The 230,940-nt window shown below is 41.0% G+C and overlaps 5 protein-coding genes and 1 non-coding gene across 18 annotated transcripts; 4 read left to right on the top strand and 2 right to left on the bottom strand.

Moving 5' to 3' along the window:
• The first annotated feature begins 20,296 nt into the window (after positions 1–20,296).
• TRNAT-UGU (transfer RNA threonine (anticodon UGU)) lies at positions 20,297–20,369 on the top strand. The gene has a single exon. It is a non-coding gene; the product is annotated as a tRNA-Thr (tRNA).
• Positions 20,370–26,032: 5,663 nt separating this feature from the next.
• On the bottom strand, positions 26,033–36,950 carry TAF1A (TATA-box binding protein associated factor, RNA polymerase I subunit A). The gene is made up of 10 exons (XM_021552765.4): positions 36,711–36,950; positions 35,076–35,245; positions 34,138–34,251; positions 33,002–33,200; positions 32,162–32,292; positions 31,163–31,321; positions 30,055–30,121; positions 28,823–28,943; positions 27,523–27,683; positions 26,033–26,375 (listed from the first exon to the last, which is right to left on the bottom strand). The coding sequence occupies exons 1-10, from the start codon at positions 36,943–36,945 to the stop codon at positions 26,233–26,235; spliced, it is 1,500 nt and encodes a 499-aa protein (XP_021408440.3). The 5' UTR covers positions 36,946–36,950; the 3' UTR covers positions 26,033–26,232.
• Positions 36,951–40,343: 3,393 nt separating this feature from the next.
• Positions 40,344–67,853, top strand: MIA3 (MIA SH3 domain ER export factor 3). Of its 5 annotated transcripts, none has more exons than XM_085577158.1 (30): positions 40,349–40,520; positions 41,210–41,343; positions 46,574–46,660; positions 47,841–47,906; positions 48,261–51,195; positions 52,082–52,360; positions 53,953–54,014; positions 55,045–55,176; positions 56,409–56,430; positions 58,394–58,482; positions 58,638–58,715; positions 58,811–58,921; positions 59,737–59,808; positions 60,014–60,118; positions 60,912–61,034; positions 61,138–61,255; positions 61,899–61,954; positions 62,035–62,125; positions 62,234–62,372; positions 63,983–64,084; positions 64,186–64,246; positions 64,367–64,402; positions 64,494–64,561; positions 64,832–64,929; positions 65,046–65,177; positions 65,383–65,451; positions 65,577–65,653; positions 65,798–65,869; positions 66,496–66,661; positions 67,018–67,853. In XM_085577158.1, the coding sequence occupies exons 1-30, from the start codon at positions 40,364–40,366 to the stop codon at positions 67,260–67,262; spliced, it is 5,982 nt and encodes a 1,993-aa protein (XP_085433284.1). In that variant the 5' UTR covers positions 40,349–40,363; the 3' UTR covers positions 67,263–67,853. The 5 variants fall into 5 exon arrangements, with proteins under 5 accessions (XP_021408103.2, XP_021408108.2, XP_085433284.1 ...); XM_085577160.1 differs by lacking the exon at positions 40,349–40,520 and adding an exon at positions 40,530–40,841; XM_021552428.3 differs by lacking the exon at positions 47,841–47,906 and having other exon boundaries at positions 40,344–40,520.
• A 670-nt stretch (positions 67,854–68,523) lies between these two features.
• On the bottom strand, positions 68,524–97,231 carry AIDA (axin interactor, dorsalization associated). Of its 2 annotated transcripts, XM_021552473.4 has the most exons (11): positions 97,026–97,231; positions 93,441–93,510; positions 86,857–86,910; positions 84,841–84,895; positions 79,354–79,417; positions 78,809–78,915; positions 77,612–77,623; positions 74,815–74,937; positions 72,534–72,656; positions 71,970–72,087; positions 68,524–71,094 (listed from the first exon to the last, which is right to left on the bottom strand). In XM_021552473.4, exons 1-11 carry the CDS (start codon positions 97,133–97,135, stop codon positions 70,998–71,000), a joined length of 933 nt encoding a protein of 310 aa, XP_021408148.1. In that variant the 5' UTR covers positions 97,136–97,231; the 3' UTR covers positions 68,524–70,997. The 2 variants fall into 2 exon arrangements, with proteins under 2 accessions (XP_021408148.1, XP_021408157.1); XM_021552482.3 differs by lacking the exon at positions 77,612–77,623.
• A 73-nt stretch (positions 97,232–97,304) lies between these two features.
• Positions 97,305–114,865, top strand: BROX (BRO1 domain and CAAX motif containing). Of its 2 annotated transcripts, none has more exons than XM_021552457.3 (13): positions 97,305–97,451; positions 99,514–99,644; positions 100,286–100,392; positions 101,870–101,966; positions 103,273–103,368; positions 104,013–104,085; positions 104,412–104,517; positions 105,074–105,163; positions 105,886–105,971; positions 107,282–107,363; positions 108,353–108,503; positions 109,815–109,974; positions 110,432–114,865. In XM_021552457.3, exons 2-13 carry the CDS (start codon positions 99,544–99,546, stop codon positions 110,516–110,518), a joined length of 1,236 nt encoding a protein of 411 aa, XP_021408132.1. In that variant the 5' UTR covers positions 97,305–97,451; positions 99,514–99,543; the 3' UTR covers positions 110,519–114,865. The 2 variants fall into 2 exon arrangements, with proteins under 2 accessions (XP_021408132.1, XP_085433317.1); XM_085577191.1 differs by lacking the exon at positions 97,305–97,451 and adding an exon at positions 98,014–98,155.
• An 11,548-nt stretch (positions 114,866–126,413) lies between these two features.
• Positions 126,414–211,402, top strand: DISP1 (dispatched RND transporter family member 1). 7 transcript variants are annotated; one of them, XM_085577164.1, is made up of 9 exons: positions 126,428–126,573; positions 155,377–155,545; positions 180,005–180,541; positions 195,926–195,955; positions 199,519–199,642; positions 200,589–200,716; positions 201,150–201,247; positions 203,302–203,399; positions 207,739–211,402. In XM_085577164.1, the coding sequence occupies exons 3-9, from the start codon at positions 180,036–180,038 to the stop codon at positions 211,381–211,383; spliced, it is 4,629 nt and encodes a 1,542-aa protein (XP_085433290.1). In that variant the 5' UTR covers positions 126,428–126,573; positions 155,377–155,545; positions 180,005–180,035; the 3' UTR covers positions 211,384–211,402. The 7 variants fall into 7 exon arrangements, with proteins under 7 accessions (XP_021408091.1, XP_085433290.1, XP_085433288.1 ...); XM_021552416.2 differs by lacking the exon at positions 155,377–155,545 and having other exon boundaries at positions 126,414–126,573; XM_085577162.1 differs by lacking the exon at positions 126,428–126,573 and having other exon boundaries at positions 126,719–155,545.
• The last annotated feature ends 19,538 nt before the right edge of the window (positions 211,403–230,940 follow it).

Consider the following 230,940-nt stretch of genomic DNA (forward strand, 5'->3'; position numbering starts at 1 on the left):
ACCAAGCCTCTACAGCTGCAGCTATAGTGAACTTTCACCATCACAGACTAATAAAAGTGCCCCCAACTGAAATTCTGATTTGGAGGTTTAAAAACAATCTTGTATCTGCAACAAAAAATGGACATGCACAAATACATAAAATTTATAGAATACATGTATAGCAATGCTTTTTGTTTTACTTTCACATAAGCTTCTTATTATCACAGGAAACAGGAAACATAAGTTGAAGCCCCCTGAAAATATCAGTGACAAGGATAAACAACAACTCAGTTGCTGGTGATGAAAAAGACATGCAAAAAATGAGAAAGAACAAAACCAAATGTTTTCATTGGAGCAATGTAATAATTTTTTTTGACATCTTATCAGAAATTAGTCCAAATAGCAACTCAAATTGTGCTTTTATATGAGTTCTTTTTAATAATAAGTAGTAAATGGTAAAAAAAAAAGTAATGTAAAAGACGTTCCTATTCATTCATGTTGGATCACAGCCAAACTCAGCTGCAAATTTGGACTCCAAATATGCCAAAGTTTAGACATAGAAAAAACAACATTATTCATTCTAATTTTAATAAAATTATTTCTAATTCACTTTTCTCACTTCTGCTGGGAACTGAACGAAGAAATCCCAAAGTAGACATCGGCTGTACCATCTATTTATACACTTGCACAGGAAAGGAAAATACTGAACTTTGCAATGTGCAACAGGACTGTAAGTCAGAACTGCAACTGGAATCCCAATTCCATGACCTTTAGCTATTTTAAATATGCAGTCTTTACACTAAGCTGGCACGAGATTTTGCATTTGTACTTAAACATAACAATACTTTCAGGAGCTGGGAAAGGAAGCAAAAGCTCTTCTGGAGCCTTGCTACTATTGCTTGCCTGTATTTCTATTTTGTTGTGGGTAGCTGAGGAAGTGATGTCTGGCCTTGTACATCCCAGCCTTGTGCTGCTCCTCCCCTGCCTCTGCTGCTCCCTGGCACTGCTCATGGGCTCCCAGGGCTTTCCACCTGAGCTCTGATCCCAGCCCATCCCACAGAGCATGCAGGGCCTAACAGGGTCTTGCCATAACAGCAAAGTGACTCAGGAGTCTCTTTCCATCCATTACTATTTTCCCAGGGATTTGCTTTCTCTCCATATAATGAGGAAGCAGGAAGAATGCAGCTGTTGAAAACAAAGCTGTCAAATCCTGTAGTCATTTAAATGACCACAGCACTGAGCTCTAGGACTGAAAGCCCTTCCACTGCTGCCCAGAACACAACATCTTAGATCTTAGCATCTCCTTTTCTGCTGTTGCTTAACAGCTTCCATGAAAGATTAAGTACCTCAGAGAACAAACCAACTGCAGCAAGGATGATGGAAACACATCCAGCAAGAACATTTCATACCACTTCCCTCTCCCTCTTGGCATTGAGGCAACCTTATGCTCTGCGTTTTAAGAGGAAAAACATCAAACCCAAATCAAAACCCCAAGCACATTATTTTTATGTCTCATTTGCATAACAGATGAATAGTTTCTAAACCAAATCTCATCAGTAAACCCTTTACCATCCACAGTACGACATTGGGAGGACTCTGCAACATAAAAGAGGAAAAACTCTTGCTTCTCAAAGATATGTCCCTCCCTTGACCTTTCCTAGACTAGAGTAAGGGTTAAAGGGGCCTGAACAGTGAGTTGGGAGGCCAAAGCAACTACACATCTCATGGCATGGAGCAGACACCCATCTCTGTTCATTGAGATCCTTTATATCCACCAGAATGGTGTCTAGCTGACAAGGACTGTCTAGAGGCAGGAAAGATGTGACAACTAGAATTGGTGCAGAACACAGGACTTCATAGCCAGCGCCTGCCTTCTGAGATACCTGGTGGATACTAAAACATGATGTGTTTGTAAGGAGCTGGCACTGCTTATGGTGTTGCATAAGCTTCAGGAGGATATAAACTGATACAAGTCAGCATAAAAGCTCTGCTGATTTATACTGCCTGAAAACTGGCCCCAAAGATTTTGTTACCTAGACAACCAGAAGAAAACTAATTCTTGCGGTACCACAGGAATTGGCAAGATCGAGCTGTTTACAAAGCCTGCACTTGAACAACATTTTCCTTTTTTCTTGTTGTTTATAAATTATTTGGGCCCTTCCATAGTAAGCTGATTTATATCTGTCATGGCTAGCAGAGATATAATTCATTTCATTAAGGAGGGGTACAAACTTATTTTCTGATGAATTCTCCAGGCTTGCTAGGCAAAATAAGTCATTTGGTGTTCAAAGCAAACCATGAGGTTGTTACAAACAACCCCATGGTTAAAGCACTATTAGCATTGGTCTGTATCTGATTCCTCAGTCTTTTTTCAGACAGACAGAGCTCAGAAGGTGCCTGTTCAAACCCACTGTGCATCTGGAACATGGAGAGATGGGGCCCTAGAGCTCTGAAGTGCTGTGACATCATGGTCACAATCCAGGCTGCCCCCCAGGACAGGGGTTTCTGCCTGTTGCTTCTGCTGCAAGAAAGAGAGAGATGGTTTCCTCTAACTGGCTTTATTTACATTATTTATTTATTTTATTCATTTTGGCTTTCTAGAGGACACCATGATATTCCTGAAGTGCACAGCACACCTTGTCCTGAAAGGCTTGATCACGGATTCTTCCACAAAGTAAATAATGTGACTGACTTCAGTTGTGCTTCAGGAACTGGAATGGCCTTCCCTGAAGTGCCCTGAGTTCACAGAGAACTCACATCTGCAGAAATGAAAGGAAACACTGTGCTGGTTCACCCCTCATCACTGCCTGACCTCACCTTGTGCCCTTGTATCACCACTGGCTTCAACAGGGCCTGAACTGCAAAGAATTCAGCAGCTGCTCCAAAACTCACAGCAGCCTTTGGATGGGCAGAGGCCAGCTTAGAGTCCTGTGGGATCTCAGTGAGAGTTTTGGAAGGAAATTCCTCATTTCAGCTACAAGGGACATAGTCCTGCTAACTCAGGGGCAAAAGATGGGGAAAAATATTTCTTAAATGAGTTCCTTCTTTGTCCCTTGCATGCTCATTTCTGGGGGAGAAAACAATTAGATCCTTGATATTTAGATCAGTAATCCATTTTCTCTCTCTTTCAGTTGAGAAAATGCATTATAAATATTTTTTAAAACCTCCTCATGAGGTTAAGGAAAAACTAGAAAATTCAATATGCAGGGAAAAAAAATAGAATAATACAAGAAATAAGTTTGTTTGTGGGTCTAAGTAGAAAATGAGAAGTTTTCAGCCTTATAGTCCAGCAATAGATCTATCTGCTTTCTGTATTTATACAACAAAATTATTAAAAAATAAATTTAAATGGAGAGGCAATCAGAGTAGCTCAGTCCCTGCTGGAAAAACTGTTTCAAGCAGCACACAGCCTTTGCTAGAGTGATTACACCTTGGAAAAGCAGCTTCACTGTGGAGAAGGAACACCAAAGACTTCTGTAGCACCAAAGCTCATAGATTCCAACCTTTGCAACACCCTAAAGAAATAATATAAAGGCCTCAGAGAACAGAGACACATTTTGGCCTTAAGACACTGTTCCTGCAATACAGCAGTTGCTATGGAACATCACAAAGCCTGTATTTGTACAGTGCCACCATCTCTGTCCTTGGCACAGGGGCAAAGTCAGGGATAGGGGTGTGACTGAGGCATTCTGTGCTCCAGAAACAGGAGCAGCTGGCCACAGCATCTGCAGGAGCACCCACGGGGGCTGCTCTAATTGAAACTGGCCCCTGAGCAGCTCAGAAGCAAAGGAACAGAAGCAGAGATGCCTCAAGCCACTGATGTACTCTCTTCCTGAAGCTGCACCATTGGAAGCATGGCAGAAAATAACAGCAGATTGTAAGAGAGCCAGGAATAAAGCTGGGCAGAGCAGTCTCCTCACCCAAAAGAGTCTTTTATCCAGACACCAACAATCCTAAAATTGCATCCTGCTGCAGGTCAGCATTGCTTGCTGTGTCACCTAAAAGTAAGAGGGAAATAGCTTCTGTTCATGTTTATCCCAGCTCTACTACTGACTCATTTCACTTCCACAGCATTGCTTTGGAATTACCCTCTGGAAACCAGGAGCAATCAGCCACTCTTAGCACACAGAACTGATCAAATTTTGATCTTGGGATCATTCCCAGATGGAGCAATCAGGCTTGAGGCTTTTCCTAATCAGAAGAAGAGGGTTAAACAGGTAACAAGCAAAGAACTCTGCTATGTCATATAAATAATGAATCTTACTCAAGAACAGTGCTCTGATAGCAGACTATATCTGATGGATTACATTGGCTGTCAAAGAAACTGCTCTTCCCTAATAATACATGCTCTTAGTGGGGAGAGCCAGGAATGGGGGAAGAAAGACACAGAGGGGAGCAAAAGGGAATTTAAAAAGCAATTCAGCATTATCCTACTGCATGGTGAACACACAGAAGCTGAAGCAGGAAGCTGGGAAGTCTCTCATGATCCACAAAAGCTATAAGACAATCTCCTGGATGTTCAGCCCTGCAGGTGAAAGATTTTGGCAAACCCAGAGAATAGAAAAGCATTCTTATCTGCTGCTGCTGACTGCTTGTATCTGATGGCAGGGCACGAGTTCTAACCAAGCAGACTTAATTTCTCATCTGGACTCACTCACTTCATATATGGATCTGGAAGGAATGGGATGGCCTCCAGATATGTCTCCAGATACAGCTCAGGTTCAAGTCCATGGAATGTTCAGGATTTTATTTCAAACCAAATCAGCTTCTCCTGTAAATTCAAAAGTGATTCTCTGGAGGTACAGGTTTGCAGAGCCTTCTGTGATCCATAGCATTTCTGGGAAATATGATGTATTCTTGGGCCTAATTACTGACAGATTAAAGCACACAAATAGATCCCTGGTCTTCAAATAATTTTAAACAGAAAATCTTTGTTTATTGGCCAAAATTATCTCAAAAACTGAGTCTGCAGTGGCTACAGCACCCATATGAAAGCATTTCTCTAACCATCTCTTCTCTTGCCCTTCAGTAGTGGCCATCCTGTCTCTCCAGGAGCTTTCCTGAGCCCACCACATATTATCTCTGTACACTTGGCCTGGGACACCCATCTCAGGAATCTCTTAGCAAGTTATCTACAGGGTTTTCTCTGCCTCAGGGAAAGAGTGAGCACAGAGGAGCTAACAGGTGTGAAATCAGCACTAAGGGGTTTTTCATGCAAATGGTGTAGTCCTCAGTGAAAAGCAGCTTCTCCTACATGACCATATTTCTGTGGGTCCTCCCATTCTGCTGTGAGGGCAGCCACACACCCTGCCTCATGTGGATGCTACAAGTGCATCAAAGTCTTCTAAGTGCTGTGTAATCAGATAAACCAGTAAAATACAACAAGAGTTTGTTTTGAAAGTGGGCTCATTTGTGTATTTATAACAACAAATGAAAAGAAACTAAAATCATGCCAATTTTTATGGTTTGGGTTGGAGGGTAACTAGTAATTTTGCAAAGACAAGAAGGGCAAGAAAGCTGTATTTTAGCCTAATTAATCAGAACTAATGAACCCCTAAAACCTTGTTTTTCTCAATCAGCACACTCTCAGCAGTGACACTACAGTAGCCTGTTCTCCATCAAAGAGCAGCCCAGGGGCCATCTAATGACACTCCAATGTGAGTGACTCCGAGTTTTCCATGAAGTATAGCTTGCCTAAATTTGCAGACCAGATGGTGGAACTGTGAGACAAACTGTCGGATGGCTCTGAAGTGTTTAATACAATTAAGGATATGCAATCTGGAAATGCCCTAGGCTCAGACAATTTGTCCACAGACTTCTGTAACGCTTTCAGAAACAAATCCATGCAGTCTCCTGATTTTTTAGCCAACAGCAAGGGAATCAGGGATCACAGGAAGCAAACAGAACCTCTTGCTGATGCCTTCTCACCCCCGTAATGGGCAGGGCAGCAAAGGAGCAGAACATCTCAGGAAGAGTTTTATTGAAAGAGTTTTTAAGCATTTGAATGCATTGCCCAGGGTGGTGATGGAGTTTCCATCCCTGGAGGTGTTCAAGAAACAGCTGGATGTGGCACTTTGTGCTGTGATCTAATTGACAAGGTGGTGATTGGTTGATGATCTTTAGAGGCCTTTTCCAACCGAAATTATTCTGTGATCAACATCTGACAAACATCATGAAATAGAATCAGTTTCTCAATAGCAAATATTTTGTGCTCATAGTTTTGTCAAAGCAAAGGAAGCATTAATTCTCTCTATGCTCCTCAAAGACTTGAAATTACACCACTTGGACAGACAGGGAAACTGAGGCACAGCACAGCTCATCTCCATCCAGCAGACCAGTGGGAGAGCAGCATTTACTGGGCCTACCTTCTCTTTACTCATCCTGTCCTCCCTTTCTTTGCTTTCCATCTGCACCAGCATCAGCCTAAGGAAGCAGCTCCCAAACCCTTAACATTTCCACAAGCTCAGAAAGACAGCTTGCCTTTGACACCAAGCAAGACAGAGGGAACCTACAGAATGGGAAAAGCCCACACCTCCCACTTCAGAGCAGCAGAGCTGGGTGGAGAGTGACTGTGAACAGAATCACACAAATGCATGGCCCCAGCCACCCTCTGTCAATTGTTTCACCAACACACAGATCCCACCACCAGGAACAGGAGCACCCAGTAGCAAACATCCCACATGTGACATTTCTCACTGAAACATTTTGTCTACCCTAGGAGTAAAGGGAGAGAGCTACTGCCTAAAACACACACTCACAGGTGGAGGAAGAAAGGAAAAGGTTAGAGGAGAGGCTGAGCTGCTGTAGCACAAAAAGCAAAAAATTAATGCCCATAGCATAGTTCAAAATCTGCCACTTCCATGTGTGCTTTGTGATCTGTTAAAGGGCAACAGGAAGATGATCACAACACCATAGCTGGTGATGTAAATCACAGAACTGTTAGTGTTGGAAGACCTCTGGAGATCACCCAGTCCAACCCCCCTGCAAAAGCAGGGTTACCTCAGGTCAAATCCACTCTAGGCAGGAATTTGTCCTCTTTACTCTCCAAACAAAAATACACAAAGGGCTTGAGAGAGCTTGAGAGAGCTTTAAATAACTTGAGGTACACTTTACATAAGGCATATTACCTGTGTTTCCAAAACAAGCAGAGAAAACCCAAGATATTCAGTTTAAAGAAAATTGTGCTAGATCTGGAAAAAAAAATACCTACATATAATTGCATGGCTAGAACTAAAACCTGTGAGTGCCCAGAGCCATGAGCTCTTGTTCCATGACTACTTTAAGCTAAAATAACCACCAGCTGCTGCCAAAAAACAACTTTCCCACTTCACACTCCTATTGCTTCTTCCCATTCACACCAGCAACTGGGATCTGCATCAAGCTGTATTGGTTTATGAATGCCAGCAAGACTGAAGAAGCAGAGGTGGGAGTAAAACTCTGGAATTTAAAAAAACCTCTGTAATTGTGGCATTGTCATCCCAAATTAAATTCATCTGCCTTTAAAAGATACATGTGACCTCTTCTTCTACCCCCTCACACTAAACTTTTAGCCCATGTCTGACTTTTCCTACCAAAATGGTGTGTGCCCGATCTCTGGGCTGAGCTTCACAGCCCATAACATTCCCTTTGGACCCTGCAGCTCATGGAAGAGGTGCTGTGCAGCCACACAAGCCCCATATTTCCTACTGCTCAACAGCCAGATGGGAAAACATGTCACTGCACAGCTGAGAATTGCACTGAGAACTCTGTTGTACATGCTCAGATGAGCAAATAAAGGCTTTACAGGCAATCTTCAGCTCCTGCTCCACCAACTCCTGGGTGTTTGTTTTCACACATCCCTTTTCTGGTTCAGGTATTTGATTGTGATATATTTATTGCTACATGGAACATCCTTTTCCACTGTGCAAGATTCCTTATGTAGCTATTCCTGGTTAAATGGCCACACACTACACTTGACAGCACACCTAAAACAGCCAGTGTAAACCTGCCGCTGCATATTTGAGTACGTATAATAAATAGAAATTGTGTCTGCAAAAGCAGAGCAGGAAATCTGATGCTAGAGTACAACCAAAGAGCAAACAGGATGCAAAAAGGTATTTCAGGCTGGAAGACCCCATCTATGTAACATGCCAGAAGATGAGAACTCAGACAGTAAGTGTCTCTTTAATAAAAGGAGGAACAAACCCAAAGCCTGCAAATGCTAGTCAGAGGCACCTTACAATCTTTAAAACCAAGTGGTTGTGGCATACCAAAACTAAAAAGATCACATGCATTCCTGCCTTAAATATCTTCATTTATATCTCTCTCAGAAAGCTGGGAGGGTAACAACACAATTCTGAGTTTTTGGGATGTTAGGCTTGCTACTGGGTGCAAGACAAGTGCATAGAGATGTAACAGGAGCAATTAATTACCCTCCCTGCTGCACATGAGCCCAATCAATCAGGAACTAGTTGGGAACCCCTTCTGCTCAAAACAAGTTACAAGCTGTCTCATCCAAAGAGTGGGGAGAGCATGAGCTCCTATGGCAAGCACATTTCTCTCTCTCTTAGGATTTTCACAGAGGTGTACAGAGAGAAATGAAAGAGAAAACCATTTCTATTTCTGCTCCTTGTTTTTCCTATGTGGAATGTGTTTAGAGAATTGTTTACCTGGAGTGAGTGCTTGACTGGATTCCGGTGAGGATTGTTTGAGCCTGATGGCCAATCCAATCCACCTGCAGCTGGACTCTCAAGAGAGGGTTATGAGTTGTGTTAGAGTCAGAGAAAGTAGTATGTAGTTTTAGTAGCCTCCTTTTATGTAGTATATTAATATATTTTAGCATAGTTATAATAAAGAAATAATTCAGCCTTCTGAATTGAGTCAGACATTGTCATTTCTTCCCATTAAATTTGCCTACATTTACAATAAGCTCCCTGCCATTCCTACAGCTCAGATTCACCACATCACTTGAGCTGGCAGATGCAGCACCAGACACAAGAACTGCAGGAGCCATACCAATTCGAAGCATTGCTGTTCCCAGAAGACTTTTCCATGCTTCTCCTTGCATCATTGATGCACTCAGCTGGTAGGCTTAAGGGGCTGAGAAGTGACCTGCTATGACCTTACACATGAGCATGTGATTCCACTTCTTAGAGCTGTCATGCATTGTAAACTCTCAGCTTTCATGCAGGTTGGTTGCAAATGAGTTCAATAGATAGATGCTGGAGCTTTCTTTAGTGTTACACAGGCAGTTGCAAAAAGCTTGTCAGTGCTTGAGACACATTCTCTAATTTCTCTAATATATATTTTTCATCTTCTCATGTGACCTGTCTCACACATTGTTCATGAGCTCCCTGTGCTCCACCTGTCAATATTTCACACTGTATGTGATGTCTGTCAAAAAACCCTCTGCAGAGCTCCAGGCTCACTCTCAACCTGATGTACTTCCTCTCTCTCCAAGCTCATGAAAAACACCTTCCCCAGGCAGTTTCTTCAAAGAAATTCTTGTCTACAGATGCTTTGATAGACAGCCTGTATTACCAGAAGGATGTTATCTGTTAGGTAGTGTAACTGGTAATTCTGAGATCAAGTCTTCTGGTTTTCCTACTGCTATTATCCAGCAGAACTACTGATGAAAGTAAAATAACAAAGATAAATAGTAAAAGGCAAATAAAGTCTCCATGCATTGTGCCACATTCTTTCTTCCAGAGACAGATGGCAGCCTGCATGATGTTGGGCTTCAATCTCTATGTGACCCAGAGGTCAGTGATGCTGTACATCATCAGCTGCCTGGCCCTGGCACAGAAAGGCAGGTGGGATTGCACACAGGAAAGACTGACTTGGCCTCTGGATGGATGGGGTAGTGTGGGGCTTGGCAAAACCACTTCATCCTGCTCTAAATCTGCAAGGTGGGACATTCTGGCTGACAAAGACATCTCCCTTTGTTTGTTTTTGAACCAATTATCAAATGTGCAGTTTTATATATGCCAAATATGACAGTTTCAGATGATGACCTTTTCCTGCACGAGGATAATTTCAACCTCAGTGTGTAATTTAAATCTCATCATTTCATTGGGCAATTGCAGATTAGAGATCTAAAAACGTCTCACTTTCTTCTCTCTGCTTGTGAGGTGCAAATGAAAACCAGAGGGGAACACTTGATGAAGATTTTGTTGATAGGATCACCTACAGCTTTCTTTATTGGCACTTATCACAGCATATAAATTCAGACATAAAGAATTATTTTCATTAAATAGTGTCCCACAAACCAAATTATTTTTCCATCCAGCAGCAGCTATGACAGACAAAAAGGATGTTAAGCAAAAGCAGTTTGAAAATCTAAGCACCTCAAAAGAATGTCCAGTTCTGAATTACACTGCTCAAATTGTCATTTAAAAATAATTGGTTTAGATTGTTATAAGCTCAGGCTGTCATCTAGCAGAGATCAGCATGGTGTAAGGCAGGATCTGGGCTTTACAGCATGTACCATGGGTACACAGCTTGCTCCTAGAAGTAAGAAACTCCTTGTCCTTCACTTCTCCTCTGATCTGCTATGCAACTCAGGCAACAAAGTACATCAGGTGGATGTCCCACAGCTCTGTCTCCAACCACAGGAACCAGCTCGACTCACAATCAGCCAGAAGAGCTTTGTGAAGTGCCAAGAGGACAAAGTACCTTCACCTGTGCCTGTCATGGGCACCTAGAATGTAGGGTACACCCACAGGGACCTGCAAGGCAGCCATTGTCACACCAAGTGATCATCCAAAGTCTGACAGCTACATCCAAGCATAAAGAGCATTTAAGGAAGAAGCTTCCTGAAGGACAATGTGTTTCTGCTGGTGAGGAGTGATACCAGACACCCAGGAGTCCTTGCACCTGGCAGTGCCCATCAGCAAAATAAAACTGAAGAGGTGGATGTGGAACATACAGTCCTGAAAACACTGCTCCCACCTATGAGGCTGTATTTGGGTACCATGCACCAGAAACAACATCTACACATCATTCCAGCCTAGCTGGGCCACAACACACTGATCCTCAGGATGAGTCTTGATCTCACTTCTGCTCCTTTAGCAACCAACACTTCAAGAGAAGACAGGCTTTGAGCTTCCTTCAGTTGCATCACTAGAGGCATGCTAAAATGGCAACTGGGAAAATGAGCTTGGAGAAGGCATTTAAAGGAATAACCCTAGGTCAGAAGTATGAGACAAAGGTTTCCAGGCTCTGCCAATTCAGCAAAACAATGCTGTGGTCAGGACCCAAGGGCTTTGACATTTTCATCTACATATTCTTCAATTTTATTAGGCTTTCAGTTGTTTTTGTCTCTTGGCAAAGGTGTGTTTGTAAAAGAAACAGCATTACAACCAAGCTGGAAAAAGCAGTCTCTCCCTGTTTCACCCAAACAGGCACGAAGGACATTAAACACACACGGCAGCAGCAAATAGCTGCTGGTGTTATCAATATTTTCTAATCTACCTCCCAGCAGGTCAGAGGGAAAGAAGGAGTCTCTCTGGGGTTTCTTCAGCTGAAGTTTGATTGATCAGCTCTAGCTGAACCAAACTGTTCCTGTAAGTGCTTCTGTAAATAAACTAATTACAATCCCCTATTTGACTGTATTTAGTTTATGGATTTAGCAATGACATCTGCACTAGCTAAATCAGGTTGGAACAAGCAAACCTACCTCTGACGCAGCATCTAGTGGAGAAAGCATATTAGCCTTCTTATTGTTCACAGATTTTTCTCTCTTCTCCCCAGCCCAGTGACCCTTTGTGACAAAGATTTATAGAACTAGCAGTCTAAAGGGTTTCATTGTAGGGCAGGCAAGCATAAAATGAAAATGGAAGAGGCAACTGGAGATTAGCTTAAAGTGAGATTCATGCTGTACAATTATCACAGTAAATTCAGGAGTTCAGAGGAGAGAGCACTGTGCTTTACTTTTCACTATGCTTGTCAGAGTGATTTAGAAGTGACCATTTGTCCTGCTACAAACAACAACTTAGTCTTGAAAGTGCCCTGACTTGCTGCTTGCTGCCTTAAACATGAGCTGCAGTGATGCACCTTCCACTCTGCACCTCCCAGTTCTCATGAGGAAACACAGCAGGGTCTGACTATTTCAGCAAGATATTTGTAAAAACATCCCTTTGCTGGGACTGCTGAGGAACATTCACTGGGGAAAGAAAAAGGGGAAGTGAACACCAAAGAACAGAAAGTCTCTTTGCATTGATTTATCCTCCAGTTCACATTCTTAGACACTGAATTATCCATCTTCCACATAAAATGATGTATTTATTACTATCTATTTTCCAGACATCCCACAATATACACCAAGAATTGTTTTTTACAGAGAACTCTCAGCCCAAGGTTATGTCTAAGGGGCTGGGTACAAGAAAACCTACATTTCTTTGCCTTTCCTTCTCAACTTTGAGCATTAAATGTTATGTGGGTCTCTCAATTCTTGTTTCATAGACATGTCCAAGGACTCCAAATGTTAAACGTGTATGTGTGCCATAAGAATGGTTTAAGACGGACCACATACACTCCACACTAGTGCAGAAGTAGTGGGTGGACTGGACATTAAACCAGTGCTTCTGCATCACTGCTGTTTCTTTTTCTATTCTCCTGAGGACTCTAAAAGTGTGTGTATTTATTCTGAGAAGAATACAAATAAGTTTCATTCACTTGTTCTATAAAACTACAATAGCTGAGTCAGTCTTCAAAGCATGTCTTTTTTTAGTGTTTATCCTTCATATGTACTTAATCATTTACCATAAATAGGAATGGATCACTTTTTGTTTACTTGAAGATATGAACATTTCTATTTTCCAGAACTGTCTGAAAGAGAAATTTCTCAGGCCTAATCTCCTGGAGCATATTAATGGGCACTAGTGGCTTCAACCTTGAAGCAACTCTGCTTTAACTGTAAAACTAAATGCAAAATTAATTAGTTGGGTTTTGGGTTGGTTTGTTTTTTGGTTTTGGTTGTTTTTTTTTTTTTTTTTTTTTTTTTTACAGAAAAGCAGCAATCCACCACTGGCCTGATTTATCCTACTGCTGGAATTGTTTCCACCAAAAGAAAAGCCACAATAAAGCAAAAGGTAAGTGCAGTATTCAGTAAGTCTTTGCTTAGGGTTGCACCAGTAAAAGGTCACCAGAGCTGGGTCCTCTGTATCTAGGACAATCATCTAATGGCAGAGTAGATCAGGACAAGCCTAACTCTAGGAGCATTAACAGACCAGTTGCCTAAGTGAATTAAGATGTTTAGTTCCCTGCTTTACCTTATGGCAGGTTGAGGCATCCTGCAATTAAAGTTTAGCTAGAAGAAGGATTATTAGGCATGTATAAGCTTTGAAACAGACCTGTCATGTATGAAGAGCAGCTGCTGATATTGATGCCCTACGGAGAGGCTCCCTTGGAGTTTGATTACAGCAGTCCACCATTCCAGTTTATGAATTACACTCAAGAACAGTTTATCCCCCACTTGCAGATGTGATCTAATCACATCAGTCCCCTCTAAAATTCCCAGTGGTGCTTTTAATGTTTTGGACACATTAGACCATGGAGTCGGCTTGACAATTCTGCTTGAGGGGATTTGTCAAAGCCATTAGAGTGCAGAATGGATTCCTGCACTGAAGGATGTGGGATCACCTGCCTGAGCCTGCCCTGGACTAGCTGGGACCTCAGTGATAGGGAAAGTGCCCTACTATATAGTGAGTTAATTTAGCACAGACAAACCTCAAACCAACTGCTTTACACAAAGCTTAATCCAAATCCTCAAGATTCAAAACTTTTTTTTTCATTTCCTTCTCATTCATTTTCACCACTGCATCCTGTGTTAAATCTGGGAAAGCCAAAGAAAACAGACACTGCCTTCAGGAAGGCTGTACCCTCAGGATTTCCAAACCCATCAAAACCAGGGAAAATGGCAAAAGAGACACAAACCCAATCACAAAGCTGAACTGTGGGTCCAAGGTTACTCAGAAGAAAGGATGTTAAAGGGTCTGCAGGTAATTTGGTCCTTCAGAAGCAAAGAAGGGACTTGGAAACACTCCACTACCACTTTGAGAACCTGATAATACTTTGTCAGTCAAAGCATACTTTGAAACAGTAATACTGCCTAAAACTCAAGGAGGTGAGATTTTCCATGCTCAGTGGGAGGCTACTCAAAATAGTATCAAAGAGGAGCTGATGACTCAAAAACTGGCCTCCACAACTTTTCTAAACTGTGCTCAGAAATGCTTCACAACAACAACCTTGGAAGGAGAGGCTTCTACCAATTACTAGAATAAGGCTGGGAGCAGAATCACATTTTTCTATTCAGTTTGTTCTGTGGCACATGTTGGTCCAGCTCAGTGAGCAGGATAATGAATGTGTTCTCCTGGGAGAGAAGAGCAGATCTGCTGGGCAACAAATCTCGTGCACAGACCCTCTGACAGGCCTGTATGGAGACAGGGCCTGCAAGTCCATCCAGCTTAACCCTAAAAACAGAGAAGGGAAGCTATAAATTAACATTCCCATTTGGTGTCCAACCCTACCAGGGGGATTAAACAGCTGGTCTCCAGTCATTTCTCCAGCTGCCCATCACAAGGTGGTGAGGGCAGCTCGCTGAATGCCTGGAGCTCAGGGCATGGCTCTTCCCAGGCACTTGGAAATGGGGCAGGATATTCTGAACTAACTGCACAGGAGAATAACACACAGACACTTGTGTGACTCTAACCCACAAACTGCTGTCTGTAGCAGCAAATATATGGCAAAACTGGGAACAAAGCTCTGAACAAAACCACATTTTCAGCTCATTTGCTTTTTCCAGGAGTCACAAATCACCCAGCTCCAGTTATCATGTCCAGCACTTAAGCAACAGTTGGCTTTTCACAATTTATGTAATATTTATTATACAAGCATATTTCCTCCATCTACCTTGAGAGAGCTTCAGAAAAAAAAAACAATTTCTTCCTTGATTAGCATAGGGACGGTCTGCCTTTGGGACTCAGATGTTTCACAGGAAAGGGAATGTGAGCACTTGAGGAAGGTGCCTAATAGTTGTGACAGGTCTTTTCTTTTGCCTTTCCCAGTACTTGAAGCCCAGAGCATACCCTCACATTTGTGTCTTGCCTGGGTGGCTGCATCCTCAGTGGAGTCAAATATCCAAACCCTTGCAAACAAGCCATGGCTGAGACAACAGCTTCCCATCCACAGCAGTGCTGGGACACATTCCCAGCTCCCCACCGCCCACTGAGCTGCAAAAGGAACTCAGTACCTATAGCTTTACAGCTCCTTGGGAGAAACCCTCCCAAAAAGTTTTATTTTGAGACATCCTGTTGCTACATTTTTATTCCATTACAGCCCACTTGAAATGTCCCAAGTCTGTTTTTACACTGATGATAATAAGACTCTGCATTTGTGCTACCAACAAACATCCTACCATCCCTTTGGGACGCTGTGAGGGAGGGCACAGATTTAAGTAGCAGAATCCATACTGAAGTAAGGATGGGGTTGCTGGTTCTCCTGGTTCCTCTGCCTCACACATTACTGAATCATCTGTTTTCAAAAAAAAAAAAAAAAAAAAAAAAATCTTCCTTGGGAAATGTGATCAGTACATTTTTAACCTGGTTTTCTCTGGAAAGGGGGTTCATGTAACCACCCTGGTTGCCACCCTCTCTCCCAAGTAACCTTCAAATCTGCCAGGTGACTTTAGACAAATCTGAGAGGATTTACAGCCTCAGGGATGGTCCTTACATTCCTGCATTTTTGAAAACCAACAACTGAGCAGAGACCTTCATGCTATGATCTCCAGAGAGAGAGAACACTGTTTACATTCTGTCTAACAGCACAAACATGTTTACATGTGTATATACATGTAATATTTGGGTATAAACACATGTATAGTGATAGACTGACCAGCACATCACGGCTCTGGGTCAGCTATTTCCTGCTTTTTTTCTTCCCCTTTAAATCTAAAAACTATGCATCTTTCTTTTTCAAATACAAGAATTTTCTTTTCTAAAACTAGAATAAAATGTACTTTACTCTTTCACTACTTTGCTGAGTTATTTATATTTTTATTTTATCTTATTTTATGAAAAGCTGCTTCCTATCAAACTTTCCAGACCCTTTTGCCTGTAATAGATGGCTTTGTCACCTCCACCACTGGGTGCAATGTGGCATCTAAGTGCTATTGGATATGGTGTGTGAAGTTGTTATAATACATAGCTTCAAATCTGGTCTGGATCAGAGAAATAACCCTGAAGCAAAGAAAATTCAATTACTCCTTTCTAGTTTCAGGAAGATTAAATCATAAAGCATTTGAAGACAACATCTCTTCTGCTTGGATCCCTTGCATTAAGAAAAAACACAACTGGAGAGGACAATGAGGCATAGACAGAACAGTTGCCCTGGAATAAGACTTGGGAACAATTATGCTTCTCCACAGAAAAGTGCTGATACTCAAATACAAGCAATGGACACCACAACATGAACCCCATGAACAGACACCCATTACATGAACAGAGATACCAGCAAATACAGATGAGGGGATTCTGATTGTCTTTACATTTCCATTGTGTGTTCTCTCACCTTTTTGAGGAACAAAGCAAACTGAATTTCCACAGAAACACCAATCACTTTCTCTCTTTAAAGCCACACAAAAATGCTGTTAAAAAGGCAAGATTTTTTTTTTTTTGCATGTGATAATGGATGTTTGTCCAAAGCAAGAGTATTGAGCCTGCCAAACTACTTTTGAAACTACACTGTATCTGTTGCATGTTTGAATTTCTTTTCCATGGACAGCAGAGTTTCAGGGAAGAAGAAGGATGCACACCAGGATCTCTCATGATACTTTGGAGCAGGGGTGGAAGCAATCCACAATCTAAAACCTGGAAAGAGCCTTCACAGCAACTTGCCCAGCCTCTGTTATACATGGTAATTAGTTAGTGGAAATACCACAGCAATTATTTCTTCTGATTTTTTTATCTCATTCTAACTCATGTTTTGTATCCAATGTTTCAAACACAAGTGGATCATTCCTGTATAATGTGAGAAACAATGATTTTTCTAAGGCTTGATTGGATCAAAACTGCAAAACCACATGACATTTCCTGAGGCACATCTCAGTCAAACAGGACTTGAAAAGGTTCACATTCAGAAAACAAGGCAGGCTTCAACCAAGTGTTGAGATCACTACATGTCTAAAATACCCCATGGACTGCCTCCAAAAGCCACCCAAAATCAGCAGGAAGTGTTTCCCTGATTTTTTGTGCTCTGAAAATATTTTACTCAAAAAAAACCCTTGTATTTGCAGAAGACAAAGTAATCCACCAGCACTTGCCAACTAAAATGAATTGCATTAAACTCAGGCACATTTAGGTTACTATAGTTTCTTTAAGAAAGAAAACCAACAATGCTGAACCTGACAAACAATTAAAACCCACAGAATGTCCCATTTTAAAGACTGAAGCTGTGTTGCAAATCCTTTCTCCCAGAGGTTAACAAGGAAAGTCAAGTGTGCCAGTTTTGTTGATCTGTACCTCTGCTGAGATAATCCCAGGTGCACCAACCTTCCCTCAGGACACAGGGTCAGATGTGTGGAGGACAAAGGTAGGCAAGCCTGACAACCTGTTAGGAGACACACCAGGTCTGCAGAGGAAATGTTGGCTATTTATTTCATCCTACTGCATCCCAAAGCTGCTTTGTGCAACAGAGAATCAAACTCTGTGAAACACCAGTGAAACTGAACCCAGCAGAGAACTGGGTGGCAATCTAGGCAAAGGAGTTTGGAAAAGGGAATACAGTAGTGTAAGAGAATTTTCAGGGATTTCCATGAATTTTCTTGGACCAGCAGTCTGAAGAGACATTCCTTTAGTTTTCCCTGAATGAAAGATATGGCAGTAAAATCATGGAATGTGCTTGGGATTAGCTCACTGTGCTTAACAAAATGGGCAAAACGTCACAGCAGCACAGGTGACATCTGTGGGCTGGCACCAGTTTTACACAGGGTTAAACACTAACTTCTCCAGTGGGGCTGTGAGGGACAGTCAGGGAGCTAATCAGGAATAAATAAACCAGTTTTTAATAACAGCCTTAGTCCAGACTGAGCAAGACCACACCTATTCTTACACTAACCACCCTATTTTCTAGCTTGGTGCTTGGTCTGGGCCTAGAGAAGACATGTAGAGAGTATTTATAAATGTGCATCTTTAGATGTCTGGCACACCTTTAAAGGTCAGTCATCCTACAGATCTTCCTTAAAAACCTGTGCAGTAAAAATTCACTCTTTTCAGCATTTGAAGTCTGTTAAAATTATTTTCCTAATCTTTTGATGCAGTCCTTAGGTTCCACCTAGTGGCTTTCTACAGTCATGAACAGCAAACTAGACAGGCATTTTATTGCCTAAATTCTTAATTCTCACGTGTGTGGGTCTAGCTGCAGAAAGAATCATAGATTCTTCTTTAGATGTAATTCTGCAATTTTGACCCAATCAATCCTTAGAAAAATAATTGTTCTTCATATTCCACAGGAATGATCCACTTTGAAACATTGGATACAAAACATGAGCTAGAACAAGATTTTTAAAAATGTAAGAAATAACCAGTTGTGGTATTGCCACTAAATTACCATTTATAACAGAGGCTGGGGAAGTTCCTGTGAAGGCTGCATCGACTCCCTTCACAGCTAGCTGAGGAACAGGCACCTCTAGACCAGGACTCGGATGACTTTTTGCACAGGTTTGCCTTCAGGTGAGATGAATTACATCTCAGAAGTGTCTCATTTCCTCATTTTCATTACAAAGAGAAGCCAAGGGGCTTACTGATAGCCTAGTACCAGCACCACACCTCCTGAATCCCACCCAGGCTGTCTGACTAAGAAACACTCTCTGACACAGCCCTTGAAGTGCAGCCCACCTTGCAGGGAGCTCTCAGCAGGCAGCAAAAGGCATCTGGAAGCAGGGCAATCACAACAGTTACAGATTTGCACCTAAGTTTAAAAGCCCAATAGTGGCAGGTAGCCATGTTATCACAGAAAACTTATTTCAACACTGTTCTGCTCTCAGAATACAACTTACCCTGCTGCTCAGCTGTGTTAGGCTGATGAAGGTAGGCTTGTCTTATAGCATGAAAAGTGTAAGACAGTTCTGCTCCTGCCTACTTGAAGGTTATAAAATAATCTATGCTTATACTTCAGTTCCCTGAGGCATTAGCAGAACACTCACTACAGACATTTTAGCCCTCTTTGGAAAAGCTGTAGTCTCTCTAAAGAGTCACTATCTTCAAAGGAAAGGGGGGAAAAAAACATCCAAAGAAACGTGAAACTTCATGAATTTATCAGCTGCCACATTAGAGGTCAAAAGCAGATATTTCAAAGTAATTTTAGTGCCTTACATAAACAACAAGACAGAGTTCACCAGAACTGATCTAGTTTGTCCACAGAGATCATATCCATTTAAAGAGAAGGTGAAATAAGACTCAAGAAAAAAAAAAAAAAAAAAAAAAAAAAATAGAGGAAATTGACCTAGTTCATGATTTGTGGAGTGTGGGATGGATGAAAGTTCTTTAGCTCCTTAATGCAGCTTTTTCTGTCTACTCTCATTTCAAGGAGCTTTACTTTTGGTCACACGCAGCTTGAGGTTTGCACCCAGCAAATCATGTGTGCTTTTCTAGAACGTGACGGGTGTACAGCAGAGCTGCTGGGATTTATAACTCCACTGCGGTGTCTCTCTGCTTCCTCTGCACAGCTCACCTTCTCACCTTCACCTAAGCTTTCAGGGAGCGTGTGACACGCTGGTCCTTTTATACAAAGAGAAGGAGAAAATCCTCAAATGCCTTCAACATTCCACAGTAAAAATAAAAAAAAAAAAAAAAAGAAGGCTCCACACTTCCTGTCTTGCTGTCGGGTTCATACCCCAGTCAAAGGAGACGTGTGGTTTATCTGCGAGAGTTAAACCAGCTTTTGTGTAACAGCGATTTCACAAAAGCTGAGGAGAATTATAACGCTGAGTCGTCACCTGCTTGAAGTGATGTCTCCGCACAAAACCAGGCGCCGTGCAGCATCACCCCCCAGCCCTGACTCGGGCAGCGGCTGCTCCCTCGCTCCCAGCCTGGGATGCCCGGCAGAAGCGGGGTCGCTCCTGGGAGCAATCCCCGCTGTGCCGCCCAAACTCCGCTCTCCGAGGCTCTCACCCTGCCCCGCCACCCTCGGAGCGGGATTCCCGGAGGACGCAGGGGCCCGGCGCAGCCCGGCCGCCCACAGACGCGCCGGGGCCGCGCCGGGCCCAGCCCGGGCCGAGGGCCGCGAGCCCGCGGCACCGCCCGCACAGGCACAGCAGCCGGCGGCAGGGCTGGAACTGATAGGTGGCTCCATAGCTCAGTGGTTAGAGCACTGGTCTTGTAAACCAGGGGTCGCGAGTTCGATCCTCGCTGGGGCCTCCTGAGCTTTTCCTCGTTTTTTGTTGTTATCCTTGTTTCTCCCCGACCGAGCTGGGGCGTGCCGCGAAGAGCGGGCGGCGGGGGTCGCTGCCTTTTGCATCCCGGCACGGCGCCTGCAGAGGGCGGCGGTGGGAGACGGGCGAAGCGTCGGAGCTGCAAAACTGAGGCCGTGGGCTCGGCAAGGACGGCCCCGGCTCCGCTTCCCAAATCCAGCACTTCCCTGCATCTGAACATCGCTACGGGCGCCGCTTCCACCGCGCGGGATCCGGAGCCGCGGGATGCTTCCAGCCCACAGGATGGCTCGGCTCTAACGCCGGGTTTTGGGGGGGTTGCTTGGATTCTGGTGCTTTGATTGTGTTGGTGTTTCAGAACATTTCCAGCCCTTTCTGGAGCCTAGGAAAGCTGGAGGTGATCCGTACCTTGAAAAAAATATTCATAGAATAACATGGGCTGGAAGGGACCTTAGAGATCATCACATTCCAAGCCCGTGCCATCGGCAGGGACACCTTCCACTGGAGCAGATTGCTCTGAGCCCCATCCAACCTGGCATTGAACACTTCCAAGGATGGTACATCCACAACCTCTCTGAGCAGCCTTTGCCAACGCCTCACTGCCCTCACAGTGAAGAATTTCTTCCTAATATTTAATCAAAACCTCCCCTCTGTCAGTTTGAAGCCATTCCCCCTTGTCCTGTTACTACCTGCCCTTGTAAAAAGTCCTTCTCCAGCTTTCTTGTGGGCCTCCTTCAGGGAACAGAAGGCTGCTATAAGATTTCCCTGGAGCTTTCTCTTTTCCAGGCTGAACAACCCCAGTTCTCCCATAGGAGACATGCTTCAGCCCTCTGAGCATCTTAGTGGTCCTCCTTCAAAAAATAAAATCTAATTTCATTGTCTGAAAGACAACTACTCTTGACACACTTTTCCCTGAATTTCAAGGAAAAAAAAAAAAAAGTTGAGGTAATTGACATGTCAATTCCATATTCTTCAAAAGAAGATTAAAGCCCTGAAGTTTAGAGTCATTTGCATTTATTAGACAGTCATACACAGCCAAATCTTACCAGAGAATGTCCATCATAGGCTCTCATAACCAGTTATGTCAAAAAAGGACATCACAGCAGGATTTGGAAGATGGTGCTGTTAAAGTTTAATATGTTTAATAGAACATATACAGAGATTGCTAACACTGCCATTAATAGGGGCACACCTGAGAGCACTTGATAACAAGTCAGCCAAAATCTCTTTTATTTGGTTGCTATTCAACACTTTTGTTTCATCATTTCATAGGCTTGCTTTTTCTGAGACATCACTGAACTTCAAAAGCTCTTCCTCCTCTTCTCCACTTTTCCCTTAGCTAGAGCTGCTTTCTTTGGAAGAACCTCTTGTTCTGGCTAGGTGGGATCTCTTATTTTTTGGCAAAGGTGGTGCTGGTGCAGTTCTGGAGTTGTGTCCACTCTTCTTTCCTTTGTGAGGTTTAGCCTCAGCTTTGACTCTCTTTCTCTCTTTACCAGATGGATCTGTTTTTACTGTTGATGATTTTATTTTGGTGGATGGGGTCTTTTTTGCTTTCTCAGAAGAAACTTTTGGGGTGGCTTCAGTGAGGTAGAAGATTTTTTTTGAGGTGTGGTTGTTGAAGGTTTGTTTAGCAGCTCAAGGATAGTCACTGAGGAAAGTAATTAACATGGTTCAGCATTCCTGCTTTGAGGAAAAAGGCTAATTCAGAGATATGACTGATAAAAACACTTATTAGAGCTACAGCCAAGAAAAACAGCTGAAATTATGAAAGAAGAAATGCACACTATAAACCTTTCTTCCATTAAAAGACCCTTGTTTTTCTTGGAAATAAAATTATTTATTTTAGAAATTATGGATGTGTCTTTAAGAAAAATTACTTCCAGACAGAATGTAATGAAACCTTGCACACTTCTCTAGCAGACTTAACAATATGAATTGTTCATAATACACTAATATCTGGAAATCCCAGACAAGATAATATCAACTTGCTAAACACTGGTTTCTACTCAAGATGTTAACTCCTACCCCAGCTGCATGGGACTTTTAGACAGAACACAGCTTAGAAAAATGAAGATTGAAAACTTAGGAAAAAAAAATCAGGGACTGGGACTAAGCAAAGGCACAGCATCAAGTAGACAGCAGAAGCTGTGTTTGATATCATGCTAAATGTGATAATCAAACTTCAGGATTGCTCCTGCTCAGTGTTGTTAAGATTCCTGAAGTTTTCAATCACATGCCTGTAAGTTTATGTATATGTTTTGCTTCTCATTAAAATCAAAGCCTGACAACTTTCTTGCATGTGGAAGAAATGGTATCCACTTGCTCTTTGTTTTCACTGGAACAGGCTTGTATTTACACTTCCCTCGTGGAGCTCTCCTTGGAAAACAGAAAGGCAGATGCAGGCATCTGAGAGATTGTTAGGGAAGTTTATTTATTCCATAGGCACACACCAATTCCCTGTTCTCATTTGCCTCTGGTGGAAGAGGCATGAAAGCATTTTAGGCACCTGGAGTGCAGCACAGGTAGAATTCAAGAGGCTGACACAGGGCTGGCAAGCCATAAAATCCCTGTCCCAACAGCAGCTGGTGAATGTGACCCTCATTGGGATTTTCTTTGGATACAACAGTGCTGCAGCAAGAGGGGTGAGAAAGGAGAGGAACAGGCACAGAGGGAGGGAAATGTGTCTGTGCTCCTCTCGTCAGTCTCCTGACAACTTCCCACAGTACAAAAGCACCAAAACAAAAACCAACCGAACACATTTTCCCTGAGGTAAAGATGTTGCACGTTAAGTGACAGGAAGAGAGGTACAAAGAACCACAACACACCTGTGTTCTCTGTTAGCCACCAAGGGAACTGCTGTAGGACAAATAAGAGCAGGTTCTTCCAATTTGGCGTGCTCGACAGCACCAAGCAAAGCAAAGTATGACCTAAGGCATCATATTTTCTTGTGATTACCATTCTCCTTCAGACAGTGGCAAGAGCGCTTCCTCTACACCATTTCAGTTTTTTGAAAAGGTTACTAAAGCAGGGTTGCAGGCATTGATTGTGGGGATTTCTGGTGGGTTGTAAGGGTTTTGTTTTTTTTTCCCCTTCATCTCTCTCCTCTCTGATTTTAACATTACATTCTAACTCATTTCCTCTCTGCTCAGGACAGAAGGAATTTGGTGCCACCCCGCTGTCTCAAAGAGTACTGCTGCAGAGGCAAGCCGAAGTGGAGACAAACAGCACTGCTGCCATCAGCTTTCCTGGCAGGTTCCTCGGGAAGTCGGAGTTGCCATCAGGCACATGACAGTGGCCCTGGCAATGTTTTGGAAGCAGCAGTTTGTGTGGCTTGCTGTCCGTGCCAGCACACTTCCTGCCATGCGGGTAGGAGGCAGGGAATGCTGGATTCACCGTGCTCAGCAGAGAAGCCAGCTAGCCCCAGGAAAAATCCTATAAACAGCAGTAAAAGCAAAAGAGATTTTACTGCTCATGAGGAGACCACAGTGACTCCAGGAGCTGGAGCTGTCAGGATGGTGCTCAGTCTCCGAGGAGCTCTGCACAGCCTGGGCACACCTGCCAAGTGCAAACAGACCAGGCAGAGTTGACACAGCCCCATCTGGACTAAAGCAAACAAGGGGTGCCAGAAAATGAAGGAAAACATTCCTAAGAGCCAAGGGAGTAAGTGCCTGGTCCTGCTCTAGAAGTGATGGACACAAAGCTTCAGAAGCACAGGGTCTTATGGCACATTAAGGATATTCTGTGGTAATCCAGTACTTAAGACAATTGATTTTTGTGTTTTTGGGTTTGATCCCACTTGACATTAAACTGATTTAAAATGCATGAAACCTTTGCACAGTTTCTCCTCTGGTGAATAATGGTTGAGCAAGCCCTTCCCATCAGCTAGGGATGCAGGTTTTTGTACACATTGTCCTCAGCCTGTGTTGGAGGATGACACTTACCTAAATTTGCTCTTCCATAAACAGGACAAGATAACTTTGATCACAGCCACATTGAAAGGGACATACTTCTTTCATGCATGATAAAAAAAAAAAGCCTCAGAGAAGCTTTGCCCACAGGATGGGGAGGAAAATTGATAGGAAAACCAAATCAAAGCCAAAGACAACCATTCCAATCCACTAAGAGTTATCCCATTCAAAATACAACACACAGGTTTGAAAACACAGCACACACAGAGATTTCACTCCGAATTTGTGATCTGCTGGTTTGTCTCAGGTGCAAGTACTGTGGTGTCAGGAAACAGCAAGTTTCTTGCAAGACATGGAAGAGCAATGCTTGGCACAGTTACACAAAAGCTGTGACTGTACTCTTGTACTTGCTGACTGCAGCATTATGGTTCTAGCACCTGGAGAGGGCATCATCCCCCACAGCAATCCTGCCTCCAGAGGTCACAGGAGAAAGCTGGGAGTACCACAACAGATCAGCAGATTTTTCAGACATCAAGCTCTTTATCCTCTCACTCTCCTTATCTCCACCCCAACCTCTGATGCTTTGTTTCACATTTCTTCCTCGGTAGAGTCTCAGCTGCTGCAAGGCACATACATCTCCCACAGGAAGGTCAGGGGACAAAAGGAAATTACATGGGAGCTCCCATCAAGCACCAGGGCTTCCAGCATTCAGCTTTTATGCTGCTTGTGTTGGGTTAATGCTAAAATCTCCTATGCATACCTACAAAGGAACACAGACAGATAATGGAAGGGGGAAGCCCAAGCAACACCCTGCTGGGATGCTCTCAGGGATATCACAGGAGAGTCACCAGCTCATCAAAGTCCATCTTGGCAAGTCTGGGGGAGCAGAGGGGCACAAGAGCGAGCAGGAAGCCAAATTAAAGACTCTAGGGAAGGGACACCATGTCTCTGGAAGGGAAGGGACACCTGGTTGCCTGCCAGAGCTGTCCCAGGACAGCTTTAGGCCCACGTTCAGGCATGAGCCCCACTGAGATGGACACTGGGAGCAAGTCTGGATCACCTCTCGCCTAAGGAGGGGTTGCTTTGCAGGGCTGGGGGACACCTTATGGGATGCTGGGGAAGAACATTTTGAAACTTCACAATCTAAACTAAAATAGTCCAAACCCAGTTGAAGATCTCCAACACAACTCTCTGGCTCTTACACAGTGAGGCAGCAGCAATCTTAGGAAGTCAGAAGTGAACGAGCACTAGAGTTGGGAATGACAAGTAATTGCCTTTAACAAAACATAGGTACAGCAAGTATTTCACTTAATGTTTAAGACAAATTGTCATTAAGGCACTTCTCACAAGACCCAGAACAAAATCCCAGATAAACACTGAGTTTTTAAAATCACAGCTGTATTTATCCTGCTGCTAAAGACATCTGTATTTCAATCCCAGAAGGACACTCAAGCACTTCACCCTCCAGAATTCTGCAGATCTGGCATTAAAACAGAAGTAGTATTTGGAAACCATTTTGTTGTTGTTTTCAAGCAAACTGGATTTCTGGTTTGTGATAACACATCAACGATTGCTTTCTGAACACAGCAACACCGCATATTTCAACTCATGGGCATGACTGCAAAAAAAAGTCTTCCAGCAGGTAGAGAATTTCTCAGAATTTCTGTGCCTCTGCTCTTTCAAGATATATTTGAAATCAATACTGTTTGCATTTCACACAAATATGAGAACAACGTTACAGAAATTCTTTGACATTAACAGTTGATTTATATTCATTTTATTATAAAATAAATACAAACCAAAGCGTTTTTACATAAATATATTTTTTTAAAAAGCCTAGTAATGAGTCTATAGGGTCTGCCTGGAGGTTCTGGAGTAACACCAACACAAAGGTCAGCTTTACAGAGAGGAAAAAGTACCAAGAACCTTAGGGACACCTTCTCATCAAGGCGGAAGAGAAGAAACTGGAGGACCAGATATTCTCAAGTAGACAGCATTGTGCCTGGTCACAAACTTCTTCAGCATCCGAAACCTTTTCAGCTGAGCTTTGCTGCCTTGGTGTGATACATATTTAAAATATTTGCAATCTAAGGAAAGAAAAATAAACACTAAGTTACACCATCATACAAGCAAACACAAAATGCTTTTGTTGTTTAAATAATATGCAAACAGCTATGAAACTTTGCGGTAATTAAAGGTATTAAAATCTAAGACATGCTCATTAGAGACGTAACTGCAGCATTAAATAATCTATCCTTACTTAGCCCAGCAAACTTTTGACATGTATCTAAATGCCTGTTATCTTGCAAACTATGTTTTTCTCTTTAATTTTTGCTCTGCAAATTAGATCAGAAAGTAAAATTTCAAGTGTAAAGCAGCATTGATATCATACATTGATTTATTATGATGGAAAGGAAAAAAGAGGCTTACATTGACACCAGTAAGTACTGAAACTTCATTCAAGAAAATTCAAGGAATGCTTTTATTTGCCATGTGGAAATAAAAGAGAAATATCTGATACTACTGAAAGCACAACAAAAAACATCCAAAGAGCTTCCAACATAAGAAATTGTTCTACAAAGTGCAGATGAAAAACTTATAGAAAAGCTGACAATGAACCTGTTGCCCATCAACCAGAAGTCCAAACCAGTGTACAAGCCATTGTCTCCACACCATATTCAAATTAGCAGCTGATTCTTGGCCTGATCCTCCCTTGGTTTTGGCAGCATTTCAAATAAATCCTACTAAAGAGATAATGATCTTCACCTTCTTACCAAACTGATCATGTTTTTCATTCAGAGCCTCCCTCCTCTGTCTGCATTACAACATCCCCACGGTCCTTAATGACCAGCTGACACCCACTATTGCTGAGACACTGCCTAGGCTGGCATCCAGCAAGCAAACTCCTCACAATATTCCCTCAGGAGAGGGGTGTCATGCATTTTTGGAGTTATAGTTTGAAGGTCAAACAAGACAAATAGTATTGTGGCTGCTCAATGAGGCCAGTTAAAACTGAATTCTAAACCACAATAAGACCAGTTGTCTCACTGGTACACATCAAACCAATTTAAATACTTTTCGTGTTCAGCTCCAAAGACAATCTTTTTTAGAAGAAAGAAACTGCATTTCTTCCAGGCAGCAGATCAGCTGCATCCCATGTCATTAGGACTAGAACTAGTCATTATTTCTGTTCTATGTAGTGAAAAAAAAACAAAAAAAATTATATATATATACCCCTTCCCAGCAGGATTCCAGCCACCAGAGCTTTTTCATATGAAAGGTTTTTATTTTCCTGCCAATTCCTTTTTGCCAGGTAACGGCTAAAATGGAAGGCTGGCCACCAGTCCTTCCTGGAGTTCCACTCCTGCTTGATCCAGTCAAGATGCTTCTCAGAGCTGGAAAAAGGTTAAACAAGTTACAGGAGAGGCTAAAATATAATGCAAAGATTATTAGGAGATAGCAAATATTATAGTCATCTTGCTACAAATCTCCTAAACTGCCAACATAGACACACTGACTTTATACCAAAACACTAATACAAGCATTTTTGTATAAAACTACTGATTTTTTTAATCCCTGGAAACACTTGTGAGGCTGGAAGTGAACTCGAGCAGTCTTACTAAGCCTTGGAAATAGCACAGATTATGGTGTGAAATGAAGCAAGCCTTTCACTCATGTGCCAGTTTGTCAATAGTAATATGGAAGTTTCTCCAGGTTTGTCAATAAATATCTAGTATGAAGGGGTTGCTTTGTCCTTAGGAAAGGTTTGTGTTACTCCAGGCATACTCAAAGACTAACTCATCCCAAACAGTTACTACTGTTAGGCAGTAAGGCCCTTAAACCAAGAATTTCAGCAACACAAACTTCTTCCAGCCCCTCAATGGAGCCTGCAAGAACATGAAGAGGGAATTTTTGAAAGGGCAGGGAGAAACAGAACAAGGAGGTTTAGATAATATATTAGGAAGAAATTCTTCACTCTGATGGTAAGGCCCTGGGTCAGGAACAGTTTTAAGCTGACAAACAACAGGTTTACATTAGATATTAGGAAGAAATTTTTCACTCTGATGGTGAGGCCCTGGGCCTGTTTTGCCCAATCTAGTATTTGTATTTGGTGAGTGGTCTCTCCCTGTCCTTTTCCCAACCCATGAACACTCTGTTGTATTTTCTCTCCCCATCCAGTTGCAGAGGGGATGGATAGAGCAGCTTTGGTGGATGCCTGGCATCTAGCCTTGGGCAGCTCACTACACTGCTCTAGTGGGAGGTGGCCCTGCCCATGGCAGGGGGGCTGGAACAAGGTGATCTTTAAGGTCCCTTCCTACCCAAACTGTTTTAGCATTCTATAAAACTATCTGCAACAGGGAAGTGACATTCCCATACAATGACCAAAATGCCCAGTATATTTCAAGATACTCAGAAGTCCTGTTTGAAAGGCAAAACTGAAGGCAAAGTTAGAGCACAGAGGATCACCATGTGGACTACCCAAAGGTGGAGACTTGACACATTTATTTCAACACCTTGCATCACAGCTACTTACATTACAATTTGTTTCACCTGTCTTGCCAAACAGCTCCATGCTTTTTCATTTTCTTTCCAGCCAGCATAATCCAAGCCTGCAAAAATAACTTCTAGGCCCAGTCGACGTTTTCTTCTTTTCTCTGGAAAAAGATGAGGCTGATTAATGAATTACACAGATCAGGATGAACTCATTAGTAAGGCACAAGTGAAATACAGTTCTCCACTCTGACCCTGCAAATGCTGCTACTTTAAACATAAGTTATGTTTATTGGCATAAATGTCTTTTAAAATTCCAACTTTAAAAAGGTTGTTCTCAACAGTTATGAAAAGTTGGCAAATGTGTCACATATGAACTGAAAAAGGGAGGTTTCAGACAAAAGTTCTCTTTTTTTCCCCCTCCCAAAGAAGAATCACAGAATGGTTTGGGTTGGAGAAGACCTTAAAAATCATCAAGTTCCAACCACCTGCATGGGCAGGGACACCTTCCACTAGAGCAGGTTGCTCAGAGCCCCATCCATCCTGGCCTTGAACACTTCCAGGGATGGGGCATCCACAGCTTCTCGGGACAACCTCTGCTAGTGCCTCACCACCCTGACAATCAAGAATTTCCTCCCAAAATCTATTCTAAATCTTCCCTTGTCAATTTGAAGCCATTAAGCCATATCATATCAGAAGAGAGAACAATCTTATTAATGTACAGTTCACCAATCTGTTGACCTGCAGGGACACACCAAGCCACAAGAAGACAGAGAGCTTGGAATACAATTGATCAGCATGGAAAAAAATAGTCTTCAGACTGGAAGACTTTTCTACCATCTTGAAGATAATGCTTCCTTAAAGAGAAGGAAAATTTTGTTGTTTGATTATTAACAATAAACTAAGGAATAGATATATTCAAAGAAAAAAAAAGAATAAATAAAACAGAGATACCAAAAATGGAATGAAAACCTTGGAATTAGAAGTAGGGTGTCTAAAAAAATTGGTTTTGAGATCCTGCCTGTGTTTTACAACAATTTGCTTTGTTCAGCCTTTAAAATAAAAAAAGGCATTTGTTTACACAAGTTTGTAAATGATTGCTCATACATCCAACTAAGAGATTATGGTAATTGGGAAGTTGGGATTTGATGTATTTTTTTAGGATTATTTCTTAAGAAACAAAACTACTTTAAAAAGCAAAGAGAAGTCTGTAGGATAATTCAGAATAGTTTTTTGAAATTAGCATAAATGAAATGAAGAAAAGTAAAGACTTACTTGATTTTTGAAGCATGGTATTAAAATTTATCATTAGCTCATGAGAAGGAACAATATCATGCAAGATCTGAAAAATAAAAGACAAAACCCAGATAGCTTATTTTAATGTGAAAACTTTTGAAGACTTCTGACCAAGAAAAGAACAGGCTTCAGTGGTTTGGATGCTTTTAGCTCAGAAAATTAAGCAATCTGGTACTTTGGTGCCTTGATATAAAGAATGCATCTCTAGGTCCACTCTGCACATCTGTGACACTATAGATGAAATACCTTGATGGCTGTTGACAAACACTGCATGTGGCAAATACAAAATTATGAAGGAGAAACCCAAATTCATATCCAGTGTTCCCTTTTTTGAAGGTAATGTAATTTTCTCCCTAGGACAGTTCTCTGCTGCATTGGGTCAGTTTCTGGAATTACCAAACTATTTCTATGATTTATCTCTGTCTTCTGAGAGACTCATGTCAAAACCACTGTTAAAATGCAGAGGAGAATTTCAAACAAACCTGCTACAGTTTCAAAGTCTAAATGAAACAAAACAGCCTTACAAACCAGTTTTTAAACAACACTTGAACTAACAAAGCACATTAGTGCCACCAAGTGGCAAAACATGGTTTGCAAGGCGTACCAAGGACAAGGAAAGCAGGAATTTAAAAGCTTAACCCTACAAGGTCTTGTCTGCCAGCAACCAGCAGACATTAACTTTTAGCTTTAATGCACAGCTCGCTGAAAACAAGCCAAGAAACTAATTGCTAGACAGGATCAATATGTGAAAGAGAGGCATTTAATGATTTGTACAATACTGTAAAGATCAAACTGTAAGAGAAATCAATGCATGCTATACACAAGCTGCTGATACAGACTTCTGGAACCATGTGAACATGTTCTCTGAACTTGCTTACTGCCATTAAGTGAAAAGATGTACCAGTTAAAGGCAAAACAAGAAGTGGAATTCAAAGACAGTAAAGGATTCTGCTCCCTCTCACTAACTTCCCTCTAACTCTCTACTTCCCACAAAGAATACAATAGGATAAATAATGTTAGAGAGCTCAAGCAAGCTGTCAGACCACTTAATGACTGACACAGACTGTGTCTCCTAAGGGATACCTACCTTCAGTGCAGATATGAGGGATTTCTTTGATTCACCCTGTCTCTTGAGGAACTGGTAGAGGTAGACATGAGCATTGGGGTTAGCAGGGAACTTGGAGTTGTAGGCATATTCATTTAACACTTGACGAGCCTCGTTGTGATCTCCATAGAACTCCAGCAGCTGGAAGTGAAGTCTGTCATTAGTTTTGTCAGATACAGGTAACCAAACTCTTAGAACTAATTTTGGACTGCCACAGAGACATCCAGTAGCACAGCCTGTACCTGAGAGTGCAGTGTATTAGATAATTAAATACCTGCCTGTCTTAATTCAACGGGCTACTCTCAGCACAGAGAGACAAGAATTCACAAACAGAAGCTACTCTGAGAGAAAATGCCTTAACACCTACTTAATTGTCAAAAGATTATCATCCCTTGCTTACTGGAAAGAGATGCTGAAGGCACCTGCCATATCTCCAGAGACAGAACTTGGCAGATGCTAGCACCAAGAAAAATTCTTAAGATGTGCTTAGAGAAGTCAGATCTTATCAGTGTTCACAAAAAGTAAAAGATCTCTTTAAAATTACTAATTCTTAATTACAAATCCTAAGCAGGTATTTAGAAAACCCAAACCAAAACACAGAGGGGCTGCATATTTGACATCTCTAACATTTTGTGTATCCAGAGAAAACACTGCCCTTACAAAAATCAAAGTGTTTTCAGGAACTTAAACTAAATCAGCTATGCTCCAATTTCTGCAGCACCACAAAAACAAAACATGTAAGCTATTTGTCTATTTATTTTTCTTGACAATGCACAGATTTTGTATTGTGCTCAGGCTCTGCAGCTCTACCAGGAGTACACTGTGCCCTATATCAAAAGCCAGTGACATGCACATACAAATGTGTTGCTTTTGAAATACTTGGTTTTCACTCATACACAGAAAATAATCTACACATGGGCATCTTAATGAAAATTAGACAGGGAAATAAAAAAAGAAGCCATCTGTAAAACATGCCCTTACATCCACATAACATTTCACAAAGACATCCCAGACTCCAGGTATTTTAATAATCTCCTTCAAGTTCACTGCTGCCTTCCGGAAGTAACTGTGCATTTCCTGCTCAACAGCCAAGTCTGAAAATTCATCCTCACCTACCAAAACACAAAGGAAGGTCACAAAGTTATTAACTCCACCAAGCACAGGGATCTTGAAGTGCTGCACCTAAGGGATGATTACATTTTGCTAAGCAAGGACCCTAGTCAGAGAGTTTTTAAGAGAAGACTCCACAGTACTAAAACAAGAAGTTTTCACTGTTCCTCATTCAAATTTATAATTAATTTCAATTCATGGAGCACAATGAGTAGGACTCCAAGAGAAGATGCTACCAGCACAAGGCCCATTATACAAATTCAACCAACCTCTGGTTTTCAGAGAAAGAGATCTAGTGCAAGTGATAAAACACTGCCAGCAGGTATATATAGAACCATACGTGACACATGTAGCAACTTCCACTTCTTTAAGGAAACTGAAATTCAAACACAAATGTTGAGGGCTTTGCTATCACTCAACATTCTAGCAGCAATCAAGCACTTGCACACCTATTAAACCACTGCTTTAAGGGAATAAATTCCTTTGATCATTATTTTAGGTGATGCTGACTGGACATGGGGAGAAGTTTCAGAACAGCATTTCAGGGCACTTCAGAAAGTGCTATCTTGGCACCACCATCACTGGTGATACAGAATTCTGTACCAGCCACACCATCACACACTGAAGTCTAGTAAAGGAAAAGGTGTCATTGCAAAGCATGTCATCTGCATGAGCAAGCTGAAGCTACAGCTCAATCCAAAAAACACTTACCATGCTCTAACAGGATGCTCTTCTGCTTAGACCAGCTACAGTAGTCCAAGAGTCCCCTGTAAGCCTGAATCAGCTTCATTTCCTTATCCTGGATGGCTGTTTGCTCTCCAAACCTCCAGCTTTCTGCCAAGGACAGGTTCTGGTAGGCTTCATCTATTTGCCCATTACAGAGGAGATGAAAGACATGCTCCAAGCAAACCTGCAACCCAAACAGTCCAAACCACAGCGTTCTACACTCAAATGCAGAGATTCTCAGGAATACGAAGTTCTATACACATGTGCAGACAAAGAGGAGACTCATTGACATACAAAAAAAATATTTCCAACACAGGTAATTAAGAAATTAAATTATTTGTATTGTTTCAAAAGCCTCTCGTTCTTTAAAAGTTCTGTACCTATTTCAGAAGATCTAAAAAATGACCTGAGGAAACACAGCTGTGCTGCATTTGCTGATTTTTCAGAGCACCTGAAAGAGGGATGTCCTTCCATCCTACCATGTTGATTTGGCATCATAAGATAAAAACCTACACCTTCAGTTAGCTCCAGAAAACCCTTGTATGGGACTTTTTTTGAAGACCTTTAAGAACAGGATAAAAGACAGAGAAGCACCATCCCAAGTGTGAAACAACCAAGGAAACCAAAACAACATAGGTTTGAATGAGCCACCACAGGGAAAAAACCCATTTAAAAAACCCCACAGCTGTGTGACACAGGTGTGTACAACATACAGTTTTATAATCAGATTAGCTACTCAAAAAGTGAGAGGGTAATGAGGCAAAATTTAAGAACAAATGTTTAATCACCAGCAAAGCTGTCAAATTATAGACTGGAAACAAAACCTGGCAGATAATTTTCATGCATGAAAATGAATTTGACTGGTTCAAATTCAAATATGAAAGTGTTTTTAAGCACTTCTAAGGACTGAGAACATACATCTGTGATCAAACATACAGACAAATGAGATAAGGTTAGGTATAAAATGACCTTTGAATATCATGGAATTGGTAATTCAAATGTTGGGTTTGAGTTTTTTTGACACTGATGTCAGTAGTACATTTCAAAAGAGATTTGGAAATTAATATTCAAGTGTTCAAGTAAAAGTGAAAAATCATCAGGGCTGCTTTAAGTACACTCACCTTCAAGTACCTTTTTACTCCTAAAGTTTTCATCTGTTCCATGAAACAGCTGAACTCTTTCACACTGCTCTGGGAATGATGCCACAAAATTTCAGTTCCTATTCTCCAAATCATCTATTAATGGGGAGAAAGAATATCAAAACCAGCCTTAGTACAAAAATGGCAACAGATATCACATATACAGTCTTACTAAACTTACAGTTACTGTAGGACATGCAAAATGTACATTTGAACTGCAAATAAAATATACTACAAAGCATTATCTACTGCTGTAGTAACCTACCTACTCATCCAGTAGGACTTTTAGAGTCATTCAGTGGGTGGTTCAGAATTGCTCATTCTAAATGCAGCACTGTAGGAGAGCTTAAGAAAACTGCATGCCTGAGGGTTCCTCCTTCCCTCACTGAAAAATTATGTTCTTCTGTGATATGACCCCACTAAAACACCAAGTATACACAACTCTTTGAACTTAAGAGCAAAGATTATTTCCAGTGTAGCTCCCCAATTACACGCTTTTGTTTCCAAGGTCTGCAAGCTAGCCATACTCAAGTATTCCATTTATTTAAAAGCTCTGATGCTTTTCCTTCCACCTGATTCTATCTCAACACCTGCAAGGAGTTTTGCAGCTACTGGAAGAGCTGGTAACAACCTAAATAAGCCACCAACTTGCAAACAGATTCCGACTGATGACATGCCAGAACCAAACACATTTACTGCTTTCCTATTTTAGAGAGCTACTTTGACTTTTCATAGCCACACTGCTGATGGAGTGAACTTATAACAAGCCAAATCTTTTTCTGTTGTGTCAAGGATCTATAAAAAAAAAACAAGCCTATGATTAGCTAATTAAGACAGCTGTTGGTCCTGAAGTATATGGATGCTGCTTTGCAAGTATTTTTTCAACTGCAAAAGAACTCAGATCAGGAACATGGGCTCACCTCTGATGCACCAATGCGCTCTCTGGAATAGTCCTTCTCTAGTGACTCAACATAGCAGGTCAGAAACTCTGCAGCCCTCTTCCACTGTTTTTGGAGCAAGGCATCCTGAATGTAACTTAAACACGCTTCCTTGCTCTTCTTGAAGTTCAACTTGTGTTCATTGGAAGACACTAAATAAACAAGAAAAAAAAAAAACCAACCAAAAAAAAAAAAAAATCAACAGAGCCCACAGCAATCACAGCCCTTATTCAGACAGCCACATGCTCTCCATTTCAGCATCTTTCTTGCATGGATACTACATAGAGAGTCATCTTAAGTTATACTGTTTTGAAGATAAACACATCTGTTAATCCACAGGGGAGCAGGACTATGGGACAAGCTGGAAACATGATATGGAATGGCATTTTCCATAAGCAGTACATAGCTGTGCTTGAAATTCCCATTCATTTGAAACAGTGAATAGCCACTTATGTCACACTACTGCCCTACCAGAATCAGGGAGCCATGGTGCTTTGGTAACTTCACAGTACATTTTGTCATATTTTGGGGACTACTTTCTTCACTTATTAATCACCACCTAAATTGGTGATGCCATGGTGCTGCAGATTTGCATGCACACAAACAAACAGACCATTCCAGTACCAAAGGCTAAACATTTCCCACAAAGTTATATGCAGAGAATTATTCTCATTTTAGTACAAGGCTGCAAAGAGGCCCCTTGGCCTTTTTACATCACTAGTAGTCCAATTTATACTGAAACCAGCATGAAACTGAAACTTCATTCCCATGAAGTGTGTTTAAAGCTCACGGCTGTATGACCCTACAACAATGCTCATCCTCATCCATGAAAAGCCACCTGCAAGGCACATGGAGAGCTCATAAAGACACTCCTACCAGGATGCTGTAGGCAGGTGAATAACTCAAACAATGGCTAAGTCAGGTAATCACAGAACCATCAGGGTTAGAAGGGATTTCTGGAGATTATCCAGTCTAACCACCTGCCAAGGCAGAGTCATCTGGAGCAGGTGACACAGGAAGGTGTCCAGGTGTGATCTGAAAAAGTCTCCAGAGAAGGAGACTCCACAAACTCCCTGGGCAGTTATTACAGTGCTCTGCCACCATCAATGTAAAGATCTCCCTTATGATGAGGTGAAAATTCTTGTGCTTTAGTTTATGGCCACAGCACCGTGTCCTGCTGCTGGGCACCACTGAAAAGTGTGGCATTATCCCCTTAGCACCTGCCTTTAAGATATTTATATGCACTAATGAATTCCCCTCTCAGTCTTCTCCAGACTAAAGAGGCCCAGCTCCCTCAGTCTCTCCTCATAAGAGATGCTCCAGACCCCAAATCATCCTTGGTGTCCTCCAATGGACTCTGTCGAGGAGCTCCACGTTTCTCCTGCACTGAGGAGCGGGCACAGCACTCCAGATGTGCCTCAGCGGGGCTGAGCAGAGGGGCAGGATCCCCTCCCTCCACCATGGGCCCTCCTGCCCTCACAAAATAACCACTGCGAAGAGGTTATTTCGAACCTCCTTCCCGGCCCTAGCAGACGACTTGGCGGAGAGAAGCTAAAACCACTCCCAGGGCGGCAGGAAGGCGCTCACGAAGGGAACGCACAAACGCTCCGCCCTTACCCGGCGGTGGCGGCAGGAAGGGCAGGTGCAGGGACGCGTGCAGGGCCGCCTGAGCGGCGGGAGTCCTCCTCCTCTTCCTCCTTCTCTTCCCGTCCACCACCACCGCCTCCGCATCCTCCTCCAGGAAGCTGTCCATGGCGGCGCGGGCAGCCGGGCTCGCACCGCCCCGTGCGGGGCTCGGCCGGGGCCGGGAGATCGCGCCCGGCAGCGCGGCGCGGGAGCGGCCCCTGCGCATGCGCCAGCCCGTGAGGGGCGGGACGGGCGGCGCATGCGCGGCGTTTCCCGCTTCCCCCGGCCCGTGGCGCCGTGAGGGCTGCGGGACCGGGGTGGAGCGCGGGGTGGCAGAGGGGTGTTTATTTCTATATCTGCCGCAATCAGCGTGAAAAGCCGTGGCTAATGCGCTGGTTGCTCCAAAAATTAAATTAGCGAGCTCCTCCTGTTACTCTTTCCTACTTTCCCGTTCCTTTGTAAGTCATAACGTTCTACGGAAGGAAAATATTCCGAATCAATATCCTGTGCACTGTAAAGCAATGATACTGCCTGTGCTCCTGCTGGATTTTGGGAGTCCGGCTGCCTTAGCCGCAGCATCTGGTTTATACAAATCTGTGCTGGAACTTGTTTCTTTTAGCCACTTTGGAACTGAGTTTGCCTTGGACTGTTTTGATGTGTATAAAGTCCAGTTTACTGCATAAGAGTACTCACAGAGTTGTTGTTTTTTTTTTTGTTTTTCTTTTTCCTAAACTGCCCTGGCATGGGAGAGTGAGTAAATAATAAACTGGCTCAGATTAAAGGTTCATGTGATGCAGTGTTTTGGTTCAGCTGTGATCAATAACCAGTGTTGGGAACAGCGCAAGGCAGAACAGTTGTGTTGTGTGCAGCATTTAAACACTTAAACCTCAATATCATACCTTAATATGGTATTTAATAAATAAACTTTGGGAAAACAGAAATTTCTCTTTGCTTTTTCTTTATTTTTAATCCTGTGTTCTTCCAATAAAGGCCAGCATTTCAGTTCATAAGTATTGTTAATGGATAATTAACTTACCTGATTGACAATAATAAAATGTTACTTAACACCACATGTTTATCAGTGCCATTTTTTTTTTTACTGTTCTTTATAATTTGTACCTTGTGTCAGTGCCTCACTGATCACTGGTGTTGCCCAAGTTTGATGCCATTTCCTACAACACCCCTGATCTTCTGTTAGCTCAGTATTCTAATTTCAGAATCCAACTTATCCCCATTTTTTGGTAAAAGTTCTCATGTTTGCATGCAAGAACATTTACTTTTGGCTTGTTATTTTTATTTGCCTGTGTTATACATATGTGTTTCCTGATCCTTAGGTAAACTTAGCCAACTGATCTTGTTAATGGGTATCAGCTACTTTAGTAGATATTTTAGTGCAGAAGAGGTAGGAGAACTGCTTTTTAAGAGTAGGTGAATGTTAGATACCTCATGTACAGTGGCGGAATACATGTTTCCAAGATTGGTCCAAGGATCCTAGATCCAAGATTGATGTTGAAGACTGGAAGGAAATTTTGCTTGAAATATCTTAATTGAACTAAGTGAAATATTTTTCTTTTCTTTCACACATTGAGGAAAGCTACGTATGTTAATAAGTGGTTACCTTATTACCCTGAAATACTTGATATTGTAGGAAATACTTGACAGTTGCAATGGTAAACTTGTATATATGTATCAACTGCAAGCTGCTCATTATTGTATAATAAAGGCAGTGACTTATACAAGAAGTATGTGATTTTGTTTTTCTTCACATCTCCCTCTTGCCCTTGTCTTTGCAACCACAGACACAATTACCTTTTTTTATCTTTAATAAAGATAAGTTTGATAAATTGTATTGATGGGAAATAACAGCTCTTTCTTCACAAGAAATTGGACCTAATACTCTGGGCATTATACAACATGAAATATTAATGTTGAGGAAAGAATGCTTATCTTTCACTCATACAATTATCGTATAATGTGACTTGAATGAATTTACTTCCATATTGTAAATTGTGACAAACGTCTAGATTTTCTAAGTTAGGCTTTCTTAGAGCTTTTAATCAGCCAATATCAGTGATGTCAAATAGGGATCACCTCATTTTTTAAGATGTGAAGCACAGAAACGTCAACAAAATTGCAGGAGAGCTATAACCACTATACTGCACTAGGCCTGGAGAGCAGACATGAGCACTGGGTGAATGAACCATTGCATTTGTGTAGCCTGTGGGTCCTGGGGATACACAGGACTGTAAGAAATGCCAGGGTGTCCATGGGATGCTGGGCAAAGAGGTATCAACACTTGACACTTTTTCGTTTTGTGATTAAAATATTAAGCTATTCTAGATGGGGACTGAAAATGAAACACATATTTTTCAGAGATTACACAGTAGTAACTAAACTTGGATCTAAGGCCTTGTACAATGAGACTGTGGAAATGAGAGTCTGGAGTGAAAATCAATAGGCATGAGGATGCAAGAGGAGCACATGCAATCAGCAACCGCGATTGCTAAGTCTTTAGATGTAGCATTTAAAAGAGCTCCTAAAAAGCTCTTGGAAAAAACCCTCAGCTGTTCTGAAAATCACAAAAAAAACAAAAAAAAAACCAAACAAAAAAAACCAAACAAACAAAAAACAAAACAAAACAAAACAAAACAAAACAAAACAAAAAAAAAAAAAAAAAAAAACCACAAAAAAATAACACTAAACTTTGACTATCAGTTCTGATTACCAATTCATTCATTTTGGGAGCAGCTTCAGAATTTGCTCTGGAAAGTAGAAAAAAATAGAAAAAATGTGGTCATTTGATTGACCAGCAAGAGTATTCTCTTATGTCACCTGTTCTTTCTTACCTGCATCTTTTTTTCTCTTTGTCTACTCAGGCTCTTGTGCTGAACAAATAACACAGGTGTTGAAAAGAGAAGTTTGGTTCATCTGCATTGTGACTTCTGCTGTCATTTTGCCATTTTAGATCTCTAAGGCAATATTAAGGTGCTGGATGTGAAGAAAAGGCGACGGTAAGTAGTGTGAGTAGCACATCTTTCGGCTTGCAAACACTCAACACTTAAAATGTACCAGCAAGTGGAAGCTGCAGCTACAGAAGGGCAAGGATAGGAATGCTGCGCTTTCGGCTGCCCGCTGTGAAACCCGGCACTTTCCCCAGTGGGATCGCGGCTGAATGAACTCCTCCGCCCGCTGCACCGCAGGTGTAACCTCAAACTCTCGGAGGTCACCGGCAAAGTGGCGGCTGCTCCTCTCCAGCAGAGATAAGAACTGCTCGGCGGGGCAGGAGGGAGAGCAGCCAAGTGCTTGCTCGGATCTGTCGCGTCCTTACAGGGCGGCAGCTACACCCTTTCTGTTCTTGTTACTCCAGCGATCCTCAGTTGGAGAAACCCGCACAAATAAGGGGCGGGACCTTCCTTCTTTTCTGGCCTGCGAGGAGGGAAAAGTGGCCGGAGTTAGGGGTCCTGCCTCCTCAGGACCGGGATGGGGATCAGGGAGGGAGGGTCCGTGCGCTGCCCTCCTCCCGCGGCAGCGGCGGCGGGGCCGGGCTGGTCCCTCCCCCGCCACATCGCCCTCCCGCCGGCGCTGCTGACGTGTCTGCTCCCTCCTTCCCGGCCCGGCTCCCTCCCTCCGCGGCGCTCGCCGCCATGGCCGCAGCCGCGCCGCCGGAGCCCCGGCTGCTGCTCGCCCTGCCGCTGCTGCTGCTGCTGCTGCCGCCGCCGGGCCCGCGCTGCGCCGCCGCCGCGCCCGACCTGGGCCGCCGCTTCGCCGAGCGCAAGCGCTGCGCCGACCTCGAGTGCAGCAGTGAGTGGGGGCGGCGGGCGCGGCCCCGGCGAGGGAGCTGTGCGCGAAGATGCCTCCCGGAGGCTCTTCCCTGAGCCCCCTCCTTGCGCCGGCTCTGTCGCGGAAATTGGGGACAATCGAGGAAACGGGAACGCGACGCCCACGCGCGCCGTCCCTCTCTGCTCGGCCAAGTTTTCAGATCCCCGCGGCTCCGTGTTTGGTTTCCCCCACCCCCCTCCACGCAGAGCTCTCCGTTGATAAAACCGCTCTCTGGGTGTTCTCTGGGATAATTTCAGGACCAGTTCGCTGGGACACAGATGTCACCTTTCTGATTTAACATTAGTAATTAGCTTCATAGCTCACCCCTGAAGTGTAGCTCTCCAGTGCTTTGTCAAACCCTTGTCTTGCCTAGAATGCTTGCTTTACTTTTTCTGCTAAAACTTGCCTTTTTTTTTAGCTATAACTTGGCTTGTTTGTTTTTGTTAATTATAGCTAAAAAATTATTAGTTATACTTCCAATTTATCTATATTTTTATTAATTTATTAATTTCTTAGTTATACTTTCAATTTACTTTGTTATCTCTTGACCCAATCTGGAAAATAGCAAAACGATGCATGCGAGGAGGTCTTGTTTACTGCCAGTTAGCAAAGACACTTTTCATGTAAATTATTTTTAAAGTCATACTCTTCTCCGTGTTTTCTTTGGACAGTGTTAATGTGCCGAGGGAAGGCCATGCGGGATTTTAAAGGTCCGGATTGTCGCTTTGTAAATTTTAAGAAGGGAGAAGCGGTGTATGTATATTATAAACTAATAGGAGAATCCACTGAGCTTTGGGCTGGAAGTGTAAGTACTGTAAAGCATTTCTTCTGTTTGCTTTTCTTGGTAATGTGTTTTCATTCCTTTTGCCTTGTAAGAGAATGCTTGGAGTTTTGAACATGGGTAAATAACACAGTGAATGCTGCTTTGTCATGAGGCTGCTGGGAAGTGGGATGAGGTTTGATCAAACCTTAGTGCTGTGAAAAGTGGGCAACACTAACATGTCTAAAAACTGCTAGAAGACTGCATTTGTCTTAAAAACCTTTTACTGCAGCACTGTCAGTGATGGTGGCCACAGGACCACCTGGAAGCTAAGCTTCCCTTCCCATTTAGAGAGGCTTTAAGCCTGTGCTTGTGTTTTCCCATGACGTGGTCTCATCCTGCACTCTGTAATCCTGCTAAAGATCACTGCATGTGCATGTTTTAATTGTGCTTTTCATCCTAATATTAATCTGCCTTATTCCCCTTTTTATCTAAATTGCATGCAGAGTTGGAGGAAAAATAAGCAATAAAACTAGAAAGGAGTAAGGTAAATTTGATTTCTAAAAGGTCTGTCTCTCTCAGCTGTGCTGTACCAGCTTGCAGAGTAGTGGCCTTGTCTGAGTCAGCGTCCTTGAACAATCTGAGAGGCTTCTGCTAATGGGGAATAAACATCCCCATACTTGCAATTACTTTGTAGAAAGCTCCTCTGGACTTTCCTAAGCACCTTATTTGCCTGACAGAGGCAGAACTGAGATACCAGGGAGGAAGAGAAGTTTTTGTGGGCTTCCCTTGAAAATGTTGGCAATCCAAAGGTTGCTTAGACCTAGTCCCTGTTGCTTCCTCCTCATGTTTCCCCTACATCCTTTTTAGTGTCCAAATTGTTTACTTCAGTCTCCTTTCTTACTCTGGTTTTCTACAAAGGATAAACAGTGTTGACAGTGGTCTAGGGTGCTTGAAATCGCACCTGGGTGTCGACTGTGGGACCAGTGGTTTAGTGAAAATCAGGATGTATCACTTTCTGTAACCACTTCAGGCTGGGCGTGGACAGACAAGCTCTCAGTGGGAGCTGAATCCAATTAGAACGATACAGAAGTGAATAGAAAAACTGCAGCACGTGGTTAAAGAAGAGTTAATAATTCTATCATGCTGGTAATTCCCTTCTGACATGTACTGTACCATAAATAATCTGGGTAATTAGTTGGTACAGGTTTCCAGGGCTGCCAGTTCTCGAGATGCAGAGTAGCAGCGTGGGGCCAATTTTACATCTTCTAACAAGGTATAATGTAGGCTGCAAGATCAGACAGCAGGTTAAGGTAATTGCTGAGTTAATATTCAGTTTAATTATTCACTGATAGGCGGCTCATGCAACAGTTAGGTGTGTCTCCAAGTTTAAAGGATGTTTGCTTTGAGTTTAAAGTAAAAGCTGCAGTTGGCAGGTTGGAAAGAATTGCCAAGCTCCATTTTATTTGTTTTCATTTTTCAACTGTGTTTCAACGATTTTCAGTGCTCCTTTTAGGGCAGTGCTGCTTGACTGATTCCTCTTGATTGGTGGCTATAACCTTTATTTCTTCTATCCCTCTTGGATTGACTGCTGCTGCATTAATCATAACATTGCAAGAACCAGCATGGAAGCACTGCAGTGGGGTCAGAGTTGCCTGCCTTTGCATTTTGAGTAGGGTACAGGCACGGCTGCCCCTGGCCCTGACTCACAGGTAGCACTGGGGTCTCTCCTGTTTAGTGACTTCCTGTGTCAGGTTTGGCTGGGCAGCCTGATTTCCCATGCCAGGTTTGGCTGGGCAGCTTGATTTATGCAGGCCAGTCGTGCCTGCTGTGTGAAGTCTTGAGCCAGGGGAAAGCTGCTGCTTGCTAATTAAAACCAGGCTACCCAGTGAGGTCTGCCATCAAAAGAATTCCAATGGAAGGCATGCTACCTTCTGCCATGGCCCTTTTGGAATCTTATTGCGTGACTTTATGTGGGCTTTGTGTGCATTATTTGATCTCATCCATGTACCCTACTATCTCTTTCCATTCCCCAAAGTTTTTTTTGGGAGAGGATTTATTAGGGCAGAATAGAAGCTATGAAAGGGCTAACTGGAGTTCTGATTATCAGGTGTGAGCAGAGGTCAGGGGAATGTGTGTATGAGAAGCTTCAATGAATGCAACCTGGGGCTTATTTCAAACAAGTTATAAATACAGATTCTAATTCCAAAATCAATTTGAAGGAGCCATGAGAAACACAATAGTATTTCTGACCTGAAGGAAGATGATCTGATAAGAAAAGGAGCTTTTCACCAAGGCTGAAAAATCTATAGCAGTTGAGACTAGGCTTTATTTGCCTTTGCTTTTCTATTTCGCTCCACCCTTTTCAAGCCATTGTTGATTTTTTTTCCCTGTGCCAGCACACGTTGTATTTTGACAAAATAACTCCTTTATTTTGTGATGCCAGTCTTGAATACGAAATTGCTTACAGAGCACACACTATGTTCACTAGCTATTTTGCATGTGAAAAAATTCTGGAAGCCAGCTGTAATATATATTCTGTACATTATATGGCCTGTAGTTTTTAGGCAGAGCTCTCTAAACCTCAGTAGTAAAGCAAAGCCAAATGCTTGGAAAATACTCTATGACCCTTATTTAATAGTCATTTTATGTTATGAATTTCATTAATACATCAGTTGAAGGAAAATGCTTGATTTTTTTCCCCCAAAGCCAAAAGGTAGAGCATATCAGGTGCTCTCGTTGTCCTCTGCACAGTGTCCTGCTGTAAATCAGTCTCCTCTTCAGCATCAATCTTGTTTTGCTTACACCATCAAGTCATTGTATAGACTCCTGTGCATTTTTTCTGCACTCTGCCCTCATTTTAGCAGGGTCCAAAACTCCAGAAGTACTTCAGATCATTCCAAGTAAAACCTGCCGCTTTTTCACAAAACATTTTGTGAAAGACACTTTTAAGATTGTTATTTTATCTTATGGCAAAGGGATGAACTTAATACCTTTAATTCGAGGTTTAGAAAACCATTTCTGGCCTCATATTACAAGAAATACACTTGACTGAAGATTGTGGCTTCTTCGTGTTGGTTTTGGTTTTTTTTTTTCATTTTTTGTTTGTTTGTTTTCAAACCTTGTACATAGGTTAGTAGAGTGGATAAAATTAAGTAAAACAAGAAGACAGTATTTCTGGAGGACCTAGAGGGTCAGGGCAATATTATCTTTTCTTAACACTGCCAATGCTCAGGAAGTGCAAACCAGCTCTTCTTTGCCCTGTGTTCTGAAGTTTTAGTTACCTGTGATGCCTGTGCTTTAAGGAGTGGGCTTTAAGATGAAAAAGATTTGAACATTATCCCCAGCTGTCTGTTTTCTGATAGATGATGTGAAGGTGTGGTTTCTTGGTCAATGAATCTGCAGTACCTGCCTGTGATACGTGGGCACCAGGGGGGCCAGATGCTGTACTCACAGCCATGTGTTTTGTCCATGCACAACTTTTTTAGCTGGGAAGATAGTGGATATTTCTCCATTATACACTTGGCATTGATAGTGTCTTTCCTCTGTAATGTCTGTAGAGAATGAATGTTTCCTTTATTTGCACAATGAGGCATTTTTTTCCCCTTACAAGAGAGGACTTGTAAGGAGAGAAGCAGATGAAATTTTGGGCAGGCAGATCCCATATGGCTTATAAACCACAGAAGTGGCAAACGGGGTCACTGCAGAGGACTTGTATGGTCAGCAGCTTGCATTGCAATAAAGGAGTGATGCCTGATTATAGTGACTGTCACAGAGATTAGTCTGTAAGGAGGCTTTGAAGCTCTAACTTTTGTTTTCAGAAAGATCATTAAAAACTGGAGTTGAAGTTTAGAGAGAGAAATAAGCCAATTTACAATTAAACTCTATGCAAAGACAAGCTTTTGATATGACTTGTCTAAATGAATTTCCCATTCCTGTTGGTAGTTCCCAATAATAAACATGCATACATGATCTGTTTTCAGTATGAGAGCAATATGTGTTTACAAAAGGTGGGGAGGGAACAGTTTGGGGTTTCTTAATACATGTGTAACTAACTTCAGAGGTATCAACTATGGAAGGTAAGATCTGAATGAGAAATAGTTTAAAAAGAAGTCCTGTAATGTATCAGTGCTTACTTTGCTTGCATATCAAAAAAACACCTCCAAAAATTATTAGTACATATTATTTACTAGATGGTAATTTATTCTTTGTTTTTTTTTAATACTAAAAACTTCAAGCAAAATTCACCTGTTTCAGTGCTATCAGTGTAACAATATATCTGTGTATAACTAATATCCCATACCTAGTTTCTTTTTTAGTTTGAACTTTAGCTGAGTGTTCTCCCCACACAAACTCTTCATGAAAATTGGCAATTGTCATCTTTCTCCTGCAACAACTGATTGAGGAAATTGCCAACTTTATTTTTTTCCCCAGATATTTTTTTTGTCTAGGAACTTTGTACCTTTCTAGGTGTTTCCACCAGACTCTTAATTACCTCAATTATCTAATCAGTGTAGTGACTGCATGCTACTAATATTGGCTTCTTGACAGCTGTTGTCAGAACTCTCAAGTGTGAGCATTACTCTGTATAGATCATATCTGGTGAGTGATAAGAGAGATTCTTGTCTTCCACTGTTTGTCTTGCCTTAGAACATTGAAAATCACCATTCTGTGATTGATTTTTGCTTGTGTCAGGCACTGAAGAGAAGCCATGCATTCACAGAGGAAGGGGGGTATATTTTCCACACAGGTTTTTTAATTATTCTTTCTCCATTTTAAAATGATGCAATTTTGCTTTTTTCTACAATCTGCTTTAAATATTTTTTCCATACGTTACAAGGTGAGCATATTTTGGGCTATAATACTGTGTGTGGATGTAAATCCTATTAGTCAAGGATCCTCTTTTGCTTGCTGCTTGGGAAAATCCTGGAGGTGTGTGTGGTGCCTCTGGTGCCTTCACAATAGCAGTTAAAGCAATTGAGCCAGAAGGCCTGGGCTTTATTCCCAACTCTCCTAATAATTTGTTACAAGTCAGGCATTAAAACGTGAACAGTAAAACTTAAACCAGCTTCACAAGGCTGTTGTGAAACGTAAAACCTCAGTGAAAACTCTGGTGTAAACAAATCATCATTGGTCTTCTTTTATTCACTATGTTAAACTTCATTTAGAATACTTGAGAGTCAGTTCAACATATTTGCTACTGGTGTCTGCAATTTTTGACATGGTCATGTCATTTCTAAACCTTCTTTACTGTTTTTTGTTTGTGTTTTCGCAGGTTGGAAGTGATTTTGGATATTTTCCAAAGGATTTACTTGAAATAAATCATAACTATTCCAATGAGGAGCTAGAATTACCAACAGATGTAAGTCTTGCTTGTTCTGTTTTTTCTTCAGTTGGGGTTTTACTATTTCTTACCTCGGCATTTAGTAAAATTCCCAAGGAAGAAACTGGGAATACTAGTGATTTTTAATAACTTTTTGTTAATATGCAGCTACAGTATACTTGCAGAGGTGCACATGTATGTACAGGGGTGGAATGTTTGTGCAGCTCTGTATGTGGATGGGCATGAAAGCATCAGCCCAAAATGTGGGCATTGACCTTCCTTTTCTCAAATGATATGGTTTTCTTCTAAAGAAATCTGTTTGGATTGAACTCTATATATCCTGCTAGCTGGCTTGTGCATAGGCCTTCTGGTATGTAATCAAAATGGCTTCTTTTCCCAAACTTTCCGAGTTTAAGGTACTGTCAGAAACAAACAAAACTGGGTACACTGAGCCCTTTGATTCTAGAATTGGTCCTGCAGCCCTTTCACACATGGCTGGCCTTCATGCACTAATAGCAGCAACTCCAGAGTTGTGTCAGTAAAGCCTTTTTGAGGCTGTAGCTTTAGGCATGCTTGCAGCACAGAAAGCCGAGTGAATCCTGGGCTGCATCCAAGGCACCGTTGCCAGCAGGGCAAGGGAGGGGATTCTGTCCCTCTGCTCTGCCCTGGTGAGACCCCACCTGCACTGCTGCATCCAGCTCTGGGGGCTCAGCACAGGAAGGACATGGACCTGTTGGAATGAGTCCAGAGGAGGACTCCAAGGTGATTCAAAGGATGGAGCACCTTTCCTACGAGGAAAGGCTGAGAGATGCGGGATTGTTTAGTCTGGAAAACTGAAGGCTCCAGAGAGACCTAATTGCAGCCTTCCAGTACCTGAAGGGAGCTTACAAGAAAGATGGAGAGGGACTCTATGTATGAGCATGTAGTGACAGGACAAGGGGGAATGTCTTCAAACTGAAAAAGAGCATGCTTAGATTAGATATCAGGAAGAAATTCTTTGGAAGTACTGAAATAAGTTGTCCAGAGAAGCTGTGGATGCCCCATCCCTGGAAGTGTTCAAGGGCAGGATAGATGGAGCTCTGAGCAGCCTGGTCTAGTGGAAGGTGTCCCTGCCCATGGCAGGGGGTTGGACCTTGATGACCTTTAAACCCCTTTCAACCCAAGGCCATTCTGTGGTTCTATGAAATTGTGTCTTGCACTGCTTCTATTTATTTTTCAGAAACTGCGTGACAGGGGGCTCCTGCTTGGAGGACTTGGTCCTTTAAGGGGACACCAGTTAACAGAGGTTGTGACACACAAGCTCAGCAACATTTGTTTTCTTTTCTTCACTGGCATTCGGCAATCGACTTGTTCTTCATTCAGTACATATGGTGATGAGTGCAGTGTAATACTGTCAACTCCATTGCTGTCTTACACTTTGTTCCTGCAAAGCCTCTTTATTTAGGTTTTTTATGAGTCCTTGAGAAAAACCTCCACTGATTTCAAAGAGAGTTTTGGTTAAGGACTCAGAGGTTAATTCTATGTGATTAATATAATTTACTTTGCTGCTGCATCTCTCTTTAAATAGGCAAATGTTTTTTGTTTCATCACTGCTATAAAGAAAATAATATTTTTGACTGCATGTTGTTTTTCATTTCAGGAAACAGACTTTGTTTGCTTTGATGGAGGAAAGGATGACTTTGATAACTATAATGTGGATGAACTTCTGAAGTCGTTGCAAGAGACAATAGCAAATGAAGGGGAAACTGTATCGAGTGTTCCAGGGACAAAACCAGCTGAAGGAATTGAGAAGGACAACAGGCAGATAGAGGAACAGACTGATAGAGGAAAGTCCCTTGGTGCTTTGGAGACAGACAATCTTGAGCAAAGCGCTGAAAAAGAAAAGGAAAACCTTGTCTTGACAGTCAAAGTTGACAATTCTCTTACAGAAGGAACTGAAAATACTGGGGGAGACTCCAGTGTCAATAGTCACAAAGAAAACTCTCAGGGAGATCAAATTGCACATGAGCACTTGAAAGGAATGCTACATGGAAAATTAAAAGGGCTAGAAAGTGAAAATACCAAAAACACTAGTATTCCTCAGGGCGAATCCAGCCAACTTGACCAAGAGAATGAAGTCAATGCCTATACACTTTTAAACAGAGAGCTCTCTGTGAACTTAAAAACAAAATTTGGCTCAACTGCCGATGCTGTTGTATCAGATGATGAAGTGACTCGCCTTGTTACGTCACTGGAAGATGATTTAAATGAAGATTTGAGCATTAATCCTCACAATGAGGAGGAGGAGACAGAGTTTCCAGATCAGTCTGCAGAAATCCCTTTGCTGTCTTTTACGGCAGAGGATGAAATTGCATCCCCTCTGGATTTAGAAGATGATGGAAACTATGACGTGGAGCCACAAAATCAGGAACCTGATGAAGACGCAAAAGGTGCTACAAAGCTAAATAACCAAAGAGACAATGGGGAAGAACACGATTCAGATGCATTAATTCTTAAGGATGCCTTCAGTAAGAGCAGGAAGTTGGGTGACAGTGTAGGTGCAGACAGGTCTGAATCTAAACAAACAGAGGAGAAACAGGAGGAGGTGGTGCTAATTAGTAAAAGAGAAGCACCAGCAACAGCTCAGCCTGAGGATCTCTCCAAAGAACCCCTTGGAAAGGAACCTGTGGGTACAGATGATCTGGGTTCAAAAGAAAAAGCCAACAAATCTGAACAGCTGGAAGAGCAGCTCCCTGATGGAACAGAGTTGCATTCTGCAGCACTGAAAGGTACAGCTGTGCCTGATCCTCATGCTTTGCCTAGTCTAGACAGTGCTCTGGAGTCCAAATCATTTATTAAAAACAAGGAAGATGCTTCAGAACCATCTGATGATGATATCAACAAAAGTCCTGAAAGAGTTCCACTTGCTCCAACAGAGAAAAGTGAGAAACAGTTTGAGGATGATACCTTGGAGGAGTCCTTGGAAAGTGATTTAAAGCACAAAAGACCATGGGAAAAAACAATGGAGAAGAGAGAAGCTGAGAACAAGCCTCCAGCTGATGATCCAGCTAAAGCAGTAGAAAAAGTAAAAAATGCATCTCAAGATGACCTAGGAGATCTTGACCTCTTGAGACAGAAAATGGAGCATGGAATGCCTGCTGTGGAGAAAGACCTTCTCAAACATGGAGAAGATTTAAAACAAGCAGGGAAAATTGATCACGAAACTAAAAATCCTGCCTCTTCTAACGAAGAACTGGAAATAAAAAAGAGAAACCTGGAAGAAACTCCTCCAGGGGAAGGAGACCCAAGCTATAGTGGAGCTGTTGAGCAACCTAGGCCATGGGAAAATGAGACTGAGTATTCAGAGGCAGATGTGAATGAAAAACTTTCAAGAAATCCTGGCAAGATGCCAGTGTTTAAAGAAAGCACTAAGAAAAGTTCCCCTGAAGAAAAATCAAAAAGCACCATGCAGAACACTAATACAGATAATCTTACTTGGCAAGGAACTGCTCATTCTGAGGATGCAGGATCAGATGGAAATCTTGGCAAAGATTTGGCTGAAGAAACAACACAAAGAGCAGAATTGCAATCTGAAGAGCCAGATGCTGAAGATGACCCTGACCTCAAACAAGCCGATGATGAGCTACTGGAAGATGAGAATGCAGCAAGTGCAAAACTGTCACAAGCAAGGGCTGCAAATGCCCAGGGTGATACACTAGGTGAAAATACAAATCCTGAATTAGATGGACTAAGTGAAGCTGTTTCAGAAACCCCAAATCCTACTTACAAAGCAGGAGAGGATACAAACTTATTCTCTAAGGAGGATAAAACAATCAGCACGCAAAATGCAAGCGAGAACAAAGAAGTTGACATATCATTGAGAAAAGATGCTAAATTGGATGAGATGCAGCATATCACGGTAGCTGATGAGGAGTCTTCTGAACCTGAAGACCCATCAGCTGTGGAAGAACATAATTTCCTTCCTCACACTGAAGACAGCAATGACTTTGACCAAAGGAAAGATCATCTCCCAGAGGGCATTTCACAGGAAGACTCAAAAGAGGTGCAAAATTTAGAGCAAACAAAAAATGACCACCAGCAATCTGCACATGTCCCCAGCCCTGCAGACAGCTCAGAAGCCACCAGTGACATGGTAACAGACTTCAGTGAGTCTGTGAAGCGTCTCTCAATAATGAGAGAGTTCCTGGATGAAAAGCGCGTGGCGCGCCTACAGAAGTACCTTGGGCTCCAACATGTGGTTAGGGTTGAAGCCATGTTCTACGACATGAAGGTGGAGATGGAGCTTGCTCAGAAGGCGAGCCAAAATAATGAAGATATGGAGAAAGCTCTGGATGAGATACTGGAGTTTTCAGAATCGAGCATTATGGATGTTGTAGGAAAAGTTCTGGATTCCAGGGTGGCAGAAAATAAGGAGGAGGTGGTGAAGGAGATGGATTTGTATGATGAGGAGAGTGCACTGATGGATGATATTCAAGAGTTAATATATTCATTAAGAAGTAAATATTCATCTGTTGGGGAGACTGTCCCACTTGCTTCTCCTTCAGAACAGGAAGATGACCAGCTGCACATTCAAGGTAGGATGTTAAACCAGTTAATAAATAGATGAATTGGATGTAAAACCCTGTCCCAAGCAACACTTAACACCGAGACGCTTTAAGAAGAGGGTGAGTGAGTAGCATTTAAAGAAGTTTTTAAGGATTTTCCTTATTTTTAATGCATGTTTTTAGCATTGTGATGAGAATGGCTCAGGGACAAATCCTAAGGGAAGATACTGAATTCAGCACAGCTGTTGTTATGGAGCAAATTCTGTGTAAGATAAGTGAGATCTATGCATGGATATGGTCGTAAGGACCCACTCAGGACAAGTCTGTACCTCCTTAAGAAACAGGGATTCACATATGCTAATCTGCAGAATTTTGTGGAGGGTTTTTTTTTTTCCCCTGAACTAATTATCACCTGATTGTGATAGATCTGGTGATTAATACAAAGTTCAGGTACTAAATCCAGGCATCTAAAGTTTCAGATGTCCTTATAATCATACTTTTGCCCACATTCATAAAAGAGTGTGTAAGTAGCTATACTGAACAAACACATCTTTTGATTGGGCGAGAGCCAGAGGTAGAGTCTTTTGCAAACTTGCTAGGTTTTCTATTAGTGTGCAAGTGGTTAAGATACACTTTTAGCCAAGCTCCTCTTACAGTAGTACATGTTAAGTATGTGATTTCTGATAAGGTCACAAACGATGTAGTGTTTCACTGCAAGGTCAGGGGTTGATATCTTGCATGAATTTCATACAGACATTTAATTAGATGTTACTGAAAGTTGATTGAGAATATACCGGAAGCAATACGCAAGCTGAAGTATTTAAAAAGTGTCAAGAAAGCTTGGTTACATGCAGCATTTCACTGAAGAAATACCCATTAGTTCAGTGCTTAATTCATATCTCCTTGTCTGTCACAGATGGTGCAAAAGAGGTTGAATATGACAGTGTTTCCACCAGAAACATGAACACCATTGACAAGGGCAATCAGGAATTTCAGCAGCTCATTGAAGATAAGAGGCCAGAGCAGCCTATGGAAGAGGAGGACGAGAGGGCTGTCAGTGTTCCACCTGAGGCCAGCTTCTCAGATAATGGAGAAGCTGAAGAAGGGTATGATAGTGAAAGAGGATCACTCCTGGAAGATACTTCCTTTGGGTCAGTTGATTCAGGAGAGAGCACAAGCGAACACATTGCTGAAGGTAACCATTTGGAATTGACTTATTTTGTTCTTTTGCTCTTGAAGACGTGCATGGTTTAATGTATTTTTAGGCAAATAGCAGGAGTTTTCACTGATACTTTCATTTTATGTTGCTGTAATCCTCAAGGCTTCCCCTGATTGGTGACAATCCCTCTAGTGGCAGTACTGAATTGCTAATTTAGCACAGCAGTTTTTCTACTATGGTTTTGCAATGTGGGAAAAAGGAAAGTGCTTGTGAGTGTCAGAGCTCTGTGGACTGTGTCTCAGGATGACTGGCTTGTGGATCGTGTCTGAGGATGGTAGTGGAGAAAGAGCAGAAATCCCTGGAAGCACACCATCAGCTGAGGTTTCTGCCTCTTTGCAGGGATTAACAGCGTAAAGGTCACTTTCTATAGACAGGACTGCGCATAGAATCGTGTGCCCTCTCTTCTTGCTCTTTTTTAGCCCATGTCTCTGGGCCATATTACTTTCCAGGAAAGGTGGTGTGTAGCTTCACCCTCAGGCAGCTCAGTTATTTCTCTCTGTGTTGGAGTAGGAGAAATGTTTGGCTCCCTCTGGCTGAGGCCTTATCCCCCTGGAGCTAGTAGTGCTGTCTCATCATTATGCCAAGGAGGGATCCTGTTACTGTTATCTTTCCTGGCTCTGTTTTGGCATGAAACAATATTTGACTGTGTTCTCAGTGTTACTCTCAGCTTTGCTGTTCTGCCTTCACTTCTGATTATGCTTAATGATTCTCTCTCCACTGAGCATTTAGGAAAAATCCAGGCACATCTTCGTTGGCTTTTGTACATTGCTGAGATGCTGTGCCATCTCCAAGGCCAACTGCTTTTGAGCAGGTTCTAAGGTCTGAAAGAAACTCTAGGTTGAATGCCAAGAAAACGAAGGAATTTTAAATGGCTAGTGCGTAACTTGCTGGTTAAACAGTCAGATATTCAGCTGTATTTTAGACCATCTTCCATTTTTTCCTTAAATGTGGTTAAATGATGCTTGGCAGGAATTCTTAGGAGGGCTGGTAGAAGTGTTGGGCAGTAACAAGGTGGATGATGGTAGAACAGCTGCTGTTCTAAGGGTGACTACAGGCTGGGCTGTGGAATCTGCTGGCCTGGACGTGTAGCAGCAGCAGGAGAAAGAGGAGAGGGGCAGTGTTGAGGCCAGGGCCGAGCTGGAGATGATTTAAAGCTTTTGCTGTACTTGCGGAGTGCTGACAGAGTTCAGGAGTGTTTGACATGCTGTCATTCTTGGGGGCGTCCTGTGCAGGGCCAGGAGTTTGACCTGGCTTAGAACATTCTGTGGTTCTGTGCTCGCTGCTGGCAGCTGATCGGAAGGATTCGCGGTCAGGAACTGAGGAGTGTGTGCCGCCCTGCTTCACGGCTGGAGGAGCTGGGTGCGCTGTGTGCGAGGCAGGCTCGGCACCGCTCCTAACGCCGCCTGCGGGGTATCGGCGCCCTTCCGAGGCTTCGCTGCCCTGCTGCCGGTTTCCCCGGCGCAGCGGGGCCGTCCTGCGGCTCCGGGGCGCGGCCTGAGGCGGCGCCGCGAGGGTGACGCCGCGAGGGTGACGCCGCGAGGGTGACGCCGCTCCGTCTCGCCCCGCAGGTGCCGGCGCTGGCGCCGCCTGGCGGGGGGCCCTGGGCGCGGCGCGGGAGCTGCTGCGGCGGGTGAGTGGCGGCGTGACGCGCGGGGGGCGGGCCCCGAGGGAGGCGGGCCGGGAGGAGGGAGCGGGGCTGACGTGTGCCTGTCGCTGCCGGGCCGCCATGGATCCCGCGGGCGGCAGCGGGTGGCCGGTGGAGGAGCCCCCGGGGCGGCGGAGGCTGCTGCAGGTGAGGGCAGGCAAGCAGCGGCGGGGGGGTTTTCCGGCGGTGACACGCCTCCCCCGAGCGGGGCTGCCCCCTGAGGGGCTCACCCCGCCGTGAGGGCGGCCGGCGTTCCGCTCGCCCGGCCCGGAGCGATCCCGCAGGAGCGGAGGCGGCCGCTGGCGTCAGGAATCGCTGCCGGCCTCCCCGGATGGCGGGGAGATATCGCCCCCCGGCCGGGCCCGGCAGGGACAGGGTGCCTTCCTCTCTGGCCCCCCGGCTGCCGCCCGTGGAGAAGGTAGGGAGAGAGAGAAAGCAGGAGGAAATGAAGGGGGAAGGCAGCCGCTCCCGTGTGGGCTCGCACAGTTTGCTCCCTGAGCAATGCCATGTCACTGTCAGCCCCTTAACCCGTACCAAGGATTCGCACCTTTCCCAGGTGCTCTCTGACCTCCAGGTAGAGGAGGAGACTCATGGCATGTGACCCTCTGACAGCAGGGAGAAGATCTGTGCTACTTGCACTGGATTGGTACAGACATCCAGATGTAAAACTGTTTTGTTTTGTTTTGTTTTTTCCTATAGTTTTCCATCCTTATAGGTCAAATAACTACCAGTGCAATGTAATGCAAATTGTGCACATCAGTGTGTACTCATTTTGGTAGCAGACTGCCACTGTCGGGTGTCCTCCTGGCACTCCGGGGTTTTGCACTGAAATACGAGCACCAGGCTGCTCTGTGGTTTTCTTCGTTTTCGGTTTTCAGTTTGCAAAAAAATTGCGAGAAGCCTCCAGATGGTTCTGTGGTTTTATGGGGGGAATAAAGGCACCTGTCAGACTGTTTGTTTTACCCCAGTATTTAATGGACACACACTCATAGCTGTCACTGCTGTTGGTTTGCAGTTGGTCACCACGCTGCCTGAGGAAATGCGTCCTGGGCCTGATTTCCATGGACTTCCATGGGAGCCTGTTATTATAACTGCCTTAGTGGGAATTGTCACACTTGCTGTATTTTTCTGGAGAACCTGCCTTTCAGTGAGTATACTTCATGCTCGCAAGCCTGCTGATGTTTCACTTACTGAATGGTCCTTTGTATGGTTAAACTGTTTCAGCATTACTGGAGTCAAAGCAATATGTAGTCTTTTGTGTTGTTACTTTTCCTGTTTAGAGCATTAATGGGAGCTAAAGGCTGGGCTGAATAGCTAAAGTAAGTTGCAGTGCCAAGAAGCATTTTCTATAAGCTGCTAATTGAAGATTGCTTAGTAAGGGGTAATTTCAAAAGTAACATAGAGGAGCATGATGTAAATAAAGAAGGCTGAGGAAAGGGTCAGCATATCTTTGAAATGAGAAGCCTTCCATGTGCTTGAACCTGTTGCTGGCTATATCCAAAACAAACAGTTAGTCTTCCCCACTTCATGTTGTCCAGCTACTTGCAGGTACTGCATTTAGAAACCTAAAAATATTATATTAATTCTCCTTGGAAAGCCTCTTCCATTTGTCCTCATTCCTACATGAATAATTTTCTGTGCAACAAAAGGTCTAGCACCAGTTCTCAACTATAGCAGTGCTTTTCCTTGGGAACTGAGAGATGAGACTCAAATAGGCAATTTTTTTTTAGAGCTGTCCAGTTTTGTTATGAAATGCTCTAGTAGTTTGTGGAATACTTGATATTTGCCTGACAAAAGTAAACTACAGCTACATCTTTTCTGTAAGAATATTGATAGTTTTTTTTCCCTTGCTTAGTTTTGGTGTTGAGTACACTGGGTCAATTTCAATTGCAAAAAACAGAGTTAATGGAACCGCATAAAAAAGCTTCTGAAAGTGGACTTTTATGGTATTAATTTCGAAACAAGCACCTGTCACGTTAATACATTGCTTTAGAGGGCACACAACTGGGATGCAAGGGGTTGTTGTTTTTTTTGGTTTTTTTTTTGTGTTTGCAAGTTTGTAGCTGTGGTTTGATACAAAATGGCTTCATTTTCTGTGCAAATTGGCTGTGGGTAGTTACCGGTGTCCCTTTAGTGAGTGAGTAAACAGAAGTTTACTAAGGCTCTCCGGCAGGGCTTTAGCCTGGGAGCTTTTATTAGAAAACAGCTTAAGCTCATTTGTAGTGTTACTCAACACTCGTTGGCAGTGATAGATGTGTTTTCCATATGCCTCTGTAACCTGCATGGAAGTGGTCACTTTTTTCATAGGGAATGTTAAGAACGTTTTTCACTTGCCACTTTTTATGGCTAATATTTTTGTTTGTTTGTTCTCTTCTGTAGGTAAAGAGTAGAATGTATCAAGGTAAGTTTCTCTCTACTTTTTGGTGTAGTTGATGCTTAGGCATTAGTTCTGAATATTTGTACTGTTTTGAAGGACCAAGTATCCATCTTCACTCCCTTTCAAGGAGGGTGCTCAGTCCAAGGTTAACAGTGTAAGCTTGGCCAGTAGATGATACTTAGTTGAATCTGAGGGTTTAAATTTTGCGTTTGATAATGCTTTGATCAGGAGAAGCAATGCAGGTTGCACTTGTAAAATAAAAGGCAGGGAAAAGCTCCACTTTGCTTAACATAAATGTGAACCACTGGTTCATGGGGCAGAGTTTGTTTTGGTTTTCTGACCAGCAGTGGGTCTGCCTTTGCTTGCTGTTTCTCTCGGAAAGCAAGAGCTGGTTCCTTTTGTTTTTTGGATTGAGGGGAGCCTGAAACTGGCTGCTGTGCAGTTGCAGAGACACTCTTAAATGTAGATCTAAATATGCAAGCATTTTACATGAGTTTTTCTCTGGCTTCAGGTTTATAAAATTAAAGTGCACTGAATGGAAAAAAAATTCAGAGTAGGGTGATTGCTGGAATTTATAATTGAATAAAAAATGCAAATATGGCAGAATTGTCTTCATAGGAGCTTTCTTTTCCTCTCTCACATTTTACTTACCAGTCATTCATCTCTAGTTTCACTGTGGTTGTACTGCAGTTTCATTCTACACAGTTAACACAGAATGAATGAGCTGGAAAAAGCCCATGTTAGAGCTCTGAGGTGACTTCTGTAGTGCAGGAAGAGTATTGGTATTGGTGGTGCAGAAATTACTTAGCAGCCTTCCCTAAAAAATCAAGGAACGTGGATTTAATTCCACCACCCAAATACTCTTGTCTTTGATGCTGGGTAGGAACTACTGAAGATCAGAACAAATAGATATTCTTCAAGCATGATACAGGCCACATTGTTATTAAAATCTTTATCCAAAATAGAGGAATATTAATAGTGACAAAAATGCTTTAAAATATAGATTGCATTTGGAGTCCCAAGGATAAAAGTCTGTTACCCTCTCTTAATGACAGTAGTGAAATTGAGAGGCCAAGCTAATGCATGGATTACTGCTTCCCTTAAACTGCTGAGAGCTATCTTGAACCTTGGCAGCCACTTGCTGTCTCTCTTTTCCCAGAGTGGGAAAGGCCTGGAATTCACTGTCCCAGGAGCCCTCATGTGGGAGGGAAAGGAGGAGTAGCAGTTGCCATTGGACTCTGTGGGATGCAGTTGGAACAGCCAGTGCTCCTTGTGCTGCAGAGTTTGCTGTGAGGCAAATGGTGCTTGGGGCAGTCAGATCCAAACCAAGGTGGCTTAGGACTTGAGAAATAACAACAATTGGGTGGTTTTTAAATTACTTGCAATAAAATAATTGAAGTATTTTAATGATTTTCATTTAATCCTAAGGGATGGTTGGTGGCTTATTTAGAGTGAGAAGCAAATGTATGCCTGAAGGCTGCTGCTTGGTCACAGCCCTTTTGAGGTGTAAGCAGAGCAGCTTAGGTGCTGTCTTCCAGCTGAGTGTCTCTGTTCCCAGTAGATTTTTCAGAGCTTTCATCCTATTTCCTTTGCTGATGAAACATTCAGCTTGAATAGAGCAGAAAGGTGGTTGTTAGGGAAGGTGTGGCATCTCCATGAGTGTCTGAGGCTGCTCTGAGGTCCTCACTGTCAACTCTTTCTCTAACACACCTCAGGTGTGTGTAGCCAGCACTCTGCTCTGGGTTCTGGGAGCAGCTTCTGGGAAGTGAATGCAGGAGCTTTGTGTCAGATTTACTGTCTTGTTTTCAATCCTTAGCTCAGGTGAAAGCTGGAGATGCAGAAAGGGCTGACTGCCAAGGAATTAACACTCTCCTGATTTATGCTTTAGTTATTACCTGAAAACATTCCTTGAAGTGGTAGTAATGATAGTTGATTTTTTTCTCAGTTTATGATGTACAGTTACTGTAAGTTTTCTTTTTCTTCCTAGTGACTGAAAAACAACTTGCTGAAAAGATTAAAAACCTTCTGCAAGAAAAAACAGAAATCTTAGAAAAGTTGTCAGAATATGATCAAAAGGTATTGCTCTAAATTGTCCTTTGTTTCTTAATTTTCTGTTATTGCTTTAATTACACAGTCAATGCAACATCTAATATATTTTTATTTTCTATTTGTACTGCATATTATGTTGTTATATAATTTCCTCAGTTCTGTGTGGTTGTTTCTGTGTTTAGATAAAGGAAGCAAAGGAATCTGTGAAAGTGACCCAAGAACAAAAAGACATTCTCTCAGATGAAACTGCAGGGCTTAAGGTAAAAGAAAGTTAACTGTCTCTGTACTGAAAGCAGAAATACAAATAAAAATATTTTCCTTTAGGTTGGTCTTTTACACCTTTTTTTTTTTGAAGGACACTGTCAAAGAACTGGAAGAAGCAAATCAGCAGCTAGATAATAAAGTGAAAAATCTGCACACCATGCTTGAAACAGAGAAAAAAAAGAATGAGAAGAAACAGAAAAAGGTTAGAACAATTACATTTGTGTCTTACATGGTCATTAGCTTGATATGCCTTAAAAGCTGGTCATGACCTGATGGGGTAGATAGAGGTAGAACAAACAAAGTGAGCCACCTCAAAAAGAGAGATTAAATGAAATTTTAGGTTTAGGAAATTTATCCCAAGATCAAAGGATTAGTCTGTTGATGTATTTTGTTTGTTTTTTTGGGGGGGGTTTTATAGTGTTTGGGGTATTTTTTTTAAGATCTTGATGGACCTGTGTGGTTATGTGCTTTCACACACAAAACAGCTGCATTCAAATCATGGGCCAGTCTAATAACTTCCTAGCTGGAGCCAGGAAGTTCCTTGGCAATATAAACTGAAGGCTTCAGGTTGGGAAGAGACATTTTCTTGTACTCAGAGCAGCATTTAGTTCTACAGTATGTGTGAACTGCCCCTCTTTCTTGTTGTCCAGAGATGCTTGTTTTCTCTTTCTAAAGGCTGATTTTCTATCAACAAGCTCTTCGGCCTTGTTTTGGTCAAAGGTTGCTGTTAATGATAGCAGTTCCTCTCTTGTGGACTGCACAGGTGTACAGGGAACTTCCTGGCCACAGACAGGTGGAGTCAGGGGTAGAAGATTATTCAAATGTTGCTGAGTGTTTCTATTCCTTACCTTATTGATAAGGTAGTGCTGTGTTGCTGCCAGCAAATGGATGCTTGAAATGGAAGTTTGTTCGTGTTTTGACTTTGCTTTTATGCTTCCAGAGGACACAGGTTAAATAATTACTTGGGCTGAGGTTTGTGCCAGGATAACACTAAGTCACTGCTCATCTTTTTCTTAGCTGTCTGAAACCCAGAAGTCCTTGGAGAAGCTTCAGGAAACTATCACTATGCATTCTGCAGAGCTTTCAGAGGTAAAGAATTATTTGCACCCCCTCAACAGTCACAAGTTTTATACCAGAAAAATTCTTATCTATGCGATAGAAAATGCTGGCTTGGCAGGTTGCAGGTTGTTTGTGCATATGTATTTTTTAATTTTCCATTTAACCAGGTTTTTTGTAGCTGTTGCTGTACTATAGTTTGACTTTGTCTTCTTGTTCTTTTTTGTTTCCTGTGTAGGTGCAGATAGCCCTTAATGAAGCTAAACTGAGTGAAGAAAAGGTGAAATCTGAGCTTCATCATGTGCAGGAAGAGAATGCTAGACTGAAAAAGAGCAAGGAGCAGGTAAGTTATGCCCAGGCCAGGCAACCTTGTCTTTCAAACAAAATATCTGGCCTTTATTCCTAGTTGTTTTTTTTTTTAAGTGTAGCTTCAGCATGTCTCTGTTTTCTTAACGTGGCAGAATTCCACATTTTCTATTACCATGATGAAATTCAAATGCTTTGTGCCTGCTTGCACAGGCTGTTTGTGCAGCTGATACACATCTCTGGTGTAAAGGCTTTGCCTGTTCCCCTGATGCTGCTTTTGTCAGCAAAATCACAGGAAGTCTGTGCTAAGGTGGTAGTAAAGGCAGGATGGAGAGGTTGCCACTTGGGATCTGGGCTCAAGGAGGTAATGGTGAAGAATTGCCAGAAACTATTTCAGAAAGCAAAGATAATGGAGAGGAGTTTTAGCCCTGGAATGTCAGGACAGTTATTTTCCAAATAATCGTAAATATCCGTTTTATTTCTTCATATGTGAAGTATGTGACTTTTTAAGGAATGTGTTTTGAGTACTTCTGGACTACAGTTAATTTCCTCATATTTTGAGGTGTGTGAGCAGTTTGATGTTGGGATGTTAGCTGAGTAAATGTCATATTTGTAAACCACCTAATAATAAACTGCAGAAAAATTCCCAGCATCCAGTTCTGCCAGTGGAACAGCAATGGGCCTGATAAGTGAGGTTTAAAACCCATGGTTTTCAGTTATCACCAGAGTGATCAGTTATCACCAGAACTGGTGGTAAAATAGATTTTAATTACATACACCATGCACTAAAAGTACAGCAAGTAATTGTCTTGCCTTGGTGCTTCATACAGCTGCTAAAAGAAGCTGAAGGTTGGAGTGAGAGGCATTCTGAGCTCCGTGAGCAGATTCAACTGTATCAGAAATCTCAGAAGGACATAGAAGAGACACTTGCCTACAAAGAAAATGAAATTGAAGTAGGTTCTCTATAACCAGCTTGTTTTCAATATTATGCATCATAAAATACTCTGTCATACTTCACAAAATGCAGGGCAGTTGAGCCTTTTATTTCTTTACTAGGTTTTAACCAATTGCATTATGCAGCTGAAGCAGCTAGACATGGATTCAGAGGCCAAGAAGGGTGACAGAGGGCATGAGTGGAGCCCAGAAGATGATCTGGCCAATGGAGAGTTGCCAGGTATGGTTATCCCACCTGAGAGTCATGTGGTGCTGTGCTCATGGCATGTTAGAGAGGGATCAAGAGGAATCCATGCATATAGAGCTGCCAGCTTGAATCCTCAAACACAAAATATCCCTAACTGAAGGGAGGAACTGGCTACAAGGTCAATAATTGCTTTTAGATTACCTTTTAGGTAATCCATGAGTGTAGTGACACAGTTGTAAAGACTGTGTATAAAGGTTAGTAATTAAGAGCATTCCTAAAGCTGAGAGTCTTGGCTTTGTTGTTCTGGTACATATGTTTTTAATATTAATTTTAATGAGCTTTCTGCTTGCCTCTAGATAAATAACTAATTTAGGTAATCACATTTTTTAAATCTGAAAGACCAAAATAGATGTTTTCAAAGCTATTCAGGCAGTTTGTCATTTGTGATGTTGCACGTGTATTTGCTGCATCTCTGGTTTTGAAATTTTTTTTTTTTTCATTTTTTCTACTTAAAGTATATGTGGGCTGGAAATTCCCACTTATTGATTTTTTTGGGTTTTTTTTTGACCATGTAAGGATGTAGGGATTAAAGTGTAGGGAGTGTTACTTTTAATAGTTGTCCACAACTTGTTCATGCTTAAAAAGCAGGGAAAACAAAGATATTTTCCTCTTTTAGATATTGAGAATGAGAAGATGAGGACTCAGATTAAGCAGATGATGGATGTCTCCAGGGTATGTTGCACAAGAATCTAATTAATGCAGTCACATTACTGCTGTGCTTATGATCATTAACTCTCTGCTCCTTTTTTCAGGTCAAAACTATGTTATCCATAGTTGAAGAAGACAGAAATCTTCTGCAATCCAAACTGAATGATGAAGTAACAGCAAGACATGAGCTGGAAGGTAGGTTTAGCAAAATAACTGCTTGGGTGAAGTGCTGTTGATGGCTTAAAAAGAAACAGAGCGTGTAAGTGGCCATCATGGTTCTTACTGCAACTGCTTCTCCAACAGAGAAGATAAAAGTGTTGGAACACGATTCCTCTTCGCTGCAGTCAGCCAAAACTCAACTGGAAAATGAATGCAAAACTCTTCAGCAGAAAGTGGAGATACTTGGTGAACTGTACCAGCAGAAGGAGATGGCACTCCAGAAGTAAGCCTTTCCTTACTCTGTGTCATGTATCATGGGCACTGTCCAAATGCTTTTCGCTCAGAAGGATCAAAGAACTTGGAAGTTGTGGTTGGAATGAGTGCTGGCTACTCTTTCAATACAGCTGTAGCTGGTATCCTTTCTTTACTTTTGCTACCATTCCAGAGATTCTAAAAAAGATTGTCGCTGTGCACACACCATATTGCCTTCCACTTTTGAACTTCTGGAGAGGGTGGGTGGGTGGCTTGGTCTGCAAATTCTGTGGTTGCTCTGTTACATCATCCAGGAGTGTCAAGGAGAACATAGGGGCCATTAAGATTTCATTTTGTTACTCTGACTTCTGAGTAACAAAAGTTACTCAGAAGTCAGAGTCTAATTCTCATAATGTAGAAACTTTAGTATTTCAGCCTGTGAGCTTCTTGCATTCTCAAAGGGCTAAATGAATGCTGAACTGGTGATGGCAGCTGCTAGGAATGAATTGCCAGTGGTGAGGATCTGCTCTGTATGTCTTCATTTTTCATTAATTTATTTACTTACTGAAATGTCTGTAATACCATCTCAGTTTTGTGGGGAAAATTTGAGAATAGGATTTGAGGACATTCTCAGCTAAATTCTGTAGAAAAGCTGAAATTATGATGGAGAAGCAGTTGAAATTCGTATGGTTTGTGTGTTGGCTTGGGGGAAGCACGGGGTTGGAAATGAGGCTGTAGTGAAATTGTATGACCTTGTGACTTCCGTGAATCCATGTGCAATAAACTTAGAATGGAGAGGTGGAAGATGAACCATCCTTCAGAGAAAACTTCATCTTAACCTCTGTGAAGAATTTCTCCTCCTTCCAAAACATACAGGAGATTATACTGCCTGCTCGTACTTCTTGATTAGAATGAAGAATTTAGTGCAATTTTTTTTTTCTGGAAAACTGCTTTGACTTTTAGCCAAGGAAATGGATTACGTTGAACTGGCTATTAGCAATAGTTGCTATTAGTTAAATGGTTCCAGTTTTGTGGGATAGCTCCTGTAACTTAGGAACACACTATAGGCCTCTTAAATACTTCCAGAAAAATATCAAAAATCAAAAGAAAAGTGAACCATGAGGTTATACTGTGGAAATTGTTTGTGCAGTGAATTGATATGGAGGCTACTTGGAAAAAGCTTCCCACTTGGTTAATAACTATTGAATGTGTTTGTCACCTGGGCCCTAAATTTGCCCCTTCTCACCACACATCCATTTCTTCATTTCCTGTGGTTGGTGGATTTCCTTGTTTGTACCTTTGTAAATCTGGATTGCAATCTGTGGCATTGCTAGGAAAACTACAGGATCTGAAGGGATGAACTGTCTGCAGTTGATAGATTCTGGCAGATCTTCAGAAGCTGACAAAACTTTCTAGTCAACTCTGTAATTTTAAGGTTTTATACACGAAGGTATAAAGGTCTGCTGATTTCAAGAGACAGGATTTCTGTCTCTCTAAAAAATCTCTTTTTTTTGTCTCTGTGATCCTACATATTATTGTAGATTTTGATATTGCTGTCGTTGGCAGGGGAATACCGTGATTTTGAGTTGTAATAGCTGTAGAATGCTGGACTATATGGTGCATTTTTTTTTCCCTATGCAGAAAACTAACCCAGGAGGAGTATGAGCGTCAGGAGAAGGAGCAGAAATTGTGTGCTGCAGATGAAAAAGCCGTGCTGGCCATCGAGGAAGTGAAAGTTTACAAGTAATAGGAATTTCTGAAGATTATGATTTTCCTTGTATTTCAACTACTGAGGAAGATTTATTCAAACATCTCTCCTTCCCCTCTTTTTTCCTTTTGTACAGGCAAAGGATCCAAGATATGGAAGAAGAATTACAAAAAACAGAGCGATCTTACAAAAACCAGGTAAACTTCTTGCTTGCTGCTTATTGTGTCATCTTTTTCTGCATCATTCCAGTGCTCTGTGGTGAGTTATTTGAAATACTGGTAGTTGGATAAAAACTAACTGGCTTCTTTCCTTCTCAGATTGCAGCTCATGAGAAAAAGGCACATGACAACTGGGTAAGAATGTTCATCCTTTTCTGATGCCAGCAATTTATATTTGATGTCACATTGGTGCCATTAATGCGGTTGATGAAATTTTCCCTACCAGCTCATTGCCCGCTCAGCAGAGAGAGCTCTGGCTGAAGAGAAAAGAGAAGCAGCCAACCTGAGACAGAAGTAAGTACAGAGCAGACCCTCTCTATTGCTCTTTGAACATGCTGGGGGTTGCCTGGAGGAGAAGATGCTCGGGATGTGCAGTGCATTTTTAAGTTACTAATTTTAACTACTGTTAAACTGTTTTGATGGTTAAAATAACATTTCTTAGTGAAAGCTGTAACATTTTACAATGCAGTTTGCCTTGTTACATTATAATAGATACATCTCGAATAATAAGAGATCTTTGTGTTGTTTGAATAATAATAAGAATTCTTTATTTTCCAAAATCAGATTAATAGAGGTAAACCAAAAAATCATCATGCTTCAAAGACCAGTCATTGTAAAACCAACTCCAGGCAGACCTGACCGCCAGATCCCACCACGACGAGGTAAATGCTGCTGGTTCTCCCAAAACCTTTGGTCTTGGAGTCAGTGCATCATAAAAACATAGGGCTGTGCTAAATTGTAGAAAAGTAAATTAAGTGGTTTTATTTCTTTGGCACAGGGCCCTTAAGTAGAGATGGCTCTTCGGGCCCATCACCTGTGAGTGGAGGAAATCCATCCCCCACACAGATGATTGATGTCCCTGCCCGGCCCCTCTCTGCTCCTCGAAGGGAAGGTGCGAGGGGTGACTTTGGTAAGCAGTGAAACTCCCCTTCTTTGACAACTCCCTCTTAGGCTACCAACCCAGGAATACTAAGGTCAGATATTGGTTCTGGGAATGTTGATATTGGTGCCTGCTTTATTAATACACTAATGAGTGGTTGGTAGTTGGTTTTTATTAATAGAAATAGCTCAGGTTTGTGTTATTTAGGGTCTCTGGGGTTCTTGTTTCCCTTAAGGTACAATGGTGGATGGCCCCCCTGCCCCACGAAGGCCTCCAGAGCTACCTGGAAGGATGTCAGTTCCTGGTAAGTTGTGTGGTCTCCTACCAACTACAACTTGCTTGTTACTCTTTCCCTTCAAAAAGACAATTTCAAACCCACCTTCCCTACCCTAGGCATGGTAGGACACTTATTCATGATTCTCTTTTTAGATATCGGGCCTGCTGTGGCATCCCTGATCAGCAGTGAGCCAAGAACCTCCTCCCCTTCCACAGCAATTGACGGAGTGGTGAGTTGAGAACACCCCAGCCTTCAGGAAGCCTTTTTAATACATGGTTCACTGTACTTCCTCCTGCTTCTTTAACTGTATCATGTTCTGTCTTGTCTGTATACTGTCACTATCCCTATTTGCTGTTCAAAAAAAACCCAAAAGCAACCCTCTCCCAAAGAGGCTGAAGCCCCCAGTGTAACTACAGATTCACCTTCCTCCATGGAACCAGCTGCAGTGAGTATTCCAAGGCTGGACATGGTGATGCTGCTTTGATGGAGAGGAGTAACAGGCTTGGTGTTCTGAACTGCTGAATAACAACTGCTCTGTGAAACTAACCAAGGGCTGTTCCTCTGTCTCAAAGGGCTTCTCTAATGATGAGCAGTTGCTCTCTGGTTTTTGTGGGATTGAGGCAATAAGGTGTTTCTTGTTAAGGACTGTGGGCAAACACTTTGGAGTGACTGCAACAATAATCCTAAGTAGCTGATTTACTTGTGGTGTTTAAGCATAATTCCATGTATAACTCAAAGTTCCAGGTCCTTTACCAAAGGGGTGTCCACCAAGGACACCTCAACAGGGCTTGAACTTTTTTTTACTACAGCTTCATCTAAACAAACTTGTCTCTCTAAACCACTCACTCCTGGGTAGTGCCAGCAGTGTTCTGGGAGAAGGGATGATGATGGTGCAGTAGCTGTCTCTGTTTTCTGCCTGGTTAATGTGGTTTGGAGTGTGTTGGGACAATTTTTCTTTCTTTCCCCTCCCCCTTGTACCTGTTTGCCTCTGGGTGAGCAGTTGGGTTGTTCAGCGGTGTCAGTGCTTGTCTGCTGCAGTAACTCACTGCAGTGTAACCTCATCCTGCCCAGGGTAATGCTGGTGCCAAAGGCCCCTCTCCTTTCCCTGGGACACCTCTGATGAGCTCCCCAGTGATGGGGCCTCCGCTGCCGCCACCCGTTCGCTACGGACCGCCAGGACCGCCACCTCCTCCTCTGCGGGGACACTTCGGGCCTCGGCCTCTGCCTGGGCCCCCAGGTACGGCTGCAGTGCCCTGTGCTGACACTTCACTTCCTGGAGCCTGACTGCAGGACCCAGACCTGCTTTTCCTAAGCACACGTGCTTCATGGGCTTTAGCTGGCTCAGTAAGCTTGGACTGAGGTGGGTTTTTTCAAGCCTTCTTAATATCAAGGTATTTTTCCTTATTTACTCTAAAATGGAAAGCAGCAGCCAAAAGTCCGTAGAATAATTTATGGGCTTTGAAGTCCTGCATGTGACAGTGATCCACTCCAGAGCTGCTCCAGAAAAATGACAAATTGAGGAACTAATCAGGAGCTTCTCTATTTAGGTTAAAGCAAGATTTCATTTAACTCCGTGATTTCCTTTCCTTCTAGGTTGTGGTCCTCCCTTGCCACCTCCAGCTGGAAGAGATTTCTTACCTAGTCCACGTTTGCCTCCTGGTCCACTCCCACCTCCCCCTGATCCCAGAGGCTACGCACGTGGGCATCCTCCCTTCCGCCCTCTCGGCCCTCCTGGCCCCAGGGATTATCCTCCAGGCCCTCGGCTACCCCCGCAGCCTTCCAGGGACTATGCTCCTCCTCCCAACAGAGACTTGCCTCCGCCAGCACCCAGGGACTGAGGGCAGCCGCCCCCAAGGACTACGCACATCCCCAGAGCAGGATCCGTGCCTGCAGCGCCCAGCCAGGCCCACAGACCCGGCTCCCGTGTGCACAACTCTAGGAAATGGCTCTTGGATTGAAGACATTGGTCTCATTTCAGTATATCTTGGCTTTTGCAGGATTTTTATCCAGTTGCTACAGACATCTTATGTGCATTTATGATCACAAACTCATCCATCCACTTGGGCTGCAAGAACCTTTCTGTGATGGACTTGAACCTACTCTAAAAGTGCAATAGGAAGGAAGTACCTGTGTGGAGAGTTTCAAGTCAATGTAACCTTTGTAACCAGTTGGCGAATGAACTAATTTCGTTAAAAATGTAAATCAAATCATTTCCTGTGGAAATAATTTTTAAAGTAAAATGCTATCCAACCTGCCTTCTCCATCACATCATTGAGCTGCAGTTACTGTAGGCCAGGGGTTTACATGAGGACTCTGAGGTTCTGGGGTTTTTAAAAAAAGATGTCTGGTCAGAGATCAGAAGCACAAGTGACCCTGTATTCAAAGGAAAGTTATAATAAAAAGCAAAATTCCTTTTGCTAAACCCCAAAGGCTTTGTTTCAGTGCCATGCTTTGTTCAGAAAGGATATTGGTTCAGTAATGTGACAGAGAATGCTGCAGTTCTGAGCAAGAATTGAATTAAGGCCAAATTAATGCTGCTGCAGGGTAATGACCATGTTACCCTCACGGTGATCTACTCTGACACAATATGAACTTGCTTTGTGTAATGAGGACCATGGGGGATACAGCTTCCAGAGCTGGAAACCTTGATGAGGTTTTGGAGTTGAGCTGTGTTTCCACAGTGCCTCTCCACTAGAGAAACTTAGAACTTCCATAATTGCTTTCTGCTTTCAAGAGCACCTCGCAGCATCAAGTGAAGTTTGAGAGCTGAATTTTCATCTTCCTCAGGGTTAAGAGTAATTCAACTTCTTTAAAAGGAAGGCTGGATTTGGAGAGCCTTTTTTGCTTCCATCAGAAAAGAAAGTAGCTTTCTGTAAAGCACTTTGTGGTATGTAAACCATGTAACCATCTACTGCAGCTACCACCACTGAGCAACTTTCAAAACATGCCCTACACTGGCAGTTCAAGTGTTAGTGCAAGCATTTGGAATAGCAGGCTTTTGCCTGTCTTGGTGAGTAAGATTTCTCACAAGTGCACTGTCCAAAAGGCAGCCTAAGGGAGGAAAAAAAGAAAACAATGAAGAATAATAAAAAACCCTACTGGGAGGCCATTACAGCTTTACTGCCAGAGTACAAGCAGCCATTAAAGTTGCCATCTAGGTGTTACATTCTTACAGTACAAGTGTAAAGCTTTAGATTTCAGGTGAAAGACAAGCTGGAACATCACTGAAGCATAAAACAATCCTGAAGCTTGTGGTGTGTGCAGCAGCAATCCTGACACGGAGACAGTTCATAGAAAAAAGGCAAGGGATAGAAGCAACTTCAAAAATGGTGTTTCACACTCAACAGATATTAATTCACAATCAGTTAAATACAAAGCTCTACTTGTGTATTTAACAAAAATACTTCAAAGTTGACATTTCATATAACTGGCATTAATACAGACATCTACAAGCTGGGGAAGGGTCCAGGTAAGCAGCAGAAACCATGGGTTTGTACTTCAAGGGACAGTATTTCAGTTTGCAGGGTGGCTGATGATACACATATTGATGAACATCCATGATTAAAGGTCAAGTTCTCAAAGTCCAGGATCTTTCCTTCTCCATACAAGCCTTTGTGATACTCAGTGTCTCCCCTCTTGCCCATCCCAGCTAACAAAAGTTGGATGGAATCTCTTTCTGGACGCACCAGCATTCACCTTGGACACACACTCCCAACTGCAGTGCTTACCCTGGATGGCAGAGCTGGACCAAACTCCAGAACCAGCCCTTCCACCTTTCATGGACACTCAGATCCCGCAATTCCCTGGTCAGAACAAGTCCTGAGCCAGCCAGGGACCACTGACAGGTAAATGGGCTAAGCTCAGAGAACTACTAATGCTTTGCTCCGTCCTGTTGCAGAGTTCAGAGGATGATTTGTATTTGGGTTTTAGCAGTGTGGGTATCCTCCTTCAGTCTGGTGTCCAGAATGCTGCGTTCAGAGGTGTTACCATAACTCACAGGGATATCTTGATCGTCACCCATCAGCTTTAAAACCAGTGGGATATTGCATAAGATCCATAAACAGGACAATTCAACTGCCATTTTTCCCTCTAACCAGCAGTGGAATTTGAGGAAGTGTTGCTGACTTTTGTTGTAACACCTAAATAATGTCATCCCTAGTTATACCAGAGCAAAGAAAGGCAAGAAGATTAGGACATTCAAAACCAGCTTTTTATCCTAATCAATATGGTAAAGCCAAAAATGCTGAACAGCTGAGTAGAGACAGACAAACAGCATGAGGAAAAGTAACATCCCTTCCCTTAACACATGATGTAACATCTTGGGGTGAGGTGACAGAAAAGGAATGGATGATACACCTGCATCCAGGCTGTTTAAAATAATTGACACTATTTTGGGAGCTGGGTCTTTAGTTAGCATAGCAGAGTATTCAGGCACTAGTTAGATATGCAAGAAGTTTATCAAACCATAAACTATCATATTAAATATCCACGCAAATATATGAAAGATTTGACTGGGTTCTACTTTCCCTTTCTCAGGTCAAAAGGTGAATGCAAGTGTGTCATAATAAGCCAATGTCCTGCAGCTTATTATGCACCAAATAAAAAATACAGAAAATAAATGATAATCCTATCTACTTACATAAAAAGGTAATTTTTTTGAGTAAGTTTCCAGACTTGCACAAAATATGCAGAAAACTGCATACAATCAATTTCCATAAGAACAGCAGTTTCATGTAAAAGGTGGGTCAGCCTGCAGCCAGACCTACTTTGTATAAAGCTTTGGAAAATTTACACTCCTGCTGTCACTGAAATGGCAAAACACCCACTGCCACCAGGACAAAGCCCTGGAGAAGGCCTCTTTATCCCCCACCCACCTTTGCAAACCACTCTGTGACAAGATACAGAAAAGAATAGCTCTATTAGGGAGTAACAGTGACTGAAAGGATTGTAACATGCATTCAAAACTCAGGCAAGGCTGTTCAATCATAGTTCAGTGTTCTCATCTGCAGTTCTCCTGACCTGACCACAGGGACTCGTGGCCACCCATCTGACCCGCATCCTCCACTCCCTCACTTTAAAGCACTTGCAGTAGCTCCAGCTCCTTCCCAGCCCACCTCATCTTTCTCCCAGTCTTCTGTCACCCTGACCCATCCAGAGGACTCTTGAAATGCAGATGAGAGGAACTACAATAGCACAGCAGTGTAAACAGTTAGTAGGCCTGCCACATCTTTATTGCTGCAGGTTTGACAAAGGGGCACTTTCCATCCTCAGGGAGAGCTTGAGGCAAAAAGAGAAGAACGGTTAAAGATAAAAAGTGATGAACAGCAAACTTAAGAAAAGCAGTCAGCCTATATCAGGGCTCTTGGAAAAACCTGTAGCTGGAAGTTACTGAAAAAAATCTTGCACTTGCATGGTGGGCTTGTCCCTGCCCCTGAAGTAGTGCTGTGCAGTGGGTGATGGTCTCGTGTGACCTACTGGCATGAACAGAGTCATCTTCCCGCCCCTCAGAGCCTAAGGCTACTACACAGCTACCAGGACTTGTGGTTCAGTTCACAGAGGTCTCACAACTGGGGTCATTCCTTGTGCAATGTTTGATGGAGGTGAAGGTAAAGTGGTTTCTTGGTCAACAGTTGCAATTTCTTCCTTTTAAAGTCAGTGGGTTTTTTGTACCTGTAACCACAAGAAAGTGCATTAATCCAAGTGCTAATGGCTGTGCAGGAAGATGAAAGCAAACTAGAAAGCTCATCCTGCACAGGTCTTACTACTCTCACCTTTTAAATACATCTGACAAGGCTTGCTGTAAGCAACAGTAATGAGGAGGCTTACAGGAAGAAACTATATTTTCTCTGGATGATTGTTTTTACAGAAGAAAAATTTCAGTATCTAATTGAACATAGCATTTTTGTAAGGAGATTTCCAACATAATACTCTGGATTGTAGGAGAGACCCAGTACCAGTAACTCAGTACTTCAGAAGTACTCCAGCTTGCACAGACTAAGCATTCTTCCAAGAATTGCAAGATTCACCTTCTTCTTGAATTAAAAATCCAAACCCCAATCTTCAAATCCCTTCCTCAGACCTTCAGCCACTCAGCAAGGAGAGGATGCACACCACAATCACTCAATACTGCTTTGAAATGTTCACAAAGTTAATTGCAAATTGGTATCTCATGCCTCAAATCAGATTTCCCTTTGCAGAAGTTCTGTACCAAAAGACAGTTGATTATTTTTTTAAATATAGCCAATCCGACAGTCAGGCTAAACTCCAAATTAAAATCTCCCCTACAGACTTCATTAAATTCATACAAAATTAAATTACAAACACCAGCATTTTATTTGGAAACTGCTCTAGTTTCTGAGAAGAGTCTCTAACCATCTTACTTGCTTAAAAGCATTTTATCTTGCCCTCTTTATTGAAAATAAAATACTCCTTATGGAAGTCAATCTAATGAGTACAAGAAACCTTCCGTAATACAAGCCACACATCGTAACTGAAGGCTGTTTCATTTCCTCTGTCATTGTCATCCATAATTGTGAGTCACTTACAGTTCTATTACAATTGCCCCAGGTTTAATTTCATCCATCTCCATGAAAGCAAAGCACTTGGTGCTAGTAAACTTTTTCTTAGGCTTGTAGTGTTTGAATTCAAAGAAAATAGCTGCACCTATAAGGGAAAATGAACAGAAAAGTTAGAAATTATGGCTAAGAGTTATCTGAAAACTTACCTGCCATTAAGTTGTTCCACTTAAATTGAAGGGAATTATCTCCACACTTCTATTATTTACTCAAAAGCTACACAGTGTTCTTACAATGCTCATCACACTCAACAATTCAAACTCTTCACTCCACTGCTCACACCCAGGTACCAATGACTAAGCAGTGATAAAGCAGCTCAATACCCGTGTAGCAGAGCAAACTGCTCTGTTTTTATCTCTTTTCATTTCTCCCTTGCCTGCGAGCTATCCCAATGACCAATTTGAAAGGGACAGGATGCAAAGGTCTATTTTTATCCTTGTCTGGATCTTGAGCCCTGCAGCAGCAGCTCAGGAGCAGCCCAGTGTCTGCTCCCAAAGCTCCTGGGCCCTGTTTCTGCTCCCTGGTACCACATACCTTTTGTTAGTCTTTCAATGTGTTTCTGAATCTCAATGTCCACATTAAAATGGACATATGTGTCCTCTTTCCTCAAAGCCACAGGAGTATCTTGCACAGGAGTCAGATCTATCCCATTCAAATCTGCAGGAAAGAAACAGCATGAGAATAGCAGAAGCTTCTCAGACTTCAAGGTTCAGCTTTAAGAGATTTATAAGTCTCTCCTAATCCTACCATAAAAAGTTAATCCACACCTGGATGGTTCCACAAAACTTTTAAAAAAGGGGCAATCATACCCCATTCACAAGCAGTTAATTTTCTTTTTGAGTACAACATGAAGGCAGCTAAAGTTCTAGCAATATTTCAGATAAAAAATTGGAATTATCTCTGTTTTTATTTTTAAAAATAATAATTTTATTTTCTGCTGTCAGCTAAAGATTAAATTCCCTGTGCTCACAGGACTCCAGCAGAGCTACAGCCCAAGTGGGATACACACCAAAGACTGCCCTCCACACAGGGTCTGCAGGGCACAGCTCACACATCCTGTGTGCCCTGCTTTGTCCCTAGACACAGCAAGCATTATTCCTCTTGGATTTTCCACAGCGGCATTGTAGGGCTGTGGGTTGGACTCCAGCTCTCAGCACCAGCCCCTGGTTTTGCTGCTCTGGCACAGCCAATATTGTTTCTCACTAAACCTCTGTTCTTTGCAGGGGTACATTTGTCCTCTGACTTTCATTCTCAATGCCTTTCCCTCTGGCAGAGAAAGTTCCTAAGATTACAGGTATGGAGAGCACATGTTGTGCTTGTAGCAAAGGTTGAGGCCCTGGAGTACCAGTGATTCCCATCATCCATGACATGGGTTGGGATTGCCAATACTGCATCAGGAACAAACCTCTCTCCAAACCTGCAGAAGAGCAGCTTGGTTTAAAACCAAGGAGATCAGCTACAAAGTGTCTTCAGACTCCTAAAAGTGATAAAATGAGTCCTCAGAGTTACTTTTCCTGGCCAAAAATCTTGGTAAATTAAAGTATAAAAAGACACCATCAGCCATACCCTGCCCACACACTCACTTTTTGATCCTATTTTCTACCTCATTACTTGGCAGCCAGCATTTATAGGTGAGTTTGGAAAGTAGGAGCATCATGTTGACAGAGAGTTGTTGGGAAAGCAAGCCAAGCAATACAGAGTGTCCCTGAGCTCCAGAAGGGAAATGAGAGCTACAGCAGCAGTTTTAGCAGTGAGGCAAACACTTCAGTGGCAAGGAACAGGGGATGTTTGCTTTACCAGCCCTGGTAGGTACAAAAAGGGATATTTGGTGCTATTAAACTTCCTCCTGCCAGAGGATGTCTGGTGGAAGAAGCACTGATCACACATGTTACAAGTGTTTCATCCCTACATTTAGTATCCAATAGCACATCTCAAGAGGACATATACAAGGTCATTATCACAACTGAAAATAACAAGAGGCTCAGCTACAGATTTTTACATGATAAACAACAAAAAAAAATCTGCCCACAAAGACTGTAAAGAGAAGCTGAAGTAAAGCAGAATACAAGGCAAGGGTAAGCAGCTTTGACTACAGGTCCTTCCTGCTAAGTGCAAAATGGGGGACAGAGATACTCCCATTAAAAAGCGTGTGAATATCAAAAATCTTAGCCTCAAAAGATGCCAATTATGTTACCACCTGAAACAGAGAAATCCTAATGTTGCCTATCCTGGACTGACAGATAGGTTCTTTCAGATTTATGGAGGCTTTCGGCCCACCAGGCTTTGGCTGAAGCATTTCACTAGCCAGACTAACACGTTTTTTATTTTGTTTCACTTGCAAGTTTTGTTTCCCAGCTTCATACTCATCCCTCTAAATCTCAAGCCCTGGTAAGATTATATTTGTATTATTACAAAATTAATTTAATTAGAGGGCAAGAATGGAGTCAGTGGGCTGTGGTTCTTTACCTCCAGAAAGCCCAGAGACCAGTATGTGTGGGGAGTGCACACAGTCCAAGCAGACCTGTACTTAGGAGTCAGCTGTAGAAGCTGTGATGGAGAAGTAGGGCAAAGTCACTCAGCTCTCAGCATGGACAAGACACCCCTGAGTGCACAGAGAGAAGTGTATCCTGCAGATGTTCATCTCCCAGCAGCTGTCAAATATAGAATTTTTCCACCCTTGATTAAAGCAGAAGCCCTACATCCACAATAGAAGTGCCAATGAATGTTTTTCCTGGCAGGCTGAAAAATCAATAGAGCTTTCAGAAAATGCACTCTCTCCAAAGCAGCACTGAGGAGGCAGAACAGAAATCATTACCCTTTACACTGACTGTGATGTAAGGATCAATGCACTGCCCAGCATCTTTCAGACCAATTTTCTCTATGTTGATGGTGAGTAGCGTCATCCCGGGTTCAGATGGCAATCTGGGCAATAAAGTACCTGGAAAGAGTAAAGCACATTATTAACCCTTGGTGTCATCTCACAGCAGAGATCTCGCTTGTCCCACCTTCTCTCATGGAAGATGCTGTTCTTAGGGTGCTCAAACTCCAAAGATTCCTATCCCAGTAGTTCACACCACTATGGGAATGTCTGTGCACAGACACACAACATCCTTTGACAAATTTCAAAGACCCCAGAAAAAACCCAGGACTGCCTCAAGTCAAATCAACTGACAAAAAACAAATGTTGTAAGAATAGAGAGGAACATTGTTTGAAGTGTTATTTCTTGCTTTTACTCAGAATAGCCATTCATGGAACTCACTTGATAGCATTTTTGAGGATTAAATTTGGGAGGTTGGATTCAATCTGCAGTTGCAAAAGGTTTAGACACTTGATCAGGAGTTCAACCCCACTGAACATGACTTGGCTTCATGTTGAACATTTAGACTGGGAGATTAAGGAGGAAAATGGCATCGCTGCAAATCACACAGAACATAAGGGAACCAGAAAATTGGTTCTTAACTAAGTGCTACTGGCCTCTACTTAAAGGGGCGGGGGGGGGGGGGGGAAGTAAGTGTTTGCATCCCCCAAGTTCCCTTCTGCCTAAAGGAAGGACTCCCCAGCTCTGCATTAAGAATATTTAGCATCAAAACTTGGTAGTCATTATAAATGAATCCTCACAGTGCTGAGGAAGACAGTGCAGGTGTCCAGACTGTTCAAACTCACTAAAAGTCATGATATTCTGTCATGAAACATGGAGTAGGTTACTTCATGGTGAATGTGGCAAAAAACTAGCACACTTCAAGCCCCTCTCCCCTTCTGGATAAACAAGCACCAGGATAGAAAATACTCAGGTTCATAAGCAAGTTTGAGTTACAGTTTTGGTTTTCTAATGAAAAAAAAAAAAAAGAAAAAGAAGTTATCCTAAGGCTTGAGATCTAAAGAATGTAATAATTTCCTTTGACAAGTCCAATACAGGTTTTTTCTTGACACAATTTTTTCTTCTCATCTGCTTGAGGAGCTGCAGAACCACAAAAATTTTGTCTTCTGAGAGACTGGCTTTGTAAGAGGGACCTTGCATTCTGCTCTAAGAACTACAGGCACAACTTCAGCAAGATTTCATGAGCATTCCTGCATCCAATCCCCCTCTCAGAATCATGTGCAAGACTTGAATTTCTGTCTCTGATGCTGTGTGTTTCTGTATTGCTTGTCCTGAGGAGACTCAGGGCCTCCAAAGCACCATGTCTGCACCTCCCAACACAGCACAGCAGAGCTCAGCCCAGTGTTCTGAGCAAAGGGACAAGCTTCTGACTGCAGTGGCAGAAATGTTAAACAGCAAACTTAGTAGAGAGCCTTCATTTCTGCAAAGCAGCTCATGCTCTAGGTAATCTTTGTTTCTTTCCTGAAGAGATGTTCAAATATAGAGTTCTTATTTTAATCTAAATGAAGGCAGAAGCAAGCCTGTCTTCTCTTTGGCACAAACCTTTGCTCCACCATATGTCAGTTGTCTCCTAAAAGCAGCATGGCCCCCAAGAGATGGGAACAACTGCAGCCTTCAGCTTTCTTATCCATCATTCCATCCACTTGACAGAAAAATCACCTGGAAGATGCCTCAGCCTGGTGTTTACTATAAAAATTCTGACTTAAGAGAAATTATTCTGTTCTTGAAGAACACTTTCCAGAATGTGTGAAATTGCAGAGTTGCAATGGACAGAAGGGTCAAACTCACTTCCAGGAGACAAGAGAACAGCAGAACAGAGAGTATCCAAGGAAGACTATTTCCTTCCTGCCCTAGCAGGAGGAGCAGCCAAGCCAGCAGTGGACTAGAGCAGCTGACTGTAACCTGTCTCACATGAGCCACAGCCCCAGGCAGGCCTGTGCTGGAGCCTCTGCAGCCAGAGTAGGTGGCAGTGCCCTCTCCACGGTACAGCTTTCCTGGGCTGGGCACCACCCCCCTGTCACCACCATGGCCTGGGCCCCTGAGCAGGCTCACACTGAGGCCTTTCAGGAGAAAAATGCAGCCATGCCAGACACAACCACAGGGAAGCTCTGCCAGAGGGCAACAGGAGCATCAGCAAATGAAGGACGTGTCGTCCTCTGAGTGGGTTTCAGGGGCAGACAGTGAGCCAGCCCAGCAGCCCACTGCCACCAAGACACAGCATTCAGGCTCTCCCCTCCCAAATCCCAGTTCAGAGAAAGGGGAAAAAAGTGCTAAGTCTTCTGCTGGGCTCACAAAGTGAAATGGCTCACAGAAGAGCACAGCACTGGAATAAAGTCATATATAACCAGGAGAAAGGCAGGAAACCTCTGCTGTTAGAGGCAGCAAGCCACTGGTCAGCTCAGCTCCACACAGCACAGAAGTCTAACTACACAAATACTCTTTGTGCAAGATTTGCCATAAAATGTGTATTCCAGTAAATAAAATCCAGCTACACCTACCCTTGGCTATGCCACAACCTCTTCATTAGTACAGCAGGACCTCCAGAGAGCTGTTTGAATCAACAAACATGACCTTCCCTTTTCTCCACTGCAGGCAAATGAAGACCAACAGATAGGTGCCCACTACTGTGACTGTTACCAAAATATGTGTTGTGAGCATTGGCACTAAGAGCTGGATGAAGAAGAGCATGAACATAAGCACAGAAATTACTGTACATACTAAAGGTTCTCATACCTTTGTTGGCTCCTGGTTAGATGAATGGGGCAATGTGATAACGATGAAGCCATGCATGGAGAAGACAAGACCATGGTCAGTTAGACAGTACAGTCACACATTATGGATTAAAGGCACATCAAAGCAAGGAGTGCAACACAACTAGTCAATGTCAGATAGGGAAAGTTCACTTTACTCATAAGGCTTACCTCAGGGCTACAAACTGCTTTTGTTTGAGACTTCCTGCTGTACTTGGGACAGACAGAAGGCATCTCAAATGGATTTATCATGGTGAATAACAAGGATTGAGACAGCAAATGTCAGCAATCAATATCACAACATATTACAGCCTTTTTGGGAGCTTGGCATGAACAGCTGTAGACTGTGCATGTCCACATCAGGTCAGCCTGCAAGGGCCATATTCAGCACTGTGCTTGGGATCACATCTGAATATCATCTGTTTTCTCCAGGCATAAGTAATGCAACACCCCAGCTCTTTTGACCATTATTGGTTTCCTTACTTGTTATCTCATTCCTGAAATACAAAGTTTGCCAGCCAGCTCTGAAACTAGAAACTTGTCTTTTCTGCAAAGAAATTACACCAGGAACCTAAATAACCTCTGTTACAACATTTAAATTGTCAAAACATGAAGCTACAGGAAGATCTTCTCTAGAATCTGTTGGTATATCCAGCTCTACAAATGCTTTCAAACGGACAAGGAGTTCAGCTATGAAAATCAAAACCCCTTCTTTCTCCTCTCACAGCCTGGCTTCACTATAAGCCAGTCTCACCAAACAATACAACACAAATATAAGCAGCAACAACTTCTCACATCTCTAGGAAGATGTGCTGCTCCTTGCAGGAGAAACATTGCCACGATTTACATTTGAACACATTTGACACATATGCTTCACATAGTTAAAGTGCACCAGGATGAAAATACTGAGCCTGAGTCAGGGTCAAAGGCTAATTATTTGAGGCAGATGGTACCAGCCTCACAGGTTCTCCATACAACTGTTTCACAGTGAGATATTGTTTGCTGGGAAAAGAAGTTCACTGGCCACTCTTGTGGTTCTCCAGTTCAACATTAGGATTTGTTTACATGAACATGTAGCTTCCCACCCAAACTTTGCAAATCACAGGTGGTAAAAGAAGCTTTGTCAAGCCAGAGCTCAGAAATGCTACAGAGGCTGGCATGGCAAGGCTAGTGCCCCTACCTGGAACTCTAGCAGGAAAAGAGTTTGGAGACCCTGCTCCAGCTCCTCCTTCCTCGTCATCCTCCTCAAACTCCAAGTGTTCCTCTTCTCCAGGTGCTAAAATCTTCCTGTAAAACAGAAGAAAGAAGAAATGAGACCAACACTTACTCATCACCTGGCTGTCAATTCACAAGCCAGCAGCTGAGCATGGACAACACTCTTTAATGTCATTTCATACTTCTTAACTTCTACCTACAAACTTTGACAGAGATTGCAGGAGCTCGGACCAATAGAAAGCACAAGCCTACAGCCAAGAGACAATACTGGAAATTTCAGAGAGATGTAGGTATGTACCAAGTACTGATTTTACCAAAAGTATGATCTTGAATTTTAGTGGTACCTAGACAAACAGAGTTCCAAAGTTCTTTTATTAACCAGTTTACACAAAGCAGTCTGGCAAGCAGATGGCTCTAGAAATGTGTTTCAGGTACACAGCAGGTCCAGGCAATACTCCCTTTCAGGTATGTATCTGTACATGAAGTGATGTGCAAGAAGTTCTCTCTTACCTGAGTGGGACAGGCTGAACATCAAAGGGGAACTCCTTATTGTAAGTGAGGATATTCTTTAAGACTGCAGAGAAGGGAAAAAATAAAAATCCATACTCATAAACCAGCATTAATTTTACTGCTTTGCACAGCTATGTCCATTCTGACAGCATCTTCACACACAAATAATAATAGTATTTTAAAAAAAATCAGATCATACAAAAAGCACCCCTCTTCTCTCAAATTTTAAGCACCATCACAGCTATGATCAAAGCTGTATCACTATAACATTCAGACAGGAGAACTGCAACTGCAGTACAAGATTACTACTACCACACACACACAGACAGAGAAGATAAATGTGGCAATAACCAAAATCTTCAAGAGAAAAAGCTACAGCCCCCAGGGTGAGGATAGCAATTTTTGGTAGTTACTGAGAGCAGGGTGGTGGTGTTACTGCCATAATCTCCAAACAGCTCCTTGTTATTGGCATCAGCTCCAAACAGATTGAGCAGACACATGTGGTGCACATTCAGGCAGCCACCATGGAACACCAAGTGTGCTGCTAGCACCAAGCTTTGGTGAGATTTTCTCTTTCTTCAGTTATGTGGTTTGGGGGTTTTGTTTGGTGGTGGTGGTGGCTTTGTTTGTTTGTGTTTTCTTTCTATCTGCCTTCATATGTCTGGGCAGATTGGTGAAATTCAGGAGAGATAAAGTACAATATCTAGGCACCAAGCCCCAGAGACATCATCTATATTTTCAATATTTCATGGAGAATGGCTTTGCCGTTTATATTGGAAATTTACTCACATTTTAGTAATCCCAACTTTAGCTGCCATGTCCAAACACAACTACCAGTGAAAGAGAAACTTCCAAAAACATGTGAAAGAAATAAGCATTTCATGATGGCTAAAGGGTCTAAAATTTTACAAGAGGACACCTGCAGGGAGAGGCACTCTTCTACCAGACAATGAATATCCCAGACTGGTAGGGGGAGCAGAAAGAAAAAACTGACTTGTTTCACAGAGCTTCACTTCACCATAAGCACTCTCAGAGCAGAGGAATTCTCCCCTTAGGACTATTGAATGAGAACAAAACTCTTTTCAAACAACGTTCAGACTGCACAAATACCAAGAGGTACTTAAATACCAGTTATGCTTAAGAAGCCATTGCCAGGCCCCTCTGAGCACACTACAACTCAGCCAGTGCAGGAGAGCTTCCCTGTCTGCCTTCACATCACCCAGCCTGGCCTCCTGCATTAGATTACCAGACACCATCTGAATGCTCTAAAAATAAATTATCCCTCTGGGAAACTATAAAGAAACCAAAAAGTCTTTCCAGTCTTTACTCATACTGATTTTTTTCTGATTTCTATGCTATGACATGAGAGGTTAATCAGTGCCTGATCCCAGCCAGTTACAATACATAAATACAGAGAAAGGTTTAAAGTGTCTTCAGTCAGAGCTTTGATGAGAGACAAAACTGATGCCACATCTCTCTCTCCAAAGACTTCTGCTCTGAGGGACCAGTTATGCAGATCTCAACATGAATCTGAAGCATCACAGCCACGTCCCACCAGAAAAGCAGCTGATCAACAGCAGTCACCCTCCAGTGCTGCTGAGGTTCAGGAAAAGAAGGGGATTTTTATTACTCTCAGAATTCCCCAGCTCTCAGAGAGATACATCACATCAGAAATAGAAAGTGAAACTACCCCAGGAGGAAAACCTCAGTTAAGGGAGATCTGTTACAAATCAAACAGAAGAGACAGGCGTCACAGTAGCTCTCCTCCCACTTTCCAAAGGTTGGTAAGTGCTAGACTCCTCTCTTCTAGTAACCAGGTCCCCTCACAAGCAAAAAAACTCTTCCTAATCCACTTCAGCCATCACTAGAGGGCCCAAAGAGCTCTACTGACATGAGCCCAGGCAAGAGGCAAACAGTTCTACAGCACCTAAAATCCTGCTGCTGCTGCTGCTGCTTGGGGCTGAGCACCCCTGTCCAGCCAGGAGCAAATGTGGTGCTGAATGTTCAGCTCAGAAGCAGAACCTCTTGCCTTTTGCTGCACAAAGATGTGGCTCAAGTTTTTAAAAAGCTTTCAATTCTTGTCTCACCACCGATGGCAGATAATTTTGCAAAGCTGTAACACAGCAGTTAAAGTGCTCCTTTAAAGATGAACAGTATAAGCAACAAGTCCACCACACTCAGCGTGGTGAAATACTTACTCAAAGCCACTGAGAAAAAGCTAAGCAATAAAACTTTGAGGAAAAGGAAAATCCTCTTTGCATCTTCCACAAATGTGAGCTTCAGTTGATTCAATAAAAATACCAGATCACAGGAAAAACAAATAGGTTAATACAAACAGAAATCTCTCTTGTAACGCTGTGTAAGACATCCAAGCCTTGAAAAGTTGGTTTGGGCTTTTTTAGATATCGGTTTCATTTTCAAAAATACAATTCACTTCTGGGAAAAAAAGCCCTTCCCCTCTGTAATATTGCTGCTTAAGAACATAATTCCCAGAAAATTCTCCACAAGTGCAACTAATGTGTAGATCCCAGCTGGCATCACAGCCTCCATCTGTGCTGCATTTCCAACAGAAATCTTTTTAAAATAGTGTTCTGCAGGCTCTTGTGCAGAACTTGCCTTTCCTTTAGTGACTTTGGACAGTGTCACTTTGACTTGCATAGCACCACAGAATCTCCTGAGTTGGAATGGACCCTCAAGGATCATCACAGTCCAGCTCCTGGCTCTGCACAGAACACCCCAAGGATCACACCATGAGCCTGAGAGCATTGTCCCAACACTTCTTAAGCTCTGTCTGGCTGGTGCTGTGACCACTTCCCTGGGGATCCTGTTCCAGTGCCCAACTTCCCTCTGGGTGTAGCACCTTTTCCTGATCTCCAACCTAAACCTCCCCTGACAGCTTCAGACCATTCCCTCAGGTCCTGTCTCTGCCATCACAGGGCAGAGCTCGGTGCCTGCCCCTCCTAGGAAGATGTAACTGCAGTTAGGTCTCCCCTTAGCCTCCTCCAGCCTGAACAGATGAAGTGACCTCAGCCACTCCTCACAAGGCTGCCCCTCGAGGCCCTTCACCATCCTCATAGTCTGATTTTATCAACAGTTGGCTCTTTCTTGAAAGATTTCAAAAGAACTTACCAACATAAGCCAGAAGATCAGTTCACATTAACTTGGTAAAGATTACTATCCATTTAGATTTTCTGTGACAGTGATTTTTTCTGACACCTATACTTTTTTTTAAAATAAACAACATAAAATAATTCAGACACCATGCTCCCCAGTACAACTCAGTATCCACTTGTCTTATAATTATCACCCAGGCACAAGGGATGGCCCCAGCCCATCCATTTGTACTGTGCATTCTAACACTGGTATAAGCTTCCACAATGAAATGGATTTGAAATCCAGTGTGTTAACAATAGCTTCACACAGCACAGCCTCAAAAGAACTATTTGTATGTATGGAACCTCCTGTAGCATTATTCCAGCACAAACTGTTCAGTGACAAATCCTATAAGCAAATAGAGGTAGCCAATTGCTTCACTTTCTAATATGCATGAAATGCAAGCTCAAGTAGGAAAAGTTAGAACTCAACAGCACAAGATTAAGAGAAAATAAAAAAGTAAATCTAAGGGCCCTGGTTGTTATAACAACACCAAAATCATTCTGACAGCTTCAGGCACAAAAGTAATTAAAACAAGCCAAATTGTGTGAATAGTTGTTTTGTATGAATAGCTGGTTTTGTTCCACCCTAATGGAATGGCTTGACCTAACAAAGGAATCACTTATTTGCATTGCCAGCCCAGATTTTTTTAGCTTTTTCTGGTGGGATGCAAAAGAAAATTGACAACATGCGAATTAAAACACTTCACAGTGCATTTTATGAAATGGCTGGTATTGGCCTGATTAAGATTTACTCTATTCAAGATACACTTAAAAACCACAAAACAAAGGCACAATTCAGAGAGAAAGAGGCCAGAACCATTCAAGTAAGACAGCACCATTAGGAACATCAGTGTTCAATTGTTATTGTAGAAGCACCCGTTCTCCTCCAAGGAAAATAACTCAGTGTATTTGAAAACTGATGGCCACACACTCTTCCTCAGTTTTAATATAGTTGCTTGTTGTATGAGGTGTGGGCTGAATATACTTCACACTCCTGAGCAGTTTTTTTGACAGCTAAAAATCAATTCTGTGATGGAGGGCAAGATAAGCACAGGACAGTTGCACCATAACTGAAATTTTGGACAAGATTCCCTTCTCTCTTCCATCATTCAGTCACTCACAGGGCACTTGCACAACAGAGTCTAAAATCCACAGTCATTCAATGATTACAACATTTTAAATACTTTTTTAAAATACTTTTTAAATAGAGAGTAGCAGAAAAATCCCAAGTCAGAGAATTCAGACGCCAGACATGCAACATGTGGAGTGAGGAAGACTGAATATTCCAACACACAGTTAAACCCTTTCCTGAGTTATGGTCTTCACACACAAGACCCAGCAGTTTTGTAACACACCTTCACTTTGCACTTTCAGGGAACAGTTTAAAACCATTTGGACTCTATGTTTTGGTAGAGATATTAGGAAGCTTAGCTCAATGCTCCACTTCTTAACAAGCTCCCCTGTTGGTCCCTGTGCAAAGAAGCTCAGCCTACCCATGAAAGGGAAACACTTGCCTACCCATCATATTTATCCCAACATGCTGCTTAATGTTACAATTGTGTCATAAGCAAAAATAAAACCAACTTCAGTCAGCATGAAAGAAGCTCTTCTACATTTCCTGTTCCCTGAGAATTGCAGAAACATGAGCATTCAGGATAATATTGCTTAGATGTGGAAGCTCTAATCATAAGGATTCTTTGAGAACAAAGCAGACAGTGTTACAGGAAGGAAAATGAAGCAGATAAATAGATACTTCCTATATGAAAAAGTTATTTCTGGATTGACATACCAAGACCTGACCCAGGATCAGTTGGGAAAAAATAACAACATCACACAAAACCCTTCAAAGACTGACTCACATCCTCACTTTGACTCTCAACTTTGCTGGTCTGGTAGCATTACAGTGGGAGGGGATAGGTGATTGGCTGCCATCAGCAGAAGTTAAATATTTTCAGAAGAAAAAATAAATGTCATGCTGCAAGTAGAAAGACCACAAAATGGTGAAATACAGTTCAAATATGAAATGTGCAGTAAATTATATCATGTACCACTGATAGCTTAAAATACTATTTTATGCAAAAATTATCAGCACCCAAATTGATTATTTGAAAATGAAGATGAACATATTATCTGAAACATTTGGGTTACTGTACTTGTAAATTACATTCCTTAATACACATTGAGTTTTGTCCGTGTGGTAAAAGACATTTGGAATAAGCATCTAAACCCAGCATCACTGCTGAACTGCAGTTTGGTTAGTCAGTATTCCTGCTGCTGCCATGTCTTCCCCTGTCATGATAAATGGCACTCAGAATATAAAGATAGCACTTACTTGGTTCCAACTTCTTCAGATCCTCAAGCTTAAACTCATCCTGTGACTGGGTGGACTAGGACAGTACAAAGAAAGAGTCAGATCTTCAGATGCACCTTCCTCATCTCAGAATAACCATGCAAGGTGCTTCCTTTGTTCAAGCACACCAAGTTACAACAAAGCTATAGCCCCCCAGAAAATCTCCCCAACAAAAGGCAGGTTCACAGGTGAGGCAGAGACTATGTTACTTTTCACTTATTAAGAACAAACTTATCCAATATTCCAAGCTCAACTGAAAGATAAATATTTTTAAATCAATTAGTTGCAAATTTTTTCTTACTGCACACAGGAACATTCACATTTCAAGATGTGTCCAACATTGTGACACTCTCAGAAATTACAGTACACAGGATGAGCTTGACAAAACTCAGCCAAGAACTCACTGAAAATAGAAGAGGAATTCCCATCTTTCTTTTCTCCAGCTGCTCTGACGATAGTTTCCTTCTCTGTCTGTGGCATACATGTACAGGTCTCTGTAAGCCTATCTGACTTACTAACTCAGCAGACAAGTTCTTAATTTTTTATTTTGAGGTAGCGCACCAACAGTTTGGTAAGGTTAGTTTATTCTGAGACAAGCGGTACAGCTGGCATAAAAAGAAGTGGAAAAAAGAGGATTGACACTGGACATTCTCTTCTGAGTGGATGGTCAGGTCTTACCTATTAGGTCATTACATCATTGGCATCCCTTTAGATTGCCCATTGTTTTCAACATTTAAGGTCCAATGAGATTTTTTCTTGATTTTGCCCAAGAGTGAATAGGGAGCTTCTCAAGACTGTGTAAGGAAACTAAAGCAGCTATACCCTTAGTGTTAGGAGAGTGGGAAAAGGTGAGCACGCTCACTAACTGCTTTAACCTCTGCTAAGAAACCATAACCTCTCCAAAGTGAAGTAGGCAAGAAGTTCTTGTACCCTCTCAAAAGGTTATAAAATCATTGACTTACTGCTGGGGAATAAACAGCAAGGAAGGCTGTTCTTGCATAACATCATCTCTCCAGTTTGACAGGTTGTGACATGGCTGCAGCTTCTGCTGCTGCTCCCAGATGTGACCTGACCCACAAAGCTGTTCCTTGGTGGAACATGCAGGCTCTCCTCAAAGTCACAGTGACTCCAAGCAAATGCAACACTCTTCAAACACCCCAGGTTAGATCAAAATAGAATGACAGGTAGAGGTAACAAAATAATTCTTTAAATTCTCCACAGCCTCGAGACTGGTCAGCCCCCAACTCATGAGTTCAGCATGCTGTATCCCAGCCTTTCAGACAATTGAAGGCAGCACTTTGTCCAGCAACATGAAGTACTTGGTAGTGCTGCTGGGAGTAACGTGATGCAAAATTTGCCTGTCATCACTCTTTCTTGGCAAAGAGGTAATCCACTAACCCAGCCTTTGATTTATCCTTCCCCATCCACAGTCTTTTGGAAATTTCTCTCACTTGCTTTTTGTTTTGGGGATAAGCATGTGCTGAGAAAAAACAATATCCACTCCCATGACATTTACTTTCAGTCCAGATAAAAAGCCCAATGAGTAGTTTACCAATTACTGTTTTCTCACATTTTCCTAGAGCACTGCCAGTTTTCATGACTGTAAAAAGTAATTTTTATTCTATACACACATTCTTCTTTGTGGTCTATTATAATTTGTGAAGCAGCTGAATAAGTCTAAGGGTCATTCTAGTGATCTTTTAAACCTTGCACACAGGTTAGGAAGAGAAACAAAACAGTTCTGAAGGATGAAAATGAGGCAAAGAACCAAAGACAAAAGGTGGAGCTGAATTCCTGAACAAGCACTAATAGATGCTCATATAAGCACTTGTGGTCTTTCTCAAGGCAGTCACCTGGGCCATAATGACAACAACCCGGAAATTCCAAGTGTTCACTCCATTTTCAGAAGTTTGGGTATTTATATTTATATTGTGGTTTTAAAAAGCTCTACAGTTACCTGCTGCTAAAATATGAAGTCAATAGGAAAAAGAGCTATACCTGTAAGGCTGCACTCCTCAGTTCCAAGCATGTTGCAATTTTAGCTATGGTTTTCTGAAAGGGAAAAATAATAATTTAGTACTGAAACGGTATTTGTCCAGATTGACACTTTTAAAGAATGTAAACACAAATAATTGCACTTTTTTTGCACAGATTTCAGGTCTATTGTTCAGTACCAGACCACTGAGCGTCAGAAGCTTTTTTTATAGACAAGCAGGATTTGCTGAAAGCACAATAGATGAAAGACATCTGCCACTTAACTCCCCTCCCACAGCCCAACAACACAGATGGGGGTCATTCACTCCACAGAGACTGTAATAATGCCTACCACATCATAAACTGTTTATAAACTCAACTGCTCTCAGGTGATAGGGGACTGAAAAAAAAAAAAAAATCCAAGGCAAGCAGTGTATTACCTCCTGAGAACCTGAGTGGTTTGTGCTGACTTGCCCTTTTAGGAGCCAGGCCAGTTCTCTACCAGGCTCCCAACTTCAGCAGACCAAATCCACCCACATCAGATATTACAGCAGCCCAGTATCTCAGCCCTAAAAAAAACACAGCCCACTCCTGTGGGTTATGGTGAGAGAGGAAGTCTAAAGGTGGAACATTTTTTCAACTCTCTAATTTTGTGATTTTTAAGAGAATTAAACTCTGAGTGAATAATGGAATATATGCCTAAATTCAAACTTGTAAGCAATCTAAAATATCTGTGAGCAGAACTGTGAAGTAATTAACCATAGAAGAGAGGGAAGGGCTTCAGAATAGCCCATTGCAAGCAGTCTTCCTTTGAAGACAATTTTAAGCTTTTATGTCCCACAAAGTAAGACACTCCAGCAAGTCACATTTGTTTCTGTTACTACCAGCTGAAAGGGGGAATTAAGACTTCCATTAGTGACATCAAGAGCACACAACTGCCCAGTGTATTTTCCTGACCATCACAAATTTGTTCATTGACTAAAACCTTTTTGTGAAGAAAAACTCAGACAATGTGCAGAAGTAAGTTCCAGATATAAACTCAAAATACTCTTTGGAACATTTATAAGGCAAGAAAACTAGCAACAATGAAGCTACAAAGAAAAGAGGTTTACTTTCAAATTTAATTTCCCCCCAGAAGGAAGAATAAAGTTGAAATACACACCTGTAACTCATTCTCTCTTTTTAAGTCCGGCAATATAAAAACAGCTTCTCCACAAGGTGGGTGCAAGGGGAGGAAAAGAATTCCAAGAGCATAACTCTAGCATCAAAGAACTTCAAGAGTATGGGCACTGGGTAAGCCATGCCATGTCAGTCAAATCCAAAAGGAGGGTTATATTTTTCGGACTCCAAATGGTTGGTAACAGTAGATAAAAACTATGTGTGCTTTCAAAGGTGCCTCCCCCATCACCTTTTCTGGATCTCCTGCAAAGTGGTGTCACAAATTCTTCTCAATCTGCTCCTAGGTCCCCAGTAATTTCAACAAATTAAGTGACTGCAGTTTCAGTTCACCTTAGGTCACACAGAAAGTTGAAAAGTTCAGGATCTGAATCATTAATAAGTCATACATCAATACTTCAAGTGTAGGCCCAACAGCTGGGTTGTGCAAAAGCCTCAGATATCTGATTTTCATCTGCCACCACAGGCTTATCAAAGTTTTTGAAGCCATTTCTCCACAGCTGGCATCTCTCCTTAAGATTGTTATAATATGGCACTAGGGTGGACTTTACATCTTTATAATTTTTACTACTGTCCACTGTATGGCAGCCTTTCAAAAACTTTAGTTCTTCTGAGCACCTTCCCAGAAAGCAGCGAGTGATGCCTATTAACACAGGACACATTGTTCAATCAACAAACTCCCTCCGCCCCAAAATAAATTCTGCTATACAACAGAGACCCACGTCTGGCTCTCCAGCACAGCTTGAAAAAACACAGGTATTTGGAAATAGAAAAGAGCACATAGAGTCCTGAATTCACTTTGAGACTTTCAGACCCACACTGCATACGTGGGTGTTGTGGATTTGTTTACAGGCTGGGTGGGAGGACACCAAGTAGTACTGCAGAAGCAGATTCTCAGTCCCTAGAATGAGAGCACACTACAGCTATCTAATCAGCTGCAGTATAACAAAAGGAGTTCCTTTTTCTATTTGTGAACATCTGGAAAAACATATTTTCAAAGGTAGATTCTGGAAGAGGAAGGTGTAAAATAATGGGTAAAAGAAAGGAGTCTGAAGGTTCCCTAGGGAAGGGAGGGGAATCTCTGAGGTTTGACTACAGCTCCAGCATTTGCAAAAGTCCAGCTGTTCCAATGGTTTGGGTGTTGACTGCTGAGCAAAGAGCACCAAAACCCCTCCACTTGCACAACAGAAAGAGGGATATGAGTTTGCAGGGTACCAGCACATAGCACACCGCCTCCATGCCCCACCACAGAACTAGAGCACGTAAACAGATTTTCACCTGGCTCTGCCCCTCCTGGTCTCTTGTTAAGCCCACACCATAAATGAGGTCTCAGAAGCACTGCTCAGCCCCTAGCTCCTTTGTCAATTCACTAGTAAATTCAACAACTCCACTATTCCCTATCCTGCAGATTCATAACTGTGTGTTCTGAAAACAGCCCGAACCAGGAACCCCCTCACAGAACAAAGAGCAATACAAATTGTGTGTCCTGGGGGCTGAAGGGCAATAATGGCTCTAGAAACAGATTAATTTAAGAGAGTTTGGGAGTCTTAAAATAGTAAAGAATAGGTTTTATATGGAATCTATTGAAATATGGCAAGCTCCCAGCAGGCATTATTCATAACTATTTTTTTAAGGGACCACACCCAACCCAAAAGTTAAAAATGCAGCTAAACACTGCTATCATTTTCAGCTGCAACTATCCCATGCAAAGGCTCCTTTTTGAAGCAGGGAAAACATTCTGCATCTCATTAGAAAGGCTGAAACTATAATTAACTTAGCTAGTTTAAAATAGTTTAGATTCAGTTTTATGTAAACTCATGATTAGAATGGGGAAAAGTCAGTTCATCTCGTAGTCAAGGTTTCTTCAGAAGAGTTGGTGAGTAATGACTGTGCTAACTGTAATGCAGGCAAAGATGTTTGCACAAACACAGAGCCAGAGCAGAGCTTGGCTTTACCCAGAGTTTAGGCTGTTAGAAGACCAGTAGTTTAAATGAATCATGCTAAGACTGTTCAACAGTGCTCGTATTTCAGCAAGTTATCATTGCTTCAAAAGCAGGATTTTCTAACGCTGACGAGAACTCAGCCTAGCACAAAAACAGTTACACAAGAAGCAACAACTGTGGTTGGAAGAGGGCTTTAAAGGTCACATTTATTGCACAGAGAATTGGGTGAGAGTAACTGTAGCTGGAGGCAAGCTGACAGACACAGCCAAACAAACCTAACTGGAACAATTCCTATCACAAAACACAGTGGCTGATCATGAATGAAGATGGGAGTTTTAGAGAATGGAAGTAAAACAATGAACAGCAGCAGTATTCAAAATGTTAAGACTGAGGTAAATTCACCAGTAGCTGTATCTCTTAGTATTCCACACATGCTGACTCCAGGTGATAAAACTGCTGCACAGCCTCTTTATAGCTGTTGAAGGGAAGACTAATCAAAATTATTTGCTGTTTACAGGATCTGCAGAGAAATTCTTCAATAAAATTCACAATCACTAATGAAGAGTCCAGCACTGTCAATTACCCAAGTCAAGACAGAGAACGAAAAATCCAGAACTATGTCCAGCAGTAGTTATAAGATGACAACCCATCACAATTTGTAAATACACGAGTGAACATAAAATCTGTAATCTGCTCTATCAAGGCAAGTAGCATACAGTGTTTCAAAACTGATTATTTAGGAGCAAAAATGGGAGATACAACTATTTAAAAGCCTGAATTCTTACCATAAACAATACATGTATTAGAAGATAAATGATAACTGCCTCACGGTATGACCAGGAAAGAAACTGGTGGTATCTGTCAAGTGTTCTTAGATTAATAGATTGTATGATACATTAACAAGTAAAACACCATCAATTTTCATGTGGCCATATCTGCACTGTAACACCACCTGTGATGCATGAAATAAACCCAAATGTGGCAAAAGTTCATACAGGCAGACAGGGATGAGGATTTGAACCTAGTCTTGTCCTTTTCCTGCAGCTGTAAAGAAAGAAGCATCTCCTTGCTACAGAGGAATCACTGCTGAAATCCACCCTCCCCACAGGGTAGGTCAAGTAAGAAACTGCAGCCTCACAACAATTCTCAGCAGTATGTATGGTCCTTTGGAAAACAGCTGACTGAAAATCTACAAAAAAACTGCAATGAGGGTAGATTAAGCAAGCAGAAGTGATAATTAGCTTCATGGCCTTTCAATCTATGAAATTCTGCACATAGCCTTGGCCAGTGACATCAGATAAGCAAACCCTGAAGGTTACAGACTCTTCCACAGTTTTGTGTTTTTTTGGTTTTTTTTTTTAAGTGACTCTTATGTAACATAGAGAGCCTCAGAAAGTCAAGACATTAGGAAAAGATTTTTGGGAAACAGGAATAAAGAGCATGCCAGTGGGTGCACTGTCAGGAGAACAGCTGAGCAAAAGTTACTGATTTGTAGCTGATTTTTAGAAGGGCAGTGGGAAAGAAGATACATTTTTATTTAATCAAACTGTTTGCAAACCCAGCATATACCAAGCCCTCCAGCCACATGCCATGTGAATGATATAGTGATGATGATAGTAATTAGTCATAATCACTAGATGATATACTGGCTGAGCTCCTGCAGAAATAGAGAAGACAAGCACAGCAAGGAGCTGTACATCAGAGATTTTGCTGTGCAGTTTTAAGTGCTTTTTTTTAAGCAACATCAAGACTCTACTCACATTTTTTTTTTTTTTTTGTGACTAGCATTCCTCATAGTAGAGAAGATAAAGTGTTCTTTCAACAAAATGTTGGGGAAATGCTTTGTGCATGTGGTTAATGAAACAGGCACTGCAATTTGATAAACAGTCTCAAAGATTCAGTGCATCAGCCATGTAATGATCTGCAAAAACCAGCAAGTGATAAAAATGCTATTTGCTTTTATAAATTATTTCAGCTTTAGAAATGGGTATCACTGTGCTAGGATGTAAAACCACCACCCACTACTTTTTTTCTTTTGAGAAGACTGTTGCCTTAAGACATGACAGCACTTGTGCATGAAACATCTGAGGTCAGTTATCTCCACTTCCTGAGCCCCCCAGGCCTTCCCTCATGGCTGACCTCATTCACTTCCACAATCTGGTCCAAGGTCCTTTTCATAAGACTCAGGGAACATCTGGAGGCAAAGCCCTGTGTGGTTCTGGTTCCCATACTCACAGGAGATGATGTCTCCAGAAGTGAGATTAACAGCTTCGCCTTCATGAAGTAACTACATTTTCAAAAGTCTCCACAGAGGGGAAACACGCAGTAAAGATGACTCTAGCTGAGAATGATGGAGAAAGCTACCAGCAAGGGAGGGAGAGCAGAAGCATTCAAGGAATAAACAGCTGTCCAACATTAACAAGGCTCTCATGGCTTACAAAGCAGGAAAAGTGGACCAAATTATTCTCCAAAATTATGGCTCCATTTAAGGCAATCATGAGCTTTATCATCTTTGCAGAAGGTAAGCAGAACATGGAAGACCAGGTCTTTGCTTTTCATATTGGTATACATAGAGGAAACAGCTACAAACCTCTCTCAGTCTATGTAAAGGTGCATTTCTTTGAGCTTCTTTACAAACATGAAGTTCATCTTGAATCTCTGTACCCAGCACCTGTTTTCAGGACTTACATTCCCAAGCAGAGCTCCCATTGCTCCTGCATCCTATTACTATTGGTGAGACTCTGACCTAGCAAATGTCAAATTTCAGGTAACACCTTTGCTCAAACAACTGATTTTATGACATGGCAATCCAGAAATACACATCTCTAGTTTTTTATTCCTAAGAAAAACATGTCTTTATAGAGACAAGGAAATTTAGTAGGCCCTTATATCTCAAAAGGTTTTATTTTGCAGTAAATGCTTGAGTTCATGAGTCCACTTAAATCCCATCACAGAGCTGCAGTAGTACATTGCTGAGACAAGAAACAGCCTTTTCAACTGAGGGGAGAGAGAGAGAAGTAAAGCAATTTCAATATTTTGAAAGATTATAAACAAATAACATTCTAAGAGGCTGCTAGGGAACATTCTGCCAGGACCCTTCCCTGTCAGTGTTACATGTTAAGCTTTCATCCCCCTCGCACACCCTCAATGTCTGCAGTTAAGATGTTTTGTATTCAGAACTCAAGACATAAATTGTGATAATGTTGAATAAGCAAGTTATCAAACACTGCTCCAAAAAAAAAAGAAAAAAAAGAAACACCCAGGTTATGAAAGACACTGGCCAGCATGCCTGACATTCAATAGCACAGCACAGCATCCCTAACATTTAACAACAGCAACCATTTTAGCCACGCTGGGCTCTGTTGCTGTTTGTGTATATTGAGGGAGGAAAAAAGGTCTCATAAGGCTCTGGCCTGCAAGATAAAAAAACATAACGCACATCAACATCTATGAGTCAAGCTCCTTCCCTGAGCAAACAGCAGAACTCACCTTTTGATCTTCTGTGAATTCTGAGTTGTTGTGCTGAGACTGTGCCTCTTTCTGGAGGTGCCTGGCTAATCTGGATGGGGGAAAAGAAAACTGTAAAGTGGGAACACAACACAAACACACACACCTCAGCTCCAGAAAATGTCTCAGCCAAAAGTTCACAGACTGCTGCTCCAAAGACGTTTGGGTTGGTTTTGCTGTTGTGTTTTTGCTTTGTTTTTTTCTTTCAAAACAAAGTTTTCTCTAGTCATGGTAGTTCACCCTTAAGAAAAAACCCGAGAAGGTGGACAAAGTGTGCAGCTACATCAGGCAGGAAAGACAAATGCACCATGAAGGGAGAACAGGTAAGAGGGTCCTTATTGCCAACAGCCCCTTTTACAAGCACTTTCTTCCTCTCACAATCCCCTTCTTTTGTAAGAACAAAGCACAGCCCCTGTGAAGACGCTCTGTGGTGCATTTCCCAGGGAGAGGCTGGGGGGCTCGGTGGGGCACCGGAGCCATGGCACACGCTCTGGAGGACTGGAAGCCAGGCACAGGGCGGCTCGGCCCAGGCTGCCGGGGTGGATCCGCTCACATTTGTGCCTGTCAGCATCACAGGCGGAGCACAAACCCCACCCCTTGTCATCACCAAGGCAGGAGTACCAGGGGGTTTGGAAAGTAACAGTAAGCAAACAGCTCGAGAAAGCGAAAGGAAGCTGGAGGGAAGCTATGGGAAGAGTTACAGTTTCCGTCCCGGGAGGAAGGAGAACATTAAACAAGCAAAACCTCTGGGCAATTGTTGCCATTCCCTGTAAATAATTTTTTTTTTTTTTTTTACAAGCAGAAGGAGAGGGAGGACAGGGGTTGAGGGAAACCCAGGGACATCACAATAGGCTTCCTCCTGGAACCTCACAAGTTTGCACTGTGAAAGGGACTCTGCTTCTTTCCACCACTGCTGTGGGCATTGGTCTAGCTTTAGGAGATATTTATGAAATATATACACCAAGATACATCCAGCAGAACAGATTGTTGTCAAAGCCTGTGGCAGGAACAAAAATCAGAATTCAATTTCTTTGCTTTTCCTCAAAATAAGCTCTCAAAAATGCCCATACTGATCAAGGCCTTTTAACTCTTACCAGGAAAAACACAACAGGATGAGGTAACTGCACAACTTGGTGGTATTGTCCCATTTCAAAAATGTTGAAAGATTGGGGCTGAGAAAAGACAAAAAGCGTAAATATAGTTGAACCCAAAAGTACACTACTTGCCTACTGCCCTGCCCTATGATACACAGGACACAGAGAAAGGGCATTTTAAAGTAATGATTTAAGAAAACAGATCACCATAGCAGCAATATGCCACCCACAACAGGCAGCATCACAGCATTAACATTTCTGCAAGCATCACTAACATAACCCTCTTTCAATTTGTCACTAATACAAAAAAAATCCACTCTAATCCAAATAAATGCATTGGGCATTCCCCTTGAAGCTTGTTCAAAGTCGGATGAGACCAAGTTCCACGATGGGATGGGTCATTTAACAGGGAAGCCACTGCTGACAGCTCGAAGGGTTCCTGCAAGAATAATCACCTGAATGACTGAGGGCCAGTCTTTGTACCAAGCTTCTTGTACTTCTACGGGCAGTATAAAGACCTGAGCAGATGGACACAGGAGGTACATAATTGTGCTTTACATCAGCAGCCATCAGGACTTAGATTTTTCCCAAATCCAACCTTTCTCAGCACCAGCAAGCTCAGTGTAAGCAGCTTCTCTCAGGATGCTTGTGTGGATCAGCAGACTGTGTTGGTAGTCCACAGCACCTGGATATGAGCAGCACCACACTTGTTCATCCAATCTCAGGTGGCTTTGAGAAGGCAACACCATAAACCCATCCTGCAAAGTCTCTCCACAACTACAGCTCTGTATCTTGCCCATCTATCTCACAACTACAGCTCTGTATCCTCCCCAGGAAATATCTCCCTGTAATCCCTTGATTTTCTCTCTCCTTTCTACTCACTCCTCAGACCACAGAGTTCATCTACTGACAAGTATTTAGTAGAAACTCACTCATAAGAGCAGCTTCCACCCAAGAGGAGCTTCCTTAGAAAGACACCACACTGCTCCCAGGTCAGAACAGAGCCAGGGTGTGGAGACCACCTCAGGTCTCATCCAACACAGCAACAGAGTGAGGAAGGCAACAGAAGTTGCACTTCAATTCTGAAACTGGCCTGTCTGCAAATGTTTAGTGACCTCACTTCTCAATGAAGAGAGCTCAGAAGGAGAGCCCAAAGACTTAATTCCAAAGAAACATCATTACATGAAACTCACTGCTCAGACTGCTTAAACAATTTAAAGCATTAGGATTCTACTGGACTCCTTGTAGACATCCTCATAAGGACAGTTAGTAAAAATATCTTATTTTACTTCTTGATGATTCTTTTTTTCTGCCAAGATAGAGATCTGGAAGAAAACTTCTTTTCATCTCTCTGCCAAGGTTTGTAGAGTAACAGCTTGCCCTTCTCTAAAGGCCATCAGCAAACTGCATATCACTGAACTTGCATCATCCTTCCTGGTGAGTGAATGAAATTATGAGATTACACCTTCTCCTGACCACCCAGTACATGGCCAGCAGACCAGTTACTCTGAATGACAACTGAACTGGTAATTGGTGTGGTTAGAACCCAACTGGACCAGTCCTGAACAGCTAAAAGATCCCTCACGGAGCATCTCTTCAGCTGACTTTCTCTTGGTGAACAAGTTCCAACCCTCTTATCAACTTCCAGAAAGTTCACCATGAGAAGCCTGGCCTGAAATACTCTAATCATGAAGAAATAACATCCATTGTCATGGCAAATGGCGTAGTAGGGAAGAACATCTGACTAAAGGTATCAGGTGTGTTTCCAAGGAGTCCATCAGCAGTGCCCTGTAGCCGATACTCCTCTGCTGTCAAAGGATTCAGGGATGGTGAGGTCTCACCCTGCGCCAGCAAACCTGACTGGGGCTGCCACTCTCCCACCCTGGTACCACCAGGAACACGACACACCAGCATGTGACGGACCCCTTTTCATTCTGATGGGTTGGCTGGGAGGTGTTTTGGTTAAGGCTGATATTTAGACAGCCCATTTGCCAGGTCACTCCGTTGCCACAAGCGTGGTGCCAGGGCAACAGAGTGATGGGATGGGGGCATCCCGATCCGGTGGTGCCTCGGGGGCTCCACCAACCAACCGGGAGCCCACGCTCTCAAAATCACAGCCTGGAAGAAAACTTCCAGGTTTGGGTGGAAGTAACATTAAAGATCACCTTGTTCCATCCACTGCCATGGACAGGGACACACCTTCCACCAAAGCAGCTTGCCCCGAGCTCCACGCCGGCCGCTGCTGCCCTCCCAGGCGAGCAGGAGGGCCGGCTCCCGCCTCGCCCCGCAGCCGGGCACCGCCCAGGGGACTCCCCGGCCCCCGGCCCCGCGCCCTGGGGCAGGGCCGGAGCCGCCGGCGGGGCCCAGGGGTGAGGGGGCCGCGGCCTGGGCCCGCCGGGGCCCCCCTGCCCTGCCCCGCCCCGCCCCGGCCGGGGCCGCTCCCTGCCCGGGGCCGTGCCGGGCCCGCACTCACATCTGGTACTCGTCGATCGCCTCCACCAGCTGCCCCCAGGAGTCGAAGTCGGTGCCCTTCCTGAAGCTGGCGCCCCAGCGCTGCAGGAGGCTGCGGGCCGCCTCCGACATAGCCCCAGCGCTAGGGCAGCATGCTCACCCCGCGCCGGGGCACCCTCCGCGCCGGACAGCCGCTCCCGCCGGCACCGCCCCGCCCGGCCCCGGGACACCCGAGCGCGGCGCCGCCCGCCCGCACCGCCCAGCCGGGGAGGCGGCGCCGGCCGCGCCCGCCGCGCCATCGCTACCGAGGCGAGAGCGCCCCTTCCGCCCCGGTACCCGCCATGGCGCCGGTCATGTGCGCCCGGCCGCGCCGCCCCGCTCCTCCCTCCGCCCCGCTCCGCTCCTCCCTCCGCTCCCGGCCGTGCCGCCGCCGCAGGCCGGCCCCCAGGTAAGCCCCGGCATCCCCCCCCGCAGCACCGCGGGCGGCTCTCGCCCCCCGGGAGCGCCGGTGCCGCCGCTGTTTGCCGGCGTCCCCGCTCCCGCCGGTGTCGGTGGATCCCGGGGTCCTTCCCTCGGGAGCGCCGTGGGCCCCGGTGGCGGCCGCTGTGCCGGGGGACGCCCGCCAGCCGCGGGGCTGTTGCTGGCGGCGGCCCGGGGGCTGCGGCGGGGAGCGGCGGGGTCGGTGCGATCGGCCGCGGTGGGGCGGTGCCGGCGGCCGGCGCTGCTGCGGCCGCGGGCCCGTGACGCAGCGCCGGGAGCGGCCGGGCCGGGCCGGGCCGGGCACCGCGGCCTCGGGAGCCGCTCGGGGACCGGGCCGGGCCGGGCCGGGGTCCCGCGGCCTCGGGAGCCGCTCAGGGACCGGGCCGGGCCGGGCACCGCGGCCTCGGGAGCCGCTCAGGGACCGGGCCGGGCCGGGGTCCCGCGGCCTCGGGAGCCGCTCGGGGACCGGGCCGGGCCGGGCACCGCGGCCTCGGGAGCCGCTCAGGGACCGGGCCGGGCCGGGCACCGCGGCCTCGGGAGCCGCTCGGGGACCGGGCCGGGCCGGGGTCCCGCGGCCTCGGGAGCCGCTCAGGGACCGGGCCGGGCCGGGCACGGCGCGTAGGGGGCGCGGCGCCGCAGCCGCCGGCCGGACCGGCAAGCCCGGAGGTGCCGGTAAGCACGGCGCGATAGCCGCCGGCGCGATGAACGAGCCCTCCCTGCTCGGTCAGAAGGGTCTGGGCCGTGCCGGGGAATCAGTGCTGGCTGAGCTTCCTGGGTCTGTTCTGGTTTTGTTTGTTTCAGCAAAGCTGCAGGGTGTTTGCAGGGATGAACTGAAGGGATTCCAAAAGTACCACGGGATGATGGAGGTGCTGGGGGGTCTCCGGTCCCGCGTCCTGCTCAGAGCAGGGACAGCTCCGAGGGCACTCCCAGGGCTCGGGGCTTTGTCCCCTGGGGTCGGGAAAGCCTTTGAGGATGCAGAGCACACAACTTGCTTCTCAGTTTCTCTGTCCTCATGGTGAGCTTTTATCCAGTAGGGCCCTCCCATGTTCAGGATGTGCCCATTATGTTCCATCACCCAGCACTGCTCTTGTAAAACTCACTGCAGCGTTTGTGTTATATTTGGCTGCTGAAATTGAAGCAAAAGAAAAGAGAATCGGGTTTATCTCTGCTCTCTTAACCTTCCAGGTCTTATACCTGATATGTGTGTAACTAGATCCATGTTTTCAGTCAGGGTTTGTTTATACCAAAGGCTCCCAAATACAAGCTACTCACAGATGGACCAGACACAGTATAATGATCTCAGTGAATTGAGATTTAGCCTGGAAAAGAGGAAGGAGGCTCAGGAGTGAGGTTGTGGCAAGTTGGGGATCAGCCTCTTCTTCCAGGTATCAAGTGACAGGACGAGAGGAAGTGGCCTGAGGCTGTGCCAAGGAAGGTTCAGGTTTTGCATTAGGAAGAATTTCTTCACAGAAGGGGTTGTTAAACATTGGAATGGGCTGCCCAGGGAGGTGGTGGAGTCACCCACCTCCACCCCTGGAGTTCAGGGAAAGTCTGGACACGTCACTCAGTGCCATGGTTAGTTGACATGGTAGTGTTCTCACAAAGGTTGGGCTAAGTAATCTCAAGGTCTTTTCCAACCCCATTGATTCTGTAATTCTGAGATATTTCTAATGTAATTTAGAGATATGTTCGGCCTTATGCACGAGGTAACAAATGTGGAGTTTTTTTTCCTAACAATGTGTGTGCTCACATAGAGCAAAGTAGGTGGTAGCTTTTTGCCTAACTTAAAATAGTTGCCTCAGAAAGCATTTGTATTTCAAGAGAGTGCAATTCTCACACAAAGCACATGGATGATGAGTACAAGGCATATGGAAGCTTGGCATTTCAAATGGGAAAAAAAATAATTTCAAATTAATTTCCTACTTGCTTGTTTACATTTGGAATATCTTTTTGTGAGCAGAGGAGCAGGACATGTGCAGCACCTCAGCTGTACCTGTTCCTGCAGCTGTTCTTTCCTTTCCACTCTGCAGGTTTGGCATAAACAACATTACAGGAAGAAAATGACCCACTGGTTCCATCGCAACCCTCTGAAGGCTACAGCTCCTGTTTCATTTAATTATTATGGGGTAGCCACCACTCCAGCTGCAACAAAGGTTTGCAAGTAAGTGTACTTGGGACTGGTTTCACTCTGCCTCTTACTGTTTGGGGGACATTCTTAAATGTAATGGTTGCTCTTCAATTTTTGAGCTGAAGATGACTAGAGATGTGTAGGCAGGGAGGCAGTAAGACACTGCTAGCACTGAACATTTGCTTACAGAGAATTAATTCTTCAGTTTTCTAGTCTCTGAGTGCACAGCAAGGCCAATTACAACAATGCAGAAGCAAAAGACTAAACACTTCATTGTCTTTCTGATGACTGTACATCCCTCTGCAAAAGATTGCTTAATTTCCATAAGCGTATAGGGCCTGACTGTTCTGTTGTGGATAGGAGTGTAATGAAAAGGGATCTCAGCCTATTTTGTAGATCTAGTCTTATCTCTTCATCTCATCATCCCATTCTAATGTTGAAGAATGTTCCTGATTGTTACTTCCCTTTCCTCTCTGTGCACCCTGTGTCTTGGTAGGTAAAGGCACAGTTATTTTAATTAGTGCTAGAACAATAGATTGAGTACTGTTTATCCACTGCTGTGTGTCCAGTCATATGTGTCCAGAGGAGAAAGGAAGATTTTTCTGCATTAGTACATTTTTTAAATAAGATTTCTTATGCTTTTCTTTACTTTTGTTTTTTCTCCTCTCATTTAGTGACTTGCGGTTATCCCGAACACGGCTGTTGGAGCTGTTTACAGACTCGAGTTGTAATCCAGAAATGATGAAGAATGCAGCTGACTTGTACTTCTCACTCCTGCAAGGTAGGGAGATTTATTAGCAGTAGTACATCAGGTATCAGTTAAATTTTAATGGCACTTCTCAGAATTGTTAATTGTGCTGATCTACTGTACAGAAGCTTTGCACTCCTCAGGAAGGAAAGTATCTTCATGGGTTCTGTGCTTGATACCAGTGCTAGCTGCTCACCAGGCCTCTTCTCCAAGTTTCAGTGTCCTTTGTGACCCTGCCAGTACCAAGTGCTGGCAGCCCTGCCCTCCTGCCTTTAACCTCATTCTGCTTCCTGTTGGAGGAGAAAACGTTTGTCTTTTAGGTGGTGGTGAGTTGCTCCCTAAGTACAAATTAAGTCTATTAATTAGTTGATATCGTTTTCTATTCAGTGTAAACTGCTGGTTTGTCTAATACTAGACCATAAACTTGTTGCAGATTGACCTTCTACTGCTGCTTGTCTTAGGTGTGTGTATATATGTAGGTGCTCATTAACATGGTATCTGCATTTTCAGTAGATGGTTCATCTGTGCTGACGCATTGCTTTGAAACCTTCCTTCTGCCAGTATTTGGGTGACTGTCTCTTAGCAGTCAGGTGCTCAGCCAGGTTTCTTAGGACAGAGTTTTCAGGAATCAGCTGATTCGTGGAAAGTGGGATCTTTCAGAGTGTGGGAAGTAAATGTTGGTTTAGTGAGCTCCTGGGAGAGTGTAAGCTAATGTCATATCTAAAGGTCAGATAAGAATCCCTGTTGCAACAGCCAAGATTTTGAGAGTTTCTTCAGGAAAATATCATGCTTGGGCACTAAAGTCAGTCTTCTGCATGTGAAAGGAACAAGTATTTTCTGATTTTATAAACATGTGACCCACTGACAGGTGCAGCCCCAGTAGCTGCTATGGCAAGCTCTTGACAGTCTTTAAGACCTTATCAGACCAAGGCCCTTCTTTAGCCTCCCAAAAAAATTTCTGGGCCTGCATATACTAGGATTTGAACATCCCGTAGCATGAGCTTCATCCCACTAACTGGTGTTTTCTGGGCTACTGGACATAAAGAACCAGTTTCCTATACTCCTGGAGATAGATGATGACTAGGTGAATCCCTTTTCCCTCTCCCTGTTGACCATGCAGCTTTTCCTGGAATTTCCTGGTTGCCACTGTGGTGGCAGAGACAGCCACTCCTTCACCTTGAACAACCTCAGCCATCTTGTTCCTGAGCCAGTCCCACTCCCAGCTTGTCACCATATGGGACATGCAGACATCTGCTAGATTTTCCTTGAGCAGTCAAGATTCTCAGAATTGAGTTGGTAATATGCTGGGCAAGCAGTTTCCTGCAGTAGCCAGTTGGTTTTTTCCACATTTTGTTCTCAAGATACTGACGAATAAAAACCTCAGGAGGTAACATGGGGTTTTGAGGGGTTCAGCAAGAAAGATTTCTGTATCTGTATTTATGTTGGTCCATCTCCTTCATTACTTATTTCTGTTTCCTACTTTGAGATTGCCCATTTTATTATTCCATAGGTTTTATCCTTTCACTGGATAACACTTCCCAAGAGTGCAAGTTGAGATACATTCAGAATTTCAAATGGACAGACACATTACAAGGACAAGTCCCAAGGTGCGTGTGCTTTTCTGGGTGTGGGGTATGCAGCTGCTCTCTGCTGCTCTGTACACACCTGCACCTGTGCCAGCACAGGCCTGAAGGGAAACAGAAATGCAGCAAAGTAGTTTCTAAAAAGGTGTTGCTGTGTTTTTGGTAACTGCTATACTGTTAGTTGTTCTGAAGTGTGCATGGCTTTTATGTAAAGCTGTGAGAATGCACAATAATGTTAGAAGGATCCATTGGGTCTCAGTTGATCTATAAACTAAATGAACCTGTAGTTGGCTAGAGCAGTACAAAGAAGAGCCTTGAGGGTATTAGTGAGTTGAGCATGGTAACAAAGCTCACTGCAGTTTAAAGCTTAATTTGGCACTATTGTCTGACCAGGAACTTCTGTGTGTTTGGAGGTCCCAGTGTTGCTGAAGATCTGATTTTGTTCTTGTCCTCTGAAGCTCCGAGTACATGTCCTCTAGGTTCAAACAAACAAATCTTCCGTTTCCAGGAGGAATACAGATCTGTAACCTTCTGAATTAATCACTTGTCTCTTGCTGTTGGAGGTAATTGTGTTGTATAATCATGCCTACAAATTTGTCAAGCTTTAGCTAGAAGTGCTTGACCTCCTCAAAGCTTTAATTCCCCATGGAAGAAAATCTGTTGATAAGGACTTTCTTCTAATTTTCTCACGGTCATGCACACTTGTACTTGTGCCAGCATTAGTCTTCCCACTCCCACATCTTTCTTTTTAAAAGGTTTGCTAGTTTCTAAGCTAAACTGAGCTTGTGACTACAAGTTCAGTCTTTTCAAAGACTCTGTTTTTAGCTTTTGAAATTGCCTGCTATTTGCACGTGCTGTTTGTCTGCAGTTACATAAATAATTGCAATAACATTCATTTGAGAGAGTTAAAACAGATTCTGACTTATTAATTTAGCAGTACAACTTTAAAGTGGACATTCCAGGGCAAGGCTTTCCACAAAATGTGCAATTAAAAAAAAAAAAAAAAAAGGAGATGGAAAAATGTCAGCCACACCCAAAGCTAAACAAATCTCAAGTTACAGTTTTAAAATAAAAGTTCCCAAAAGGGAAGGGTGGGCATCTGAATGGGAGATTCTGAGTTCTTAAAGGAAATAAGTAAGAAAATTGAAGTCTCTGTTCGGCAGTTCAGCAAGTAGGAGGTTCGGAAATGGAAATTGTTTTCATCTGAAATGAAAAATGCTTTATGAAGAGAAATGTTGACTTTTGCAATGTGAACGATAGGAAGAGAGAGATGTGGGAACAAAACTGAATGCATTAAATTTTTGGGGGGTTTTTGTCTGTCTTTCTTTAGTGCCCAGCAGGATGCAGTGTTTGAACTGATTTCCATGGGATTTAATGTAGCTCTATGGTACACAAAATATGCATCAAGACTCGCTGGAAAAGAAGAGTAAGTAGTTTTCTTTTCTTAACAATTCTGCTGCAGCAATATTCCACCAAAGATTTAGCAGCTTCTGGGGATTGCTTGCTACAGGAAATGTCCAGCTCAGACAGAGGAGTTCCAGGAGGGAGTTGGTCTTTACACACAAGCACTTCAGTCCCTTCTTGCCTCTGAACCGAGTGCAGTAGCACCATAGGGCTGATACAGAGAAAGTGTCAGTTGTCAATAAACCCTTCATCAGTCTCCATCTAAATATCCAGGTACAAAACTGAGTTTCTTAAAATCACAGCTCTGCTGATGTTTAGTCCTGTAGGCTTCTAAATCCTTGGCTTGTAACACTGAGGTTCCCTTTTACTTGAGACTCATCACAGGATCTTAAATTTCATTTTTTTCAAGTGAGTTCTATATGATTATTTCATTATTGGACACTGTAAGAAACTCCTTTACTCTGAGGGTTGCACATCTGTGGGACAGGTCACTTAGGGAATTAGTGGGCTCTTGATTCTTGAAGGATTTAAGATTCATCTAGACAAAGCCATAACTGACCTGATTTGCTGTTGCCAAATGTGGTGCCCAAAAGCAGGAGGTGGCACTAAATGACACTTAGAGTCCCTTTCTAACTATAATTTTACCAATTAATTCTATTTTCTCAGTATAACGGAAGATGAAGCAAAAGATGTTCACCGCAGCCTGAAGATAGCAGCTGGGATTTTTAAACACCTGAAGGTAGAAGGACTTTCTTTGCTGTCTGTTCTTCAAGGTGTCTCCAAATACTTGACTTTTTGTCTTAGAGAGGCCTTTGCTACACATACATACCTGAGAGCACCTGAATGATGCAGGAAACAGAAGGGTGTTAATATGTTGTGGTGGCACTCAATCCCTGCAACTCATTCCCAGTGGCACTGGAAGTGTGGTTTGTCTGTCTGTCCATATCATGTCTACAGTGCTGTCTTGGGACCCTCACTCAGTATGTCCCATCCATTTAGGAATGAGGCACTTGTTTTGCACTGGTATTAGGCCTACACTAACTCTGAGACTTGCTCTGTATTTAGGAAAGTCACATTCCAAAATTGATTACACCTGTGGAAAAGGGAAGAGATTTAGAAGCTCGACTCATAGACTCCTACATCATACAGTGTCAAGCTGAAGCTCAAGAAGGTATCTTCAAATAGACATTGGTTGGGTGTGGGAAATGACACCGTGGGTCACTGTTGTCTCATGAATTCTGTTTGGCAGCAAGGCCATGGGTTTTTTAATCTCCTGAAGTACTGTGACATAGTGGGACAAATTGCTTTTAAAGAAAATTACATGACAATTATAGATGGAAAATGCAAAAATCAGTCTGATATTAAAATTGTAATATGGAATATCTTTCACTTTGGAAGAACTTGTGTGTGGCATTACTCTTTTTTTCTTCCCTTTCATGCAACCGTTTAACCACCATGCTTGCCTAACAGATATTCCCAGTTCCTTTACTTTAAAATATGTGCAGCTTCCGTTTATTAGCTAATCTTAAGGCTAACGTTCCTTCAGTTTTTCCATTAAATTGGAATCATTCTATCCAAGAAACAATCTGTCTTGATTCTGCTGTTTGCTTGACTGCACATCTATTTTCTGTTCATGCAGGGGTTTTAAAACCCTAAATGCCTCTGCTGATTTGATGTGATGGGACATTTCAATTAAACTTAAACCATGGTGTGGAACTATTTTGCAGTGACAATTGCTCGGGCTATTGAGCTAAAACACAATCCAGGCCTAATAGCTGCTCTTGCTTATGAAACAGCCAACTTCTACCAAAAAGCTGGTGAGTGTCTTGTTTTGTGTCCTTAGTGACTTGGTTTATGCACTCTTGCTAAGCAGATATACTTCACCCATCCATAAATTGCAATATTAATGCTGTTGTTGGTGGATATGGAGTGTGTATTTAGCTTCTATTTAGCACATTTAAGCCTTCAGTTATCAGCATGTATTTTGATAAGGCTTTTTGGTTTTGTGGGTATCTCGTTCTGTAGCTGATGGTAGGAAATGTTAGTGAAGGAAGACAGACTAGCAGCAGACAAATTGCCTGATGTCAGTGGAGTCTGTTCCAGCTGCCTTTGGGCAGCAGATCATGATGCAGAGCATGGAGAGCAGAGTGGGTTCATTATGTCCCACCATCCAGAAGAGTAAAATGATCTCTGGGACTACTGAGGCAAGAGGGAGAAGTGCAGAAGTATGGGAGTCACTACTGGAACTTAAACTAGGAACAAGCTTTGAAATGCTGCCTAAACATACTTAAAGAAATAGCCATCCACAATTAGTGGATAGCAGTTTCAGGGATTCTAGGGACAACTGCATGATAGCTGCATATTTTGGGGGGGTTTCTCATGGTTTTTCTGTGCTTTTGCAGGAGGAATTTTTGTCCCTTGTTTCTGGATACTTTAGAGTGGGATCTATTGCTAAGTTTAACAATTCTGGTCTTGTAATGTGTTTGGGATTTTTCTTTTTGGGAATGTCTTAAGAATAACTTTACATATGTGTTTACAGATCAAACATTATCCAGTTTGGATCCAGCCTATGCAGGTAAATGGAGGAAGTACTTAAACTTGAAGAGCTGTTTCTATATGGCCTACGTAAGTACTTTGGGTGGCAGTAGTCACAGCTTCTTGTCTGTCTGCCAAGGGCTGCATAGGGAATGGGGGCTAAGTATTGCCTTGGCTTTCTTTGCATACTATGAAGAGGAACTGTGCACTGTCAGTGACATTTGAACTGCTTTTGTGGAGCCAGATGAAATTGCAGCAGTGTGGATTTGTTGTGATCACAGATCTTTAATTGAAGCCGTTCATGTTGAGCATAATGATGCTCTCTGTTACCTGCATCACAGTCTGATCTTAGGCACAGTTCAGAGCTGAGCATCTTTATGAAGGCCCTGAAAGAAACTGCATCAAGTACCAAAAGGTACTGTTCCAAGAGCTGTCCCTCTTTGCCTGATGGATCTCCTAGCAAGTACTGCAGTGCCCTTGAGATCCTCAGCTGCTAAATTTGTTGTGTCTCGTGGCCTGCCACAGCCTGTAATTTGTTGTTTTTATCCTGTACAAAAGGCCCAAGCTAAGGAGTTTACATAATTGTCTTTCTCTTAGGCTGAACCTGTAGCTAAAATCTGCTTGTCTTATGAGCAAGTTTGAGAGGTGAGGGAGGGTCAGAGTTGTGGTACTTCTCCTTTTTTTAAATTTGAGTGATCTGGGCAGTGGTAGATTTAGATAGATTTGTACTGTGAGAACAGACACTTAAGGAAGAGGGGCAGGGTGTGCATTAGTTGATGGGATTGTTCCTTCACCTGTTGTATTTACTAGTTAAACTGGTAATAGATCATAGGCAATTCAGTTCCCACTGGAATACAATACCACCTCCAAGCACAGGTGTGAAGGAATGCGACTTTTTGGGGGTGGAAAAGTTATTTGGACTATGACAAAATATCTCAGACAGCTGAACACCTCATCTCTTCCAGATTCAGTGCTGTTTGTCGCAGAGGGAGTTTTTGAGTAGTTCAGATAGTTTTAGTTTTTAGTCTTAGCTTTGTAAACTTGCCTGGGGTTCATTGTCTCTCTGTGCTGGGGGGATGATGCACACTGCTCCAGTGAGAGCTGGGCTGGCCTGTGTGCCAGTGCTTCAGGTCAAACAGCTTTGTGCAGCTCAGTTACTCTTGGCTAGAGCCGAGACAGCTCGGTTCAGACCAAGTGTTCGTGGTTCTGGTTCATGGTGTTCATGCTGAACTGCACAAATGGCTCAGTGAATGCTGCTTTGACTTGCATTCTCCAGCTGTCAACTACCTGCAGGGAATGGCAGCTTCAAAGAGCTGCAGCTGCTGTAGGGAGCAGGAGAAAGGGGATTGGTGCAGGAAGTGCCCAGTGGTGTTGGTAATGATTTTCTCCTCTCCCATCAGGCATACTGTTACCATGGCCAGACTTTGCTGGCAAGTGATAAATGTGGGGAAGCAATCAGATCTCTGCAGGAATCAGAAAAATGTAAGTGTGGTTGAGAGTGGAGTACAGGATCTGATGATGTCATGCCTGTTCTGTTTTGCTGTATTGTGTTAATTTACTTTCCCATAATCTGTCACCTGATGGAAATCCAGCACACCTTTGAAAAGAGATAGTGTATTTTTATTTTTGTCTTACCAAACACTGTCTTTCATAACATTTCTGCAGAAAATTTTCATCTTCACTTCTTAGACTGGTTTTGAGCTGCCTGCAATACACAATGTAAAAACCAATGATCTGGTCATCCTGTTTTCTGGTTTATATGTTTGAGTAGTGCAGCCATTTCTGCTTTGGAGGTTAAATTGTAAATCTAGATCATGCTTGTTTATTTTTAAACAGTTTCAGTAACTTACTTCTTTTCTATTCATTTGAAAGGTATATTCAGGCATGTTTGTAGTAGCTCAAGGTCTTCTGCCCAGTCTTCTCTCTTCAAAGCTACTTCTACCCCCGGCCTGCACTGCATAACTTTACTGATATGTATAAAAATGCTCAAAACTTCAAAGTGGAAACTTCTACATTAGTTTTAAAAATAAATAAAAAAATGTATTAAGAACAACCCAAGTTGGATTTCTTGGAGTAAAACAAATACTGCTCTGCTGTTCAGAGAACAGTGCTTCTTCTCCCACTCCATATCAGATATTGTTGTTTGGTTTGGGGCATCAGCTGTGTGTGGACACCTTCATACCCTCTGTTTTTCCCTACCATGTGGCACAGTTCTTGGGCTTATTGGTGCATTTTGCCCCACACATAAGAATGCTTTCCCACCCCAAATGCTATTTTTTTCTTTTCCTGTTCCTAGTTACTTGTTGGATGCAGTAAATCTTGGCTGTCTTTCAGCTGGTTTGGTTTTGTTTCTAAGAAGAAAGAGGCCTGACTGGATTCAGGTGTCTTCTAAGACTGAAGCATTGTAGAGCAGAACCATGATTTAAGAGGGTCATGTAAATAATTTTTGTTTTCCTTTCTTTCTTGCAAAGTTTTTGCCAAGGCTGAAGCATTGTGCAAAGAATATGGAGAAACCAAAGGGCCTGGGACTACTGCTAAACCTTCTGGACATCTTTTCTTTAGGAAATTAGGAAGTTTGATTAAGAACACCTTAGAAAAATGCCAGAGAGAGAATGGATTTATGTAAGTAATTCATAGTTGGTACAGCACTTTGCATGAAATTTGCAATTCTATAATTTTCTCTTGGCAGATTTGCAGTGGGTCTGTGCTGTCCCACTCTGTGTGTCCTGTGCCAGTTCAGCAGGGTGGGCTGGACTGACATCTAGAGAGGCTGAGTGGATTTCTTCCCTCATTCCTCAGCCACCTGGTTACTTTTTCTTCTGTACAGGACAAAATCTGCTGAAGTTGCTGTGTTGCTCTAATGCTCTCTTCCTGTCTCCTGGGATTTAGTAGGGAAAAGAGGACAGAGGGGGAAAAGGAGAAGACCAGTAGGTGATTCTGCATTGCAAGCAGGAAAGTCAAAACATGGTGCTGCCTTCAATGAAGATCATGCTTAGGGTGCTAAGAGCTTTACTAGTCCAAGTATAGTTAATATTGTGAATAGGGCTTTCTGTTCATTAATGTCCTTCCTAAAATGGTTTGGAAATACCAAGTTTTTATTTCAGTTGAAAATAATCAAGATTAGTTTGTCTTTAGAGTTGTTTTGCTCATTTATTTCTCCCCTTCCCTCCTATTACAATTTAGTGTTCCATAATAGGTTTGTTATTTCCATTTTTTATGTATAAATAGGGGAACTGACTAGATGGAAAGGATGGTCAAGTACATCAAAGTGAACTGCTTATAGGAAGAGAAATGCTCTGCTCTGATTTGATTCAAATACCCATTGTCAGAGGTTACAACAACAGCATACTGGAGTTTTCAACACATCTGTGTCCCTCTAGAACAAAACTTGGAAAGAGAGAGCAGTGGCTGTTTTGGGGGAGCTGTGTGCAGCACAGGAAGTGAGGCAGAGTGTGTCAGTGTGTGAGCTCCTGCTGGCCTGCCAAGGGCAGAGGGACACCCTGAGTCAGGCTTTGCCCTGTAGCCAGTCTTTGGGGGCTGCTGTGTTGCTGTCGTCCACTGTGGTACATTAGGACTGTTTAGGAAAAGAACTGTCCTCTTCATCTTTGGAAAGTACTTTAAATCCTCATTTATGTTTTGAAGGGTTTTTTTGGACAAAAGATGCTCTTCTCATTGAAGTACTGGAAATAATGGTTATTAAGTAGGAGAAAACCCACCACACAATTAGGGAACAAACAACACTACTGGGAAGGAGTTGCTTTTGTTCTTATGAACCTTACTGGCAGAATGCATGTTAGGCAATGCCTTAATGAAATGGAAGAGAGCAGCAGCACTTGCCCCTGTGAAAACCTAGATTGTTTTGTTTAGAATTGCAAACAAGACTTGCAGACGTGGTGCATTGTATTTTAAATACCTTTCTGTATTCTGTTCCAGCTATTTCCAGAAGGTGCCAGCAGAGGCTCCCCAGCTGGAATTGAAAGCAAACTATGGCTTAGTAGAGCCTGTTCCTTTTGAGTTTCCTGCTTTGAACGCACACTGGACTCCTGAAACAGTTGCAGCATTTGATCTCACCAAGAGGCCAAAGGAGGACACTGTAAGATAATCCCATGTGCTGTTCTTTCCCTCTGGCTTTATTCTGTGTATCATACAGAGTTAGTTTGACTCTTCCATAGCATTCCCCAGCTCAGTGTAAGAAGCAGACACAAGGCTACAACCTAAGCTCATCCTTCTATTGTGCCAGGAGCAAGTCAATTAACCTCTGCCAAACTGCCAGCATCTGGAAAATCAGCTCATTTTTTACCAAGTCCTGTAACATTACAGCATGCTAGAGAAAGATTATTTTTTAGAAAAGGATTCATTGAAAGATGCTGAAACAGTGAATAGTTGTCTTTTCCCTCTTGCCTGGGGCTTACTCAAGGTTTTCAGCCTTGAAAAGAGATGGGTCTATAAGATTATAACATGTAAAGTTAGCTGTGCATAAATACTGTGCAGACACAGTGGTTTGTACTTGTGGTATTTAGTTGGGGTTTTTTTTTCCTTCTTGTTTGCAGGCTAAACCAAAACCAGATGAAGAAGTAAAACCTCTGAAGGAACCAGATATAAAGCCTCAAAAAGACAGTGGATGCCAGATTTCTTAAATGCCATAAGTGCTTTGAATTCACTTTGAAACTGTATTCATAGGACTCTGGGGCTTTAGTTCTGATCTCCTTTTTTTGATTCTCCTCTTTTCATTTTGAAGACTAATTTAATTTACCTTTGTTAATATGTGTCTATCTTGCTTAAGAATGTGGTGGATTTCTAGGAGGTTATTTATATCTGACTTATTTTTTGTTTCAGTGGGATATCATAGAATGAGTGGGCTTACATGTTCCTATTGTGCCTCTAGGGAGTTTCTTTTTGTGGGTTTAGATTTACCCACAAATAGCAAAGGAAGTATCATGATTGTAATGCTTAAGGGTTTTTCCATTACCTTATATGCTATATCATGTCCAATTCTGCAAACAGAAGTTAGCATGAAAAGTTATATTTATTCAAGTTTTGTCATTCAGGCTTAGCACCCTGGTGTGTCTAAATTCACCTAATTGTAGTGAGGGAAGAAAATCTGGGTTAGGGTTGTAACAGTCCTATGGTATTTCACAGGACTTGCACAGAACTTGGGAAACCTCAAGTTCTGCATAACAGGAGCACAATTTATGTTGTGAAACTTAGTCTCTCTTCTTTCCTCTGTAGATTAGGGGTTTTATATCAGAATTTGTAGTAAGGTACCTTAGCTTTTTCTGTCCTTTAATCCAAGTCCTTTCATATCAAAGTGTATCTGAAAGTGATGCAGCAAGCAATATAGAAGTGCTTAAAAGCAAAGCATCCCTGTGTCATTCGTTCAGAGTTTTTGAATCTTCAAAGCTTTGTTAGATTTGAAGGCTGCAGACAGTTCTAATCTCCTGGCACTGGAATTCCTGAAGCTGTCATGCTATGGTAATGGATTTGAAAGTAAGTTGCCATGTTTCTATCTGGGTGGTACCTGTAAAGAGCTGTCAGGAGAGCAGGGAGGTAAGACAAGTTGAAGAGCTGATGGCACAGCTGGGAAGCCAAGCTCTAGGTTTCCTTTATGCCCTGTGTAAACAGTGCTGCTTCTCAGCTTTTGCAATATTGCACTGAAATCAGCTCTTTCTGAAGAAAACTTGCCAGAAGCCAAGCCCAGTCAAGGCTGAGAAAGAAAGGATTTTGTCGAACTTGCTGCTTCCATTTCTGCCTGCTGTGGAAAATGTGACAGCATTCTTTAGTGCTGAGCACTGCAAAACGCCCTTGACAACAAAAACATCTTTCTGATTTGCTGCAAATGCAAAGGCATATGATGCATGTGTTGAAGTGAGAGCCTTGCAATCCCTGGGTACCAGTTGCTGCACTTCTCTTGGCCTAAGAAAGAAACTGAGCAGCCTGACAATGTTCACCCTTCCAGCAAGCATGATGGCAAATGCATTTACTGTGATGTAAACTGTAAACACATTCCTCACTTTGTACTCTTTGTTCACCTTCCACCGTGCTGTAATTCAGTGCTTCTAAAATCCTTAACAGAGCTTGGAGTCACTGAGCTTAGAGAACAGGTGTGTAACTCCTTGAAGGCCTGTGGAACAAAAGCTGCCAAGGAGGTTAATAGGGAACTCGAGATCTTCCTGAGATACTGGACCAAATTACAAAATGTGTTGATGCAAAAGGCAAAGAGACATTTAATGCTGGCTGTTGTGGGTTGATCAAATGCAGATCTCCTTGCTTCACATGATGGATTTTTCTTTCTGTCAGTTCTGCACATAAAACTAAGTGTAAATTGAGCTGAATTTCTTTGGAAGAAGTTTATGTTCTGCAGGGGCCTAAAGGATAATGAGTATCAAGAAGAATACATGCCTGAAATGGCTCCATTTTTTCTGGTGCTGCACGGGGACCTGGAGCATGTTTCATGAAGAGTTACTCAAATCTTTTCCTAACTTGATCACCTGACTTATTAGACTTCTTGCATTGTTAAAAGACCAGCTTGGGATTTGCCAGAGTAGAGTGTGGAGTTAGTTTTCTTATATGAATTTTAATTCTAAAAATGTATTCCAGCTGTAGTCATCAACATTTGTTCAGCCTACCCCCTTTAAGGATCAAGATACAGTTAACTCAGTTTCATAATCACATTTTTTTTTAGCTACTCATTGTTTTTCAGAATTCTTTGTCAATATGTACACATCTCAACTGAATTAGTTTTCTTTCTGTGCAGACTAGATCCCGTTTTCCGTCCTCCCCTCAATTTCCCTTCCATCTGCTACAAACTGTGGCACAGACTTGCCCTCATTTGCTAATGCACATGTAGGTCCTGGGACTCATTTCCAAGGCAGCTTTTACCCATGGGTGGGATCCTGTAGAGAAATATCTTAAAATCAAATTACCAAATCATGACTAAGTCGTTCCCAAACATCTTGGTAGGAAAGATTATTTTATGGACTTGGAATTCTTTGGACGCTTTCTCAAACCAAGTGGTTTGTCTGAATCAAGTTCACTGTAAATAGTTTGGGGCATAACCAAGTGAATTGTGTCAGACGATGACATTACTTAAGCCTAGCTGTGTAACCTCTTATGCCATAGCTGTTTCAGTAAATATTATGTAGTAGTTTAAAAATAGAAGAATGGAACAAATTTATTCACTTAACATGTGTTGCTTTTCAAGACAAACTTTGTTTACTTGTAGCTGAAATCCTGTGGCAAACATTGGAGAGTTTTGCTAAAAAATAAGAAGCTGGAGACTGTTTAGTTTGCAAAGTAGAGAGAGCTGTGAGACAATGAGCAGCTTTCTCTTCTGGTTTTGTTGGGTAGGAGCAGGAATTACTGTAAATAGGATATAGATTAACTGTCCAATATGCTTAAGAATATGAGTGAATGAACTGGGAGTTTCAGTGACTCTGGAAACCCAGCAGCCATGTTTCTTCTCTTAAAGCTCCCTTTAGTAATTTTTAACAGTGAGGTATTTTGAATAGTGACTTTTTAATATTCTAATGCTGCAAGAGCCTGTTTTTGTGGCCTCTCTCTGTTTTTAGAGGCTCTCATGGCTAAGCCTGCAAATCTTGTTGGTGTAAATAGTCTAAAAATTCGTGCCCCATCTGAAGCAGGACAGAACTGCAGCTGAATAAAATACGGAGTGCTGGGCCCTCTGTTTTGTGCTTTAAGAAAAGCAGTCATTGTCTTTAATCTACTGTAAACCAAACCATTAAGCTCTTTGTAGGATTTCTATTTAAATACCTTCCTCCATGTATTTAAATACACTTTCTCCATGTATTTAAATTAACCTCCTCCATGTTTCGTGTTCCTGAGTTTTCAGTAGTTACTCTCCATCCAGCATGTGACACACCTACATCTGAGGGACCTAAACCTGCCCCCCTGGATGCAGATGTCTGCCTCCTACTGGATTTGGTAGAGGAGTTTTGCCTGTCAGCCTAGGGATGGTGTTTGGTCACTTGGATGTTCAGCATGGATCCATGGTGTGTCTGTAACAATGGTGGTCATTTGTACAAGAAGCAGGAAAATGGATCTCTGTGTCTGTGTAGAATAGAGACAACTTTGCACTTTAGAATTTTCTTGTCTTGCAAATTTGGTACAATACCATATGCTTGTAAATACTCTTTCCTGTCATTTTGTTGCACTGATTTCAGTACTGTGTTATGGATAAGGTTTTAATGGGAAACATTACTAAAATGTATTTTTAATTGTCTGTGTGTAAAACAAACTCATGAAGCATATCTCTGCCTTTAGTACTGGGGAACATGAGAGGAGGCAGTAGCTCATCTGTTTTCCATGGGAATTCCAAGAGGTGAAGACTTTCTATCTGTTGGCTGCAGGGTGAAACATTTTATCCATCCTTGTGTCTGTTATCTAAACTGAAGTTTCAGTATTAACATAAATCCTGTTCATGCCTATTAATTATCCCTAAAAAGTTTGTCTCTAAAGATCACTTTTTAATTACCATAGTAACATAAGCTGCATTTTTTTCCTTTTTCTGTGTTTTATCCCTGTCACTGGCCCAGCTGAGGGAGGAATAAAGCACAGTGAGTAAGACTGGCATGGAAAAGCCCCTGCAGTGTGTACCTGTCTCCAGGGTGTGAATGCAGTGTAAAGGCTTTTCCACAGTGACCCTTGGCTTGACTGAGACCTTTCCCTGCTGGTGATGTTCTCAAATTCAGCAAAGGTCCCATGGCAACCCAGGGGACCCTTGATTAGCTTTTTATGTAGGAACGCCTCCCTCTTTTGGTGTTGGTGCCTTCATGGATTACAAGCTTCCAGAAGCCATCTTGTACTCTGGGTAATCCCACTGCAATGGAATCAGCTCTGAGATCACTGACCGAGCAGCCTTACTTTGTGAAGACCGTCACCATGCAATCTTAAGCTTCATAGTTGAAAATTTGTATATAGCCACGAATTTCAGAATACCATTTAAAATAAACAATCTTCAAGTATAATGTGCTATTTCATTATTTACAATTTTACATACAGTAGCAAGAAAGAGACTCTGTCTTGAATGTTACTTTCTGCAATTTAATGCAACTTTATTATTATAGGGAATCCTTAATCCTTGTTTAAAGGAGGACTTAAATAACAAAGATCCATGAATTAGGTGCTTATGGAAGTAGTAGCTACAGTGAAGCATGTCAAGTCCTGGGGCACAAAGAGAGAAGATGGGCTTCCCAAATTCCTGTTTAGAAAAAAGAAAGTAATTAGGCAGAATTTTTACAGCTGTATAAAATCTCAGTACTTGCTGAGGTCTGTGACATTGTGGGATATTCTGTACATTGTGTGAAGGGGGTTATTTGGGAATAACTTCTGATATTCTGGATGATGCCTCACTAGCACAGCAGGCTCAGTCTTCCCTATCTGAACCAGACATGCATCTGCTGCTGTGTGTAGGAGTCCCATCTGTCTCTCCGAGCCATGTGGTGGTCTTTAATAATTTTGTTTCATGCCTCCAATCTTTCTGTCGGGGTTTCCCAAAAAAGGATTTGTTTGCAATGTCCATGTAGAGGGCCCTGGATATAATGCTGCCCTTGCTTTGTTGAATTGCTCTCAAATCTGAAGGTCAGGAACCTTGTCCTTGTGACACTTGGACCCTCTTGTCTGCTGGCTGTGCTTCCCCAGTTTCTGTCAGCGCAGTTTAGTCAATACCTTCTCCCCAAACATTGTCAAAAACTGCACAACAGCACCAGCAGAGCCCTCTCGAAAATTCCCACAGGACCCTGCTGGAGTGATGGCCACCAAGGGGCAGCAAAGCTCGTGTTTTCCTGCAGTTTTTCCACTCAGCTGCCCAGCACAGACAGTGCGCACCCAGGAACAGCACTGCAGCTTCAAAATGGGAAGAGGTGTCAAAAGTTACACCTTCTACATCATTTTATGTGGAACATCTCTGTAATTACTGACAGGGGCACATCCAGGAGCCTGTGCATGCTCTGTGACCAGGAAAGCAGCTATCCCTCCATCGACACTGCCAAAGCCATGGAGCAGGAGAACTGACAAACACAGACAATCTCTTGCCGTGTGTCCCAAGCAGCTGCTCTGTCCCAGGGACTGGCAGCCCCTCCAGGGCATCTGCCCTTTGGGAAGAAGATGCTGTGTACATCTCTGTGGGGTTTCTCTGGGGTTCTATGGCAAGGATTTGAATCGGGAAGGCTGCAGCTTCTGTGAGCAGCAGCTGCCGCCCTCAAGCTGGCCAGAGCCCGTTCCTGGCAGCCCCAAGACGGAGCCACTGCTGGCCAAAGCTGTGCCCATCAGCCGCCTGCTCATGGCTGTGGGGAAAAGGCTGTGAGGTGGGCAGTGAGGTCTTGGGCAGCTGGAAATGTGAACCAAGGGCTTCTCTCCTCTGCACACTGCCCTGCCTGCGTGCCTCAGTGGGCTGGGGGTGCACAGGAGGCTGTGGGGGCACTGACCCCCAGTGACCAGAGAGGTTTCCCACAGCATATGATGCCATGCTCAGCAATCAAACCACGGGGATGGAGGTTGGCAGGGGCTCCCGTGGCTCAGAAACTGGCTGGGCATCAGTTTGTTGTTTTTCTTGGGTTTGGACTTCTTTTTCTCCCTCTTCCTCGTGTTGTTTTGTTTTTTTTTATTTATTTGGTTTTGGTTTTTGTTTTGTCTTAATTTAGTTAAACTGCTTTTATCTCAACCCACCAGTGTTTTACCTTTCCAGTTCTCTCCCCCAGGGCTAGGAAGTGAGTGGCTGTGTGGTGCTGAGCTGCCAAGCAGGGATAAATCATGACAGTCCTCTGTAAACCATAACAGCAGTGCCCTGTGCACACAACATCTAAATGATGGGACACAAGCAGCATTTGCAGATCAGGACTGCAGCAGGAAACAGGAGCTTTAGCTGTGGATGTTTAGAAAAAATCACGAATATGACAAGAAATCTCCACTCAGGAAAACATCAGTATTAAAAATGGAGACGGTCACAAATACAGGAACTGTGGTATTTACAAAGCCCATCAAGTGAGTCTTCTAATAACCATATTTAATATGACACAAGTGAGGTTGATGTGAGCCTTTTGTCTGGAGAGCTCAGTCATGGAGTTGTGAATCTGTGGGATAGAACACGGAACTTTGCCATTTTTGTCTTGTTGGTTTGACAAACTGGCAAAAGGATACAGGTGATGTATCTCCAAGAGCTGGGTCTTTCCAAATTCAGATCTCTGTATGGCTGTTGCATACACTATTCTATCAAAACCTGCCACCCATGGTGGGATTAAAGAATAATATATTAGCTAAATCTGGTCAGTCTGAGATAATTAAAATAAGCTACAGGTTTTTTTCTTTGTGAAGTGGCAGATCATATTGCAAGCTGAATGGTACAGAACTGTGTTTGGTGCAACTTCACAGATTAACTCGGTTTTATGCTCAAAATTAAAGCTTTCTTCTTGTTTCCGTAGTTCATAGTTGAGTCTGTATCTCTGATTTGGGACAGCTTGAATTGCGACCACTTAATTCCTTAGGAAGTTAAAGTTATTTCTTTCCTTTTTTTTTAAATTTTAATACGATTTATTAACTTACTTTAAGGATGGATTAACTGGAATGCAATCACTACTCAAGCAACAAAGCTGGAACTTTGCTATTTTTTCTCCTTTTAATATTTAGTGGTGGTGTCTGACAGGATTATCACCAGGACTTAAAACCCTTGATGATTTGTAAAATTATCTTTTGTTCAAATGATATAAACTCTATCAATACAATTCAGACTACACTGCATAGTATCAGCCCACCAGCTTTTTCCAAAGGGTACATTTTACAATACCCACAAAGGATCTTTTGCATACCCAGATGCAGCTTTTGTGGATGAAAACAGCAGAAACCATGGCTATCACACAGGTAGACAGCAATCAGTATGTTAGGTATGGTATGAAGTTTGTGCAACCTTCACAGTTAGACGAGTGTGGCAGAAAGCACTTGCAGAAAAATCAGAACACGATGATTCTAATCAAGGGTGGACCAAGAAAGATCAAGTAATTCTTGACAGGTTTGTTAAATTAGAGCCATGTATCACTAGGTTTAGTCAGCCTGACTAAGGACTTTCTTGCTCCTGTATTTCAAACTGCAGAAACTTTTAAGTATTAATGAATTGACCAGAAAAAGAATCCACATAAAGCTTAAAATCAGATTACATGAATTCCTGTGAAAAGTACTGTAATACATGGTAGATCCTTGGGAATATAAGAGGAAATTAATGAACAGAGAAAGGGGAAAATGTTGAACTCAAAGCCACACATTAAAATTCAAACCATTTGCTTCTGGCAACACATCTTTAAAAACCTCCATGCTGTAACTATTAATGGAAAAGCCTTCCTACTGGCAAGGCAGATAAAAAATCTCCCTGCAGCTTCCACAATAGCTTCCCTCTCCTGCTGAAAGAAAAAATCTTGGTAAGAAAACACTTTCTGGAGAGAGTTTCAGGTAAATATGACAGAGCTACTGAGTGACATGTCTGAAATGAGCCACCAAGGACTGTCACTGGGTTTCACCTTTTCCCCTCCATCAGTTCAGAGAACATCCTGACCAAGTGCACATGGGCAGCACAGCCTGTGGAGGTAACCAAGGGCATCTACCCACTGCATGAATTCCGAGACAGAAATAATTGTGTGCCCCTATGCTTGTTCAGTTGTGGGGAGTTCTGATTTACAATTTATACAGACTTGGCTCTTTCTACCCAACAGATGCACTTTGCCTGTTTTTAATATCATCTGGGGATAACTACAACAGAAATAATAATTAAGTGGGTTTAGGTGCTTTAAGAAACAAATAGAAATTGCATTTGTGGCCATGGAGGTATTGATATTCCACAGCTACAGCAATAACCTTCAGACTGCTCCTCACTGCCACACAGAGTTGGGATATATGTGCAGGCATGTTTCAAGGAAAAATAGTGCATTAGATTGAAACCTGCACTAGGGCTGCAGTTTTAAATGGAGCTATAGGAGGAAACCTTCCCTAGGATTTCCTGTGTCCAGCTTTTGTTTTGGATAAGGTAAATAATGCATAGTTAGAGTGCAGGAACAACTGATTTTGCAAATTGTTAATAAATACTAATAAAATGTGATAAATTTAACAGATTCTCGAATGCCAATGAAAAGTTTTGAACCCAGTGCTGGGTATGCACTGAGAACTGCTGAGGGACCTGGCCTGAAAAAGCTCCCCCTGCATGCTGCAAAAACCAGCCTCAGACATGACTGATTTTAGTGCAAATGAGTTGGTATAAATAAAGCAGATCTTTTTCTTTTCTCTTCCCTCACAATTTTATTTTACTCATTTACAGTTATTCCAGAACTCACATCTAGAAGAGCATGAAAAATTTATCACTGAATGAAAAAAAAAAAAAAGTTTAAATGGAACATTTGATTCTTCCTGGCCTGATTACAGGAATACAAATAAGAAATTATTCCGTGGAAATCAATGTGGCTGTAGGAAAGTAATCTCAGTATAGCCATGAAAATCTATCACCCTGTGAGATACAAGATTGCCATAAATAAATGTTTGTCTATTCCCCTCATTTCCACTTTCCTTGAACAACATTGGAATGTTAAGTTAAACTCGCTGTGTTCTAACCTTGCACTGCAAATGAGGCCTTCCTGGGGCTCCTGGACACTCTGCTGTCACTGGCACCTGTCCAAGTCAGTGTTGGGAGAGCCACAGGGTTCCCCAGCAGGATGGTGCCCAGGAAGAGGCAGGGGTGCCATTCCTCAGCAACAGCCATGACAAAAAAACTGGACATGGTGTGGGAAGAAAGCTTAAGAGGACAACCACAATGGCTGTGCAGAGAAGGGTCCTTACATACTACAGAGCCATTCTCCCCAGGTGAAAAACAATCAACCCAGCAGCTCTGATGATCTTATGTCAGGCAACCTCTTCCACATGAAATAAAAAATAGTTGAGCCTTTATGCGCATCTTTGCAATAGGCAATATCCCAAATTCAGCCTGATCCAAAAGTTAGGTGAGGGTTTTTTGATGTACAGGATTAACTTTGTCTAACCACAAAGACCCTTTTGGAATGTAGATGACACAAAACTCTTCACAAAACCTTTTTCACCTCTAAACCTTTTTCCTGTCACCAGTTCTCTGAAAGTCCCTAAAATGTGTGGTTCTGTTGCAACACTCCTGGTTCTATTAGTGGTGTTTGCTGTCGGGATAATGTAAGGCAACTCCAATTATCCTTTACTTATTCCTGCCAGTAAGAAAACAACCTGCCCTGCTTTGTTATGCTGCTAGACTGGTTACTGATGACTGCAACAATGGTGCTGTACAGGGCATTCAGCTGATCCAAGGTAAGTCCCAGGACCTCTTGAGAAAACACCTTGTGAATGATCAGCTGGGTGAAATTTTGTAACTAAGGATGCATGGAATGTGTGGCGGAGTTTTTCTAGCAATAAAATTCTACAGAAAAGATAGGATTATCTTTTTTAAAATGTGAAGGTAACAGATTACAGACTTTGTAATTTTAAATTCAGTTTTCATTTCCTATCAGTGAAGGAGTCCCAAAGTTGTTGAAACTTGAAACTGTCTGCCTCTGTATTTGAAGTTTTAGTTAGCCACTTTAACTTTAGAGAAGAATCACACATGGGCTCTTGCAATTTCAGTGCAACACAACTTCCCTGAAAGCCTGAAGTGTAAGCTTGTGCCAGTTTGTGCTTTAAAGTGAAAGTCTGCTTTGGAAAAGCAGTATCTAAAGCTGGTAGTGGAGTTTTCCAAGTTCTAGGCATGATATAGCTGAATTTTAGAACAGGACCTCAGCTCTGGGAGCATATTCTGAGATCTTTCCCTTGAGCTTGATTCTTCTCTATCGAATTCTATTCTTATTTCTCTTTATCAAGACCTAAATTTGAACCTTTGAACATAAACCTATTTAACAGCAGGCTTGCTTAGTGGAGGGAGTAACTTGAGAGGAAAAGGGTAGCACAGGAGTTGGGACTCTTGAAATATGAGCCAGAGGCGACTGCAGCTCACCCTCCCTGCTCTAATACAACTTCTTGCAGCTCTTTGCTGCTAAAGCAAAACTAGTTCGTTTCTAAAACGTAACAGCAGATTTGCTGATGGTGTTTCCACGCTGTTGCTTTTCAAGATTTATTTTAATAGTGTTTTGTGGCTTCTGATACTGCAAACGTCTTGTCACTATTCACCATGTAAGCTACAGCCATAAAACAGCCTTATGTGATAGCATCTCAGTGCAAGGTAAGTGGAAGCACCAGGACAATTATAATTTTTTAAGTGCTCCTAACAGAAGTCAACTACGTTAGTTGCCTTTTATCTAGTAAATGTTTTACTGGTTTATCTTCAGGAACATGGAGATATTGGAGAAAGCTCTGAGAAAAATGACATGGACTTTTTTGAGTGACAAAGGACATCTTGGGGTACAGTGTTGAAAATCAATAAAGAATACAATGGGTTTCTCACAATGTGCTTTTGCAAATATTAATGAAGTTTCAGAATGTGACCCAAAAAGTGTCTCAACAACTAAACACTGATTGTTGCTGTTCCAATATATCTCTGATTAAAGTAACTTTATAGGCCAGGAGTGAATTCTTACCCACTTGCAGTAGAGAAAAAAACACGGTCATGGAAGAGAAAGGGAGTTTTGTGAGGAAGAACATGACCTGGGTGATTTAAGCTAAAGGGATCACTGGAGGTCATAATCTGATTGCCATTAACTGAAGCTCTTATTTTCTGATGCATGGGTCTTGGAGCTGTCATTAGCTGATGACTCCTGAACATGGAAAACTTCTTGCTTGGGCCATTACAAAGGAATTCAATATCCTCATGTCCCTAAACCAGCCTGCAGAATCTTCTTTCATTCTGGGCAAATGCAGATTTTTTTTTATCACTCATCAAAGTAACCAAGTGGAAACAAAAAGAACTTTGGCTAACTGGAAATGTGTAAAATTTACCTATATTCAGCAAAGCAAGTAGTTGAACATTAAAAACAGTGATTTTCTTAATTCTTGCACTCCAGGTTCCACTTTTTTGTTGCAGATAACATTGTTAGTAAGTATTCATAAAGAAGGTAGGTTTTCTTTATAGATCAACTAATCTAATAAAATAACAATACTTTTATCCTAGTTAATATGCTGCTGCAGTAATCTCCTATGAGATACTTAATATTGTCCTAAACTCTTGGTTAGACATTTTTGTTTGCTGGTATGCCTGAAGAAAGGGAGGGGAACCACTGGATTGTGTAAAGTACTATGCAAGACAAGTTTTCTGGACATGTTTTGAATGGATATTTAAATTATGCTTTTGCCTGACATTTTCATGGTAGTTGAGAAAAAGCATGCCCAAAATTTGGGTTTACATGACCCTGTGTGGTTTCTGGCTAGCTAAACAGAATAAACAAAATTTTCCAGCCGCTAGGCTGTCAGTTGAAAATAAAAATCACTGTTACAGTGTTAGCACTGTTGCCTCCTTACCTTTTTCCTCTTTTTTTTTTTTTTTTTTTTTTTTTTTTTTTATCCTTAAGTCAGTCTGACTGCAATGGTTTACAGCATGGGGATATTTAGAAGGGTAACATATCCTCCCCAAAGCTGTTTTCTCTCTCAGCTAGGGAAAACCAAGACAGAAATACAATCACTGAAAGCAGACATTTCATTCATCCACATGCAAATTGCCCCCATAAGCCATGCTTGAGTCTCACAGGAAAGATTGGAAATGACAAAACCTCCAAAGCAAAACTAGAAGCTCAGTCTTTTTCTGCATAATATGTACTGTGAGTGATTGAAAGTTGTGAATTTTTCATCTCTGTCTCTTGCCAAACAGCTGCTGAGTGTCTCATTTCCTTTGCATTCCTGCTTTTCCCTAATTTCAGAATTGGAGAGTTGAATTTGTCACTTTTCAGCTCCTGCTGTATAAACCAGTGGTCAGACTCAATAAGTGCCCCAGCTAAGATAGCACAATCCACAGGCCTGTCTGCACTGCTGGATGAAATACCAAAACTGAAATGATTTCCACACAGAGCTGTTGTTTTATTTTAATTCTGTTGCATATTAAGTCCCAGGATTTGAGAAACTTATTCTGTGGTCAAAGCAGTGTTTCCATTAGTAACTCTCTGTGTTTTCTTTGTTTTGTTTTTATTTTATTTTTTTAATTTGACTTCTCTTTAGAATCTTATACCCACTGGAGAGAGAACTTTTACAGGTATGCTGTTCCTTGTTCGTGTTCTGAATGACATCTTTCAGTGAGGGCTCTGATTTTTTTGTTTCAGCTAAGACTGCTAGCACTGTCTAGGGGAAACTACTGTTTCCCCTGACTGTACATGATAAACCTTGGGAAGGAACAGCTATTTCCCTCATTAGTTTTGATGTTTCACTGCAAGGCAGAAAATGCCCACACTGCCCCTTTGCTTGAAGAGCTGTGTTTGTCTTTCTCCTGATTTCATAAGGAAGCAAAGAATAACAGAAGAGGCCTGTGGTCAGCAATTTCTGTCTGGGTTATATTCACAGGAGGCTCCATTTCCACCCCATCCAAGCTTTTGGCAGAGTTGGGCAGTCTTCTGCAGCTTAAGGATTGACAGGTTGTCTCTGGCTACTGCTGAAAGACAGATATTTTCTAGTTGTTTACAAAAAAGAAAGAAAAAGCAAAGCTGGGTCCCAGGCTATGTCCTTGTTAACCATTTAAAATGCTTTTTCTGGAGAACACCCAGTGCTCTTTCATCAAACCTGCTACGAGAGGCTCTACTGTAGCATTCCAACAAGTCTGTACTAAATGCTTTGACAAAAAACACACACTCTCTGAAATGAAATCTTATTTACTGTGGTGTTATTAAAGTGCTAAACAAACAGACAAACTCAGAAAGGCTGCTAGGATGTGGGCGGGTGAATAAATAAGCTTTGATGCTAATGTCAGTCAATGCTAATTTCTATCCTTTGAAGAAAGTGTGATAAACACAGCTGTCAGAATTGTGATCTGAAATTGCTCTAATTAAATTAGATTTTTACTAGAATGAAAGCAGCTGAGCACCTTGTTTTGTTTCCTCTTTAGCTTGACCAATTCAGGGAACAGTGACTTTCCAGTTCTTTCATGGCTAGGTAGGAAAGGTAAGATTTGTTACATATAAACAAGGATCTGAATACACACAAGACTATTGTATAGAATTCCAAATTAATTTTCCTTTTGTTGTCTTTGCTACCCACAGTTGGCATCTTAATTTAGAATCTGAGATCTTCAAGGGGGAATTATCTGTACTGGCCATTAATGCTTTCTTTGCAGTAATAAGGGGAGGTGACATAACTCCCTCATGTGCATCCTAAGTTTATGTGTTACAGTAAAAGACAGCCAAGGGTGTTTCAAGGTTAAGAACTTTGTCACTGCTGATGAGAATAATAACTAGCCATCACTGTAAAGAAAGGTATGAAGGGATAAAGGATAACAACTTGGAGTCAGATGATCTCTGGATAACCCTTCATCTGGATAACATCTTAATCTTATCTCTTCCTCAAAAATCACCTTGCTCCTTTCTGTAGATGGATAGAAAAACCTGTTACTCCATGTTACTCCAAGCCTTGGAGATGTACTTTGTATATGAAATTGTGATTTGGCTCAGATCTGGGGGGGGGGGGGGGGGGGGGCGCTACACTTTTTTAGTAGAGCTAAAAATGAAGTGAGGTGATAAATTATTTCAGTATTTTTTTTTTATGAGACCCTATTTCCAAAAGCAATCTAATTAAATACAGAGAACAGCATAGCCCAAAGTAAATAACTGATATATATACATATGTTTGATTTGTGAGTGCTATTGATTTTAATTTAATTAATGTAAAAGAGATCTGTGTCAGAATTTGGTGCCATAAAATAAAAATATGAATTTATATATTGCTAGATTTATATAGAGAAATATTGTATTAATATACCTTCTACCGGTGTCATCTATCAATTTCCAAAATGCATTAATTGTAACAAATCGATCTGATGAGGAGAAATTTGATTAATTACACCATCTCTTCCATGAATGGGCACTAGATGGCACTGAAAGATAAGAGCTGAGGTGTGGAAATTTATTGATGTTGTACTTCAGTGGAGGACCACTACATAAATGATAGCCAGTAATCTATTCTGTGGGGGAAAAAAGGAAAGAAAGAAAGAAAGAAAAGAATCCCAGGAATTACAGAAGTTTTCTTGCATGGCTCAATTGTTTCTTCAGTCTATGGAAGAAATTGGTAAAATCAGAGGCAAAGTGGCAGAACATATTTATTGAGTGACTAGGGCTGGCAGCAAAGTCCCTTTGCAGATGGGAGAGATGGAGCTTTCCCTCTCTCACTTGGTCATGTTGCTTCATAGAAAAATCTCCTCCAGAATTCATATGCTCCAGAATTCGCAGCACTCCTTGAGTGCAGTTCTAGTCCCAAAGGTGACAGTGTTAGAAACACCAACTTTCACAACATTTCACGCTCTGGCTCTGCCCCATCTGACCAAAGGCAAACCCTTGGGCTGATGGAGGAGACACCGCAATGGCGCTCAGGAGAAGGCCTGGGTCAGAACTGGAGATTGCAATGAGCTCTCAATAAAAACCACTCCAAAGGAACTCCAAAGGGAGAATTAGCAGGGAAGGAGGGGATTGGAGTCAGACTCGGGCTGCGGCTCTCAAACCATCAGCAGCCTGACCCGGGTGTTTCACATGCCTCAGAAGGGTTTTTAGAGAGCCAATTAACCTCAGGAGGAGATGAAAGTGAAGCAGCTCATCATGTGCAGGGGATCACTGCAGATTATCCCGTGTGTTACTATGGTTTTAAACATTACAAAGGCGCATTTTTATTCCAACTGCAAAAGGAAGCACTCAAAGGTTAGGAAACTCCGCATCTGTGTTTTGGCCCATTCTGTGCGTGAAGTAAGAATGGCACCTTTTGGGACAGAAAAGTATGCAACCATGTAATTAAAAACTGAAGCCTATGCACAAATTGGCTTAACTATGTCTGGAGCAAGCTTTTCCTAGGAATTCAAAAATTCAGCACCAGGTTCATCTGTATAGATCATGTTGTTTCCTCTGTGCAATTTCACGTATTGACATGTTTTTAGCGATGAAGGGTGGCCTATCGCATGGACTCTGATCTGTGCCACTGCCTAGGATGAAACTGACTGGGGCCACCGTGACCTTCGCGGTGTGTAATCCCCTCAGACTAAAGGGGTATCATTTCAACTCCAGACACGATTTTCCCACAGGTTCGCTACACTTTGAAAGCGTGTCTATCACACTGCGGTTCTTTGGGGAGCTTTGGACACGCTCCGTCCATGGCAGCCGCTGCCGCAGGAGCCGGGCGGGCTGCGAGAGGCGGGGCGAGCCCTCACGCCGCGCTCGAGATGGCGGCCGGCGGGAGCCGGGCGGGCTGCGAGAAGCGGGGCGAGCCTTCACGCCGCGCTCAAGATGGCGGCCGGCGGGAGCCGGGCGGGCTGCGAGAAGCGGGGCGAGCCCTCACGCCGCGCTCAAGATGGCGGCCGGCGGGAGCCGGGCCGGGCGCCACGCTCAAGATGGCGGCGCTGGCCGTCCCGCCTTCCCCTCCCCGCCGGCGGTGACTTCCGGAGGGAGCGGGAGAGGGCGTCCGTCCCATGGTAACTGCGCCACGGTGGGGACGCCGCGGCCGCCTTTCGCTTCCTGCCGCCGCCCGGCCCGCGACGACGGGCAGCCGCCGCCTCCCGGGTCCCGCCGCCGGTCGCGAGGTGAGAGGAGCCCGCCGGGGCGGGCGGGCCCCGCGGGGCGGGCTCTCCGCGCCGCCGAGGTACCAGGTCGGGCCGGCGGCGCCGGGGAGGAGGAGGAGGCGGCGGCGGCGGCGGCGGCTCCGCGCTCGTGTAGCGGGGGAGGAACCCCCGGTGCCGGGGCAGCGCCCCGGGGAGCCGCGCCCGCGGGACAGCGGCGGCCCCGCCGCGGGGAGAGCCCTGCTGGGGGCGGCGGTGCCCTTGTGTCGGCTGAGCCGTGCCTTGAAATAGCTTGTAAAACGAATTAATTCTTCACCTTCACTTCTGAATCTTTCATGTTTATTTTACTGGGACCTGGGGCCTTTTCTTTTGCTCTTTATTTAAAGGTGTTCAAGCACCTAACTTTTTTCGTTGGTTACGGGCTGAGATGTGATCAGCCTTTCGTGTGTGCTCCTGCCCTTTGTTCAGACACACGGTGCTTGTTTTATTTGTTAGGAGCGAGGACTCCTTGAGAGCAGGTCTGCAGGCTGTGGTTTCGAAAGGGAGCTCATCTGGCACCCTTTGTCTTGGGAAATAAGGATACGGTGATTCCCGACTTCTGGCCGCACGACCGATGTTGTGATAAGGTTGCTCATTGCTTCCAGCGGCGGTGGGAAACGCTGGAGGTGTGCTGGAGAGACCATTAGGGCAGAGGTCTGTCCAGAGGGGTGTGGAAGCCTCTTCAGTTTATGGATTCAGTGCGAGCAAGCAGTTCCCATGTTCTCTGTGGAGTTGGCACCTGCAGCCAGTGCAGGAGCTCTCGCCGTACCCTGTTTTGGGAATTGGTTCCTGCATCAGGAACAGCTCACCTGCTGGTTCTGCACATCCTCATCCTAGTAGAGACTGAGAGCATACTAGAAGTTCAATGAAAAACTTTTCTGTGAGTAAGGCAATAGGATACTCCATCTCTTTCTCAGCCTCTGGAGAAGATGGAAAAAATAGTTTCTATCAGAATGGTTGATGGTTCACGTTGTATGGGTGTAAGTGAGAACCACCTCTTCAGAGATGAGAGCTGTAGTTACTCAAAGTGTGTCTGTAGCATGTGTGTGATTTAAATGAACAAAAACTCTCTGGTTAGACTTGCAAGTAGCTTATTATAGAATATCTGGCTTGGAAAAACCTGGGAAATAGTAACATACACTTAGATCAAGGCATCTGGGTTGTCAGTGGGTTTATAAAAGTGTTCAGCTTTAAGAGTTTTGACTGGTGGAACTACAGGCAAAACTAGGTGCCAGGAAGCAGATGGGATGAATTGAGACTGGAAGGAATAAAGGATTTCTTAACTGGGTAAAGGAATAAGAGCCTGAAACAAGCAGCCTGCAGGGATGGGTGTGGAAAAGCTCTAGTGTCAAACAGCCAAGGTGGGGCCAGAGACAAGTGTATTAGAAAAACATAAATACTTCAAACATTGGCATGGCACTAAGGCTGCCAAAGTTCAAGAAGTCTTTGGACGATGCTCTCAGGCACACAGTGTGATTCTTGGGGCTGTCCCAAGTAGGTGTTGGACTGAGTGATTCTTGTGGTTCTGTTCCAACACAGGAGATTCTGTGATTCGTAGTCTCTTGTGGCTTGTAATATTTAATATTTAAGATATTTAATCTTGTAATCAAACCTTCACACTACATTAGAATATATGTAACATTTACAGATTTTATTTATTTTAGATAGATTTATGTTTTTTTCTGAATATAAAATAAATTACTTGTGTTTCTTCAGTTTTTTAGTAGCTCCCAGAAACTCTAACTAGTACTGGGGGGCTGCTGTGCTGATTGCTGAATGCTTGTGTAAATTGAAACATGAATATAAGAGGCAGACATCCTGGTGGGGGCTTTTTTTGCTTAAGTAATTATCTTTAAATGTTAAAGTAAGGAAACAAAACAGCCTTCAACACTCATGTTCTGTTTCAGAATACAGCAGTTGAACTTTATAAATGCTGTTGTGTAGGATATTTTGGTAGTCATTAAATAAAAAGAAAAATCAGATTCCACAGGAAGTTTTGTTTTCTCCTTTAGAGTGAAGGGAGTGATATCCTGTAGTAATATCATAGCCTAGTTGGAGGACACAGTTATTTTGAGATTAGAAGCTTAATGTGTAGGTTGGTTACAAGCAGATGAATGTTGAAGTGAGGACTTGACTGTAGAGGGGTGCAAAGTATGGAAGAGTGCCTTAGGATGTGAAACTTTGTGCCATCACTCAGGAGGGGTTTTTTCTCCTTTCGAGAGACACAGTATATATGTAGAGAATAAAACTCAATGATTGGCTTTTTCCAATTTTTTGGCCTGCTTTTGAACTCACTATGGTAAAGTTAAGGTTGTTTGCAGGTTATATGAAGTGATAAATAAGGCCACAGTGATGTGTGTTTGTTTTCAAGGCACCTGGGAGAGGGCAGTGCCAGTGGCTGGGCTTTCCTGTCTGTAGAGCCATACCTTTGCTTCAATGGATTTGCCTTCTCCTGCTCAGGTAGTGCAGGGGAGACGTGGACTGAAGATGAAGCTTTCTTAGCAGAGTCTCAAGATTGCTGAAATTGTGGCTTTTTTCTCTTCAATTTTTTTTTCACTCCTTCTTTCCAAATGCGCTACCATCACACATTCCTGGCTCTGTTGGAGCATGCCATGTGAGGCTATTTTTGACTGCTCAAAGAATTACTGTAGCAGGAACAAAGGACAGTGATGGGGGAGAAGTGGTCCCAAGGGGCCTTGAGAAGAAAGAGATGGAATTCAGATTAGTAGCCTCCAAAAAAAAAATCTTGCTGTAGAAGAGGTGAAAAGTAAGACTTTGAAAGAACAAAGGTAAAAACAACATATGAAAACACTTAGTTCTCAAAATGTTACCCTTTCCCATGAGGAGGCTTTTTGAATGGCTTTCATAGTAATGTTTCTCATATGTTGACCATAGATTTATTTGGGCAGTAAGCTTGACTTTTTCTCTAAGCCTTTAATAGAGATGATTGATTTACTGGCTTTGATAGAGGGATAGAATTACTTTCAAACTTTGAAATACATAATAAGCACCTCAGGTAATTAGCAAGCTTACATCTATCTCTCTTTAAAGTGATCAATGACATTAATTTGGTTTGGTAACCATGGCTATTTTCTCGTTCAACAGCCATATGGTATTTCTGAGTTTAGTGTGATTTCCTGTAGGTGGTTTTTACAGAGTCAGCTGGGCTTTGGTGTGAAGTGCAGCAAAAATTAAATACTATGGGAAGGTGTGAAAATGTTCTTATATTAAAAGAGAAAAAAAGAAAAAGCAGGTTGCTTTAACTTTGGGGTAAGAGTAGATTGTAACCTCTAAATCACACGCTCAGGGAGACTTATGTGAAAGCAGTACAAATTTGTAACTGCTGCTTGTTTGACACTGAAGTTTTTTAATGCAAATCATGATCAACAGATCAGTGTTTTGTTGTAAACAAAATACTTTTTGCCTTTTCTTTAAAACTGAGACCCCTCTTTCTGTATCATACCCTTTTAAGGGGTTTTCTTCTTGAGGTGTGATACATTAATGCTGTTGTTAAATGTGTCATGACATTAATAGAACAGCCACAGGAAATTTCCATCTGAGTTCTGATTTTTTGAGGCCTGCAGTAATGAAAAAAGTGTGAATTTTATCTGTCACATGAGAGGTGGCTGAAGGAGCTGGGGTTGTTTAGTCTGGAGAAAAGGAGGCCCAGAGGGACCTTACTGCTTTTTACAACCAGGAGGTTGTAGACAGGTGGGAGTTGGTCCTTTCTCCCAGGTACCAAGTGATAGGACAAGAAGAAACAGCCTCAGATTGCTCCAGAGGAGGTTTATATTGGATATTAGGAAAAATAATTTCATTAAAAAGATGGTCCAGCATTGCAACAGGCTGCCTAGGGAAGTGATGGAGTCACCATCCCTAGGAGTGTTCAAAAAGCACACCGATGTGGTGCTTAGTAGTGGACTTGGCATAGTAGTGATGGGCATAGTAGTGGACATGGCAGTGTTTGGTTAAGGGTTGAACTCAGTGATCTTAGAGGTCTTTTCCAACCGTAATGATTCTATGATGGAAATGAAGAGCTTCTGAGAAACATTCTGGGCATCCAGGAGCATAGTCCAGCTGAGCTGGTGAAAGCTAGGATAACAGAGAGGAGTCTGGTTGGGAAGATTGAAGCTGTTTCTGAAGCAGTTTTATAAAGGTGAAAAATCCTGGGGTTTTTTTAAGCTGACCTTTATGCTTATAAATAGCAGCTTAAATTTCTCTGTGGGAGATTCTCCAGCATGCAATATTAACAGAAATAAATCTGTCTGGGAGAGTTGTGGGAAGGGGAACCAGTGTCAGGTGGTGATATTGGAAAGAGATCTGGAAGTGGAAGCTTTCAAGTAAAGGGAGTGAGACAAAGAAAGGCAACAAAAGTGTTGGGAAATGGATTGGGGCAAAGCCAGGGATCACAAAGACTGAAGGTTGCTGATGGTGTTGTAGAGTAGCGTAGACCTTGAAAGCATAAGGTTTTCTGGTTAGTAAAGGTGGCATTGAGGAGAGACAGAGAAAGAAACTGTGTGGTATATAGGCAGGAAAGTGGCATTTAAAATTAAGTAGAAATACATCTGAAAGGCACCAGAGAAATAATTAGTGACTGTAAGGTGCATGTTCTTGGGGTGTGTGGAAGGAAATGATAATAGGGGCATGTGGTGCCTATTCCTGAGAAAGGGGAGAACGTCAGTGCTGAGGTGGGGAAGCAGAGGTCTTGTTGGTATGGAGACACCTCAGTTCAACACTTGCAGCCCCGAATGAGAGAAGTTCAAGAGGGACATGTTAGTGTGCCATGCTGGGTGTTCTCCATGATGCACAGCCCAGAGTGCTGCTCACAGTGTGCACAGCTTATAGAAGCTGTGAAAGAAACATTCTTTCTGCCTTCCCTGTTCTTATTCCTCCCCCCATCTTTATCCGCTATGGGAGACATGAAAAACTTGCTTTCTGGTGGGTTGGTACAGTCAACATATGACTGGATAAAACATCAGCTTTCTGCATTCAAGTCTCTGAAGAAAGGTCTTGCTGTGTATCTTTATGTATAGCATTGTTGTTTTTGTAGAAACAGACAAACACAGCATGATAAAAACATTCTTGTGCTGTCTATAGTACAACATATCTCTTGTGCTATGTAACACAAATTAATAAAAATTACTGAATTAAGCCATAACTAATAGCAGATGGAAACTGTGGTTTAGTCTTGTGTAGTCTCTCCTTGTTAATGAACTTCACATGCAGATGAAATGGGTGGGAGATAGGCTTTAATAAGGGAAAATGTTTGCCTTGTCATCTGAAAACACTTATGCTCCTGGGTGAAGCCTGTGTGCTCAGCAGTACTCCTTTCTTGTGCAGAGCCAGAGTGTTTAGAAATTAAACTTGTTATTCCTGGGTTGACAAGAATATCTCCCCCTCCTAGAGCTTTAATTCTTATCTTTCCTCTTTATGTAACCAGGGTTGGTCAGGGGCTGTAAACAGCCTTGTTTTAGACTTCCTGGTTTTCCCTGTGCCATTGCCATCCTTGGATGTGATAAGACGTGCCTGCTGGAGCTGAACCAGGGAGTCAATCTCAAAGGCACTAAGGTTTATTGCCACAGCTAATACAGGGCTTGTGCCTTGCTTTTTAAAAATATCCTGTCTGCTGTTTACTGAGTGTTTGGAGAGAGTCTCGAGGAGAATTGTTTCAGCTTTCAAAATTTAAGTACAGCATCATCTTCCTGTGACTTGTACATGTCAGGTCAATGAATATGCTTGAAAAATATTTTGGACATAAAGTGACTGACTGACTTAAGAAATTGTTTCTTTGCTGCATCTCTCTTTAAGGCTTCTTTTCCAATACCTTATTTATTAGTAATGTACTTTTCCTTTGTTTTAACATAGAGAAGATTAATTTGCTGATGAGCTGCCGTTCGTGAAGTGTTAGCGATGAAGTATTTATAGACAGGATGGAGCATTGGTAGTGAGATTTGAGAAGACACATTTTGTAAACACAAAATCCATTCTACCTGGAATGTGAGTGGAATAGTACAGCTCAGGTTACATTTGTGCTTCGGGGTAGTGTTGGAATTAAAGCTGGGGGTTTTGGAGCTTGTTTGTTGTTTTTTCTTTGTAAAGCCTCATTTGTGGTCTTCCAAGTTTTGCACTTTCCTATTACTTGTTGTAAGACCTAGAGGGTGCTTGATACTTACAGGCTTAGATTGAAAATGCTTTTAGACTTGATGGGAACTTAAAAGACTTTCTTAGGAATTTTCTCCCTGTTGTGTTTACTGAAAGTAGTTGCTGTGCTCAGCAATATAACTGATAGGATCCATTTCTAATGGTAAAAGTATTTAATATTGAAACACCCCTCTTGGGCAGCAGTTCTTGAAGTTGCATCAAAACTGGGTGATGTGGAGATATCTTTGGGTGGGAGGAAGGAAGAGGGGATTTTGAGAACTAGGTAATTAATTAAAGATTGCTGTGGTTATGATGTTTTAGGCTTAGAAAATTAAAGAGTACTATGCCACATACTTTGAATATGCAAGTAAGTTAAAATATTTTCTTTAATACATATGCTGTTTTAAATAATTATATAAAGCTGAAGGGAATTTTTGCCTTTTGGAATAAACTTTACCCTAGTCTTAAACATATGTTCTCACTTATTGTTGATAGCTTCTTTAGTACTATAAAAAACTACAGCAGGTATTGCAAGAATTCAGTAACTTAATCTTAACCCTTTGAAGTTAAGTCCTGTGAAATGTATGTCATGCTGATAGCTTTATAAAAGCATAATGGAATTAAAACCAAAATCCATTATTAAAGCTGGAAGTAAGATCATTAATAAGTTTAGAACTCACTTCTGTGGCAGTGAAGTGTAAGATCCTGAATGGTCCTGGACACTTTCTGGGCCTGAATTTATCATTGGGTATTTTCTGTGACAGTGAAACTTTACAAACTTTGATTACAAACAAGATTTGCTTTAAGGGTTTTGAAAATATCACTGTGTAATAATATTTATACACCAAGACAGATGAAGAAAGTAGTTGTGGTTGACTGTGAGCTGTAACTGGGGTTTTTTGCATTACTGCTTAACTGTTGCATCAGTAAACTGCTTTTCTCTGCTTTTCTTTGCTGTCAAGCAAAGCCAGTTTGATCTGCTGCAAACTGAGTACTTTGGCAACTTGTTCTCTGTTAAAAAATTGTAGAGATGGCATTAGTGGGAAAACAATTACTTCCTTTGTAAGTGGTGCAGTTGAGTTATGACTAAGTATATTGATTTGCCTGGCCAACACAAACTCCAGACAATTTTTTTTTTTCATGGCCATTCCATAATAGGGTCACATGGTGGTTTGTTATTGCCCTGTACATGGTTGAATTTTATAAACCAAACTGCTTTCAGGAGAAATTGAAAAGGGTTCTAATAATTTTTTTGAAATCTATTCTGATCACTGACGTGTGGTGTTGAATGGATTGGGGAAGGCTTGTCCCTCTCAGCTTTTGTAACTTTGTGAAGCTCTTTAACTTCTCTTTTTTATGGCTTTACTAATTGCATACACAATAAAGAAGTTACTGATTTCCAAAAAGATAAGATTTTCTATTTTTTTTTTTTTTACTATCTAGGTTGGAGAAACTGCATATGTTTGCTTGTGCTAGACGTGATTTTGTTTTTTCTTAAATTGGCATCTTATCCTCTAACCCCCAAAGGCAATTTGAATATGCTGTTTAGAGTTCCTTGCTGATTTTAGAACTTAGAATGCTAAATCTGTAGAACCAACAAATTGAAGGCTGCTAAACCTGTAAAACCCACAAACTGAAACCATAATAATGGGATCATGAGACTCTGAGATGAATTCTTTATTTTTAGTGCGCTCTCTTCTCTACTGTACCTCTCATCATTGCCTTCTTTGGTTCAGGGAATGCATTGGTGGTCAGTGCTCTAGTGTAAAAGGTGTATTAGGTTAACATTATTCAGCTGATAATAATGGGTCTGAATGATAGCTCAAAACAGTTGTACTGCTTTATTCCTCAAGACATAACACCAGCCCTTCTGTCAGCCCTGTGAAGAGGATGTTCTGTGGTGTCTTGTTTGTCTTTTCTGGAAATTTGTGTTCATATTTGTGTTACGAATTTTCCCCATTGTATTACAGCTATGAGAAGAATGACTGGAGCAGAGTGAAAAGTTTGAATAAAGCAAATATTTTGGTGGTTCTTAATTAGCTGTGGTTATCTCTTCTGTGAGCTGATTCTGGGTTGCCTTCCATGGTGTGTGGCATGTTATAAACCATGGGCCAAAACAAGCACTCGTGGCTATTCCATGGAGAAGGGCAGGTGCATTGTTCCACTGCTTAAATTCTTCTTTTCTCACAGTTACCTCCTTCCAGTGAATTCAGACATGTACAGACAGATGCCTGAGAGGCTATCTATAATTAACAATATCAAGTAGTTTTAGGTGTGGCTGCTGTGTGCAGCAGCTGTGCTCTGGTGACATGGTCATCCTTTGTCCTTGTAAGGTCCTGGCCAGAGGCTGCACAGAATGAGCTCCAGGCATGGTGGGATGGTGCAGCTCAACCAGGACAGGAGGCAAGAGACCTTAATTAGCACCAAGGAGGTGTTTGGTAGTCAGTGAGATCATTTACATCTGCAACATAGGACTTTTGTTTTCCCCGTTTACCAAACTGGGCTGTTTTTAACTTGAACATGAAATTCTGCTGGGTGTTTATAAATCAGGATGCAGACAACTAATGAAAGACTTGAGTGGTGAAAATATTCTAACAAATCAATTGGTTGCAACATTTTGGAAAAGGTTTGAATGAACTTTCTTCCCAGGAAAATGTTAAAAAATTTTAGACTGTATGTTTAGTACAGATACATCTTTTATTACAGGATAAGCTGTAGTCATACCTGACACCAGAAACAGAAGCATTGGACTTTTTCTTATATAAGGAAGATGATGAAGAACACTTAAAAAAGGGTTAATTTGGAAAGCAGGGGAAACTTAAAGAATGATTTGGTATACCTGATTCCTGGTCACAGAATCATTATCAGTTTCCATGTAGACAGATAAGGCTCTTGAAGTAGGGAGAGAAGCCAGGCCCAGCACATCTATCTAAGTGGGTCATGTGGAAAAGAAGCATGAGAGTTCTTGAGTCCATTTGCAGAAATTCTGCAACAAATGTGAAGTATTGGCTAAGTTTTTCAAGTAATAAGTACAAAAAGTGTTAAATAAATCTAAGTGTGGATTTTCACAAACCGAAATTCACAACCAGTCAAATCGCCTTTTATGGCATGGTATCCAGTCTTTTTTTGGGAGGAACAAATATGTTCTTAGTTTAGTTAGTTATTCTACTGGCTTTTTCTGTATTATAAGCAAGGATGTTTCTCTAAATACCATAAAGTTGGTGAAAAGCCTTAAATAGTTTCATGGATCACTGTCAGACCAGAGGATGTGGAGACTGAATGCTCTCTGCAGGGTTCTGTCACTAATTTTGACTTAAGTGAAACATTAAGGCTGTGCAGTATTAGCAGCAGATGGTATCAAGCTTAGAATTGCTGTGAGTATGTTGGAAAATGTGGATAGGGTTCAGAGAGACTTGAGGACAAAGAAGAAGCAGTCTGGGAGGGAGAAAACCATGCCTTTTGGATGAGGACAAGATTCAAGATCCTCCATTTATCATCCTTGTACAAGAAGACTGTGGAGGAGTAGAATGAGTTTTGTGCAAAGAGTTCTGGGGATGATGCAATTGAGAAGTCAGATACAATTCTGTGAACACAGCTGCTGTAGACAGCTTGGATGTACTGTGTCATGTAAGCAGGATGAGTTTCTACATAGCACATAACAGTTCTTCATGCTAGGCTTAAGCATTTCACCCCAAGAAAAGCTCAATTACAAGACAGTGTAGAGGAAAGTAAAGAATGAAGTCTTCCAAATGTAATTATTTTATTCACAGAAAGACTGAGAAGTGCTTCCCTTACAGAATGGAAGACTGCAGAGGGAAAGAAGAGTTTTCTTCAGGTGAGGTATAAACACGGAGAGGATTTTTCAGTTTAGTCTCTGACAACAGAACCACTGGTAACATGCTTAAACTGCAACAGAGAGAGTAGAAATGGACTCCAAATTTCTTTTAATGGAAATTAAAAGTAGAAAAGAACTGTGACCCACTGAAACAGATTGCTTGTGAAGACTGTGAAATGGTGTTGCCATTTTTAGAGTGCCTCATAAGGCACAGATTAACTATGTCTAGACCATGTTTTTCTCCCTCAGTCCTGAGAGGCAGGATTAGCGGATTTATTGAGCTGCTTTCTAACCATTAGAGTATTAGAAAATCCTAGAAGGGTTTCTAGAAAGCAGGGACATTCAAATTAAAAAGGTATCAAAGTGGTTAATAGCACTGGGCCCATGTTAATCACCTTCTCATTTTCTGATAATGGGTCTTGCTGTAAAATTTGCACATCTGTACTCCCTCATTTCCACTCCCTGCTCTACAAAGAAAGTAACATTGCATTGGAGGAGAGGGGGGAAATACTTTTATAAATCTTCGGGCTCACTTCCATTTCACATCTGTGAGTATCTTCCAGTTGATACACCAAGTGTATACTGATGGCTACAAACTTCCAGAATTATCTTTCTTCCCTAGCTATATGTAAATTTGCTTTGGGGATGAGGGAGAAATTAGACTGTTAAAACCCCATGGTAAGTTTGATATCAGATTCTAAGATTTCTGACTGCTTAGCTCATTCCTCCGAGTCAGAATTAAGATATAAAATAAACCATTCCCTCATTAGCAGATAGCAGCCTTTATCTTGCATGCCTTTTTTTTTCTTAAATCTGGCAATTAAAATGTATGAATAAGAGGCAGTGTACTCTGGTAGCAGGAACTTGGGCCTGGGAGAAAGAACTGTCAGCATCTTAATCTTAGGCATGTTGTTGAATTATGATTTGCTGAAGGGTGTGTTTAATTCCTGGCCCTGTTTTCCACACACAGAATGTAATGCTGCAAGGATTAATTTTTTTCTGTAGCTACAGAATTAAAACTCTCAGACTTGTGTTCCCACATTAAAAATTAGTATGTAAGCCCAAGGTTTTCATTCATGAATTCCTAAGTTGTGTCTAAATTCTTCTGCCAGAGTCCTCAGGTTAAAGAATAATAATTTAAAATGATAATAAAGTTTAAAATATCTAACCTTATGGTACTTTCATTAGTTTTTAAAGTATGGAAAATGCAAATTCTTTTTTCTTCCTTTGCTTTTTTGGTTCCTTGCTGTTGTTGAAAACAGCTCCTTTCTCAAAGACTTCAGGTCTATGGTTTTTTTTTACTTCATTTATGATTTATAAGGATACAGAAAGATTGTAGAATTCAAATTTTACTGGAATTTTCTGTTATTTTCTAAGCAAGGAGGCTGCATTTGTATAACCTGGCTTGTCTTGGAGCATTGATACAGCAATACAGCCAAAGGATTTATTTTTTAATTTAAGTTACTTTAGAGGCTGAGGGCAATGCCGTATGATGTCATTCTGGCTCAACAGACCAGCAGTGTTGAAGAGTGAGAGGGTGTGTGGGGTCTTTAGGGCAATGAAATACCTTTTCCAAGGCTGGTAGCATCAGGCTGAAATCCCTGCGGGCTTCTTCCTGCAGGTGCTTGTTTTAAGTTAGGTCTGCACAGACATTTAAATTTATTATTAATGGTGTCACCCTACAGGGTTTATAGTTTTTTCAGTGAATTCTTTGTAAAAGAGCTGGCATCATTTTTTAAAAGGTTATGTTGAATTCGCGTTTCCTCAGCAAGTTGCCATGGATATGTCAGGTTCTTAATGTTTGTTTACAGAGGAATGAGGTAGAGAAGGTTTATGGTAGCTATTTTCAAATGCATGTTCTGCTTTCAAGTGATGCTGTTCTCACTGGAGCTAACTGGGCAGTGAACGTGAATTCTGCTGTCTGCTTTGAGAATTAAGTTCACTTTGAAAAGAGTTAACACAGAGATGGTCATGTGTATATCCTTACTTTGCATTAGCTTGTCAGTTGTTCAGGTTGCTTTATTTCCTCTTCAGTCAAAAGACCCTGCTGATTTTGTGTGCCCTGTGTTGTGTTGGAGTCCTGTCAGTCAGCACTGAAATAGGGAGGCAATGCACACACCTAGAACTAAGGAGCTGCTGCTGCAAAATGTGCTGCACCTCATGCACCTGCACAAATCAAAGAGGTCCTAGACTTACTCGGATTGGGAAAAGAGCATGAAAAATAATTTTTTTGGGTTAAGAACTGGCATAACAAGGAAATCAAGCCATAAAACCCCTGCATGCATAGATGAAGTGCCCATGAGAGAGCATTTGTATGTTGTATTGCATAATACAACACTTGAAGTATGTTTCTGGTCTGTTCTCTGCCTTCCAAGTCATCTGCTTTGCTCCTTTGTAGCTGCACACTTACTTTTCTCCCCTTCCAAAATAAAGCCCACAAAGATAAATGTGTTTATGTAACCTCTCAAATCTTGATTCAGAAATACAAAGTGCTGACTTTGGAGCCCATGCAAATGACCTGCACAGCACCAGACTCTGCTGTCAAGTAACCACTAGAAAAAGTATGCTATTAAATCAGAAGTCAAACATTAACTTGTTCCTTTCCCAGGTCACACTGGAAGAGGTGTGGGCAGGCGTGTTTGAAAGCTGAGGAAAGCAAACCCTGTGTTTGTCACAGTGAAGGTGTCACTGAGTGCTCCTCATGTTTCTGTAAGCTGTGCAGTACTTAAGGACAAGACAACTGCTGCAGGACACTTGGTTCAGTTTTGGGTCCAATAGCCAAAAGAGTAGCAACAAGTCAAGAGGCAACATAGTGGAAAAGAATTAAAAGGTGAATATCCTGTTGTGGAAAGTGAAGGATGAGAGAGAAACACCTGTTAAAAGCAGCTGCTAAAAATGGATGACCAACTCAGTGGAGTAAAAGAATTAGCAGCAGCTTTCTTGGTAAAATTGATCCCTGTGTACATTCTGGGATGAACTTTATTGTGAAACTCCACAGTCACAATGGCTCTGTTCCCTTCCACTTCATAATCAAAGGTGGTTTCTGGAGTGAGGAGCATGCCTGGGCATGGTCAGTCTGTGCCAGTCAGTTCCCATATAAGCTCTACTGTCAACCTTTTAAAGTTACCACACATGTAAAGTTTATTAAAAGTATTTTGAGAAAAGTGTGGTAGTTTTTATGCCTTGTGTGTTCCAAAACCTTGAAATGTCTCTACAAAGAAGTGTCTTGTGTGTTTTAAAAAGTGTAAATGAAATGCCCTCAGTGTGCTAATTTTAGTGGAGTAGGTCTGAGTTTCCAGGTGAAGGTGACAAGATGTTCTCTGGGTTTAGTATCCATAGCAATAGCCAGAGGTGCCTTTTGAAGTGACAGGTACAGAGATAGCTGTGTTTGAAACTGTTTGTGTCTCACAGAAGAGCTCTTTCATTGCTTTTATAGATGTAGTGCAAAGTATCTTGAGTGGTTCATGTAAGCTGAATACCAGCCCCATTAAACATCTGCGTTTTCCATTCAGAATGAGTAATGTGGAGTCTGTATTTCTGCACCTCTTTGGAGATAAAGTTTCATTGGGTCCTTCCCTGTGGCCAAACATCCAGTCAGGAGTGTGTGCTGGGGAGGGAGCCCTTGCAGAGCAGTGTGACAAACTGTAGTGTAGTTTTTTTCACAAAAGTTCAGCTTCTTTGGGAAGAAAGCAGGCATTGATCTGAAGACATGCCCAGGACTAAATGAAGTTGTGAGAATCTTTACTGGAATTGCCAAGAAGGGATTTCTAGCTTCATGTTGTGAGGCCTGATGTGGTAGTTGCTCCACATGCTGCTCTAATATAGCCCATATCCCACAAATGTACAAACTCAGCAGGATGCTAAAACATGACAGTGCTTGGGGATGGATGCCTTTTGCAGTCCATGCTTATTTCATTTCATTAGATGTTGTCTTAACAATACCAATTGTGTCTCTTCTGCTGATAATCACCAGTGACCAAATGCTCTTGGGTTAGAATGCTTTTATGGCAGTTCAAGCCTAATTTCCAAGTAGATTTCTAGGTTAAAACCACTATGTTTTTGTTTTGTGCCTTGGGTTATTTTTTCAATCATCCCATATGTTGATTTTGCATACCTGGAGATTGTGCTGTACACAGAGAAGCCACTTGGCCCTAGTGATAGGGAAGAAAACCCAAAGTGCTGTGTGCATCTGTTTGATTATCTCATTTTTCATCAATCCTCTTGGCCTGGCCAAACAGCCAGCGTCCAAAGCTGACACTACCAACTATCAAAATCCTAATATTCTCAGAGTAATCTCTGTTAAATGCTTTTGGGTTAACCCTTAATACACTGTGAGAAAATGCCCCAGATGCAGAATATTGGGATAAGAAAAAAGATACTTAGAATTTTGTTCTCTTATTCCAAAAGGGGTGACTGCTCCCATGAGTGTGTCAGTGTGAAGGAAACCGAGCAGACACCTTATTCTTAAGCTCTCCTTGCTTCCATATTGCTCTTCTGGAACAGGTCAGGTGATATGGATTATGTTTTGAACTGATTTAGGTGAGGATTTAAAGTGAGAATGCTTGATATGTGACAAGTGTCAAGTTCTGTTTTACTGAAAAATATTTAGTATTTATCTTTTTTCCTCAAGGTCTTTTTTCCTCAAGGAAAGATCCCCTGTCGCATGCAAGAACTGAAGCTTGTTCTATGAGCCATAAAAATCAGTCTTAATATTCTGAATTAACGAGACTTAATTCTTCAGTCTTGATGTTTCTCTGTAATCTGCTTTTGGCATAATTATTTTCCTTTGAGGGAGAAATTACCATGTATTATTGGTTAAAGAGTCTTATTTGAGAAGTTTGTCCCAAACCATAGGTTAGGTTTTGAAACTTAAAAGTTCCCTCTGTATGCAGATGGGATGTGGGAGTCTCATGAGAGTTTGTGATTTGCACTTCTATGCTGCTTTGTGCAAACAGTACTCCATAGCAGGAACTTGCCTCCAACTGTGCTCTTGCAGGAATTTGTTTTTCTTGATCTCAGGGGGTATTGCTTGTTTGATCCACATGCTCTTTATTAATCTTCTGTGCTGAATGCCTGAGAGAAATTGTGATAGGCAGGTATGGTCTGTTTAATAAATGAAGGCGTTGTTGTATCTGTTTGAAACATTGCAAGAGGACCTCTTTGCTGGCTGGGTCTGTGACTGTTCTGTAAGGCTGCCAGGGTCTGAGAAAATTCATACTGAGAAATGGTATTTTTGAAGGTTCTTGAAGGGTGTGGTTGAATTCATATTTCTGTTATGCACATAAGAAAAATAACTATCTAAACAGTATGCCATGATTCTTTCTCAAAGTAGTAAAGAGCAGGTATGTGGATTTACAAAATAAAGGAATAAGAAATTATTCTCAGCTGTTTTTGCATTCTCATTTAAATAGCTGGACTATTTAATCTTGTTTCCTGTTGCTGTTAGTGATAATTTAGCTGAAACTTTGAGAAAGGATTCTTTGCTTGTGGTGCTCTTGCTGTGATGTCCATCATCTATAAAGTTGTGACCAGGTCAGAGACCTGGAAGGCCTTGGAAGACTTTTATGTCGCATTGGGTTTTTCTTTTTGTAAAACATAAGTGTATTAATTTTAAGTATCCAATTATTTTCCTGTATTATTCCTTTCTCCTTCTTTTAGAATTACTAGAAAAGCAATTATCATCTACTTAGTACCAGAATTCTGTATTCTAATTTCTGGGAAAAAAATCTCCTAGAGAAATCAAGTGAATTACTGTAAGCATGTGAGTTTTCTGAAACTCTGAATAAGGCATATAAAAATTCACCCTTTTCAATATCTTGCTGTGTTAGAAAGAAAGATTTTTACACAGGGAGAGTTCTGCATATTTTTGAAAGCATGGCAAGAATGCCAGTGTTCATAAGTAAAATGTACTTTCAAATATAGTGGCAATGCACTTAAAGTAGATGTTACCAAGTTTTCTTACTTGCTCATCAGTTATCTATAACCTTTACTTTCTTGCTATACACTTTTTACACATTTTGCAGGATAAAAACCTGATGATTTGAGATTCATTCTTTTAAATTTTCAATTGACATTTGTGCACTTGGTGTCACTGCTTGAGCAGGCTTTTTTCTCTGTTTTCTGTTTCTGGCTAAATAGGATGGATGTGTATGTTAGGGATGTGTACTAGAAGGCTCTGCTAGGGATTCCTTAGGTCTTAGGTAATTTAGGGATTCCTTAGGTCTGTAAAACTCTGGAAGTGCAAGGGCAGCCTGCTCACCCTCCTGGCCTAGAAGCAGCTGTTGCACAGAGGCACTGGCATTCCTGCAGACAGAAACTCTAACTTTTGAGTTATAATGGTGGTGAAGGGAGTCTGTAAAGTGCAAATTCACATTACTGGAGTATTGTATGTGTTATAATGACTCATATTTAGCAAAAAACCGTGGCTTGCCTCAATCCTGCATAGCTGCTGTTAAACTTTTATTTGTTTTCCCTGATATTTTAGACTTTTTAGCAGCTGTCATTAATCGTGCTCTTAAACAGTGTGAGAGCTAGTTGGAAACAGGTGGTGCATGCTCCAAATATCTTGAGATACAAATGATGGTCAACAGTGTTGTTACTGAAATGTAGATATTTGTGCCAGCTTGTGTTGGTTTTGCTTCAGCAGACCTTCCATATTCTGTGCTTCGGAGAAGTACGTACAAAGCATTCAAAAATTAATTTAGGCATAAAATATTGCTGAAACATCAATTTATTTTGCATTGCTAAGGCTGTACAAAACCAGCAAAAAATTTGCTGCCTTTATTGTAGAAGGTATGGATTAAAGCAGCAGCAGAATATCACGACTCTCAGCAGAAAGACAGCTTTGTATGGAGCATTTCATTTAGGACACTGCAGTTCCCACCTCGAATATTCCCATATCCAGTGAATGTGGCATGTGTCTAGCTGGGAGATACACTTGCATAGCACAGTGATATCTTTCACAAGCAGGCACTTTAGGAAGGCTCAAACTTCAGGCAGGATCTGGTATTTTGTACCTTATTCCATTTGCAATGGCCTATCCTGTAGCACAACATTAGTTTTGGGTCTTAAATCTGTTTGCAAATTGAACCTTGTAAAGTTTCAGCTAAAAGTCCATAGTTTTGAGCATGCTGTAATTGAGGACTTTAGAGAAGAAGAAAATTGAGGGGATTAATTGGGCCTCCTTAATTGAATCTGTGGTTGAAAGACTCTTATTAAACCCTTTAAAAATATTATCCGTATCTCTGTACAATGTTGTTTTGCTAATCTGTTCAGTCAAGTAAATGAGGGTTGATTCAGAGCTTTCTTTTAAGCAAAATCCCTAGACTATTAAGCTGGCTAAAATAAATGTAGACATTTGGTTTTCATTACTGTTGTAACTGAAACAAAAACATTTTAATGACTGATCCCAGTGTGTTTTGAAGTTTGTGCAACTTTGCTAGGAAGGTATTTAAACTGTAGTATCAGTTGCAAGTTGGCCATAAGCCAGGGTTTCAAAGCTGTTTCAAAGTAAGATGTTGGGTTTCCAGAGTGTTACAAAACAGGAAAACTTTGAGGGGAGAAGGACTGGAAGGTAGTGAAAATACAATTTGCACTGGTGAAATGATATTATCTGCTAAAAGGAGACAGTGACAATGTTCATGTTGTACTGCAGTTTGTTGCTTTGTTAAAGAGGTGTTTCAATTATTTAGAAAGAAACATGATTTTGAGCTTTAATACTTACATTAACAAAGAATTAACTTTGCCCAAGAAATAGTGTGCATTTTTAGGGGGGCTTCTGGTACTTTAACTTGCACAAAATGAGATCCTGCTTCTGAGGGGAAGAACTTAAAATATTGCTTACAAGATCTAATTTAAAATGTACTTTTTGGAAAATATTTAGGTTGTTCTTGAAAGATGACAGCAGTGAAAGAGGACAAACATTAGCATGTAGTCTTGGTCTTGGACAAATAAAATAATCTATAGTTTTGTATTTGTGGGAGAAGCTGAAGATTGTTAAAGTGCTGTAAGATGAAGATTGCTTATTCTGTATCATGCTGTAGTCACAATAATGTCTCAGGGCAAACCTGCAGAAATTGTTGATATGTTCTGGGTGATCAGGGGGTCAGTCAGGGAGGCAAGGACTGGATATCAAGAGCTGCATCATGGCCAGACTGCATTCTTGTGGTTGCTGTTTGGCTTGGGTACCACAAGTACTGTTTACCAGAATAGTCTTAAGTTTTGGTGTTTCGTTTTAATTTTTTGTGTCCTTATGGTTGATTTGGGTCTAAGTGGCAATTAGAAAAAGACTTCGCTGACTTCACTTAGAATATTAGAAATGGGAGCTATGTGAGCTAGGGAAAACCAGCACTTCTAGCAAAAAACTCTGGAACTTTTCAGATGGAATTACAGAACAGTTCATCTAAACATGTTTGAATTTTGATGGGTTCTTTTGTATAGTTATAATCTTAGTGATTTGTCAGTAGTCGACAAAACCCCTTCTGTCTTAAGCAAGAAGCAGAAATCTGAGAGTTTCATCCCAGTTTTCCAGTTGGTATGTTTAACCTCTATATATTCACCTTCTAGGCATAGTGTTCTTGTGTAGAAATTTTGCATATCATGAAGGTTTTATTTGAATGCCTGAATTAAAGATTTTTACAAATGTCAAATAATGAAAAGTTGCTGCCCTTCTGGGATGGGTCGGAAAGGCAGTTTGCCTTTCCTCGTCTCCCATATTCTGTCTCCAGGATATTTCTTTTGTGGTTTCACTGTTGGGATGTTCTAGCTGAATTGTCCCATCTCCTAAAGCTTGTGGAGAACATTGGGTACTTGCACCTTCATGTTCTGCAAATGGAAATAAAGGAACAGATGCAGATGAATGTTTACTTTAGTTCCTTTAGCTATAGGTTAGAAATATATACACATTAAAGTTGGTTTTGCTAGGCCATGTCATCTGACCACAAGATCATAACAGAGATAAAAAATTTTGCTGAAGATACCTTGCCTCAGGTGAAGATTTTGGTAGTACTAGTTTTGTGTTGTTCTACACCTGAGAAGGAACAATTTGTCATAATTCTGTTTAAGAAAGATAACTTCTTTTTGTGATTATAAAACGCTAGAATCTCATCTATAATTACACTGTTCTTTGAAACCACTTCAGTCAGTTTTTCAGTTTTCCTTTTTTTTAATACCTTCCCCCATTCTAATAGTCATTAGAGGTTCTAAAAAAATACTACTTTCAAGTCTAATTTTAGAACTATTTTCTTGAGAATATTTAATTGAGATTTATTACTATTTGGTAGCACCATAGTCTTGGTGTACTGAAAGGAAATACTCACTTGATGCTAGTACTAACATGAAGAGGAACATCTGATCTAGCCTAAGGCATGAAAAACCTTATTAGAAAGGGAAGAGCTGTTCAGTACCATTTCACTGTACAATTTATTCACTACTTTTTTTTTTTTTATATTGTGGTATTTTGAGGAGAGATGAGCTGGAGATGGCAGAAGACTGAATAGCTGTGAGAAGGCAGAAAGAAGCCAAATCCTTATTTGTACAAGGCCTGCCAGAGTGCTACATATGTATAGGAGCAATGATGCTTTCTGCAAGTGTGGAGGAACAGAATAAGCAGGAGGACAATGCACCATTATTAAGCTGGAGAAAAGGCAAGTTGAGGAAGAATGTGGAATCTTACTGTCTCAGAGAGTGTGAAGTTACTTGAGCCAGAAAAGCTTAACATCTTAAACAGCAGATACTTACCTCTCTTCTAATAGTCCTTCTGTTGGCATCAATAGTATGAGCAGCTAAAAGTTCCTGACAACCATAAAAATTTAGTGCACTCAACTTTGCTATATTCCATGGTTAGCATCATGTGGCAGGGAATTTTCAAGGCTGATTGATTTCAAAGACATTAAAGTGCCAAATTTAGATTTTTATTGAATGTTCCCTTTTCAAGAGCAGACAACTTGCTTTGCTTCTGTTGTATTTCTCTCCACTGTTAGGCTGCAACTGGGAGCAATATTCTTTCTAATGAGACTCCTGAGCATGGAGCTGCAGTTAGAGCAGCAACATCTGCCTGTAATCAGGCTTTACTCTCTCTCCTGCTTTGTTATTTCCATATGCCAAATGTCTGGTGGCTTCATGCAGCTGTATCTTGCTCAAAGCATGTGAAGTATGGGGAGGAAAATGAAGGTGCTGTGTGCAAACTCAGGAGATGCAGCCAGCTGAGGGGGAAACAATGTAAGGTGGGAATAGAAATTGCAAGGTCAGGAATGTGTGATGCTCTTAAGTCTTTGAGACTATGAGGACAGAGTTTCCCAGTTCTGATGAACTTCTCTGAGTGGTTATTTTCCATATGACTTTTAGTAAGTTCAGCACACTCCTTTGCAAGGGAAGTAACTTCCCTAAGTTCAGTGTCTTTTGGTATGGATGGGCTTTTTTTTCCCCTCCACACCTGGGAAAGTCAGAATGTCAGGAGTGTTGTTTTACTAGGGAAAATTAGGATAGAGGGTAGATGGAAATTCTGTGATTGGAGACTGGTTTCTTGATGCTGATGGAGAAGAAAAGCTTGGGGGAAAAATGCAGCAGTACTGACAAGAACTTTATTTTGAGAGAAGGATCTGAGGAATCAATCAAGAACAAGGATGAAGAGGTCTTGGGGGGCAATTGCATTAAAGGTAAATTTTACAAATACAGTAATTAATACTGACTTTTAAATAAGAACTGGTCAAAGGAGCCATTATTATCTCTAAAGAATTGCAGACAGCAAAGTTGAATGTATGGGGTTTGAAAGGCAATTAAGTAACTAAGCATTCTTTGTACTGAATGTTTTTGTTATTTTCATTATTCTGCTTGTAATTATCGTTATATCTGATTGGACTGTTAAAAAGCAGGTAAAACAATTAAATTATTTAAAATATCGTACAGACATAAGTGCAGCCTGATGCAGAAGTGCAGACCTCATGGATGTACTTGGGTGGGATGGAAGCTGGGCACAGGCTGTGGAGGGTGAGGTCCTGCAGCAGGGGAGGGTGTGCCACTAAAATTACATCAGTGCTTCACTTAAATATCGATCCTGTCAGTGGAAGCAAAACAAAAACTGTGTGATTCATGGAATTGTTGACTTGTTGGGTTTTTTCCTTTGGTCTGCCTCATTGCTTGGGTAAGCAATGAAGGTGGCTGTAGGAATACTTACCTGAAATTTGGAATTAAGCCTTTTTCATTTCATGATGAAAGAAGTATTTTGTCTGGGTGAAGATACTGACATGGTTTCTCCATAAAAATGGAAAATGTATAAAGTTTTTAGGTGACAAGTGGGAGTGAAACTGCATATGTTTGCAAAAAAAAACCTCAAAAACTTGCATGTATGTGCTTTCCTGTTCCCATGTTCACATTACCGACTCAACATTTCTAAAGGGTTAGTGGCTGGAAACATTTACCTTCTACATGTCCAAGCGGAACGGCACCTATACAATAATACCTGCAGATTAGAAAGATACTGTGTGTTCATGTAAGCCTCGACAGTTTTAGTCATTTAATTGCGAAGTAGTTCTATCACAGGGAAAGCAGCATACAGCATGAACTACTTCTGCAAATTTATTTGCTTTGTAGAAATGCAAAAATTGCAGTTCTTTGCTTATAAAAGGCATAGTTTGTTTGTAGATCAGACAGTTTGATTCCATGGTGCAGAATTGATGATGCAGAGGTAGGACTTCTGCCATGTCTGAAACCTACCTTAAAAAGTCTTCAAAATAGACTTCCAAAGTGAAACATTATTCAAACAGTATTAAAAAAATCATAGTTATGGACTTAACAGCTCAAATAATTTTTAGAGAAAACATTTGCTATAGAGTTGTCCATTTTGTGTTAATCATACTTTTATCGGAAGAATCAGATATTTTGTTGGTTTTGGGGCTATGAAGTTCTTATTTTGTGGATTGATTCAGCACAATCATTCCTATATTTCAATGACAGAAATGTACATACCTCCAGTTGTATAGACTGCAGTGTGTAGTATTATAGCTGCTTTCTACGAGAGACACGATTTCATGAGCTGCAGAAAGCAGGAATGCCCGTTCTAATCCTTAAACACATATGCTTCAGTACCATTGCTACTGGTTTCTCCCAACCTGATAAATACTGGAGAGAACTGTGTTATTTCTGTATTGATTTACATGTGATTTCTCCTCCTAAAGGTGCATGCCTGTCTAAAAGCATGCAAATGAAACTACCCTGTCTTTAAAATTCTTGAGAAAAGAGACTTCTGGCTCATTTTTCTCCAGCAAGGAGATTCTTAGTTTTCTTTTTCTTGTTGAATGATTGCTTTCAGTGGCCCACTCCTGTCACTGATGATATTCAAGATTCCAGAAGCAAAATTTTAACATGGTTAACCTAATAGATTAAGCAGAGATTAAATTAGAATTTCTTAAACATTCTTGGTTCATGGAAAGTAGAGGAAATCAGCAGACTGTGAAATAGCAATCGGTCTGCCCTGAAGTTTTAAGCTGGGAGTGGGAGTGCTGGAATGACAGATTTCTGCCTCCTCCCTGACTTTTACTTTTTGAGACTGCCCTGCACTTTTTCAAAGAAAGGTCATGAGTAGGAGCATAGTCCCCTGCTATTCCTGAGTGCTCAGAGTCTTCTCTGAGAGGAGAGTGAGTGGGGTGATAAACTGCTTTCCCTCTTTCCATTACCTCATCCTTCCACCTCCTTGTTTTTCCAGTATAAGCCAGTGTTGCAGACACTACTTTTTTTCATCCTTCTACAGTGACCTGATAGGCAGATTGCATGTTTTAATGGTTTGGTACAAAAAACCTAATTCTTATTTGTGCTGTGCTGTAAAATAAAAGTGTGCACTTTGTGTTTCTGCTTAGCTTAGCGATTACAGGAGGAAGTGATGTTTGTCTTTTCATTTCTCAGAGCTGGATGAATATCTGTGCAGAGCTCATTTCAGGAGATGAAGGGGGAATGACAAACTACCTCGCTACGTGCATCTACTTTCTATCCCATCCAGCTCTGCTGCAGTCCATAAGAGCAGGTTCTGCCTAGGGAATGGAGCAGTTTCTCAGATGCATTTTAGCTCTGTGAGTTTAGTGGCAACAGCTGCTTCCATCTGTGTCCATGTGCAGGAAGAGATGTTCAGCTGAAGAGGCAGCTTGCCTTTTTATTGTGGTGTGTATAATGCTCACATATGGTCTCAGTTTGCAAAGCTGAAGAGTATGACAGATTTTTTATAAAGCTCATTGAACAAAAATATGACTGCAAGAGTGTGTATGTTTATATTTTAAAAACAAACAAACAGCTCCAAAAAACCACCCCAGATCTCATAGTGGTAATTTGAAGCTATGACCTGTTTGGACATCTGTCCAAATGAATTTCTGTTATAAAAGGCAGATACATTATTTTTCTTTCTGTATTCCACCCTAAAAGTGAAATACTGTTTTCTGTCAAGGTCTCCAGAGAGGGAGCCAGGGCTTTTGGCCCATAATCCCAGTTCTGACAGTGTACCTTGACTCTATTTGCAACTGGCTGATGTCATCACAGGCAAAGTTTCAGTTCACTGAGTCTTTGCTTTGCATCTCAGTCTGCAAAATACATTTTTGATGCAAATATATGTTTGGGCATTGGGATATATAGGAACTGTGGATTTAGTTATTAAAAAAAAATAAAAGAAACCAAACCAGTAAACTGAGAAGTAGAAGGTCTACTTTAGGATAAAACAAGTGAATTTTCACTTTTCCTTCTTAAAAAATCTGGATATTGTATAGGACATAGAAGTCTTTTTTTTGCTTAAACAGTGGATAGTTGCCCTGCTACTTGTGTTAGCTATTGCTTTGCAACATCAGCTAACATGAAGTACAGCAGCCAATTATTTTCTCAAATACTGTGATTAAACACTTGTTTTACTTGTGCTTGCAGACACAGGGGAAAGAATGGTGAAGTCCTACTTCTACACCAGACAGATTAATATACTGACAGTTTAGCTTTTGTGAAGAGGAGCTGTGACTTGGAAACCTTCACACTTGTGAGTTGTTACAGGACAAGCTGAGGTGTGATGCTGCCTTAGGTCAGCAAGAGGGAAGACAAACTGGACCTTCAGTCACCTGCAGTGTGCACAGAGGGGTGAGGAAGCTTGGCATAACTAAAGTTTAAAAGCACACTAATTATGTTAAGATATTTGTAGCCAACAGCTAAGTTCTCATGCTGCCAAAGGAGCTTTTGATACAGGCATAAATAATGTTAGGTGAAAAAAATGAAAAGCAGACCTACTTAGATATTCTCTGTCTGTTCTTATGTTTCCTGTAGAGTACAGATTTAAAAAAAAAATTAATGTTTTATTCAAATGTTGTTAGAAATACTGGCTCCCTTTCTGCAGTACTGTGTGTTTCAGTGATCAGTATAGACATGTCCCACTTTGAAGTTGTCTATATCTAATTATCTTGTTAAAATTCCAAGCAGAGCTGCACTTAAAAATTTACACTGAGATTCCATCGTGAGGCTGATCAGTTCAGACTGTTTACTTTCAATCCAGGTACAACTGCTTTTTCACTCTAAGAAAAATTTGATTTCTTAGAAAAACTATGTAGAAAGTGTGAAGTGGCAGGTATTCTGATAATGAGAAACTTTGTTCTGATCTTTCTCGTAATTGTCTTTTGCAGAGATGTGATGTTCCTAAATGAGCACAAGTAACTTTATACTAATTTGTTTTCCACATCAAATAAAGAATAGAAAAACATGAGATCATATTCCTGGTGCTAATCAGGTATTAAGAGTATTAGAAATCTACCATCAGTTGCACACAGATATTTACCTTTTGATTATTTCAATTACACAGATTTAATTGCATTTTGGGTTTTGAGGAAGGTACTTTATATTCATGTAGTAGGCAAGGTCAGCCAGATACTTAGCCAAGGAATTACCTTTCCTTGGAAAGCTGATTTATGTGACTTTCCACACCCAGCACAAACTGCATTATAGAGGCCTTGACTGGAACATCCTTGGGAGTCTTCTGCCTAAGTGATAATCTCTGAGGGATGCTGAAATAATATCAGGTCATTTTTAAAGGCAAGTCTGCTCCCTTCCTATCACTCCTGATGTTTCCTCGAGTAAAGCTTTTTACTCTCAGTTCTGAAATCAAGTCATTTGTTCAATTTGCATGAGCAGTCAAAAAGCTGTCTGATAATTTTTTTTTAATGGATGCTGCCTGAAGCTGAGTTTTAACTAGCATGCTAGAGCTCTTCCTCTCCCACTCCTAGTATCCAAGCTTTATAGTTATTTTCTGAACCATTTTGCCTGCATATATTTAGCACTTTGGTATCTTTGTGAGTTCTCAATCCTTGTTTTCAGGTTAAGGCATTTAAATTTTTCTTTTTTTTAATAGCTTTATAAATATTTAAATAGACACTTGTTGGTAATTGTTTTGTTGGTAATGTCTGAACTTAAATATGGAGTGTAGCTGATGTCTGCCTTCACTGTGTTGTTTCAGACTTGAAAATTTTTGCTTGAAGATAGTATAGATGAAATAATAAATCCAAACCAGTTACTTTGTGGAGAGAATGAGATTGTGATAATTCCAATTAATCTTGTGGTGTAAAACTTCTATCTTGGTCTAAAAATCCCAAGATAACACAGTTCTGATAAGAAGTCATCATCCAGAAAATGCAGAAATAGATTTTAATAGTATCAGACAAACCAGCAGAGGGAGTTACTGGTGAAACAGTGTGAAAGGGGAAAAAAAGTAATTGTTAGCCTTTTTGACGGAGGGGTCTGCAGGGTAAATTTTAGGGAGTTGAATGAATGTTGGGCTAATAGTCATTGGACTCCCTGTGTAATGGCAGGATGAAACTTCGCCTATTGGCAAAACTTGGTTGGCTCAAAAAAATCTACAACAAAGTGTCAGAAAGCTGATGGATGTCTCCAGCTACCAGTCGCTTCTAGACAGACACCTGTTTTTCACTGTGTAAAACTTTGTCTTTTTTCAAGATTGACATATGAGGAAATTGATGTGACTGTTATTTTCAGACAACGAACATTATCCTTACATCTTATCATTGTAAGTGACCTCTCCAAGACAGTGGTTTTCTTCCATAACCTCCATGATTTGCAACTATTTACTTGTCTGCTGCATCCCTACTGCCATGGATGTCACCAGCCAGTGCACATCTGTCCCATCTGTTGGGTGTTTCAGCTGACATTGTGCTGCTTGAACTTACAAAGCATCATCCAGGTAAAAGAATATTTGTACCTAGCAGTTTCCAAAGTTGAAGGTAGATGAAGGCCCAAGACAGGCAAGCTGCTGTTACCCACCTGTTCAAATGGCACATTTGCTTCATGTCACTGCTGATGGAGAGAACGGGGTACAGACAAAGGAGTGGGGCCAAGGGCTGCTTTTGGGTGTTGATAGAAATTAGTGAGTCCAAGGCAGAACATGCAGCTCTCCAAGCTCATGGTGTAGCAGTACAAGGGAAGGCAAGAGATCTCCTTGGTTCCTTTCTCTTGGGAGTAAAATGTGTAGGTAACTGGTAACTTGGCTTATCAAAATTTTATGTCCCCATCTGCATCTCTGGTCTGAGAGTTTATGAATAGGTTTATTTCTCTTGTCTCTTCTTCATCCCTGCTCCCTGACATGAGTTGTATGAGAAGTGAGAATCTGCCCTGAGCAAGGAATTTCTGTCATCTTAAGCTTCTTCTTTCAAGAGTGGGCAAAAGTTCCTGCCAGCAGAAACAAGATGCAGAACTCAGATGCAGAATGTTGCATGTGACAGCAATCTTTGCAGCACTTGGATGCTAACAGTGAATCAGCAGTGCCCAGATAGTAGACAACAGTAGTCTCATGGGATTTCTTAAAACTGCATATCATGCAACAGGATTTATGACTTTAAATATCTCAGTGCATTAGGGCTGTTTCTAATGCAAGGATTTGCATGTTCAGGTGGTCAATAAGTTATCCATGTTAACCTTTCTCAGGACAGTGAGTTGAGGCACAACCTCACTGCATATTCTGATTTAACTTTCTGTTCTGAACTAAGAGTAATGTATTTGGATAGATGTCTGTGCTCCCTCTGCCTCGTGATGTGTTGAATTTGTGCTGCTTATAACTTTTCAAGTAAAACAGATGTGACTGGCTAAAGACCCTTAATTTCTCTGCCTGCTTGGAATCCATTTTGGATTGCCTGTGATGTAGGAGGGGAAGTCAAATATTTCAAAACATTGCTTTAAGCTGTGACAGTCAATGCCCGATTATTTTAAGTCTCCAATGAGTGTACTGATTGAACCAGCAAAATCCTTCCACAAATACTGGTTTCCCTCAAATTGATAAAAAAGTTAACTCAGACTCTTAGCTGTAACAGGCTGCTTTGGGGATTTTGGCCTCTCTTTTGACTTTAAGGAGGAAAGTAAGTTTTGGGGATTTTATTATTCCCTTGGGTTCCAACCTGATGATGACATGCGTTCAGTCTCTGCTTTTCTCTAATGTTACTCTTGCTCCCAGATGGGTTCACTCCCTTCAAGTCTTTCCATTTTCTTCTCAGAAAGTTTGCCCTAAAGGCCAAAAGAAAAGATTTTCAGATGTGTAACACTTCCAGATGCATTTCCAGCAATGCCAGGTATTTGACCAAGCCTGTCACATTAAGGACAAGTTGAAATCCTACTTTGCCATAGGTGTTGTCATTTTTATTTGTCTGATCTCTACCTGTATCTGCTTATTCTTATGGCTATAAGCTGTCCTTTAGTGGCCATACCAGTTTGGGTTGTTCTCCTGCTGAGCTCCCATCACGATTCACAGTGAATGTCTGAACTTCTGGCTGGCAAGCTGTATTTTTGATATCCACCTTGGTATCTGTTTTGTGGGGAACTTCATTGAACCAGGTGCTCAAAATATGAGGTACTTGTGCACAAATAGTGGCTTGGGCCAAAATCCTCAAAGTACTTAAACATGGTGTAGTCAAGACATGCCTGTAGCTGAAATCCTACAATTCCTTCTGTGACAAGGATCTGTTTGAATCATATTCACCTTCAGTTCCATTGATATTTAGGATCTTCTGTGAGACAAACTTCAAACTCTCATTGTTTGTTTCTATATGCCTGAGACAGAATGCTGGATTTGTTGGGTTGGGAGGACCCAAACCCTGCCAAGGCAGGGTCACCTGGAGCAGATGACACAGGAATGTGTCCAGACAGGGAGGTTCCATGACCTCTCTGAGCAGCCTGTTCCAGTGATATTGCTTTAAAGAATATTTGAAGCAGGAATACTTTCTATGGCACTTTAAGGCAATATTCTCTTTGATTATGTCCTGAAAGGTTAAGAGAATTTGCTTACATTGTCAGTAAAATATTGATATATAAGTTTTGACATTTATTTTTGCAGTGGTAAATACACTTTAAAAAGCTGTTTCAGAGTAATTTAGTGGAAAACTGCTGAAGACTTATCTGTTTTTTGGGTTTTTTTTGGTTGACTTTGTTGGAAACACAAAACACATAGGTAGCCAAATTGCATTCCAGCACGACCTGCTAGCAGGCAAGAGGATTTCTGCTTCAGTGCTGCAGTTCATTAAAGAGCTGTAAGCAGAAATGCTGGAAAAGTTTGCTGTGGGCATGTGATGGGAGATTTCTGATAACCTCAAGGCTGCTTTCCAAATGATCTTATTAATTCTGTGAGTAATCCGGGGAAAACCAGTAGGGTTTCTTTGACTTTTGCCCTCCAAGGTTGCAATTTTTACAGCTCAGAGCAGCTATTAGTAACAATAACTCTTGAAGTGTAATTTAAAAAACCCCAGGAAGTGTGTTCCTGTTTTTCTTTCTGGTGCACTTACAACTGACAACTCCTCTTCCTTTAGCCCCTAATTCAGTGTGCTGCTGTTCCTGGAAACCTGTTTGGAATGTTCTAATGAAGTTTTTCACTTGCCTGAAGTACATCAAATGTAACACATGAGCCTGGTTTCCAGCAAAGAGAGATTTTGGTCTGCATACAGTCAGCTGCTTCTCAAGAGTCACACTCCTGACTGGGTAAGGAAGGATGGGGTTGCTTTGTGCAGGCTCTGGAAGTTCATGATTTTAATTCTGCTGTATTGGGAAGGTGCTGTTACAGTTGTCAGCTCACTTGTGTTCAAGATAACTAATCCAGAACCAGAAAGTGGCAGCTTTCTTGCTTTTAGTGAGGAGCATCAATGGAAATTTAGATTATAGGACATATGAACATGGAATGTAATGGTCTGCATTAATGATTGGAAGAAAGGACAATAATTTTTGCATCTCTTCTTGTGAACATGTTCTCTTTTTTATATAGCTTGAGGTTGGATTCTTTTCAAGATTCTCTTGTTTTCATTATCATTAAATCCCCTATTGAAGAATAATACAAAGAGCTGTTTCAAATTGCTTTCTCTCCTTATGCAGCAGTTTTCAGAGTGTTAGTTAGCATCCCACCTAAAACTGGGCTACTTCTTTCCAGGTGTCATTTCTTCTCCTGTTCCCTTTTGCCTTTGCTCTCCAGAGTTGACATACATTCTGCATTGCAGAGGGCAACATTCCTGAGAATAGCATACTGTTTGAAAAGCATTTTTTCTGTGCCCTGTTGACTGGATGTTATTTATTATGTATATAGGACTGTTAACTCTCTCTTGAAATATTTCCCATTTTAAGACTGTTCCTTTCTATGCAAATTCACCTTGATTGCTCTTTAAAACTGGTTTTCCAGCTGAAACTAGGACTCTTACCTTGCTAGTCAGTGTTAGTAATGTATTTATTTACTGCATATCTATGTGACTCTAATGCTATTATAGTTTCCAGTTCAGTTGGCTGTCTTACCTTTCTGCTTTTAATTCAGATTTGGGGGAAACATACTTTTTAAATCAGGTAAATGGGAAGGGTAGAAGGAAGAGTATTAAAAAGTTTGGTCCAATCCTTGGTAGTGTTCGACCTTTGGTTACTGCAGCTGGGAGACTATGAAAAGTTTGACTTTTTTTTTCAGCTTCTTAAAATTTTCTCATAATTACTGGTTTTGAAGCCAGCAGCTGTGTTACTTGATGCATCAAACTCTGTTTAGCTATGAGTTTTAAATGAGAGAGGTAAACAATTGTTTATTTTTTTCTTATGACTTCTAAAGCAACTGTTATAACTATTAAAAAAAAGGTTAAGAAAAATAAGTGCTTACAATTTGTCAATATACACTGTTATTTTCTAAAGTTCTATTATAAGGGTTTAAAGTTCCAGCACTGGTTTTTAATATTTTTTAAAGATAGGTGCTTCTGTCCTAAATAGCTATTGCTTGTTCAGTGGTCTTTTGAGAATTTAAAATAGTTGCCTGGCTTGATCTGAAATTGATGAAATGTAACTGTAATTGATGAAATTGTAACTTACCAGTTAAGTTAGAACCATTTAGAAAGGGTTTTGTTTTCTAAGTATTTTTTTTAAGTTAGTCTGTAAAAACAAAGTAATTTTAATGAAGACTGTGAATATTCCATTTCCCCCTAGTCTCATGAACAAAACTTCAGATTTTGTTTTGCAGCTCTTTACCTTAGGGGTTAAATAGCTTGGAAATAATCTCACCCTAAATTGGAGAACTCAAGGAATGCCTCATGAAGGATCATTATGGTGACTGGCACTTGAGTGTTTTGTGAGATGCAAGTGCAGTACAGGTCACTGCAATGATTAAAAAGTGAAACTGGTTAATGGGGTCTGTGGAACCTGTGTGCCCACAGCAGCTCCTTGGTTATTTGCTCAAACTGTCCTGCACATCTAAACTTCTTGTAATGATAAGTGGTGTTTATGCAGACAGGTATTCTACACAGGGAGATTGCCTGCAGGACAGAGGCAGATTTCCCCTTCCCTATCTAGACTGCTGCTTCTAGAAATTATTCATCGAAGTTTTTGATTCCTCTGATTTGTAAGGATTTGTAATTAGGGAAATTCAGGACAAGATGAGATAAAAACAGAAGCAGGAGATGAGAAAGAAGCAAAGGTCCATGCAAAGCGAGGAGGAATGGTGCAGTACCAGGAGTATAAGGAGAGATTGCATTTGATAGACTGGTAGAACTGTGTGAAATGAGTTAATGAGTTTGGCACTAACAGTCATTCCTTTGAAGTATTTTTGTCCTGTTTTTTTAAAAATTATGACTTGCTTATTTTGCTACCTTGGACTGAAAAGCAGATCGGGACAGCCTCTGTTTTCTTCCCTACTTTTTTGATTTGCCCATGTGTTTTGAGTCCAGTACTGAGAAACTGTAGCTCCCCACTGTGCAAAAGCCACTTTTATTTCAAGTTTCTTTATATTCCTCTGTTGATTACTGTGCACTTGTATGGATTCTCAAGGAATTCTGTAATATATGGAAATAATGATCTAATTTAGATTCTTATCCCCCAAGTTTTCGGCATCTGTAAGGGGGCAAAATCCAACTTTATCAGATGGAATAGACACACAAAGAAATGTTTACTCTGATAACAAAAGGGGCTCAGTGTTCACTAAAGTTTTCTGGAAGGATTTTCTTTAGTTAGAGTGCATAATTTGACAACTTCAAAATAAAGAGTACTAAAATAAATTGATACATTTATTCACAGTTTCAGCTAAAATGACACAATCAATGGCTTTAGAAAGTTTAAATAGTCTTCTGTCTATCCTTAGCAACAAATTTCTGTTAAGTAGGAGGATATAACTCAGTGTGTGCTTACAAAAATAGGAAAACTGCTGTTGTCTCACATGACTATGTAGTGTCTTACATGTTTACATGTCCATTAGATTTACTATAGCATGACTTTCTAGACTATTGGGTTGATTTAACAAATAAACAGTATATGGAGCATTTATCTTGTAAGTCACTTTGCTGAATGTGTGATGCCAGCAAAGACTAAACTGACTTCCCTCTTTGATACCAAGGACTCAGTTGTTCCTATGGAGACTCCAAAAGATTCAGTAGGCATAAAAATGCATTTTTGTTTTTCATGTTGTTTATGCTTGCATTTTGTTAGTATTGCCTCCACATTTTTGATTAAGCTTTTACTGAGTCCTTATCTATAATGACAGTTTAACTTTTCAGAAGATAAATTGAAGTGACATATGCAGAAAACTAATTTTTCAGTAGTGCTTTGCAGCTTTAGATGCATTTTAATCACTTCTACATTTTATGAAAAATGTACATCTGCAGTTCTCTAAGGAATGTTTCCTAGTACCTTTAATGTTTATTATTGTACATAGGGAAGATATACATACTCCCTCTGTGTTAGAAAGACCCTTCAATTTAAATTTATTAAAGATTACTTTCCCCTGTCAGGAGGAAAGTGTCCCCTAAATCCAGTTCCCTCCCATGAAAGCGTGAGAATTTCTCCATTGCTTGGGGTTTGTGCAAATCATCTGCACTACAAAAGAGCCCTAGCTTCTTCCATTTTAGGAATCTGGGAAGGGTAAATATTTAGAAGTGCTGGCATAACAATAGCACAAGTAGAAGGAAATTAAAGTTTGGGATCCAGTGCTGAGACACATTGGCTTAAACCTTGGGTAAAAAAAAACACAAGCTTTTTGGTAAATTGGTGAAACATTACGATTTTCAGCTTTGGAATACAGAATCAGCAGGAACTGTTCTATGTAGAATAAAACACCCAGTTTTGAAAATGTCCTTTTTGTTCTTGTTTAGGCTTTTTTAATTTTTTTTTTTTTTTTTTTTTGGTCAGACCAGAGTGTGGTGTTGTTCAGTTCCTTTCTGACAGGTTGTAGGAACTAAGATTTCACTGAGCAAATACTGGCACTGTTAAGGGAACAAGGCTCTTTATGGAAGACAACTGTTGGTATGAGAACTTCTTGAATATAAAGCTCAGGGGCTGTAGGTTGAATGAATATATGAAGTAAACTGAAATTAAGACGATGGCATAGAAATTGATTTCATTACAGGAACTCTAGTGTTTAGGTTGCAAAGTAACTTGCTCCATAAAAGGTTTTCTGTAGAATCTCTTAGTTTTCAGCATCTGTTGTTTTCAACAGCTGTTCGATATTGAGCAGAAAGATTCATCTGTTCTCTGCACAGCAAGAAAAATGTATTCTTTATCTTGATAAATTCAATTGAGTTTGAGTAATTCTTTGGATATTAAAACCAGTTTTCCTGGTGTGTTTCACTTATCTTTGGGAGATTTTTGGCACCATGTTCAAATATCTAAACGTGTCCAAAGACTGAAGTCTGTTTCTGCCAGAATTTGTCGTGTGACTTATGAGCCCATATAAAGACCATTATAGTAACTTAAGCTGATACTTGGCTTGTGTTTATAGAAGACAGCTCCAAATAATCCTTTAACTTAATTTTGAGCTATGTTGTGTTTTTCAGAAAGAGACTATATAGAGTTGACTGGATAAAGAAATTATTTTGGAAAGAAATATTTTGAAATTAGATTTATATTTTTCATTCAATTAGAAGTTAAAACAAAAAAAATTCTTCATTTCATTGTAGAAGGAAATAGAGTTTAACCTCCACAGATATCGGCTTCTTGGGTAGCTTCATCTGATGCCTCAGGGCTCTTAACTCTCACTCAGCTTGCTTCAGGTTGTATGGGTCTTCAAAAAAGGCAGGTTTCCAGTTAGTGCTAAAGCTTTACCATTCCCATTCTGTTTTAATAGTATTTTTTTCATGTCCCTTCCTATAATTTTGATTTTTACAGTTTCCAGATGGCAGATAATTCAGCACAGCCCCTGACAGATTTTGTTGAATTTTGGATCACCTAATGTCTGAGGGCTAGCAGAAGTTGCTCTGCAAGAGGAGCTAGACTCCTATAATACAATATAAAATAATATTTGGAGATAATTTAGAACACTCCAAGACTTCAGTGCCTCAGTTTCATTGCAAATTTCTCATCATTTTGGTTACCTACTTAAATTCATACTGTTACGTGTAAGTTTCTTCAGCAGGATGAGAAACACTAAAGTATTTAAATGCCTGTCTTTTCTTGGCTTATTCTTATTGGAAGTCCTGTGCAAATTCTGAATTAGAACAATTCAAAGAAATTCTTATTTCAGTGAGGTCATTTGCCCAACCTAGATACTGGAGAATGTGGTCATTTTTTCAATTTAGACACCCAGTGCCAAGAGGAAGTGGAATAATACAGTCTTAGTCTCTACCACAAAGATACAGAGACTAGTACAGCACAGAGCATGTTTGCCCTCCTTTTTCAGAATCAGATATGTCCTATGCAAAAGGTGATCTTGAATCTTAGAGTTGATTAATCAAGCTCTTTTTCCAGTGTTTTACATCTAATCTAGTTGTTGCATGGGATATATTAGTTATGAAAACAAAACCCCTTACAATAGTAAGCAGAAAAAAGAAATTACAAAGAGAACTTAATTTATAATAAACTGAATTTAGACCAAGAAACCTGCACTGTATGGTAGGTTAGTCTCTTAATTGCAAATTAGTATCAGTCTGCTTCAGATTCAAGGTCTCTGGCAACTGTGGAATTTTGGTAGTAGTTCCACAGAACTCATGACCAGGGTCAATGGGATTCTATGATCTTTGCACAATAGTGTTCCACTGGTAAAATAAATCATAACAGAGCATGTTTTAAACCTATTTAAGGCTTGTGAGACTATGAGAATTCTGTTAGGTTTCTGTTCAATACCAATGAACAGAACTCAGTTGTGACAGGTGACCCTCATTTAAGGTAAGATTTACCATGACCATTTCATGGAGTGTTCCATTTCTTCCCCAGTAATTCACTTATAGCCCCATTTTACCTATCAATTCCTTATGAACCAGCAGAATTCAAGGTGTTTATTTTACACTGTGTAAAAACAGACATTTCAAAAAGGGTTTAGCTAGGATGGAATGGCATTACTTCTGGGAGTTCTTGAAGTAACCTCTGACAAAGTAGATCAGAAGGGAGGGACAGCAGCGATGAAGGCTCTCTTTGCTTGGGGGAGGAGTGGAGAGCTTGGTGTAAGCAAATGTGACATCCAGTCCCTCTGTGGTCCCAGCAGCCAGGCAAACTGATGTGCTGGGGAGCAGAGCTGTGCCCAGGGCTGCTCCTGCCAGTGTCCCAGTGCCACTGCTGCAGCACCACACCAGTGTCTGCTCATGCCCTGCAAAGATGGGATGTGATTGCTGTGTGATAACCCTGAGAAGGGGAAGACTTGGATTTAGTGCTGAAATCCAGCTGGAGGATTTCAAACTGAGGTTTCTCACCAAGTAGTAGACTCTTCACTACTCAGCTTTTTACTAGACTGGGATGAAGGGCATCCTTTGTACTCCTAGGAATGCAAAATTTACAGGACCAGAGCAACAGAGAGCACCAGTAAAAGAAACAGGACTTTATAATCTGGTGGTGAGGTCACTTCCTTGGAAGGGGGAAACACAGGCTGGACTTTGAGGACTCTGTATGTACTTTACATGAAACAGTGCACAGAGTTTATGAACTGTCTTGGAAGATTAAGCAGAACTAAGTGTAACCTGTAAAGTGGTGAATTGAACAATTTCTGTCTAAGGTGCTTCATCAATAATTGAGCAAAACTTTAAAATGGTGGTAATAAACAGAATCAAAATAAGGTTTTTTTATATGTGGTTTCTTTTTTTTTTTCCAGATTCTTGATATTGTGAAATTGATTCATTTCATAATAGAATTTTACATTGTGAAAGCTTTTTTAAATCCTGTTTTAAGCCTCTCTATAATCTTATTTTAAATGTGCTAATCAAGCTGTGGTTTGTGTACTTGCCAGAAAAATTATTCTTTATTTGTGTTACAGTTCAAAGTGAAATGAGCATATTTAAAATCAATAGAAATTCTACATCCACATCTGTGGATATGAAATGTTGATGTAATAGTGGTGAATGCCAAAACTCTTCTATTTCTCAGTTTATAACTTCAAAGTGAAGAAATGAAAATGTATTGTACTATAGTGCATGACTAGATTAGGGTATTAAAGCAGGTTCTTTATTATGTTTACCTCTAATTTAGTTGGTTTCAAAAACTAAATTTACAGTGGCAGTTTTAGGTTTCTAGGAAGCTCCAGTGACCTCTGTAAAGAGGTAATTCAGTGAACCTGTCACTAATAATTTCTTTCTGCAGCTAATAGTAATGGGTTTAATCCAGAAATTATGAACTGGGCCCCCCTTCCCTGAGGGAAATACTTCTTTCCACCTTTTAAGTATAAGGAGGAGTGAGCATAGGAAATTTAACAGAACCTATTCTTTTATTTTCGTAATCATGAGGCTTTTGTCAAGTACTGTGCAGAATCAGTAATGCACAACAGTTTTCCTTGAATTATGTCCTTGTGAAGGTTTCACTGCTGCCATTTTAATGGAGTATGGCTTTATCTGCTGTCACTCACGTGTTTACCTGAAAACTGGCTCCTGATGGTTGTGGAGTCTTTGGGGTGTGTTCTGTATACAAGAAGCCTGACTGCTCTCAGTCATGCTCTGACTGATAATCTTAAGAGCATCAGTGCTCCTACTCAGTGTTCACAGTGGCCATGCAAGGAGCTCAGTCCTGCAGCCCTTGTGAGGAAAGTCATAGCAGATAATGATGTCACTGAACTGCTGACTTAATTTTTTTCTGAAAGAAAAAGTGCAGTCATTCAACAAGAAACCTGGGAAAATGTCCATCAGTGCCTTTATGAATTGTACCCTACTATGTTTTAGTATTGAATTAATGCTAATCACTGACTTGTTTTCCATCTTGTCCTAATGAAAGAAAGTCCTGTGTGTAGGGAACTGGAATTTCAGTTTGTAAGTGTTTTGAACACAGCCCTTTGTTTCTGCTTTGTTATTTTGTGAGAATTCAAAACTTGTTCAGCAATAACTTTTTGTACGGAAAAATCAGAGGCAGAGATTGTTCATCATGCTTATCCCTATGATTTGCATTTCTGCCTTCTTGTTTTATTCTAGGTACCGCATGCTTTTTCTTAAGCATTTTTAAAGTTTCTCTTTAGTCCTGTAAAGCCTATTGCTTTTGCAGTTTGTACTCTAATATGCACATTATATGCACGTGTTCTTCTAAGTGAACAGAAATCATCAGTGCCACTGAAAGAAATGCATCTCCTCCATCTGGTTATACTTGCCTGCTGTAGCCACTTTCCTTATGCCAGCAAACAAGCTTGTGCAAGTATGTGGGGAGTTGAATTTAGAAAATTTATTGGGATTAAAACTAATCTCTGAAGAGGAAGTGTGTGGGTGAACATGATGAGCACATGTTTGCGTGATAGGCACTTCCCTCTTAAAATTGCCGCCTTTCTCTGAAATTCTTTGTCCTCTGACCCTGGGCCAAGCATTCCAGGTTCCTTTCTCTCCCTTCTTCCCAGCCCCCTTCCCCTTGATATGTGTGAGCAGTTTGCTCTCATCCCTGGTTTATAATGTGCCAGTAACCAAGTAGCTCAGGATCACTCACTGTGCACAGTGTTGGTCCTGCCTGGCAGCTCACAGTCAGCTGTACTGGAAAGGTGGAAGGAACACTGGCTGGTATTACGGTCTCTTCTAATGCCTAATAACTCTGTGTGCCTTTGAGTACTGTGACCAGATCCATGTGATAGGTTTTTTTGTCCACTGTGAGGAAAAACATGGATGTGTCACTGGAGTATGAAGAACATGTCATGCATTAGTCATTGGGATGGTTCTCTCAAGGTTAGATTATTTTTGGCATTGTTTCTAAAGCAAACTCTTTGGGAAAGATTTTTTTTTGTGGTGGATTTATGTTGAACTTGTTTTGGAAAGGGCATATGCAAAGATTAATATATTCTGACAAATGGAGCAACCTTACTGTAGCTGGTCTTTTTAATGGCTGGTCTGCGAGTTCTTGCTGGGAAGGTCAGTATATTTTGCATGCACTGCTCTTTAAAATGATATCTGCTGGTGACTGTTAAATCTGTAGACTAAACAAGGCTGTTCTGTGAAGTAAGATTTAAAATTATAAAATGAATATTCAGGTTTTAATATCTGAACACTTGCTATAAAGGTTCAACGGCCTTCATTAAAATTTCTCAGCTTCATTAAAATTGCCAGTGCCCATGCCCTGGAACAGGTACATGGTGCAATTGAGGGAGCTGGAAGGGAGGGAATTGCAAAGGGACCAAACTTCCCTTGGAGGCATGGAATGGCTGTGCAGCTGCTGCTGCCTGGGCTGCCAGGAGTCTTCCACAGCTGCTGTTCCCTTGTCTCCATGTCTGATATGGAGGGACTTTGCTGGTGTTAACTTTGTACAGCTATGTTACTGCTGGCATATACCCAGGCACACTCCTCTTTGCCAGGATATAAAAAAACAACTGCACAGTTGTAGTCTCTAATGACCACCACTGACTAGTGTTCTTTCAGTTCTCATAGCCTGGCTTCCTTTGCAGACTGGTATCAGTCTTGCTGCTTCAGATCCTGGGTATGGAAAGATACTGTACTCCTAAATATAGTTCAGCAGCTGATCCTCTTTATTTTCCTTAATTCTTGTGCGAAAAGTTTACCTGACACTAGAATTCATACAACAAGTAGAGAACCAGATCCTATTCCAATGAATCTCCTAGAAACTGAGCATGTATAGTAATTAGATAAAATGGTAAAATCACTATTGTGCAACTGAGTTTCTACATACATCACAGAATGAATAATCAAGTCAAAGTCTGCTCTTTGAATTCCATCTTTAAGTAGGTACCTCCTGTATTTATTGACTGTAAATCTGAAAAGGTACACTTGAGCTTAAAAAGCACTCAAGTACCTCACCTTAGATATTTCGGTCAATACTGGGTCACCTTCTGCTTAAAAATCTGGTTTGTTAAATGGACCTCATGCAGAGAAGCAATTTATCTGGATTTGTATTACAACTGTAATGCAACGTTTCTGTACCTTGTGCTTTTCTAAAGTGTTTTTTGAGTCAAGCATTGATCAGGAAGGTTTGCAATTGCAGTTTTGTACTGACAAACACAAGTTTTATACTGTACAGTCAGAACTGTGTGGCTCCAGGGAACCTGTGTACAGTAGAAAATGCCAGATCAGTTTTTTGAGAAGATACTCCTCACAACCCTTGGGCATAATACAAAAGGAAGAGAGATAGCATAAGAAAATCCATAGGGGAGTGTTACACTGGTGTTTTGTAGTTTAGACTTGTCTCAAGTTCTTTCCCATAGAATACCAGGTGAAATGGAAGCGTATCAAACTTGGTGAAGAGTTTTGGAAATTATGTGGCTTGCATGATTGGCAATAACTCTATTTTAGTCTAAGTAGTGTGAAATCAGAGGCTTCTGCGGAAATCTGACATCTCCTTCTAAAGCCATGGAGCTTGGGGCTCTGAACAGACTGGTTCTTGATTTATCTGAATGTATGAGGAATTCCCAGGCTCACATCTGTTTGCTCAGAGACAGCCAGAAAAGATTGACTTTGCATTGCAGGGGCTGTGTTTGGGTAAGCCTGTGGCAGGCAAGCAGCCTGGTGAGCAAACATTGAGGTTGTGCTCAAATACCATTTTCTCCTGCCTTGTCTGTCAGACCTTCGTTAGTGTGTCAGTAAAGCTCACTTCAAATAAAAGGTCCTCTCTGGGCTCTAGCAGTGCTTGTTTATTCCAAAAACTTAGATCTCTCTTTTTTTCTGGAAAAAAAAAATATTAGCTTTGGTGCTTATTCCACTTTCCTAATGAAGAAAGGTAAAGGTGTGATGTTGGTTGAGCACAAAGGGAAGGGGAGCTCTTTCATGTATTGTTTGAAGGTTTAGGCAGCTAAAAAAAAAAAGGAAAGCTAGTAGGGATTTCCTTTCCTGTGAGTTTTACTAAGCCAAGAAAGCTAGGCTAGGCTGAAGGTTGAACGTGCAATACGTAGAAGAAATATTTCAGAAATGTTTCAGAATTGCCACTGTTACCTAGTTTACTCTTAAATGGATAGCTAGAACCTTCTCCTTAGCTCTGTGAATGAAGTGAACAGCAAAATGAATAGTTTTGTGATATCTGCAACATAAAAGTTTATTTTGGACACAGCTGTTAATATTTCATAAGCATTATATGGCAATACTTAGTTGCAATAAATACAGATTTTACATTTTTAGTTTCCCTAAATTAAGTTCAAAACAGTTGTCCCTATCTTAAAAATAATTTATATCTTTTCAAAGAATCCCATACATTGCAAGACTTTCCTGAATTAAGAATGAACCTGAGAGTGACATTTCCTTTGATTCCCTAACTGAAATAGAAATAGTGGTATTTGTGGTTTCTGGACTGTTGCTATTTGAATTTCTCCAAATGATAGGAGAAATACAGTTCTTTGTTACTTATTTGATTACAGACAAGTTAATGTGGTGGTTATTAAAACAGTATTAGTAAAATACATTTCTCCTGTCGTGGAAAAAAAAACTTACACTGCAATAGTTGCTTTCACTGCCATCAGGCTGGTGGTTGTAATTTAATTGCTGGTGTAGTACAAGTGGTAGAATTACTGCTTTTTATGTCACTTGTTTATTTTATGTTCAGATAAAGCATTCTGTTAGTTTTTCCCCCTGGACAGTCTGGACTGTTTTACAAGTGACGTTATACATGTGTGCACTTACATAAGATATATTTAAGTTTAGTTACTTCATAGTGGAAAAGGTACACCTGTGAGAAAGGAATGTGAATGAGAAAATATAAGTGTGTGTAAACATGTTTATGCAGCTGCATTTTAATATAACTTATTATTGGAGCACTCTGTTTAGAGAATGAAACTTTTACAGCTGAAGACAAGCTATTAAATGTTTCTTCAAAACATTGTAAGCAGTAGATAACTCAGAAGTATAGATATTCAATTCTGCTTCCAGATTTATTTGGTTTTATAACAAGTTTTCTCCATATTAGTATCTGAAAACTATTTGAGATGCAAATAAAACTGTCTTATAAACTTTCCATATTAAAGCTTTTTTGCAGAGTATTAAATCTAATGTTTTCTTCTGTTTTTCATGATTAATACACAACTTTCAGGTCTTTTTAGTAATGTAAATAGTTTCATCCAATATGGGGAATTTTAAAATGTAATAGCTTTTCAAGGCTTTTATGTGATGTGGGACTTGAGTTACTGTGGAGCCTCAGATATGCATTTCAGTTCAGAGTACATGTGGTTTGGAAACATGGAAAATAAAAGGTTTATGTCTGTTAGATGTCCACCAAAGAAATAGTCCTTACGTTTGTATTAGTATTTCTGTTATGTAAGTAGGTAAAACAAGACAGTCTTGTAGTCATAAAACTCTGCCTTCACATTTAAAATCTCAGGATCTCAGTGAAAGAAAGTTAGGGAAATGCTGCCAGTGACTTGTTTCAGATGGGGGAAGAGGCAAGGCTCTAAAATGACATTATCATACTTTGAGAGCTTTTTAAAAAATCAATAAAGGCAAAAAAAATCAATAAAGGAAATAATTTAGAATCAGACGGTATTTGTTTGCAGATTCATACTGAACTTTTTCATTACACTAGGGACTGAGAGGACATTGTTCTAGGCATGTCATGGACAATGAAAAACCCTCTTTGCCCGTAGAAATTTATTTCTGTGCTCTGACTTCCAGTGTTATTTAAGCTGATGTAGCCTTAAATATCCAGTTTCCAGCATATTAAAAAGAATGTGTTTGTATCTGGTTTATTGAATGTAGTGGGTGGAGTTTAAACTTTGCAAATCCAAGCCAGATGTCCTTTGCATATCTTAACCCCAAACAACCAAAACAAACAAACAAACCAAAGCCCAAAAAACAACCACAATGAATAGAGCATGAACAGTGAGCATGTCTTAACTTTTTCCCTGTCACTTGTACTGGAGAAAAACTGCTTTGCAAGGTTTAAAAATTTCTCAACCTTTCTCCAGGTTATCAATTATGAAAGATTTTGTGATTAATTCTGGATGAGTGGAATCTGGAGAAGGACAGTCAATTTACTTCATGTCCTCTATTGATCAGACAATATTTCATCTCTGCGGAGGCAGCAGTCTGTAAGTAGAGGGCTCTCCTTAAGGCTTCTGCCATAGGTAGATGATGATACTGAATCAGTTTTGCTTATAGTACAACCTGTAATTATAAGAAGGTCTGTCTTCTATACTTCAAGGGGAAGAAGAAAGTGTATAGAAGAATACCAGTGTAAGTGCATGTAGATTTTAATACTTTGAATTTCAGTCACTGCCTTTTCTTCATCCTGTATCTCAATTAAATAAACCTACAAATTGAAGTGCCAGATTTCCATTGCTGGATCCTTTTTATATTTTGCAATATTTCCTTTCATCTCTGGATGGGTAACAGAGGCTGTAAATTTACTCCAATGTTCAGAGGCTTCCAAATGCCAATTTTGAGAGTTTTCAACTTCATTTTCGTATGGAGACAGGCATTCTCTTTTCAGGTTCAGTTTATGCTTAGGAGCAAACAGCTCAGATTTGCATGGCTGCAGTCTCAGATAGGTCACTTTGTGTCTTTGCCTCATATTTCTGGACCCAAGAACACTTGGGAACACCATGTAGGCTGTTGGATCTCTCTGCAGGTTGTCAGGTGTGAGGATCAGTGGCAGTCTAGACCTTGTGATCTCTGATGGATCAAGCTGACTCAGCCCAAGTAACTTCTCAGTGCAGTGCTGGCATGTCCCAAGTGCTGCTAAGAAGCTGGAAGTTCTGAGTAATTAAAGTAGGTTATTACCTCAAGTGTTGCACAAAAATATACTTTAATATGAAAAGTAGTAAATGAATGGTTGGTTCCTACCATATTTTTTGTTCTACATTGTTTATTTTAAAAGGCATTTGGTAAAATGCCTACTGTGAGTACTGTGCTATGGCATCTAAAAGGCAACAGAGACTTTTGCATCCAAGAAAAAAAATCCCACCGGTCAGGAAATTCTGTAGGTGGATAGGAATTGTAATAAAAATTCAATGTAGCTGTAATAAAATATGTGTAGAGTACATGTGCCACGTGCAGAACTCATTTTGTCATTTTAACCTCTAATTGGCTTTTTTAATTCCATATTCCCTTTTTCTCTCCAGTTCATTAGCAATTTCTACAGCACTTCTTGTGTCTTCTGACTGACTTTCAAGGATTTTGGAAGCCTCTGCACTTTTTTTCCTGAGCACTTGCTAAGTCCTTCATCACCCATTTATCCCCAGAACATGCAAGACTTCCACCAGCTCTCTTATTTATATTCAGTGCTTAAAGTCTAAAGTCTTTCAGCTTCTTCTGGATCTCACTTTGGAAGAGTGACACTGTGACAAGAAGAATCTGTGATTAATGTCATATGAAACTCAGAGAGGCAGGTGAAGGCATCCAGCCAGGAAAAGGCACAAGGTGTAGCTGCACCTCCTGTGGTGGAAGGGTGGCAGCTTGGTCACAGCTTTTGATTGTGGGCAGCCAGAGGTCAGAGAAGTGGCTGGCACTCGATGGCATTGTCCAGCATCTTCAGTTTAGGAGAGGCCATGAAAGGGTCATTTGTATCTTGTTTGAAGAGAGAAAATGGGCAAACTTCATGCATTACAATACTCTGTCAGTCCTGCTTTGTAAATAGAAGCTTCAGGTGTTCAGGCTCATTTTCTTACAGACTACAGCTCCTTTGAGTCTTTACCATGGTTATCTTATAACCTTTTTCCTAAGTATTGTATACAGAAGTTTGGGAACTGTATTAGTATTTTTACTACTACTTGATTTTATTAGTGAAGTATACTGTGAAAAATATTATTTTAAAATCAATTTAAAAAAAAACACAACTTATGAGAGAAAAAGAGAGAAAGCATCTCTTATGATAATTAAGTCAGAGTTTTTCTTTGACTAAGCCATTGAAGTATTTGTAAAATGTGTTGGCAGATCCATATACCTATAGGCAGAACTTCTGATGCTTCGAGGATCATTTTGAATTAAACCAAGGCTGAATTAGTAGTGCAGATGTTGTCCAGATTCCCTGCATAGATGCATTTCCAGGCAGTGAATAGTGCAGTTTATAGGATAAACTCATTTATCTTCTCGAGGCTTCCACAGATCAAATCTGACATTCCTGGTCTGCCTTGAATCACTCTTAAGTTTTTCCATCCTTTTTCACCGGACCTGCATTCCATATGCTGGAGGGCACAGTTGTATTTTTTAATTACTTGCAAACACAGAAGTCAGCATTTGTCTGCTATTGCTGGAGATGAATGGTGGGATAAATAGCAACATTTGAAGTGATGCACAAGGGGATGTTAGAAAGGGTGGATAATGGAAATGTCCAAACCAGGAATACGCTGGGGGGACTCAGGGCAACCAAGGTTTTGCAAGGCCTAAGTGTAGCATGGGGAAAAGGTTTCTCAGCACTTAGAGTTTGGTTTCCAGATACTATAAGGGCAATAATCTACTATAAGGCTGTAATTCAAATATATGATATGCTATTTAAATCCCATTTGGACAAATACTTTTATTAAGCATATCTCTGAACATGCATTATACATTTGTTTTACTGTCACCCTTGGAACAAAGTATCTGCATTAAATTTATGTGCTAAGAAACTTAACACTATTTTCTGCAGTACATATAATCTAAGAGTTTTTTAATAGACTGTAATCCTTCAGATACTTATGGTGCTTTTCCTCCTAGATATAAAAGCAGTGAGCAAATATTATGTGTCTCTTGTCATTTCTTTGAAGTGGTTAGCAAATACAAGGGACACAGTATCTGCAGTGAACTGATACCCATTACACATTTCAGAAATACTTTTATTAGTAGATATGTTTTTCAAAAATGCATGGAGTTGTGTGACTTTGGAAGAGTAACTTTGAGGTTATTCTGCTGCTTCTAGGTTATATTATGTGTTTCAGATATTCAGCAAGTGAATACTGTATTGTCATCCTACTTTCATTTTAAATTATGGTTGAGTCACCTGCTTTATAGTAGTGCTTTTTTGATGAATAAATAGAGTTGAGCAAAATACAGTTCTTACATAAAATCTGTCCTAGAGCATTAACACCGAATGGTTCTAACTTGGATGGAAAGCAAGTTTTCTATTAGAGAATCCATTCATATTAGAAAAATGAAGTTCCAGATAGGATGCTGATGGTGTGGGGGAGGTGGAGATGGCAGCTGATGCCAGTGAAGTTTCCCAGTTGAAGCTCAGTGAGAAAGTCAAGGAAAACAGGATTAACAAAAAAAAAAAAAGTTCCCTCTTAGAAGTGGGGAACCAGCAGAGTTTCTCACCACCTGTTAAGGACCAGATCCAGTTAGCAGGAAGAGCTGCCTTCTGTAAAACCTTGTATCACAATTGGAATGCATAATTCTAAGGTCACACTAAGGGAAATTGAGTTTCAGTGTTTCCTTTGGTTAAATCTTTTGCTTTACAAAGAGTAAAGGTGTTTATAGATGAGCAATTACTTTTGCTTCAACCTGTTCAACTTGACCCTGAAATCAGAGTTTCTGTATTTCTATAGAAAGTAAGGAGAGCACTTCTAAAAGCCAGTCAGACACCTGTAAATCACCATCTACTTTGGATTTACAGGGACTGATTGACAAGATCTGCCCCAGGAAGATGCCAATTCTGCGATACCCAGAGCTGAGGAAAAAACAGAAGTCAGCTCCCAAAACACAAAGCTTGTGAGCATATGGGCTTTTGTAGTTAGTTTGAACATGGTATTCTGGTATACCACAGAATATGGTTTATAGCACTTCCTCTGGTAGGATTTTAAGCTCCTCACCTCTGCTAAGTGATTGAGTACCATGTTCCCCACATTAATACCTAGAATTGAGGGTTTGACTATCTCCAGACTTTAATAATATCTATTTTTTCATTCTGAGTTGTGAACCAGGAAATTTTCAGGTTTTTGCATTAATAGTCTGTAATAATTGCATCTGTATTTATAAAGTCTTTTAAAAAACTTATGTGAGATGTAGAAATGAACTGCCAGGCCCTCAAGTACTTCTGTGTAGAATAAGCTTTTTTAGGTACAAATATTGTAAAATCTGGTGGGGTAAAGGCCCTTAAATCCCAGTCGGTATTTTGTCGCTGGCAACCTGCTGGAGATTTGTATCCACACACCAATATTTGTCCTGACAGCCAGAGGATGAAGTAAGAGCTTGTTGGGGGGACGAACCCTTGCCAGGAGCTAATGAGGGCTGAAGTGAGTTTGAAAAGCACTCGGAACGAGCCGCGGAGCTGTTTCCAGTCTCCCTCGGCTCTCTCCCTGTGCGGGGCAGCGCCACTCGCGCCTCCACGTGGAGAGGCTGGCGCGGAGCCCGCGCGTCCGGGCAGCGGCAGCGCTCGGCTCGGCCCCGAACCCCAACCCCGGCCCGGGGCTCCGCGGCGGGGAGGAGCGGCGAGCGGCCCGGGGCTCCGCGGCGGGGCAGGGGCGGCGAGCGGCCCGGGGCTCCGCGGCGGGGAGGAGCGGGGAGGAGCCGGCGGGCGCTGCCGGAGCCCGGACCTGCCGCGGGGAGGGGCGGCCGCGGCTCCCGGCGCTCTCCGCTCGGGGCCGGCGCTGGGGCGAGCGGAGCCGGGCGGTAGCTGGATCGAGAGCGGGCTGCCGCCTCCTTCCTGCACGTCTGCCCCGATCTGCGGCTGGTGAGTGGCGAGAACTGCGTCCCGTTGGGTCGCTTCGGACCCGGCCGTGCCTTCAGAGATTTATCTCTGCGTTTATTTACACTGCAAAGCTACTTGGTAATGCAAGTGGGCTCCTGGGATTGTGAGAGACTTTTCAGCTGGGTAGAAATGCCGGAGAGTTTAGCACAGGACCCCGGCAGCGCTGAAGAGCCCGGTGAGAAAGCAAACCCTCCCCCTCTCCCCGACTGGAGATGCGGCTTCTGGGCAGATGCGCTGTGATAAAAGTGCTGTACGAGGTTTTATCATTTGACCTTCAGAGCACGGCTCAGCGACTGGGAGACTTTAAACTCACTCACGCTTGGGAAATGAAGCGGGGGGAAAAAACCCAACAACTCTCATGTTTAGCTTTCAAAGAAAATTATTGCTGGACTGATAATGTAAAAGTGCTTTGCTGTGTTTTCTGTAGCCAAGTGCAAAGAATGCTCTGTGTTTATCAAATAGGTGTGACTGCCAGTGTGTACCTGCCTGATGTGCCCTGATGGTACCACTGAGTCTTTGCCTTCTTTAATGTACTGTAGACAGTGATTATTTTCTTCCAATTAAAATCGGAAGAAAAATGTTAGAAAAATTCTTGTTACTATGTTACTGTGTTCAAATATAGCCTTTAAATTTGGACAGGAAAAAAAAATATTCTAAACAGATGGTGGAGAGATTTCTTAAGCTCTTACATAACATTTATATAGCCAGGATGATGGTAGGTATAGCTGGGGCCGTACCTTCAATGTTGCTTTTGTGTCCCTTTACAGCTGTTATAATTTCAATTTTAGTCCCACAGCATGATGAAGTAAAAACCTGCATAACTTTCAATGCAAGTAACTCTTCTTACAGCCAGAAAGAGACATATTTTTGGTTTCTTCCTGTTCTGTGTAAGCAGGATTAAAGCTGTTTCGGATCAGAATATTTGCAATTACAAAAACTTTCAAGTCTTTCACATGATAATAGAAAGTCATTAAGTTGTGTAAATAAGATTTAGTGTGATGACAGCGTGGCAGTTGTAAGCAATGTTTGGGGTTTTTTTTAACAGCTTTCTGGGCTGTTAAACTATGTTGAAATGTACACCTGCTTTCCAGAACTATGCACTTTTTTTCTTGAAGTAGTGTGGTTCCAATAATTTCTGCTTGTAGCTGTATCTCATTCCAAAACTCAGAGTATTTGAAGCTTTTTGGACTTTAATACATTTTCTTCCATTTTCCCTACATAGATATGCTTTTTTTTTTTTTCCAGTTAAAATTTTAGAATCACACAAAACTTCTTGAAGAGAATTCAGAGCTCATTGTTGTTGCTTCTATCTATAGTCTAATTATATCTATTGTAAATTTTGACTTCGAAAATACTTCATAGTTAAAGCACTGCCATCAATTTCTGCAGTCAAAGACCTGCAAATGATTTCTGGAAATGGTCTGCTGTTGTTTTGCTCTCAGGAGAAGTAACTTTAGCTTAAAAGCAAAGCAAAATCTGTTTCTGAGGGTCTGAAGAGCCCTGGTTTTTCCATCCTTCGCAGTCTTTCCCAGCTCACTCAGCCCATAGCTGTCGCTGTCACCGTTCCTGTGCCAGCTCAGCAGCTGGTTGCCAGTGTGCCCATCTGTCCATGAGCTGTGGTGCTGGCATGGTGACATCTGGAAACTCCCTGTCACAGGCGTTGTGGTTCCCGACAGCCTGCGACACAGGAAATGAACTCATGGAGTCTCAGGCTCAGGACAGGACAGCTTCTAAGCCTCGCAGGCTGTGGAGGGGGCTGGCAGGGACAGCTGGCTCTCAGAACACTTGGAGGAGGGGAAATTTCCCCTTTACAAACCTCTTCTGCTTCATAATTGTCTGCTAACTACTGCCTCATGAAACAAGGCCTTAGATTGCTGAAACTCTGCTTTTTAATAGGATGACAGTAGTTGAGAATATGGGACTGTGTAGAAAACACACTGACCATAGTGGCATTTCTCAAAAATAGGAGCTGCGTTGTACCAATTCTCAAAGTGAAATGGCTGCATTAATAAATATATCAGGTAAGCTTGCTCATTGATGAAATGAGAATTTGAGACTTCCTGAAGCTGAAATGCTTATATTTAATATACTTGAAATACCTGGGGGGAAAAAAAAGGAGAGCACAGGGATAGCTTGTTCTGGGAAGTGCCTGCATTTTGTACAGAGAAAGCTTTTCAGGGAAGAGGTAGGCGTTAACAGCTGAAATGGAAGAGCAAGAATCGAGGTATTGAGAGAAACCAAGCACCGCATATGATAGCATTGGAGTAAGAGCTGGAGAATTTAAAAAATGTCTAGCTGGGAGCCAAAATGGAGATCAACAACCATAAAACATTAAAAAGCAGTTTGACTTGCTAAAGACCATTGCAGTGATAGATAAGTAGACATCTCCCATGAAGCCCAGTATCAAAACACCAGGCACCACCTGTTACTTCTCTGAGCACTGAGAAAAAGCAAAGATAGAAAGAATTCTGGTAATGTGAAGGAGGAGCAAACCCTCCTTTATAGTGGCTGTGCACTGGCTGGCACAGCAGACGAAGGCTGGAGAGGATTTAACTGAGTTTACAGACTGTAAGACTATTGGCCACATCGTGGAAAACTTAAGCAAGGCCATTTTGGTGCTTCATATGGAAGGAGCCTTACCAGGTAGTACTGGGATTGTTAAATGTTGCTTATTTTAGAAGTACACTGCTTCTAGAGCCCAGCTGTTTCAGATGAATTTTAACATGAAAAAATGTTTTTATTACTTTGCACATCGTGTTTATCTCAGAACTATGATGCTTTGTAGCTGACAGGTCTGCAAAGTCCATAAAGCCTAGGCTGGTTCATCTGGCTGAGTGGTGCAATGCTGACTACAGCCAAAAAGCTTTTGATAACTTTGAAATGAAATTTGAATTTTGTCATACTTTAAATGAAAAATCTATAGTCTTACAACAGTTTAGTTTTTGTTTTCTGCAAGTTGCAGATTTGGGGTATTTTTTTTCTTATATGGTTAAAACAACTCTCAATACTTGGCTGTTCTCTGTTGTCTTCTAAAAATCTATAAATTATCTGTACTAATATATTAGGTTATATTAAATTTCCACTACATCATTCCCTCTTGGATTTGCACTTGTATCATTCCCAATTGCAGGCATTCTGAGTCCAGATGGGATATGTTGAACCAATATTTTTTTAAGTCTGGTTGGGGGTTTTTGGTTGTATTTTTTCTTTGTAAGAAACTTAAATCAAGGAGAAAATTCAGTTACAGCCAAAGGAACAGGTGAACTTAATCCAAGTTTTAAAAGAACATGCTAGTTGGGGAGCACCAATCCCACGTAGTTTGTGTGGTACAGCATTACTTTATTTCCTGAAGGGCTTGCAGTGCTTGTCTGCTGGATGAGCTGTGTTCACTGTTAGCTCCACAAATAATAGATGGATTACTCCATAAAACTGTTATGAAGGAACGTCGCTGCATGGTACATTCCAGATATGATGCTCTTCCAAGAGTTGTTTTGAACTGCATGGCTCAAGTCCTTTCTGAGCAGTTACTGCTATTAAGAGTGCAGTAATTAAAGACAATTCTGGTTTTCTTGCCTTAGCAGTCCAGCTGGCATAATTTCTGAAGAGATGATCTTGTTTAAAATACCTTGTGTCCAGCTAGAGACGTGGGATGTAGTAAACATGTAGATTAACACTTTTTCTAATTGTGTTTAATCTTCTATTAAGTAGGGCTGTCTGCATTAGAACCTGTATTTTCTTACACCTCATTATTCAGACTACCTGTCCACTGCTTCAAGGCTTTCAGGTGTAAATTTTTAGAAGCCTAAAACCCCCACTCTAATGGAGAATGCCAGGTCCTAAGGCAGTCTGAGGAGTGCAGCAAAAATAAACTTCAACATAGTAAGAATTCAGAATTCTCAAAGACTAAATTTTCAAAGATTCCTATTTTTAGATTTTTTTTCATGGTCAGCATGTTCTTAAATTTCCCATCCCATGTAATATTAAAAACCTTACTATGCTTTTACTTGTCACATCTTAATTGGCTTATTTATTAATCCTCTTAAGAAAAAACATTCAGTTGGTTATTTCATTGGGCCATTGTTACATCTCTCTAAGTTCCCAGTCACTGCAGTTATGGCAGAGGAGAAAAAATGCAGCATGGAGTTAAGAATAAAATGTAAAAATATTTTTTGGTGTGACAGCCTGCAGGTGAAGTTTTGCTGTCAATGGGTTTACAGCCACTTCTGTAGAGAGGGACACAAATTAAGTACTGTAGTAGGGAATTTTTAATCCCCTCAGAAATGAATGAAACAAAACTCAGATGATATTAACCTGGTCAAATTCAGTGACTCAAAATAGAAAAGTTACCAAACCAAATGAAAATGTACAGCCCAGCTCACATTGTAGAGAATTGGTTTGAGTCCCAGTTCTTCATAGCTGTGACTGAATAAAATATTTAATCAGATGGCTACCTTAGCATGCAAAGTAGTGTTGCTTTAATGTGTCATTGAAAGAACTTCAAGGCAAGCAGGTGCTTCCACTGCCTCTCTAAGACTCCATAAAAATGAACAGAACTCAAGGGTTCCTCAAGGCTTAGAAAAAAAGAATGAATTGGCTCTACCTGTTCAAATTTTAATGTTTGAAAGGGTTCATGAATTGCTTGTTACACGAGAACAAAGGCAGAATTATATGTTATGGTACGGATGATCTTTTATTCAAATTTAGTAGTTCTAAAACATTTCTAAACAAAAGGTACACAGGTAGCTATTACATCTGTGGAAAATAAAGCATTTATCTTTGATAATATCATATTTAATGGAGGCTGCTGAGCTGTCTGGACAAAAGTTACAATTTCCGTGTGAGTGTTCTCAAGGGGCACAGATACACTGAGGGGGCCAAGCCTGTGTGTCTGTGCTGGGGTTGCCCAGCTGCTTCAGGCACGAGATTTGGTATCTGGGTTTGGCACAGAGATGTGTGGTTTCCTTCATGAAGTGGATGAAAACAGCTACTAAAAATTAATGTTGCAAGTGTCCTGCGTTTAAAGCAAAAGGATGTGTGTCTGTCTTCCTGAAATAGCAGATGTTTGCAGTCTCCCTGTCCCTTCTGTTCAGTTATTACAGTAAACAGTAACTTTGATCAGTGTACAGCAGTTTCAAGTGGAATAATATAGATGGATCCAACTTATAAACTAATGGAACAGCACCACTGTGCAACATCTCTCTTATGTGAGTGAATGTAAAAATAGGCTGCCAGAAATTCCAAAAATGCTGCCAGACACCTGGAGAGGAGCTTTCTCTGCCTCAATGTCCAGCTCTCACTGTGTCCACTGAGGTTCGGCATTGCTTGCAGTGCGAGAGAAAACCAGACTGCTGAAACACAGTGGAATTTCACATAACTAATATATCTCTTCAGACCAAACTGAAGTTTAGCCAGCCCCTTGAATTTGCTGTCTGTGCTCAGCAGAAAGTCCTCCTTGGGCTTGACCTTCCTGGGCCAGGGGAAGGGGTACCCAGCAGGAATGTGTGGAATTGAAGGCTGGAAAAATTTGCTTGTCAAGCAGCATATTCTCCTGTTCTGAGTGGGTATCTAAATGAAAGTGATTTCCCAGGGCATCTGGCTCTGCACATGATCTAGAACAAATAGCAGAGGATTAATTTTCGTTTCAGAAGTGGAGGATTTAGCTCTGTCTCAGGGAGATGCTACGCAGGGGGCTGCCAGGGGGAGCATTCCAGTCGGCAAAGCACTTTGCTCAGAATTAGCATTCAGGCAATTAAATAGCTCAGCTGGCTGGGCAGGCTTAGCTCTCCAAGCACTCAGCAAAGGTATCAGGGAAGAAAATGAGTTAGAAACTTCCTTGCTTATCTGCCTTAATCTATGTATGTTGTGTCTCTCTGCAAAGTTCAGTGGCTGTAACGCAAGCCTTGCAATTTGGACTCGCAATGCTGTTAATTCAATTCGGTATTAAAAAGTCAAAGTGGTTGTAATTAACTGATTCTGGTTTTTTAGCAAGTGTTGATTTATTAAGTAGCACATAATTAGTGTTTTTCATGCTCTTTTTCCTCCTCCCTCCCCCAGGCTCATGTAAATTGGGTAGCAAACTCTTACTGAGTGTGGTGTTTGACCTTTCATGTTATTTATCAAAATAATGATCTCCAATTTACCTTTTTATCTTATTAAAACAAAGTTATAGTTAAGATGGACAGAACTGCTGTAAGCACTTTACACAAGTTTTGATCTTAAGCTGTAGTCACTTCTACAATGTGAATACATATTGTCTGAAAAAACTTAGGAGAAAATCTTTTAATAGCCTTTATTTACTACATAGTATATTATGCACTGCCTTTAGAGTATATGTTGCTGAGAAGCAAGAGCTTCTCAATCAGCAGTAATTAAATCCTGGGATTATTTTTTTTGTCAATTTGGGAAAAACTTGTGGTTGTATTCTATCTTTTTAGTATTTATAACAGTTCATTTTGAGCTTCTGCTAAAGACCTAGTCTACTATTCAGAAAATTTGATACGTCTGCTGAAATGGCTTGATTTATTCAAATATGTTTTTTATAAACATGAATATGCATTGTTTTTAATAGAAATTGGAAAAGAGGTTACTGAAACAAGCACAATATTGGTTATTAAATCTCTATTGTGTGGGCTCATCTCCTGTAGGTTTTCAAAGCACACAGGTAAATTGCAGTGCAAGGTGTGGATGGTGACAATTTATACCGAAATCTGTTTTTATAAATAGTGTGTATAGCTTAGTTTTGTGCACAATGATGTTGTTCTGTGCATGTCAGCCATTACTTGTTAGCTGTGACACTGACAAATCTCTATTAATTTGACTTAGAACTTGGTGTAATTGCTGAAAATTGACACAACTTCACTCTTAAGTACTTTAAAACATTCCTGGCAGTGTGCGTGGCTCCTTTCCTTGTTTGCCTGTGTTGCAAAGGGTGAAGCTCAGAACAGAGTTTTACTCATGTTAATCTAAAGTTATTTTTGAGCTGCAGCTCTCTAAACTATGTTTTATTTGTTTCTTCAGGAACATCACGTGTTCACTGAGAACTTGGAGCATGGCTATGAGCAACACCAGTGACTCTGTGGTCCTGAGCAATGGCAGCATCTTGTCAAATGCTGCTGGCCCAGGGGTTGTTGCAGCGAATGATGGCGACATCACAGTCCAACAGCTCCCATCCAAGGAAACTCCAAGAACAAAACCAAGTCCAAATGGCTGCCTACAACTAAATGGTACAATCAAACCATCCTTTCTGCCTTTAGACAACCAAAGAACTCAGCAGATGTTGTCGCAGTGCTGCCACCCTTGTCCATACCATCATTCTTTAAGTAGCCATAATAGCAAGCAAGAATGTCATTCAGTGGTTGGCAGCTCAGCACCATCTCCTATGACCTCGTGCTGCATGCAGCCACACACTGAGTACTCAGCCCCTATTTGCCAAAAACACACCCCTGTCTATCAGCCTGCCTGCTGTCTTCAGCCCTCCCCATCCTTCTGCCTTCACCATCAGTGGCCTGACCATTTCCAGCATCAGCCTGTGCAGCAACACATAGCCAGGATAAGGTAAGCAGGTTGCATTATTTCTTAGTTCTCAGGGTGGATAATCTTTCCCAGAACTATTTTGTTTTCTTACAAAAGCAGAAGACCTGAAAGGAAGATGAACCAAATTTCTTTCCTAGTGATTTTACAGATGAATTTTCGATGCATTACCAAGTTATTATTTCCAGAAGAAACAAAGTCAGGAGATTTGTTTTGCTGGGCTCGATGAATATTCCTGGAGTGAATTAGTTCTTTCTTGGGAGGAAAAAAACACTGTTGTTTTTTTTCTTTCTTCTTGGGGATTTTTTGGAAGCTCATTAATTCTTTTAGAAGACACAGGGTACACCTCTATTGTGTAAAACAAACCAGTACAGAGATAGCTAAGAATACACTGAAAGATCTGGTATGTCTGCATAGTCCAATCAAAACACATATTTCCTTAAAAAGATGCATTGAAAAATACTTTCAACAATTCTATTCTCAAATGTACAGGGTGTTTTTTCTTTGTCAGGTCAGCTGGTTCAGTGGGTTGCCCTCATGTCTTTTCAGTGTAGGTTATCTGTTAAACTTCAAAACTGTGCAGCAAATTCCCATTAAAGGAAGACACTTTGGAGCTTTTAAGCAAGGTTATTTTTTTTCTGAGTTGCATTTGGGCTAAAAGGGATGGATTTTCATGGGAGCATTAAAAACTATCCTTCTTCCTGTTCTCCAACATCTGCACACTTATTCAAGAACTTGGAGCTATAAGTGTTTCTCAGTTACAATGATTTTGTCTTGATGAAATATATGAGCTAATTTTAAACGCCTAAAAATATCAGACTGGGAAAAACATGTAATGTGGAAAAACTCAAAAGTGAATAAAGCTTTTTTTCTCCTAAGGTAAAAGCAAATGAAAATAGGGATGATAATACAGAGTGCAAATCAGCTTTCTCCTGCCAGTTATTCCACTTAAAAATGGAAAAAAAACTTAGTTGTCAGATCTGCTTACAATCAGAGATGTTTTTTTCCACCCCATACTTGTTTAAATGTCAAGCAAAGATGTTGTATAATTTTGTATGCAAAGGTATGCAGGAAGTTGAACTATTGTAGGATCAGTTGTACTTTTCAAACTGTCAGAATGGTTGCACTGATTTCATTGTTTTTGTCCCTGTGCAGTGGGGTTGTTAAACTTCATCTGTATTCCATAGTCATGAGGAATGGGACAAATGCCGTCCATAGTCTGGGTTTCTGGTTGTAGTCTAGAAATAAAATTCTTCTGGATATGGTAAAATAATGTTTTCTGTCATGCTTCACAGATACAAAAACTATTTGAACTGTTCTGCTTGGGCTCTTGAGCCATAATGCTGGTTTTTCATGTTCATTGCCATACCATACACTTCTGCAAAAATGTGCAGAAATTATGAATAATGATTTATGATAAATGGTTTCTCTTACTGCTAGCAGTCAAAACAAAGATGCAGTCCAATCTTTGAAGCACCTATACTTATTTAACCAGCTCTATCTGTTAGCATACCCTGCATATCCCTATCACATGATGGCTGGATTGCTTCCATGCCTTTTCACTCTGTAAACTGCCCATGGCTGCATTAATGAACAGTGTATACTGATCTGACTATCATGTAGCATGGAACCAAAGACTTCTTTTCTCTCTTCATACTCAACAAGATGTGTCTAAATACCATAGTCTGTCATTGCATTGTGAAGTTGTCACCCAGAGAGGCCACTGTCAATGTAGACATGTTGGGAGATGGTAAAAACTGGGAGCAACTGGATGCAGCCTTGCAGACGGATGGATGTGCAGTGTGGAAGAAGCAAACTGCCTCATTTGTAGCTCCAAGGCAATGCTAAAAAGGAGAGGTGATAAATTTGTATATATTTTTTATGTGCTCGGGTCACTTCCTGTAAGCAGAAGAGTAACACTTAGGTGTGTGATATTTCAATGTGATCATTGTTCAACGCTCTTAATTTTATTGCAGTTTGAGCTTATAATCTACACAGCAGCTTCTTCTCCAGGTATTTTTATTACAAGGTTCATTGTAAATCATCTAGCTTTATGAAATGTGCATGTTTTAACAGGGTTATTTAAAATGCAGGTTCTCATACCATACATTAGATAAATTCAGTATGTAGTTAAACTAGGTTTAATTTAGCTTCTTTCTATTTTTAAAAAATGAATTCAAATATTGTTATAATTTTAAGGAGGGAGAAAAGTTGTGATTAGATAGAGGAGGGTGAGCACTCTTTGCAGACTGTATCACTGATGCTTACAGCTCTGGGCAGGTAAGCAATTGTTTCAGCACAACAGGTTTTGTCAGGTTTTGAAGCCCAAGGCTTAACATTTGTCAGTGACCTAATATTAAAGGAATGTGGGTCGGTATATCATTGCAGATTGAAGTGAGTAAAGACAGATTGAAATAATGCCACACTTGTCCTATCCTCTTAAAGCTGGCTGGATATGGAATTTTGTAGAGGGTTCAGCTTTGAAGTTTAAATAAATTACATGGAAACATCATCTATCCCCTGCATCTTGAGAGTCTGGACAACTGTTAAATTTTTTAGGTTGGTGAAAACATTCTGTAGTATAAAAGAAAATATTTTTAAGTCGTTGGTGTTTTGCAGCCTGATTATGGTAAAAAATTCTATTGTAAGAGTAGGTGAAAGAGGTTAACATTTGGTCATAATGATTCTGATGATTTTTAGATGTTTTTCTGAGGTTGGAAGATCTTGAGTAAAGTTTCTTGTATTATTTTGTGCACATATTTAAGAAGTAGCTCATGTAAACATGTTCATAACTTTTTTTTTCAGTGGCCATAAGGCCATAATATCTTGACCACACAAACACTCCCTGGGAAATTCTAGCCATCTCTCCATATCACAATGCAGTTTTCTGGAGGTTTGATTTGCTTTCTAACCATTTCTAAATTTACCTGTGTACAAGCATGTCACATTTAATTCTCTTCAGTACTGTTGGATGATTTTTTGTTCCCCTACCCTGCCACTTTGGAGAGCTCATGCTGAAGTATCCCTTTTTGTTGGAATGCACTTACGCATCTCAAGAAACGTGGGGGCTTAGACCTACTGGAAGATATGTAGTTGCTGCCACCTGCTTCTGCAGTCATCAGCAGCCTTCAACAGGTGTAGAAATGGGGAAAACCAACCAAGCACGGCTGTGAAAGAAGCATGAAGATAGATCCATAAGGACTGGAAGCACTGAGTTAGGAGTCCCTAGGGAAAAGTAAAACTGTGCAGCCCAGTAGCAAGTTTAGTGGGATAAAAGGAGGATAAAATAGATAGTGAACAGTTGCATAGTTCTCTAGCAGAGCTAAATACTACCATTTTTAAAAAGCCAGAAAACTCTTAGAATCTTTCCTGGTATTTTTCAAAACCTCTTCTTCATATAGGAAGGCATGCATGTCAATAGGAGTGGCAGAGGAAGGATGTGCAGAGATCATTCAGGAAATTGTCTCAGGGTTGTGGAAGGCATGGAATAACGGTGGTATTTCTAGTACCAGACTGGATTGCTTTCTTCAGACATTTATGAGGAGTTTTTAGTGTAAAAACACCAGTTAAAAGCTACCTGTGTGCTTGTTAATCTTGATGTCAACTCTGCTGGAATCTCTTTGGTGACAAAATTTAGAAAGCTTAGGTCTGTGGACTCAGAGACAAAAGGTAGGACAGAAGAGGTCAGGGAGCTGTGACAGAACTGCTGGTGATGCTGCTAAGGAAATGCTCCAGACTGTCAGTGTGTGCAGTGCTTGCACTTTCACAGTATCAAAACCAATAAATTCAAACAAGCACTCTTGGCTCAGGGTGAGCCTGCTTTGTGTCACCCACTGTTATTTACTTTTTTAGACTATACTGTTAATGCTTTTGACTAAAGCAGACAAGTAAGGAAAACTGCTCTGAAAAGCATCTGAATTATCTGTGGTAAAAAAATAACCAGGCTGAGAGGATATATGGGATGATCTCCCCATGGTCACGCAATCATCTGAAGCTGGAACAGGAAAATAAAATATGTTTAAAGCCCCACAGAATCCTTACTTTGGCTAAAATTTAATAATTGATCCTCATCCCCACCAGCCTACTTTGGAGGTTTTAGCTCCCAAAGCTTAGTTAGCTTAAATTGCTGGATTCAAAGCTTTTGCTTTTTAGACCAATTTATATTCTAAAGAATGCAAAAAACAGTGTCAGGAAACTGGTAAAGCATCCAGACTTATTGTACATCTTGCTTTCAGTTAGATTTAAACCTTCTTTTGAAGTGTTTTGCCATTGCAGATTTATGTGATGGTTCTGGGACTCTGGGTTCTGCTGTGTCTCAGAGTTCTGTACCACACACTGTTCAAACAGTACTGCAGACACGTGAATACTTGCACTTCATTTAGTACTTTAAAGTGAAGTTCTGTAGAAATGAAAAAGCTGTGAAGTGAGTATAGAACACTACAGCTGCCTCTTACCTATTTTAGATTTTTCCTTCTAGTTATTAGGCATAAAGATTAGAACCAGAAAAAAAAATCTCCTGTTTTTTTCAAAAAGCAAGGGAATGTTTGTTAAATACCAATCTTAATATCAAGACTTTGTTATGAAACAGTTCCCTGCTTGATTCCAGGAAAAGGATAATGGTTGTCTAGTACATTCTGCATGGCTTGCAGAACTAATTTTGCAAATACATGTGTATAAAATATTTTCAAATATCTTCATTTCAGCAACATGAAGTATTCAAAATTTTTTCACAGAGCTTTTTTAACAACCTATCCTATTTTGAAAGGTAACTTCTGCTTTATTTGATGCACTAAAAGATATTTTAGTTTTCACTTTTTATATGAATAGTATACTATTCAATCTGCATTTTAAATATCTATGTATTTTGTACAAAATACATGTGAATATAATAGTTTGAAAATTAATAAAGAAGCCTTTCTGCCTTCCCCTAGGAAGATTGAACACAGGAATCTTTAAGAAGAAACTTTTAGATCAGGTTTCTGGAAGTGGGATTTCTGAAATGTTTTATCAACTTTTTGCAACTAAAAAGCAAAAGCTGTGACCATCATTTCATTCAGTGTTCAGGGTATAGCAAATCTTTTGGCTCATGCTATAGATCAGGAGTTCCTGAAACAATACACATTCTGGCTCTGTTCTCATTTAAGCCATTTATTCTATGCCAAAACAGGAGTTCTCCTTATTATGAAGCATTAACAACCCAATGACATACTTTGGATTTTGATGTAGTTGAGAAAAAAGAAAAGGAATGTGAAGGTATCTCATGCATCCATCTGAGCACAAATATGGGATTCTCTGTTGAGGATTTGTGGAAAAGTAGGTTTTCCCTGTGACCAAATGATCTGGGTTTTTTTTTTCCTTTGAAATAATTTTTCACGTCAATTTAATTTTTGCTGTGCATCTTCATTTTCACACATTTTTATTTTCGTCTTGTGTGATCTCTGAGTGTGTTACCTTAAGAGTTTTATTCTGGTTTTATTAATTCATTTACTCTTACCATGAATATTGTGAATTGTTGGCTGTGCAAACAACTTGCTGCACTTTCTGAAACTGAAAGCAAAGGGCTGACACACAGAAACCAAAATACAAATAAAAATTACATTTATAATTTGGTGGCTGACCAAATTAAAAATAGCATGGCTAAGAAAGTATTAAGTGCACTTAAAAAAAACCTTGACATTCTGGGCTATCCAGGGGGATTTTTGCAGGCTTTTTAATTGTACTAATTAAACATTAGTGTTTGTCAAGACTCCAGGTTGTTTGGAATAAGCAATTTTGCCATAGGAAGGTGGTGCTTGGTGCTTTGGTCTGAGTGCAGCTCAGGACCAGCCTGGCTGGTTCAGCTCCTTGGGGAGTTCAGGTCCTGTGTGTGCTTGAAGATGAATTTCCCATGCCCTTTATCCTTCAGCTTTCCCTGAACAACAGAAGATCTCACTCCTAACTATCAACCTGCTGGGCCTTTGAACTGCTGTCCTTAAAAGATGTAAAGCTGATAATGGGAGGGAAACCATAAAAAAACACGGCTCCTTTCTTTTGTACTAAATTGACTGGAAAACCAGCATCAGCTGTGCTCTTTCTGGAAAAGGACTACTTGGTGTGGGGTTTGAGGTGACTTCTAAAGCTGAGCATTCATGTACACTTAGAAAAAAACCCACAACATCCAAAATAATGTCAATTTGTTGAAATGTTTTGAGGATGTATAGCTGTTTTCATGTACTTTTAATTTAGCAGGAGATTGTAGTAAGGCTCAAATGTGAGTAAGACAACACCAGACAACAAACAAGAACAGTATGAACTATGCATGGCCAATGACCTGATTTTCATCACTCTTTAAGAAATGGATTTTGAAAGATTTGCATATTCCTACATAAAAGTTCTGAGTTCATTTTGATGGAGGAAAGCACAGAATGATCAACAGCATCTTTAGAAAGCTCTTTATGAGTTACCATCATTGTTTCTGTCTCTAACTCCTTCCAAAATCACTTGTTCTTCCTCTCTGATATTTCAGTGTTGTCTTTGTCCCCTAGTGAATAATAACTTATGTGCATGCTTTTAATTGGTGCTTGAAAAACAAAACACAGTGCAAGAGGGAAATACAGAGGGTACCTGAGCAATTTGGCATTGAGTTTGCTACACAAAAATTGCACTGATATTCTTCTGAATAAAGAAATCTCTTAAAACCTGGACTATAAACACAAAATAGAAATGAGATAGTACTACTGACAGATCAATGGAGATAAGGGAAGTTACAGGTAGAAACACTGCTGGTATTTCAGAGACCTTAGTCTCACTATTGGCAAATTAGGGTGTGTTTCCATTCTTTTGTAGTAAAATCATAAATAGATTTATGTACTGAACTGGAAAGGCTTACTTGCATCACTTCTGCCACTTCTCCCATATTTTCTAGCATGTTAATAGGATACCTTGCCTCACAATTCCTGTGTTACGTTTCCAGTTTGTAGGATGTTTAGTTTGGTTCTGTCAAATGGATGAACTTCTGCAAACATTTTGCCAAACAGCTTTGATTGTGTTAAATCTGCTTTATAGTCTGTTCAAGCCTAGAGTGCTTTTGTGGGGGTCTTAGCTACAATACTGGAAACCTTAAATGTTCAGTAAATGTTTCCTTTTTTGCTTGCTTTTTACTGAGCATACAAAACGAATTTCATGTCAGGAGATCAAGAAGATAATGCTGCATTATATATGTACAAGTTTTCATAATCATTAGCAAAAGCTAGAGAGCCTTCTTTGTGCAATTACATATTACATCCTTTGAAATATATTAATTGTGTTGAATAGGCATTTGTTTTATATCACTTAAAAGTTACAGCATTCTAAACGACTTAAATTCACAGGTATTGGAACAGGAGTTTAACACTGAGGAGAAATACTTGACTAAATTTAGAACAAAAGCTTAAGTAACAGTATTTTCATTTTCTGCAAGAGATTAAATATGCAGAAACATACTATTGTTTGTCCCTATAGTTAGATGAATAATTTGGAGAAACTGTAAGTGCTTTTAGTTTATCTTTAGAAAAGCTCTCTGGCCAAAGGAGGTTTTCTGAGAGCAAAACTGAACCCCTGGTGACCTACAATCACAAAGTCTTATATCTGCACAGGAAGGAAGACTAAAGCTTGTACCAGTTGAGGTGTGATTTATGACACTCCAAGTCTCCCTGCTCCAGAGTCAAACTTCCATGTGCTTAATGTCAGTCTTTAGGAACAAGTACTTCAGTGTATGTGGAGAGATACCATCATAAAAATAGACACTCTTGGACATTTTCATTCTTGTTGGTGTCATGAGATGGGGGTTTTCTCTGTGTATGTTGTGATTCCTTGAATCATGTTAATTTCCTGTCTGTCAGAGAAATACAAGATGTGGCCATGACCTTGCGTTGCTCCATTCAACTGGGAAGTGTAATAAAAACAGCTTTGAAATAAAATATTTCTTAGGAAGGGACTTTTTGCCAGTAAAAATGTTGAAAACTACTCTAGTCATCATTTAAATCCCAGAACATATCTATTAATTTCACTGTAATTACCAAGAAAAGAGAAAAGACTAATGGTTTTAGACTTGTGAAGGATCTTGAAATAATATTAGTCTGCTCCAAATTAGCTGTTGGCTTGTTTTCAAATAATGATTCATGGTAGTATTTTACTAAGCTTTTTTTTTTTTTTTTAATTCTCTTTAATAGTTCAGAACTTTTGTTTCGTTTGCCAGGCAGTGTGCTCTATGTGGTCCTGCCTTCAGTGCTTCAAAAGTTTAAGGAACATAAATATAGCTTCCATTAAACCTTTTAAAGAAATACATACTCTAAATTGTGTATAAACTTTGCCATTTAAAGCAGAGAGAATCCAGTTGGAGTATGCTTGATGCCAATCCTCTTATTGACAGTTTTGGAGCAGTGTTTAAAAGTGGCTATGCTCATTGGAGAAAGGTTTAGGGCAAGAAGAATACAAGAAAAGTGTTTGGAGTGTCTGTATGACTTGGCTCCTTCATATGCTCTCAGATTTTCCTACAGAGAAGATGATTTAATTCCTTTTCAAGACAAGAGAACCAAGTAGATGCTATAAAGGAAAAGAGCCAGCTTTCCTAGTGGTTGATAATACTTAGTCAGTTGTTGAAGATGAAAGAGGAAAGTCATTAGAAGTCAGTATTGCAAAAATGGGTTTCTATGGAGCCTTAAACTCAAGACTTGGTCAGTAAATCCTGGGCTCTTATGTGGATACCATCCCTGTGGAGCAGTGAGGAAAAGAAGAGGGGGGGGAACCCAACAATCCCCCCAGCCTTGGAGATGATTATAATAGGATCATTTCAGTTTCAAATCACCTGTATGTTATAAATTTATAGACACTTTAATTTTAGCATATAATGAGTTATACAGGGTTAGAATAAAATAAACTATTTCAATTGGAAGGGACCTGCAAGGATCACCTGACCCAACTGCCTGAGCCACTCAGGGCTGACCCAGGTAAAGCATCTTGTTAGGGGCCTTGTCCAAATGCCTCTTGAGTGCTGAGAGGACTGGGACATCAGCACCTTCCTGAGGAGGTCTGGTGAGGTGTTTGACCACCTTCTAGATAAAGAAATGTCCAGTCTAAACATCCCCTGGCTCAGCTTTGAACCATTCCTGCATGTCCCAGTACTGGATCCCATGGAGAAGGGATCACCTCTCCACTTCCCTGGCTCAAGAAGCTGTAGCGAGCAGAGAGGTCACTGCTCAGCTTCTTTTTTTCCAAATCAGACAAGTCCAAAGTCCTCAACCCATCTTTTTAGGACATTCCTCCCAGTACTGTTCCTAAACTTGCAAATGAGAAGACACACCTGTAGGATGTTAATAGGATTGCAGTGACCTTTTCCCATCTCTGGTGCCTTGATGGAAACATATTTCCCTGTTGTACTCTGGGATGAGCCAGAGGCTTGTCCATGGGAGATGTCATAACTTCCTGTTACTTTTGCAGAGTAGGTTAATGAAGTTTAATATTGATTTCATAGCAGAAATGGAGTGAGTGAAATGCTGGCTTAGTTGAGTATATAGGATTTGTCCCACTCCATGGGGTTTTATCCAGTCGGCATACTGTGGGTCAGTAAAGCTTACACTTCTATGCTGAATTTAAATCAGTAAGAACAAGAATCACTCAGACAATTATTTTATTGTTAACACCTTCCTTACAGTAGCTTTCCTCACAGAAATGCCATCTTATTTGCTCCTGTTGGCTGTGAAAATAGAGCAGATGCCCAGCTGGAATTGAGGAGGTAGGTAAGAACACAACATGAAAAGCAGATGGGAACTTTTCTAAAGCTTGATGTCTCAACTGTAAAAATGTGAATTGACATCTGTAGTACAGTTGCCAAATAGCATATTGATTTTTGGTCTGCTAAATTGCATTTTGCTTAATTTTAAGCAAAAGAACAGTCATATGTACAACATTAAGAAAAGCTGCAACATTGACATTTTGCTCATTTCAATGGGATGAAATAGCAGTTAGTTTCAGATCATTTCACCCTGATAATCTAGACATTAAAAAATATAAAATCCTTTTGAATTATTCAGTGATATTTTATGTGGGGAAAAAACCCATGAAAATTAGTTGCATTCTTCTTGGTTTTAATAAAACCTTAAAAAAGCAAGTTGACAGAAAACGGAGTTCTCTGTCTCCTCTATAACATCGTTTTGCTGTGAGTTGTCCTATTCCTTAGAGATGTAAATAAGTAAAGCTAAGTGCAAACAAATACAATGAACACTGCATGTTAAAAAAACATCTAGATAGACTTAATGATTAAAATAATGGAAAACTGCTCATCATAGCAAAAAAATTAAATTGGGATGCTTATAAAAACTTTTTGGCAACTTAATCTGTTGGAATTGTTGTCTGAGTGATTGTTAAAATGATAAAGTACATAGGTGTTATATCTGATGTAACAGCAAAAGCTAACTTGATATTTAGGAGCAATTCAAATTGTTCTCTTGGGTCAATGACATTCTGAAAACACAAGGATTTTCTTCCTGTGAAGGGATTTAGTTTGTATTGTATGCTCTGATGGAGAATATACAATGTGATGCATATCTCATTCTATCCTGCAGGGATTTAGCTTATCCAGGAGTATAATAATGACCAAAAGCTATGTTTTATCACTTCTGGTAACCAGATCTGCCAACAAAGGGAATAGTTTCCCTCTGGCAAAGTAAAGCATTGAGGTTAAACACCTCATAATCCTTGGACAGGAGAGTATTTTTTTTTTTTTCAGTAAATACAGCTATTTATTGCAGTGTATCATTTTTGCCTCCAGTGATTTTTAACTGAAAAGCAAGAGTGCACAATGAATGTTGTCCTGTGTAGGGCCAGAAGTTAGACTTCAGTGATCCTGATGGGTTCCTTCCATCTCAGATATTCTGTGATTCTATATTGAGTAAATCTATACTGAGTAAATGATGAATATCAGTAAGCTGTACATTTATTTTCAAATTTTTGTGCAGCTCAGCACCAAAACGACAGTGCTGGATGTCATTGCTGGGGGAGCAGCCTCTGCTTCCCTTAGCTCCTCTCTCCCAGGAATGAAACAGAGGAGAAGCACCCACACTGTCAGTTTTGGATTTATCCAATGCTGTTTGTTGTCTCCTTACACCTAAAAATAGGGCACAACAATCACAGGCAATGCCTTTGTGCTGCCCCATGTCAGGCTGGTAGGTATTAATTTGAGCTTAAAGTCTAACTGGCTTGTTCCTCCAAGGAAAAAAAGAGGAAAAGCCCTTCTGTATCCAAGTTCCAATCTCAGTATCTGCTCATGGTGGAATAGACAATAATTGCAACTAAGTGAAATGGCATAAATCAGAAGTCAAATGTTTAACCAGGGCAATATCCAGAATTGCAATAGGAATTTTAAGTAATGTTTGGGTAAGTTAGTACAAAGCTATGATTTGGAATGTTTTGATGCTTTTTAACTGACTCAGAAAAAGCCCCAACTGACATTACTGTCTGTGTAAGCAGGAATTTCCTATTTAAAATCATATTTATATTTCTTCCGACCTTTTGGGTTATTGATAGCTGCCTTTTTAAGACTTTTTTTAAATGATGGGTGCTTCAGCTTCAGTGTCTACAACGGCTAGAAAACTCTTCAAAGTATGCTTCAAAACACAGCCTGTTTTCCTAATTTTCTGTTTCATGGCTACATTCTGCAGGATTTCTTGCACCCACTAAGGAAGCAGGAAGCATTGATTCCTTGGGGTGTGAGGCCAAGGGGTTGCTTGCATTGATACTTTCCTCACAACTGAGGTTTGTGAAGAAAGCCTGAAAAAGAATGCCTTGGAATATCTAGATACTTCTATTGTCCTCTGACACATTCAGGTTTATATTTCCCTGAAATGCATTAGATTAATGAAACACGCTGCATTTGAAGTAAATCAGACATAGTGTTATTATTAAGTCCCATGCTGAGGAACATGTTTTTAAATATTGCCTTGTGCTGCGTGATGTCCAAATGACATGAAGGTTGTGAACTAAATTTAATAATACATAGGATTTTCAAAGGCTTGCTTTCCAGTGTGATAATTGAAATTTGGACCAAACTCCTCTCTCTGATGTACCGTGTTAACTTCCATGAGAAAACTCATTCAGTGCTGTAATCAAAAGGAGGCTTTGGCTTCTCTGGGAACCCCAAGTCAGGATGTTGCCATGTGGCACAGCATGTTCCCCTCCAGGAAGCTCAAGCATTGGTCATTGTCTTCTCAGATTGAAAAATATTTAAAGCAATCACATTTTTTATACCTGTGAACTGCCCCTCTTTGAGTAGGTTTGTACACAAAGGAACAAATGATTTCTACTACCTCACTGTTCAAAATACTGGTAGAAGCACTGAGGTTAAGTGGTTATTTAGGCTGGAAATGTGAATAATCAGAGCTGTAGTAGCCAAAGCTGATCAAATCCTCTTGATACTCAATTATTTCCTAGAGTAAACTTGCTGGTATTACAGCAGCCCTTTTTAAAGACACCATTCCTCCTTTTCAGCATGTTGCACAGAAGGAGGCTGGGCATCCAAAATACATTTCACACTGAGAAACATCTGGGGGTTCTAACCAATCTATTTCTCTTTATGTATTTCTTAATTGTGTGATGTTCAGACAAAACTTGCCACTCAGAAAAGACAGAATGAAGCAAAGCTTGTGTTGAGCAGGGACTGACATTCCCAGTAAATGGTGCTAGAACAGAGCCTGTCCTTTTCTTCCTCTTTCCCTTTTCCCCTCTTGGTGCAAAGTGTTTATTAGATTTTATCAGTGACTGCAGTTTGAGCAGTAACTTGGTTGTGCTGGTTTTGTCACCAGCAACTGTGATTGTCACTTTCTGCTATCAGACTTGTGAGAACTGAGTACAAAAGTAATTTAATACACGGATCAACTTGGCTTTTGCCCAAGCAAAAGAGTGCAATTCACCACTTCTTTCTCATGAAAACTGATGAGAACTCTTTTGTCCACTCTTTTTTTTGGAGGCTGATGGTGTTATTTAAACTGTCTCAATGAAAGTATAATACTTCAAAAATTAGATACAGCAACATTAATTAAGTGAGAAAGATCTGGTTTTGCCATGCATTTCTGTATTTTAGAGCATAACTAAAGAATTTTAGGGCATAGTTTTCAGGGATAACTTTTCCTATTGACCAATATAATAGAGTCATCACAACAGCTGCAAGGGATTGGTTACACTGCCGGAATTCACCCAAGTGTACCCATGTTTTTTCAATGCATGCTTTTCAAAACAAAACAGTTTGACAGCAGGTGTGACCTTTAACCCTCCCTAACTTTGAAGAACTTAATCATCATCATTTGTTCAGTACTGAATATATTTTGCAGGTGGAGGAAACAGAGGGAAATGTAGTTTGGTTTTGATGGGGACCAGGGGATGATGAGGAATGACTGTGTTGGTATTTCACTCACTTTGTGTAAACCAAATTAGGCAAATTCAATTTTAAAGTAGCCCCCATACAGAAGAAAACCATTCTATCTGCTAATATAAACTGGAATTGTCATAGAAACCTTTATACAAGTCATCATAAATACAAAGCTTGTATCAATGATTGTTGGGTGGCCCTGCTTGTGCCAAAGCAGTGTCTGATACTATTACTCATGGCAGAGCCCATTATGGCACAGACAAAACCAAGTGACTGAATGTATATGGAAATTCAGATCTTTACAAATGGAAGCTAGAAATTAGTGTTTGAATCACCTTACTAACAGTAAATATGTTTGTTTATATTTCTCTCTCATCAAACTCAGGAGTCTATGCTGCAGTTAAAAAAATTGTTATTCCCAACACTGTGGCTTTGCTCCCTTTTCCATACAGTTGTGAAGACACATTCAGTGTGTGTGCTCTGCCTTGGTGCAAAGTCATGAAAGGGAAAGGGAATGTCTAAGCATTCTTCTTCATCCAGAGTCCTGTTACTGCTCACTTCAGATTCAAGTTGAGTGAATTCTGACTCTTCAGGACCTGGTTTCTGATCCTCCAGTTTAACCTGAGTTGGGAAGAGTTGGTTTTGTGGTTGAGGCTGTAGATCAGACAACGAGCAGTTGCCCCAAGCCTGCCACAACTTCTATTCAGCCTTGAGGAATTTTCTGTTCAAAGTAACTTCAGAACTCACTTCAGTTGAGTTTCTCTACATTCTGGCTACTGATGAGTCTGTTGTAGTTCCACCAGCAGCTTTTAACATCAATTGGAAAACTGGGTATATTCTGTACCTCTGGAAATCAGATTTGTGCACCTAGTCAGAAGGTTGGTGACACTTCTTAAATTTAATCTTTTGTGGCTTCATTCAACCAAGAATCTTTGTCTGTACCTTTGCTTAATCCTTGAGTTGCTCTGCAAATGCAGATTGGTTATTCTGCTTTTCTCCAACTTCCTCATGTGGTTCCTTGTTCTTACTGCTTTTAAAAACAGCAAATTTCATTTCTATGTAGTGTATTAAGTTTTTCTGAAAATCTGTGAGGAGTCTGAAGTTTGAACTGTTTATCAGTGTGTGCAAGTATATAAATCTATGCTTTTGCAACCTCAGTGTGATGTTATTAAGTGATCTATTTTATGCAAGTACCTGCTTCTTAACTCAGTGATTTCTGTACTTTTTAAAATAATTAATATTAAATGTGTCCTTGGTGGTAAAACAAACCCATAACTTAACTGAAGCCGTTGTATGGTTACAGCTTCAGAGTGATTTTATGTCACAGTCTTGAAATTACTTGCAGATTCTTCTTGAAGGCTTTTTTTTGAAGTGAAATTTATGTGAATCTTACTGTGCCAGTAGCTAAGGAATTGAAGTGCCCACTGAACAGTGTCAGAAAAGAATAATTTTCACTTGGGTTTGCTATCTCCTTCTCAAAATAATCTACTTTATATTTGATTTTTAAGTAACAAAAACTTGGATAAAAATATTTTCTAGAGGTATCCTATGTAATTCTACTTCATGTATAATGGCAAGACAGAATTTATGGCCAAAATATTTTTTTGTAATGAAATTACAAAGGACAATTATTAAGTTTTGTGAATTACAGTCAGAACATGGTGGTGTGATTGTTCCCATCATATGCAAACTTTGTCATGATTTTCAACAGTATTGAATTTTTATCATATTAGTTTATCTGGTCTCTTGTTGAAAACTGGAAAAGCTTCTAGAATAGTAATCCCAAAAATCAGCTGCATAAATTCCACTTTTGAAAACCCAGCTGTCTGTGGCTATAATTATTCTCTGAACTACTTGTTTGCAAAGACTCAATTGAATATGATTGTGAGCCTTTCAAAATAATTCATATCCTAAAATATCTGATTTTTATAATTTATTTTCTGACTCATGTATGAGAATAATTAAACAAATTGGTGTGTGCATGCATATTTCATGCATTCTCAATTACTCTCTTTTTTCTCATCTTTCAGGCCAGCCAGACCATTCAAGTTACCAAAAAGGTAAGCTTCAGTGCTGTCACATCTGAGGTTTGTGGAATTGTAAAGGTGGTAGACGAGGTGATGGCAAAACTGTTATTCCCCATACAAAACAAAAATAAGGAATATTCAAAGAAAATAATAAACATTTGAATTAAATCACACTTTAAAAGTATTTTTTTAGGCAGTGGGTAGTAAATTTCTGCAACTGCCACGGGAAGCTATGGTGGCAGATAGTATCAGCAAGGTCAAACAACATTTAGAAGAATTGATCTGCAGTGGATCCCTAAATAACCACTGAAACAAGGAGACAGGGCCAAGTTCTTTAACATCCCTAAAAACACATTTTTGAATCCTGGGGGAGCAGGAAGGGGATAGAACATGCAGGATTTCCAAACTCAAGCTCTGTTTACAGACAGAAAAGCAGTCTCCTCATTAATACTAGGCCAGAATTTAAAAATCTATGCAGATTTCAATGCTTCTTGTTTTCAGCTATTTTAGGTATTCGTATTATAATCTGTGCCTGGATACTCCATGTCTCAGTACTTTTTTGGTTAAGGGTTGCACTGAGAAGTGACTTGGTTCTATCATCCATAGTGATAAACCTGACAGACAAGTTCTGAAAATTTTGTCATAGTAGTTTTTAATTCTTCCTAAAACCCCATGTAATTTAGACCACTGGGTTTGGGTTGTATAGGCTCTGTAGCATGGTGGGGTCAGAGAAAATAACAGAGCATTGTATCTAAAACTGTCACTGCATCAGAATGGCAACAAGAAACCATCTCAAGCAAAATACATTAAAAACACAGTCCATCTTGAGGATTTTCTTCCAGTAAAGTGCAGGCCTGTTTATTATCACATAATATGTAAGTATTTGAGTTACAGATAGGTTGATATGATTTGGGTCACACAAATATCTATTGTTCATAGTGATCTTTTTACAGTACAGAAACTATATATGGTACATTTCTGTCTCTGCACTAACCTAGGAGTGGTTGAACCTGAGGACTGTATATATCTGTATATAGGAGCTGAATAGAAAAGTTTGTCAATAGCCACATATTACGCTTAAAATGGGAAAAGAGCCTAAACATTATCTTTTTTACCTTCTATTTTTGAAGAAAACATCTGAGGTCTTGGATCACCTTTGGAAAAATTGCTTTATAAACAGTGGTGCTTTTAGTGTGCTAAATATAGATTGAATTACTGTATCTCCTAAGCATTTTGAATTACTTAGAGCATGAACTAAAAAAAAAAACAAGTAAAACCAAACCAAATCTTTTTTAGGTGTGTGAAAAACATCAGGAGGAAATAAATTAATGAAAGCTATATGCATTTTAATGATACATAGCTAGCTAAAATTAGTACCATTCTAACAGACTGAAGACAGTGCAAATTGGCACAAAAAGTGGGTTTCACTCAGTGTCAGACTTAGGTGAGTTCATTATTCAGTGCTGGAATGTTTTGGATGAAAAAAAAATGATGAGGTATAAATGTGGCTGTATGTCTAAGTCATTGCACAACCAAATAATAGTTTTAATTAGGCATCCAGAAGTGGGAGGTTTTATCCTGATTTAGAAAAGTACTAAAGGATGTGCTTAACACTAAGGATATCCTTTCTGAATGTGATTCCTCCACTGAGGAATTGATTTAATCCATTTTCCCCTTGGATTCAGGCATTTTCAGGCAAGTGGTCGTTTATGCCCAATCTGTCAGGGTGGTGGCTTCCTCCTCACAGAGAAAAAAAAAGTAACTACACTCATGTTATAGCTTTTTAATGACTAAAAAAAGTTTAAAACCTGCCATTTCTTTAGCCATGTACAATGGGTTGGGGTTGAGGCTGGTTTTAGGCAACTTGTTTGGAGCTAGAGCCCTCAGCAGCCTAAATAATGCTCAGACAGGTAAAATTAAAAATCGAGTGGTCAGTCCTTTTGTCAGCTCAGGTCAGCTTTGCTTATCTGAATTTCAGTATGTGGTAAAAGAAATAAGAGAAATTTGCAGGTGTAAACAAGCACTTCACTGTTTTCTGTATGTGGCTTATTATCACATTAAACACTTAGGACAAAGTTTCTTTTACAGCTGAAAGAATTTACTCAGTTTAAGAGTGCTCAGCTGAGAATGGAACTGTAGAGACAACATGTCAAAGTGGTAAATCTGGCACTAGTGATGAATAGGAAAATAAATCTTTCGGGTTTAACTTTTATGACTTCAGAGCAAATGTCTGTAATGGCTAGTCAGTCTAACTTGGTGTTTAGAAAAACATTTAGTCCTATAAATAGGAAAATTCTATTAGGTCATTTACTTCCCTTCACTTCTACTTTGTACAATTGCTCATTTGGCAAGCTGCCCCTTTGTGATTGACTTTAATGAAAACTTTGACTTCAGATTGCTTTTCAAGCTTTTGCCTAATTAACCTCTTGTGTGAGCATGTCAGAATTATTCCATGTTTACTTAATGGGAAATGGAGAAACACCCAGTGCTTTGGATTTCCTTGCTCCTCAAAGCTCTACTTAGACCCCTAGAGGTGCCTATTTCCACATGCTATGGAAAAGCAGGAATAAGCTTGCTCATGCCATTGATTTTGCAGTCAGAACACTGGGAACCCACTGCTGGAGTGGGGAGATGGACAGTCCCTCCCTTCTTAGCAGCAGGACAGAAAATTTTAGTCAAGGTGATAATTGTATGGTGATTATTAGCAAGTGGCTCTTAAAACTGAAAAAGAGCCAGAATCTTTTAAGACAGTAGAAATAAGTAAAGGAGCGCTCTGCTATAATCTTTCATGTTATGCTGCTTGCAAGTTGGGGAGGAAATAAGAGTGGAGATCCTCTTGATCAATATTTAATGTGTACAGAGACCATTCGTATAGAAGGATTCATAGCCTGTAGTTACTTTTCTAATGCCTTTATAGGACTTCCTATATTCCCTTTGCTCCCAACATTAAACAGTGTTGCTTTTGAAACATAAACTATGAATTCAAGTCTTTATTGTAAGAAAAATCATTTAGAAATGATGATTTCTTGATTTCACTTAATTTTCTGAACATTTCTCTTGAATTAACAAAAATTAAAATGTTTTACAAAAATAGGTTTGCATATAACAATTCTTCTAGTCATAAAATTTAGAATGAGCTAGGTGTTAAAATCCAAGGATGGATGTTATGCTGTAAGGCTGGACACTTAATGTTGGTTAGTTTATGTATTATGTTGCCAACCCCTTGCATCTTTGAACTACAACAGATTTCATGGATCATGAATATGTAGGATTTGACTATTTTTTTTAATGACTGTTTTAAAAATAGAGAAAATGTTTTCTTTGGGTTCGGCTTTAAAACAGATCTTTCTGTCTTGGATTTTTTTCTTTAAAATGCTTAAGTTTAAAAAAGATCCCAAGTAGTGATGTTTTCTCTCACTGGAATTTTGACAAAGCATCTTTTTCTAGTGGTTTGCAGTAATGGATAAGCTTGCTTTTTTTGTCAAAATCCTAGGGAAAAGTAATAATCTAATCGGAAAAGGTCTTTAGAGAAGTATGGATTAGTTCTGTGTGCAGCTTCTGTTGCTGTAGCACCTCTCCCTGCTCCTCTCCTGTAGCTACGCCGCGCTCATCGCCGACTGGCCCGTGGTGGTCCTGGGCATGTGCACTGTGCTCATCGTGGTGTGTGCACTCGTGGGAATATTAGTTCCAGATCTTCCAGATTTCTCTGATCCACTGCTGGTAAGTCAGTACCAATCAGGTGTCAAATAAGTTATTTTTTTTGTTTGCCATGTTTTCCAGTGGAACCAGCAAACATCAAAAAGTGTTACCCACTTGTTTCCATTCCCTCTGCATTCTGCCAAGGTCATGTGTCCTTCAATAGAACTGCTTCCGATTGAATAATGTAAATTCATCCCAGTTTTAGATGTACTGCACAGACTATATGCTCTAAATCAGGTTTCAAAGGATGAAGGACAGGATCTGTTAAAGGAGAGAGGATTCTAAGTGCCTTCTGGGGATGAAGTAGTAGCCATATTGAAAGGATAAAAGTTAGTTTTGTCAGATTCTATTAAATATTGCACTCATTTTTTACTTTTCATGAATTGTCTTAAGCATGAGTAGCTTTAATGATTTTTTTTTAAATATGGCATTTAATCATTATCCTCAAATAAAAATAAACTCTTCCTGTAAGTTATTTGTACTTACAGTGTAATATGTGTATTTGTACACATCCATATGGATATTCTTGAAAACAGCCAAGTTAAAATTGTTTCAAAGTCACTTTTAAAATTATTTAAATATTTGCCTTATTCTTAGAGAAATACAGAAGAAATATTTAACAGTTTTTAATCATATTTAATCAATTAAGAGTGATAATTGAGATACAGAAGAGGACTTTGTAGAATGCCCTTCCTATGAAAACCAAGTGTTGAACATTTGATGAACTAAATAATCTCTTCTCAGAGAGAGCAGTAGGACATGCAAGAGCTCTTAATCCCTTGTCACTCTCTACAGTGGGTCATTATTTTGTCTGACTTGTCATGAAGCATTTTACCTCTAGATGTAGAAGCCTGGAGTAATTATGCTTCATAATGAGAACTATCCATCACTTTATCATGTTTCTGCTCTCCTGTTTGAGCTGAAGAATGAAAAGCATTAATGGAATTTTGTGCTTCTCTCCCCTTAGGGTTTTGAACCCAGAGGGACAGCCATAGGACAGAGATTGGTGACATGGAACAACATGGTGAAAAACACAGGGTACAAAGCAACACTTGCAAACTACCCTTTCAAATATGCAGATGAGCAAGCTAAAAGGTAAGGCTTTATAGTAAAAATGCATTTTGTTTTATTGGTGGTTTTGTATGTGTATCGTGCTTTCACCAGTACACTCTGAAGTTTAAATAAATATCCTGCCACTGATTTCAATAAATACAGAATCTAATATTCTGCAGTTCTTAAGGCCTTTCAAACCAGGCTAGATATTTCCCATTACCATATTTTAAAAAAAAATTATAATTTTACTTTTCTCTATGGATATTTTTGAAACTGAACTCAATGTTCTTTCATTTGAAGTCTCTTAATTTTAAGAAAAAATTAAATTAGTTTCATTTTTTGCATACCAAAATCACATTGGTAAAAATATGTTTTCTTACATGTAAGAGCCTTTAAGCTGTGTGACTTGTTTAGATGGTGCTGCTTTTAATAATTTCTTTGCTAAGGTAAAGTGAAACTCTTTGTTCTGGTTTAGTCATCAAGATGACAGATGGTCAGATGATCACTATGAAAGAGAGAAGAGGCAAGCAGACTGGAACTTCCACAAGGATACTTTTTTCTGTGATATTCCAAGTAAGTGGAGAAATGATACAAGGAAAGCTAAAAAGTTCTGACAGTTCAGAGTTTCTGAACTCTTCTGTACATTGTATACCATATTAGGAAGATACTTTTTACTTAATTTATACACACAATAAACACTTTCTCTCTCCATGCAAAAAATTTTATAAAATTGGACTGAAATGTTTCAAAGTCACTTTCAGAATTATTTAAAGATTTGCCTTATTGCTTCTATTCTATTGGCTCTTTCTTGGAATAAACTGTATTTATTTGAAGTGATTCCTTTAAGTGTTTCCATTTCCTGTAAGGAATTTTATTTGTTCTTTGTAGTACTGTAAAGTCAGTGTTTTGTGTGTGGCTAGAGATGTAGTCCTTAATTCACACTTGGGAAGAAGTTGGTTTTTGTCCATGCCATTAACTGGAAAACCTAAATAAAATACTTTCCTGTATATGTCCTGAAGGCATCCACCAATTATATTTTGTACAGAATGTAGGGGTTTGTTTACAGAAAAAAAATACACACAAAAAAAAAAACAACAAAGAAAATATCCCCCTTAAAGAAACAGGAATAAAAATAAAATGTCCCCACCTTAAAGCACTGTAGGCTTACGAAGCTGACTAAGTTAAACTGGAGGACAAAAAAGACAAAGTCTTTTGACTTTTTTATAAGGCACACTGCAGAACTTTGATAAGTCCTCTTCTGGCAGAGAGATGTAGATCTTGCCTCTATTCATAGAAGGACCTGAACTCTTTTGTGGCTACTTCCACATGTGAGGACTGATAAAGAGCACAAAACACAATTGTGAAATTATTTGTTTAGATTACTTGGTCTAAGAGAGCAATGACCAGGGAAAACTGGGGTGAAGAACAGTTTTGTTTGTTTTTTTTTTTTTTTCAATTACAGTATGGTCTTACATCTAAGTGAGAGGATGGGAGCAAGGTCATCGTTTCTGCTCCTGTGAACAGAACCAAATTAGCATATCATGAGTGAGGGAGAGGAAATGTACTTGGTGCTCTGCTGAGCATTCTTGAAGCAGAATTAACTCCTCTTATCCAGGCTGCTGTTCTGCACAGTCTCACTCTCCTTCTTTCCCCTGCTGTTTCTGTGTTGTCTCAGTTGTGACAGTCAAGAAGGAATTGCATTTCTATGGGAAAATTTGCTAGTCCATTATGTAAAGAAAACTGTTGATTTCCTCTTGACCCACTTTTGTCATGCCTGGTGTCTTTCTTTGTCTGCTCCGGGACATCTAGATTTCAGTTCCTAAAGCATGGTTGGAGATCATAAAGCACTGCCCCTGAGTCTTTTCATTGCAGCTTTGTGGAAGGCAAAAATTCTGTAGCTTCACAGCAGTGGGGAAAATTCAGCCTATTGGGATTTTGGAATGTTTTAATTACTGTGATAATGTTTCTTAACCCAGAATACTATACTGTCTTAGGCAGTTTTACATATTTGTGTTTGTATATTTTCCCTTTCGAGCTCACTGCCACTAGGTAATTATTTCCTTTCCTAAATCTGTCTTCTCATAAATGTGATTTAATTTGTAATTTAAGCTCCATGTGTCTAAACTGTGGAATTCTTGAAAATGGCCTCAAGGATATCACAACAATTTCCACTGCAGTCATTTGCTTCTAAAGCAAAAACATTTTTGTAGAAACAGCTTTATAATTATTATTTATATTCCCAAATGACTTACTAAATCAGCCTTTGATTACTATTATCAGTGTACTGCCATTATGCTGTGCCAAGAATTTCATAGTTTGCTGATTAGATCTTTTGATTTTTATTTGTTTGTCATATTTCAGAAGATAGTTTGCTTGAATAGAAGTCTGTAGAGCTTCTGAGTGGTATGTGGGATTGAAGATGCTATATTTACTATAAGCACCTTAAGGAAATAGAAACTTTCATGTGGAGTGAGTCTTACAGACAAACAGCTCATCTTGAAAAGGAGGTGAATTCCCCTGACTCGACAAAGATTTCCTGTGTGTCATTTGAATGGTGGGATTTTGCCTCAGCCTTTGATGCCAGGCCCACCCAGACAATCAGTGAAAACCCCCTTCTGTAATTTCAGGTGATCGCTACTCTCGAGTGGTGTTTGCATCAACAGAAGGAGAGAATTTATGGAATTTGAATGCAATTAAGTCAATGTGCAATGTAGACAACTTGAGGGTAAGTCAGTTTGGCATTTGTCTCACAAATGCAGAGCATGCATTTGCAACTTTGTTTTGCAGCCCACTACCATCCAGTAGCATATGAGAGGACTTTATGTGGTTCAGCTCCTGTCAAATGGTCAGTCAGCATGTACCTGCAGTTAAAAAACAACTTTCAATTGGGGAATTTCTTTGAGTTTTCTACTAATAGCATCCAGAATGGGGTGGAAGAGGGTTGCTTCAGGGAAGGACTATCTTAACTTTTACTGTGTGTTTCCTCATAGAATGTTATTCTCTGGAGCTTTGTTCTTAAGTCCCAGCAAATAATTGATTTTTCTTGTGTTTTCACCTCCAGGTGAACTAACTATAATCTCACAGTATATGCCATTTTCTCTGACACCCAGTGGATCACTCCAGTTATTTTTTTCTTTCATTAGTTTAGAATAAGATGGCAAATGGACCGCAAAAGAACTTAAGTAAAATAGTAAGAGTTTAATTTAAACTTTATTTGCAAACATAAGCTTGTCACTTGCTAGAGGGAACTCCTTTGAACCTCGCATGAACTTTTGGTTCACATACTGATGATTCTGCATGGAAATGAAGCAATATGTTTTTCATCTGTTAATAGTGAACAAATAATTTCCATTTTGCTCTTCTCCAAAACAAAAATAATCACAGAAAACTTAATTCATATTTCTCATTTATTTAATGAGAAATATTTTCATTATTGGTTTGATCATTGCCTGTTAGACAACTGTATTAATTTAGCAAATTCCCAAACTGTTTTCTCTACAACAGCCACAGTTTACTGGCTTGAAATGTTGAGCTGTAGTGGAACATTGTATAATGAATCTCCCTTGGCAGTCTGCTGACAGGCATTTTTTCCTGGTTGCCTCCCTTGTTGGAAGTGAGCTTTGTCCTCACATGCTTGTTAAATGTTCCTTATTTCCCCATCAGAGATGATTGCACTGACAGGATGGCTCGTGTGGTTTTATCCCTTATCTCTTGCAATCAGAACGAGCCAGGTGAGCAGAGTACAAAATTTAAAGCAGCTCAACTCAGTTTGGAATGAGCTGAACTAGGGAGTCATCATATCACCAGTTCAATCAGGAGATCCAGGGGAGAATAACCTTTAACAAGGGTAAAAATGGAGACTGAGGGAGGAGATGCTCATCTGTGCATTTACTGTAGTGTAGTCACACAGGCAGCTGATGCAGGTAAATCCAAGGTAGTGCAGATCATTGCAACACAATGCAGTCTGAATTAAAAAACATCATTCTGTTTAACAGAAGGTAATTAATTACCTCTGAAAAGTATCTCTGTAATGATTGCATTACTTCTGAGAATTTTTTCTTTTGTTCTTCCCCATCTGCTCACCTTGATAATAATGTATTATATCAAATACTGCTATACCTTCTGAGGGAAGAATGAAATTACTACAACGAACAAGGCCCATAAAATCAGCTCTTCCTTTGAAATAAGAACACTTCAGAAAATTAAATGTTTGCTGCTTGTTTCCTTACTTAGGAATAAAGTAATTAAACACCTCAGCTAAGCAGAACAGCCGTGCATCATGGTAACAGCATTGATTTTTAGCTAGTTAGTATAGAAGACAAATGAATATGGTTAGGTTTTGGTATTTTTGCCTGTCTGTGCATATAAATTTATTTTAAAAATTAGATACTCAGGGCTCAGAAAGGGTTGAAGTTTTTTTTCATCATTTCTTTTTAAATGCTGGTTAGTTACAAGTAACATTTAAATTACATAAACACTTTCTGACAATTTTTGAGTATTTGTAACACTTCTTAGAACTCACAAAGTGCTGTGCTATGTCCTACTTTTAAATGCTAAGTTCTGCTAGCACTCAGTCCCCAGGGAGGCCAAGGATGCTGATTTGTGCTGCAGCCATAACAAAAAATCTATGACTTTGGTGACCTTCTGGTCTTACAGACTCTTTTCTGACTGTAGTTATTTTTGGTTTTGAGCTCATGCTTGTTTAGGGCCACAGTTCTGTTGAATTAAATGGAAAAGCTTTCTGTATTCAAAGACAGGAAAATCAGGCACTGCTTGCTGGAAATGCAAACCTTAGAATTTGTGTATTTTTCTGATGATAAGCAGGGTATCAGCACCAACTAGTATTGGCTTTAGTGTGGAACTAACAGCATATCCTCTTTGCATTAATTGTATTCCCATCTGCTTGTAACTACTTTAACCATAGGTTTTACTGACACTTAGGGGCTCTACCCTGCATCTGTTCAGCATATGCAAGTCCTATAATCTTCATGGAAACTTTATATACAGAATAGTTATAGGAGGTGTTCTAATTTTTTTACTACTTGGATAAGAAGAGGGGTTTTTTTTTCTCCTGTTAATTGCAGAATGTTTTCCCTATAAACTGCAGTTATTTTATAAACTTTAATGACTGTATATTATTATGTCTTCAGACTGCTTCCCCAAAGCAGAGGATTTGTGATTCTCTGTCACTGCAGAGAGCCATTTGGGCAAATCTGCCCACAGATGCATGCAGGTTGCATGGCTTTGTTTCCTTACTTGTTCCAAAATAAATTGATGTGCCAGTGGCAGACCAGGTCTGGAAACACCAGAATGACCTTTCCATCCCTTTGGATCACCAACAAAGCCCAGTGCTGCAATCTATTAACATTTACGTAGTATTTTAATGAGCTATCAAGAGCTAAGTTTTGTATTTTACTTTCTAATTTCCAGCTACCAGCTCATGTTACTTTATCTTTGGCAGCAGTTACTTTGCCAGTGAATGTTTATGGCCTAGAGCAAGTGTAGAAGAACAGTATATAAACCTCATTGTCCCATCTTGAACCTGAATACATACAGAAGACAATACAATCCTATCCTCCCAGTTTGCCTATTATATCCTCATAAGACTAACCTGGAGATGTGCCATGAAAAACACAGATATGCTATTCCAGTGCTTCCTTTTATTTAGTAGGTTGTTCAGTTTTTCCTGAGTTTGCATGTGTGAGTGTTTTTATCTGGAAACAATCAAATTTGAATTATCCTGTTTTTGTGGAATGCCAGTTTGTTATTGTTCAGAAACTGATTGACAAAATTTGGTCCATATTCAAGCTTTTATAACTGCTGAGAGAATCCCCCAGTGTATTTTTTGGTCTGCAGTATGAAGGAGTGCTAATAATAAGCCTGTGCAATTTTGCTGAAGGAAAAAAGAAAAAAGAGGCTAAGTGGTTTCTTTCAGATCACTTAAACTTAAAGCATACATGGACAACTGTTTCAAGGTGCACTCCTATGAAATCTGAAGCACATGGCTTTATTTATGTATTAATATATGTCATATTCTGTGTAACTTGATCAAAACACAACTTTTACATTTATCTTAACTATTTGAAGGACTAATTCTACTTTGTCACATATAACAGCTGTTCTGTTTTTAGAGACTTTTATTCCTTGTGCTCTCCAAAAATTTAGTTTTCTCAACTTGAGAAAATTTCACTGATCTAATCTGGTTACTTAAGAGTTTCATTTCTGGTTTATAGTTACTTTCAGTTTGTGTAGAAGTGTCTTGAGGTGATTTAGCTAAGTTGTGCTCTTACTGTCTTCAACTAAATGTGGAGTATTCTGGTAAGTGAAAGAAAAATATCCCCATAAAGGATTAAGACTCTTTTAGTTCAGGAGAGCTTTAACCAGAATGTGCTGTGCATCATGGATGCAGTGTTCAGAGGCATGACTTGTTACTTCGGGGTTCTTCATGACAATGGAATTATCTTGTGCTTGTGCTTTGGAAATCCTGCATGACTTAGGGACATACAGTGCCTGGGTGGCAGGCAGAGCTGCTTGGGGACAGTGCCTGCCAGCTGTACAAAAGCTAAAGGAGACTCATAAAATCAGAGTTGTAGAAGAGAGATTGGATGATGGAATTTATGGTAAAGCTGTCACATCCTTCTTTCAGGATTGTAAGTCCTTGCCTGTCTGAGGAACTTCAGGATATGATTCCAAGTAGAATTATACTTCACTGGTGTATGGCTGATTGTTTATTCTCAGGAGTATAGCATGAGATAATAAAAGAGAGTTAACAGTCCTCAGACTGGAAAGAAATAAAACACCTCAGTGGATCTTCAAATAATACTCCAAACACTTTTGCCAATTCTGTGCCACTGTGACAAGTCTGCATACTGGCTGGTTTAGTCTGCTGCATGTAAGAGGATACTGATCAAAAGCAGTGTGTGTGGAAATAAGAATTTAATATGCTAATGCCAAAGGACCATAAACTGAATTTTCATCATTTCAAGGGTTGTTTTTTTTTGGTTACTGAATGTTTCAGACTGTTACTTTAAACTGGATTTGTCTCCCTGTCTGTCTTTATACAGATCAGATCCCATTCGCAGTTTGGTGATCTGTGCCAGAGAGCCACTGCTGCTTCGTGCTGCCCCAGCTGGACACTGGGCAACTATATTGCTATTCTGAACAACAGGTCATCGTGTCAGAAAATCGTGGAGCGGGACGTCTCTCACACCCTAAAGCTGCTTCGCACCTGTGCCAAATACTACTACAACGGGACCCTGGGGCCAGACTGCTGGGACATGAATGCCAAAAGGAAGGACCAACTCAAGTGTACAAATGTGCCTCGCAAATGTACCAAGTACAATGCTGTTTACCAGATCCTTCACTACCTAGTGGACAAGGATTTCCTAAGCCCAAAGACAGCTGACTATGTCTTACCAGCTTTAAAATACAGCATGCTCTTCTCTCCCACCGAGAAAGGGGAAAGCATGATGAGTATTTACCTAGATAACTTTGAAAACTGGAACGCTTCTGATGGTGTAACAACCGTCACAGGGATTGAGTTCGGAATAAAACATAGGTTGTTTCAAGATTATCTGTTGATGGATACTGTGTATCCTGCCATAGCCATTGTAATTGTCCTGTTAGTTATGTGTGTGTACACCAAGTCCATGTTTATCACGCTGATGACTATGTTTGCAATAATTAGTTCCTTGATTATTTCTTATTTTCTCTATCGGGTAGTATTTAATTTTGAGTTCTTCCCATTCATGAATCTCACGGCATTGATTATCCTTGTTGGGATTGGAGCAGATGATGCTTTTGTCTTATGTGATGTTTGGAACTACACAAAGTTTGATAAACCTCATGCTGGAACCTCTGAGACAGTGAGCATCACATTGCAACACGCTGCTCTTTCCATGTTTGTCACAAGTTTTACAACCGCTGCTGCCTTCTATGCTAATTATGTCAGCAATATCACAGCAATCAGGTGTTTTGGTGTTTATGCTGGCACTGCCATTCTGGTGAATTATGTTTTGATGGTTACATGGCTGCCTGCTGTAGTTGTATTACATGAACGATATCTTCTCAATATTTTCAGTTGCTTTAAGAAACCTCAGCAGAGGGTATACAACAACAAAAACTGCTGGACAGTGTTGTGCCAAATGTTCCACAAGATTATTTTTGCAGTCTCAGAAGCATCCAGGATATTTTTTGAGAAAGTTTTGCCATGCATTGTTATCAAATTTCGGTATATTTGGCTTTTCTGGTTCCTTGCCTTAACAATTGGTGGAGCGTATATTGTGTGTGTAAATCCAAAGATGAAGCTGCCGTCATTGGAGCTCTCCGAGTTTCAGGTATTTAGGTCTTCTCACCCATTTGAACGATACGACGCAGAATACAAAAAACTTTTTATGTTTGAACGTGTCCACCACGGAGAAGAGCTCCACATGCCGATTACAGTAATCTGGGGTGTCACACCTGAGGATAATGGTGACCCTTTAAACCCTAAAAGCAAAGGAGAGCTGCAGCTAGATAATAGTTTTAATATTGCTAGTCCAGCTTCACAGGTTTGGATTTTACGTTTCTGTCAGAAGTTAAGAAATCAAACCTTTTTTTATCAGACTGAAGAACAAGACTTCACAAGCTGCTTCATTGAAACGTTTAAGCAGTGGATGGAAAATCAAGACTGTGATGAGCCATCCCTTTACCCCTGCTGCAGCCACTGGAGCTTTCCATACAAACAAGAAGTTTTTGAATTATGTATCAAGAGAGCTATAATGGAGCTAGAAAGAAGCACAGGGTACCATTTAGACAGCAAAACGCCAGGGCCTCGCTTTGACCTTAATGACACCATCAGGGCAGTGGTGTTGGAGTTCCAAAGCACCTACCTCTTCACACTGGCTTATGAGAAAATGCATCAGTTCTACAAAGAGGTAGACTCATGGATTTCAAGTGAGCTTAGTTCTGCTCCTGAAGGTCTTAGCAATGGTTGGTTTGTGAGTAACCTTGAATTTTATGACCTGCAGGACAGTCTTTCTGATGGTACTCTGATTGCCATGGGCCTTTCAGTTGCCGTTGCATTTAGCGTTATGCTTCTTACAACCTGGAACATAATCATAAGCCTTTATGCAATAGTTTCAATAGCTGGAACTATTTTTGTCACTGTAGGTTCTCTGGTTCTTCTTGGGTGGGAGCTGAACGTGTTGGAATCTGTCACAATCTCAGTGGCTGTTGGCTTGTCAGTGGACTTTGCTGTTCATTATGGAGTGGCTTATCGCTTAGCTCCTGACCCTGACCGAGAGGGGAAGGTCATTTTTTCTTTAAGCCGTATGGGTTCTGCTATTGCAATGGCTGCCTTGACTACATTTGTAGCTGGGGCAATGATGATGCCCTCAACAGTGTTGGCATACACTCAGCTTGGCACTTTCATGATGCTTATAATGTGCATTAGTTGGGCTTTCGCAACGTTCTTCTTCCAGTGCATGTGCCGATGCCTTGGGCCCCAGGGCACTTGTGGCCAGATCCCACTACCAAAAAAACTGCGGTGTAATGCCTTCTCTCAGGCCTTCTCAGGAGCCCAAGGGGGCAGAAGTCAAAACAAATCACATCCTGTTAGCAAGTACCAGCTGGACCCCAGAAGTCAAAAAACAGAATTGGAGCATGAGCACTATGAGCTTGAACCTCTGGCGTCACAAACCGGAATCTGTAACCCTGCGGAGAAAGTGACATATGAAGAAACTCATATCTGCTCAGAGCTCTTCAGCAGCAGGCCCCAGAACTCATGTGTTCCTATGCATCCAGCCTATAATAGTGAAGTGAGTAAAGGCATCAAAAATGTTGCTAATTCAGCTGTGCTGCAGACGTCTATTGACCAACACACCATATGCCCGATTTTCTCTCAGAACAGGCAGTGTAGCTGTCCTGATGCGTATAAGCAGGTGGCAGTGAAGTGGAGTCCACACTCCTGTCAGCAGTTAAGTGACACCTTCTGTTACCAGTGTTCTCCCTCCCCTGGGACCATGCAGATCCAAAGCTCTGTAGCTCCTATAAATGCTTTACAGCAAGCTGCCGAGGGTTATGTGCATCCAGTCCAGCATGTCCTCCATTGCAGCTGCCTTCAAGGAAGGCTCAAAAGAACAATGACACAAAACTCTCTGCCTAAAAATTTTTTCCTCCACTCCGTGCAACAGTTCCAGGCACATCAAAGAATAAACAGGACAGATACATATACTCATCAAAACCCAGAGGAAAATGTAAGAACTGTTCCAAAGGTGATGAGCTCCTCACAGTTCCTCTGCCGAAACGCAGCACCTCTAATAGTGCGTTGCTCTGAATGTGAGAAGAGCGTCTCAAATAACCAAAAGGGATTCTGTCAGCAGACAGACAAGTGTGATGAAAAGGGTGGTACAGAAGCGAACGGGGTGGAAAGCAAGAAAGTCTCTCTGTCAAAGCAGAAAAAGAAAGCTGAGAGCAAGATAGATCAGCGTTCCTTGCAGAATGACCGAGTTTTGAAGGCTGACCAAAACAATAAAAAACATCTGCTGACCAGGTCAGGGAGAGAGGCTCGTTCCGAGGGTTGCCATGAAAGTTCACACTGTTGTGGCAAGGCAATCGCAGTGAAGTGCAATTCTGTTGACTGTCAAATGCCAAACATCGAAGCCAATGTGCCTCCTATGTTAATGCGCCCAGAACTTTCCAATGAAAGTTTGTTAATAAAAACACTATAATAAACCTTTAATTTGGCAATCCTGCGTCTTTCTTTTAAAAGTAAGTTTAAAGCACTAGAAAGGAAAGTCCTGAATAAATATGAATTATAATTTGCCTTTTGGAATGAAAAATGTATTTTATAGAACAATAACATTTATACATTTCATAAAGCCATTACATGTAGTAAAACCTGATGTTGTCCAGAATGTTTTTTTGCTATAACTCATAAGGTGGATTATCCTTCTTTTAGATTTTGTTCCAGGGCATTAGTGTTTGATTTCTCCTTATAAACCATCTCAAGAAATAAAGCTTTACAAAGAAACTCTCCCTGTTCTGAAGCCAGGGCTTGTGAGATCAATAACGTTTGGGGCAGACTGAGATTGCCACATTTCCTGAGTACATCATTTACCTTTATTCTCCTGCTGCCTTGGCAGGCTTGTGCACACTTTGAAACAGCAGCAGGACTGTAACTGTGTTCTGTCAGGATTGTTTGACAGACCAGCTCTGCAGGGTAGCCTGTTTGGGGAATATTTTTAACTATTCATCCTAACAAAATCTAAGGAAAAACTCCTGGAGGTCTACAGCATTTTCACTGCCTGTGTTGCATTTCTGTATATATAGTGCAGTAAAACATTTTAAACTGCCTTTCTGGCAGTTACTGTATAGACTTTACCATTACATACCAGAGAATACAGGTGGAAACAATAGTCAGTGAACATTATTGACTTCTCGGTGATTACAACAAAAATACAGTTTATGGAGCTGACAGATATATGTAAAATCAGGACTTATAAAACTGGACATGAAGTGCCTTGCAATACTGAACTTTTTTCCCACAGAGTTAATCTACTGTGGAGAAAGGCGTAGTTAATGCACAGGTTCTAGACTTCCTGCCAGCAGTATCAGATTAAGTCAATTCAAAAGACTCAGAAACATAAAATATTGTGTTCTGAGTGTTCTATCTGGAGAAGTTCCCAGATGAAGTTACAAATACTGAACTAAACCGTATAACCAAGAAGTTGGATTTCAGATGTTGTATCTGTGTATGTACAGGGTTTAGTCACATGATAGCTGTGGGTAATCATGGGAATACTTGCTGGTCTTATCACTCTGGGAGAGTGATTTGAGAGCTGGAACTGTGTAGCATGTCGTAATTTCTGTGTTACCTTAATGACAAATCTCTCTTCATTTCATTGCTTGGTTATGCTGATAATACTGATTTATGAGGCTGAAGATAGTTTTCATAGGCTGACGTGGTATCGGGTACTTGGTGTGTAATGAATCACTGGAGGAAAAGCTTGGCTAATTCTGCCCTAGTGTTCATGTTGGAGGCATGCAGAAGGTTCACATCATGCAACAAGCCACTTTGGTTTGGCTGGGAGTAGTGATGTTAGTGCTTATATGTCCCAGTGACTGAAGAGGTTGAAATCTACAGAAAAACCTGTATTAGTTTTACATGGTTTAAGAAGAGTATAATTCTTTTTTAGTTATAAAATAAGACTTGGTTTTAGTTACCTTGGAACTTGTCACTCAGTTTAGAGCCTGATTCTTTAGTTTGTAACAAGAGCAATTCAAGACTTTTCTGTGCGCTACAGACACCATTAATTATAAGCTAACACTTGCAGTGCTAGCAATCTAAAGAAATTTAAGGGAATAAGAAATAAATTGGACTGTTACTGTTGTCCAGCTTTTATTCTGCCCACCATATCTGCTTGAGTGTAGCTTGTCAGCTTTTGTCAAAGCAGCATGTAATGCTTGCCACAGTGCCTGTCATATGAGCTGTCATTCACAGCTTTGAGACATGGGCCTTTGGGGAGGTGCCCAGCCAATGCATCTACAGAACAGAGAATTCAGCTGTGCTGCAGACATCTGTTTTGTCAGCTGATGAGCTCAAAATGATATTTTTCCCCAAGCCAGTTTTCCATCCTGCATTCTGGGTAAGGAAACCACCTTTATTTGCTTGCACTGGTAACTGGTTTTGTAATGGTGATGTAAGTGATGGAGATGATTGTTATGTTTCCATAATGATTTATATGTTCTTGAAGGCTGATACAGTGAGAAAAATGGGGCAGATAAGGAGTTGTGGTGTAATGTGCTCTTAGGAAAGATTAAGATGAACTAATATTCGTGGCTAGTGAGCAGGATCACTGCTGTATCTGCCTTTTGTGTCTTTGCCATTTCCTCCCTGCAAACTGCTTTATCTTTTCCAAATCAGCTAGCTGGACAAGGAGCAATCAGTGGCTTAGGTACGTTTGATAGTTATGGATGTAGCATCTTGTATGTGTGTGCTATATCTGTGTCAATTCAGGTGTAGACTATAAAACCCAAGCCAGTGCAACTCCTGGAGAGTGGAAGAGAATAGGAACTGGTTCCAGTGACAGATTGAGGGTATGCATTACTCTATCCCTAGAAAATCCAAGAGAGAAATAAATAAATGGTAATAATTAAGTTTTTACAGGCTACTGGAGCGAGTGAGGATAGGTGGAACTCTGTTCCACTCCAGGAAGTTTTAACAAGAACCATTACATCCTGCTGAGACATCTTTCGAAGGCTTGGCAGTGATGGCCAAGTCCCAAGGGAAGCTGATGAGCTTAAAATACTGGAATTTCTATTAGCTAATGTGCTGTCACTGAGGTCCTGCCTTGCTTTGGGGTTGCGTGGGGGATGTGGATGTGTGCACACCTCACAGATTGGCTCAGTGAGGTGTTTCTCCTCTGGGCTGCCCAGGTGGGCTGAGGGCCCCGCCACTGGCTCATGCTTCCTCTGGGAAGTAACATGGTCCTGGATTTAGAAAATGCAGAGCTTTAGTTCTGTGGATAATCCATGCTGGGATGTTTGGGAATTTTTCTGCCAGTGTAGCTTGAGACATGACAGGTGAGCTTTCTGCCTTTCCAAAGTCTAGGAAAGACTTGACAGTAACTTGTACGTGTTACAAGAGAGTCTTTAAAGTGACATCTCTTTGATTATGCGAGGAAGGAAGGAAACTTTATGTGAGAAGACAGTGGTCTCTTTGTGGCTTTAAAGTTACTGGTATGCCTTATTCAGGAATAAAGACTACAAGCCAGAATCTTCCTGAGAGAGTGACTTATATCTGAGACCAACTCACTCAAAGTCACTTTACCTAGGGAAAAAAAATATATTTAACACAATAGATACCTTAGTTATCTGTATTGTCATTAGGACCTGTGTTTTTCAGGTCATAATCACATTTGTAGTGTGGGTAATATGTTGATCAGCTTAACAAAAAAGATTTAAAAATTTACAATAAGTTCTTTAAAATACTAAACCCAGCTCAATCTATAATCACTGGCAATGCAGCTACCTCATACAAAGGATTGGGGGGTGGGTAGGTAGCTGATAGAGTAACGTAAAGAAGTTTTAAATTAGTGTTTTACTGTTTGTGTTTTTAAAGAAAATTAAAATCCATCTTTTTACAATCACTCATAATCACTTTAATTAGATCTTTTTGAATGATGTGGGAGAATTGCTTTGAAGTGCTTTGAATTAGGAATACCCCTCATATTGCCAGATGGAGTCCTGGCAGTCAGTCCAAGAGAGCTCTAAAAATACAGGTTGACAAATGACAAAAATTTTAGCACTGTAAGAAATGTCAACTATTATAAAAATTGAATATATTTTATATATACAAAGACTGTTATACTACTTAATACAGGTAGCAGATGGATGATTCAGGCCAGAATCACACTGACTTCATTGAATTGGACCTTAAATTTTTTCCACATGCTGGCAAGGTGTATTAAATTTTACTTTAGCCAATAACATTTGAAGTGCCTCTACATGCAGCATTTGATTTATGATGGTGATCTGGGACACCGTCCTACTAAGTGTTGCATATTCCCACAGTGCAAAACAAGGCTTGCCTTTGCAATAAAAAGCTCAGCCTGGTGAAGTTATAGTCTGGAAGAGAGGAGAGAACTTCTCCAAGTTCATAACAGATCTCTGCAGACTCGTGAATTTGGATCTGGTGTCACCATTGCAGAGCTACCCTCACTTTAACTGTGTTATCCTTTGACTATTTATTCACTCACTTTGTCAGAAAAAGGTCTCTGAGGTCTGCAGAGCCTGTGGCATCGATCATGCACAGCTTAGAGAGGCTGCAGCTTTTAGGTAGTACTGTCTGAATACTAAGTAGTCTGAAACCAAGGACTCTTGAGTTTGCTGTTTCCCTTTGCTTGGCAGCCTCTATTCCAAGTTTTTCCTAAGATCACCACTTCAGAAAGCTGCATGGAGTCAGGTGTTTCCTGGAGACACGTAATTTGGAGTATTTTGGTACACCTGAAATGTATTAAAGGTAGTATGTTCACTTTGGGTTTGGATTCTGTTACTTTAAATTTTGGTCAATGTCACTTTATCTGCAAATGGATAGACATATTCCAGAGGAACGGCTGCTTGTTGCTTTTATTTAAATTCTCTTAGTTAGAAATGTATGTTGAGTCTAGTTCCCAAGCTGTTAATTTAAAACTGATGCCCATCTGTCTTCTTAAAAGCAGCAGGATAGCACTTGCTCTCTTGCTGAGGGCTGGCCACAATGGTGGCACTGTTCAAAGTTGAACCCTTCCAGCAGCAATTCTTTAGAGCAGATGGATGGCTTTGCTTTGAGGCCTAAACAAACTTTCTTAAACCCTTGTAAAGCCTTAACCAAAATTGTCTGTAGATTAATCTTAATGGCAATTCTAGAAATGTTTCTCTGTGGCTTAGGAAAGGAGTAGATTGTTCATGGCTGACTAGTTAGTAATGCTGGCTTTATTACAGTGCCCTGATCCTTGGAAAACAGTGTGACTAAAATACACACTCAGTAATAGCAGGTCCTTAAAAATTTGACCTAAGCCATGTCTTCTGCATCTAATAATATTTTTACAATATTATTCAGTAATTGGAAATGTCGTAGTTTAAATTGTAAGATTGATGATGTACTGAAATGATTACTGAGTTTATGTGTATTTGAAGTCATTTTCAGGACAAGTGAAGGACAGGTGAGGACAGCTTGTCTGACGAGGTGGCACCTCTGGTTATCTGCTCACTCAACGCTCAGAGCAGGTCCCCACCTGGCTGTGGTGGCAGCGTTCAGGAGCTGCCAGGAGCTGCCAGGTACCTGCAGCATGGTGGGGAGCAGAGGGGCAGCAGCTGCATCAGCCTCCTCTTCTCCCATTCACTCACTGGTAAAGTTCTCCATTTGGTAATAAAAGCCCCTTCAGTGTGATGTGTGCTGGACCAATAATTCACCTCTTGTTTTAGTGGTATGAATCAGAGGTAAGTTAATTGGAGTTATTTGAGCTGTGTTGGTATAAGAAAGAGAGGTATCACAACTGCTGAGTGATTTGCTCTCATAAAAATTCCAAAGTGTTTGGCCCAAAATCCACTTTTGAGGAGAGATGTTTATGTGCAAATGCAGAACCCATCAAAGTTCTTACAGTCCAGGTAAAAATGAACAGAAATTGGCAACTGAAGGCACATGAACTCAGTCCTGAAAAGATTTGACAGCACAGGAAAGCAGGTTTAGCACTGCTTTGAGAGGAGAGATCTGTTGGACCCATCTTGCAGTATAAAATTAGATACTCTCCTTCACTTTTTCTTACAAAAATCTGCTTTTATATATTTTTAAATCTGTATTTTTAAAATTATGTTTTAAATATCTCTGTTATAATATATGATAGTATTGTCCCAAAATTTTCCAAGTGGCCTAATATGCCATGGCTGAACATCAAACCTTTTCCCTAAAAAATGCCCTTTTTAATCTGGTGGAACTTGAACTCAGGACAGTCACATCAGCAAGGTTGTTCAAGTCTATTATTCACCTTTTCCTCTATTCTGTGTTCTTAGTTAGGGTTCTGTCTCAACTGACCCTAAAATTTTGGGCCTTTCTCACATGTACATTGCTTTCAAGCAAGCCCTGAGAGCTTGCTTTGTTTCCTGACATAGCAGTGAATCTGTTAAGAGTCAAATGTAGCTTGATCTGTCATTAGTATACATTAAAGGAAACTAATTTCCCTGTATCCCATGTGTTCATAAAACTGCTTGTAACAGGCCTTCTCTCCATTTGTTGGTTCCTTTTGTCTTGAGCTCCTGAAGTACAGCTTCTGTAGTGGTGTAGCATAATCTCTTTGAGCCTTTCTTATTAGAGAAGCTTTATTTACATTTGGGGAGTATAATATGTCAGCTTTTTAAGACTTCACAGCAGTACTGCACTACAAAACAGGGCAGAAATAGAGAGGGCTGACACTGGTTTGAATACTTGGAGCAGTAGGTAGTTCCATTACATGGAGGTGTTTTATTTGGCATAGCACTGAAGGAGTATAATCCTCACAAAGACAGGCATTATGAGTCTTGTAACATAAATGACAGATAATAACTTACTCTCACCTTCTTTTGTGTAGCATAACCTTCACACAAAGAAACTTAAAATAAGTAATTCAGGAAGTATTAAGCAAAACAACATAAAATTGAAAAGTGCTTGGATTATAGTGGCTTGCCAGGAGGTAAGCTCTACTGCTTTTTCAATTCTGTAAGGACTTTTTAAACCACCTTGCTTAATATGTCCCAGGTGAACAACATGCTGATGTTGAATGAGAATTCAAGAACCTTTCCTCTGATACAGTATCATTTTCCAGAGAAGTTTGAGTATGTGAAATAAAAGGACTGGGGGAAGATACCTTACCAAAATAATGTGTCATAATAAAACCATCATTCAGGTATTAATCTGGCTTTTTCATCATTTGCAGCTGAGAAGTGTTATGGGACTTGAACTAATACATTTTGACTGCAAAGTACTCAAGCCTGTATGCAATGATTTGAGACAGCTCAGTAGGTGCACTGGATAACTTCAATATCAATTATCTTAGAGCAGGGGAGAGAGAGAATCCCAAATCCTTATTTGTATTGAAATACTCTTGTACACTGCACAGAGGGACCAAATGTACTGAAAATATGTTTAAACTACAATATTTGAGATAACAGTAACTTTATAATCTCAGAGTAATAAGCATGAAACAGAGTCACAAACAATAGCGTGTATAATGTGATTGATGTTTAATTAGGGAATGGGAACTTCTGTGCATTTGAAAACACCAGTATTTGAAAGGGGAGCATTCAAAGAACCTGCAGTAAATCATACAATCACTTAGGTTTGAAAAGACCTTTATGATTATTGAGTCCAAGTGTTAACCCAGCACTGCAAGCCACTACTAAAGCATGTCCCCAAGTGCCACATCTACATGTCTTTTAGAAACCTCCAGGGATGGTGGCTCAACCACTTCGCCAGGCAGCCTGTTCCAGTGCTTTACAGCCTTTTCTGTGAAGAAAAAAAACATTCCTAATATCCAGTCTAAACCTCCTGTGGTGAAACATGAGGGTACCTCTGTCCTATTGTTACCTGGGAAAAGAGACTGATCCCCACCTGGCTACAAGCTCCTTTCAGGCAGTTGTAGAGAGTGAAAAGGTCTCCCTGAGCCTCCTTTTCTCCAGGCTAAACACCTCCAGCTCCCTCAGCTGCTCCTCACAGGATTTGTGCTCCAGACCCTTCCTCAGCTCCATGGCCCTTCTCTGGACTCTCCAGCCCTTCAATGTCCTCCCTGTAATGAGGGGCCCAGAACTGGACGTAGCATTTGAGGATTCACTCCCCTCATCCAGATCACTGATAAAATGATCATTAACATTAAACAGGGCTGGCCTCCAACACAGAGCCCTGAGGAACACCCCCAGTATTCCTCACTGGGGCCACCAGCTGGATTTAACATTCCCCACCACTCTGGGCCCAGCCACCCAGCCAGGTTTTACCTGGTGAACAGTGCACCCATCCAAGCCTTGGGCAGCTCATTTCTCCAGGAGAGTCCTGTGGGAAATGATGCCAAAGGCTTTACTGAAGTCTTGGTAAGTACATCCACTGTCTTCTCCTCATCCTCTAAGTGGGACACTCATCAGAGACAGAGATCAGGTTGGCCAAGCAGGACCTGCCTTTCATCAGTCCATGCTGGCTGGGCCTGATCCCCTGGTTCTCCTGCATGTGCCATGTAATGGCAACCCAGCTGATCTGCTTCCTGGTTTCCCTGGCACTGAGGTAAAGGCCTGTAGTTCCCTGGAGACTCCTTCAGCCCTTCTTGGCAACTTCAGAAAATGGGGACCTCCTCAGTTAGGCAGGATGGCTGGTAAATGGCTTGGAGAGCACATCCACCAGCTCCTTCAGTAGCCTTGGAGGGTCTCATCCAGCCCCACAGGCTTGTGTCTGAATGGTGCAGCAGATCTCGTTGCTGCTTGTTCAAGTACATCCAAATAGTTTTCAGTGCTATAACTTCTATATACTCCACTTGGTATCTGTTACACAAGTTCACAGGTACATCAGTGCAGTGAATTCAGCTGTCAGCAGTCTGGACTTTGCATGGGGACTGAAGTGCCTCCTGAATGAGCAGCTCAAAACTGCAACCACCTCTGAAAGCAGAATGTGAGTATGCCTGTTTGGCTTGTGCCAGACACTGGTTTGTTGTGGGCAGTGGAGAAGGGAGGTTGAAATTTCTACTGCTGTTTGTCCCCTGAATGCAGAAGCTACTAACCTTGCCCAGCATAGATATTTCAAAACTCAAAAGGCAAATCAATGAAGTCCTTGTGGTCCTGTGTAGCTGAAACTTTGTGTATGGGCTGAGATTCTTTGATTGTTCCAAATGAATTCTTAGATTTTTGTAGCTAAGAAGTTGCTTATGTTCAAACTTACTTATTTTTCACTTTGCCCTGTTGACCTGATCTATTTCTGCTTTGGTACTATCAAAGAAACACTATGCTCTTATGTTTTAATTCATATTTATTTCAAATATATAAAAGCTAGAATAACATGCCTGGCTTAAATTCCTATTATTATAACTGATGTTTAATGTTATTATTACTTCAGTATTTTTTAAATGGACAAGACCAGTAGAGACATATAAACTCTGATTTAATTTACCAATTTTAGTACATTGTGATTGTATTTCATGAGGCCTTTAAAATAATGAATTTGAAAGGCTAGGCCTGGATGCACAGATGATTCAAAGCACCTGAACCTGCATCCCAAAGGACAAGAGCTGGTTATGATACTGCAAGGGGCCAACCAGTTCTGAGGGGCTGCACTTCTATCAGTGTATGCCTGCTTTTTCAGTGTGTTTGCAGACACAGAACTTGAAAAAAACCCACTATTACATCTCTGCTAGAGCTTTGAGCAGAGGGAGGGGTTGATCTCAAGTGGCAGTGCAGGTGATGTGGCCTGTGCAGCAGGGAGGCACTGGGCCATGCAGTCCCTGAGGATTAGAGCTCTCAGCAATTTATCTATCTGATATTGGGTCTAAATTGGCCTTTTGTCCCTTGCCATTGTGTTACCCTGCAAGTTACTCCCCTTCCTTTGGGCAGCTCCCTCCTGGTGCTCCTGTTCCTCAAATCCATGCAGTTGCTGCTGCCTGCGAGGGGCCCCACTGAGGAGGAGCCCCTGCTGCTCCCAATATTGTGTGCAGCCCTGTTGGAGCCAACAGCCTTGTTGGTACAAACTACTACACAGAGGTGATTTATGGGAACATGCACAGAGCAAATAGCTCAAAATCATGCCCTAGAAAATGTCAGTGAGGTCATAAAAAATTCAGGAAGAGATTATGCCAAGAATTAAGGAAAACAAGAATAGACATGAGACACATGCAAGTTGCCCTATGTGATGAGAAATCAAGCCTTTATAATCAGCTCCAGAAACACAGCAAAACTCTTTACCATTTTGCAAATTAGGCACAGTGGGACAGGGGGTGACTCAAAAGCCAGGATAGCTACAGGATTCCAGTGACATGAACATTTCAGAAAATACCACCAAGGAAAAAACAAATTGCAAGTCATATTCCTCATATATAAGGAATTCCTGCACTCTATGAAAAACTGGAGAGCAGATTTCTCCAAGAACTCTAATGTTCAGCCTAGCTTTGACTCCCAGACAAATCAAATATGCAGTCAAGCTAAGGTTACCCTTAACCTTGTTAAGGGGAGGAAGAGTTGGTGGCATTCATTTATTTCAGTGGCCTTGCCCTAAAGGTAGCTGTTGTTTCGTACGGTCACCTCCTCTGCCTCCTAGGTTCTGGGAAAACAGCAGGGGTGCTGTGAGCCCCTGAGGTGGGCTGTAAATGTGAGGGCTGTGAATTTAAACCTCTTGTGTTTCTGATCTCAGAAATTATCCTGACATCTCACATCTGCTGTCTCGCTCCTGGTTTTGATACACTAAAATAGTGTATCCTGAAAAGCCTGATTGATGCGAAACCCTACTGGAGTTTTCAGTTTCTGCACTTGCTCTGGTTTCACATTGCATTTTAAGATCAGAAGAGCAAAGATTCATGTCAGATGTTGTTGCTGGTGTCCTGCTTCCCTCCACCCGAGCCCATGGTATCTGGAAATGGGTCCGCCCTTCCTTAGGAAACCCAGACAGTGAGGAAGCCACAGCCTCTTCATGTTTTTACATTTAGGTGTGCCTGGCTGAATATAGATTTCCTCAAAGCCATCACAGCTCTCAGACTGGTTTGTTTTTACTTCAGAGGGTCTGAAGTCATATTTCAGTGTATTGAACTAGATGCAATTCTTGTTTGTAACCTCTTCTACAGTGGGAGGGGAGATCAGAAAGACAGACAGAAACTGTGTCAAAAGACTCAGTTCTTCCATCCCTTCTCTGCAGAACAGTGGCTGATTTGTAGCTGATGATCTGAACTGAGAATTCAACTCATAGCTACCAAAATTTTCTATATAGTGAATTAGTAAAAGGAGATCTTGAAGCTCCAGCCTGCCTGGATATGGATGCAGCACCTGGAGCTGATTGCTGACATAAGGAAAAGGATGTGCATCCTGGGCTGTGCTGTGCTCCCTGAAATCCCTCTGTTCTCACTGCAAAATACTCCAAATTAAATGTGGGACAGGAAGCTACTGACTGTGGAATAGTAACATGAGATGTAGCCCTCTTGTCTTCTGCCAACAACCAATCCAGGTGCAACCCTCTGGAAGCACGTGTGTCTTTTCCCAGTGACTGTCCAGAGAGCCCAGGGTCCTAATTCAGGAGCAGCAAATCCTACCTAACTTGGAACATCACCCTATGAAGGTTTTCAGAGGTTGCAATGTCTTTTTTTTTTTTTTTTGCTAACATTGCAGTATAGGCTCTTTCCTGTTAATTCACAGACAAGCAGATTGAGACCTGAAAGTGGAAAAGCACAGGAACAGGTCACGTACTTCTATCTTCTTTGAGGTTGCAATATGGCAAAGGGGCTTCCATAAATCTTTCTGTTTGACCAGACAAAGGAAAAGGAGGACAGCCTTACCTGAGATACATGCTCTGCTCCCCTTAGCTACCAAAGGAATCCACCTGGGACAACACAAACTCTGGCCTGGTTTATTTATTCTGTCTTCAGTACTCAGTTCCCACAGGCATCTCTGTGCTGTGGAAATTAAGCCATAAGCCAGTGCTGTCTTCTGTGGGAAATCATCCTGTGCAATGGTCTTTAGGATTTCCTTTTAGGGACAGAGCATCTCCTTTTCAGGGTAACTGCTCACCTGTGTCATGATAGGGCTGAGTCAATGGGTTTGGTAGTCCCTGGCTCTGAGCCCAGCCCTTGTCTCTTGTGTTTCCTGTATTGATGCTTCAAATCCAGACCATCTTCCTCCCAACATTCACCCCTCAGCCATGTGCTGGCTTGGGAAAGCTCGATTCAGCTGCCCCATCTATTGTTCCCATTTGTTTGTGTGTGCAGTTTTTAACAGGAAAAGGCGTGGGGTTTATGCATGGCATCAGACAGCACTCACCCAGCACAGCTGGGACTGCTGCTCTGTGTGCAATGTGCATCTTAAGAAATTTCGTGTACTCTTTGTAAGCTAAAATACTGGATTTCCAGGTCAGAACTTTCCAGTGTGTAAATACAGATGTTAGGAAATACAGGCGATCTACTCTTGTTCTTAGGAATGAGCAGTTTTCTTCCACACTTCTCTTTTATGTCAGAGCCATCATCTGATTTAGATTTTGAACAAAACCTCTCTTACTCTGGAATTTGCAGTTGTCCATTCCTGTGAGGAGAAATTAAATGAGAAATAGTTTTTCTGGTAAAGTTCTATCATTATATATGTAAGTGTACGTATAAAAATAAAAGCTAAATAAGCAAGTAAACCCCTGGATTTCTTTAAATGTTAGATCTGGTCATAAAAACTGAAAATTTTTTAAAAAGTAAGTAAAAAATCTTGTTCTTACAGTGTTTACTCACAGTGTTTAGGCCAGCTTTGAGACACACCAGCATACTTTACTTGAGAAAGCTCAGGTTTATGTTAGTTTCTAAAATTGTAGTCTTTTACTCCCAGCCTTCTAGGAAAGAAGGTACTACATGGTATCTGCTTCATTTCTGCAATATTAAACATAGGGCAGTAGTGAAAAGAATGCCAAAATAAGGCAGATGGTTTGGTTGTCCAGCATTTTTAGTTCTGTATTTCTTCCGCAGCCTTTTGTGGATGTTCAAGGATTGTCAGATAAATATGAGGTCAACTCTGGATGGAAAGGTTATTAAAAGATGAATAGATGAAAGAATTAGGGAGAGCTAGGTGACTAATATTCATATTAGCCACTCTTGATTGAGAGCTTGCACAGCTCCAGGAGAAGGCAGCATCCCATAAATTACATCTCCACTGTGATTGCATGATTTTAGTTATTAAAAACCAGGTATGAAATAAAAAGGCAAGCCTAATTCTCAGATAATGGGTTAAATCTATAGCACTGGCAGCCAGATAAATCCTTCTTCTGCCTGGTAAATAAAACAGAGGCAGAAGGGGCTGCTCAGTGGTGTGTTTAATATTGACTGCAAGAATAAAAGGGTCACATGTAGAGACAGAATAGGAGAGCCTGAGTTGTCGATTTGCCTCTAAGACTGTTCTTACTGTTGCCTGGGTGGGTCTTTAATGTGTTGAGTTAGGAAGAACTGCCCTGGAACAAGTGGAGTTAAGCAGTGTGTGCAGGTGTGCCAGGGTGGATGTGCAGACAATGTGCTGCACAGTAACTGGAGAAATGCCTCCACAGACACCATTGACTGTGTTGGCATGGGTTGCAGCACGCAGACATCTGGGGCTCATCTGCCAGCTTTTCAAGAGGAAAGGCAAAATTCCTTCATTATCTCAGTCTGGATTGCTGCTCTGCCTGGTTTTCACATTGCTATAGGTAAAGAAGGGGTGAGTGAGTTGTCTGGTCAAGATTTTTCCTGACACTATTCCCAGGTGTGGCTGTTTCAAGCAAGGTTTAAGTGCTGATTGTGTCCCCATTGTAATCACACCCAAGTGTTGTATGGGTGAGGGTGGGGAAGCTGTTTTTTCATGACTGGCAATCAGTTTGTCCCCTTGAAGCAGGACAGCCAATACCTTTGGCCATTTTTCATTAGCCAGTGTAATATTAGATACTATTCTTATTCCTCCAGATGTCTAATCCAGCTTTTGTTCCCTGCCAGAGGATATCCAAGCAGAAGGGAGAAGAAGAAGGAAGACACTGTACTGATGTGGTGTGACTGCTGTTACAAAGAATCCACAACAGTAATTGTGGAAACCAGCTCTAGTTTCCTTTTCCTGTTGGTACTGAAGCTAGCAAGGATTTGAAATAATTTTTCAGTCTTGAGCTTGTATAATAATTATTGATATTCTGAACAATGAAGGCAACAGAATGATGTGCCATCAGGAAATGCTAAGTGTTGTTGCTGGGGGGCTGAGAGGGTCATGCAAAATACAGTGCAAACAATATTTCTTCAAGTAAAGCAGGAAGTCAAAACCTTCCCCAGGCCTTTATAGTTCAAGAATTCATTCTAAATTTTGCCAAGAGAGCAACTTGTCTAAGAAAGCAGTTTCTGGAATAAATCAAAGTCCTTGTTGCCCTTAGGGCTTCACTGAAATGTTCTTCTCAGATATCAGCTGCGTGAGAGATGAAAATAAGTAAGTGTGTCTTTCTGACTGACTGCTGTTCTACCTTGTCTTTCTGACAGCCTGGAGAGAATTAGCAGTCACAGTCCTGGAGTGAGTGGGGTTGTCAGAAAATGCAATATTTAGGAGTCTTGAACTTTAAAGGGAAAACCTCAGAACGTGGCTGATCTGGAAAACTCTAAAGAAAAACACAAACAGAAGAAATTTAGCCATTTAATGAAATAAGCTCTTTATCAACCCTGAGAATTAGTGTCTATAGCTGTGTCTGGCCATGGATTGGCAGTAGCAAATGTTTTGTTCTGCTTGCCATTCACTGTGGGGCACTAGCCAGGAATAAGAAACAATGAACTCTGTACCCCCCTAAATGTCATTTTAAAAAAAGAGAAGCTGGAAAGAAAATAAGAAATAAACAATCATGTTATGCTCTTTGTTTTCAAGCTAATGCTGAGTGATACCTGAATCCAGGGACTCAGACCTCCAGGGTTATTGTTTATTTCAAATCTTATTGCTATGATTTTACTCAAGTGCAGTTTGGACAATTTTGAAATGTCAGAAATGCTTTGTATGACTGAGGGTGTTATTACAGGGCTTGTAAAATGCTGAGGATAGAAAACTTATCTTTAAAAATGTTTCAATTTTGAAGGCCATTACTTACAGCATAAACACCTTATTAATTCAAAATATTTTACCTGCATTCATACAGAAAAAGTCCACGTTTCTTTGTGGCTGCTTGACATTTTCTCTTTTTCTCTCTGTGTCTTTCTATTTTGCCACTGAAAAAGTGTAAGAAGAGGAAAAGAGAGAAAGGAAATCAATCAAACAAACAAACAAAAAAGACAAGAAAACTGAAGCTTCTTTAATCGAGAGTTCATTTTTTTTTTCAGAAGATGATTCTGAATATATGATTTTTGCTGGAGACTAATATTTTAAATGTTTTCTGAAATGAAAGAATCATCTCAATCTGATAAGAAAAGCTTGTTTTAAGACTTTGATCTCTTTCCTGCCCCTGGCCTTTGTGCAGCTTTGTCTCCTCTTTTATAAATCACAGCCTGGGTCTTTTCACTCCAATTTGGGAAGAATGCCAGGTATGCCTGTGTCAAATTGCCCACATAACCTTCTCTGCTCTAAGGCACACACTGACATTAAGCTGTCTCTGTGTAACAGTGTCAAGCTATCTGGTTTATCTCTGACACCTCAAGGTGATGTCTCCTTCCACACTTTTCCAGGTAACAATTAAAACCAGTAACTGCCCAGACTTCTCAGCTCTGCCATGTGTGCCCGATGCTTGGCAACACGAGCCCCTGTGAGCAGAAACTACAGAGGAAATCCAGCTCCAGTGAAGTCTGATTTCTGGTATTTTTAGCACCAGAGGATATGGAAAAAAAAATTATTTCTCCCATATTGCCGATCTTTCTCTATGGAGATGTCTGGATCTCCCAAATCCTTCACTTTCTTTCCTTTTTTTCTCTTAGGAAAAGTTGCTACTTTGTCCAGATGCTGGCATGCATACAGTTTATCAGTGCTAAAAAGTATCTGAGATCACTCTGATTTCAGTGAATTTTCTGGGGCAATTTTGAGTCTCATGAAGATGTTTGTACAGTACATTGTACCAGTTTCCCTTGCTGCATTCTCTAATTTCTGTTTGCAGTTTCCCTCCCATCTCAAATTAGCCTATCCCAGAAATACTTATTTTTGCTTCTTTGCTTATTTCCATGTTTCACGCAAAACCCGTTTATGATATTTTCCTTGGCAAAGGCATTTGGAAATTAGAGGTGTTATAAGAATAACTCTGCAATGCAATGCTTTTTTTTTAATCTCCAAACCTCCCTTCCTATGAAGCAGAAGCTTTTACAAGTTGAAACAAGACTGGTCAACAAGACTGTGCAGTGAAATTGCAATCACAGAAAGTTACTTGTATTTCCTTCTGAGGTGTTCAGCGTGTCCAACCAGTTCTTGGGCAAAAACTGAGTTCAATGACTCAGCTGAGCAAAAATGGAATTTTTTGATTTTTCTTTCAAAAGATTTTGGATGGTCCACGTGGTGGTTAAAGCAAGAAACACAGGGATTGTGATGATGGCCCAGACTCTGACTTTTCCAATGACTTGTACTATTTGATTTCTCTGTGCTCTCAGGTCTGAGCAGTGTAGGGAGGATAATGCTGATCCTTCAGGAAACAGAGGGAAGTTTACAAAGTACTCAGGAACTGCAGGCCGCTGTGACATGGCTTGAATTGTGAACAGTTCACCCAGACATTCCTAATCTGCTCCTGGAAGGGACTACCTGGTTACTGAAGCCCTCTTCCCTAGAATCCCAAAGGAAAAATATCAGTGGCATGAGATGGCCATGAAAAAACAGAGAGAAATTTGCAGAAACATAAGCAGAATTTCATCTTGGAATCTTGGAAGCCAAGAATTTCATCTTGGCTTCCAGAGCCAGCAGGACTGAGATTGGGTCTTGTCTGCAACTTGGACTTGTCTTTTTTTGAAGCACAGATTGAAAAAAACAGCCTGAATTTTTGAGGGTTTTGTTGTTGCTTTTTTCACCCCCCTCCTGTATGAATTCTTTAATTATTCCCCAATGTTTCGTAGCCATTTCCATTTCACACTTTGCACTTTGCAGCTCTTTAAGAGTTGTCATGCTTGGAGATGCTTCACCTTCAATACATCCCATATGTCAGATATTGCCTGGAAATGAGACAGAAAACAAGGGGTTGGAGTGTGATGACTTCCACATGACATATAAATCTTACATAGATTTTATATAGCACATGATAATTACGCTATATAAAAAGTTATCACAGATGCTGAAAAAGTTCCATGGCCTCTCAAGGTACTGTCACTTAAGCATGCTGTGATTCTTTGCTTTCCCAGTGGATATTTTGTCCAAGGTCAGTTGTGGGTATGCTTAGGTTATGGAACAGATTTTGGTTTGTAGCATGTGCAAGTGGAGTGGAAGTCACAGAAGCCACCGTGTGTAATCCAAAGCCAAACATTTTACTCAAAACTCTTAAGAATTTTGCCTTTAAAGTGCCCTTTATTGATTACCTGGTTCTTCCTGTTCCAATAATAGCTTCTCTGATTCTTTCTCTGAAAAATGAAATCACATTATGGAATTACATTAGTGTGCATTGAGAGAGCACCAGTTATCTCATCTGACATTTTATGTATTGATTGAAATGCTGAGAGACAAGAAAGTCATGATTTATAAGAGTACAGTGAAAAACTGAGAAACAGGTGAGGGAAGGTCACAAAACATGAGCAGTAAATGGAGTCTGAGCACACTCAGATGAGTCTGACAGGGCTATTCCATGATAAGAAAGAAGGAATATGGGGAATTCTTATTCCCCAATCCAAGTTTGGTTTACTTAACTGTTTTATTTTTCTAGGTTGTCTTACTAACCTATATGGAACAATCCCCACTGATTGTAAGAATTTATACTAATACCTAATGCAGAACATTTTGCTAAAATATAGTTCAGAAAGTTAAAATAGTCAAAAACAGTTCAGAAAGTTAAAGCAGCAGAGATGCCCCGGGGTGATTACCTAGCAGGCTGCTGGGGAAGCCAGGACAGCCCCCAGCACTCTTGAACCCCAGTCAAGGAGTCTGTGCTTTTGGCTGCATTGCCTCTGATCATGAGACCAAGAAGGAGTGATGTCAGGGTTATGTTGTCATCTGCACTTTGCAATAGCTGCACAAGTCACATTTAACTTGGGCTGGTTTCTGGAGCATGCTTGGCTTTGTCAGCCCGCCAACCTTGGCCACTGGGGAAGAGCACAGAATATCTTTCAGGGGAGGGTTTTTTAAAACAAGATTTTTGCTTTAATTGCTATTTACACGTTCCGCCCTTCGCCCCTTTTCAGCTGCAGGGAGATCTTGTTCTATTTTAAAAGCCCGGGCAGGAACTTGAGGCTAGAGACTGCAGTCAAATCAAACGGGAATCTCACCAACCCAACAGAGGGTTGACTGATAATGAAGGCTATCTTCCCAAGCCTTTAAAATTCTCATCTTCCAAAGACACTCCCTTATCTGAAGCCTCTGGCTTTCCATGGGAGGGTATAAACATCTTCCTATGCAGCAGGGTACCCTTTGACATTAAGAGGAAAGCACAACTCAAGATAAATTGAAGAGGCTTTTATGTCTAATCTCAGTAAGCATTCAGAGGCTGTGAATGTCTTTTTATCCTGAGTTGCTGAGGTTTGTTTTGTTTTTTTGTCTGGGAGCACATTTTGCTTGGAGTTGTACTACATCCCTTATTGCTTTTTTTTTTTCTTTTTTCCAGATGAGCTGTCAGTGCAGTACTTGTTTGGTCAAGACTTGTGTGTTTACTTGGCATCTTCAGTATATAAACCCAGTGCTGTTTGCAGGGCTTCTATGCAGCCAATTCTGCTAATATTTTAAGGCTCTGATTAATGTGGCTTGAGGGTAAATGTTTTCTGACTTTAACATTGTACCTTGCTCACAGGAGCAAATTCTGATGACTTCCTTTCATTGGCAGAGGTTTCAACTTTGTCAATTCACTGCTATTCCTCATTAGAGATTTTTTTAAAAGGTGTCAAAGATTTTATTATCTTTTTTTTTTTCTCATAGCTGTTGGGATCCCATGGATGAACAGCTCATAGAAAGCCCAGCTCACTTCATAGAAATGCACCCTCTGTGGCTGCTGCAGGCAAGACCCCTGTGCTCCTTTGCTGTAATTATCTCCTCTTTTGGGAGTGCAGATCTCCAATGTGCTCTCCAGGACCTCTTCACTGATCCTTGTTTCATGTCCATTCCCAGCCCTTGCATCCCAACCACCCTTCTCCTGGCTAAAGCAGAGCACATGAGGTCTCACTCAGAGCCTGTTGTAAGTGTCCCCACTGCTGTCCTAAAGGATGGAGGCTGAAGGATTTGGGAGGTTCTTGGTGCCAGCCCAGGGCTGTACACTCTGCTTCTGCTGCCCTCCAGCCTGTCAGGCTGGGGAGACACTGGAATTGACCTTCTCCTCCAGCAGCAGTGCCAAAGGCCTGCTATTCTGCTTGCTGGGAGCCAATTAGAGAGAAAACAAAGACATTTCAGCATAAGATTCACCCCTGTGACTTACCAGCAGAGCTGTCTTTACTCAAAGGCTGTCTTGAGCCTCCCCCTTCTATCCCATGGATAGGAAGGAGTGCCTCACATGTTCCCAGTAATCACAACAGGCTTTCCACACTGGATGTACCCTCATGTTCCAGCCACTTTCATTTCTTTCAGAAGGAAAACATCCCTTGAGGATCGTAGTGTGAATGTGTTTTTAGATAAAGAACAAGTATCCAACCACTATAATTAACCTTCCATTTTAAAACTTCCAGTTCCAGATCAGCTCCCTACAGGCTAATTTTTCTGTTTGCAGGAATGCATGAGTGATGCACAGATGCTCTGTCAGGACACTTTACCTATTCATTAAGTTTGATTAGATAGCATTTGCACTCTGCCATCTAAGAGTATGCCACTTTCTGATATAATTAGTGTTCCTCCAATTAGGATAAATGGCTGTTTCATTACTTTAAAGTGGATCATTAAAGTGCCATTCCTGTCTCCTGCCTCTGGAGCTGACAAGGGTACCTGCACACTCCTTTTTGCAAAGTCAAACCTAATTTCAGAAGGCTAATGGGGAAGGTAATGTA

Source organism: Lonchura striata, chromosome 3 (genome assembly GCF_050655825.1).
Source record: "Lonchura striata isolate lonStrDom1 chromosome 3, ASM5065582v1, whole genome shotgun sequence".
NCBI classification, from domain to species: domain Eukaryota; kingdom Metazoa; phylum Chordata; class Aves; order Passeriformes; family Estrildidae; genus Lonchura; species Lonchura striata.

Excerpts from the sequence above, each read along its gene's own strand:
- MIA3 (XM_085577158.1), top strand. The coding sequence starts at position 40,364 with ATGGCCGCAGCCGCGCCGCCGGAGCCCCGGCTGCTGCTCGCCCTGCCG. Across the intron at positions 47,907-48,260 it reads GGGGACACCAGTTAACAGAG|GAAACAGACTTTGTTTGCTT; the intron begins GTTGTGACACAC and ends TTTTCATTTCAG. Across the intron at positions 64,247-64,366 it reads AGCGATCTTACAAAAACCAG|ATTGCAGCTCATGAGAAAAA; the intron begins GTAAACTTCTTG and ends TTTCCTTCTCAG.
- AIDA (XM_021552473.4), bottom strand. The coding sequence starts at position 97,135 with ATGTCGGAGGCGGCCCGCAGCCTCCTGCAGCGCTGGGGCGCCAGCTTC. Across the intron at positions 79,418-84,840 it reads TCTGAAGAAGTTGGAACCAA|TCTTAAAGAATATCCTCACT; the intron begins GTAAGTGCTATC and ends CCTTCTCTGCAG. Across the intron at positions 72,657-74,814 it reads CATCACAGTCAGTGTAAAGG|ATTTGAATGGGATAGATCTG; the intron begins GTAATGATTTCT and ends TCTTTCCTGCAG.
- TAF1A (XM_021552765.4), bottom strand. The coding sequence starts at position 36,945 with ATGCGCAGGGGCCGCTCCCGCGCCGCGCTGCCGGGCGCGATCTCCCGG. Across the intron at positions 33,201-34,137 it reads GAGTAAAAAGGTACTTGAAG|GTTTGCTTGGAGCATGTCTT; the intron begins GTGAGTGTACTT and ends TTTGGGTTGCAG. Across the intron at positions 31,322-32,161 it reads TTGTGAAATGTTATGTGGAT|CTGCTGGAGTTCTATGGAGA; the intron begins GTAAGGGCATGT and ends CTTCACTTCCAG.
- DISP1 (XM_021552416.2), top strand. The coding sequence starts at position 180,036 with ATGGCTATGAGCAACACCAGTGACTCTGTGGTCCTGAGCAATGGCAGC. Across the intron at positions 180,542-195,925 it reads CAACACATAGCCAGGATAAG|GCCAGCCAGACCATTCAAGT; the intron begins GTAAGCAGGTTG and ends CTCATCTTTCAG. Across the intron at positions 200,717-201,149 it reads GCAGATGAGCAAGCTAAAAG|TCATCAAGATGACAGATGGT; the intron begins GTAAGGCTTTAT and ends GTTCTGGTTTAG.
- BROX (XM_021552457.3), top strand. The coding sequence starts at position 99,544 with ATGACCCACTGGTTCCATCGCAACCCTCTGAAGGCTACAGCTCCTGTT. Across the intron at positions 105,972-107,281 it reads GCTGTTTCTATATGGCCTAC|GCATACTGTTACCATGGCCA; the intron begins GTAAGTACTTTG and ends CTCTCCCATCAG. Across the intron at positions 107,364-108,352 it reads TCTGCAGGAATCAGAAAAAT|TTTTTGCCAAGGCTGAAGCA; the intron begins GTAAGTGTGGTT and ends TTTCTTGCAAAG.